At 51.0% G+C, this 278,051-nt stretch overlaps 7 protein-coding genes, 2 long non-coding RNA genes and 15 other non-coding genes across 58 annotated transcripts in view; 9 read left to right on the forward strand and 15 right to left on the reverse strand.

Moving 5' to 3' along the window:
- The first annotated feature begins 10,086 nt into the window (after positions 1–10,086).
- Positions 10,087–14,481, forward strand: LOC135187931 (uncharacterized). The gene is made up of 3 exons (XR_010307507.1): positions 10,087–10,151; positions 10,261–10,355; positions 13,943–14,481. It is a non-coding gene; the product is annotated as an uncharacterized LOC135187931 (long non-coding RNA).
- Positions 14,482–15,451: 970 nt separating this feature from the next.
- Positions 15,452–57,698, forward strand: COL18A1 (collagen type XVIII alpha 1 chain). Its single transcript, XM_064166047.1, has 45 exons — positions 15,452–15,645; positions 15,872–15,939; positions 29,635–29,757; positions 38,087–39,844; positions 43,506–44,050; positions 47,259–47,342; positions 47,435–47,494; positions 47,674–47,797; positions 47,915–48,018; positions 48,107–48,133; positions 48,235–48,402; positions 48,493–48,519; positions 48,607–48,669; positions 48,789–48,875; positions 49,043–49,096; positions 49,175–49,324; positions 49,474–49,536; positions 49,696–49,740; positions 50,714–50,854; positions 50,940–51,011; positions 51,124–51,150; positions 51,262–51,306; positions 51,449–51,511; positions 51,860–51,895; positions 51,966–52,055; positions 52,232–52,261; positions 52,371–52,397; positions 52,621–52,683; positions 52,836–52,910; positions 53,001–53,036; positions 53,138–53,191; positions 53,432–53,506; positions 53,676–53,747; positions 53,916–53,958; positions 54,084–54,146; positions 54,235–54,278; positions 54,386–54,508; positions 54,601–54,745; positions 54,882–54,955; positions 55,035–55,163; positions 55,350–55,385; positions 55,606–55,878; positions 55,966–56,163; positions 56,341–56,456; positions 56,548–57,698. Exons 1-45 carry the CDS (start codon positions 15,452–15,454, stop codon positions 56,759–56,761), a joined length of 6,108 nt encoding a protein of 2,035 aa, XP_064022117.1. The 3' UTR covers positions 56,762–57,698.
- A 203-nt stretch (positions 57,699–57,901) lies between these two features.
- SLC19A1 (solute carrier family 19 member 1) lies at positions 57,902–63,588 on the reverse strand. Its single transcript, XM_064167008.1, has 6 exons — positions 63,448–63,588; positions 60,830–61,140; positions 59,374–60,121; positions 58,915–59,107; positions 58,690–58,831; positions 57,902–58,600 (listed from the first exon to the last, which is right to left on the reverse strand). The coding sequence occupies exons 2-6, from the start codon at positions 61,004–61,006 to the stop codon at positions 58,412–58,414; spliced, it is 1,449 nt and encodes a 482-aa protein (XP_064023078.1). The 5' UTR covers positions 61,007–61,140; positions 63,448–63,588; the 3' UTR covers positions 57,902–58,411.
- A 163-nt stretch (positions 63,589–63,751) lies between these two features.
- Positions 63,752–130,340, forward strand: PCBP3 (poly(rC) binding protein 3). 28 transcript variants are annotated; one of them, XM_064160047.1, is made up of 17 exons: positions 63,752–64,283; positions 76,755–76,822; positions 76,972–77,030; positions 78,092–78,197; positions 97,746–97,817; positions 98,135–98,158; positions 99,487–99,519; positions 100,181–100,297; positions 100,695–100,826; positions 101,124–101,252; positions 104,342–104,485; positions 107,412–107,453; positions 111,630–111,708; positions 112,472–112,531; positions 115,649–115,701; positions 118,591–118,760; positions 129,924–130,340. In XM_064160047.1, exons 4-17 carry the CDS (start codon positions 78,132–78,134, stop codon positions 129,967–129,969), a joined length of 1,167 nt encoding a protein of 388 aa, XP_064016117.1. In that variant the 5' UTR covers positions 63,752–64,283; positions 76,755–76,822; positions 76,972–77,030; positions 78,092–78,131; the 3' UTR covers positions 129,970–130,340. The 28 variants fall into 28 exon arrangements, with proteins under 28 accessions (XP_064016117.1, XP_064016150.1, XP_064016186.1 ...); XM_064160080.1 differs by having other exon boundaries at positions 111,633–111,708; XM_064160116.1 differs by having other exon boundaries at positions 104,342–104,416.
- A 6,560-nt stretch (positions 130,341–136,900) lies between these two features.
- Positions 136,901–163,786, forward strand: COL6A1 (collagen type VI alpha 1 chain). Its single transcript, XM_064160272.1, has 36 exons — positions 136,901–137,170; positions 139,137–139,379; positions 140,182–140,311; positions 142,145–142,345; positions 142,664–142,823; positions 143,028–143,150; positions 143,239–143,259; positions 143,481–143,501; positions 143,601–143,645; positions 143,919–143,972; positions 144,779–144,823; positions 144,931–144,957; positions 145,303–145,329; positions 145,431–145,475; positions 145,714–145,767; positions 146,445–146,507; positions 146,904–146,966; positions 147,139–147,192; positions 147,284–147,319; positions 147,466–147,528; positions 150,001–150,063; positions 153,116–153,178; positions 153,670–153,732; positions 154,201–154,251; positions 154,336–154,371; positions 154,813–154,875; positions 155,345–155,410; positions 156,133–156,168; positions 156,499–156,535; positions 157,408–157,416; positions 158,322–158,455; positions 159,468–159,577; positions 159,881–160,064; positions 160,275–160,449; positions 161,132–161,161; positions 161,756–163,786. The coding sequence occupies exons 2-36, from the start codon at positions 139,271–139,273 to the stop codon at positions 162,364–162,366; spliced, it is 3,072 nt and encodes a 1,023-aa protein (XP_064016342.1). The 5' UTR covers positions 136,901–137,170; positions 139,137–139,270; the 3' UTR covers positions 162,367–163,786.
- A 27,430-nt stretch (positions 163,787–191,216) lies between these two features.
- COL6A2 (collagen type VI alpha 2 chain) lies at positions 191,217–220,596 on the forward strand. 2 transcript variants are annotated; one of them, XM_064160283.1, is made up of 28 exons: positions 191,217–191,410; positions 196,587–196,721; positions 197,565–198,163; positions 198,717–198,737; positions 199,431–199,496; positions 200,053–200,106; positions 200,218–200,262; positions 200,439–200,465; positions 200,740–200,766; positions 200,868–200,912; positions 202,007–202,060; positions 202,436–202,498; positions 202,762–202,824; positions 203,694–203,783; positions 204,605–204,667; positions 204,963–205,025; positions 205,165–205,227; positions 205,732–205,794; positions 206,213–206,263; positions 206,644–206,679; positions 207,060–207,122; positions 207,339–207,401; positions 207,667–207,702; positions 207,960–208,005; positions 208,545–208,697; positions 208,920–209,372; positions 209,686–209,724; positions 219,054–220,596. In XM_064160283.1, exons 2-28 carry the CDS (start codon positions 196,616–196,618, stop codon positions 219,659–219,661), a joined length of 3,060 nt encoding a protein of 1,019 aa, XP_064016353.1. In that variant the 5' UTR covers positions 191,217–191,410; positions 196,587–196,615; the 3' UTR covers positions 219,662–220,596. The 2 variants fall into 2 exon arrangements, with proteins under 2 accessions (XP_064016353.1, XP_064016362.1); XM_064160292.1 differs by lacking the exon at positions 219,054–220,596 and adding an exon at positions 212,587–214,108.
- Positions 220,597–221,762: 1,166 nt separating this feature from the next.
- Positions 221,763–223,582, reverse strand: LOC135187970 (uncharacterized). Its single transcript, XR_010307523.1, has 3 exons — positions 223,508–223,582; positions 222,972–223,261; positions 221,763–222,113 (listed from the first exon to the last, which is right to left on the reverse strand). It is a non-coding gene; the product is annotated as an uncharacterized LOC135187970 (long non-coding RNA).
- Positions 223,583–225,070: 1,488 nt separating this feature from the next.
- On the reverse strand, positions 225,071–237,122 carry FTCD (formimidoyltransferase cyclodeaminase). Of its 6 annotated transcripts, none has more exons than XM_064167026.1 (16): positions 236,515–237,114; positions 232,037–232,089; positions 231,048–231,233; positions 230,084–230,267; positions 229,618–229,746; positions 229,363–229,451; positions 228,931–229,110; positions 228,705–228,842; positions 228,269–228,400; positions 227,555–227,616; positions 226,702–226,831; positions 226,399–226,560; positions 226,111–226,154; positions 225,893–226,031; positions 225,396–225,491; positions 225,071–225,217 (listed from the first exon to the last, which is right to left on the reverse strand). In XM_064167026.1, the coding sequence occupies exons 3-16, from the start codon at positions 231,099–231,101 to the stop codon at positions 225,131–225,133; spliced, it is 1,626 nt and encodes a 541-aa protein (XP_064023096.1). In that variant the 5' UTR covers positions 231,102–231,233; positions 232,037–232,089; positions 236,515–237,114; the 3' UTR covers positions 225,071–225,130. The 6 variants fall into 6 exon arrangements, with proteins under 6 accessions (XP_064023096.1, XP_064023090.1, XP_064023105.1 ...); XM_064167020.1 differs by having other exon boundaries at positions 231,889–232,089; XM_064167035.1 differs by lacking the exon at positions 236,515–237,114 and adding an exon at positions 233,220–233,313.
- TRNAS-CGA (transfer RNA serine (anticodon CGA)) lies at positions 231,586–231,667 on the reverse strand. Its single transcript has one exon. It is a non-coding gene; the product is annotated as a tRNA-Ser (tRNA).
- On the reverse strand, positions 232,410–232,481 carry TRNAP-AGG (transfer RNA proline (anticodon AGG)). The gene has a single exon. It is a non-coding gene; the product is annotated as a tRNA-Pro (tRNA).
- On the forward strand, positions 233,130–233,201 carry TRNAP-AGG (transfer RNA proline (anticodon AGG)). The gene has a single exon. It is a non-coding gene; the product is annotated as a tRNA-Pro (tRNA).
- On the reverse strand, positions 233,562–233,633 carry TRNAA-UGC (transfer RNA alanine (anticodon UGC)). The gene has a single exon. It is a non-coding gene; the product is annotated as a tRNA-Ala (tRNA).
- TRNAP-CGG (transfer RNA proline (anticodon CGG)) lies at positions 234,340–234,411 on the reverse strand. Its single transcript has one exon. It is a non-coding gene; the product is annotated as a tRNA-Pro (tRNA).
- A 10,763-nt stretch (positions 237,123–247,885) lies between the features above and the next one.
- Positions 247,886–247,967, reverse strand: TRNAS-GCU (transfer RNA serine (anticodon GCU)). The gene has a single exon. It is a non-coding gene; the product is annotated as a tRNA-Ser (tRNA).
- Positions 247,968–248,606: 639 nt separating this feature from the next.
- Positions 248,607–248,680, reverse strand: TRNAT-AGU (transfer RNA threonine (anticodon AGU)). Its single transcript has one exon. It is a non-coding gene; the product is annotated as a tRNA-Thr (tRNA).
- Positions 248,681–250,027: 1,347 nt separating this feature from the next.
- On the reverse strand, positions 250,028–250,099 carry TRNAP-UGG (transfer RNA proline (anticodon UGG)). Its single transcript has one exon. It is a non-coding gene; the product is annotated as a tRNA-Pro (tRNA).
- Positions 250,100–250,811: 712 nt separating this feature from the next.
- On the reverse strand, positions 250,812–250,883 carry TRNAP-CGG (transfer RNA proline (anticodon CGG)). The gene has a single exon. It is a non-coding gene; the product is annotated as a tRNA-Pro (tRNA).
- A 1,256-nt stretch (positions 250,884–252,139) lies between these two features.
- Positions 252,140–252,211, reverse strand: TRNAA-UGC (transfer RNA alanine (anticodon UGC)). The gene has a single exon. It is a non-coding gene; the product is annotated as a tRNA-Ala (tRNA).
- Positions 252,212–252,762: 551 nt separating this feature from the next.
- Positions 252,763–252,834, forward strand: TRNAA-CGC (transfer RNA alanine (anticodon CGC)). The gene has a single exon. It is a non-coding gene; the product is annotated as a tRNA-Ala (tRNA).
- Positions 252,835–253,370: 536 nt separating this feature from the next.
- On the reverse strand, positions 253,371–253,452 carry TRNAS-UGA (transfer RNA serine (anticodon UGA)). Its single transcript has one exon. It is a non-coding gene; the product is annotated as a tRNA-Ser (tRNA).
- Positions 253,453–257,318: 3,866 nt separating this feature from the next.
- On the reverse strand, positions 257,319–257,400 carry TRNAS-GCU (transfer RNA serine (anticodon GCU)). The gene has a single exon. It is a non-coding gene; the product is annotated as a tRNA-Ser (tRNA).
- Positions 257,401–257,585: 185 nt separating this feature from the next.
- On the forward strand, positions 257,586–257,658 carry TRNAM-CAU (transfer RNA methionine (anticodon CAU)). The gene has a single exon. It is a non-coding gene; the product is annotated as a tRNA-Met (tRNA).
- A 462-nt stretch (positions 257,659–258,120) lies between these two features.
- Positions 258,121–258,202, forward strand: TRNAS-GCU (transfer RNA serine (anticodon GCU)). The gene has a single exon. It is a non-coding gene; the product is annotated as a tRNA-Ser (tRNA).
- A 241-nt stretch (positions 258,203–258,443) lies between these two features.
- Positions 258,444–278,051, reverse strand: part of MCM3AP (minichromosome maintenance complex component 3 associated protein) — a 28,828-nt gene continuing 9,220 nt past the window's right edge. The window contains exons 11-28 of one of the 2 annotated variants that reach the window (XM_064160308.1): positions 276,999–277,243; positions 276,135–276,322; positions 275,148–275,248; positions 274,406–274,537; positions 273,705–273,818; positions 273,050–273,202; positions 272,016–272,213; positions 270,700–270,768; positions 268,095–268,229; positions 267,535–267,688; positions 266,808–267,066; positions 266,346–266,443; positions 264,002–264,392; positions 263,598–263,855; positions 262,910–263,039; positions 261,195–261,401; positions 260,399–260,549; positions 258,444–259,918 (exon numbers count right to left, since the gene is read on the reverse strand). In XM_064160308.1, coding sequence (XP_064016378.1) covers positions 259,760–259,918; positions 260,399–260,549; positions 261,195–261,401; positions 262,910–263,039; positions 263,598–263,855; positions 264,002–264,392; positions 266,346–266,443; positions 266,808–267,066; positions 267,535–267,688; positions 268,095–268,229; positions 270,700–270,768; positions 272,016–272,213; positions 273,050–273,202; positions 273,705–273,818; positions 274,406–274,537; positions 275,148–275,248; positions 276,135–276,322; positions 276,999–277,243 — 3,142 coding nt within the window. In that variant the 3' untranslated portion in view covers positions 258,444–259,759. Of the gene's footprint in view, positions 259,919–260,398; positions 260,550–261,194; positions 261,402–262,909; positions 263,040–263,597; positions 263,856–264,001; positions 264,393–266,345; positions 266,444–266,807; positions 267,067–267,534; positions 267,689–268,094; positions 268,230–270,699; positions 270,769–272,015; positions 272,214–273,049; positions 273,203–273,704; positions 273,819–274,405; positions 274,538–275,147; positions 275,249–276,134; positions 276,326–276,998; positions 277,244–278,051 lie in introns of both variants that reach the window. The other variant, XM_064160303.1, reaches the window with a different exon arrangement.

Below are 278,051 nucleotides of genomic sequence, written 5' to 3' on the forward strand. Positions count from 1 at the left end.
CTTCTTTTTGTGGTGAAGGGACTTTGCTTCACTACGATAGAAGGCACAGTGCTCAGAACTACAGAATCTTATTGGATGCCAAAACCAGATTTTAATTTTTTTAATAGGATAAATAAATACCTGAAATTCTCAGTCTGAAAAATGAAGCTTTTATTTTTTTTCCCAGAGCCTATATGAAAGGGGCTAGGGGGAAAAAAAGGTAGGATGATGGTCTTTCAGTCCAGCTGCTTAAAACTCACTGTGCATGCATGTTTTTCTGCTGACTGTGTGGAAGAAACAAGATCTGCATGAGTTAACATCATCACAACTTCAAGTATGACCTCAAGGAGCGAGTGCTTCTTAACTCAAGAAACAATGAATCCAGTTGAGTGTTCCTAAGTTAATCAGAATGTTAGAATAAATGGAAAACCATTTCATTGTCCAGTGGATGGTGTGCAACCTAGCATGGCCCAGGAGCTCTTTGTGTATGGGCAATATGAACACCACTGCTCAGTCAGGGACAGATGACCCAAACTGACCAAAGAGATGTTCCATATTGTATAATGTCCTGCTCAGCTATAACAACTGAGGGAAAAGAGGAGGAAAGGAGGATATTCATGGCTATGATGTTTGTTTTCCCAAACAACTGTTATGCTGAGGTCCTGCTTCTCAAAGAGTGGCTGTCTGCCTGCTGATGGGAAGGAAACATGGAATTTCTCTTTTTGCTTTGCTTATGCATACAGCATTTTCCCCGTTAAGTTTTTACTAACCTAAATCAACAACTCTTCTCACCTTCTTTATGTTTTCCTCTTGTCCTGTAGAAGGGAGTGAAGAAAAGGCTGGGCAGGTGTTTGACTGCTGGCAGGGGTCAACCCATCACACCCAGCTTCCCTGCTTGGTTTAATGTCTTGGTGTTATCTCCCATGTGTGACTTAGTCTCCCTAGAAAAGCAGTGTCCACTGCTAAGCTAAGTGTTTTGCACAAGAGAAATACATGCTGGATTGAGAGATGTTTTGGGTGCACTGAGGAAGTTGTGTCATTAGAACCAGAGCATTAACAGCATGAACCAGGAAAAACGAGGGCTTTCAATCTGTCCTTCTCTGTGTTGCTGAGCCTGTGAGCCAGAGACCCTGCCATAGCTTTTACAAGCCACTCACTGCATGTATCTGGGATTTTTGCTGCCAGTCTGCCCAGAGGAGCCCAGTCTACAAGTGAACTGTCTGGGCAACACAGGGTTTGCTCTTCATTTCATACAGGTGATATTCCCCCTCCCTTTAAGGGCAGGACTTGCTTTGGTGATAAGGTTTCTTCTAGGACAGACCTAGAGCAGTATGCATGGAATAGGCTGTCTTTACCTGTACTTAATGCGGCTGTGCCTGGTTGGATGCAGCATGTTACAAGGCCTGGTGCTATTGTTGCAGACTGCCCTGTGCAGTTACTAAAACTGGCTACTTACTGTGTCCTGGCCTTGACCTTTATTGCGTTGCTACAGGATCAGTACTGTGGTGAAGCTGGAGCTGCAGGAATGTGGCTTACTGCTGCATTTTGTCAGTTGGTGCAGTGTCCTTAATAAGTACAATTGTTCTGCTGCTCCTGATCTCTTGAGAACCATCCAGGGAGAACTGAAGCATTCATTCAACACGAGAAGGTCTCTCAGTTTCCTCCTGTTTCTTGCTAGAGGCTAGCACTACTACTTATAATGTGGGAAGGCCAGTGGAGATCTCTGTAAATGAGAGGTGTTCCCAGCCCATGGAAGCACAGGTACAGTTGCAGATTCCCACACTGACGTGATAACATAGCTATCATGTCATGCTTTAGTCTACATTTGGTTTGGCCATGCTGAGAGTCCCTAAACTCCTACCCGTGTGGGCAGAGCATCCTCAGCTCCAGTAACTGGCAGTGAGTTGGCAGCTGGAGAGGTTCTAACCCTTAATTTCCTGATCTGTACCAGGAGCTTTGTGTTCAGTACTTCCACATTTTCCATTTGTTTTTTTTTTTTAGTGTGTACCCTCAAAACGTCTCCATGGAGTGACCTAAAAACTCTTTCAGAAGCAGTAAGACAGAAACTCATAGTAACCTTCTAAGATCCTTGGCTTTCCCACAGCCTTCCCTCCCACAGCAGTCCCAGTGTGTTGAAAGCAGCAAGCTACAGGCTTCAGCTCGGGCCTGGAAGGCAAACAGCACAGCAACTCTAGCGCCAGCCAGCAGTAAGCTGGTTATCACTTAACGAGCTGTGGTACTTAATGAACTGTGGCATGGACAAGTCTCTTTTGTCTATGCTAAACCCTGGGCAAACAGCTGCCAGAGGCAATTACAAACTCTGTTTTTATGAATAACCTTGTCAGCAGGCCAGTTGTTCGGCTCGTTGGGCGTTTGCTGCAGTCTCTCCTCGCAGGCAGTGAAGGTGATGGCAGTGATGCCTGGTGCTGTCCTCCAAGGTGGGGGGAAATGGAAAGGGAGCCCCAAGGCTGCTGCCGGGAGAAAGGAACCCACCCTGAAGCAGTGGAGAAGTTTGTGGAGGACTGTCTTCCGTGGGAGGGACCCCATGTCAGAACAGGGAAAGAGTGTGAGGAGCTCTCCCCTTAAGAGGAAAGGAGCAGGAGGTCTTGAGAAAATACCTAACCACACTTGGAAGCTGGCAGGACTCAGCCTTGCTGCTCTGCAGCCTGCGCGGTGCTGCTGAGAGAGGCAACAGCTCCATCCGGGTCACCCCCAAAGCCTCTTGCACCTCTAGCAACGCAGGTTGCTTGCCTGGGTAGCCATTACCAGCCCAGCTGCGGCAGCAGCAGCAACCCATCCCGTTGGAGCGTCAGGGTAAATCTCTCTTGCTAGCCAGGTTCTGTTCCTGTTTGTTTCTGGGTCGAATCCGTCCGATTTTCCAGCAAGGCGGCAAGCCAGGGCACAGGAGCCGCAGCCGAGGAGGCCTGCTGCCTTTACGGAGGGCTGCCCTGAGAGCCTGTGCGGGGCGGGCGAGCAGCTGCGACCGCATCTTGCTGCCTTTCCGCCAGAATATTTACCCGCCCAGGGCGCCGGTAGAGGTTTTCTCCCCCAGAGAGGCTGGTGGCCGCCGCCTGGTTCCTGCGCGCCTGGCGTGTTGCTGCAAAGATCGGCAGAGGGCAGAGTAACCCCAGCGAAGGGCGGCCGAGGACAGGGCCCCCGCCACGGCGCCGTCGCTGGCGGCTGCCAATGGAGCGGAGCGCAGGCTGCGCGGCCCTGCTCCTCCCCGCGGAGAGCGCAGCCAGCCGGGCGCAGCCCCTGCAGCAAACGGGCAGAGCACCAGCAAGATTCTCCTCGAAGGTGTCCGAGAGCCTTCTTAAAACCTCACCCTTTGCGGGGCCGGGAACAAGCCTAACCCGAGTAAGAGGCAGGCAGGGCAGGCTTGCCGTGGCAGCTGGCCCATCCCGTGTGCAGGCTCCTGCGGGCGAGTGCCGGGGAGCCAGCGCCTCTCGCACCGGCTCTGCAGCAGCTCGCTCCCGCCGGCACTGTCTGCAGCTAACAGCTTCTAGCAGCAGCCACTGCGAAAGGGTAGACCTGGGCTGAGGCTCAGGCAGGAGCGGCAGGACAGGGAGCTGGAGGCAGCACTGGGAGCAAGAATGCGATGTGACCCCGAGGGCTCCATCCAGGAGAAGGGCCGGACGCAAAGACAGCTACCTGCGGCACTTGTCCAGGCGCTATCCAGCAGATGGGCTACACGCAGGCTGCCTACCGCACAACTGTGAGGTCCACACAGGAAACAGCAGCTGAGATAAGCTACGCATTACCGAGGTCCAAGGTCCGTCTAGAGACAGAGGCGCCAATAAACGCACCCTTAGGGAGTTCAGGCTATGAGTAGGTGCTCAGGGCTGACCCAAAGTGAGCGCAGGGCTCACAGCGGGAGGGTGCATGCATGGGGGTCATAGATGAGGCTGTAGCTCCAACGCTCGGTATCATTGCTTCTGTGAAAGTCCTGGGGCATCTGGGTCACCAGGCTTTGGAAAAGGTCATTAGGTGGCCAAGGTTGCCTTGCTCATTTGCTCTCCTAGGCACTTGGCTTTCAAGGGTCCTTGCCACTCTTCTAGGGAAAGCATAGAGGAGCTGCATTCCCTGGAGATGCTCTTTCACCTTCCCAGCAGATGGATAGGAGAAAAGGGTCAACTTTTCTACCCATGAATTGCAGCCAGAGAAGTGAAGCAGATGAGGGTCCAGCTGTGCTGCTAGGATGATGTGGCAAAAAGCCACCTTCAGGGGCTGGGGCCAGGCAAGGGGCAGCTGCACCTTCTCCAGGGGCCTTGAGAAGGATGGGGGACAAGTGGAGGACAAAAAGCGCACAGCACAACACAGAAAAGCAGCCTGCTTTCTACAGCCCACAGCCATGCTCATAAATAGCAGGAAGTTTCACATACCCAGATAAACAATTTCAGCTACAGTTGGTTTTGCCACATGCAGAGGGTGGTTTGGTATCTGTGCCTGGAGGGTGTGTTTCTTCTCCAGCCTGCCAAGCATGTCTGTCCTCTGGCAGGTCAGGGTACTCACCATGCTCCACAAAGCTCTCTGCCTCGCTGGCAAAAGCTCCATAGGACCAGCCAAGCAGGAGCAGGTGGAAATGTCTGTGAGGGATACATTAACAAATGAATCTCCTTAATGAGGGCTGGGGGTGGGCTTTTATGGCAAAGACTAGTGTGTTGTCTGAGCGTGAGTCCAGCAGCTGGAGCTTTGAGAAGCAATTTGAGACTGAGAAAGCAAAGAGTCTTGCTGCCCAAATCATCTTTCCTTCCATATTAACAGTTCAAGGACTGGGGGCAAACAGAAATACACACATAAGATAGATCAACTCTGGCTACACAGCTGCTGTCACTGTAAGGGTTTTGGCTTTCATGATAATGGGACCTTCTTCGAGGACTCTGACCTGCCAGGAATCCACCTGTCTGAAAGAGGCAGAGGAATCTGTGTCAGCAAGCTGGCTGGCCTATTGAGGCAGGCTTCATGCTGAAGGACTTCTGGGGAGGGATTCAAAATGGCAATGTTCAGTCCACCATCACCACGACAGCCAACTGGGGAATTAACCAAGCCAACCAGAGTAGTGCAAAATGTGCCTCAGCTATCTGCCTAAATAACAAACTAAAAGACAGCCCCCTGAAGTGCGTGTGTATGCTAATGCACGAAGTCTGGGAAACAAACAAGAGGAACTGGAACTCTGTGGCCAGTCAGGAAGTTGTGATATCATGGGAATAACCAAAACTTTGTGGGACAACTCGCACGACTGGATGATGATGATAGATGGCTATAGGCTGTTTCATAAAGACAGGCTCAGTAGAAGAGGTGGTGGAGTTGCACTCTATACTAAAAAGAACCTTGAAAGTATTGAAGTCAGCTATGGTAACTGTGGAAGCCCTATCAATTGCCTCTGGGCCAAAATCAGAAGAGTTGTTTTCAAGGGAGACCTTACAGTAGGTACTGACCCCCCCAACCAAGATGATACAACCAATGAGCCTGTTCTTGAGCCGCTTAAGAAAGCTTCGGGTCAACAAAACCTGGTTCTTAAGTGAGATTTTAACTACTCAGACATTTGCTGGAAGCACAGTGCAGAAGTTCACCTGTCATCCAACAAGTCTCTGGAATGCATGAGGGCTCCTTCTTCACACAAAAGCTAGGAATGAAGTGCTGCTCACTAACCAACAAAACTGCTTTGTCACGTCGAGGTTAGCAAGAGCCTCAGCTGCAGCAATCACAAGGCTGTGGAACGTGGGATACTAAAGGTTAGTTCCAAGACAAAGGTTTTAGATTTTAGAAGAGCAAACATCAGTGTGCTCAGGGCTCAGTTGGAAGGGATCTTCTAGGAAGTTCCCATGGAGGATAAAAGAGCTAGCGAGTGCTGGCAGTTTTTCAAGAGCACTCTCCTAGATACACAACACCAGTTCATCCCCTCCAAAGGCAAGGGAAGTAGGTGGAACAAGAGACTCCCTTGGCTTAACTCTGAGCTTCTGAGTCTGCTCAGAACCAAAAGGGAAATGTACTAGAGATGGAAAAGTGGAACATTATCTGTTGAAGATTGCAAGCCATTAGCTTGGTATGCAGAAATGCAGTTATGAGAGCAAAAGCTCAGCTTGAACTGAAATTGGCCAAAGATGTCACAAACTTAAAGAAAAGGTCCTTCAGATACATTAAAAAGCAGAAATTAAAAAGGACTACAGGCACACTCCTAGACAGGAGGGGTGAATTAGTTGCCAACAGTGCTGAGAAGGCAGAGGTCCTCAACACCTTCTTCACCTCTGTCTTTATCTGTAGGGCCCCAGGGCATGGAAACAACATGGTGACATGGAAAATACAAGGGGCAATCGGTACAAGTTGTTCCTGGGGAGATTCTGATTGGAATCCAGAAGAAAACTGTTCACAATGAGAACAGTTACACATTAGAAGCACCTCCCAGGAGAAGCAGTGGATTCCTCCCCACTAGTCAGTTTTAAGACTCAGTTGGACAGGATGCTGGGCCATCTCATATAAACCACACTATCACCTAACAAGGTTGGAGCAGATAATCCTTGGGGTCCCTTCCTTGGCATTCTGTGATTCTGTGATTGAAAAGAAGAAAAAAATCACAGGAGGCAGTGATACTAACAAGGGTCCCCTAACCCCAGTGCAGCCTACACATCAGAAGCTTCCTCTTTCCCATCCCCCAGCAGTGCCAGGCACCACTTGAGAGCAGAGAGGGGAGTGTGGAGAGCTGCAGACCCACACCTGTGTCTTCGAGCTGCTGCATTTGTCGAGAGCTGTGATACCCAAAGCTCCTTCCGGGAGAGACAGGGCAGGACCAGTCCTTCTCTGAAGCAGTCAGCCCAGGCATGGGAGGCGAGTGGAGAGGGCCCCTTCTTCCCCAGCTCCAAGGGACACAAGGGCAGAAGTGGAAGTGCACGGCAAGCCTTCAGGCTCCAAGTTTGCACCTTGTTTCTCTGCCGGTGTTGGGGGGTGGGAATTCGAACAGCTCACCCTCTTTGGATAAGGTCCAGCTGCCTTAGGAGGAATTCCTCACATAGTTTTGCTGTGAAGAAAGTGCTGACCTGTTCGGGGGCGTTTGCTGAGCAAGTGAAGACGAGCCAAAGGCAGCTCTTAAGTGCTGGGATGAAACGGCTCGTTTTCCCATCACCAGGGTTACACAGCAGGGCAGGCCCTTTGGGGAAGGCAGTATCTGCTGGCATTACTTTGTATGCCATAAGCAAGACCACCAGGACACCTTGACACTCACTGCCTTCACACACTGCCAGGGACATGCTCCAGCTACAGCAGAGATAGTGCCATGCCCTCTGTTAGCTGAGCTGGCAGGAAGGTGACCTGGCAGCTATGTCCAGGATGCTTGGCCAGATGCTGGTGCCCAGGACCTGCCCGTGGTCCTCTCTGAAACCTTGCCAGTCCCAAGGGTGAGACTCAGGAAACATGCAGAGAGCTAGAGTCTGAGGATGGTGATGAGAGAGTGGGTCAGAGATGGGGTGTTTAGCTATGCTAGGACTTGGAGCACCCCTTGGGATGCTAGGGACATGTGCAGGACTGAGGTTCTGTTTATTCGTCATAACAGAAAGAGGCTGCTGGCAGTGGTAACTCCAGTGCCAGAGAGTATTTAACCCAGAAGCGGGTGGCTAGGGGAGAGCACCTGGTAAGTCCTAGTGGAACTGACTGATGATGTTCAGTACACTTCTGAAAATGCCAGCAGGAAAATAAAGAGGGGAACTGCAATAAATAAGGAAGACAAATCAGATCCCCTGCAGTGCCAGGAGAGCAGCCAGCACATGCCTGGGCAACTGAACAAGGGCGAACTTATAAGTGCTCCTACACCAACTGCAGACACTTAAAGCCAGATGCTTTGCAGTTTTAGGGGGGACACCTCAACTAGCTGCTCATGGACATAAAGAGAAAACACTCAAATGTGGTGCACAGTGCCATCACCCCTGAAAGCAGTCTGAGAACCACCAGGAGAAGATGCTTTTCTAGGTCTGTTCTTGCACAGCACATGGGCCTTAGCTCAGGAGGGTCTAGGCCAGCTGCTGCACCACTTGGTTTTAACATTACAGCAAGAAAGAACAGGCTGGATAAGTGGTCGTTATTTGATTTCAAGACAGGAGATCATTTAAAAATGGGGAAATGGAGCAAAGGAAGTAAAAACCAGACCCAGCCCAAACCTATCAGCCAGAAGCCTCCAAGCTGCCTGGAGACACTTATTAAGAGTCTCAGTAAAACACTGAACAAAGGCCACATCGGGCAACGTTATAAAGCCCCCACGCAGCTGATGGGAAAGAAGAATGGGAAGCACAGGGAAAAGGTTGATGGTGGAGAGCAGAAGGTCTGCCAAAAGAACAAGAAAGATGAAAAAACACAGCAATTGAGATGTAAATGGGAAAGCAAGAGGGCTCAAAACAGTAAGGAAAAGCTCAGCAAATCTAGTACAGGGACTGGGAGGTGAGCAGGGTGCACAGGGATGGGGTGGCCACAGCAGATATCTGTTTGCCCTGAAGCCGCTCCTGCCCATGCCAGCTCACTATTTTTTCTGCCAGACAAAGAGGGAAAAGATCAAAAATTGCAATATAAATCCTGGCAAGGTTATATGGGAGAGATGAGCTAATGTCAGTCAGCCATAGACACCTTGGGGATTGCCAGCAACAGCTGGGCCAGAAAGGGATGGGGCACACTGACCGTCAGTAGGCACACAGTCAGGTCCCAAGTGCTACCCTGTGCAAGGTGGGTACGAAGATCCTCAAGTGCTGGCATCCTTGCAGAGGCAATTCTTCCCAGTGGCCAGACACCCTCCCAGGCTGCAGGAAGCCTGAAGCCTGGTAGCTCAGTGCATCTTGGCACAGAGAACTGAGGCAAAACCTCTGGGCATCCAGTTGCTGAGCAGCCTGAAGCAGTCCAGTGCAGTCCAGCCCCACAGATCTGGCCAGCACAAGCTCCTCTGTGGGGAGCTGGGAATTTCCCTTTCCGAGGGAGGAAACGGCTCCTATTTTGAGTCTTGCTGGAGCAAAGGATTTGGATTTTTTTTTTTTCTTTTTTTTTTTTTTCCCTCACAGATGAGTCAAAGTTGACTCTTCCTCTCCAGGGGAGATGTTGAGTTCAGTCTGGGAGAGAGGAGGTGACAACCTCAGAGCTGCTGGGAGACTCCCCAAGGAAACAGCACTGCCACATGCCAGAATCTTCAGTTTGGAGGCTGTTTGCTCTCAGTATTACATCCACACAGGGAAAACACAGGCACTTTTCACTACCAGTGCAGCATCTCCAGGTCTCTCCTTCTGGCATCCCCAGCGCTCCTCCAGCCACCACCCCACACTGCAACTTGTGTCCTCCCACCTGCGGCCTGCTTCCCGTGCTTAAGCCAGAGATGATTATGACTTACAACCTGTAAGCACTGTGCCTGGCAAGCCAGCAGTGATGGCATTGGGCACTGGGCACTCCCCTAAAATGGCATCCTGGGCTCAACCTCATTACTGTGGCAGAGACGGGTTTCTCCTGCAGACCCCATCTTGCCTGGGCTGCAAGGCTCTTCCATGAGCAAGCACCTGTCAAGGCAGGAAGAAAGAGGAACATGTTATTTTTCTCATGTTAAAAATAAACTGCTTTTCAAGAGGTCTCTCTGAAAGGGCTGGGGAAGGGGAGCAGGACTCCAGATAAGTTTGCCTGTTCTTTGTCTGCTGGTTCCAGCTCACACCAAGCAAGGCAGGCAGATATTGGTTTGAACTGACTGTAGATTGTAGGGGAAAATGGGGAGGTAGATCTGTAAGCAGAGCTTGCTGAGATACAGTGCACATGGACAGGACATGTGAGGGAAGGGAGAGCCCAGGGCACCCATCCCAACCAGATCCCCACCAGTCATAGGAGGGCCATGGAAAGGCTGGAGCTGGCAGCCAGGTTTTCCCAATATGGGAGGACTCCTCCCTTGCATGAGCAATTTAGGCATCACAGCTGACCAAGGCATTTCGTGGAAGGCTTCAGGAGCTCTCTCAGCTGTCCTGGGTTTGGCAGAGCCAGAGATGACTGGTGCTGCTGCGAGATCCAGACCCACAGAGAGATGGGGGTTCCAGGCAAGATGTGCAGTGGGAAGGGGCAGGGGGACCCAGTGTCCTCCCCTGAGTGACTGCTGGGGCCACAGACTGACACGTTGCCATGGGCAGTGACAAGAGATGATGCTGGGGGATGCAGTGAACCTGGCCACTGTGAGCTGGTCTCCTCATAATCCCATAGTGTAGGACATTGGTAGGGATGTGCCTGTTCAGGCTCTTTAGGACCTGTTCATGACAATGAATTTCTCTCTTCCCATTCTAGTTGATCCTGTCCACCTCCTCATCCTACCCTGGCAGCAAGCACTGTGTCTGGGGACGGAAACGCCTGCTGGAATCTGCTCTCTCCGCTAAGCCTTGGTGAGTGCTCCTGATGCTGCTGTTGCAGGCTATGACAAGTAACAATTCTACATCCACCTCATCCCACAGCTCTGTGAGTGTGTAGCCCTCCATCAACCCCCTCTTCTACCCTCTTCTCCCCTCCCAGAGCTCCCACTGGGTGCTCCTGCCCTCAGCCAGCTGCTCCATCCACCCTATCGATGCAGATGCTCCTCACCCCAGCTCCAGTGGGCCCTTCTGAAGCTATGGGGGGACCAGACCTGCACCTCATACTCAGGAAATGGTTTCATGTGGCTGCAGAACTCTGCCCTGGTGGTGTACAAGCATGACTGTGCAGCGGGAAGGGAAACAAGTGCCATTTCCCACAGCCAGCCAAGAGGCAGAGACTCAAGGGTGAGCCACAGGGATGAGGCATGCAAGAAGCATCTGCCTCATCCCTTTCCCATGAAAGTCCTTCCTCTGGTGTGTGCTGAAGTATTGATTTTCCCTTGGAGTGGATGAGTCATGGAGAAGCTGAAAGGGGAGAGGGAGCTGCTAGGACACTCCAGGTGCCGGTTTCTGGTAGGGAAGCTGCACAGGAGGGAGCAGGCACTGCCCATAGGTGTGGGCAGAGAGCAGGAAGGATGCATGGGTTCCAGGGCTCTGCGGCTGGCTCTCTCCCTGACACCACCACATGAGGCAGCCCTAGACCTGGAACAGGAAGGGAGATCACTTCTCTGGTCCCCCTCCTCCTTCCTTGGGGAGGAGGTTACAGTGTGTAGGGGTGGAGTGAGCTCTCTGCTGTGCCTCCACTGAATCAGCAGCTGTGTATCTTCTGGCTCCAGAGCAAACGCTCTCACTTCCCCTTCTCTCTTGAGCATCGTTCGGCCCTTTTATTGATGATATCCAGCTTGGGAATGGGCCAGGACATCTCTTTCATGCTGTGATTCCACCAGATGAGAGCTCTCCATAGCATGTGGCTCAGAGAGAGAGGTAGCAGCCCCAGCATGTGGCCAGGGATGGAGTCCCTTGCCCACCCAGCTCTTTGTGCAGGGATCTGGGCTCTGCCGTGGCAAGAGGCTGTGCAATATGGTGCAAGAGACTGCAGACAGGAGTCTGTCCTGTCCCTACTGAGGTAGACACAGCGGTCCCCTGGTAACAGCCAAACTGCCAAACTGCAGCAATCCATGCTCCATCTTCCTTGTATCCGTGGGAGGGATGCAGGTGAGCTCCAGAAACTGGAGCATTTCTGCCACTCTTCTAGCCACCCCTGTACACTTCCTTCTTCCCTCTGCAGCCCCTCACTAATACATCCACCATATTTGGCTGCTGGGGCCAGGCTGCTACACTCCCATTCTCCTGTCACCTCAACATGGCTTAGCTCATCCCACGCCTGCATGGGCGGCTAACATGCTCCCCACTCAGTCAAGCTCTTGTGCTTGCCAATTTTCCTTTTGGGGGGAATATCTGGATTTCCAATTATTCCCACTCCCTGCCTGAGCTCTTTGGATCCTTCCCAACCACCCACCTTCATGGCTGTGCACGCTTCACCTCCGGAAAGGAGGGATGCCCTTTGCAGCCTCAGATGCTGTCACATCATCCTTTGCCAGATCTTTGCTGGAGGCAGTGAATGCTGCTGCCTGGATCACTTCCTCTACTGCTCTCCTGGTGGATCTGAGCCATGAGCAGACACAGGCTTCTTAGCCAAAGCAAGAGATGTGGTAGAGAGGTGAAAAACTGACTGGTGTCAGTGGTCCTGGGGACTCACACCCAGGGGCTGCAGCTAGTAGATAGTGGCTTTAACATGGACAAATGGCACATCAAAGCAGGAAGGCCAGTTATGGCCACCACCTGGTGTTGCCTGTTGGTAGTTTTCTCTTCCTTCTGTTTGCTGCAGCCTTTGTTTCTCTGCATGGACACTTGCCAAACATTGTCCTTTGTCTCTTGTCCCTTATTGCCTTCCTGGACTCAATCCTATGGTTCCCACTGCTCCTCAGCTTTCTCATTAAGCCCCTGTGGAAAAGCATGGGACTAAGGCCCCTTCCTGTATCCTAGCTGCAAGTCACAGGAGCATCTCAGGGCGACTCTGCACAATCAATGGATTTTTGGTGGTGGTGACAGTTCACAGTGTCCCCTGGCACCCCTGCCACTCCCACAGCACACAGTTCACAGCTCCACAGGCATCCTGGCAGCCTAGAGAGAGCACAGGGTCAGCCACCGTGCCAGAGCTGTTTCAGGAGGGTGAAGTGGATGCAGGCCATATATGCCAGCCCTGAAACCACTGCCAGGGTCATGTCTGGGCCAGGACAGCCAGGGTTTCCAACCCTCCTCTCTGCCCAAAAGAGGGAAAAACAGGCCAGTCATCTCACAAGGTTGCCAGGGTGACATGTTTTTGGCCGCCGTGCTGTCCCAGCCACTGAGCTGGCAAAGGCTGTGTGAATCTGGGGAGCTGGGGCAATCCTTCTGTCTCCACAATAGGGTGCCCCTGCCCAGGGCCACCCAGCAGCATGGGACCACCAGCTGCAAGATGCAGCTGGAAGAGAGCGGGTGGAAGCCAGGCACAGGGGTGGAGAGACAGTGGGACCCTGAAGGGGCCATGCAGAGATGAAAAATGTCAAAGCTTTGCTGGGTCTTGAAGCCTACAGGGCAGAAGAGCCTTTCTGGCTTTGGGAAGCTGCGGTTGTGAGCTACAGAGCCACCATCAGAGCACTGCTGGTTTCCATTTGGTTGACTTTCGAAAGAGCTGCCTCCCTGGCAGCATGTCCCCCCTAACAGCAGGCAGTTTGTTTCCTTGGGAAAAGATGAGCTTCATTATCTGTCCTTCGTGGCTCTTGAACTCTAAAGCACAGTGGGAGGAAGTTTTATGATGGGAAACTGCCCTGGTGTCAGCCAGGCACTCTGCATGGAGGTCTGCTCCGGGGAGACAGCCCCATGGCGGTGGGGCTGCTACTGGGGCAGAGACCTACCTGCTGGTACAGGCAGGACAGAGGGATGGCAAAAAAGGTGATGCAATTGAACTTTCCCCATGTATCTCCCCAGCACACAAGCACAGCAGGAGCTGGGAGAGCACAGTCAGTGCCCAGAGGTGCGGCAAGGAGGAAGTCTGGGCTGCAAAGCAGCTCCACATTCACCTGCATCTCTGTGCTTGCAGTGCCCAGTGATAAAAATCTCTGCTCTTGGTGGAGCACCAGCTGAGTCAGTGTGTGGGAAGGTCCAGGCAGGTGGTCAGGGTAGCCGCAGCCAGATTTGTACCTCCTGGCCCCTGCTGGTAATGGTGGGAAGGGTCAGTGCCATGTTTCCCTGCTGAGCGAGAGCAATGCCGAGAACAGGGCCCTGGAGCTGCCCATGGCCTCTCCCACTCCACAGGAGTGTTTACTGCCCACTCCCATCAAGCCCATTAAAAGCCTGCTTGCTTTGAAGAGACCGACACTATCAAGGTGGATGAGTTTCTGTTTTTAAGGAGATTTTTTTCAAACACCATTCTTGCCCCAGGACTCTCCTCCCACTTGTTCCATGCTCTCTAGGCTCAGCACCATTGTGACTCCTCCTGCAGCCCATCCACCCCTCCAAAAACCCTGCACGAAATGGCAGCTGTGACTCAGGGCTGCCACGTGTTGCCTTTTGTGCAGCTCAGGTACCTGGCCAAGGCACATCAGTGTCTACCTGGAGGAAAGGAATCCAGCTGCGGGAGAAGAAAAGGGCAGTAAATCAGTCAGCACCCAGCCAGGAGAGCATAAATTTAACAGTTCTGACCGTGTGAAATCATTCTGCACCCAAACAAAAGGCAGCTTCGGTGTCTATTCATCTCCCCTAGACGGGGTCATGCTCAGGGGCTGCCTGCCTCTGGCTCTGTGGTGACGGCACGATCAAAAGCTGTATTGCTAAAATACGGATCACCGTGGTGTGCACCTCTACGAGCACGGAGCTAAGCAGCTGGATGTCATGGTTTATACTGCTAGATCCAAATCGTGGATCAGACTAAACACTGCCTCTGCCACCATCAATGAATCACTTCTAGATCCCCAGGAAGTTGCCAGGGCTTGAGCTTCAGAAGTTTGCTGCCGCAGGACACTAAAATACTGTGGAAGACAAAGCAAGGTGTGGCAGGTTTTGTGGGGATTATCCTGCCCTGCGCTGGGCTGGGGCTGGAGGTAGATGAAAGCTGGGGTAAGGGGAGGAGGTGAAAGCAGGCGGCAGCACCAGTTTTAACCTCTGCCCCTGCATGGGCAAGGCTGGGCTAGGTTAGAATCATAGAATTGTAGAATGGTTCGGGTCAGAATGGACATTAATCACCTAGTTCCAACCTCTCTGCCCTGGGCAGGGACACATTCCACTACTGCGGGTCCCTGCCCAACCTGACCTTGCACACTTTCATGGAGTGGACCTCCACAACGAGGGAGGGGGCATGTCGTTCTTTGCAGCGGCAGAGCAGCAGGGGAAGCTCACGGGGTTCCCATGCAGGAGCGAGAGACCCCTAGGGTAGGGAAAGGCCCAGGAGATGAAGGCATGGGGTGCCTGGATGGCAGCCCCCTTCTCTGCTGGGCGCCCCAGGGGCTGAGAAGGGAAAGGGGAACGACCTCAGCTCGCGGATCCACCCGCTCCTGGCCTGCGACCCGAAGCCCACGGGCTTGGTGCAGCAGCTGGCGCCGCGGCAGGTTCAGGCTCACAGTGCCCTTTTGGGGTGCGGGTGCTTCCCGGCGCCCCGAGGGCAGGAGGGATGCTCCTCCGAGAGGGCAGCCAGGCCATGTGCCCTGCACACTGGCTGCGCTGGGGCTGGCGCAGAGCCTGGACGCCCCGAGGAGTGTTCCCGACTCTACTGCAATAGCTCAGCGCCAGTTCAAGCCCCGGTGACCGAGATTTGGGAGTGGGCTGAGGCCCGGCCCCGGCTCGCCCGCTTCGCAGCCAGCCCGGGGCGGGCCGCCCCTCCCTCCCCTGCCTCCCTCCCCGCCCCCCGGGCCGAGCCGAGCAGTGCCGAGTCTAGCCGAGCGCCGCCGAGCCGCGCCGATCCGATCCGCCGGCACCGAGCGGGCACCATGCGCTCAGGGTGAGCGACCGGGCGGGGGCCTGTCGGGCGCACCGGGAGCCCAGAGCCGACAGAGCTGGGGGCACCGGTGTGCTTTGAGAGGGACCCCAGTACCATGGGGACCCCAGACCCACCGGCGCTGGAGTTCACCGAGGTTCCGGTGTACCAGTATGCCGTGGGAGGCGCCCCGAGGACACCGGTATCCCGAGGGCACCGGTACCGCGAGGATCTCGGTACTGCGAGGACCCCCGGAGCCGCCTCGGCACCGAAGGCTCCAGTGCCGCCAAGGCTGGGGAGCGTGGGTATGCCGTGAGAGGGACCCCGGGTACACCGGCACTGGTACCACCGGGACTCCAGAGCCACCTGGGCTGGGGTTCACCAAGGCACCAGTGCACCAGGGTCACCGAGGTTGGAGGGCATCGGTAGCGTGGGAACGTCCCGAGGACCACGGGTCCTGGCGGGGCTGCTTGGCGAGGGGCTGTCCGGAGCCGGCGGGACGTGGGTAATCTCTTGCTCTCTCCTTCCCTTCCCGCAGGTGCCCCCCGCGGCGGCTGCTTCTCGGGCTCTTTGTCCTGCTGGTCCCCGTCGCTTCCCAGGAGCCCGGTAACGTGCGCGGGATGCTGGGGAGAGGGCTTGTGTCCCTGTCGGTGTACCCGAGGTCTTGGACCCACTCCCTGTCCTGAAGCCCCTGTTCCCCGGGATGTGGTGTGAACAAGCCCTGCTTCCCAGTGTGAATACAGCTCCCTGTCCTTCTCGGGCCAAATGCTGCGCCCAGTCTGTGGTCCCCAAAGAGAAGGGCGATGGGAAGAGTTTCCCGCCACGCACCCCTTCAAATACTGCATCCTTTGCGGCCACTGATAGTGGCAGACTTGGGGTTTTGTGTGCCCCATAGCAACAGAGCACCGGGGAAAGATGCTGGGGGAATGCTGTGCTGGGCGACACTTGGGAGAGATGCCTGGCTGCAGCGCGCTCGAAGGCTTTACTGGGGTGAGAGTGATTTGTCGGGTCCGTTCTGGTTGTGGGACAAATGGGATGGCGTTGCCTTAAGTGGCCGTGCTCCGTGTATTAGCGACTTCTGCTGCGCCCGCAGAAGTGTCTTCCCTGTGCCTGCAAGTCCTTGGGAGCAGCACGAGCGGTAGGAAACCTCGAGCGTGTGCCCTGTGGATGCAACACCTCCCACGCCGCTTGCTGGCTTCCTCCTGCCTTCGGGGTTCTGTGAAACAACCCTCTCATCTGCTCATCTTGCTGTGCCCCAGGAGAGGGCAATTCAGCACTGACTCAGCTTTCTAGCCTATCTGTACCCACGGGGCACACGAGCCGGTTCTCCCACTGCCTGAGCATATGAGTTGCCTATTTTCCTGGTGAACTTTACCTCCACGCCGGGGAAGCTTCCGCCTGGCTGCCAGACCGGTTGAAAACCCTCCTCCACTTGCAGCCAGCTCTGGATGCGTGCCCAGTGCGAAGCAGCAGAGAAAGCCGTGGCTAACACAGGATGCCCCCAACCCGACTTGCAGCCCAGCAACCCCCTTTACAAAAGCAGCTGAGCTACAAGCAATGAACCTGAACTAGGCGAAGGTGGCTTTTTCTCTGGGGTTGATGTTCTGATTGTCTTCTGCTTGTGCTCTTGTGCTGAGTGTTGTCAGCTTGCTAGCACATTACAAGGCATGGCTCATGCCCCTCTCTGTCATTGTAGGCTGGGTGAGACGTGTTAAGTGGCTGCCCCAGGTACAGGCGAGCTGGAAGTCGGACAGGCACTGAGCCGTGAAATCGATAGATTATTTACTGGAGCAAGGCTTTGTGTCATCTAGGAACAGATGGATGTGTGGAAGCTGGCTCCGATGGTGGTTGGGTGGTGTCACAGAGGACAAGAGGGACGCCTGGGCAGTGGGGAGGCGTGGCGTGACTAGAGCGTGTCTGGGAACACTTGCAGAAGTTCTTGAAGTGCCCTAGGCTGAGTTTGTGACGTTGTTTTCTGTGGCTTGGGTGTCTCCCCAGGCACCGTGGGAACAAAGCTTCCCTTGGAGATCTCAGAGATGGGTGCGTTATTCCCATGTGAAATCCTGAATTCACTATTTTAGGTCTCTGGAGACCATCCAGCATGTCTGAACTGAACTGGAGGACCGGGAGCTGATTTAACAGTGATTACTCAGAAGTATTTGTGCCTTTCCTACCCTCTATCCACTGGCAGCATAGATCCTGGCATGGCATTGGGCTTTCAGGGCTGACACCCTTTGCTGAGCTGAAGCTGCATCCCCTCCAGATTTAAGCAGCCGTGCTGAGTGCTGAGGGACCCTGAAGAGGTTTCATGTGGTGTACAAAGGAGTTAAATGCCAGGGGAGCACCACTGGCAGGGTCACCACTGGCAGGGCAGGGAGGTGCCCGTTTCACCCAGCTGACTTGGCTGTCTCCCAAAGGCAGGCTGTGAAGCAGGTTTAAAAAGAATCTGCAAGAGAGTTGCTGTGAGGTCTTTCTTTCTTTCTTTCTTTCTTATTCTTTTCTCTCTCTTTTTTTTTCCTTCACTTGGTTCAATGTCCAAGGACTGCAGGGCCTGTTCTGCCGGCCTTCCTTTGTGATGGCTCCTGGGGAATGTTTGCTCTGAAGGCCGTCCTGGCATGGAGATAACCTTTCTGTTTATCTGCCTGCCTTGCAAATTTGGGGGCTTAGCTGCTCAGAGCTGGTCTTACCTGTTATCACTGGATCTCTGGGATTCCTCAGCAGGGGATGGGGATGCTATAGTGATGCTGCCGTGGGCTCAGTCCTGAAAGCGTGGGTGAAACAGAGCACACACAGGGCTGTTGGTGTCCCTCGTGTGAGGGGCAGCAGTCTGGGCTGGGTTGGATGCTGGGGAAATTCCCATTCCCACGGAGGAGGACAGCTCTGTAACAGGCCACTGGAGATGGGGCATCCTCACATTTAGTGGTTTACAAAGCTGACTAGGGTTATGGTGGATATGGCTATATGAGAGAGCCTGATCTCATTCATTTTGATCAGTATGGAGTTTCTCAGCATCAGTTTGGGACTGGGATGGGCTGGTACATTGAAGTCTTGGCTGGTGATTAGGAGGATGCAGGCAGCACCTGGGAAGCTGAGCTACTTTGCCTCCTTCCACTGTTAAATATAGCAGGTGCAGGAGCCAGTTATTGCTGGCATAGGTGCTCCTGTTTGATTTTTATTTCCATCCTCTACAGCTGGTCTCAAGGTCTGGTGGGTCTCAATGGCTGGGATTCCTTGCAAGCATGTGCCTTTGACGATGGAACAGGTGCTGTGCAAAATGTTGTACAGGTTGTGACGCAGCTGCTTTGGCATCGGAGCCTGGCGATTTCTGACAGGTGGATCACAGCTTGTGCAAGCTTTGTCTTAAGAGCTCGTTCGAAAGACTAGGAGGAGGGCTGTGGGGAATTGGCCAAGGGATGGAGCCATCAGCATGGTTCAGCCTGGGGAGAATTGGCACCTCTCAGCTCCTATAGCATCGTTTGGCTCCTGAGGCTCCTGGGCTGGAGCAACAGGGAGAGTATGCTGTGCTTGAGAGGCTCTGCAGGCACTTCATCTCCTTATCAACTGGCAAGACTTCTGTTTGCAAAACCTTATCTGGGCTGCTGCTCTCTGCTGTAGGAGCTGGTGGGGAGGGAGAGCCACCTCAAGCTGCCGGCAGCTGGGAAGAAGCCAGGCCTGCAAGCATCTCCCTGCAGCACTGCTGGATACTCACAGGACTTCTGGTCCATCCCCTGGGTGATGGATCCCAGTCCCTCTGCCCATCCCAAGGAGAAGGCAGCAAAGATGAAGTGTCCCTGCTCAGATGGCATTCTGGGGCTGGAAACTTGTTTTAAAAAGAGACTGAATTGTCCTGCAGATTGGCTGAGCTGCCAGGCATGTGTTTTATTTTCACTTCCCTTGATGCAAGCAACCTTTTCAAGCCCCAGCCCTAATTTTCTTGGTGATTTTGCAGCTCTCTTACATAGATTTGGTCCATCCTCAGCATCCATCTCCCAGAGCTCTGACTCGATTTTAGATTTTCATGAGAGGATAGGGGCCAGCCCAGGTCTCTCCTGGCCCTGTGTGTCCATAGATACCTGTGACCTCCCTCCCCACTGGCACATGTCCCTAGGAGGATGGTAAGCCAAACTGCTTTTCCCTGTGGCTGCTGAAAGATCCTTCATGCACACTACAAGGTGCCAAAGAGGTGGGTTTTCCACTCTGAATAGCAGCTTCATTGCTTCTTATTCATTTTTGGCCTGCAGCTGGAATTAACCTCTTCTTACGAAGGTGGTGTTGCTATAACTTGGGTGCTGTTAAATTGAAGACCTTGAGCACTTGGAGAAGACAGAGGAACAAGTTTTGCAATCCTGTTTCAAGCATTATCACATGGCTTAAAAAAACCCCAAGCAGATAACTATGCTTGGTGGTGGGATGTCAGCACTTCTTTTGAAGGAGACAGGAGTGTGGAGCAGGGAGTGAGCACAGGGGACAAGGACTGGTCCAAAGTTGCATCTACCCTTGAGCACAGAGCCTGCCGAGGATACTGAGGACCTGGGCACTCAAGTGCCATGGCCACCACTGTTTGCAAACCAGACACCTGGACAGCACATGGATATCTGGTAGTACTGAGGTCTGTCCTTGGACATAGTGAGGGAGAGCTACTCTCAAACCAGCATGTACCATAGGATGCCATTGTTGTGTCCTCCAGTACGTCTGACTCTTGAGCAGTGGCTTTGGGAGGAAGCTCCCAGGCACATGGGACAACCTAGTTTTCTACACAAGCCCAGAGTGTCTCATCCTCAGACATCTGCAGTCTTACTAATATACCTGCCTTTGCTTTATCATAGAATAACAGAATGGTTTGAGTTGGACTAGACCTTTGAAGATCGTCTAGTCCAACCCCCACACACACAGTAAGCAGGGACATCTTCCACTAGGTCAGGTTACTTAGAGCTCTATCTAACCTATCCCTAAATATTTTCAGTGATGGGGCATCCACAACCTCTTTGGGCAACATGTTCCTGTGTTTCACCACCCTATTCTTAAGAGAAAACAAAGTATTTTTTATGTCAGATGTCTTGGTTTACCAATATTGACCCTTGTCCTGTCACTACAGGCCCTGGTAAGAAGTCCTTCTCCAGCTTTCTTCTAATTCCCATTTATATATTGAAAGGCCACAGTAAGGTCTCTCCAAATCCTTCTCTAGGATGAACAACCCCAACTCTCTCAGCCTGTCCTTGCAGCAGAGGTGCTCCAGCCCTCTGATCATTTTTGTGGCCTCCTGGACCTGCTCCAATAAGTCTGTGTCTTTTGTGCTAAGATCCACAGAGCTGTGCAGTACTCTGTGTCATGTTGCAGGAGAGTGAGAGGGGCAGAATCCCCCCTCTTAACATGCTGGTTGTACTTTCTACCTGGTTGTGGTTTAGGTTATCACACCATGGACATACCTACTTCATTCCAAGCACTACCTACAGGGTGGAGATCAGGGGTTTCCATTGCCCAGCCATGTGGGAAGGAAGCCCCATGGCCCATGCTGGTGTGCATCCTTCCTGTACCAGAGTCCTCATGTTTCTCACATGGGCTCCTTCCTGCTGCCTGGAGGCCCCCTGGTCTCCCATGGCTGTTGTAGGGAGACATCCATCAAAATAGTCCAAGCGGCTCTCCAATTCAGTATGGTTGACACAACCAGGAAAGGTGTACCAGGGCAGTGAGGTCAAAGAGGGGTACTTGAACTGTCTGGAGAGCAGAGGGATTCTCTTATCTGTGAGCAACCTCCTCATATTATTCCAGGTAATGCTTCCCTGCCTTGAGAGATGCAGTGAGCTTTGCACTGCTTTGCAGAGAGTGATGTTGGTGAGAGGATGCACAGGGTAGGAGAGCTGGAGGTGCTGCTGGAGGGATGGAGCCATGCAGCTGCTCACGGACTGGCAGGGGCTGTTGCACAGCTTTTCCAGTGAAGCTTTGCCTACACCTTGCTGCTCCTGTTGTTGTCAGATGTGTGCAGTGCTGGCTTCTCTGCTGCACTATTCTGGGCTGTGGCCACTGTTAGGATGATGCTGTAAGCCCTGAAATGACAGTCTGGCCGAGTGTGCTGTGCCTCTTCTAGACTCCCATAATTTACCAAGAGCAGTATTAATTCTGGCAGTTCAGCAGAGAGTTCAAAGCACTAAAGGAGACATCTGGGATGAAATATCAGATGTATATCAGCAGTGTAGAGGTATGGGATTAATAAAACATTTTAACGATCTTCTAGTGTATCCGATGACATTTGAGGAAGCGTTGGAGATGAGTCCTTTCCAGCTGTGTATGCAGCCTGGAGGCAGCATCTTCTGCAACGGATGGCAGGAACTGGTGCTGAGCTTCACCTCACCCCACAACTCCATCTCTGCTCTGCCATCTGTAGGATGCTCTCACCAGCTCTCTTGTCCTCCAGCCCTATTCCTCATCCCTTAGGTACCAATATGTGTGAAGCAGTGGTGCTGCTGCCTTCTGGACAGATGTATCAGTGCTCAGAGGAAGCACTGTTGAGTGGAACGTGGTTGGAGAAGAAACCTGCAGCAGTTGGCTGGTACAAAACCCCCTTTAATACTGGGGAGTGGGAGCAAGTCTGTGACTTTGTGGACGGAGGGAGGTATGTTGTAGCAGCACACGTGTGGTTTTTGGCTTTTAATGTGGGACTTAATTAGCCTAGAGAGCTTGCTGCCAAAGATTAATTGAAGCAAGGAGCTGAATGGGATTATAAAATGGTTTGGACATTTGTACAGCTAACAAGGACTTGCAAGATTGCCTTCATGTGGCTTTGGAGGCACTGGGAGAAATGTGAGACTAGGAGCTGCAGGCATGGAGAGAGATGGAGTGTGCTTGAGGGCAAAAATGGGTTGAGTTGGGTTGGAGCCATCAAAGAGCAGAGAAGGCAGAAGATGGTGTCAAGAAAACACCAGAACCTGGGACTCATTGCTGATTCCCTCTGGGTGCCAGATTTGAGTTAATGCAGAGTTGCTCAGACACTTGTTTGGCTATCTTCTGTGCTTGGGAAGCTTGTCTCCTCTGTTTATGAGCAAGAAGTCTTCCTTAAAGAGCAAGCCATTGGGTATCTTGGTGCAGCATTGCAGCCTCATGTCCCACATCCCTCCCAGTGACCAGAAGCAGGGTTGCCTCTGGGATGTATAGCAGCACAGATAGTGGATTACCTTGGTGGTGCCAGGCACATTTGCCAGATCTGCTCACACAATTGAACATCCTGGTGTCATTCAGTGCATTTTCTGTTTCTTGTCTTGATTTCCTTCCCCAGGTGGTGTGTGCAAGAGCAGACCACAGGCCAAAACCCCTCAATGGCCTTGAGGCACGAGCACAGTTAATAAACTCTTTGAGGGTGAAGGGATGGTTCCCACAAGACAGAGGTGTGGTGATGGCTTTTGACTCCCAGCAAGTGCTGGGGGCTGGAGGGGAAGCAGGACCACTCTCCCTCATCTCATCCTGGGGTTGCTGCTGGGGGGTGCCCTAGGGACAAGGCTCTGGAGGCTTGCTATGCTCCTGGCTCTGACCACTTGGCAGGAGCATCTCCGGTGTTGAGGACTTTCTCATCAAGAAACATCTGGACTGGAACATTCTGTGCCTGCTGGTTTTCAGTTGAAAAGGTTGCTTTTGTGGAATTTTCATTGCTTTTTTTGGCATCGCCTCCCAGCCCTTTTCTAAGATGGAAATTGGTCATTAGTGGATTTTTATTGCGTTTTTATTTTATTCCCAAGCTCAATTTGCTGACTTCCTCCTCCCAGGGGGCTGGGAGATATGGCTCTGACCCTGTCCCCAGGTTGTGGGAGGCTGCTCAATCAGCCTAGAGTGGGAATAGCAGCTGGGGCACCTCAAATCTGCCTCTCACTAGCTCAGCATTATCCTCCCCATGCTCTTCCCACTGTCACCTGTGGCATAAATCTCTGTCAGTTTGATGACCTCTGATTTTAGAGTTCATAATCATTCACCTGCCTTCCCTGCAGTAAACACTGCAGTCAAACAGATGTAGTCTTTTCCACCCTCCTTTTTAGTCTGTAACTTGAGTCGGAGATTGTCGACTTTTGCATAAACAGCCCCTTTTTGATAACCCCAGACAAGCTGACACTCTTCCCTGCCTGCACTCATGCGATGGGTGGTGGCCCAGGTCCTGTCTAGTTCCCCTCCAGCTCAGCAGCATTCCCAGCTGAGGCAGTGCTGTGCTGGGATGTGTCTGCAGGGAGACAGGTTGAGGAGGTCCACGTGTGATGGGTGCACAAAGCTTCAGCCATTGCTGCTGCTGGCAGGTCCCAGGCCACCAGTGCAGCTGGTGGTGCCAGATCAGGGGTTCCATATTTGTTCTGGTTTACTGTAACTTATTAAGTGGTTGGCCGTGCAGGATGGGAAAGGCAAGGGGGTGCTGGAAGCTAGAGGATTCCTCTCCCAGGACCTGTGCATCTGGTGAGATGAGTGGTGCATGTTCTGTTGTCCTGCTGTGCCTGCCAGAAGCAGGATTATCAGGTTCCCCAGGGAAGGAAGGGGTGATGTGAACCCCTCCTCTAAGCACCTGTGGTTCAGGTTTGAGGGGTGATGCATGCAAGTCAGAGTAGCAAGACATGCACCAGTGTGTTAGGGTGAAGGTGAAATGACATCTAAACCAGCTCTCCGGGGTGGAAAGGCATCAGTGTGTTAGGGTGAAGGTGAAATGACATCTAAACCAGCTCTCCGGGGTGGAAAGGCTTTTTTTTTTGGCTTGGCCCTTCCCCTCTGGCCCTAAAATGCTCTCCAGAGGGGCTGGGACCTTTATCTACATGAAACCTTAGCCCCTATCAGGTGTGGGTGGAGAACCTGGGCTCAGCCTTGGTGGTGACCAGTCCCATGGCTAGCTGAGTACTGAGAGTCATAGTTCCTAACCAAACCCCAGCACGACGTCATCTCCCCACTCATTCCTGGGGAGGCCCCCTAGGATCTTCACCTTACTCCCAACATTGTTCCCGGGAATGGCATGACCACAGACACTGTCCCTCCCTCCTTCCTTTGGTCGGGGACTGTGCTGCAGTGAGGGGATGGGCTTGCCCTAACCCAGGACATATATGGGGGCATGGTGCCCCAGGACACTTCATGTTGCTGTCTTGCTGATGCCAGCATCTCCCCAGCCAGGTTCTGGAAGAGGAGAAGGGCTTGTAGTGTCCACGTGCCAGGACCATAAGCCTTCTTAGCACATGCTCATGATTAATAAGCACTTGTCTTGCTCACAAGGTGAGTTTGCAGTCCTCTGCTGAGTGCCAGGGCATTCTTCCCGGGAGGGCATGCGTGCTCTCGGAACCAGAAAGCTCTGTGTTTTGTAAGGAGATTACATCCTGCTGTGTCGTGAGTGGGGATTCCCTCCCTAGAGCCCTGCCATGGAGGGCATGGCATGGCATCGGTCTCCTGGGAGATGCCAGTGCCAGTGAGCCTAATGGAGGGGCTGTATCTGGTGCAGGCATAGGCCCAATAGCTCAGCTCTCTGCAGTCTTACCAAGGGAGATGGATGCTTTGCAAGAGTGTCCTGCACATCTCTCCATATGCAGCCTGGAGGCAGCATCTTCTGCAGTGAAGGTGAGAGTTCAGTGCTGGACTCTTTAATTCCATCACTCCATCTGTTCTCTGCACCCCCATTAGGTGCTCTCACTGGGCCTCCTGTCTTCCAGCTACGCCGGATCCAGTGGGTCTGTGTCCCCTGGGTGCCTGTGTCTGTGTAGCAAGTGATGCAGCTGCCTTCAGGAAGCTGTGCCTTGTCTTGCTGAGAGCTGGTGCTCAGAGGAAGCACTGATGGGGGCATGGAAGAGAGCAGTGATTTTGGCTGGTACTGAAACCCTCTGAATATTAGGGAGTGGGAGAAAGGCGTTGACTTTGCAGATGGAGGGAGTGTTGCAGCAGCACATGCATGGGTTTTGGCTTCTAATGTAGGACTTGATTAACCAGTTGTTATTTCTGCAGCTGTACTGGGGACCACTCCACCTGGGGCTTGCTGTTAAATATCCTTGTGGGGACCAGACCAATGCTTCAGCCACTGAGGGTGTCCTTAGGGTGCAGTGAAGCTGGGCCTGGCTCCTCAGGAGCAAGTGCTACAGCTCTGCTTCACTCGTAAGCATGAAAAGCAATGTTTGTGGGGCCCACAGGTGAGCTGTCCCCACGTGTCCCCATCCTGTCACTTCACTCAGGCTGGCATCTTGCCTGCCAAAGCTGCTGGAGGCCGGACAGGATTTGCTCTCTGAATGGCTTTTTGAAGGGATGGCTTGCATCAGGCGATGCCCCTGGGGCACCATCAGGGCCATCAGCTGTTCTCCTCTGTGTGACCAGTCTTGGATTTCCTCGGGGTGGGTGGCAAAAGGGAAAGCTGGGATAGGGTTGGCAGCAGGAGGAGAAAAGATGCCCAGAGGGAGGTTTCTAACCTCCTCCCACCAGGTAGCCAGGGCACTACCTGATAAAAATCCATGCCCTTTTATTTTAACAAGCCATTGCATCTTGTTGCTGGGGAGATGGAGACATCAGATCATGAAGGTGGAGAATATGGGAGAGTCCTATCCCCACTGCAGCATGTAGTACCCAGTGGGCTGGGCTGTCCATTGCATTGCTCAGTAAGGCAGGAGACAGAAGGTGTTCGGTGCTGGCTTATGCTGTGGCTTCTTAATGGCTTGAGAGAGGATGTCACTTACCTAAGTCAGTGTTTGATCAAACAAGGACTCCCTGAGAGCTTAGTGGGAGATTATGGTATTGGACCTCAGGGGCAGAGACATTGCTTGCTGCCAGGCTGCTTCGACAGTGCCCAAGGAAATTAGTCTCCTCATGGCATCCTGTAAGGTTCAGATGCCACCCTGGGTCCAGCTGGCAACCAACTGCTGCTGACACTGGTGGCTCCTTCTCCACGTTCTGCTGCTTTAGTTCAGCCGAAAGAGTTAACAAAGCCCAATTGAGAGGGGCCCCCAGAGGCAACTGCTGAAGGTAATAATCTTCTTTCGGCTCTTTTTTCTTTTCCCTTGCTAATTGCAGGGTTGACATCGTCCCCTTTCATGAAAGGCTCTTTTGTCAGCTGGGTTACTGGGCAAAGCCCAGGCTTGGCAGCAGGTTGCAGAACCTGGGTCCGTCTCCTGCACATCTCTCTTCAGCAGCAGGTAGTGAAATGGCTCTTTCAGTGACAGTGATGTCCCTCCCTCCCTGGCTCCCATCTACAGAAAAAATACCCCACAAAACCCTGTCCTTTTATCCCAGGGCGCCCGATTCTCGCGGCGGTTCCACCTCGGGAGCCGAGGGAAAGGTCAGCCAGTCTAGACGCTAATCCGCCGGGTGTTGTATTTCTGCACCCCCGGGTGTCTTAGCAACAGGATTAATGCAGCGGTGTAAGACCGACGTTGGCTGGGTCCTGCTCCATCCCGGGCCGGTGGTCCAGATGCGTGCCTGTCCCCACGGCTCTCCGTGGCTCTAGGGCAGCCCCGGCCCTGCTCCCTGCTCCCTGCGCCTGCCGCAGGCTCTGCCAGCAGCTCCTGGTGCTTAGCTTCGGTCCAGCAAGGGGGAAATTTTGGAGATGGGTTCTTAAAGGGGCTTATGGTTGTTTCTCCTGGCCCACAACCAGGAATGGGTGGATTGATGGTGAAGCATAGAATCATTTAGGTTGGAAAAGACAATTAAGATGATGGAGTCCAACTGTTGATGCAGCACTGCCAAGTCCACCCATAAATAATGTCCCTCGGCACCGCATCTACATGTCTTTTAAATCCCTCCAGGGATGGTGAGTCCCCTGCTTCCCTGGACAACATGTTCCAGGGCTTGAAAACCATTTCAGTGAAGAAATTCTGCCTAATGTCCATCCCAAACCTCCCTTGGCTCAATTTGAAGCTATTTCCTCTTGTCCTATTGCTTGCTACTTGGGAGAAAAGGCCATTGTCTACTTCACTACAGCCTCCTTTCAGGTAGCTGTAGAGACTGAGAAGAACTCCTTTGAGCCTCCTTTTCTCCACCCTAAGCAACTTTAGTTCCCTCAGCTGCTCCTAGTATGATCTGTACTCCAGAACCCTTCAACAGCTTCGTTGCCTTTCTTGGGACTCAGTCCAGCACCTCAATGTCCTTCTTGTAGTGAAAGCCCAAAAACTGTACCCACTGTTCAAGGTGCAACCTCACTAGTACCTAGACCAACACCAAGCCTGGCTTAGGAAGTTCACTCAGGTGGGAGGCTTCATGGCCAGGTGAGCCTACCTGGTGACTCCAGCCCCACTGCAACTGTACAAGGTCCTTACAAGAGCCTATTTCAATGTAAATCTGACTCTCATGGTGGAAGTGAGTCTCCCAGTACATCTCCTGTGTCCCAGCACTTGAGTCTCCCAGTACATCCCCAAAGCTCTGTCTGTGCTAACAGCTGCAGCACAGGAATTGCTGTTGAGCTGCTGCTGTTCGTCTCTGGCTTCAGGCTGCTGCTGGTGTGGTTTGAGCTGCTGCACCACACTTGCACTAACACCAGTAGAAACCAGTTTGCTTGGGCAGGGAGTAAAATTGTTTGCACTATCTTTCATTTTGCTCTTCAATCTTTCTATCTAGCTGCTGCTATTCAATCTCTCGATGACCTTGCTTTGCTTCCAAGTGTTGCTGGGGATGCTTCACTGACCCTGTGTGGGTTTCAGGGCTGCAGACAGTGCCAGCATCAGCACCCAAACGTCCATCTGGTGGATGGTGGAGTGATGGGTGCCACACAGTGTTGATGGGTACCAGGCTGCCAGAGCCAGCAGCCAGAGTGCCCCACGTGCATGGCACAGAGAGATGGGGCAGCTGCCCGCTGATAACGCTGTCTCTAATTTAATCTTTTAAGTCCTTCCTCAGCTTTCTCTGCAGCCCTTTCTGGGCTTTCTCCTGCACTGTTCCTCCTGCCAAGGGGCCACTGAGCGTTTCCTCCATGAGCCGTGCAAGCCTTTGCCTCTTCCTTGCTATTCCCAGTGCTCCAGTATCCCCAAACAGAGGGTGCAGCACAATCTTCTCTGGCCAGAATTGATTTAAATGCAAAGTCTGGGTTTAATCTTTGCACTGCAGCTGTGTCACCACTCTGGCCAAGCAAGCTGTGCAACCCAGGTCAGTTGGGTACTGACACAACCCTGGGAGCAACTCTGCGCTCCAGCATCCTTAAGTGGGGTACTGGTTTGGTGGTGAGGCTCATCCCTGGAGGTGCTGGAGCCTCCATGCTCCAGCTGCCGGCTTTCTGCCCTGCAAGCGGCCACACGCTTTAATTAGGCAAGGAGCTGGCGGGGCTCCAGGGTTAGGAGAAGGGGGGTTCATTCTCCTCATATCCTGGCTGAGTGCTGTGGGGGCACGCTGAAGCTTGCCTGGAGTCCCGGAGTGTAGCTCCTCCTGCCTGTGTGTTGGGTTTTTTTTCTGCGACTGGGATGGGTTAAGTGGGGTTTTAGGAGTGATTTCTGTTCTCTCGGGTGCTTAAAACAACAACAAATAAAAACCCACCCCAGCAAAACAGGCCGATGACACTGCAAGGATGGAAAGATGTTGCTGTATGGATTTATGGGGCTTGTTTTATCTTTACGGGTCATTGCTAGCATTTGTGGAATTGGCCTTGTTGCAGGAAAAACTGGTTTTCAGCTGTCCTCTTAGGAAGAAACTCCTGTGATCATGTAATTAAAACGCAGAAGGAAAAGATAATAAAAACAGTCCCAATGCAGCTGGTTATCGTGCTTATAGCCGGGCCCTTTGGTGACTGCATGGGTCCTCTGTCTCATTCTGTTCTTGGCTATGCTGCCTGTAGTCCATAGCAGGGGAAAAAATGCTCTTTTTTCTTTCTTTTTCCAGTCTTTCTGGCAAAAAAAAAATCTACCTTGGAATGCTTTATTCCATCTTGATGCAGTTTCCAGTATCCTCTATCACCTTATCAGAGATGCTGCTGATTCCTAGTGGTCTGGGAGCCTTGGGACCATGACCTCCTCATGCCATAAAGGAGAAGTGGTGGGTGCAGCTCATCCCCATCACAGCCCATGGGCAGCGGGGGGCAGCAGGTGCCTGCAAGGAGCGCATTCCAGTGGTGTAGGAATGCCTGAACTTTTGAGGAGGGAAGGAAAACCATGCATCCATGGGATTTCCCTCTGCCCCTCCTCCCCCTCCTCTAGTTCCCTCTTTGCTGCCAGGCTGAGGAAGGATGCACCACAGACTGAGGCATTTGGGACCTGAATAACTTTTCTTCTAGGGCAGTAATTGGTACCCCTCATTTGGGATGAGGGTAAAGACCCACTGCTGTTCAGGGCACCTTGAACCCCAGTCATGGTCGCTGGGAGCAAACCCATCCCAAATGGCTTCTTTTTTTCACAGGGAAGACTAAAAGGAAGTCCCCAAATGACGTATCCAGTATGGCTCGCCCCCAGTATGGCTCGCCCCCAGCCCCCAGTATGGCTCGCCCAGCCTTTCCAGGCCGCCCCCCCTTTGAACCCAGTGGTATGTGAATTTTTGCTGGTGTCAGAGGGTCGGCGGCTGCAAAATCCCTCCCGGTTAAAGGGTGGGAATACCAGTGTATGCAGCTTGGGACAATTACCAGTTGTCAGCAAAACAATAGTGGCATTGTAGGGCAGAAGCAAAGGGAAAGGGCCCCCTTTCTTGATCGTAATGTTACTTTTCTATTTACGTTGCCATAGTCTTTGCTGAGAAATGGCCCTATTCTCTCTAATCCTCCTCTTCAGGCATGCCTGCTGGGTTTTTTGTGTGGTTTGGGGTTGGGTTTTTTAACCCTTATTGTCCCGGAAAACGGCTTGCAGGGACCCATGTCCGTGGCGTTGTGCTGCATGACTGTCCTCAGCCAGCCGCACCGTGCCCCCAGGCTGGCTGGCTTTGCTTCGAGATGCCAGTGCCAGAAATGGTGCCGTGGCATCATGGTTCGGGAGGTGGAAAATCTGCTTCTCAGTTCTTTTTTGTATGCAAGCAGGAACCCAATCTCATTCATCCTTGTTCTTGACATTGTCGCATTAGAGATAGTGAATTCCAGGGCATTAAGTTATTTGTTGAGGTCACGTTTTGCGTTAAAACCAAGTGGTTTGTTGAAAAGGAGAAAAATTGACTTTTAATCTCCATCTCCTTGTGCTGAGGACTAGCATGTTTGGTTGTGGGTTGGAGAGGGATGATGTCTTTTCTGGCCTCCTCCAGATCCTGTTTGCTTTCCCTGGCACTGAAAGAAACTGAGATACCTTCTTCCCACTTGCATGAGGCAGCAATGTAGGCACTGACAACATCGACCTATTTGACTCCAGTTTGATTCAAGTGGTGCTTAGACTTTCTCAAGGTGGTGCTTAAACTTTCTGGAAGCTTCTCTGAATTTTGCTGCTTTCTGTGACAGTGGAGGCATGGACTCCTGGTAGGGAGTGGGGGAATTCAGCCTTGGCTGACATCAAGTTGCGATTGCTCAACTTAATTTCAAAGCGTGCAGCCGATTTGTTTTTTCTTTAGCATTGGGATGTGTGCAGCTGAGTAAGTTCAAGGGCTGGGTGACACTTCCCTGTTTGAGTGGCCTCTCATCCAGGCTGCTTATAAAGTCATTAAATATCTTTGACCTCAGCATCCACCCGCAAAGGGCCTGCTGGACATCTCACCAGCTTGTATCTCCCCGCCTCGGGGGCCTGAAAGCTGTGTCGAGGTCTCGGTGTGAAGTCGGATGCCAAAGCGGGATGGCCAGGCTTAGCTGCCTGGTGCAGGGTAAACTTTGGAAAGAGCAGGGAAACGATGCCAAAGTCAGAAGCACAGGCAAACTATTGTCTGAGGAGTGCAGAGAGGTGGAAGGACCGCAGAGCGGACAAGGAGTCTTATTACGAGCACAGCTGGGGGCTTCGAGAGGCTCCAAGCTAAACAAACTCCCCTGCGCTGCAGGAGGGCAGCTCTGACAAGATCGAGGCTGGCTGGATGAGCAGGAGGTTGCAGCTGAAGTCCAAAACAAAAACCCCTCCCCAGTTCCTCTTTTCCTTTCCATTCTCTAACAAAATAGTGTTTCTTGTCACCTGGCCCTGTGGCAACCAGACATTTTATTTGCTGTGAGCTGTGCCGAGGATGAGGTGAATGACCTGCTGGGTGGTTTCTCCTGCTGTAAAGCTGCGGAGAGGCTCTGCAAATCATCCACAAGCTATGGCTGTTGCCTCTTGCAGCAGCATGAACCAGCTAGCACCCAGCAGCCCTGGCTCGTGGTGGATGCAGGATGAAAGCTGTACTGGATGTACAGGGATGAATGCTGTACTGCTCCGTCGTAGCTTCAGGTACTGCTTCATTTGACAGCTCTTCTGGGTTTTGTGTGGTGAATGTTTGGCTCTTTAAAAATCTCTGCTGGTCTTTTCTTCTGCACGGAAGTCCTGAAAACAGCTGGTAATGGTAGTGGGTGACTCCCAGCTTTTGCCCTGCAGCCTTCAAAGCTGGTGCAGGGTTACCCTCCAGCAGTGCTCCTTGACACTGGCGCCTTAATGCCCTAGCATGGTGCGGTACACGAACATGGTCAAGCGGTGAGCAGGGAGTTCCATGGACCATTCCCCCGTCCCTCTTGGTGTCCAGTCCTCTCCATGTCTGGGAATATGCTTGTGTGAGTCATATCCTAATGCTTTGGGCTTCTTTGGCTTCTCTGTTGCATTAATGCTGAAAGACTTATTCAGCCTTTGGGGATGCTACCTGGGTAGCCTGTCCTCCTCCGCATTGCTTTGTGCCAATGAGCAGGTTGTGATGGCATCAAGTCAGCTTATAAACTCTTCATCCACCTCTGACCTCATCCTAATGTACAGCATCAGTCCCAGGGCACAACACCTGTCCATGATGCCAGATGTGTTTGCCTCCCTGAATTTCTAGATAAATAAGTGTCTGGGGATAAGGATGTGCTTGCTAGCCACAACCTTGCTCAGTCCCTCGCAGAGAAGGGAACTGATCCCCCCCCTGCTTCTGATAACCAGGGTAGCCCCCATGTCTGCCCAGGCAGTGGTCGTGGATGCTGCCAAAGCCCACCCCCCCACCTCCCCCAGCTGCGTGCTGGGGTAGGAATGCCAGGAACGCAATTGAAATTCGGGGCTTCCCAGGAGTGAGGCTCCCAGGCGGAGTGAAGACCTTGCTGGGGGGTGAGAGGGAGGGGGAGACTCTTCCCCCTCCAAGGAGCAATTAGTCTACAAGGTAATTTAGTGATGTGGCAGAGGGTGAGTAAGGGGGTCACATTCTTTCCCTTGCCTCCCTTCATCTTATCTTCAGGCTGTCGATCAGCTCCAGATGGAGGCAAGTGATGGGAAGCAGAGCTGGTGGCCACTGTGGAGGTAGGATGAGGGTGACGGACACCACTGATGATCTACAGGTCACACTAACTCACTTTGCATTTTGGACACTTTCTTGTGCTTTTAAAGACCTCCCTTCTCCCATCTGTGATCAGACATTGACGTCTCCTCTCCACCATCCACCCCCTGGGGTGGCCATAGTCTCCCCAGCCCAAATTCCCTGCTCCAGTTGCCAGATAAAGCAGGTGCTGCTTTGTCCTGCCCATAGCTGCTTTGTACTGCCCATATGGATGGGAAAAAGGGGAAACAGCATCTTTTGGCTGTTACTTCTCCAGATAGGGATTCACAGTCTTTGCTGGAGGATAACAAGTTCCAAGGCAAACTCAATATACCTTTGGTGAGACCTGTCCCTTGACACACCATTCCCTAAAGGCTCGACCCCCACAGGTATTTTTAGCCACTCTTGGAAGGAAGGTTGTGTGCTTCGTGCTTTGCCTGCCCTGCCTGCTGCTGTTGCCCACCTAATTTCCCATGAGGGCTGACAAAAATGTTCCTTCCATGCGCAGGATGGGTGCCCTGCTACAGTGGGTATCTCTGTCTCTGCTCAGTTTGGAAGCAGGAGGAGAATGCAGGTAGTGTCAAGGGTCTGGTCACGGCCACTCTTCCTGCTCCTTGGGGTTATTTGATGGCTTCTCAAGGCAGTCGTGACATTTTCACAGTTTATCTTATCGAGGAATTCGCTGGGAGGATGTTTCTGGCTCTCCATGAGTAAATGTTTAGGAATGCTGCGGTCCTGGGGGCTTGGTAGTGTTGTGCAGCTCAGGGGCAGAAGGAAACGTTGGCCTGGAGGCAGATCCCTACAAACCGACACCTGCATCATTTTGGGGGCTGTGATAGATGTCATCACTCATGCCGGCTCAGCCCCTGTGCACCTTCGTCTCCAGCCCTTGCCTCCCCTTCTCTCTGGCTGAGTGCTGTGAGCTGGGTCCTACTGTCTCTCCCCAGGGGCCATCTCCACATGGGAGGTCAGCAGCCTGGGATGTGGCAATATCCTTAGCATGCATTTTGACGGGAGCCTTTTAGCTGTTGTTTGGGCTTTTGGATGAAGAACAGATTAAAATCCCAAACATTGATAGGATTTATAGTCAGCATCTGCTGCTGACAGTAACTGAGTTTTTCTGCTCAGTCCATTAGTGCTCCTACCTCCAGCATTTTGGGTGTGTCAGTGTCAAGGTTGCCTTCGTTCCTTCCCCAGCAGCCTCCATGGAAGAGGGGACATACAGATGGGGCAGCAGCAGCAGTCACAAGCACTTACTCTGCTGTCATTTTGTGCCCTTTGGAGGCGAATGCCTTCGTGAGCACCCTACGGGAGACCAAAGCACTTGCCCAGTGAGAATACAATGCAGGAACTGGGCTTGTTCGTCCTGAAGCAGAAACAGCTTCAGGGGAAGTGGGAACCAACAGGGTCCCAGAACCTATGGGGAGTTTAGGAGGAAGATGGAGTCAAGCTCTTCACAGCAGAGAACAAGAGGCAACAGGCATAAATCATAACAAGTGGTTCCGACTGGATGCAAGGAAAAACTTATTTCCCTGTGAGAACAGTCGAGGACTGCACAGTCTCCAGTCTTCAAGGTCTTCAGGACTCAACTGAATAAAGCCCTCACCAATCTGGCCTGAGCTCAGGAGTGACCCTGCTTTGAGCAGGAGGTTGAACTAGAAGCCTCCTGAGGTCCTTTCCAGCCTGAATGATCCTATGAGCCTGTCCTGGTATTCAGGAATGAGGTTCCTTACAGCAGATTCATACAAACTATGCTGCAACATCAAACCAATTTTCACTAATGTTGTGATTTGGAATTTTCCATGTAACACACTTCAAAACATATATTGGGCTTGAGAGAGAGCTGCCTGAGCTGAGAGAAGGTGGTGAAGAATGAATGCCTCTAGATGTGGGGTAATGGGGCTGGGGACATTTTTAGTGGTATACAAAAGCAAGAGGCAATTTGCAGCTATTCTGCCTTCCTTGCAGGCTGAGGGAAGCAAGGGCTGTACTCGGCAAACAAAATGGATTAAATTAGCCCATTAATGAGCAAATATGTTAATTAAGGCCCTTGATTGCTAAGGGAGGCTTCCTGGCAGTAGTGCCATGTGGGTGCTATGACCTCCATCCCTACCTGGCACCTTCCATGGCTGAGCAGGCAGTGCCCAGGGGGGAGTATTTCTCTCCTTGGCTCAGGCAGTGGGATCTGCTGTCAGCATTAAAGCCCTTTCTGCAGCTGTGCTTCATCTTGTTGAGCTTAAAGCTTCTCACTCAGAACATCTCAGACCCAGAATATCCCACCAGATTGCAGAGACCTTCCTGAGATGTGAGCAGGAGGAAGGAAGCCACGGGCCACAAAGCCCTGCTTTCATCCTGTCCAGCTGCACCCTGCAAAACCTGCTGCTGCTGTCTGTCCCTGCCCGGGCCTTGGTGACTCCTCGGTGATAAGAGGTCCCCAATGTATTGAGGATGGGTGGTCACCCCTAATGGGGCGCAATGCAGTGGTTCTCTTGAGGATGCCTTTGAGCTTTGCTCAGTCTGAGGCTCCCTCTGCTGTTCATCTGCCTTTTTGTCCACCCGTCTGTCCATCCTCCTGTCCGCCTGTCCATCTCTTTCTGAAGCGCGCAGCCTTGGCCAGTTGAGGAGGAGTTTTGTGAGCTGGGCCGGGGCAGGATCCCGGTCGCCTCCCAAAAAGCTATGGGGAGAGCAATCCGGAGTGGTCCCTGCAGGAACTCGGGACACGGGTTGGGGACTGGAAAGCCGCTGGAGTTGCCGTCCCTGGCCACCGCTGCATTCCCCAGCAGGGCGACACACGGCCGAGTCACTTGAAATCCGCTTGCTCAGCCCCGTTTCGGCCCCAAAGAGTAGAATCGTTATTCTTTAACTACCGATGGCATGCTGCAGGGCTGAAACATGCGTGACAGGCAGTGCTTTTTTATCTTCCCTTTTCCTTTCTCTTTGCTTCCTTCTCCCTTCCCTCTCCTACCCTTTTCGCCCCATCTCTCTTTTTCTCAGTCTTTTCTTCCCTTCTTGTTTTCCTCCTCCCCCATTCCCTCCTTCCCTTTTCTTTTGGGAGAGGACTGAGCCCACAGTGATCGAAGTGGCCTCACCTCCCTTTTCCATGGAGGCCAGGCTGCAGCAGCCAGTACTGGATGGTCGTGTGAAGACAGAGTCAGTCTGTCCAGGAGGGAATTGGGACCAGGGTCCAATTTGGCTTTTAAGGAAGTGCAAGGTCACAGTGAGCTTCCTGCAGGATCTCCTGGAGCACGCAGAGTGCTCTTTGGGAGCCTTTCGCCTAGAGGAGGCTAAAACAAGGGGTTTCCCCTACTCTGCCAGCAAGCCAGCTTCTGTGGCTTCTCTTTGGGGATATGCTTCTCCAAAATATTTCACTGGCTGGTACATTCTGCACCCCTGTCTGCCTGCTTGGGTAGTGGCAGAGCTGGGCACATTGGGTTGGGATGCACTAGTGCCACGTCTGCCACCAGACCATCCTTCATGCCCTTATTTTCAGAATCCAGCTGCCAGGAGGGGGTCAGCAGTGCAGCTGTGGGACACGGATGCTGTAACCTGGGGGGTGCCTGAGCCTTGGCTGCCAGCATGGAGTTGTGCAGTGAAATGAAGATCATTGCCTTAACGAGGGTTGGCAGTGCCATACCTGCATGTGAGAAGGTCCCACAAGATTGCTACTTTGCTTTAAGCTGCCTAATTCCAGCAGAAGGGAGAAATGGGATTTTTTCCAGCTGGGCATCATGTCTGCACACGCTTGGGGCACCCCAGCATGGTGCCGCCGCCAAAACCTTCCCGGCTGAGATAAGGCAACTCATTGAGGCTCCTCGTGATGCACCTCCCTGCCTTCAGGAGCTGCCCTGGGTGTGCTGCATGGCTCCAAGGGGCTTGGATTGTATCCCTGCTACAGGCTGTCATCCCTCCCCCACTTATCTCCTCACAGTTTGGCTGTGGGAATACTGAGCTTTTCCATCTGTCCTCCCTACCAGTGGGAGAGAAGCAGTCACTGGCATCCCTCTTGAACCTGCTAAGTACATGAGGAGTTCTACACCCTGCCAGGACGCTGCACCCTTGCCCTAGGGGAGCGGAGCTGGGCGCAGTGGGGTCCTGTCCAAACATGCTGGGGCAGATTGGCAGGTCGGCTCCTCCTTTCCTGAGGCTGATGGTTCATCAGATTCATGAGCTTCAGGGTGCTGTATGGAAACTCTGACATATGGACAAAAACATGTCCCACGTTTGATTAGTCGTGGGCTGTTCCGTAACATGCGCCCCTAACAACATCAGTCATGGGGCAGCCTATGAGCAGCAGCAGCTTTGCCATGCCAGCCAGCATTTTAAGGGGAAAACTCACTTGTTTCACTTAAAAAGCAGTGTGGGAAATGTTCAGTACAGTAAAGCAAACATCTGAGCATTCGTTTCAGTGCTTTTCCTGAGTCTGTTTTAACGCAGGCATCAGGAGAGTTGTATCCCTTTCTGCCAGGCTGTGCTACAACAGGACATGGCTTTCCTGGTCCCTCAGGGCCCCAGTGAGGGAGAGCCAAAATTGCCACCTCTCCATCAATGCCCTTTCTCAGGGGCACTTTTTGAACGTCGAAAGTAACCTGCCCAGTGTCACAGCAAGATCAGCATAGTGGTGCAGGCCCTGGCTCTGCACCATCGCTGCAAGGGACCAGGACTGGCTGGTCCCCAGGAACAAGGGTCATCACTTCCAGAGCAGGGCAGTGCTGATGTAGGAAAATGGGCCAGGTAGATGAATTTGGGGGATTATTTTAAGCTCAGGCAAAGGCTAAGTGAACTTTTTGGGGTGTGGGAGAGTGCCAGTTGCCCAGGGGAAATTTTCCTCCAGAGCTTTAAGGCTGCAATTGCTCAGAGCTCCTGGTTTCGAGACACTGCTGATGGGTGATGCTCGTGGCGGAGAGAATTGCGAGCACTCCCCTCACCATCCTGGGACAGCACCTGGGGGGTCCTGGCCCTGTAACTGAGCTGTGAAAGTGGTTTAAAAGCACTTGACTCTGGGGACTCGTGTTTCCAGATGCTGGAAATGTTTTCAGGGATTTGTTTCATCTCCTCTTACTGCCTTGCTCTGAGGTTGTAACCTTTCCCCGAGACCTGCGATGTGGGGTGCCCTATATTTAAAGTGAACATCCATACGGACCCTGTCCATGTGTGACCCCTGCCACCGCTGGCTCTCGACAGTGGCACTTTAACCAGAGACACTGAGCAGGGAGAGAGGACTCAGGATTTTCTGGGCAGGAAGCAGTTAAACTGCTGTCAGCAGCAGCTGGAAGGGGGAGCAGGGTGCATCTGAAGGCTGGCTGGGCTCCCGGAGGTTTTGGGGGGCTCAGGTGGGTCGCAGCCGGGCGACCGGTCCCCGGGGGGCTGTGCCGGGTGCAAGGGAGGCTGGCGCTCAGGAGAGGAGGGTTTGGCAGGGCCACTCCTCCCACTCCGCTCCCGTTTGAAGGGTCGTGTGCTCCAGCCTGGGAGGAGAGAGCAACGTGAGTGCTCCCGGAGTCTGACTGGGGCAAAACTCCTGCCTCTTCCCTGCTTTCCTTCGTCTGGCCTCTCCATTGCGCTCTCCGAAGCAACGGGGCTCGTTTTCCCTTCCTGATGGCCCCACCTCGCTTTGGCTTTCTGCTCCTTCTGGCTTGCTGCTTCTCCTCTTCTGAAACACAGCTCCTGGACTGGATCTGGGGCAGCACGAAGACCACGGAAAGCCCAGCAGCACCCGGTGAGAGAACCACAGTGATGGAATCCCTTACCTCTGCAGCAGCTCCCACCCACAGTGTGCCCCCAGGAATGGTGGGTGGCCAAATGGTGAGAGAAGTCACCACCCCACAGTACCAGGAGCCAGATACTGGTACAGCAGCACCTGCAAGCAAGGAAACCACAACTGAAAATGCCAAGCAGTTGGACGGGAATGCCATGGGGCTGGTGGAGAGCATGTCATGGCCAAGCATCACTCCTCCCCACAGCATGTCACCTGCTGCTGGCCAGGATGCAGCCAGCAGCTCCACCAAGAACCCACATCTCCTGGGGACAGTGACCACCAAGGACCCTCAGCTCCTGGGGTCAAGGACTACTGAGGACTCACAACTCCTAGAGTCAAGGACCACTGAGGACCTGCAGCTCCTGGGGTCAGGGACCGCTGAGGACCTGCAGCTCCTGGGTACAGGAGCCACAAAGGACCCACAGCTCTTAAGGTCAGGGACCACTGAGGACCTGCAGCTCCTGGGGTCAGGGACCGCTGAGGACCTGCAGCTCCTGGGGACAGGAGCCACAAAGGACCCACAGCTCTTAAGGTCAGGGACCACTGAGGACCTGCAGCTCCTTGGGACAGAAGCTACCAAGGATCCACAGTTCCTGAGGTCGAGGACCACTGAGGACCCACAGCTCCTGGGAACAGGGGTCACAGAGAACCTGCAACTCCTGGGAACAGGGGCCACTAAGGACCCACCGTTCCTGGGGATGAAGAACACCGAGGACCTGCAGCTGCTGGGGACGGGGACCCCTGTGGCAATGGGGACACAGGTGTCCTTGCAGAGACCAACGGGTCCCCGGCCAGGTAGTGCCCCTTTTCTTTTCTCACCAGGTGGCAGTTCCCGTGAGCAGGCTGTGCCACCCTGGGACCCCACAGCACAACTGCCCCAACATGGCCGTGGAGCGTTTCCCACCCTACCAAAGCTGTGGCATGGCACCAGCCACCCAGGGCTGGTGGTGGCTGGCACAAATGGCAGTCGGAGCCCTCCTTTGCCCAACAGGAGGGCAGATAATGGTGTGGATCCTCCTCTTGCTGATAACTCCAGTCCTCTCAAGTTTGATTTACTAACCGCTGCTGCGCGACTCTACGGTAGTGGTGGCACAGGGCTCCCATCCTATCCTGGACTGTTGCCAGCAGCCGGACGTTGCCTTCCCATCTTGACCCGCCTGCCCTTCTGCAGCGTGCTGGGCACCAACCATTTCAGATTACCAAATTACCTCCACCACAGCAGCGAGGTGGAAATTCAGGCAGCTTTGCATGAGTGGGAGGGGCTGCTTGAATCGCGGTGCCATCGCTTCGTGGAGTGGTTTCTCTGCTTGCTCCTGCTCCCTGGGTGTAGTGCCTCGATCCCCATAACCCCCCCACCATGTCAAGGCTTCTGTGAGGCTGTCAGAGACCTGTGTTGGATGCACTTGGCTGGTGGGCAGCTGCCTCTGCCTTGTGATGCTCTCCCCAAGGAGGACGATGGGTATTCTTGTGTCTTTATTAATGCTTCTGCAGGTAATGTGGCTGGGTAGTGTCCACGTGTTTGTGTGTCTTACCTCTCCACCCCTCCCCACATTTTTAGGTGCAGAAGAATGATTCTCCCTTGTCCCTGTCGGATGCTGCTTAGTCCAGTATTGCTTTCTGTCCAGCCTTGACCTCTTCTGCAAGGCTTCTTCACAAGGCTGAGCATCACCATCCTGTGCTCAGGCAGTTTCCTCTCTGGTGAAACACAGCAGCCAGCTTAAAAGACAAAAAATTACTGGCGACCAGGACAAGAGATGCTCACCAAGCACTTCGTGCTGGCATTCAGGATGGTTTGCAGGTGCAACAGTGCACGGCAAAGGGCTCTGGGGTATCTGTGCTGGGAGCGGGATGCTTGCGGAGCTGGCAGCTCCCAGCAGAGACAGAGAAAGGACCAGGACCCTGCAACCACAAAACCCTAGAAGTAACTGGGGACGTGGCAGTAAGGAGGCTTCAAGGTGACCCTTGGCTGCATCCACACACTCTCCTCTCCCAGAGGCTCTTTGCATTGGGATTAATGATTTACCCAACGGCTAATGTTTGATCCCCCTGTGCTTGGCAGGTGGGAGAGGTTACTTCTCCAGCTTCATCGTTAGGTAGCTGTGACCTTTCTGTGTGTGAGGTGGGGACTGAAACATGCTTCTTCACCAGAAGCAGGAAAGGAAGAGAGCAGAGGGGAAACTGGCTCTGAGAGAAATGCTCATTGGGGTGTATGAGCAAGAGCACAGTTTGAGAGGAAAGGGGGAGTGGGAGCTCGCTGCTGCCCTTGCCGAGCCCTCTGAATGAGGCTGTGTTCCTGTGCTGGCCCCTTGCACCCTCAAGTGATGGCCTGGGGCTGCCGACCAGGAACGGCGAGACACTCACTGCCGTCAGAGGGGTGATTCAGCAGGGGGCTGGCAGACAAGGGTCACACACATGCCCCGCTTGGCATCAAAGCAGCTCTGTTCATGGGCTGACCATGGGAAGGGGGGAAATGGAATCATGGGGATGCTTGGAGGGAGGCATGTGCTCCTAAATGGGCAGCCTCAGGAACGGATGGAGGACGTTGGTGCTGTGGTGCACCCCAGGGAGTGACTTGAGATGTTCCTGTGTGGCAGGGATTCCCTGCATCCCAGCTGGGATGGGATGCAGGGGGCCATGCTGGCAGCCCTGGTTTGCCTAGCCAGGAAGGTGATAGCAGAGCAGGAATGTAGCTTGGAGCATCCTTGGAGCCTTTATAATGGCAACAGGGAAAAAAAAAGGCTGGATTGCTGCAGCCAGAGGCATCCCTTCAACAGCATCCATCTAGAAACCTGAAACCTTTGGTTCCCTGTGCTCTGTGGTGGCTGCTGTTGGTTTGCTGTGGGGAGGAGCAAGGTGCAGTGTTTGGTCTCTGAGTACCATTTGGAAAAAGCAAGCACGGTCTGAAAGATTTGGGGTTGGCAAAGGGCACTTGGCTTCTACAGGGGCAGCTCTTTGAAATGATCCCTCCTTGCCACCTCCTTACTCCCCAGGCCCCATCCAGCTTCACAGCCTTGGCCTCCACCTGCTTTGCATGTTGCACAGGGGAAAGATCTGCTTGTGGAGCACCAGTACCCAGCTCTCGCCCCAGACTTGGGAGTGAGTGGCATGCTTAGAGAGGAGTGGAGATCTCAGAGTTTACTGAAACGCCAAGGGGAGCATGGCTGCAAATTGCATCACTAACAGAAGCCTCTTTCAGCCTGTCCTGTATCGCCCCAAGCCCCAGGGGCAGAGAATGCCTTGTCTGGCTGCAGTGCAGACTCTTACACCCGTGCAGACCCCCAGGAGGAAACTCTGGTTTCCTCTTCCCTTAAAGCTATTGTGAATTTGGCTTCCTCCAGCCCAAGATAAGCTCCATCCCTGCATCCTGGTGTTTGCAGTCAGCTTGGCTGAAGCCACCTACTGCAGGGTGTCTGGGGATGACATGGCTGTGGATGGGGCAGCGGCTGTGAGCTTGTGAGGTGCCTGAGTGTCTCAAGCCAGGCTGGGGCTTGCTGTGAGTCCAGGGTATCTCTGCTTGCTCACTCCATCATTTCTGGTGTAGGGCTGCAACATCTGGGCATGAAAGGGTGCTGAGCTCAAAAGGATGCTGGACACCAGGACCCATATGTCCCTGCCACCAGTGAGGCAGAGGGGCTGCACTGAGCCCTTCCCACCTGAGTGGGCTGGGGATGCTCCATGGGGAAGGCAAATCATGGTGTAGGGCATTTGAGAGAGTTAGAGCTGGTGCAGGACCATAAGGGACTTTCCTCCCAGACAGGTGCTCAGTTTTGGGATGCCAAGCTTGGGAGAGACTGGGAGCTTGGGGGAGCAGGGTGGACACAGTAGTTTCAGAGTAGCAGCTCAGGAGAGGATCAAAGGGTCTAGCAGAGGAAAAAAAACTTGTCCCCACCTCTAATCAGTGACATTTTTATGTCCCCACTGCTTGGGTCCATGTCTCTGGGCTGGAGTGACATTGGGGCTCAGCAGCTGGGGGAGGCTGGGGTTGGTCTGTGTATGCAGGTAGCCTCAGGCTTTGAAAGAGGCACTCAGGTTTTCATCTCCTCCCACCATCCTCCCAGGCAGGGCAAGGCTGGGGTGATTTCTTCAGTCTTTTCTTTTTTTTCCTCTCTTCTTTCTATTTTTTTCAAGAGGACAATGCCTGGCTCCAGAGCAGGGTGGAGGTTCCTGGCTGATCCTCCTGGGCTCAGCACGCCTCTGATGCCTCACCATTGGTCACGTGAAACACCAGGGTAGGAGTTGGGGGACATCAATTGTCTCAACTCCTGCTCCTGGCTTGGAACAGGGCTAAAATCAGCACCAAGCTTGCATTCCTGGTGCACAGGTCTTGACTGTTTCAGAGCTGGGGTGGTTGGGTTTCCTCCCTCCCAGGAAACGTGGAGTTAAAAGCACCCGACGTGCTCGCTCCCAACGAGTTGGCACCCACCCGAGCAGTTGACATAGGAGAGGAGGAATCCAGCTCCCGGTGTGTGGGCGATGAGGATGTGCCTGCTGCCAAAACAACGGGAGCTGGCGTACAGGGAGCCATCTCACCCCGACCAGATGTTCAGCTGTGCTGGGTAGGAGAGCCCATCCTGAGCAGAACTTTCCCAAGTGCCTTGAGAAAAAGGAGTTGGAAAAGGAGGCGAGATCCAAATTGAGATCATCCTGGGAGGCTAATGGTGTCCACTGGCTTGAGCCTCATTCCCAGAGTGTCGCAAGAGGATGGCTCTAATTTATTCCCAGCTGGGGTGACCACGTGGACTTGTCAAACGATGACGTGGGGTGTCACCATGACCCTCCCGGCTCTGCAGTTGTGCAGCATCCCTGTGCTCCAGCTGTACCCCCTGCTGTCCACACAGGCACGTTGCTACCATGAGCAAGATCCCTTTGGCTTTAACTCATCTCAGGGATGCCCCTGCTATGGTTGGACAGGGTAGCAGCAGGGAATAGGTGGCATTTTGGGAGTGGGAGCAGATTGAGGAGCACTACTGCCTTGACCAACACACATCCCAAAGTGAAGTCCTTGGGCCCAGGGAGGGCAAGCAGAGGGTGTTGTTGAGAGGAGTAGCATTTGGGGAAGGCATGGCTGGCAACGACTTCCCAAGGCATCTGGTTCAGAGTGACCATCTTCACTGGGCCACTTGTGACCATCCCCTTTCCCTTCCTCTTGCAGAGAACCTGAGCACTGAGGTCAGCCTGCTGGAGCTGATTGGAGACCCCCCTCCAGAGGAAATCCTCAAAATTTATGGCCCTGACAACAACCCTGGCTACGTCTTTGGCCCCAATGCCAACACGGGTCAAGTGGCCCGGTACCACTTGCCAAGCCCTTTCTTCCGGGACTTTTCCATCCTATTCCACATCCAGCCCACCACCCCGCGAGCTGGTGTGCTCTTTGCTATCACGGACTCCTCGCAAAGCACCATCTACGTGGGCATCAAGCTCTCAGAGCTGCGGGCAGGCAAGCAGCAGATCATCTTCTACTATACAGAACCAGGCTCACCGACCTCCAATGTGGCAGCCACCTTCACTGTGCCTACCTTGCTCAACCAGTGGACGCGTTTCGCCATCAGCGTGGAGGAGGATGAAGTCATCCTCTATCTGGACTGTGAGGAGCATGAACGGGTCCGCTTTGAGCGCTCCCCAGATGAGATGGAGCTGGAAGAGGGCTCTGGGCTCTTTGTTGCTCAAGCTGGAGGAGCTGATCCAGATAAATACCAGGTAAGGCCTCAGGTCACCCCAGGAAGCATCTCCAGGAAGCCTGGGTGAGGAAAGGAAAACATGGCTTTAGCCTGTGCCTGTTGGCCCAACCTCTTTGCCTAGAAGACAAACCAGTGGCTGCATTCTCTGCATGTCTCTGGGGAAGGAGGCACTTGAGATGAGAGGGGAAGGTTGGCTTGAGATGCCACCAACTTCATTGTCTTGGGTTTCACCAAAGCTCTTAAGATGGGCCTGGTGGGAGATGGGATTGCACTACAGCAGCCAGTGCTGCCTGTAGCCTTCCTTGCAAACGCATGGAGCCTCTTTGAATGTCTCCACTGCTAAAAATACCCAGCTGTTTCGGTGGGGGAAATGATTAGGCTGGCAAAATGTCTCTCTTAGCTGGAAAAAATGCTTGGGCAAGAGCATATCTTTGTTGGCTGACACTGGGCAGTATCTACAGGAAGTCTTTGGAGAGCAAGGAGAGAAGGTGATAGCTCAGCCTGTGATTTGAGCATGACTTATGTTCTAGATAAGGCTTGTGGAAAGTGTGGGGGAAATGGGCAGTGGGCATGGAAATCCCCTGCAGTGCTTGAGGAAAGTTCAGGATATCACCAGTGGGTTTCTCCTGGGCTGAGCATGGTTTGCCCAGCAACAGAAGCTCTGGCGAATGGAGCGATGCTTTTCCCAAGGACCTTTGCAAAGCACGATTCTGAGCTTGAACGTAATCTTGCCTGATGAGTGGTGCTGCCATAGTCCCAGTTAAATGGCTTCAGGCAGGGAAAGCTCCCCCAGGAAGGGGTTAATGATTAATCGGCCAGAGACTGGTTTGCACTGGGACTGAGTTGGTCCCTCGAGGTCTCAGGAGCAACTTTGTCTTTTGAAGAACAATTATTTGCTCTTGAACATGCTGGGAGGGCTAAATCAGGGCCGTGGAGGAGCTCCTCTCCCCAGCTGAAGAGGGTTTGGAGCTCCTCTCCCCAGCTGAAGAGGGTTTGGCACCGTTTGGAAGGCAAAGCAACAGCCCAGAGCAGAGCAAACTGCTCCTGCTTTTCTAGCAGGTGATGTTCCCGAGCTTGCCAAACACCCGATCACACTGCCCACCCCAGTTTTCCTGCAGGGAATAGCTGGCCATCGACAGAAGGAGCCTGGCTGCCTCGGCTGGCCAGGAGGGGTGCAGGAAGCACAGGCTTAGATATCTCCTTGGCATCTGACTGCCTCGTGGTATTTCCATCGCTGACCAGCTCTGCCTCGTGTTATCTGGAACTAACAGGGCATCAAGCTGATTAAAACCTGGCCCTCAGTCAAGCGGCAAGACAAGCTGCCTGCGGGCAGCTGGAGGGCTGCTGCTGGGGTCTCAGCTGGCATCTGCACCTCCTCCCAAGTTGCCTTTGTGTCAGCGGCATGAAACCTGGAGAGGCAAAGCCTTCAGGTAACGCAGTAGCCTCTGGGACAGCAGATATAGATTTCTTCCTCCAATTTGTTGGTCTCTTCTCTCAAGTTACAAGGGATAAGACAAGAGAAAATGATTTCAAGTTGTACCAGGAGAGGTCTAAGTTGGACATTAGGAAGAATTTCTTCCCCTAAAGGATTGTGAAGCCCTGGCACTGGCTGCTGAGGGAAATGGTGGACATCTCATCCCTGAAGGGATTCAAAAGCTGTGTAGATGTGGTGCTGAGGGACATGGTTTAGTGGTGACCTGGCAGTGTTGGGTTAATGCTTGCTGTAGATAATTGTAAAGGTCTTTTCCAATCTAAACTATGATTCTGCATCAAGAAGGGGAATGGAGGCTTGGCTGAGATCCAACTGGAAGATTTGTTTGAAGCTGGGTGCATGAGAAGACCTCTGGTGTGCTGCCCCTTTATTTGGGCAAACAGGCTGCACAAAGCCCTCACAACCAGCCTTCGTGGGCATGTCCCAATTCAGGGCTGGAACTGGGTTATTTCTGGTGCCTCCAGAAAGCCCCAGGACCAGGAAGGCCATGCTGGAGTATTGCATTTCTCAAAGATCAGGCTTGCTGCTGGTGCTCAGTGGGGAGGAGGGGAATGAATTAGAAGCTGCCTGTGTGCAGGGTGAGCAGCTGGAAGAGGTCACACCTCATCTAGGGGGGCATTTGCTTGTGAGAGGGATTTCATTCTTTTAAATTATATATGCAAAGTTCCAGTGTTTATAATGTATCATGCTTATTGCCTCTCCATAAAATAATGTATTTATAATATATTCTTATTGCACTGCCATAGCCAGCCTGACTGAACTGCAGCTGCCCCTGATTCTTATTTTCTTAAGCCTCTGATGTTTCCTGGCACAGCTCTCTTTCCTGGCCACGGTGCGCTGTGCTTTCAAGTGAGCCTAAATATTATTTTAGGTGTCTTGCCCAGAGACAAGACACCAAGCAGGATGTATCTACCCTCTTGGAGCTTGCTTCCCATTGTGGTCCCTGGCACCTCCCTGCTGAGACCAGAGGGGTGGTCAGCACCTCATCCTGGCCTCATCCTCACGTCCTGTCCCAGCAGCAGGGATGGGCTGGATGACTCCACTCAGCGTTGGAGCCATGAGGTTCAAGCTGGTACCCACACACTCTTCCCATCTGAAATGGGGATGCTGCCCTCCTGTGCAGCGCTGCTAGCTCAGCTGCTGGGTTTTTTCTGGAGGCAGCATCCTTAGGAAGACATTTGTGGTGGTTTCTTGTATAAACAAGCAGCTCAGACACGCACAGTGCTTGCAAAACCCAAATAAATGGCAAGGAAGTGCGGATTAGCCTAAGAAATACAAAGCTAGGATTGCAGTGGGCTGGGACCTGCCAGCAGCCCTTGCTTGGGGCTGGGGAGCCCTCCAGAGAGGGGAAACAAGGAGCACAGCCATGAGCTTCCCTGTAAAAGCATTGCTGTCTGGCTGGATTCTGGTTGCTATTTCTGCTCAGCTGGCCTGCTGGGAGCTGACACGTGGCTTTTTCCTGTGGCTTGTTGAGCCATCTTAGTGGTGCTGGACACCAGGCTTGCAAGGTTGAAACCCTTCTGTGCTGGGTTATGTCTGGACGCTTGGGTGAAGAGCACTCTGCATCAGGTGAAAGAGCCTGGTGTATGGAGGGGCACTCAGCAGTGTGGTGGCGTAGCAGTACAGCTGATCAGACCGTACCGCAGGATGGCTTGCAGCACCTGTCTGTCTGTGGCGTGCTTCCATCCATGGCATCCACCTATCTGTGGCAACCTTTGATGTGGTTTTCTTCCAGGGGGTGATTGCTGATTTGAAGCTATTAGGGGACCCAAGGGCAGCTGAGCGCCAGTGTGAGGAAGAGGATGACGATGCTGAAGAGGTGAGCACTGGCAGCCCAAATGGGGCAGGCTAGAGGGCTGCTGCCCCATGCTCCCAGCTCACCTCTCACCCCTTCTTCCTGGGCAAACACAGGTCTCAGGTGATTTTGGCAGTGGGGCAGAAGGTGGACACCGACCTCTGGGGAAAGTCGGGGTGAGTTGGTGCCTGCAAATGTTGCAGTCAGCAGCAGGATCCCAAGACTTTAGGGACAAGGAAGGCTGGGTGCCCTCTGTGGTCAAGGTCCCAGAGTGTCTAAGGGGGTCCTAGCAGCTGTCTCTTCTGAGAAGGCACCAGGAGGTGAATGGCACTGTGGTGTCCCCTTGTTGGCACAGGGTGTCCCAGGGCTGGTGGATGCTGTCCCTGTCACTTCTCCCCCTGTGGTGGTGGGCAGTGGGGGCTCCCCACAGCAAGCAGAGAGGACCAGAGCAGAGGAGACACTGCGGGGCTCCACGGGAGGTAATGCTCTCATATTTCCCCTTCCCCGACGTGCTTGTTGGCTCCAGGGCACACCAGTGGGGGCATGATGGAGTGGCTGTCCTCGAGCACAACCAAATCCCTTTTGGCTTCCCACAGGCACTGGCCCCAAAGGTGAGAAAGGAGAAAAGGGTGAACGTGGCCTGAAAGGGGACATGGGGACTGGTGGCATTGTGAGGACAGGCAGTGTCAAAGGTGAAAAGGTGGGTGAGAGAGTGGACCTCGAGGACTCAAGGGTGCCGGGGGTATGTCCACGTTTGTCACCTGCTCCTCTTTGTTTCTGTCCTGCAGGGAGAGAAAGGAGAACTGGGCGTTAAGGTGAGCAATGCTGTTGGAGCAGGGCCAAAGCCACACCTGCCTGGGCTACCACTCCTGGGGCCGTGCCACTCATGCTGGTTTCCTTGCTCTCCCCTCCCCAGGGCAGCGCTGGATTTGGCTACCCCGGTTCCAAGGGCCAGAAAGGCGAACCTGGTGACCCTGGCCCCCCCGGAACCCTCTCACAGCACACTGATGGCTCAGTGGAGCAGGTCACTGGTCCCCCAGGGCCACCAGGGAGAGACGGAGCCCCTGGCAGGGATGGCGAACCTGTGAGTTAAGCATCCCACCCCTCAGGGATCCCCTCCTCCCTCACCGCTGCCTGCTAGCATTCTGACCTCTCCCCTCTCTGCCCTCCCTAGGGTGATCCCGGTGAGGACGGCAAACCCGTGAGTCTGGTGAAGGCTATGGGGGGTGATGGGTGCTGGCCACCCCATTGCCTTGCCACGTGCTGACACCCCTGCTCCTCTTTGCAGGGTGATATGGGGCCCCAGGGGTTCCCTGGAATGCCAGGGGAGCCTGGTCTGAAGGGAGAGAAGGTGAGTGCCAGTCGTGGGGGACAGTGCCAGCGTGGGGGCCTACACACCATGCTGCCCCCTCCTTTCTCTTGCCATCAACTTGGCTGCCCTTACAAGCCAAGCTCTCTTCTCTGTGCCAGGGTGACCCAGGCATGGGGCCTAGGGGACCCCCTGGACCACCTGGACCCCCAGGACCACCAGGACCCTCCTTCAAGCATGACAAGCTGGTGGGTACCCCCTGGGAGAAAGTGATTTGAATGGGTACATGGGGTCCATCAAGCCACAAAGATCTAGGCTGCTGCCACCAGCCCCAGGCAGCATCCCCACATTGCTAAGTGTCCTGACTATGACTGACTACTGATGCCTGTCATCACCCTTGTGCTTCCCCACCTAGACCTTCATCGACATGGAGGGTTCTGGCTTCACTGGCGAACTGGAGACCCTGCGGGTGAGTGTGGGTGAGCGCCTGTCTTGCAGGCAAGTTGTCACGGGACAAGCTCTGCCATCATCTCTCCTTCTCTTCTAGGGTCCACGAGGGCCACCTGGCCCCCCAGGACCACCAGGTGTGCCTGGTTTGCCAGGTGAGCCAGGACGATTTGGGATGAACCACACAGGCCTGCCAGGACCACCAGGGCTGCCAGGCAGGGATGGGATCCCTGGACCACCAGGGCCAGTGGTAGGTGTATGAGGTGGCCAAAGGAACTGATCCCAGGGCCACTGCATAGCAGTGGGACCATAAGCTCCCCTTGTGGCAGTGGAGGGCTTGATACCCACCAGCCCCACACAGTTTCCATGTGCTGGAGCAAACTCCTAGGTGTCTTGCAGGGTCTTCAGGGTCCTCCTGGACGAGATGGGACACCTGGGCAGCCAGGGCCCAAAGGAGAGCGGGTGAGTGTCCCCTATCCCATGTCCCCCAGGTACGTGTCACAGAACCCCTAGCTCATCTCTAGGAGATCACAGCTCACTCCATCCTAAGGCCGGGGAGCACCAACCTGCTCCTGCCTGGAGCAGAGCAGCTTCTTCACACCCTTTTCTCCTCCTCCCCAGGGTGACATGGGCGACCTTGGCCTCCCTGGTGCGCCAGGACCCAAGGTACTGTGCTCAGAATGGGTTTCTTGCCAAAGAGTCCCATGTACATTGCAGACCAGACGCAGGGATGCTGCCTTGGGAAGCCACCTCACACTGAAGTGCTGAGGCAGATGGTGGTGTTTTGAGTATCTGCCAGAGCAGACCCATGCTGCAGCTTGCTTCGTGGAGCTGAAGACCAGCCCCAGAACACTTGCTAAACTCCTACCTCCTTGCTTAGCTTTGTTACCAGTGCTGCCACCTCGAGACTCGTCGTACATTTTGGGTAGAGAGAGACCTTTAAATGTCATCTAGTCCAACACCCATGCAGTGAACAGGGGCATCTTCCAACTAGATCAGCTTGCTCAAAGCCCTGTCCAACCTGACCTGGAATGTTTCCAGAGATAGGGCATCTGCCACCTCTGGGCAACCTGTTGTCTGGGAAGAAAGCTGAGTGAGGTATTTTGAACTATAGAAGAGGAGTTACTGGGGTCTGGATGTATCCTAAGGATGCTTCTTGGGGTGCCTCACCCACCTCAACCTAAGTTTGTGGCAAGAACCTCAAGAATGAAGGTTTCTTAGCGCTGCCAGCACGAAAATGGAGGGTGGGTTGGGAGCAGGCATAAGGACCCATCCTGTTGCACAGCGGTGTCTGCAAGTGTCCTCCGTCAGCACTGAGCTCTGCTGCAGCATTGCAGTCAGTGGCATGTGCGGGGGAGCAGGGAGGGGGAAAGTGCATCTATGATTTTAGAGGAGCCTCTGGTGGCCACTGTGCACACTGCACGGGAGCCAATGCCACCCGAGGACAGTCGGGAGAAAGGATGCCTGAGGTGGGCAGTGCACCTTCCTGCAAAGCCCCAGGCCGGGGAGCGTCTGTGTCCTCTTCCAAGGGGCAGTTTGGGGATGCGGGAGAGGATGCATTGCCTCCCGCTTGCAGGCTCCAGGCAGGGGCTGTTGTCACCTTGTGTCACCTGTCTTGTTGGGTTTGTCTCCTTTACAGGGCAGCAAGGGAGAAACAGGACCACCAGGAGCTCCCGGAGAAACTGGCTTAGCTGGTCTGCCTGGGCCCATCGGACCCCGTGGGCAGCCAGGACCTCCAGGGCCCCCAGGACCTCCAGGGCCAGGCTACGAGGCTGGATTTGTAAGTGACCACCCTTGTGACGGGGCATGAGGATGAACTGGAGCAGGGGCAGGTGTGGCTGAGCCACTTCTCTCTCCCCACCTAGAGCGACATGGAGGGATCTGGGCTACCGTTCGCCACTGGCTCCCCTGGGCCACGTGGACCTGAAGGACCACAGGTAACCCTGCTCTTGTCCCTTTCCTCACCTCCATCCTGGGCTTCTTGGGACATCCCCTGTCATCATGTCCCCTCCTGTCACCTAAAACTTATGGCCTACTGATTGCTTGTAGGGAGTCCCAGGACTACCAGGAGTGAAGGTGAGGAGCTCTTTAAACATCTTCCTAGTGTTGGACCCTAGTTCCACTCTTGCAGGATGCCCATGGGCATCTTACAGGGATGCTCCTGCTTTGACACCTCTTTCTTTGCAGGGGGAGGTCGGCAGTCCTGGGCAGCCTGGCTTGCCTGGAATGAAGGTGAGTGCTGGGAGACTGGGATGGTTGATGTGTGAGCACCTGGATTTGTAGGGCACTGAGCAAGACCCCTGTGCTCCCCAACCTAGGACTATCAGAAGGTTGCTCCGTCCTGCATCTTGCTCTTTCTCTCACCTCATTGCAGGGGGATGCTGGTGTGCCTGGTGTGGACGGCCGCCCTGGCCTGGAGGGCTTCCCTGGCCCACAGGTAGGAGCATCAGCTCTCCCTTTCCAGAAGCCCACTCACTCCAGGCAGGGCACCTTTGATCACTGCAGGGCCACTCACAGCAGGTCCATCCCCAGCAGCTGCAATTCACCGCCCTGGAGCCTTTGGCTGCTCCTGTGCTCTGGGACCCAGTTCACAATGTGCTGGATGTGCCCACACTGATTGTGACCCTGTCCCCATCTGCTTGCCATGTTGCTCACTTCCACCACCTCCACCCAGAAGTGGTGCTGAAAGATTTTGCCAAGCTGCAGGCATGAAGGGGGATCTCCACTTGTGTCTGGTTGTGCATGATGCTAAGTGTAAAGCTCACCTGCCTGCTTCCCCTTCCAGGGACCCAAAGGTGACAGAGGCAGCCCTGGTGAGAAGGTAGGTGCCTCTGGGCTGGGGACGAAGACTACCGGTGGTGGCCCTGGGGCTGATGACTTGTGTCTTCCAGGGTGAGCCAGGCCAAGATGGTGTGGGGCTGCCTGGCCCCCCTGGGCCACCTGGTCCCCCTGGACAGGTCATCACTGTCTCCGGCGAAGAGGTAAGTGCTGGTGCCTAGCTTCATAACAGCTAGGGGAAGCTAAAACTGAGGGAGGTGGGGAAAGGGCTCTGCCCAGGGCCTGTCATGTGTGCGGACAGAGGGAGAACTCTGCAGGGACTCTGACCTCTCCAGAGAAAAGACCAGCATGAAAAGCCTCACTTTGTCTCTGTTTCCAGAAGTCTTTGGTGGCTTTACCCAGTCTAGAGGTAGGTATCTCCCCACCATTCCTGCTCACCCCTTAGTGTGCCAGGAGAGCACCTAATTGTTTGGAAAGAAGAGCTTTGCTGTTACAAGCAACTCTGCTTCCCTCTGCAGGGCAGACCAGGTCACGCTGGCTTCCTGGTGAGTCGGTGGCAGAGCTGGGGACTACAGGGGTGGCCCCAGTGAAAGCTCCTTGCATGCTTTGGTGAAACCTCTGATTGCATGCTTTGGTGCATGCTTTGGTGAAACCTCTGATTGCTGGTCCTGCTTCGCTTTGATGCAGGACTGTCAGCACAGTGGAAGGGGTTTGGGATCTGCCTTTGGTGGATCAGGGCTGATCTGGGCTCTGTGCTTCTCCCTGCAGGGCCCAGTGGGACCAAAAGGAGACCGGGGGTCATCTGGGCCCCAGGGCCCTCCAGGGTTGAAGGTAATTGCTCCAGGCCACCTCCTCCCCTTGAGGTGGTCACACTCCTGGTTCCCCATCCTGCCTGGCCACCAGGTCTCTGTGGTGATGCCACCCCTGGTATGGGAGGGAGCCTGGTCCTTCCATCTTCCCTCACACCTCCTGCTGTCTTGCAGGGAGAGAAGGGGGAGCCCGGTGTCATCATCAGTCCGGATGGGACTGTGGTCACTGCAAAGGTGAAAGGAGAAAAGGTGGGTGCACTGCAGGAATGGAGGGCATGTCTGTGCAGCAGGTGTTGGTAGTCCCAGTGATGGTGCCCTTTCCCTCTCTGCTGTCCACAGGGGGAGCCAGGACTGCGGGGACCAATAGGACCCTCTGTAAGTCACCATCACCATCCTCCTTGCTTCCCATGGAGTTAATCCAGGGCAGAGGGGAACCTGCTCTGAGCACCCTTGTCCTCATCTTCTTTCCCCTCCAGGGTCCCCAGGGACGACCAGGAATGAAAGGAGAGATTGGCTTTCCAGGCAGACCTGTAAGACCTGGTGGTGGTTTGTTTGCACCCGTGGCCAACACCTTCTCCACCACATTCTCCCACCCTACCCTATTTGTGCATCTTGCACTTTGAGAACCCCAAACCCTACTGTGTCCTCAAGGGGCAGGGTGATGCCAGGGGGTTGGAGGTGATGCTGGGATGTCAGAGGTGACACTGGGGTATCACTCTGGTGTTGGCAGGGGGATGGGGACGAGGCTTATCTGTGCTGCTCATCTGCAGGGACGTCCTGGCATGAACGGGCTGAAGGGTGAGAAGGGTGACCCTGCCGATGTCAGCAGCATCCTGGGCTTGCGGGTGAGCACTGCTGCAGCAACCCCAGCTGCTGGCCCAGCAGAGCTGGGGACACACCCCAAAGAATCTCTTTGGCTAAGGGCTTGTCTCCCTCTTTCAGAGACTGGTTGCCCCTCTGGTGCAGGGTATGTCCACTTTACAGGACCCTGACACACATTCTCTTCTCCTACAGGGACCCCCAGGACCTCCAGGGCCTCCAGGGCCCCCAGGGCCACCTGGCAGCATAGTCTATGACAACAGCAATGTAAGTAAGACATGATCATTGCAATGGGATTGCTAAGGGATGGTGTCTGGGTCTCCCTTGTATCTCCTACCTGGCTGGAGGATGCTCTGGTGGCATTCTGGCCACACTTAAGGGGACGACCCCAAGGATGCTGCTGTTTCTGCAGCCTTCTCCTTTGCATCCCTTCAGGCCTTCAGTGACTCTGGGCATCCTGCACTGCAAGCCTTCCCTGGTAAGGGGATGTCCCTCTCGCAGCACCTTGGTACATTTTGAGAACCCCTGACAAGACACTCTCTGTAAGAGCTAGGACTGGCATGGTGAATAGCCAAGATGGCATTTTTCTGCTGCTCCACACAGGTTTCCAACAGTTTTCAGGACAAAAAGGAGAGAAAGGCGATGCTGGAGCCCCAGGACCTCCAGGTAGGTGACTTGTCCCTGCAGGCAGAGGCAGGCAGGGATTGGCTTATGCCCATCCTGGCTCTCCTCTTCCCCCCCTCTTTCTCTCTAGGTCACTTCCCTTATGACCTGAGTCACTTCAGTGCCAATCTGCGGGTAAGCACTTTGCCTGCCAGCAGTGGCTCAAAGGGCTGGCACCTGGAACAATTTGGGATACTGGGGTGTGCCCCAGCCACGTACTCTAAGGCTGTGCTATTCTGCAGGGTGACAAGGGTGATGCAGGTCCCAAGGGTGAGAAGGGTGAGCCAGGCAGCACTTCCCTCTACAATCCCAGCATCTCTGGACTACCAGGGCCTCCAGGGCCCCAGGGCTACCCTGGGCTGCCGGTGAGTACTCCACACTGCAGGGGATGAGTGGAACATGAGGGAGCAGCATCTCTGGGTGCTTTGCTCTAGGAATGTTCTCTTGCACTGCCTAGGGTCCCAAGGGAGACAGTATTGTTGGGCCACCAGGACCTCCTGGACCTCAGGGCCCCCCTGGTATTGGATATGAGGGGCGACAGGGCCCCCCTGGCCCTCCTGGCCCCCCTGGTCCACCCTCCTTCCCAGGTCCCCACAGACAAGGTGAGTACTTGCCTCACTGCATCCCTCCCTGCCTATCTCCATCCCTCCTCTCCATCCTCTTTGCACCCCTCAGTGCCAACCCTGCTTGTATCCCTGAGCTGCAGCCCTTTCCATCTCATCTTTCTTCATTGCCCAGCTATCAGCATCCCTGGACCCCCTGGACCACCCGGACCTCCTGGACCACCAGGGACCAGTGAGATGTCTTTGGGGGTGAGTGAAGGCTCTGGGTGAGGGGTTGTCCAAGGCTAGCCAACCGAGCCCTGAGCCACCCTCTGGGCTGTGCCCGCAGCTGCGTGCCCTGCCGACCTACCAGGTGATGCTGAGCGCCGCGCATGAGCTGCCTGAGGGCAGCCTTGTCTTTCTGACCGACCGGCAGGAGCTCTACGCTCGCCTGCGTGGGGGCTTCCGACGAGTGCTGGTGAGTGGGGTGGAGCTGGAGGGGCACCTCATCTTGGTTTGCCACCACCTGACTCTAGGGGAGAGCAGATGGCATGGCCGTGGGGTTTTGGTGGTGTCTTCCGGCAATGCCTGGGGGGTCCCCACTACCCGTGCATGAGGAAGAGGAGAGGGGGCAGCTGGGATCTGATGTGCCATGTCCTTGCAGCTGGAGGAGCACACTCTGATCCCCAGTTCAGCTTTGGTGAGTCCTTGGTCTCCCATTCCCATCTCCATCCTCCATCTATATTCTTCATCCTCATCCCATCCCCAACCAACCCCCATCTCCATCACTATCTCCATTCAGACCTAACCATCTCCATCTCATCCCAAACCATATCTGTCTCCATTTTCATATCCATCCTCGTCCCTGTCCCCTCCCAGAGCAGCATCAACCCTCATTCTGGCTCCCGCTCCCTCCCCAGGACAATGAGGTGTATGACAAGCTGCCCAGTGTGCACTACGCCGGCCCCCAGCCCCCCCTGCAGCCCCAGGGACCCCTGCATCCTCTGCGCAACCACGTCCCCCCACCCACTGCCCGACCCTGGCGCGGGGATGAAGTGGTGGCCAACCAGCACCGCCTGCCTGAGCAACCCTTGCTCCACCACCAGCATGAGCTCCTCAACAGCTACTACATCCACCGCCGGCCGGATCCGGCTCCTGTGGCTGCCCACGTGCACCAGGACTTCCAGCCTGCTGTGAGTGCCACCTGAGCGCTGACTGAGGGGTGGGGACGATGACGGTCAAAGCCATGCCCCTCAAGATCTGTTGTCCTCTCTTGGCAGCTTCACCTGGTGGCCCTAAATGCCCCGCTGAGCGGCGGCATGCGTGGCATCCGAGGAGCTGATTTCCAGTGCTTCCAGCAAGCCCGGCAGGTCGGGCTGGCTGGCACCTTCCGTGCCTTCCTCTCCTCCCGCCTGCAGGACCTCTACAGCATTGTGCGCAGGGCCGACCGCACTGCTGTGCCCATCGTCAACCTCCGGGTACATTTGCATCCCCTGTCCCCTTCTCAGCAATCCATAAGCTCTGAGGGATGCAGAGCACCCCACCCCCCCATCCATCCACATGGCAGTAGCAATGGAGCATCCCCTCCCTGGAGGCTGCAGTGTTGCTGTGTCAGGTAGGGCTGACACTCCATTTTTTAACACCATCCCTACCAGGATGAAGTCCTCTTCACTAACTGGGAAGCCCTTTTCACGGGCAGCGGCGCCCCACTGAGAGCTGGTGCCCGCATCCTCTCCTTTGATGGCAGAGACGTCCTGCGAGATGCAAGCTGGTGAGTGTGGGATCAAGTGATGGAGTGAGGGCAGATAAGAGCCTGCATCTGGCGTGAGCAGCAGCAGCCCCACCACCTGTCTTCTTTCCAGGCCACAGAAGAGTGTCTGGCATGGCTCAGATGCCAAGGGCCGGCGCTTGCCCGAGAGTTACTGTGAGACGTGGCGGACGGACGAGCGCACTGCCACTGGCCAGGCTTCCTCACTGGCTTCTGGCAAGCTGCTGGAGCAGGTGGCCAGTAGCTGCCAGCAAAACTTCATCGTCCTCTGCATCGAGAACAGCTTCATGACTGCTGCCAAAAAATGACACCCTCCCATTCCCTAGGTACCCCACCTACCCCCGGGGAGGGCTAGGCCAGCCTGCACCCTGGCATCCCTCGGGTCCTCAGCCCCTGCCATGTGCCTGACCTCACCCTGCAGGATTTTTTTCCCACAGACCTGAAGCCAAAGAGTCACCATCACCCCTGCCCTGAGTTGGCAGGGGCTTGTGTCCCACCTGGGGCAGGGCAGCAGTGGGAAAGCTGCCTTCCTCCTCTCGCTCCTCTTCTAACTCCTAATATTTAACCACTTAAGCTTGGGTCCCCCACCTGCTCGGATGCTCTCTCCAGGGTGGCTGGGCAGGAGGATGCTGTGCAGGAAGATGTCAGCGCTGTGTGGTATGCCGTCCTGGAAAGCCTGGGCTAGTTCCTCTGACCTGATTCCTGCACAGCCCTGCAATGACCTCACCAGGAGCTCAGGGTCAGACTCAAATCCCCATTGCTGGGGCTACAGGGCCTTCATCCAAAACTCTGGCATCCCACCCAATCAAGGGACTGTCCCATGGCAGCACCAAGGCTCCCTCCAGATGCTTTTCATCCTCCCCAGGTAAGGACCAGCCCGCCCAGTCCCCCATCTTCACTTCCACCTCCCAGACAGCAGCTTGTGAGTGCTGTTGGAGGGCAAGATGGGTGTGTCTGGTCCCCTCCAGCTCCTCTGCACACCCTTGGGCCCCCAGCCATGCCCCTGCATCCTGGGCACAGCCACATCCAGGCTAGTGCAGGGACCAGAGCAGCCCTGACATGGGGCCAAGGCATGCCCTTGGCATGTGCTTACATGCATGTGCGCAGTAAGTACATGTGGTACTGAGGGCAGGCACTGCCATCACCCTCCCTCCCTGGGCCACCTCTGCTGCACTCTAAGGGCCAAGGAGCAGCAAAGGTGGTTTGAATTGCTGTGGGCAAATCCAAGGTGCTAAGAAAAAGAAAAAAGAAAAGAAAAGAAAAGAAAAGAAAAGAAAAGAAAAGAAAAGAAAAGAAAAGAAAAGAAAAGAAAAGAAAAGAAAAGAAAAGAAAAGAAAAGAAAAGAAAAGAAAAGAAAAGAAAAGAAAAGAAAAGAAAAGAAAAGAAAAGAAAAGAAAAGAAAAGAAAGAGAGAAAGAAAGAGAAAGAAAGAAAGAGAAAGAAAGAGAATAAAACTGTAACTAGCTTTTTATTATTGTATGGAAATCATTACCACAAGAGCTGTGCGAGTCACATGGTTTCTGTTTCTTACAGTCTGCTGTATTTTTGTAATTAATGCAATTTAAAGCCCGTAGATCTTTTTATTGTTTTGTGTGTGTGTGTTGGTTGTGTCCCATCAACCATTTTCTAAAGGCACTGAATAAAGAAATGTTACCCTCTTGTAACCTGGCTCTGCACGACCATGGGGAGCTGGTGGCTGGGAGACCCCCCAAGGAACCATCTATACCCACGTGTGGCACCTGGTGGTGGCAGCGGTGGGCATCCTGCCCCTGCTCTAGTTGTGTTTGTGGCTGAGGCGAGGGGCACAGCTCTGCTCCCCTGGAGCAGAAAGTAAGTCCTAGAGAGTTATGTCCTCAACGGGCCAGCACTGAGAACTGGTGATGGGACAGGAGCCTAAGCACACGGTGACAGTGACGCTCACTTACAGAACAGACACCCAGCCTTGGTGACTGCCAGCGCTCAGGTTCGCACAGCACCGGCCTCTGGGCTCTTCTCCTGTGCCTGCGTGTCGGCAGGGAGTGGACACAGCTCCTTGGACACGGCCTGCTCCGCTGGCTGCTTGTGGCGGCTGTGCTGGATGCCCACAACAATGGCCGCCAGCAGGTAGGCCACTGCCAGCAGTGTGAAGTAGCCGAAGTACACGTAAAACTGCAAGGGATGGGGAGAGAACACTTGCAGCCTTCCCTTCATCCCACCATTAGAAGACGACCTCCATCCTAGATGCCCCTCATCCTTACCTGAGGATGCACGGACAAGCCCAAGCCCCTCTTGTCAGCCACAATGATGGTGATGATGGTCTTCAGCACGGTGGAGAAGAAGGTGTTGACCCCAAAGACCAGTGCACAGAGCTCTTTGGAGAGCGAGGTAGCAATCTGGAAACTGGGAAAGAAGGGGGCACCAGTGAGCCTATGCCACTTGCCAGGCTGCTGGGATGGGATCAGGTCTACAGGGACATCACGCACATGGCAATGGGTACCAGAAACTGGTAGGACCCACGGAAGAGGGCGTAGGCAGCGTAGCACAGCCAGATGTTGCTGGTGGTGGTCATAAGCAGGAGCAGCCCCGCCTGGAAAGCTGTCACCACCCCAATCACCAGCTCTGACCACAGCGTCCAGCGGATCTTCACATAGCCAGCTGCGAAGGAGGCACCAGCCCCTGAGGAGGGGATGAAGGATGTTAGGAGCATCTCACCAGCATGGCAGCACCATACATCCCCCAATCTAGTGATGGTCATCTCATTCCATCAGCACTATGAAACCACCCCTTGCATTCCCCAAAATGCTGTAAAGACTGCAAATCCTGGGGAAGCAGCTGAATGGGGATCTCCCTCTACATCCTGGTGACCCTACCCACTGCTGGGGACACAGCAGGATGGGGATGTCTCCCTGCACCCTTGGTGTCTCCCACCCAGGCAACCATACCCAGCAGTGTGGAGGCAGCATCCACTCCTCCATTGTACACCCAGCGTTTGTTCACGTCGGGGTAGATCTCGTTCCAGAGGATCTGCACGTAGTACAGCATCAAGTAGTAGCCAGCTGAGTTGAAGACCCACCATAGAGACCAGAGACGCAGCTGGGGCTGCCTGATCAGAGCTCCCATTTCCCGCAGCATACGGCACAGTGCTGCCTCTTGCCAGTCCTGTGTCCCGCCACCACTGTCCCCCTCGGCCATCTTGTCCAGCTCACTGGGTGCAGCCCCATCTCCAGCCCCCTTGGGATGGTTGAAGAAGAGGCTACGCTGGGGCCGCTCAAGGAAGAGGGTGAGGATGAAGCCAAAGCTGACGAAGCCCAATGAAACATAGTTGAGGGTGAGGAAGGAGACATCACCCAGGGTGACACAGAGCTGACCCAGCACTGAGCTGGTGAAGACGCCTAGGAGGACAGAGGAGCGGGAGTAGCTGGCCATACGCTGGTAGCGGGATGGGGTGACGAGGGAGAAGATGTAGGAGGAATAGGCAATGCGGGCGGCCATGGTGACACCATAGAAAAACTCCATCAGCTGCATGGCCAGGATAGAGGTGCCGAACACCAGCAGCAGCCAGATGGAGATATGGCTCAGGCTCTGCAGCACCAGCACTGGCTTGTAGCGCAGGTAGTCTGTCAGCAAGAAGATGGGTACCAGCACAGCCATGTAGGAGTAGGTCAGCACAGGCGTGATCACGTTGGTCACCTGCCATGGGTGCAAGGAGAGACTCAGTGTGGAACATATCCCTGGGAGATGCCCCCAGCCCAGAGGGGTACAGTTTGGGTGAGTAGCAGCTGCTGACCCACATCGCAGCATGTCCTGAGGAAGGAATGTGGCCCAAATCATGCTCTGGCTGGGGACCTGGCTGAGCCTTGGCCCCCTCCTGTGACGGGAATGCAGCATTCCCACGGATACAGCAGCCTGTTGGGATCAGGGCCAGCCTCCCTTAGTCAGATGACAATGACATGCGACCCCTCCTGTCTAACCCCATCGTTGCCAGAAATGCAGTGGTGCCCAGCACTGCCACACACCGTGTACTGTGACAATAAGGGAAGGTCTCCCCCGTAGTCCACCATCCTCCTGCCACTGACTGCCCAGGCCCTGGACAAGGGTCAGGCCCCCAGACATTATTGCCAGTCTCGGAATGATGTCTCATGCCAGGGAAAGTTGAGCCTGGGCCTTAGGGGATGGGGTGACCTCACAGCCCAACAAGACATGCTGCCAGAAGGATGCATACCACACCGCCCTCCTGCCCATCAAAAAGCACCATCTTGCAGCACCACACGCTGCCTTGCCCAGGCATGTCTGCACCCCTCCATGCCCCAGGACTACAGGAGGGTGTTCTGGCCAGCCCCAGGGTGGAGATTGTGTCCAGAAAGGGAGACAGTGGGGGATAGGCTCCCCATGGCTCACCTCAGCCCGCGTGAAGTTCTTGTCAGGCCCCAGGAGATAGGGGGTGATGAAGCTCTCCCCAGGCCGGATCTGTGTCATGAAGCCATAGAAGCAGAGGTAGAAGACTTGCAGTTTCCAGCGCTGGTCTGGTGCTGTCTCTGATGCTGCATGTTTGGCGTCACCGTCCTCCTTCGACATGGCTGGGCTGGCTCTGCAGAGGGACGGTGCCGGTATCCTGTGGACTGTCAGCTAGGCGGACTTTGCCGGGCCAGGCAGCCCCTCTCTGACCACAGGCAGCCTCCAACGCATCGAAAGCCACGTTGCTGTAGTTTCTGGGGAGAAAGCAGCATTTGGCACAGGTTCAAATTCCTCCATAATCGCAAGGCAAATAAATACCACTACCTTCTCCCCGGGAGATGTTCTTACAAGAAAAGCAGCTGCAAGTCTTGCTGTGCAAAAGCCAGGGGGGTGCATTTCAGAGAGCGTTTGTAAATCCCACATAAAAGCGCCTGGATGCACAAAGCACCTGGCTCTGTGGTCAGGCATCCTCAGCCCACAACAGCTCCTTTTTTCAAAGAGTTGGAAGGATGTTCCCCCCCTCCACAAAGCGACACTTCCCTCCGCTGCAGAACTGCAGGAAGACGGTTTAAATGCTATGCTCCAGAGATGCTCCAGAAGGAGGCAGCAGCAGCTGCGGGCACCACACCGGTTGTGAAAGCAAGTTAATGTGCACACAGGGTACAGGGCTGCTCATGTTATACATTAGCTGGGCGGTTGACAGGACTTTATCTGAACTGCAGGCAAGTGGCTGCCCCTCATCTCTCCCCCAGCCAGTCATGGTGTTCAGGTGGCATTGCCTAGCCTGGGGAGAATGCAAAGTGTCATGAGGTTCACAGTCCAGAAAGAGATTAAATGTTCAAATCCTGTGGGTTGGCCGCAGGAAAGCTGGCAGCATTGAGAAGGCCTGATTAGCAGTCATGGGATGAGGGAAGGTGAGGGTAAGGGAGAAGTCCTGGCCTCTGGACAGGACACTGGGTATCCTCCCAGTGCTCCCCACTCCCATGACAAGTCACCAACTCTGCTTCTGAAGCCATAAAAACCCACGTGTGCCAACTCATGCTGCAGGAGCAAAGTCTGGAAACCTGATTATCCTGCTAATTGCAGAATGACAAATCACAGTCATTCTCAGTCTGTGCCCCTTGCTGCCACCCTGCATGGTGAGACTGGGGCTTACCTCTGAAGAGCCCACAACCCCTCCTTCCCCACCCATGTAACACATAGCTAACAAGCAAAGAGCCAGTGCCAGTGCTGGCAGGGAAAAGCCAACTGAAATTGAAAACAAAAGCAGTAGTGGGAAATAGGGTACCCATGTGCTCTAGAGAGGACACACTGGTCCAGTGGCATTCCCATGGGCATCCAACTCCAAAAACCATGTGGTCTGGAGCCCCTACCTCTTAAACAGGCCACTTGAGAGCAGGGCAGAGATCCAGTACTCACTTATTGCTAGCCAGCTATCACACAGAGCTAGTGCCAACTTGGGCAGCAGATGGAGCAATGAAGCCCTGCCATGCTGTGCCAGAAAGAGCAAGGGGCAAGAAGCCAGGGCTAAACTCCCGCCACTGCCTGCCCCAGCACTGCATGTCTGCAGGGCAGCCTCTTGCCACGTGCATCAAGACCCCAATCTGGGCATTTTGCACCCTCTGCTCCAAACCTGTTTCTGAAGTTGCTAGACGTGTCCTTTCAGTCCACCCAGGATGGCTACACGTGCTTGTCCCTGACCCAAAGGAAACTGCCCGGCGTGCAGCTCCATGCAGCTGCCTCGATGCCACTGTCCCCAGCAGCACTAGGCTCCTAGCTCTCAGCTCATGCATCCCAAACACGTAGGGACTCCAGCCCTGAATTCATCTGGCCAGATCCAGCTCCACTTCTCCAGACTATCCATGGAGCTGCTAGTACTCGAGATGAGCAGGCTCAAGTCCCAAGGGATGCTTCCAGCTCGGCGATGTTGTTCCTTCGCACTGGTGCAAGCCAAGCAGAGGAGAGGGAGCAGAACCTGGTTATCTTATCGCGGCGTGACCTCGACAAGGGGTCACTGTCAGGCTGTGCGGTTGTCAGCCTGGGGCCACGGGCGATGCGGACAGCCGAGCTCAGGCACAACCACCCCGGGAGCCACTGCCGCCTCGGCTGGAAGGGAGGGGACATGACAGCCCTGAGAGAGGAACTGGGGGATTGCTCTCCCCACAGCTACATGTTGGTGGCACAGAAATGACACTGCAAAAGCAGAACAAAGACTTTTGTGGGGAGGCGTGCGAGTCCTTGGGTCACTATCCCCAGAATGGAAAGAAGGTCTCCAAAATACACCCTCGCCCACCGTGTAGGCACCTATCTGTCCACACACAACACAGAGCACCCAAAGAGGAGGTGCTGCATTGTAGGTGGTTTGAGATGCACGAAGAAAAGGGAGCGGGGGAGGGGGGGGGAGGGGAGAGGGGAAGAGGAGAGGTGTCGTGGTACCAGCTCAGCGTGAGACAGGGCACCCCGGCGTACCCTGAGGGTATCCCCAGCATCCCAGGCACCGGGAGACAGACGGCGGGCACCCACATTCCCGGCACCCCGGACCCCCGCGGCCCGGGCCGTACCTGGGGAGCGGCGAGCATGGGGCTGGCGGGCCGTCCCCGCCCGGCTTCAGTCGCAGGGTCCCGGGGCTCCCCGCGACCCCTCAGCCGCCGGAGCCGGATCAGCCGCAAGCCGCGGAGGAGGACGTGCGGTGCCCTCGGGAAATGTAGTCATGCCCCGTGCGTGTGGCGGCAAGAGGACTACCAGCCCCACAGTGCAGCGGGCGGAAGGAAGGGGAGGAGGAGGCAGAGGAAGAGGAAAAGGAAGAGGAGGCGGAGCGCAGTTACCCCTAGTGTACGGCGGAGGCTCATCGCCGCAAGTTGTGTGTCCGAGTCGGGAGCGGACTGTTCCCACACTAAAGCATCGCCTCCACGTCCTGCCCGCCCAGCCTCGGGTGGGGGAGAGGGGACGAACACCCCCTTCTGTGGCTCCTCCCTGCCCACCTGCTGTGGCCTCTGGGCTGCGAGACCCCTCATCTTGCCCTGCAGGAAGAGCTGTTCTCCGCCTTGGCTCGCTCTCCCAGTAATTCAGCAGCTCTCCTGCCTGCTCCCCGCTGCTCGGACTTATTTGTGGTCCCCATTTTTCACAGGGGAGGAATTTTGTACCCCAGGGGCGTGGACGTGCCCATGCGTGCCGGGCTCGCAGCGGCACTGCCGAAGCCGCCCTCCCTGGCACAGCCCGGCGGCAGCCCCCCTCCCAGTATGTGCTTAGGTCTGGAGACCCGAACATCCGGACAAAGGCGGACTGCGCCAGTCCCGGAGGCAAGACCATCCTTACAGGCGATCTAAGTGGAGGTGGAGATTCTCGAAGACTGGGCCGTGGGGCTGGTGCCCCCATCTCCCGGGAGGTGACGCATCTGGTGAGAGCATCTTCTCTCCCCGCCCTTTTCTCCCCCTCTCCCAGGACTTTACTCTGCCAGAAGCAAATGCAACCTGACAGGGCTTGGCTACTCTGCTGAAATATTTATGTGTTCCTGCCTGAAAGTGCAGCAGCGGGATCTTAGATGTCCACTGATCATCCCACCCACCCTACCAGGGCTGTGAAGGGTTCACACACACCAGTCTGGGCTCTTCCCACCCAGAGACTTCTGTCCTGTTGAGAGCCCCAACACCTATACAAAGATGCTCACCACCAAAGCACCACAGTGTGGGCTGAACCAGCATTTATTTCACCTGAGGTTTTATCCTTTTCTTAGCCAGACAGATAGGAGCCATTGTGTGTTACTTACATCCCACGTCCTTTCTTTAATGGCAGCATATTTGCTCCTCAAAACAGTTTCCTCCATGAAAAGGACACCAGGACATCTTTGGTGCTGTACAAGGAGCTGGCTCATGTCCCTTCTCAAGCAGGTGTTGGTCCTGGGGAGGATGGCAAGACCATAGCAAACACGTTTGAAAGCCCCCTCTAACCACCCCACGTGTGGGTCTGGGCTGGATGATGAGCACCGCAGAAAAGCCAGCGCCCTGAGGCACTGGTGGGCCTTAATGACCTTGAGTGGTGTCAGCCTGAGCAGCATCACCTGACGCCTCCCACCTCTTGCATCCCCTGGCAAGATGATGTTACTTCAACCACATATTACTGGCCAGAATCCCCCCAGCCTGGTGCAGCAAGGACTGGGCTGGCAGATGCGTTCGTGTAGCGGGTAGGGTGCTGACCACACTGGGCACCTCGGCTCCCTGTCAGACAGCTCTTACCGTGGGGCAAACCCCCTGGTTGCTGGTGCATCAGGCTGGGACTGGGACTTGGCTTCAGCCTGAAAGATGGGGCTGAAGCAGAGGCAGAAACTGGGGCAGAGAGTGAGGCTAGAGCAGAGCAGGAGTCAGGGTTAGGGCCGGGGCTGCATAGGGACAGGGAGGGTTTAGGACAAGGAACAGTAGCAGGGTCTGTAGGAGAGGAGGGGCCAGGCCGAGGCGGGATAGGGACGGTGCAGGAGCAGGGACTGGGTAGAGGGTTCGGGCAGGGGCAGAGCAGGTTTAGGGGCAGGAACCAGACCCAAGGTTCTGGCACTGGGGAAAGGGCAGGACAGGGGCAGGCAAGCGACAAAAAGTAGGCCTGGGGTAGGAGTGGGGCAGGAGTGGGGCACCTGTCAGGGGCAATGGCCGGAGTGGGCGAGCAATTGGAGAAGGCTCAGGTGCAGGGGCAAGAACAGGAACCGGGGCTAGGGCAGGGCAGGGAAGAGCTGGGGCAGGGGCTGGGGTAGGGGCGGGGCGGAGGGGCCGGGTAGAGCCGGGGGCTGGGCAGAGCCGGGGGCCGGGCGGGGCCGGGCGCGGCTGGGGGGGCCAGGCCGGGCGCACTCGCTCGGCTCCGCTGCCGACTCACTCGGAGCGAGTTCCACCGTGCCCCCCCGGCCCCAAATTCTGCCGCTGCCCTCCTGGCAAGCCCTGCCTGCCCTCTCCCGGTCCCTCCCGGCTCCACACAGCCTGGCCCTCCGTCGCTCCGTCTGTCCGTCCGTCCGTCCGGGGGCAGGTAGGGATTTGCCTTACCTAGGGCGTTGTTTTCTGGGTGGAGGCGGGCTCGGGCATGGGGAGGGATCCAGGACGGAGATCCTGGTGCCGGTGCTGGAGTGGCACTGCTCGGCCCGTTCCGTTCCTGGGACGGCAGGGGGTCCCCCACGTGGGGACCCGGATGGGGGATGGGACATACACGCAGCCTCCAGGGTGAGGACGCAGTTCCCGTTGCGGTATTGCTCCGGGGACCAAGCCCAGGGTGGCACCACAGAGCGGTGGGTTCCCCGTGTCCCCGTCCCGGGAGCGGGAAGTGAGCGCTCTCCAAACCCGAAGTAGCACCACAGAGTGGTACGTCCCCGGTATCCCTACCCCGAGGGGCTTCCCCCTATACCCCGCCACCTTCCCAGGTGTGCATCTCTGCAACCCTGCTAAGAGTTTTCTGTCCCTGACTCCCAGCCCAGGATGCTGCTTGGCTCGGCAGGGGCTGTGTTCTAAGGAGACGAGCTCCAAAAGGTTGTCCTGGTGGGGATCCCCAAGGGAGCTGGCTTGCCAAGTCCCCCTTTTCACTGCTTCAGGGGTCAGATGATGGCAAGGACACTGTGCTGACAAGCCCTGTCTACTGAGTTTTGGGTGGTGGCTTTTGAGTGCAAGCATCTCATGGAGTCCCACCGGTGGTCGTTTCTGAGCCGGGGCTCTGGGCATGCTATTCACCAGACACCCACTGAGCAGCTTATTAGTGCAGTCCGTCGGGGCAGGTACAACCCCAGCATCAATGCTAGGGGGAAGAAGGGTGGACCAGGCACCAGGCCTTGCTTCTGCAACACACACCTCCAAAGCTTCCCCCACAACTGGGCGAATCGTCTTCTTCTGGGAGCCCATTTCCCCAACCAGGACCTTTCTGTCCTTCCTCCAAAACCAAAGTGGTTCATCAGCATGTGTCTCAAGGGGTGCTAGGGTGCCCTGCACTGGGGTTGCTCCCAACTCCCCAGTGGAGCTGTCACCTATCATCACATGGAGCTGTATTAAGAGATGCAGGTTTATTGGGGTATTGCAGCACTTACTGCTCAGCTACTCCTTGTGAGTTCCCTCCAAAGTGAGGCTTTACTGATCTGCCCTGGGGAGGGGGGAGCCCATGCTGAGCTCCCCACAGCCCTGGCATCATTTTCGACTGGCCACTGTGCTGCAGAGCATTCCCACCCTAGTGCAAATGCTGCATGACCCCCTGGGAACAGTGCAGAGCCCTGTGCTGCAGGGCGTTCTCCCCTGGATTGCGGCATGGTGAGCCGGGGACAGATGAGGCAGCTCAGGGCTGTGATGCTCATGGGGCTCCCATGGTGCTGGGAGTGTGATGCAAAGCCTGGTACTGTGACTGCATGGCATGGTGTAGATGTCCCAGGCTCTCTGAGCATGTAGCCATGGATGGGACATGCTCTGCATCCTTGTGAGAGCAGTAGCAAGGGAATGGGTGGTCCTGGGTGGAAAGGCACAGGACGCTGCTTTATGCCAAGGTCTTTGTGGGGCAGGGAAGTGGACAGAGGTTGCATAGCAGCACTTAGTGCAGACTGGATGCAGTTGTAAGCAAGCAGCCTGGGGATGGATGGAGAGCCCTGTGAGAAGAGAAGTTGGCATTCAAAATCTCTATGACCCTTCTAGGAGAATTTCCATAGCAGCCTCTGGTAGAATGCAAGTGGAAAAACTCCTGTGTGAGCCCACTTTAAATGATGGCCAGGAAGGTGTAGTTCTGCCATGAAATTCAGGGCAGGTCCATGCAGATGCCAAATCACTGCCAGACACTGCTGGAGAGGTGCTGCCTGAGACCCAGGTCTGTGGGGCTGTGGCTGCAGCTCCAGCACAGGTTAGTGGGTATAAATATAACCTCTGTCTCCTTTCTCTTCTTCTTGCAATGGCCCTAGGAGAGTAAGGGCTTGTTTTGAGGATGGAGCTGGCGCTCACCCACCTGGCTGACATGCCTGCACAGCATGGCTGGGGTGCCTCATATAGGGCAGAGCCTGGGAAGGGAAAAATAAATGTCCCCAGACATTTATTTTGCTGGCAATGCTGCTTCTTCACCCTGCTAACTGGGGAGGAGAATTAACAGCACTAAGATGCAGCCAGCATCTTGCATGCTGTCCACTGGCTGTCCTTCCCTGCACTCCAAGTATGCTGGAGGTGCATGCCAGGCTGGAGGACAGCCTTGGTGTCCCCAGGGGAGACCCCTTGCTCTAGCCCTTGATACTTGAGGCAGAGATGGGGACATCCTTCATGTTTCTGCCCTGTCCTGGCACATCAGAGCCAGTGGCCACTGATAGGACACTGGGTTGAGGCTCTCACCTTTCCAAGCTGCAAAGTAGGTCCACTTTTTGTCAGATCGGCAACAAGCTAGTGATCTGCCTGCTAGGAAAAAACCTCTTAACACAGCAAGTTCCTTCTTTGAGTATCCCCAAGGGTACTGTCCCCAAGGATTTCTGTTGAGATGGGAGCATGAGCTTTACCATTGGGCAGGTTCCCCCCATTTTGGGGAAAGCCCACCAAAACTGCAGACATCAATTGATGGGAGGTCTTTACAGGAGCTGTGTAGAGTTGGTGACTGTCTAAATGGGACTGCAAACCCAAATGCTTTCCTCTGAAAAGGACAAAACAAAGCACTTTGCACTTTCCACCTTTTTTCGGTTGCTTCTTTGCTGAATCACAATCTCTGGCTCTTTAGGCAGGCACAGGAAAACAATATCATTCCCCAGCTGGGGGGACTGTTTCCAGCCTCTTTGGTGGGTGCATGTGGTGGGGAAACCCAGCATCAACTGGAGAAGGAAAAAGAGAGTCCACTTGCAAAGGCAGCCAGCTGGCCTCTCCCAGGAAAGGATTAATTCTAAGGCTCCAGATCTGGTATCCTATTGCTGTCTGCTTTGGGTAAAAGCTTTTCTGGCTCCGTTTCAAGGGCAGCACCGGAGGATGACTCATGCATCCCTGCCACCAAGGAGTAAACCATCTTGTCCAGACTTTTCTAGCCAAGGTGATGGTTTCCTGAAAATCCAAGTGTTCAATATGCTAGCCTCAGGGTTTGGGAAAAGCTGCTAACCAGGAGTGCTAGGTGCTTGTTGTCCTTAGGGAATTGGGATGGTGACATTTTGGCCTGGGCGCTGCTGAAGTGCTTGTATGGGTATCCTTGAGGCCCTGCTCTGGTGGGCACAGGGTGAGCAACACTGCTGCTGGCTCAGGGTGGGAAGGGAGCTGGATCTTGTCTCAAAAGCTATTGATTGGTAATTCAGCAGTGCATTTGGAACGTTAAGTGGCTTGCTGCTGCGAGTGGAGACGGCAAATGCTCTGCTCATTGCTGACATTAGGGGCTGAGCTGCTAGCAGTTCGTGGAAGGGTTTCTCATCTGGGATGTGTGGCTTTGCTACATGCATGATTTGCAGCTCCCTGCAACGTGTTCATGGTGAACGTTGCACGAACATCAGACTCATGCAAAACTGAACCACAGCCAGCGTGGGTCCAGTAGTGCCACTAGAGATCTCTGCTTGGAGTCCTTGAAACCTGCCTTGTGAAAACTCACCGTGACATGGACTCTGCCCACCAGGTTCCTTCACAACGTGGTTGTGCATCTCTGACTGCTCTATGTTTTCTCCATCACTCTTGTGAGAATTTTGGGGGGATTGCCACTGCCTTGCATTGCATTCTGGGTGCGTTGATTGAAGGATGTTTTGTCTTTGGTGCAGCCTGATTTTCACCCCTTTTGTCTGCAAGGCAAGAGCCACCTGGTCAGCTGCACTGTCCCTTTCCCAGTGCTGCCAGATGCAGTTCCAAGTTGCAGTGCACAGGGCTTTGGGGTTAAGGAGGCAGGAATGGCTCTGACACAGGTCCAGGGCTGCCCAGGGGACTTCAGGTGTGATGATGGTGTATTCCTCCCTAGGCAGTGGTGAGGCTGGTCCAGACCAGCTTCTTGATGCCAAGGGGTGGTGTGGTCCACTCCCTCTTGCCCAGGTGGTGTTAGGAAATGGGATGCTCTGTGATCATGTGCCTGCTGCCTGTTGTGCCCCATATAAATGGGGTGTTTTGGTAATCATAGAATCATAGAATCAAACAGGTTAGAAGAGACCTCCAAGGTCATCCAGTCCAACCTATCCCCCAGCCCTATCCAGTCAACTAGACCATGGCACTAAGTGCCCCATCCAGTCTTTTCTTGAAGACCTCCAGGGATGGCAACTCCACCACCTCCCTGGGCAGCCCATTCCAATGGCAGATCACTCTCTCTGGGAAGAACTTCCTCCTAACATCCAGCCTATACTTTCCCCAACACAACTTGAGACTGTGTCCCCTTGTTCTATTGCTGGTTGCCTGGCAGAAGAGACCAACCCCAACCTGGCTACAGCCTCCCTTCAGGTAGTTGTAGACAGCAATGAGGTCACCCCTAGCGGTGGATGAGGCTGTCTAGGTTTCAGTGAAGTGAGTATCTTCCTTTTGTGTGTTTTGGAAAAGTCCTCAGGAGAGCCCTTTCCAGTGTGCATGTGAAAAACAGAGGGCTTAGGAAAAGTTTGGAGGTTTCAAGGTGAAATTATTTCATGCCATCCAGCCTATTGCATCTCTGGTGTGGCCCTGCTTGGGGCAGGAGCTGAACCAGAGACAGAGACTCTCACAGCTTAACTTCCTCTGTGTCTCTGACACAGGAGGGAAATGTCTATATTTCCTTCAAATGTGGAAACAGCTGACTATTTAAAGGCCTTTATTTGGCTGATGACATGAAAGCAATGTTCTGGGGAGCTGCAGAGAGGAAATCCATGGTGTCTGTGAAATGAAGCCCTTCCTTGTGATGATGCAGCTCCATGTGGTTATCCATGGCCACTGCATGAAATGCACCTTGGAAAGCTATAAAGTCCAAAGCCAGTGGGCAAAATCCATACATTTATGACATCTTTTAGCTTTGGGGAAGATTCTTCTGATCTAGCTATGTTGTATGCTTTCTGTCAGGGAAGGAAGGTGCCATGAGGATGCCCAGAGTGGGCTTCCTGCACTTGTGCAGGGCAAGGGATCTTGCAGGATACACAAGGCTCTTGTGGAGTGGGTAGTGTGTGCATGGAAAAGGTGAAGTGGCATCACTGGAGTTTTTGGAGTCTGCTGAAAAACTTTTTGGAGTCTGCTGAAAAATCCACCTAGGGAATCCTCTTCAGGCACCGTGCTGGTCTGGACACCTCTGTGATTCAGCTTCCAGGGGATTTTGGACAGTGCATGGAAAGGGATGGATGAGTGAGACAACTGAAGTTGCAGCTTGGGTGGCTGTGGATTCCATGAACACGCACCAGTAGCTCACCCTCTCACTCCTGAGGCCTTTCCTTGCATGCAAGCTCTGTGCAGGAGATCAGTCTCCCCCATCGAGCAGCAGAAGCTGTGCTGGTGCTTGTTACATCTCAGCCAGGGCTTCACTGGGCTCTGTCAGGTAGTTATGTTCCTTCAGTCAAAGACCAGGGTGCAAACTGTGCCCAAGTGCCACATGTCCCAACCTGAATGGTCTCTGACCTTGCCCTGAATTCCAGCCTCCTCCTTTCAAGAGTTTCTGAGAGCTAACATGCCAGTTGTCAGCAGCTCTCCCTGCTGCAGCTACAAAACATCCCAGAGTTTTATGAGCAGAGCTGACAATATCTGGTGAGACGTTTCTCCCTTGCAAGCACGCAGGAGGAGTTTTGCCAGCCCTTAAGGAATGGAAGAGCAACAATGATAAAGGATGGAAGGAAAAAAAATCACCCAGAAGCATGGAGGATGACACCAAATTTGCTGACTTTCTCACTCCAATTTGCCTCTGGAGCCAAAAATGAATTGGCGTGAAGTGGGCTTGGCCATGGGTGATGTCCTGTGGAGCTGCTGGTGGAGTCTACTGCTAAGGCTCGGCTGTGGCACTTTGATATCGGCAAATTACATAGCTCCTAATACTTTTAATGATGTCTAGGTTTTGGTAAGAGCATGTTTGGCAGTCTAGATCCCATCCTAAGCACCTAAACTGGCTCACTCCAATCCAGCTAATCCCTGTCCTGCTTGTGGATTCTGCTGTAGATGGTCCATCTCAACCCAGTGGCTGCTCCTAAGGCTTCCTAAGCTCACCAAGGACTACTTGTGTGCAGCAAAGCCTCTGCCTTTCATGGCTGTGGAGCACTCTGGAAGTTTTAAAACGTCATCAGATGTGGTTTTCCCAAGAAGACACCAGCTGCCCTGTCTCCCTGGGTAGGACATTTTTGGCTTAGCTTACTGTGACCTAAGTGAAATGTCTCCTTGCGCCAAAACTAGGTTGCAGCTGACTACCCAAGCCCTCAGTGCTGCATCCTTCACATTCAGGGATGCTGAGGTCCCTCTAGAAGCACTGGATGCTGCTACTTGCCAGAAGAGGGAGGAAAAGGTGAAATGCTGAACTTCCCCCCCTCACCAACCAATTTGTCCTCTAGGAGATTAGTTCTCTTCCCCGGCTTATGGGGGGATTTGTGGCTGCTCCATCTGCCTGAGCCCAGCAGGTCAGCGGGTGCCAGGGTGGAGCAGCCAAAGCCCAGATGCTGTCTCGCTCACAGGCATCATGGGCAAAGCCACCACTGGGTTAGTGCCTCAGGTTGAGCGTTTCTGGATGTCTCTGTTGGAAAGGAGCAAAAACCTCTGTGCAGACACGTGGGTGAAAATCTTGCTTGTGGTGTGGTTTAAATTCGAGGGCGTTTGTCGATGGATCTGATGAGAACAGAGCAATGGAAAGATTTTTAAGGTTGTTGTCAGCTGGTGGAAGGCCTTGAGGATGCTCAGGCCCAGGATGATCCAGAGGAGGTGATTACCTTGTGAGCCTGTTGGACTTTGGGAAAGCAGGCAGGAAGGTGGGAAGAAGAGCAGGTCTGTGCAGGCTTTCCCAGGTGGGTGCACGAAGTGCCTGCCAGGGCTCTGGGGCTAACTGGGGGGAGTTTGCTGGCTCACAAGTGCTTTTAGCCAGGTTTTCCGGAGCGGAAATCTGGGAGGTGACAGGGTGATATGGGGCTCTCCTTTCTCCCGCTCTGTCGCTCCCGTCTCGTCACCAGGCACTAGCTGAAGGTGGTGGGTAGCAAAGAGGCTAGAGGTAAGTTAGGGAAGAGCTGATGACAAATGGGCTTATGGAGGTTGGATTTATAGGGACTGACTGAATTAGGTTTGTGGAAGTGGCAGGGGGGGGGCTGCTGGGTAATGCTGAAGGCTTGGGCTTTGCTGAGTGTCATCCTGCTCCCAGGCTGTGAGGACTGTGGGACACAGGAGCCTTTCATTTTGTTTGAATCGTGGTTGAGAGCAGCTCTCATGTGCTGCTGGACCCAGGAATGTGTTCCCTCCCTGCTGCTGCGTTTTCAGCAGGCATGCAGTTACATGATACCCCACCAGAGTCCCCAGGGGATGCTGCTGATGGAGCAGCTCTCAGAAAACACAGGTTTCTTTTCTAGCGCAGCAGAAAATCACCAAGAGGGCAGCTCTGGGCAGCGGAGATAAGATGCTGGAACACCAATGCCATCCCTGTCCAACTCACCTACTGCTGTGGAGCCTGGCACAGGGACCGGTTTCAGCCCCCTGTCTCCATTCTCCTTCCCTTGCCTTCTTGCCAGGAATACCGATAGAGGCTGCCAGGTGTCAGCTTGGAAATCTTTTAACTTTACCTCATCTCCCCAAATGGACAGTGTCTCCGCTCATTAGGTACCCGCCCAGGGGGCAGATGTCAGCTCCGCTCATGGCTTTTCTCAGCTCAGCTCGGCTCAAACTCTTGACGGCTTCCGAGCGCTCAGGTCCCATCATGTCACGCCGGCTCCTGCCTGCAGGGCTGCCCTGTCTGCCTGCCCAGCGGCTATGCCAACCCGGCAGCAGCTCACCTACAACCCCTCCATCTTGGGCTCACCAGCTTCCCCTCTTGAAGACAAGGGTTTTGAAGGAGAGTTTGTTAAAAGGCTGGAAAATAACTGGCACCGGTGGCACACGCGTGGTGTGTGTGCGTGTGTGTGTGTGTGCAGAGCTGGAATCGGTTTTCCTTGCTCAGGCAGTGCCTGGGAGAAGAAGCCATCTCTGAAGTCTGCCCGTTGAGGCTGATGCGTCCCGACAGCTTGTTCACTGGGACATTAAAATCATTGCCTCTCTCTGCGTAAAACACCCAGCAAGGCGGATGATGGGAACACAGGTCAGGGGAGGATTGTTCTCTCCCCTGCACCATGAGCAGCAGCACCATAACCCCCAAGCAGCAGAACAAAGCGGATCCCAGTGGCACAGGGGCTGCTGCACCCTGACTGGATGGGAGTGGGATCCCCTCCAAAACAAAGGGGGCCAGCAGCCTTTGAGTGACAGTGCAGATGGAGCCATCTTGCTTATATTCCCATCTGTAACCTGTTCTGCAGAGCAGGGATTTTGTGATAAAGGGAGAGAATATCCGCATCCCATCCTGTCATCTGCTGCATCTCTCACCAGCTGCTCAGCATGTTTTCCCAAAGAGCTTGAGTTTTCCGTAGGGATTGCGGCAAAGCAATGGGTCCTGGGAGGGTTGCTTGCACATCTCCAGCCTAAAGCAGGTGCAGATTTGGGGAGGCTCTGGGAAAGGCTGCTGGAAATCTGGTTTTGCCTGAGCAAGCTTTGCTTTGAGGGGTTCCTGGTGTGATCGGTTGGTTCGGGCTGGCGGCAGAGCAGCATGTGAGCTGGGGTTCCCTGCCCAGAGGCAACCCCTGGGTCTGTGTGCTGCGTGGTTGTCACAGCCCCATGGGACCAGACACAGGACCAGCTCACCTCTGAGGCTGGGTGCGAGCAGAAAGCCATACACAGCTTGTTCACCTTTGCATTCTGTTGCATTCCCTCTGCAGAGAACATCTGGGACAATTTCCTTGATTCCCTTTGTGAGATTTTGAGCCCCATTGAATGAGGCCCTCAGTGCATGTAGGTGGCATCAAGCTGAGGGTGCTGCCAAACCCCAGGGGAGTGCCATCCTGCCAGGAATCCTTGCTGTTCAGGGCACCCCGGGCCTCTGTGGAATGAGTTGAAGGTCTCAGGATCACAGGATGTCAGGGATTGGAAAGGACCCAAAGGGATCATCGAGTCCATCCACCCTGCCAGAGCAGGACCATGCAGTCTAGCTCAGGTCACAGAGGAACACATCCAGATGGGCCTTGAAAGTCTCCAGAGAAGGAGACTCCACAGCCTTTCTGGTGAGCCAGCAAGATGCTGTAATGTCATAGCCTGCAAAGGTTGGCTTCTGGGAGCACTGGTCACATCAGTGCAGTGGAATTCAATGACCCCTCAGGTGCTCATCTGGCAACAATAGGTGTGATTTTGCTGGCATCCAGACACCTCTGCTGCTCTCTTGTTCACAAGTCTTTCCTTCAGCATCCTGAGTTACCAACACCTTGTGAGTGTGGCTGAATAAAATTGCTAATGGGCCCTAGTCCATGCGAGGTAATGGGTGGGCAGGGATGGAGCCATGCTCTGCAATACCATGGATAAGAAGATACAAAGCTTTTGACATTATGAGCTTGCTGGTGTCTTTCTCACAGCAACAGTGTATTTTTCACTGGAGAGAAACAACCAGGAAAAAAATTGACTCCTCTGCTTCTACTGTCCGAGCAGACACAAGGTCTAGAGGTTTCTGCTGTGTTGGAAAGAGGATTTAGGAGATCACAGTAAGTGCAATAGTCTACCAGCAGACCCAAAACGTTGCTTGTCTGTAAGCTTGTGATTCTGTCTTTTAAGACAGCTCTTGACTGCCTTGCTTTGCTAACTGATAAGCAAGATACTTGAGAACAAAGCCAGCTGCCAGAGTCAGTGCCTCCACTGGATGGCTGTGCTTGGTAGAGGTCTTCTGGAAACAGCCCCACAGGAAGTGTCAGAGGATGCTCAAAGCAACTGTGGTCAATACATGCTTTGCAGTACTGAGGTTTCTGCTTGGAGGCAGCTTGAGGTACACTCATCCCCTGCTGGAACTGAGGGTAGAATGGGTGCCCCCCACATGGCACCAGTCCTCAGAAATGCAGGTGTGTGCATACCTGGAGGTCATCTGCACCTTAATCGCAGACATCATGAGTTGCATGGCTAGCCAAACATGCAGCTCCTCTCCATGGTGTGACTGACCTGCTCATCTACACCTTGGGAGCTACCAGACATATAGCAGAAATAGCAGACTTTAAGACTGGCTTACAGTTGTATCTGCACCAAACATTTTGAGGAAGAAGCTCTGCTGGCAGCAGGAGATTATGTGCCTGAGTGTGCTTATGGTGCACAGTGTAAGACCAAAGGGTTGTGCTTGGGATCTTGCCGTGAAGCGTGTTGGTGTAAGACAAGGAGAAGCAGAGCTGCTAGGAAACAGACCAATATTTGATTACAAGAACTGCTGACGAATTCTTTAATGATGCATTTCCTGAGTGCTAAGCCTTGACTTGGGGTAAACTCAGAGCTACAGCCTGCAACACAAATAAAAGGTTGCTTTCATCACAAATTCACAGGCAACATTGTTGTGGGGCACTGCCCTGCATCCATGGGGTCAACGGGGAGGCAGGATGCTCCTGTGGGGCTGGGATGGAGAGGCTTGTGCCTGCACTGATGAGAGCAAGGGCGGCTTCCTTGCAACCCCTCATCCTTCCAGCATCCTGAATCCTTGTCTGAGCCCTCTTGTTCATAAGTATTTTGATTAAGCTGTTGCTGTGGTCAAGATTTTCCCTTCTTTTTCTCAGTGTTCGAATCAGTGGCCAGAAGTTTGCACTGACTGACATAGAAAACTACCAAGGATGCCTCTGCTTGCAGCCATTTTGCCCTTGTGCTTCTTCATTCTCTGGGTTGCTTTCAGCCACAGCAGCAGTTCTGAGAGGATGCTCTTGTGATGGGCAGAAGTCTTAACTGGGCATCCTGGGGTGCTGAGATGTTGTGCTGTCTTCCAGGTCCTCCACTACTGACCCCCCAGGCCTCTGCCCCACGGGGTTCCTGATCTGCTGCTGCTTCTCCAACGGTGAGTTGCAGTTTGGGTTTTCCATATTTTCCTTTTTTTTTTTTTTACTATTTCAGTTGAGGTTTATTTTTTTGTTGCCTCTCTGTCTTTTGAGAGTTATTTATTGTTGTGAGAGTTAGTGGGATTTAACGTTTATTTTGCTTGTGTAGGCTCAGTGGAGAGTAGTGAAGCTCCTTAGGATTCACCCTGGGACCCATCCTGCTTGCAGGTAACATGAGCTGGAGATGCAGTCGCTGCCTTGGAGTACATAGCTGCCCTTCAGAGGGATGTGTAGATCATTGTAGGAAAAAGAAACATTAATTTGAGGGCAGTTGGTTGCTGAGAGCCTGTCAAGTCTCCATCCTTGAAGGTTTTCAAGACCCAAAGGGATAACAGCCCTGGGCAGCCTGCTCTGATCTTAGTGCTGATGCTGCTGTAAGCAGCAGGCGGGACCAAAGACTGATGGACTCCTTCCCATGGCAGTAGCATGAGGCCCTCATGTCCAGGTTGCTGGGGGCAAGCACAGTGGTTGCTGAGTCACTGGGGAGAGGAAGGTTTCCCATACAACACACAAGTTGCCCCATTATGTCAAAAGCAGCACCAAGTCCAAGCAATGAGTGGGGCCTGCAGCTGACCCACCCCACTGCCCAAAGAATATTTTGGGCAACGAAGAGTTTTTTTCTGTCCTCTGGCACTGAGCTTATTAACAGCTCAGGCTGCTCAATTGATTTTATTGATGGGTAGTGCATGCCCCAGTTAACTTACTGGGAGCAGCAGCAAAAATTAAGCAATAAAAATAACCCAGCACCCATATTGCTGGAGCATGCTGGATTATTTCCATTGTGGTTGTGTTTGTGGGTGAACCTAACCCTTGGTGCACGCTTGCCCCATAGGGGCAGTTTCTGCAGCTGTATAGCTGGGCTGTGGTCATCTGGGGGTCTTGCTGGGGTCATGTCTTGGGAACTCTTTCTTTCACAGCCTAGCTCTTCAGGTGACTTTCTGTACTTTGAGTCACAGAATCATTTTGGGTGGAAAAGACCTTTAAGATCATTGAGTCCAGCACTGAAGCAGGACCTTACCAAACCTCCTCTGAATATAGAGGAAAACACAAGCAGGGCTTTAATACTTGCTCCATAAACAACCTGGAGGTGATGCTCCCCATCATTTTGTCCCCTCCAACCCATACCATGTTTTACTTGTCTCTGAAATTCACTTTTCCTGGATAGTAAACAGCTGTTGGTTGTCCTTTCTCCATGCTGTGCCTAACTTTTGCTGTGCCCTGGTCTGCAGGCTTGTGCTGTGGACCACCAGTTTCCACCTTGCACTCAGCATGCCCTTTACTGGTGGAACCGGACCCTCCGAGGAATCACTCTGGAGCTTGAGGCCAGCCTGCAGGGTAAGGTAAGAAGAGCTCAATCCCTTTCCAAATCGTTGGAGGTCTCTGAAGCTGCACCACAATCTCCCTTAGTCTGTAAAACCCCTGCAAGGAAGACATGGTTGGCCTTCACAAAGAGATACCCCTGCACTACAGGGACCCAGCTCCGTGTCAGGGGCACCACTGCAGCACGGGCTAAAAATGGAGGGGATTTTGCTACCCCGCACAGTGCAGTCCTGCAAACAGCCCTGCTGCTGGGGCCTCTCTCTGCAAAGGGGCAGCTGAGATCGTGCATCCATGCAGGTCTCCTGTCCTGCCAACTTTGCCCTCGTTGTGCTCAGCCACCTGCTTTCCGACACGTTGGTCACAGGGATCCATTAAATCCAGCTAGAGAGCTAATCTGGGAAGTGCATAGACAGGGTCATTTTCAGCAGCCACTCTGCTTTTGTTACTAAAATTTCTCTGCTTTAGCCTGGGGCCATCATGTTGTCCCAGGCATTGACTGTCACAAATGGACAATGGGGCAACATTTTCCATTAGCTGGAAGGAGGACACTCTCTGAGTGAGAAGACAGCTCCGTAAAGCAGAAATTTTATAGTGACAGAGAAATCCTCTTCTCTTCTCTCTCTTCTCTTTGAAAAGTGTCACTAACCCCTGTTTTCTGAACATAAAGCCCTGGGTGAGACCAGTCAGAGCAACACCCTGTACTTGCAACAGGACAGTGTGGTTTTGGATAAGGGAATGGAGGTTTCTCAGAGGAGCTGTGCGTGACCCAGTAAGATGCAGCATGAGTAAAACTTGCCCAAAAACCTGCAAGGAGTCTTGTACATGGTCATTGGCAATGTGGTGGCTACTGGTTATGTCTGATCTTTAAGGTTGCATTGTCTGAGGTTTCTGCCATCACTGTCTGCAGCTCCTCTCTGCTGTGGATCTTACAAATAGATCCATCTGTGGCAGGGTTTTGAGGGGTGATGGGGGTCAGTGTTGTCTTTTCTGCTGGTAGCCTGGAGACCAGGAGCTGAAGGAAGGATGCATTTTGGAGTGCATCCCTGGAGGCCCCTGCCATTTCACTGCTTCCTGGCATCTCCCTGAGCATGACAGGCCTTGAGAAAGAGATTCACATCACCAAGCCCAGGAAAAACCAGGACACGTCCTTATAGAGGGAGCTGAGGGTTCAGCTGGGGACCAAGTACCCAGACTGTCTTCTCGTAGGTGCTCATAAGCCAAATGTATCCAGCAAGTGCATTTTATTCTCTGGCATTAATGAAGACACTTTCCTGCAGTAAGTGGTTATTAAAGCATTATTTGGACGAACATCACAGAATTCTACAGCTCCCACATCCCTTCAGGAAGATCTCACTTCTCTTCCTTCCCACACTCTCTGTCCAACATCCCTTCCCTTCTCTCTTGCCTGTGCAAGTCAGCAGCTTCTGGGTCAACCTGCAAAGCAAGGTATGGTTTTAACTTCGAATGCTTAGCCTTCTTCAGGACTGTGTCTTGGACCTCTTGCCTCATGGGACTTTGTCCTTTGAACTCAAAGCTGACTCTGTCCATATAGTAACATGACTGTTCTATAGCAAAACTACAGGATTGAGTGACACCTGAAAAAGGACTCCATTTTGGAGACCACTTGGCACTGGAGAACTGGTACTACTCTATCTCACATCCAGGCAATGAGATGAGTGGTTGCTGCTGATGCTGGGGGCTGGAGATGCTGAGAGGTTAAAAATGTGCTCGGATCGACAGTGTCCATGCCAGCAGGAGGAAAAGGCTCCAACACGAGGCTATGGGATGATGGTGGGAATGTGCCCATCCATGGGAAACGATTTCCTGGTTTGACCTTTCTGCTTAATCTGAACTTGAAGGTGAACGAGCAAAGCTAGCAGCATCGATCCGGGATGCAGCTGATGAGCGCCATGCCCTGCGGAGAGCTTGGCCTCTAGCGTCAGGTCCCCTCCTCACCCTGTTTTTCCATCCTCCCCTTCACGCCTTTCCAGAGCAATCAGTCAGAGCCTGGCACCCCACACCACCGACCTTGCTGGGGGCCAGAGAGACACACCGTATAGGCGTCTGAGAGAGCTGCCCTGCTGTCTGATGGGCTCCTCCTGCCTGTGGCCCCCTCTCCGCTGCCTGTAAGCCTGGTGTCTGCCATCTCAGGGGTGTGGGGAGACACTTGCTAAAGGCAAAGGCCTTGGTGCTGATAAAGCCCGTACTGTGTGCCAGGAAATGCATTTCTTGTAGATAACGAAGTTGTCTGCCAAGCCATACGCTGGTTCACCTGGCTCATGGGGTCTGATGCCTTAACAGGCAGTGATGCATTGATGGTGTTTAATTCAGAGTTGGCTTGCAGGACCAAAAAAAGAACTTGAAGCATCTCTGTGCTGCTCATAAGTCTTTAGATAAAATGCCATGCAAACTGGCAAACTCTATTTCTTTGACTCAGTGGGAAATAAAATACGACTATAGGATGGAAACCTGGAACTTGCCTTGGCTAACACATAGGAAATCATAGAATCATAGAATCATAGAATGTTTTGGGTTGGAAGGGACCCTCCAAGGTCATCTTGTCTAATGCTCCTGCAGTGGGGAGGGACATATCCAACTGGATCAGGTTGCTCGGGGCCCCATCAAGTTTGACCTTGAGTATCTCCAGAACATTCAACCCAAGACAGAGCTGAAAAACACAAACTACTTCCCTTGCAGAATGGCTGTCTCTAACTGCTTGAAAACATTTCTCCATGAACAACTGGGGAAAACCACATTAAAAGCATTTTTTTCTCTCTTTATAATGTGTGAGAGCCTCATCTATTAAGATATGGTGAATCGGATATAGGCAAGAGGTCAGAAATTGGGATTGCTGCTGTACATCTTTACCTTCTTTGTATTTCATGCTGCAACTTCAGCTGTTTTTAAGCCAAACTACTACTATTTTACTCTCACCTTTCTCTTCCTTAGCCACCCCATTGCCTCTTTGCTCTAGAGTACTTCAGATACTAGTGATGAGTACCACAGGTTCCAGCAGTTTGGTCTGGGGGAAGAAAGACAATGCACCTTCCCTCAACATCTTCCGTGCTTTAGCCACAGATTTTCTGCAGCTGAAAATAACAAACCATTTTAATCTAAGTATTGCTTGTTCTGATCTTTTAATCCAGCTTGCTTTCTACTGAGAGAGCAGCCTAAAATTTTTTCTCCGCCTGCCTCTCTATTATGTAATTATTTGGAAGATTACTCAGGAGCCAGATTGAGCTGAACATCACTGGGGAAGGATGAGGGGGCTTGTGAGCTGGGAGCTGCGAGGCTGGAAGGTGGTGGGGGGGTGGTTCTTCTCCCGCTTTACACGCTGGCCATTGCAAAACGTGTGAGGGGAAAGCAGCAAGCTGAGTGCTTCTGGCCATCTTTGCGGTTTGCATTTGAGTATGGGAAGTGTCTCTCTTGGCTAGTATTTGTTGGACTGCAGTGTCCCATAGTCAGGCTGGTGACTGAGCAATTGTGACCCTCCAAGCCAGAGAGGATTTCAGGTGAAACCTTGCACTCCTGTCCACCTTTTGGGGCATTTTATGGCTATATTTCTGCCTTTGATAGCAGTATGGTGAGACAGTCCAGCCTTGGGAAGGACTTGGAAATAAGGACTATGTTCCTGATGCTTCCTGGCCCTGTGTGGAGGCCTGTGAGGGGCAACAGCTTAATGAAGGCTGAGTGCTGGGTCAGAACGTGGTGGTGATAAGGCACAGAGATGGCCAGAGCTGTGCTTTTTTACCAAAGCCCAAGCTCAGCTAGTTCTTCAAGGAGCCTTAGCTCTTACTTTCGAGGGTCCTTAAGGAGAGCTAAAGCCCTTGTTTGTTAGGATGGGTGGGGAAGTGTGGGAATGCAGAAGAGTTGTGGGGTGCAGGTGCAGGAGAGTCATGGGAAAGGATGTGAGAAGAAATAAACAACAGGCAGATTCTTACAATAACAGGTCTTGGTTCTCACAAGCAACTGGCCAGCTTATCTCAGAAGGAATAGATAATGGGGACTTTGCTAACGAGAATAACAAGGCGTGTATGTATGCAGGTGTGGTGGGCTGTCCCTGACTAATGATGCTAATGTGTAGGCGTGTGCTCGACTGGCTGAGTGTATATATCCAGGCTGTTACGTGAATAAAATTGGCTTCTGTGTAATTCATACTGAATTGTCTGGAGACCCTCGCGGCTGGCCCACGACCGTACTGGTCTATGGGCTTGTTTACCGCGGTCCCGCAGCAAGCAGAGAGAGCAGGCAGCGCGGCCTGCAACAGGGAAGCTGCTCTGCAGGAGCAACATCACTTAGATTCAAGGGTAGATGCCAGAGGTAGACTCATCTGGGGCTTTTCTTTGGCAGGTATATTCCTGGCATGACAAGATGGCATAGCCTCTGGTGGAGGCTCAGATTGCCATAAATAAGCAACTTCTGACTGATGCAAGCCATGAGTATGGGCTTTGATGAGAAAAGCAAGATGTCTAGGGCTCCAAAATTTCCTTTTGCCTTCTCCAGATCAGGAGTCCTGACACTGATTAGCCACTGACCTGTGGTTACCGTAGGAAGGTGAGGAGCTGCTTGGCCTACAGATCGTGACTGGTTGGGGTGCAGTGTCTCAGAGCTGCTGTCTCCTGGGAAATACAGAACTGGGGGAAGACCCCCAGCACCAGTCAAAGTCAGACACTGAGAGCTGTGACTTATCTTGCCATGCTCCACATGGCTTCAGGGACCCTTCTGGGGCAGAACATCTCTGGAATTGTGCTGCATTTTAGATTTGGTGAGCGTCTGTGGGAGGACACTTTGAAATATCTTTTGAGCCTGGCGTGGCCATGCAGTGGTGGGAGCAGGCAGTACTCACTCAGAGCATGCCCCTCTTCCTCCACTGCACTTTATCCTTCTTCCAAGAAGGCTGTTTCAGCAGACCCTCTGCCTCCAAAGCAGAAAGCTTGTCATTTCTTGGAGCAGTTAGATGTTGCAATCACTGTGCATTAGCTGGGAGGACAGTAGAGGATGGGATCGGCCTGCAAGGGAGCGGGAGCAACCTAGGGCCACAAGACAGTCTTTTTTTGGTAATGAGGCAGTTGTAACACATCCCTTTCCTCTGCAACTCAGGGAGCCAGCCAGCTGAGCTCTGAGGTCTGCAGTCATGGCTTCAGCCTAGCCCTTCCCTCTGCTACTGCCTCTGAGATGGTGGGTTTAGCACAACCCACTGCCAGCAGCCAAATACACATGGCCTGTACACCCTCCTCCCTCCTGGGGACTCTGTCCCTTACGAGGGTAGGCAGGCATCTCTCTGCCCATACCCTGGCAAAGCATCTCCAAATATCTCCCCACACACAGGCAGCGCTCTGCTGCTTGTCTCATACCCTTTCTCCTTCACATTGAAAGTGTTGGTTGGTTTGCCCTCATTGCCTCGAGGCAACCTAATTTGCTCAGTGGCCTTTTTAAAGAACTAAAATAAATAAATAAATGAATGAATCAAAGCCCATTGAAATGACAAGAACATCAGCAGTGGGCACATCCCCCTTGCCAGCAAACCAAGGGATTTGGGAGAAAATAGGTCACGTGTTCTTCATCCCATGCCACGTGGTGGACTTCCCAGGGCCAATGAGGTTCAGAGCCCTCTGCGCTGTTCGGCGAAAAAAATCACTGGGATTTTTTTTCCCCCGTAGCATTTTTCATCCTTTCCAAACGTGGAAAGACTGGCCATCTGTCTGGACCCCCCACGCCAAATCGGCACTAAAGCGGCTCTTTGGCGAAGGTAAGAAGATTTAAAAGCTTCTGCTGGTGGAAGACCACCTGCGGTGCTCAACTTTTCCTGCCGATGAAAACTGGGGAAGAATCATGAAATGAGTTGGGTCTAGGTCTCCAATATGGGTTAGAAGAGCTTTGGATGCTTAAGAGCTGTCTTAAGTGAATCTTGTTGTGGAGGAGTTTTAAGTCTGTGTCGGAGGGAGGTGGGATTATGGGAAAAATAGGTGCGCGAGCAAGGGGATTACCTTAAATTAACAACTGCTCCTCAAGCCGCTCCTGTAAGATATTAGCAAATGGCTTTTGCAGTGCTGTTTTGCAAATGACTTTGGTAAATTTGTTGTGCCAAGTTGTGGCTCCCTGCCTTATCTAGTGCTTTATTTTGGTGAAATTCAGTGTACCGCTGTCTCGCGGCTAATGCCCAAAGATTGAATCTTGGGGTAGGGGCGCGTCCGCCTCTGCATTGTCCAGGATATTCAGCCATTCCCAGTTTGTCTGATTTACAGTGCAGGCTTTGGACAGTCTTGTTTATGAATGCACTCGGGTGGGCATAGCAGATACCTAATTGCCTTAAAGAAACTGATGCTCAAGTAACATAGGTCTTGATCACATCTTAGTCTGTCATCTTAAAACCCTCAACCCTGTTTGTTTTCATTTTCACCTTTTGGTTCCATTTCGCTTATTCTCTTTTTCCTTGCGCCATGGAAATTTAGTTTGAAGAGGGGAATATCTTTCATTATGAAGCTGGCTTTGTTCTCTTCTCAGTTTGCCCTCAAATACCAATTTTACTCAAGGTGGCTAAGCTATTTCCGATACTGACTTATTTCTGTCGCATTTTCTTTGGTTACACCACTGCTTTATAAGGAGAAAATGAAATATTAGTTGCAAAGGTTGTGGGGGGACTTAAATGCTGTCGAAATCAATCCCGAAATATCATCTTCTTTTTATAAAGGCAAAATGTTGTCAGGTGTATTTTTCTTGTAATCTGAGTTTTCTGGGATAATATGATTTTAATGGAAACCATACTAGGAAATCTGATTTGATTAGTCGGAAGTCACGTCTAGCTTAAAAACAAGCCAGAAACGGTGGATCAAGGGCATTGTGTCTAAGTTTCCGTAAAATGATTGACCTTTGTTTTGACAGATGCAAAGACAGATGCTAGCCTGCATTTTGATACAGAAACCAAACCCTGAAAAACAGCAGCTCCCCCCCACCCAGATCTGGGGGTTGCCTTTTAATTTGGAATTCCGAAATAACTCAGTAATGTTTTCGAAGCTTTTAATCTCAGACTTCTCTGCTTTTTATGGGTTCATTGGTAGAAACATTGTCAGTGTTCTCTGATGCAACAGTCAGTTTGAAATTCTTTCTCCCTGAGAAATGACTGTTTAAAAAAAAGAAAATGTTCTTTTAATCTTGCTGAATTAAGAGGGCATTTCTTTCTGAAGCAAACCAGTCGTTTCAGGGTGTAGGGAAAAGGCATACTGATCAAGACCAAGGGGGAAAAAAAAATCCCAAACCTTCTTTCATTGGTTTCAACACTGTTTTAATGTTCATATTGCAATAGGAGTGAATTCTGCCTTGAAAATACATTAGGGAAGCAGTGACATTTTAGTGTATGGGATCAGAAAATCCGAATGCTATCAGAATGGGTACCATGCACTCTGCAGAGCAGACTGAGCAAGGCACCTCTGCAGTGGCCAGCACCCATTAGAGGTGCAAGTGGAGGAGATCCAGGTGCTTTGCCTAATAAGATGCTCACCTCCTTGCAGGATGCCCTTCTGGGTATCTACCAGTGATGCATTTACCCTCTCTGGTTTGGCAGTCCTAGGACTGCTTTTCTCAGATGATGATTTTTTTTTCATCCAAGTCAGACACACTCTTGCAAAATGGGCATTTGCTTCACAGCAAGCAGAGTGGGCACCTTGCTGGCGGCATGCTGCTGGCCAAAGTGGCTCCCAGTGTCAACGGGACTCGTGCCCAGTGCACAGGGATGAGCTCCCGCTGACGGCAGATCAATTTCAACCTCAGTTCCAATGTATAGCAAAGCAGGAGGTCTACTTTTGGGGAAGCAGAGGATTTGCTCCCAGCTCTGGTACATTCTGCACAAGGTAGCACTTCGGGCATCAAGCCCCCTGTTCCTGTGGCATGAGGGTGGGAGACATCCTGCATGGCTTGAGTTTGCCAGGCCTCTGCAGCTGCTTTGTGGCCAGCTGAAATGTGCTGAATTTAAGTGCTTCCCCCACGGGTGAGGGCTGTCTGCATCCCTGTGGAGGACATTTTTCAGCTTCTCGCTGAGTGCGTCCTTCGTGGTGCTGCAGCTGCACACACAGAGAGCTGGGTTAGTTTCTGTATTTTATATAGGCTTTGCGACATGGGCAGTGGGTCCCAGCACAGGGCACCTCACGGACACCAGACCTCCAATCCCTCAGAGCTGCCAGGTTACCACCCATAGCACAGGCAGGTCAGGGTGTCGGTGGTGCATCCCACCCTAGCTTTCAGCAGAGACCTGCAGTCCTGCCAGAACGGAACCACCTCAGCAGCTGCACCCTTGCAGACTAGGGCAGGTTTGCGGACAAGGGTGGTCATGGCCCATTCCCCTTCAGCCCCAATTCCCAGCTCAGCAAATTCACCATACTTGCTCACTGTTTAGATGTGAGGTTAGAGAACCTACCGCGAGGAGGAGACAGGAGAAGGCAGTTCTCCTTGATTTTAATCGGGGTTGAGGTTTAGCTGAAGTGAAAACAGATCGGGAGTGACAGTTTTGGAGCCTGCTGTCAGGGGCTGAGTGCAGCACGGCGGCAATCCACCCCCGGCCACCAAGGGCCCCTCTCCTCCTTGTTGGTTAAAGCCAGGGAGAGCCACCACTGCCCAGCGCATATGGGGGCTGTGCAGCCTAGCTCTACCTCCGGCATGGCCACTGGATGGCATTGTCACATGCCAGCCTGGCATCCTCCTTCCTTGTGGTGCTTTCAGCTGGGTCAGTGTCAAGCAGGACATGGCCCTGTGGTTGCCACCGAGTGTGGACTCATTCCCTGCCTTCTCCATCCCTGTGCAAATGGATACTTGAAAATGGAAGGACGAGCTTAGTGCTACATCCTAATTGATCTCCTCAGTCCTGAGGAGCAATGCTGGCTGCTTCTGCAGGGCAGGGAGACACCTCAAGGGTCTCCCTTCCTGTGTCTCCCATCAGTGTCGCATTTTCAAAGAGCACCTATAGCCAGGGTGAAAGTCAGGGCCTTAGGCTTGTGGAGGAATGACAGAGCTCTGAGCCTGGAGGAGCTGAGATTTATGAGGCCAGATCATGGTTCCCCATTGATGTCACCTGGTTTCCATGCATTGTGCGCAGAGAGGACCAGTCTGTCCCTTATGTCCCCAGCATGGTGGTGGCAGGGGGATAGGAAGACCTGCCAGTTCCCCTGTCTCTGGATCCGGAGGAGCTGGGACCTGCCCAAATTGCTTTGAGAAGCTCAGTGGTGTTGGTGAGAGGTTTTGAGCACCAACAAAATAACAGCCCCCTTGCCTGTCATGACCTGGCACCTTCTGTTTGCCCCTATGTGCTCCGAGTCCATCTGTCTGTCTGTCCTCTGGCTCCTGGATGGACCCCTCCCAGGGCAGCCCATGTATTGTGAGCCTTGTCCCTGTTTCCAGGGATTAGAGAGAGGGAAATGGAGATGGGATGAGCTGAGGCACTAGATTGCTTTGCTCTCGGGATGAAAGGATTTGTGGACTGCCCTCAGATCAGTAGATTGAAAATGGAGGGAAATTACTGGGACGATGCTCCCTTCAGGATTAAAGCCAGGGCAGCCAGGAGGCGCTGGAGGAGAGTTATGAGGAGGGTTGTGGGTGAGGGGGCTATGGGACACTGGCAGCTCTGAGCTTGGTATTTTTCTGGTTGCATCCTCATCTGTGGTGGAGGATACACTGGAAGAGGATGTCTCTCCAGCCCCATCTCTCCAGAGTCTTTTAAAGACTGTGCAGGATCAAGGTGGAGAGAAAAAAGAAAGGACAGCAGCCCATGTCCTTGGTGGCTGGATCAAGAAATACAGTGGTGGTGGTGGTGGTGTTTGGTGTTGCAGTCATGCATGCTTCGGTGCCGGAGCAATGTAGAAACAGCACAGGCAAAAGTCTTATGACGGTCAAGTCCATTCAGCTTCATTCAGTTACCCCTTCAAGGTCATGTTAAGGCTGTGCAGTCTCTGGCACAGCAGCAGGATAAACAAGCCCATTGCTTTCTGCTTTCCCAAGGCCCCAGAGGTGCTCTCCTCTCAGCTACCCCCAGTTAGAAGGATGCCAGGAGTATGCCTAGAGCAATTTGCAGAGCTATGCCCTCTTGTTTCCAGGTTGCTGGAGGACAAGACACTTGTCCTCTGAGATTCGCAAAGCTCCCTGTGGTGTCTCCTCCTTTATGAGCAGCCAGCATGGACCTATGACCATGAGCATCCTCTTTTGAGTGTCTCTGGCCTTCACCTGAAAATGACATGTGAAAACTGTCTCACAGAGGACATTCTCTGATTGTCTCATCCTTCAGTCTCTGGAAGAATGTAATTCCTACACTAGCTGCCCTGGCGTCCTCTGGGCAAGACAGGTCCTTTGAAACTAATGCACGACCCCATCAGAGCACCCTTGGGGCATCTTTTGAGGCATCTCCCAGTGTGAGGTGATCTCTTCTAGCTCCTATTCCTTAGCCTGTGTCTGGGAGGGAAAAGGCCTGATTGGGTGCATCCCCGAAGTGTGACTGTCCTGGGCATAGCTCAGTGTCAAGGTTGTAAGTGCAGTTGTCCAACAGAGATGAGCTCTATTTGCCAATGCACAAATGTTTGTCAGATTTAAACAAGGATGACTGGCAGAGTGGCATTGGCACCAACGGCACATGGCTGTGGGGAAGCTCTTCTCCAGCACCTGACCTGGATCCTTTTCACTGCCATTTAAGACTCTCTCTCAAGACCACTGCCACCACTTCCTGTCCTGCAGAGCCTTGGTTCCTCTGGCCCCTCCCCAGGGGCTGTGTTTGGTGGCCTTAGGGCTCTGGTGTTGCTCCCTGCTGGCTAGGTCTCCTGTGAAGACCCACTCTATCATTCTTAGTTTTCTTTCTGCAGATTCTGCAAGTCGAGTTGTTGCTCCTCACCATTTTCAGGTGGATGAGGAACTCTTTTTCTGTTTCCATGTGCTTAATTGCACTCAGCCAAGCTTGATACTTTACCTTGCTGAAGTGCATCTTATTTTCTCCCTTTTGGCAAGCTCACTTTGGCTTCTTGTTCTGCAAGAGCTTCCCCCAACTGGGTTGTCACCTGGCAGTTTAACAGGAGTATCACTCACTGATAAATATTGTGAGGTGGGGTGGTAAGAGCATTTCCCAGGCATCTGCAAATGGTTTCATCTGCCCTCAGCTTCCCTACGTCTTGAAGGACAGTGCCACGCAGAACAGCCTTGTTACTGTCACCCCTGCACTACCAGTGAGGGCATTTCCCCCCTCTGTGAAGGCTTATCCCAAGTGGTGCTCATTGCTGTTGCTCACAGAAATCCTGGATGAGCTGCCCCAGCTCCCTTTTTCTTACATGAGTTTTCCATTCTTTAATGGCTCAGCCCAGCCACTCTTTGTGGCGCTGCCAGTGGTGTTTCCCGTGTCCCACTGCATGTTAAGGAGTGCAGACGTGGAGAGTGGCACTGAATTAGTCATCTTGCCAGTTCCCGCAGTGCAAGGCGGTGCCATTTCAGCTAACTCATGAAAGCTTTGGGAAATTTTTCCTGTCACTTGGATGCTGCAGTAGAATCCACCCTGCTCTGCAGCGCTGAGCCCTGCAGCTGGGTCAACGCTAGGAGAGCAATGCAGCGCTGCTGGCTGTGCCTGCTTGAGGTGACCATGGGACCTGAGTTGAGCAGAGACTGAGCTAATTCCTGGTCCTGTCTGGTCCATCAGCAGGTCCTCTTGGGCCCTTGTTCCCAGCCTCTCTAAAACATTGTCTTGGGCATGGAGGGACAACAAATATTTTAGGAAGAAGCCATAAAAGACAACTTTTATCCAATCATTAATCTGCTGGCAGACCAAGGGAAGCAGGGTGACCTTCCTTACCCCAAGAAATGTTATTTTCTCACCACATAGTGTCTTGAGTCCACCTAGTGCTTGCTAGAGGCTCACAGAAAGGATGCTTTTGATCACTTGGTCGAGCCAGTGAGCAGTGCAAAGAGTATTTGCTCTCCTCACCTCCTGAGGTGAAATTTCAGATGTACTTGAGCAGTTTGACATTCACTGAAAATACTATTTTTGTTAGCAAATTGTCCCAAAGGTGACAGGGTGTTCCAGCCAATAGGCTGAATTGGAAGTGGCTGAATTAAAATGTGTTGTTGACAGACCCTCCCTCCCTGCCTGCCTGCCTCCCTCCCTCCCTCCCTCCAGCCTTCTCAAAGCAGCTTTAATTCGCTGCAGAATTAAAGAAATTCAACAGAAATCTGTTACCGTTCCAAGCAAGGTTATCTCAGCTTGCCAAGGTCATGGGTTAACAGGTTCAAGCCACTGATTTTGTTGAGAGTCCCACAATCAACGAGCCCCAGGTGACCCTGGTTTGCACAAGGGCACCTAATAGCCAGCTCCTGCGACACTGAATTTCCCTCACTGCTGTATGCCCAGCCTCTGCCTGCAAGGTGGCAGCACTGCATGTGAGCAAATGGCATTTCTGCATCCTGTAGAGCTGTGCAGACGCCTCTCTACCTACATTTCCTCTAAAACCTATTAATTAACACAGGTCTCCAAGCTTTGCCTCCTGCAGATGTACCAGGGCAAGAGGCAGGCTCTATCATCCCGCTGTCCTGGTGCATGGGATGAAACCAGGTCCAAGACCTTCCTCCCCCGGGAGCTTGGTAGGGGAAAGCTGCAGCTTTGTTCTCTATCCTTCACACAAAAGGTTGTGATAATGGCGCTGCCATTGCGACAAAACCACTCATTCTCCTCAGACCCAGCTTGCTGAGGAGATGGAGGAGGCTAACACCATCTGACATGTGGGGCCCAATTCTGATTTCATGCCTGCTTGCACATTCCTGCACCAGCCGTGCCAGGGCTGCACTTCTGTGGGCAGCTGCTGTTCGCCTTGGTTAACTGTAGGTGCAGTAGGCTGCAGTGAATGAGACAGTGCTCAGAGGATGAGCAGGGGCACTCACTGGACACCCCTCTCAGGTTTTCCAGTGCCCACAGGCTGGAGCTAGGGGGTTGTGTTACTCTTTGCTGTAGAAACTTGCCATTTTTCCTGGCCTCTACTGGAGGTATGTGATGTTGTATTTCTCTTCCTCTTGGTTTATCCATTTAGTCAGAAATCACTCTGAAATGTGTGAAACCCCACTGAAAACCTGCAGATATAAGGTGGGTTCAGCAAAGGCAGGCAAGGCTGGTGTGGTGAATACCAAAATGAGGACACACAGCATGATACCAGCTGAGAAACCTGAGAAAGCAGCTGGGAATTTCCTGGAGGGGAGGGCAGTCTTAGCTTTGGGTTGGTCTGAAAGAGTGAGGTGTGCTTTCAGGTGGCTTGTGGCTGAGGCAGCTCTGGTGTGACAGAGCTGGATCTATGGGTCATCATACTAGTAGCTTATGAACTCTACCTAATACAGTATCTAGAATCAATATTTCTCCCTGGACAGCACTGGAAAACCAACCCTGCTCTCTAGTGGACAAAGGATCTGGAGAGAAAGCCATACTGACATGAAGGGTGGTAGGACACGATTGTTTAGGAGATAGTGAGGAGCTCCCTAGAGTTGCAGCCAGAAAAGAGGTTGGTGGGAGAAGCAGGAGTTAGAAGATCACCTGAGGCAAGAAGGCAGCAAATGAGGCATCAGGAGAGGTTGCTGTAATGGCCTTGAATTTGTGGGCAAAGGGGGCAGCAGAGTAGAGGAAGGAGGGAGCAGATAGACCAGAGGAAGGCACATCTTCATCCCCACTCTAGCGAACGGGTTAATAGGCATAGAGGTGAGCAACAGTGGAAGAGTCCTGTGGTGCACACGAGCAAGGAGGGGAAGATGGATTATGGTTGCTCTGTAGGAGCCAACAAGTGACATCCTCAGCCACAAGTTGACACATCTCATTCAGAGAAGAGCATGACTGAGACTGAAGCCTTTAGAGATTCCTCTGCTGTGAGTGTAAGATCAGAGACATTTGTCTCTCTTCTGTGATGCTTGTGAAGATCAATGGCAGGTGAGGAGCAGGGATGTCCTGTTGGCTGCTGTACCAAGTTAGCATCAAGTGTCATTCTTTTCCTTTTTTATTTAGAGTTATCTAAAATACTGCTTTGGAAGCTGGAGAGTCGGCAGAGGAGTGGTCAATCAAAACGACTGCTGTCTATGGAAGTGCAGCTTTATTGCAAAATAGCATTTTGTGCCACTTGTGTAGATGGTGTTAACGTCCTCTCATGGCTTCTGACAGCTAAAGCCTGCTGGTGACTGATGCATTTCCATTAGGAGCCTGTGTTTAAGGGAAAGCTGGACTTTGTTTTTATCTGCCATAGCATTTTTTCCTCATTCCACCCCCATCCTGACCTGGCCAGACCGTGCTGTCGTCATAATCCTGAGCTGGCTGTCTTATGCTGCTTCCCAGCTGCTAAAGCGCCATGCTGAAAATCACCGGATTAGGTCTTAATGGCAGGATCCAGCCACAAGGAGATGAGTGGGGAGAAAGCTCCTGCTTATGCAGGTGGACAAGCAGTGGACCTCAGGAAAGCAAGAAAGAAAGCATTAAAGGTCAGAAAAGCAGGTTCTTTCCTAGCTTCCCCTGCTTTTTCTCTCCATTTACCACATCTGTCATTTTCCAAGGGTCAGAAAGTGCCTTAGTGGTCTTAGTTTTGTGAGGAGGGTATTGAGAGGTCAGAGGTGTTTCAACATTTCTGTCCTCACACCGGAAAATGTTGTCTTGAGCGATGGACTGTCTGGCCAAGATGTTAATCCCCAAGATGAAAGTCTGCCAACAACATTAGAAGTCTGGACCATGCCGTGGCATGTGGTGGTGTGCTGAAGGACTTTGTGATTGTCTTTTAACACCTAGCTTTCTGCTGGTGGGGCTCCCAAAACACCAAACAGCCTGGGAAGCTTGCTGGACTTCTTTTTTCAGGGTGGCATTGCTGTTGAGCAACTGCCAAGCCATGCCAGGGTAGGGTCTCCGTGGTGGTCCTTTGGGCAGATGCCTCTGCACCAGTGCGGGTAAAAGCCACCCTGCTCTTTACCTTCACAGGTTGGCAAGAGGTCTTGGTCAGCAGGGCTCCAAACCTGTCCAGAACTTGTGACTTTCTGGGGGCTGTGCCATGGGCAAGGGGAGCGACGGAGACTTCTTTGAGTTTGCTTGGCAGTGCTTGTGAACTTTCCGTCCAAACGTTTTAGGGAGGGGGTGGATTATGCCTGTGGAACGTTTTTGCACTGAGTTGTCCTCCCTGTTTGTTTTCAGGCAGCTTGAACAAAACATTGCTGTCTCCCAAAACAGATACCTAGATGAAGCAATGAACTCTGATCTCTGACACTGGTGAGAATGTTCTGTGACAAGATCTAGCAAAGTCTACCTTGTTGTGTCTGTCTTTTGGCAGGCCTGCCCATCCCAGAGACACCAGAGTGACTTCAGTGCAGATAAGAGGCAGAGATCCTGCCTCTGGAGATGGGTCTGAAGGCAGTAGCAGTGCTAGTGGCAAAGCAAGAGGAGCAGTTTTGGAATGGAGCTCATTTAGGACAGCCTCAACCACCTTCTATAAAGCACAGGCTGCTGCCGTGTCCCAGGGTGGCAGGGGCTGTCTCAGGGGAGCTGACGCCACTACTGGCAGCAGATGCCTTGGCTCTCCGGTGAGCATGTGCAGAGGAGGCTGGATCTGTGCTGCAGGACTCATTCACGCGTGACTAACGTGCCCAGGGAGCCCCAGTGTATGGATGGAACGAGGGAGAGGAGGAGGAGGAGGAAGAGGAGGAGGGCTGTCTTCAGCAAGCATGGAGCCTGTGATTTCTCCTGGCCCTTGCAGAGACACCAGCTCTGCCCGAGCTCAGACAAGCCCCCTGCTGTCACCCATCTGGAGCAGGGGGATCTCAGCATCCATTTTTCCAGCTCCTATTTGGAAACCAGGCTGGAGAACAAAGTTCGTCCCAGAGCTCAGTTGCCCTCCCCTTTTCTGCTTCATGTACCATCTTCCTTCTGCAAGATGATCGTGCTATTTAATACACAGTGTCCAGAATTTCCCTAATTACAAGGCTTAGCTCAAACTTTAGCAGAGAGTTGGTACTTGTGAGGTATCAGTGAGCATAAGTGCAAGGGTGCCAGTTCAGGCAATCACTCCAGCCCCTCAGGAACTGGAAGGGAGAAAAATTAGAATGTCTGTATCTGTGCATGGGCCTCAAACCAGCACAATGGGGAAGGGAAGCCTTTCTGCTGCTCAAGGCTTCCATTTTCCTTCCTTTTCTTCTTCTTCTTCTTCTCGTTGATCATTGCTACCTTAGCAGCTTTCTCAGGCATATGGAATTCCTGATAGATATAGAAAAATTCCCAGAAATTAATACATTTAACCTCAAAACGAAGGGAGAAGGAAGAAATGGATTTCTTCAAGTACTGATGATGTCTCTTTCAAGCACTATGCCAAAATGCAGCTGCATTTGAAAGGTCTACTTTTCCCACAGTGGGATTATCCTTTCAAATCCAGCAGTTTTCAGGCATATCCACGTTGGACACTGTGTTCTCCACCCTGAAGAGCTGCTCTTGCTGTGGTCCAAAGACATGTCTGCTCCCCATGATGGCAATGTGTGTGTGAGGATGCTTCTCTGGTCCTCTGCCTGCGGTTGTTCGGGTTTGATCATCGATAGAGCCTCATTTGGCTCCCTGTGTGACTTCCATTTTGCAGCCAAACTCTGCACTTGTCCCCCAGTACTGCGTCTTTGACCTCTGCAGGGCTGCACCTTCTTTGCGCTGGGTTGGAGTTGAGCTCTGGATCTACTCTATCCATTGAACTGGGTGTAATGGTGTCCTCAGGGCTTTTGAGTAGATGGACAAAGAAGCCATTTCAAAGCTGCTGTGAACTAGTCAGAATACAATGGTGAAGAGGAAGGGTCCAAAATGTGTCTCTCTCCAGGCAGGAATGCTCTGAAATGTTCAAAATGGCGTTTGGGGGGGGGGGATAATTTTTCCCAGCTCTTTGTCTGTGAAGAATGAAGGCTATGGAGGGAGGCACACACCCAGGGTAAATGCCTTGACTCTATTGTTCCCATCATTTCCATTGAGCTTATGAATCCCCATATAAAAGACTTACCTTTCACTAGTATGATTAAGAAAAGGCCACTGTAGCTTTCCTGCTCACTGAAGCATGAAGCATGTTTAATTTAATAATGCTGATAAATCTTAAAGCCAGAAGCATTTGGCTAGCACATGACCCACTTTTTCAATCAATTGGAAACATTTACATAACGGCCTGATGCAGGGTTCCTCCTGTGGGGGATGTGGAGCAGGGGATGGCAGACACCCCTGTGATAAGCAGTGACGCTGTAGGACATTTGGTGAAAGCAAAATTGCCAATTTGGCCAGTCCTTAATGGGCAAGTTGTGACCCACCTCATTGGGACTGCCAGCTCACCCACTGGAGGATAAGGCGGCATGGAAGGTGGTATCCATCCTCAAGGATGTGCCTGGATTTAGAGCACTTCAGCCAGCCAGATGGGCTTGGAGGTCCATCACCTCAGTAGCAAAGACCAGACTACTCCAGGGCCCCACCCTTGCATGCTGTCTCTCAGCTGTGGGCCTGGCGCACTGGGCTGTAGCTGCCCAGGACACTGTGGTTGGGCATCTTGCAAAAGAAAGCCCTTGTGGTGGTGTACCAGGCAGGGTGGCTTTGTGAGTACTGCTTCTGCAAGTCACAAAAGCCGCTGCCTGTGGATACACCTTGGCTATCAGCTGTAAACAGCCTCTACCTTCCTTTGACTGTGCTGCCAGAGGATGCTCGTCAGCCAGGAAGGGGAGCTGAACCCCTGTGTTGGCATGCACCAGCCTTATGGATGGATGACTTTATTTCCTGCAGCAGGGATAGATTGCTTCTGGGGCAGGACATCCCTGGGGACAGCTGTCCCCCTGTGCAATGGGGACACCTCTTCGGTGCAGACACTTTGTCTCCTGGCACATTAGGGCCACTAGCAGCACTGACCTTCACAAATCATCCCATTCAACTTTTTCAGCATTGCCTCCCATGCATGGAAGTCAGCCTGAGGTTATCCAACACAACCAGTTATTCATTTTCTTCTATTGTTCACCTGGAACAGGTTCTGTCTTGGCAGAGAAAGTTCCTGACCTTGAATGCTGTGCTATCATATCTCAGCCTGTTCCCCATTACTCTGTTCCTCAACATCATGACCTTCCTCAGAAATAATCTTCCACTTAATAGTACCTTTGAGCTTGGCACCTCCAACACATTTCATATCCTACCCTTCTTGTGAGAGTTTTACTTGAGTTTTTCATTTGTAACCTCCAGCAGCCTCGAGATCAGCATTTGCAAGTAGGTTGTAAGTAGCCTCCTTCCCAGAGAGCTGGTCTACTGTTGGTTATTGGGAACACCATCTCCCCCAACCCACACAGCTTTTGTACATTTTGGGTTTCCTAATAACAGCTTGGAAGAAGATTCATGCATTGATGCATGTTTATACATCCTTCTTTATATTAGAGTTGAGAACTTGTTTACTGGTTTATGGCCCAGTTTTAATTTTGGCCATGCAAGTCCCATCTGAGCAAAGGAAAGTGCCAGATGCTCATGACCAAGAGGAAATATCTCCTGTCTGATATATAGTGAAAGAGTAAATAATATGGGGTGGAAATGCTACAGATCTCATCAGTGCACGTAGAAAGATGCTGGCACCTCTTCTTGAGACAGGACAGGTCTCCCCATGCGGTAGTCTGCAGAGACATTTCATCTGCTGGGTCCTCACGCAGAGATGCGATGAAGGAGGCGTCAGGAAAGATGAGTTGCCATTCTGTGATTTTTCTTTTTCCAGCCTTCAAATTACCGGCGGTGTTCTTCCCTCTAGAGGGCAGAGAAGGAAAGAGAGAGAACGGGAGGGGAAAGGAGCATGACACGCAAAGTGTGACTGGCTGGAAATGGCGTAGTCCCGAGGTGCAGTGACGCAGTGCCCAGCTGGGGTGGTTACAGGTCAAGATGGGAATGCAGAAACGTAGCAGTCGGGACACCAGCTCCATCCTTCCTGATTTGTGGACCAGGAAGGTCAGACAGACTTTTCTGGGGTCAGACAGACATTGCCTGGTTACTGCAAAAAATGGCTTTTGACTTTCTGAGTGTCCATTCACACTTGAAACGGTGACTTCTGGTTTGCTGCTTGGTGCTCTGGGTGTTTTAAAGTCCCACTTCAACCACAGTCTTTGTCCAGGCTGCTCTGCCAACTCCCTGCTCCTGTGTCCAGATGCCCACCTGGGCACAGCTGGTTTTTTGTCTCATGCAGATGTATGTGGTCTAGCCATCTGGTTGTGCCACCTCAGACACTTGAGTCTTTGCTCCTGCAATGGCTTTTGCATAAAGCTGGTGGCACAGCCATGGCAGAGCTACAGGCTGTTCCCAGGCTTGCACTCACTGCAGCCCTTGCTGCAAGCAGCAGCCTGATCTGCACCCGTAAGGGCACTCAGCCCATGACATCTCCTGGCATGTTCTCCAGCCACAGCTTCTCCACACTCTGCTGCTTTGCAGGATCCATTCCACATTGAGGAACCTGCTTGTTTTGAGAAGAGCTCTTTTCCCCTCTCTGTTCCCAGGTGATACGGCTCTGGTGCTGTCTCCCTCTGTGCCGGGGCTGCCGTCCCAGCTAACGCACGTCTCCTGTCCCCTGGTAGGAAATGGACTCCAAGGTCTCCGAAGGTGGCCTGAACGTCACCCTCACCATCCGGCTGCTGATGCATGGCAAGGTAAAGGGCTCCCTGTGAGGAGCTTTGCTTGCAGCTTTCTGTCCTGCCTCCACTCCAGCTGTGCCTACATCCAACCGGCCCAAGATGTCTCCCTCCAGAGCTCTGGCTGCTGGAGCAGAAGTCCTCCTGTGACAGGGGAGGGTGGCATGGTGGTATGGTGCTCCCAGCCCCTCTCATGTCTGCTCCCTGCCCTGCCCTTCTCCCAGGGACAGTGTGGACCAGGCGTTTGCTTCATTATAGGGTCGGTTGGGCTGGATTGTCAGCATGTTTTGTAATGTCAGTTCCTTTATGTCTGATTTTTTTGTTTGCATTTATAGGAAGTTGGAAGCATCATTGGAAAGGTAAGGATGTCTTCTACGTGTATATTTAATACTATTGCCTGCATGATTTGCTGCCTGTGGTATGGTAGATGCCAGTCACCTCTTCTCTGTAATGTTGTCACCGTGTTTGTGAGGCAGAAATGATGGGACACCTACAGAGGAACCCCTAAAAAGCTGACCACCAGCAAACTTATCTAGTGCTGCTTCCAGCTACTTCATTGTGGAAACTGATGATTATGTTGCCCTGATGTGTTAATTAAATAGATTCGTTAGGAGTGATTAAGAATTGTCATGCAAACCCATTGTAATTCTGTGGCATTTCCCTCTGAGGCCACAGGACACCATTTAGCTTATGTGGAAAAGCTGAGGTCCTTTACTCCCTGGTGCTTTGCCACAGTGGTTTGAAAAGTCCTGGCTATAAACGACTGTTGTTCAGCCTGGAGAGGAGGAGGCTCAGGGGTGACCTCATTGCTGTCTACAACTACCTGAAGGGAGGCTGTAGCCAGGTGGGGCTTGGTCCCTTCTGCCAGACAACCAGCAACAGAACAAGGGGACACAGTCTCAAGTTGTGCCAGGGGAGGTATAGGCTGGATGTTAGGAGGAAGTTCTTGCCAGAGAGTGTGATTGGCATTGGAATGGGCTGCCCAGGGAGGTGGTGGAGTCACCATCCCTGGAGGTGTTCAAGAAAGGACTGGATGAGGCACTTAGTGCCATGGTCTAGTTGACTGGACAGGGCTGGGTGCTAGGTTGGACTGGATGATCTTGGAGTTCTCTTCCAACCTGGTTGATTCTATGATTCTATGACTGGATTTTTCCTGGTTTTAAGAGGGAGGCTTATAATGGCAAAGGTTTGCAGCATTAACACCTTTACCCTACACATTTGTGCTTTTATTTTTCCATCAGCCTGTTCAGCCTTGGAAAGATTCACAATTGTACCTCCTTTATGTCTGGATATAAAGATGCTACCTCTCTCTGTAGATACTAGATTAGAAACTGCTCTTTGAAGCCACTTTACAGTGACAGCTTTTCTCAGCATCAGACCACTTTGTGAACTTTTTCCACCTAGTTTTCATCTTAACAGGAAACAGAAAGGGAGGTGGAGGCTGCAGCTGTGCATTGGTAGCTGTTTTGCCTGTCCTGTTGTACACACACAGGGAGCAGGGCTATGATGGCTAACACCCTCAGCTCTTCAGCTGATCACCGTGTGGGAATGGAGGGCACCACAGAACTGCCTAAACGTTTGGCTGTGTCTTGCCAGACATTAGAAAGATGAATGTTTGGAAGGGTTGTTTTGAAGGTGGAAGTCTTGAATTTTCAGTAATAGCTTATGTTTCTGCTTCTTGTTTCAGAAAGGAGAGACTGTGAAGAAGATGCGTGAGGAGGTGAGCAACACTACTCTGTAGGATTTGAAGGAGGAGGGGAAAGGAGTGGAAAGAGCCTTCAGGCTGCCCTGCCCAGCAGTGTGCAGTGCAATAACCAGAGCTACACATTGCCCTGCATAATATGTGCAGTAACTGCCAGGGTCAGGGCATGCAAGCCAGCTGTCCCCAGAGCTGATCGGTGCAGTTTTCTTGCTTTGTGATCAAACTCCTGTCACTTTTAATGGGAATTTTCCAGAGACAAGAATTTGTTCTTAATGAAAGATGGAAATTTAGTCACTTGTAAGATGCTTGAATTTGTCCAAGGTCTTTGTGACTGCAGCTACCAAGGAGTTACCAGATCAGTAAGCAACACGTCTTTTTACAAGTATTGATCCCATGAGCTTGGTCTTGCCTTGGTTGTGTGAGTTGGCATTGGAGTTAAGAGACCCAAAGTGGATTCATGGAAACCCTTTCTAAGGGTTAGTGTAAGTCAGCGCTGGAAACACCATGGAGGGCAGGGATGGGAGTTTTTAAGGTTAGATGGCATGTCGAGAGGCTGACGCAGAAGGTGATGAGGAACCAGGCTGGGGCAGGACCTGACCCAGAGGAAGCGCTGCACCTCTGGTGCATACCCACTGGCTGCTTGGCTGTGGCTATTCCAGGGCTACTTTTCTCTTTCCAGAGTGGGGCAAGGATCAACATCTCAGAGGGGAACTGTCCTGAGCGAATTGTGACCATCACCGGCCCCACCGATGCCATCTTCAAGGCTTTCGCCATGATTGCCTACAAATTTGAGGAGGTGAGCACTGTGTGCCCTTTTCCCCAGGAGGCTTGAGATAAAGGGCCTACATCCTGGGTGGCCCACCAGCCAAGCAGAGCTCCAGCATGCCCACTGCCCGGGCCAGAAGGTCAGAAGGGCCTGGGTACCTTCAACCCACGTATGCCTGGTTGGAGTTGCTTAGCTGGTAAACCTTCCAGACATTTTTAACTAGGCAAGAGCTAAGCTTCAGTGAACTGTCATGGAGGTCCTGCAGATAATTAACTGCAAGATGCACAGTGATGCAGCTGCAGAGACCAGCCACGGTCTGGGGGGACATGAATGCTATTCTCTAGCCCAGGGCATTTGAGCTGGCCTGGATGGCAAATACATGATCAGATACCAAGAACTGATATGCATTGCACTCTTCTTTCCCAAGGACATAACCAACTCAATGAGCAACAGCACTGCTACCAGCAAACCTCCGGTGACACTGAGACTGGTTGTGCCAGCCAGTCAGTGCGGCTCACTGATTGGCAAAGGAGGCTCCAAGATCAAGGAAATCAGAGAGGTAAGTCAGATTTGATTTCATTATGGCATGTCATCACAGCTCCTCAGGGATGAGCTGCCTTGAAAAGGGGATCCGTATGCTGCTAGCATCATGTACCACGTTACTTCCCAGGACAGTGCTGCTGAGGTAGGAGCAGCATCTCATGGGACCTTGCCAGCGGATGCAGGCAGGGCACCACATCTGAGCTCACACGGGGCAGTGCAGCTCAGGGGAGGTGCATGGCATTGGAACTGGAACTGGCTGCAAGGAAAAGCATTCAGCTGTGGGATTTCTCCTCCTTTCTCTTTCTGTCTCCAGTCAACAGGTGCTCAGGTTCAAGTGGCGGGGGACATGCTGCCCAACTCCACGGAGCGGGCGGTGACAATCTCGGGGACACCCGATGCAATTATCCAGTGTGTCAAACAGATCTGTGTGGTGATGCTGGAGGTACAGTCTGTAACAAAGGGGGTAAAGTATATAGGAGAAAAAAGCCCAGCTGGCACCACAACAGTGCTGGGAACTGTGAAGCGTGTCTCTTGTATCCTTCTCCACGCGTTCTTGGACCTCTCTCATTTCCTGGTATCTCTGTTTGAAACCCACCCAGTGTATTTTCCCTACCATCATCCATCATTTCTAGAATCCCATACTGCAAACCTGCCTGGTTGGGCACCTCAGAGGAGATGGTTTGTGTTGTACCACAAGAGAGAGATGCCAGAGATGGCAATGCAGGCTGGGACAGACATAGCCTGGTGTCCCAGCCAGTGTCAAGAGTGCTGTGGGATGGGAACTGTGCCTGCAGCCACTCCACCAAGTGCCTGGTCTCCTCTGCATGAGGCTTATGGTGCCCCGTGAGGACCATGGCTGAGGAGGAGGCACTAGGGGAGCCTGGACAATGAGCACAGCCAGGCTCCAGTGAGGCACAGCAGGGAAGGTAGCAAGGAAACTTGGTGGATAGCAGAGCCCAGAGGATGCATGGATATGTGTTCAGGGTGCTATTTTCTGGGGCAAATGCTGACAAGCAGAGCTTGAAGATCTCTTCCACGGAAAGATGCTACTGTACCATGGCTTGTTGCTAGAGATGTCCACATCTGCTACCTCAGATGGAAGAAGCTCCAGGAGGAAACCCCTCAGGACACAGACAATGACATCCTCTGTTCCCTGTCCCTCCCAGAGGTAGACAAACACAGAGCTATGTCAGGCCCCTCTGTGTGGCTGCACAACCCACACACAGCTGCCCTTTTATAGCACGGAGGAGTGTGTTTGCTGCTGCAAGAACTTCAGATGAGAACAGCCAGGCTTAGTAGAGGTGAAGCAAACCCAACTATAAGCAACTTCATTTTGGTAGCAGCACAGCTGAGAAGGAGTTGCCATGAGCCACATTACCCAGTGATGCTCAGTGCGGTAAGCACTGCTGCCAAAGGAGTGCAGGTTTGGCTGCATGGTGACTCTAGGTTTTGTTCTGGACTGTGGGAAAGATGGGATCCAGATAATGCTTGCAGGTGTGTTACTAATTCTTCTATGCCTGCTGTTCTCACCAACCAAAGCAAGGGGAAAGAGAAGAACTCATAAGTTCTCCTGCAGTCTGGTGCTCCTTACAACCTTTCAATCTCCAAGATCTGTAGCTTAATAAAAGAAAAAGCAGGTTTGTGGTTATAGAGCCTGTGCTTTGATCATACAGCTTTCTTGCAGACCTGTTGGGAAGATCTGGATATGCCACTTGGCTACAAGTAGGCATCTAGGAGAAAGTGCAAGAAAAATGAAGATTTTTCTATCAGATAGCATAATTTATATGGTCTACCCCTACATAGCAGTAACTGGGTCATTTAGCTTCAGGGAGAACCAACAGGCTTTTATCTGAAATCTCTCCAGATCCTTAGAAACCTCCATAATCTCTTCTATGGCTTGTTTGTTGTGTTCAAGAGAAAATCATCAGGGATAACTTGTGTGAGAAGACTTTGTGCACAGCACAGTGGATTGCATTGCTACAGCTTGATGTGCATCACTACCGCTTCTGCTTGGACCTGCCTAGGTACTAGTCAGGCCACATCAGGGCTGCCCTGGCCCACGCTGCCACAGGAGGAAGACTGGGAGTACCTCTGCGGCTGGTGTCTGGCTGGCTGCTCGCTTGGACTGCCACCACCATGCAGCTCTAGGATAGTATCACAGTATCATCAAGGTTGGAAGAGACCTCATAGATCATCAAGTCCAACCCTTTACCACAGAGCTCAAGGCTAGACCATGGCACCAAGTGCCACGTCCAATCTTGCCTTGAACAGCTCCAAGGACGGCGACTCCACCACCTCCCCGGGCAGCCCATTCCAGTGTCCAATGACTCTCTTAGTGAAGAGCTTTCTCCTCACCTCGAGCCTAAATTTCCCTCCAGGAACTACAGACCCATCAGCCTGACCTCATTGCCAGGGAAACTGATGGAGCAGGTTATCTTGGGGGCGATAACTGCGCACCTGAGGGATGGCCAAGGGCTCAGGTCCAGCCAACATTAGGAAGGGCAGATCCTGCCTCTCCAACCTGGTCTCCTTCTATGATCAGGTGACCCACTTGGTGGATGTGGGGAGGCCTGTGGATGTGGTCTGTCTGGACTTCAGCAAGGCCTTTGACACTGTCCCCCACAGCAAACTGCTGGCTAAGCTATCAGCCTGTGGCTTGGATGGCAACACTCTGTGCTGGGTTAGGAACTGGCTGGAGGGCCGGACCCAGAGAGTGGTGGTGAATGGTGCCACATCCAGCTATCTCTGGAAATCTGATGTTGCTGTTTGAGAGGTGTTTCCAGCCTAATGATCACTGCCACTTGTCCCACCAGGGGGTGGGTGGTCTTGACTGCTTTGCAGCATCAGCTGCCCAGCCATTCACATCCGATTGTGGATGGTGATAGACCAAACCAACTCCTGAAGGTACTGGCGGAGACGAAGATGAGAATGGTCAAAGAGTTGAAGCTTTGTGCCAGGTTGCTCAGATTGACTGCTCATTCCTTCTGATGCCCATGTTCACAATGCCATGCTACAGCTCCTGGTGCTTGATGGGGCTGGTGTAACATTTGGCTGGCTGTCAACATGTAAGAGCTCTCAGGCTGCAAAGAAAACCATGGTGAGAGGAAGCTTATGGCATGCAAGGATGAAAAATCTGGTCCATGGATGTACCCCCACATCTTGCTGCACCTTGAAAGTCTCCTTCCAGTGTTTCAAGGACACTGCATTCCTGCTTCGGGCTTGAGTCTAAACCAGACAGCACAGTTTGTGGAGAGCAGAATGAAAGCAAGGGAGGAAGCAAAAGTCCAGGAAGTGATTTGGGAGCCCATGCCTCCGCAGGGGATCTCCTGTACCCCAGATTGTCCTTGTTGTGCATTAAACACCGGTTTCCCCTGTGTGCTCCTGTCCAGAAACGCGGTTTGCCTGGTGCGGGTGTTGCTGGCAGCGGCCCCGGGGCCGTGCTCCGTCGGGTGCTTTCTAACGCTCTTTTTGCCGCCGTTTCAGGAAAGCTGTTCTAATGTTCTCTCTCCCTCTCCTTATCCCTTTTCCTAGTCCCCACCAAAAGGTGCCACCATTCCCTACCGCCCAAAGCCCGCCTCCACCCCTGTCATTTTTGCAGGTGGTCAGGTAAGAGCCGACCCGCTTGCAGCCTCCACTGCCAACCTCAGCCTTTTACTGCAGCACCAGCCGCTGCCCGTTAGTGCACTCAGGTTTCTTGCCTTCTGACTTGCATGGTGTCATCCCATCCGTTGTGTGCCACAGCAGGTGTTCTGAAAGCTCTTTACAGGACTGTCGGCAATTTGCAAGCTCAGGCAGATGGCTTAGCTCCTGTGATGGCTGCTGGAGGATAAGAAAAGGGCCAGCCCAGGGAATCAGTGTGTTAGCTCTGTGAGGCACCTGTGCACCAAGAAAAGGCTGGGGTTTGCTTCACTAGATCCAAAGTCAGCATTCACCAAGAGTTATCAGTGTGAAGGAGAAAACAGGAAAAGCTTTATGGGATGGAAGGCCAGGGCTGTGCTGACAGCGCCTGCAAGCGTTTCTTTTCTGGCGCCTTTAGTGCAATTAAATTAACTTTGCACAGTTGTAACTGACCCAAGATAGGAAGGGCTCGTCCTAGGCATGCCAGGATCGTGCTGAGCTGCTGTTCAGGACAGCCTCAGTGAAAGGGTCATCCCCATCACTGGTGCTAAGCCATTTTGGTATGCTGCTTCCCCAGAAAATGCTATAAGCTCTGCTGCCAAGCTGGGACTCAGCTCTGCCCATAGAGAGCCTATATGGCATTGCCATCAGAGACAGTGAGCAGTGATCGCTCTGCAGGCTTGCAGTCATGATATGGTGGTTCTAGTGACCCTTGGGAGGCGATGGCAGATCGACTTCTTTGCGAGGTAACCCTTGCGTGCACATGTGGCAGCTGGAAGTTGCTCTGCAAACAAAAATCTGTTCCCACAGCACAAGGTTTATAAAACAAGGGCCTTTGTGCAGGCAACTGCTTTTGAGGGTCTGCCTGTAGATTCCAGCATGCCATGATGCACTAGTATCTAGCAGGACAGGTACTTTTCCAGGAGCTCCAGCAGCCAGGTAAAGCCATCACATATCATCCACAACAGCTGCACAGGATTTACTTCATTTATCCACAAATGTAATAAATAGTAGAAGGACAAACTGAGAACGGGAGCAGAGCCCAAGGCACAGACTATTTCAGGCAGTGAGCTGAATTAGCATCTCTTAGTCATCAGCAGCATCAGGAGGAGCTTGTTATTTGGTCTGAGCAGCTATCCTGGGAAAGAGCTTTGAGTCTAGCTGCTTGGCGAACTTCTCTTCTCAAAAGGGAGAGTAAGATGGAGGTAGCATTTCTCCTGCTGGCAAATGGTTGGTGTCTTGCACAGAAGTGATGCTGTGGGAAGAAAAGATCTCTGAAATGAGAGCTCTTCCCTGCCACCCCCAACAGGAGCCCCTTGACTATGTGTGTGGAGTGGCCTGGGGTGGTGAGCAGAGGACAGCAGGTGACAGTCAGTGGTGCTGTGAGGTGCTTGGGGTGAATAGGACTTGCAGGAGCTCGACAGTCTGAGAGACATAGTGGTCAGAGAGACAAATGGATCAGGTCCATTATCTGTTTGCAAAGTCAGCCTCTGCAGAAAGCCATGGGTCACACAGGCAGGTGCTGTCAGGGTTGGGTTGCATCTGTCCAAGACACCTTCCTGCCTGTAATTAGCTTTTTCTCATCAATTGTTCTAATTGAAAAAAATGATGATCAAATTACACTGCCAGGAAACAGCAAAATCATTAGAGCAGCCTCTGCCACATCCCCATAGACACATCAATCCCCACTGTGCTGGGATGCTGGCAGGTGCTAGGTCTGCTGTTTCAAGGTTGGGGGGGCTTTTGCCTCCTTCCTCTTCCAGGATTCTGGGGATTTTCCTCACCAACGCACTTGCTGTTTGCAAATGATGTGGTGAATTTGCAGGAGGTTGAGGATTGTTGTTTGGTTTTTTTTACTTCACTATCTTTACTCTCCCTTTCTAACGTGTTGTCCATCTCTTTTGCCATGTCTTCACAACCATCTGAATTATGTGTCATCCAATGAGATACGTTTTGCTAGCTGATCAAGTCCCAAATACTGGGCTCTCTAGTGTTTGGCTCTACCCACAGTACTGCTTATGTTATTTACAAAAGAGAGCAGATCACTGCAAACCATGGGAAAAGCACTAGACAATCTGCCTGGCAGACATCTGCACGAATTTGTTAATTTTAGCTGGTGAAAGGCATTGCAGTGCAGGCAGCCTGTCCTGAGCCCTGTTAGTGCTTGCTGAGACATCAGCACCAGCTGGCTTTCTGCTCGGCAATGCCTTTCCCCCCAGCAGAGCACTGGAACACACTGGGTAGATGTAAAGCATGCTAAGAGTTGTGCATCTGAAAATACAGAGAGACTCACTGCACTGGCTTGCTCCCTAGGGTCACATTTAGGTGTAAAGGGTAGTGGTGATGTTCCTGTGTGTCCACTACACAGACAGTTCTGGTTTGATGGCTATCTTTTGTAGAGCAAAGCCCAACGTTATATTCCTAATCTATGCAATTCTGGCACCTTTAAGGAGTTGTTTCCTGCCTTTTGGGAAAGCCAAACTGAGCTCAAGCTCTTGAGGTTAGGCAGCTCAGCATGTGCCAGGTTTGGTCTGAGGAATGCATCTCCTTCCCGCACCAATGACTTGCTGCCCCAAGGCATTTAGTGTGGCACTGGGGGGCTTTCCCCCTGGGCTAGCCAGGCGGGTGTGCAGGCAATTGATCGCTGCATGGAAAGTGCTTCCCTCGTACCATCCAGCCTTAAAATTAAGCTGCCTAAGTCAAAACTACAGATCACACTGCTTTCACTGGCAGCAGAGCAATGGGAGAGGTATACCAGAGGCATAATGTTCAGTTCCTCGTGCTTGGTAATTTGGAGGGTAGCACAGAGTCCTGGACAGAGCAGAGTGGGGAATATGCTCCTCTCCAGCAGTTGCATTTGCATAATTTATCCCAAGTTAGGCAGAAAGGAGCAAGCCCCGGGGACAGCAGTCCTTGCGGAGAGGCATGTGGCTGTGCCGTGGTGTCCTGCCAGCCCTAATTGCATCTGTTTTTCCTTTTGCAGGCCTACACAATTCAGGGACAATACGCTATTCCACACCCGGATGTGAGTTTTACCCTAGTTTCTTCTTATACCCTTTTATGTCACCTGCATGCTACTGTTAATTCATACAATATTAATATTAGACAATAATATTAATAGCATCTTTTCAAATCAACTGGCCGTGTGTAGTATCTGTGATACCTTCAATAGTCTTTTAACCTGCTAGCACTAAACTTTCTTACTTCTGAGGACTTGGCCTGATGCTAAATTGTTTGCATTGTTCAGTGCTATCCCTTTGTTCTGAGACAAACCATACTCTATGCATTTTGTGCCTCAAAATGGTCAAAACGTGCAAAGAAAGGGAAAAAAGAAAGAACTTTCCTTGCTATTTCTCCTTTGTCCTAAAATTTTGGTAAGCCAAGGGCTTATATAGGTGCGGAGTACCTTATTGGGGTGGGGAGAAGCCAGAACTCCAGTGGTTTCTTGCTTGAAGCCTGGGCAGGGGGATGTGCCTTTTTGGGGGGCTGACTCAAAAGCAGGCACTGAGGTTGGGTAAAGCACCACCTGTGTCCCCCAAAAGGATGGCCACCCGTCAGGCTGCTGGGCCTCACCTTGCCGAGGGCTCTTGCAGGAGCTGCACCCCAGACCAAAGAGGTGACCCTGGGTTTGACAGCTGTCTTGAAGGCTTTGGTTTGCTGTCGCCTCAAACAGGGCCATTGCAGGCACAATCCTCGCTTCATCTCGTGCTTCTTGGTGTGGAGTCAGGCGCTGCTCAGCCTTGAGGCATCGATGGGTTTTGCTTGATGCTTGGATCCCCCTGCTCCCACCAGGCTCATTTGTGGGGAGACATGTAAAGAGCATCTGCAGACATGTATGTGCAAGGAAGTGCCAACAGAAATGGAAAATGAGTCTATGAAAAGAAAAAAATGTTTCTCTGTGAAGAACGGCAGTGAAGCACTGCAATGCCAGCAGCTCCTTGCTGGCAGCAGGCAGCTGCTTGGCTTCTGGGGCTGTCATGGCTGACGTGTGCCAGGATGCTCCTGGAAAAAGCTGGGGTTTTCTAAATGTGCTTCAGAGAGGATGAAATACCCGCCGAGTCCCGCTGCAGGGGCCCCTTCTTGCTGGCACACCTGCGAGTCAGGGATCCGCGGTGGGGGCTGAGCACAAAGTGCTGCTCTGGAGATGTGACTTAACTGTAAGTAGAGTGAGCTGGCTGGAAAGGCTTCCGCAGCCATCCTGTGCACAGGAAGAGTATGACATAGGTCAGTGTTCCTCTTTCTGGGTGCGTTGAGTGTTAACTCACAGAATTGCTTTCTGCATCATTGAGAACAGGGCAAGAGTGTCTGATGCCATGAACACGCTTTCCCCTTGGGAAGGGTTAGGAGCTGTAGGCTGGATCTGGATCTTAGGAGCAGTGATTTCACTCAATTTAGTGGAGGCTTGGGCTTTCTGTGTGACAGCAGTATGCATGTACTTTGGATGGCCTAATATGATGGTTGCTGAGAAATACTCCTAACTGCATGTGCTTCACTTTTGCTTCCTAAATGGAATATAGATAAATACACCTGTCTGTTCAGCAAGGGTAGATCAAAATCTTCTTTGTCCCAGTTTTCCTTTCCAAGCAGTGGCAACAGTGTTCTCTTTGTTGTTATACTCCCCTGATTGGCAGGAATAAAATACATTTAAAACATTTTCTGGCTTTGCTCTGCCTTACTCCCAGCTGATATGCTGAGACCCAGATAAAGTTCTTTGTACAGGAGCTACATTCTCCATCCTTACTCACAGGAGCTACATTCTCCATCCTTACTCTTGTAGCCCTTTCACAAGGCTTGGCCATTTTAAATGCTCCTTGGTCCAGAATCCAAGTCTTTAGGGCGCTGGTCTTGCTCTCAAGAGTCATAGGGTGTCTTTTGAGTTCAGTGGATGCCTTTTGCAGACCTCTGACTACAAAATGGACAGAATTTCAAATGCCAGAGCTAAAATGAAAGCTCCTGCCTTGATTTTCTTCCCTGGGAAAACCTCTAAAGTCAATAAGGGTTTCGGTTCATGAAGAGTTTCAGCATTGCCTGGGTACTTGTAAACTGTTGGAATGTGATGTGTAGCTATCTGCATTTGTGAAATGTGTGGTGGAAGATGAATACACAGTCATGGCAGCTGGGAGTCAGGGACATTTGGGAGTGATATGAATGTTGAAGGCAGTAAAGCTTTCGAACCAGGGCATCACTCCGAGGATGCATCAGGCTGGCAGCCAAGGAGATATAGCTGGGCATTGCTGTGGGTACCTAGTGATGCTTGGCATGGCTATACGTTGGTCTCAGTGCTGCTGTCCTGTCCCTCCCAGCAGTGCCAGTGGGGGAACTCTCATCTGGCGTGGTGGGAAATCCAGAGTTTGCTCACAAGCTTTTACTTTCAGCATTTTCCCAGGAAATGGAAGAGGAGGTGTTTCATGCACCACAAGCCTTCGCGTAGCGCCTTTCCCTCCATCTCCTAGCTGTAGCCATCCTCTCCTCTTGCAGGCTTTTTCATTGCTGTTATAATAGGTGTTTGCCAAACACCACTGTCCAAGCTATGTCTTAAAAACAAGCTAGATCAGTATTAGAATGTATTTTAATATTTCTCTTGTCAGGGCACGGTCAGAGCCCAAGGGGCTTTGCCTCTCCCCAGTGCTGGGGCTGGCTGTAATGATGAGCTCTGCAAAGAGGGTGCAGCTGGATTCAATCTGATAGCAAATGGGATGGTTCTTGAACTGCAAAGCATGCTGATGTCCCTGGTGCCTGCAGGAGCGATGGCATGCCCAGTCCTACACGGAGCTGACTGTTTTGGCAGGACCCTGCCATAGAGTGTCTTTGGCTTATTTTCTGTATTGCACAGGGAGTGATGTGCTTGTGTCTTGTGAAATGTTGAGACCTCTTACCCAGGCCAGCAGAGGCTGGACGTTCTCATGCCTCTGTCAGGTGGTATTCTCTCAGGTCCCTCTCCAGGGACTTTCCCCTCCCCACTGCCTCCCTCCAGTTTCTCCCCCAGTGTGCTCAGCCCTCAGGTCTGCTCTCTCCAGTGCTTCCTCCTTATCTCTGCCAGCCAGACCTCCCCACGCTCTCTCCCTAGGCCTGCTGCAGGAGCAAGGAGGTTTTTGAGTATTGTTTTACCCGAAATCAAGCAAATAATAACTCTTGCCTCTCCCTTGCTGTGGAGGGGATGGGTGCAACTAGCAGTTAACATTTAGTAGATGATGCGATCCTGGCAACCCCCTGAGCACCTGTGAAATTGCCAAGGGGGAAAGGAGAAAGATCCTCTCTCTGGCTCACTGCTAACTTCAGCCCAGTTTCTTTTCTTTTCTTGTTTCTTTTCTTTTCTTTTTTACGTTTTTTTCTTTTATTTTATTTTTTCTTTTTTTTCTTTTTTTTTTTTTTTTTACTTTGGAACAGTGAAAACAGAGCACAAAATGTATTCCAAACAAACTCCTCACTATGCAACCTCATCCCGATGGGGCATGGAAAGCTACCTGGCACAACAAGGGATAGAAGGATCTGAAATACCTACTGGTCATGGCTGAAGCCCATATTTTGCCACACTGCTATGAGGCTTGCATTCCTATCGAGCTGACACTAAGAGCTGCAATTTATCTATCTCCCAAAGGCATTTCCTGCCTGAGATGCAGCGTGAGAGCATTTGCTGCAAGAGCAAGAAGTCGCAATGCAGCTCCAGCAGCACAAAGAAGGTCTTCTGGATGCTGGCACATAATGGCCAGCAACCTGGCAGTGCCTTTGAGGTGGCTGCTCTGCTCTAAAGCTATCCTGAAGCAAGCAGCAGCCTCTGATCACAAGTTGCAAAGCCCAGGAGGGTAAGGCAGTGGCTGTAAACACCACAGGCAGCAGCCTTGCCACTGCTGCAGCAGCTGCCCATGTGCTGAAGTGGCTGCTCTCTCATGGTGAAGGAGCTGAACCATTTAATGGGGTGGAAACTAAGAATGGGCTTCTTGCTGGTATCGTACTTCAGACCCTGACCAAGCACTTCTGCAAAAGATTTGGGCTTTATTGCATTTTACCCAGGCCAAGTCCTTCTGCTAATGTTTTTGCCATGTCTCACCATGGCTTCCTGGTTTGTTTGGGTTTTTTTTTTGTTTGTTTGTTTGTTTTGGTTTGCCTTTTTTTTCCCTCCATTATTATTTCTTTCTCAGTGTGACTTGTTGTACTCTATGACAATAACCTTCTTAGCTCTAATGTCCCTCCTACCCCTCAGCAGTTGACCAAGCTCCACCAGTTGGCTATGCAGCAAACCCCCTTTACTCCCCTTGGACAGACCACCCCCGCTTTCCCTGGTACGTACCCACATGCCCTTTCTAGATATCCTTCTCTTCTTACCTGTAGAGTTTCTTTCTCTCTCTAAACTCATGCTGTTTAATGGAAGCAAGCATGGCAAGTAAAGCTGAAGTTTCAATATCCATGGGGAAAAGAAGACAGGGAGACAGGACAGATGTTTAGGAGTTACAGTCCTAATGGGCAAGATCTGAGCCATTAATTGTGCATGCCTGGACTGCTCCTGCAAAGCCACACTTACCTTACTCCCAATTTTACTGATTTTCCCAGCAGAAGCCGTGAGCAGCTTTCTCCAGCCAGAGGAGGTAGCATCCCCTGCCATGTGCTGATCCAGACCCTGGTGGGACAACCCTGCTTTCCCGAGGGGAACGGCTCTGCACCAGCCAGGGATGCTCCGAGCAGCTGTGGAGAGTGATGTCAAGCTGGGCAGAACAGCACCTCTGCCCCAAGGAGAGAGTGCTGGGAAGGAGCCATGGCCATAGGGAGCTGCGTTGGTGGGAGGACAGCCAGACATGGTGTGGCTCAGCAGCCTTGTCCCCAAGGCTAGTGTGACAGTTAATGAATTTCACAGTGAGCCTGGGAAGCAGATAGAGTGCAGGGCATGGAGATACTTACAGTACCTTTGATTACTTGGTGGTCAAATTGCCGGTTGGAAATGCCTTTTCTGACAGTATGTTCATCATATTTTGAGCTTCCTAGATGAAGTGACATTGCTTATCTCCTTGAAGGCAAAAGCATTAAACCTGTTTCTTCTTTGCTCTTCAGGAGAAAAGCTGCCCTTACATTCCTCCGAAGAAGCTCAAAATCTGATGGGCCAATCATCAGGTAAAACACAAAGCTACAGGGAAATAAGCAGGCTTCTGCTGACATCTGTTTCTTAAATAGGACTGTGCCACTGCTGTGCTCCTAGATAAGTTGTGATATTTGTTGAGAAGATGGCAGGTTTGCTTGATGGGCAGGGAGGGATAAGGCAGCGCCATGCCTGCCATTCTCTTTTGTAGAGCATGTCAAAAGAAAAGTGCCTGGGGTTTATTGCCCAGCTTTTTGTAGCTGCCACCTGTGAAATGGGAAGGTGCCAGAGCCATCGCCCTTATTCTTTCATTTAACTTTGCATAAACCTTGCTCACAAGCAGTTGAGAGATGCCTGTGGAAACAGACACCATACAATTTTAGCCATCGCTAAGCCGTTCAGGGTGAGCTGCATTTTTAGTGGGACAGGGCCCTGAGGAGCCAAAGCTTGACTGTAATTTTGGAGATATATTCCTGTCAAATGTCACACACATTCATCCACATGAGCCAAATGTGCTTGTCTTTTTGAATCTACCCTTGCTTAAGGGAGCTACCATGAGGTCTGGAGGCTCAGAGCCGATGCAAGCCAGACCTCCTGCTGGGCATACGTGGGGCACACGCGTGCTCTGCAGCCAGACAGGGTGCATCATGTGCATACCTCGAAAGAGTCTGGGGACATCACCTAACTAGGAAATTAAAGCTAGCCTGCAAAAATAGGCTCCATAAGACTAAAGCAAGTATAGATTTCATGACACCAACCTGTGCTGCCTTGTTTTCTAAGTGTCCTGCTTTGCCCTTTGCTATCACCCAACGCACTAATCCTGCCCAACCCATCATGCTACAATGGTGGGGACTGCATGTGCATATCAGAGAATGAGAATCTGGCATGCTAAAATAAACAGTCTCCAGGCAATGGAGAAGGACATGAGCAGTCCTCGATAGTCATTGTGATACAGAGGTGATGCTCTGCTATGGCACCCCATGGCCCAGAGGCTTTCAGCAACACCTGTGCTATCTGAACACGGAGAGCCCTATATATGAGGCTGAGTTGCCTAGTTTGCATTTCTGAAGATCCTCAGATGCCTTAGCTGTGCTCCGAGTCCATCTTCAATGCTCTGTTCCTTTCCGAAGCCATACTCACCATACTCAAGCAGCTGCTGAGCTGAACTCTAATACATGGCCAAAAGACCAGACACCTACACCCTGAGGGACATGTCTTAGTGTTAGGTAGGGTGTGTCTGTACCTAAACTGTCAGGAGGCTTGGTGTGAAAGGCAGTCCAGGGTTGCTGAAGTGCCTGTTGCAATACAGCATGCTGTGAAGTCAGTGTTAAATACTGCCCACGGTGTAAAACCTGGGCAAGGGCTGTGTTGTGCAAGCCTTTGGCATTAATACGCCTGGCAGGGGTGACAGAGGACACAGGGATGCTGAATTTGCATTTGCATCCCCATCCCCTGCATTGCCCCTCTACTATGTGCTCCCAAGTGATAAATACGGCAGAGACCTCCTGCAAGTGGATGCCTGTGTGCTGTACCCAGGCATTGAGTCTCTGCAAGGGAGGTGCAGCTGAGAAGCTTGCTTTTGGGAAAGTGCAGGAACCACGCATGATCAAAGATCCCTCATAATCTCTTTCCTAAGGGTGAGGCTGAGATGAGGTTGCAACATAAAAGGTTCACCATTTCAGCATTTCAGAAACTTTGCTTTGACTGTGTCAGTCCCCAGACAGACATCTGTTCAGCCCTGCTGGGTTTTGGGCAGCAAAACTGGATGGGAGTTCCTCTTCCACAGTGCAAAGGGCCTTGATGGAAATGTAGACCAGCAAAATTTGGCTGTTGCTTGGAGGAGTTGCTTAGTGTGGTTAAGGCAGAGACAAAGTGCCAGTGCTGCACAAGGAAGCCCTGCTGGACTGGGAGACTAGGAATTTGGAGCTGCTGCTGTCCTGTATTGCAGCAGCCTAGTACTTGTAGTTTCCTTCAGCTTTTTTTCTCTGCACCCCCTTACTCTGTGCAAATGTCTTGGACTCTTGCACACACTGCTCTTAAAAGCCTTCCTCAGTAGTTCATACCATATGAATATGGGGTTTTGAAGCTACTGCAAATTCCATGTTAGCCACCAGAGAGCTGCTGCCTTGCAGATTTCACTTAGAACATCCCTGCTTCAGCACTGGGATGATTTAATACTGAAATCTGTAGGAGAGACCTACAGATCTTCAACCTAGCCTGCTGTACTCTCAGCTCTGGAGCTGCACATGCAGAGTAGTCTGCTGGTTACAGCCTTTCCCATCATGGAGGAGAGTGCCCTTCTGGGCCCAGGAGAGGCTAGTAAGAATCCAGCTTTTTGGTAAGACCAAGCTTTTCCCAAGAAAGATTGGACTAGATGATCTTTGAGGTTATTTTCAACCTGGTATTCTATGATTATACTGCTGCTTTCACCCCTTGCCAAGTAATTTGCTAGAGAGCAGGTTCTAAGTCTTGATACTGTTTGTCATGCTTTCCCTTGGTAGTAAGAGTGACCATTGGTCCCAGGTCCAGCTAACTTGCATATCTTAGCAGCCTGGCTTAAATTCAGCATGCAAGTCTGCAGGGCTGTAACTTGCAGAGTGCTTTGCAGACTGTCCTGTGCCAGTGCTGATAGATCTCTCACAGAAATAGGTTTTGGGATGCCAAGCTGTTGTGACCAAGGGGCTCTGTGTTACTGTGTCTAGAGAAGGCTAGGGAGTGTGGGGACAACCCTCCTGCTGTCAGGCTGGCTGCCTCTAGGGTTGGGTTTCCCAGCCAGCAGGCTGGCTGCTGGATACGGAGGAAGGCTTCGTAGGATGGCTCTTTCTGGCAGTGCTGCAACCTTGTGTGACAATGCAGTTTCTTCTGAAGCCATTCCTAGTGGGAGAATGGAGGGTGGGAGTGAGGCACTCATGGGTCAGCACCTATGATGCCATCTTGAGGGATGCAGAGGAAGGTGACGCTCAGCTCCAGTAGAATCAGGTAGCTCAGGTAGCAACTGTCTTCCTCCTCCTTGTACCAGAGTGTGTGATCCCTTCCCCTCCCAGCCCTGGAGCAGGACGCAACCTTTGCAGTGTTGACTGTTGCGGGAAAGCAGTGGAGCTCCACCATGCTGCCTCTGCAAGCTGTAACCATGTTCCCTTGCATATGCCCAGGTTTGGATGCCAGTCCCCCGGCCAGTACTCATGAACTCACCATTCCCAATGATGTAAGTAAATCCAAGTGCTTCCTCAGCATGTGTGTGTGTGTACACACAGATATATATATATATGTGTGTGTGTGTATATATATATATTTTTAAGCTGCAGGCATATGACTGTCAAATATGTTTGGAGATGCCCCTTCACCAGGCTCATCCAGTGCTATGTGCAGTCTGTTGGGGATCAGCCTGCAGCATCAAGTACTGGTTGGACTTTACCCCATTGGTAGCTTTCCTAGGACATTCCTTCTTCATGCTCCTTTTTCCTTTCCAAGTGAACTCGCTGCTCATGAAACATGCCCAGTTGACAGCACTGGCAAGGGGAGAGAGCTCCTGAGGCAGCCCTCATTAAACTGTGATTGCTTCATCTTGCATTGACTGAAGCATAGCTGCTGGGGGTTTGGGGAGGAGGTAAGTAAACAGTGTTTCTAATGCCACAGTGCTGCACAAGCTTTTGAAGGATGGTGCCTGCCATCTTAGTACCTGTGGATGTCATCTTTTGGGTCTTGTAGATGGAGGCATTGTGGTAAAGTGGATGTTGAACTGGGATATTTACTGAGAGGAGGCTGGAGTCACACTGGGCATGTGGTCATGAGGTGCAAGGAGGGTGCTTAGATGGGAGGAAGTGGGATGGAGAATGCCACACAGACAGCATATGGATCCAGGAGTTTCACTTGCTTCTGGGTTAGCCCACTGGTTTCTATGGGTTGATAGCCAGTGGCGACTCAAGTCAGAATCAGGGCAAGCTGGGGAATGACTTCCAGTTGCTGTCTCCATCTCTATCACCTACAAACACCTTTAGCCCATCCTCCTCAGGAGTTTCTGGATTGGGTCTGGCAGCTGTTGCTACTTCTTCCTGCTGTTCACCAACACATGTCAGCATGACGGAAGGGCAGCAAGCCTGGCTGAAGCTGCCGGGCATCTGCAATCCTTTGGGACACTTGCAAGGCTTCCTGCAACTCGAGACACAGTGGTGAAACAGATGCTGAGTATCTGCTGGCTGAAACCCTCAGAGATGCTTCACCCTGGTGCCAACCACTATGGAAGAGCTTTGTGGAGGAGCCTGTAGGAGATGGTGGCAGGGCTCATCCTAGGTCTGCTTCTGTCTGTCCAGCAAAGATTGCCTTCAGGAGACTGCATGGAGCTCTGCAAGCACTCCTGAAGCTGCATCAACCATATCTGAACAAGCATGAAGGATCATAGCCCAGGTAGCAATGTGTAACCCCTTGCAAAAAGGCCTACCTGGGGGGAGAGGATGCCAAGGGACCTCCTGCAAGCCCCAGGAGCACTCAGAGCGTTCATATGCCAGAAGCGCAGCTTTCGTCATACCTGTGCAGCGTTAAATGTCATCACCTGCCTCTTTCTCCCTGCTGAACAATACTTCCTTAGTTCTGCTACCTGTTGTTTTGAAGACTCTAAAATTCCTACTGCAACCTTCCTGAGAAGCAGAGGACAAGTTTGGGTTTCTTAAAGCAGTGGGTCTGCAGGCATATTTTAGTGGTGTAGATCAGCTTGTGGTGCTGCAGAGAAAGGAGAATTGATGATTGAAACCATCTTGGCAGTGCTCTGTCAGGTGGCATTCACAGATACTTGGACGTTGCTGAACATCTCTCCAAATAGGTGTGGTTCCTCATGTCTCCCCATCAGGTCCCCAGATGCAAGGGATATTCATTTGCTGAAGTATCTTCAAGCTATTTCTGTACCATGAAGACCAGGATCGATGGCTGCTGGACTGAACATGACACTGCAGGTCCCAAGATAGTTGATGCCCTTCCAGTGCTGCAAAGGGGTGTATATTCAGGTCCACGTGGAACCAGTCACTGAGGTAGCCCTGTAATATGACAAAAGGAGCAGTCAGCATTTGGAGGAGCAGTTGTCCTCACTTCTACAGCGACAGAAATCCGGCAGCTGCCAAGATGAATGTCCCACATACAGAGCTCTAAAGTGCAACCTTGGAAGAGCTCAAATGCTGATGGCCAAGAGAGGCATGCAGCTGCACCCCATGCCCGTGCTGCTAAAGCTGAACAGCTCAGTCCGTGTACCAAGCTGCACAATGAGCAAGAGCAAACGTAAAGACCACTGAGAAAAGTCAAGCCATTGAATGAAATCCAAAGGGCAGGCAATTGAGGAAATTCAAGCCTCCATCTGGCACAATTTCTCTCCACGGAAGTGTGGAGGCTGTGGTTTCAAGCAGGATTCTCACCTTCGGCTGGCGCTGCAGCCATGTGGTGCTCTCTTGTCAACTGTCTGCACGCTGGCGAGACTTTGCCTTGTGCCAGAATTGCTGAAGAGGGTAACAAAGGCAATGAGGATGTCCCGGAAGGGCAGAAGAAGTGTGGGACGGAATGAGCGATGTGAAGCTATCAATGGTGCGTGCTTGCACCAGCTGATGAGGGGGCTCTTGGGTTTGGGCTTTCCCTGGGGAAGGCGATAGGCTTGTTTTCTTCTAGTTATGCTTCCTAGAAAACCACCTTCAGGATCTACTCTGAATGGCAAGGGCATGAGGGCGGAGCAGTCTGAAACATGACTTATTCCCACCCTTGCAAAACACTGGCCAATTATTAGACCATGAAAATGATTGTTACTGAAGCGAGGACAGTATCACACCTCGTCCTTCTTCGAGTCTTCCGAGATGCTGGGCAAGATAATTGAAACTTGTCCCCCCATGGACCAGAGCAGGGCAGGCTGCTGGACATGTCCTGGGAGGACTGTGCTCGTATGCAGGTGGGATTCACCCCCGGGCTGTCCCTCTTTTGTTTTCCTGAGCGTTAAGGTCACTCACACCCCAGGGCAGAGGGAGGAAGGCTTCTGGCTGGCACCATGCAGTTGTGCTCGTGTCCCACCGGTGACTGCCAGAGCTGCCGCTTCTCAGACATTGCCTCCATGCTTTTTTTCTAGCTAATAGGCTGCATAATCGGACGCCAAGGGACCAAAATCAATGAAATTCGGCAGATGTCGGGAGCGCAGATCAAAATCGCCAATGCCACGGAAGGGTCATCGGAGCGCCAAATTACCATCACAGGAACCCCTGCAAACATCAGCCTCGCGCAGTACCTCATCAACGCCAGGTGAGACCCCCCCTGCCGACCTCTGCCGCCTCCTGCCATGGCTGAACCCATCCTGCCAGTGCGGTGGGAGCAGCGTGCGCTCCCGGTGCCGTGGGCCAGGAGGGGCTTCCTGAGGCTGGCTGGGAAGGATGGTGGCTCGCTGAGACCTCTGAGTGGCAACCAGACATCACCAGCGGGACCTCTACCCCCAGGTGGCACTTTGGCTGGGGACTGGGAGCTGCTTCGCTGCCAGTGGAGCGGCTGTGGGTTGCACCGGTCACCTGCCCACCCACCACCCTCGCTCAAGGATTTTGCTCGTGGGTTGGCAAAATTGCTGCCGTCTTTCCCTGCAGACGAGGCAGGGGACGGGGACGGAACTGAGCCAGTGGTAGGGAGGCATCACCTGGGACCTGCTCACTGGGATCCCTGCATCGCTTACTGTCATCTTAAAGCCTTTTCCACGTGCTTTCAGGCCTCCCAAAGTACGTCGTAGAATCATAGAATGAATCATAGAATGAACCATAGAATGGTAGGTGTTGGAAGGGACTTGTGGAAATCATCTAGTCCTCCATCCAGTGAAAATACTCAGTCCAATGAATGCAAGATGGGAACAGCTTGGTTGCTTCCTTTTCGTGCTGAAAAGCTTGGCACAGCAGGACTTTGCAGGGGCTAAGGGTTCCCAGTGCTGCTTGTGGCTGGTGGGGGGGCAATGCTGTCTGTGCTATGGGGGCCTGAGGGTATGACAAGGGACTGCAAGGGGAGTGTAAAGGGGAAGTGTAACTGTAGAGGGCTTGGGGGCCAGTTCTGTGCTGATGGTAAGCCGTGTCCAGGATGCTCATGCAGACCTGTTTGCCTGCGTCTATCAGTTTGTGGATGAGGAGCTTAAGTGAAGACAGAGTCCTTCACCGACTTCAAGCCCAGCTGGCATGGCTGTGCGAGCTGAGGCCATCCACCTGTCTGCGCCCTCTGCCACAGGCAGAGTTGGTGCCATGACAACCAGCCGTCAGCCCAGGATGCATGTGTCTGCGGGAGGCTGCTGGCAGGGTCCCGAGGACAAGCAGCTGTTGGCAGCAACTGACATTGACTGAGGTGTGGGCTGGGAGCACCGGTGAGGTCTGTAAGTGCTTTCTCCTCCTTGCACCCAACCCACCTCAGCCTCGACCTCCAACAGATGTCCACCATCCTATCCTGCCCTGCTGTCCTGCTGCCCACACCCATGGCATCTTTCCAGCCACTCAAGAGAGGGATGGGGCCGGTCCCATGCCCATGGGCACGGCTGAGTGGCTTTCCCCCCAGCTCCTTGCAAATCCCCCTAACCTCCTGAGACAAGAGAAAGAAAAGAAAAACGAGCAGCTCTTCATTACTGGGAAGGGCTGACTGAACTGCAGCCTTTGCTGTGGCAGAAGTAGCAATGACCTGGCGAGGGGCAGGATGGGGCAGAGCTCAGCCTCTCCAAGAGTTTCAAAAACCAAACCAAAATGAAAAAGCCAAGGGAGCTAGGACAGCTGCCTGTCTCCATGGGAAAAATGCTGGTAGAAGTGAAGCCATGTGTTGGAATGTTTCCTGCCAGCACCCCTGGTGGGCGGCATCGCTGCCACAGCACAGTGCCAGAGATTGGCGTTACCTGGCAGCAATGAGAAGGCAGCTGTCCCTTGAGCTGGCTTTATGCCGCAGCTCCCTGTGCCCTTGGGAACACCCAAGCCCCACGCACTCAAGCCACCCAGTGATGCTCTGCCGCCCGTTTGAGTGGGGCGTAGGCAAGAGGAGGAGCGCTGCCCCGCAGGGTCTTCGTTTTCTTTTCTGCTCCGGTTATTAAGCGCTTGTTTTTGTCTCCCCCCTATCCCTCTCTCTGCCCCTGTCTATTCTAGGCTGACGTCTGAGGTCACTGGAATGGGCGCACTCTAATTTCCACCCACCATCCTCCACTCCGCACCACCCGACCCTCTCCAGCCACCGGCACTCCACCCAGCCTGTACTGCCTGTACATTTACCGTCTCCCCTTTGCCTCCACAGATACTCTTTTCTTTACTAACAAACATATATATATATATAGCTCTATAAATACACATGCATATGCACACACTGGAACGTTTCTTTAAGAGCTCCTTACTGTGCTCCCGAGGCTGCTCCCGAACTCTTTGGTTATGGTCCTTGTTTTCTGCGTACGGTATTAATACTTCATCTGCTTTTTGGGGGGTGGGGAGGGGGGCGTTGGTTTTTTTTCTCTGCTGGTGAGACTTCAGAAGATGATGGGGTCTCTAGTCTCAGTCTAGTGTAGCTACTTACACGTTTGAGTTGATGTTGGCGGTACTTGCTGTAGCCCATGGACTAGTGATGCCACCCAGAGCTGTGCCTGCTTCAGAGTACTTACTTTTCTCCCCCTTCTTCCTTTGGTCCTTCCTCTTCCTTCGCTTTGCTTGACCTGGCTCACCTTTGCAACCTCACATCTCTGCCCTCAGGATAAGGTGTAGTTTTCACCCTGTGTTATTTGCTAAACAGAACGTCCAGGAGCCAAGGCCACGCATGGGTCCGCCTGTGGACTTCTCTCTTTGCAGCATGGCAGGGTCCAGACAAGCCATTTTTCATACTAAACAAAGGCTCTCACACACACACGCACACACACAAATGGTTCTGTTTTTTAACTAATGAGCAACTGGAAGTGGGAAGAATTCAGCTGTATGGGATTCACACCCCCAGGGGCCTTTGAAGCACTCTTTTTACAATCCCCACATGCAAAACATTCGGACGATAGCTCAGGAAGCTCTGTGAGCTGGCTGTGTTTGTCATTGTTTGTGCTCAATAAATGTCTGTGCAGCTCTGCTACCCATGGGCTCCGACTGTTCTTCTCCTGGGTCGCCCCACCATCTCCAGCACCATCGTTCCCTCTGCACCCTTCCACCCTTTTTTAGCTATTTGGAGGGAAGGTGGGCATTGGCTACAAATCCTTCAGCAGCAGCATTTTTATTACCATTACATTTTATCTTATTTAAAGAGCGTCCCCATAAGCAATGCACTTCCTGAGTGATTCTGGGCTTTCTTTGGTTTTTTTTTTAAAGGGAGAGTATTTGGCTTGCATAATGCTTTGGTTTTCCTTAAGATTTATTTACAAGTTATGGTATAACAACAAACATCTCTCACTGCTCCCTTGTCTGGACAAATCTGCCATGTCTGTGTCCCACACCCTTCCCCAAGACTCTCTATGCCCTGTCCTGCCTTCTACTTCCAGGCTTTACTCCTATCTCTCCAACAGGGAAACAAATATATTTTCCATCCATTAATTTCCTACTGTGCAAAATGTTTGGTACACATCTTTCCTGTATGCAGATGAGGGGATGATGGTACCTCATGTCCCCAGGCAGCTAAGGCAGCCACTTGATATGTCTTTGCACTGTACCATATGGGAAATATATTGTTTTTCCAGGTGAGCCCAAAGACTTCATGGCTTTTCCCTCTTCTTCTCCTCCCCCAGTGCAGGCACGGGCTGCTGGCAGCTCCCCTCCCTTCTCCTGCTGGGATGCTGGACCACTTCTTCTGCAGCTAGTGCTGACTGTTCAGCTCTCGAGCAGGGCTCTGGTGGGGACCCTAGGTAATAGGACCCACTGCATAAGTGGAGCCAAGGATGGCCAGGGTTTTTGGGGCTGCAGCCCCAGCATCGGGGCTAGTGCAGCTGCTCAGCAGCTGGCAGGGATGATAACACAGCTCTGATAGGGAAAAGGGAGTGAGTTTGCTTGAGTAAGACTGCAGATGCCTGCTACCTGTGTGTACCAGGCAACATATTCACCTTCCCTCTGAGATCCATTCCCTCAGTCCAGGAGCCCACTGGTGATAAAGGTCCAGAAAGGGGGAGGTGGCTGCCAGCCCTTGCTGCTAAGCATTAACAATTTGCTCAGCCTAGGTGTTGCAAAACCCAAGCATGGCCAGCTCTCTGGAGCTTTTAAGCCTCTACATTTAAAGATGTTTCCAGCTTCCTGATATGGTGCTTTGGTGTCTGTTCCCAACCCCTTTGCTCTGCTCTCCCTGGCAGTTTGGATTCAACTGTGCCTTTCAACTGGTCCAGTAGCCAAACATGCTCAAGAGCATCCCTTTATTTCCCTTCCAGGGGAGCACAGGTGCTTTGGGCAGTGCTACAGAGGCTTGGGTGGAACAAATAACCTCTCCTGGCAGCAGCCCCATCTTGTATTTGTGCTGATGCTGGAGGAACGAGGAAGTCAAGGCACCAAATGTTGCCTTCCCTAAGTTGCCAACTGGCCAGAGCAAGAGCAGTCAGCCATGAGCTACTGATGATCCTCATCCTCTCCTGTTGTACACTCTGGTCTAGCCCAAGTGTTTTTTTTCCCTGTTGAAAGAACAGAATATCTATGTGTGAGACCCAGCAGGAAAATAATCACCTAATAGTGTGCCAGAGCCACCCTGCGTGGTGAGTCAGGGCACATTCCTCACATCCCTCCACCACCACCCTCCAAGCAAAACGATGGCAGCCAGTGGCTGGTGGTGATTCACCCTTTGGGAAGGGAGAGCACCAGACCATCCCTCTGTGTTTGACCCTCCCAAGGGGCTGCAGGATAAGCCAGAGCATGAATAGGCCTTGCAGGTGATGGAGGCACATGCAAAGCAACCAAAGTGTGTGGCAGGAGCAAACTGCCTCGCTCTGCATTGCTTTCTTGGCATTTAGGAGCACTTTAAAACTCTGGCACACAGGGTACAGCCAGAAATCGTGTTGACCAAGGCTGAGAAATCCACCAGGGGCCAAAGTGCTTGTGGTGTTTGTATGTCTGTGTGGCATTATGCCCTGAGTAAGGCAGAGGACCTTAACAGTGTGCTAACTGCAGTGAAAGTGGAGATGGCTTTGCAAGGAGACCTGTGTTTTCTGCAGATTGCACCTGACCTGAATTTCTTGGCTGCTTGAGTGCTGTGCTTCCTGAGCTATTCTCCACCTCTGCTAAGACAGTGCTGCCCAAGCTAGCAACTGCCAGATTGGGTCTGGCAGGTGCAGCTGGGCTCAGGCTGCTAGAGAGGAGGAGCAGACTGCAGCAATACCTCTACACCCATCCCCATGCCAGTGAACCTGAAGATAAGATCCCCCTTTGGGTGCCATCCATATCCTAGCCTGCTCAGTGAAACTGTGCCTGCCAGCAAATTCCATGGCAGGAATCGATGGGAGGTCAGATGCAGGCATCGTTCTGGCGTCAGGCAGGTTTCAAGCTGTTGTGTCAAGCTGTAGTCTGCAGTGATACAGACCTGGGCTCATGGGAGCACTCTGGGGAACCGTGAAAAGGCCACTGTGGGGGTTAAGGGACAGTCCCAGCCATGGTAGTCACTTTATGGGAGTGCTGTGTGCTTGCAGCCTTGGCGCTAGGTGGAGCCACTGGAGAATGTCACAGATACTGCCGGACCTAGATGCAATGCAGTGCTGCTCAGGATACGGATTTTAAGCAGTCACTAAAATGTGCTGTCCGGGGGGTCAGAGTGGAGGGCTGTGGTTTGTCGTCTCCCTGTGGCATTTCAGCTCACTTTATGCAAACGATGTCTACTTAAACGATCATTAGATTTTGGGATATTTGTAAGGGACTTGAGCAGGCAAAGGAGCCTCCATATACCAAAGGGATCACAGTTCTGCTTCTTGCTCCGATGCAGCATGTGGGTTTGTTTTAGCTTTCCAGAGACCATTTATAACAGAAAAAGCTCCTGCAGAGAGCCCTGAGTGGGATCCAGAAGGACAGGGTGCAGTGAAGGATGCTGGTGGTGTGACCAAGGCACCCCTCCTTCTGACGTTACCCAAGCCTTTGACTTTGCAACATCCCTTAGGGGTAAAGTTATTTTGCAAAAGGCAGTTTAAAAAAAAAGAGACAGAGAGAGACTCGAAACTCCAGTATTATGTGGGAACCTAGCAGCTTCCTTATCATCATTTAGGCTTGAAAAGGCCTAGAGAAAGGTGTTTAAATAACTGCAGCATCTCTTGGGAGCATGTTGGTGACAGCAATGGTAACAAAGTGACAAAGAATGTGTTAAACTCAGCTTTAATTTCCTTGGTGTGGCTGAAAAGGAGATTTACTGTTTTCTTTGGAAGAAACCTCAGTGTTTTGCTTTTTCTTGTGATATGTCTCTTGGGTTTGAATTTTATTTGAACATAAAATGCTCCAGTGATGCATCTACAGCCATGCCACTGGGACAAAATCCAATACTGCAGTCAACGTCCCAGCTAATCAATAGAACAGCTTTTAGGGCATTATGTTTCTCTCTCAAAGGCAATGCAGTTTTTCCAGACAGAATTATTCAACATTTCTGGAAGTAACCAACTTGGTATTAATCATTCAAACTCTTTGGGAATGCATTAGTGTGTGGGAAGTGGTTACTTTGGCAGGGAAGTATTGGTCCAGTGCCTCCCCCTGCCCTTGGAGCACAGTGGCTCTCCTGAGAGGGTCCAGCTGACGTCTGTGCTTGACCCCTTGGGCCTCAGAAGGTCTTTGCTCCCCTTCTCATATCCTTCCCAGGTCATGCTCCCAAAATTAAGTGTTTGGACTATTGTCATGTGCTTTTTTTTTTTCCTTTCCCTAGACTGTATTTACAAATCTAGTACATACTGAGGTTGAAAAAATAGATTGTTTGCCCTAAGGGAAAGTGACTTTCACTAGGAAGACTCTTTAAATTTAATACTCTCTTTTAGTTGTAATTCATTTTTTTAATGTATTCATGCTAGTCACTTTTAATTATGTTAATTGTAAGCTTATCATCCATTAGCAAGGGTAATCTCACCCCTCCAGTGCCAGCAGAGATAGGTTGTCTGGGGAATTGCTCTGTGCAGTGAGAGAGATGAATCTTTAATCCTAGTTTCTCCTCGGCCACAGGGGTGGAACGATGGCATGGGCTTGGTGCAAACCCTTTCAGACACCTTTCTTATGCCATTTGCATAGACGGGAGCCCAGCAGCTGGTCTCCCCTAATCCAGCCCCAAGGGGGTACTCTGTTCTCCAGCCCTGCACCCCCCTCCCCGGCTGGTCACTAGGTGTCCCCCTTGACCAGCTCTTTGCATAAACCCTGCAACCGACATGTGGGCAGTGTTTGGCTGTTGGATGCTCCCAGGCTCTGATCTGTCTGCTTGCAGAAGATAGGTGACTCTGCTGGACGTGAGGAGGGAAGGGCTGTTTGTGTACCCGCAAAAGGGTGACCTAGCAGATGGCTGGCTCTGAGTCCTGCTGCAGGGAGCATTCTCTCTGTTCTGGGACCTTCACAGAGACACCCTTAGCCCATCTGAGCAAGCACACATGGTTAGCAGCCACTGGGCCATGGGTGTCTCCATGCTCTCTGGTTATAGTGGTTGCAGGAAGGGACAAGGTTGGCAGCACAAGCCTCCGTCTTACACTGGCCCAGGCCCATTCATTTTCCTGGCCTGGCATTAGCAACAGAAAGACAAGGTTTTGCCTAAGAGATCCTGAGGGTTTCCAGCCTTCACTGTGCCCAGGAAGGTTGGGTGCACTGTCAGGAAGCACTGTGCCTTGGTTTGTGCCAGGAGCATCTGCAGCTGGTGCAAGCACAGAGCCGGGGTGGAAAGACTTGCAGAAAGGTTACAATCTCAGTAGAATTCCCCTGCTCCCGTGCTAGATACTGGGGGGAGCTGGAACTCTGCTGAGAGAGCTGGTTTTGCTTTCCCTTCAGAGACAATGCAGCTGCAGGTCCTGATCTGCTGTGCTATGCATTGAGCCCCAGGCCTCAATCCAAAGGGTAACGTGGCAGTGACTTTAAGGAAGTACTGAATGTACCAGATGTGCAGATGTTTCAGCTCCAGATGTGCAGCTCCCCCCCCCGCCCTTCCACCCACAACTCAACACAGTTGTCCTGCAAAATGGAACAAGAGACACTGGATTGCTCAGAAAGCATCCCGCAGACTAAATCTAGCCAAGTGCAAAACCAGACTGGAGCTGGATTCCCACACCCGTGTTTAGGCAGTTTAACCACAGGAATATCTCTTCCCAGAAATGATGCTTGTGCTGGCTCCTCACATGGGGAACAAAACCAGCTAGGATATGAGCAAGAGCAAAATGGAGTGGCAGGAGAAGGCTTTGTTTCTGAGCCCCATGCTGAACTGCAGCCTGTCTCTGATTTAAAGTGCATGTGCTGTTTCTAGAAGGAAATGCTTTGATCTTGAAAGGCAAAGCCAGGGTATGCATGAGGGCTTGACTATTTGAAGCATTCCTTGAGTGCTGTATTCTGGTTCCCTACAGGCAGTGTCTCAGTGGCATTATTTATTCCTAGAAGAAGGCCTGGGTCTAAGAGTGTTTGTGTTTGGACCAAAAAGTCCATGAGCACTGCTCGGCTCTGGAGCCTCTATGGATTTTCATGCTTCAGACAAGATTCTCGGGCACGGGATGCTCCAGGGAGGCATGAGCATGGTGGCACGATAACAACAGGCCACCAGGCAGTTGGCAGCACAGCCAAGCACAAAGAGCTTGGGAAGAGTGGGCCAGAGGGATGGAGCAGCATCACTGCTGAATTCAGGGTTGCACACATGGCTTAGGGTCAAACCACAACTGAAATCCACTAGGATTTCCCAGGGCAAAGGAGACCTTCATGATGTGTTCACTCAAAAGCTCATTTAGTGGTGTGGGGTTTTTTTGTGGGGATCTACAGGGAAGAGCTCCCACATGGACATTGCAATGATGAAACCCAAGACTGTGGTTTTCCCAAGGGATGTTACTGTGTGCTACTTAGCACACAGCTGTGCTCCCCAGTCTCTTAGGAGCTGCAGAGGAAGAGTGCACAGCTCCTCAGTGCCTATAAAAAGCTAGATAAAGACACAAACCTCAAGTAGATTTTGCCTCCAAGCATTATGCACAGGATGGCACAGTGTGGCATGGATTGAAAAGTGGCTGAAAGACAGAGCTCAGAGGGTTGTGGTCAGTAGCACAGAGTCTAGTTGGAGGTCAGTAAAAGGTGGTGTTCCTTAGGGCTTAGTACTGGGTCCAGCCCTATTCAATATACTCATCAACAACCTGGATGGGGGGATAGAATGTACCCCCAGCAAGTTTGGTGATGACAAAACTGGAAGGGGTGGCTGACACACCAGAAGGCTGTGCTGCCATCCAGCATGACCCAGACAGGCTGGAGAATTGGGCAGAGAGTAACTTCATGAAATCCAACAAGGGCAAGTGGAGGGTACTGTTGGAGAAATTCTTGTTAGCAGAGCACACAAGAATTGATAAACAATGAGCAACCCATGCTGGGAATGTCCTTGAATCCATCTTGGGAGTTTAGATAGCAGGCACAGGGTAGCTTCCCCCCACATGCAGCTGCAGGGGGTGGAGTGCAGCTGCAGGTGGGCAGAGTTTAGCCAGCCCCAGAGGCTGACCCTCAGATTGTTATGGTATGCTGACCTATTCGTGCCTTACAAGTAACTCTGGACCCTCTGACTGTAACCAATCTTAAGCTGAGCACACCTCTTGCTAGAGTGCATATAAGTTACTGTATCATGGAAATAAAGGGGATTTGACCATCTAACCATATTGGTGAACAAAGAGTCATCTTCCCATAGCGCTGCACCGAACGTGTTTCCCAACAGGGTACTGCACCTAGGAAGGAATAACTCCCACCTATCAGTACAGGTTAGTGTACTGGAAAGCAGCTCTCTAGGAAAAGACCTGGGAGTCCTGGAGGAGAACAGAAAGACCATGAGCCAGCAATGTGCCCTTGTGGCCAAGAAGGCCAATGGCATCCTGAGGTACCTCAAGAAGAGCATGGCCCACAGGGCCAGAACCTTGAGAGAGGGTTTCCTCTCCCTCTACTCTGTCCTGGTGGAGCCATTCCTAGAGTAGTGTATCCACTGCTGCCCAGTTCAGGAAGGACAGGGAACTACTTGAGAGGGCACAGCAAATGGCCATGAAGATGATTAGGGGAGTAATACAACTCTCTTCTGAAGAAAGGCTGAGAGACTTAGGGCTTTTTAGTCTAGAGTAGAGAAGGCTGGGGCAGGGCAGCGAGGTCTTCTCAATGCTTGTGAGTACTTCAGTGGGTGGGTGTCAGGAGGAAGGGGCTGGTTATTTTTTTTCAGTGGTGCCCAGTGACAGCACAAGAAGTAACAGGCACAAACTTGAACACAGGCAGTTTCATCTAAACATGAGGAGGAACTTCTTTACTTTGAGGGTGGTAGAGCACTGGAACAATCTGCCCAGAGAGGTTGTGGAGTCTATCTCTGGAGTAATTCAAAACCCACCTGGACGAATTTGTGTGCAGCCTGCTCTAGGTCAGCCTGCTCTGGCAGGCGTGTTGGACTAGATCACCTCCAGAGGTCCCTTCCAACATCTATCATTCTATGATTTTGTCATTCTCTGATGCTTGAGGGGTCATTTGGACTGAAAAAAAATATATTTGCTCATGTGCTTGTGTACCTGGGAGGCAAGATTCAGGCTGTGATGCCTGTCTCCTCTGACCTGGGGCAGCCAGGAGCTGTGTGGTCATGGCTCCTTGTTGGTCAGAACACGGGCAGGGTGTGCTTTTGTGTCTCTTAGCATAGAGCCAAGCACAGAACTCACAGGCTTTTTGCTATTTATAGACATTTGGCAGGGGTGTGCACTCTGCCCCAGCACTCCTCTGCTGACTCCTGCTCATCACCCCTAACCCCTCAATGCTCTCTCCCTTGCCCACCAACCCTGGAGTGGTGGGAGACAGCAGCACAAGCTCACATCAGTCACCATCCTTGCAGACACATCTGCAGGTTCATGCGAGGCTGGCAGAGAGGAGGGAAACAGGCAGGGGAGATGCTCAGCCCAGGGGCAGCCCACACTACATGGTGTGGGGTCAAGGCATTTTCTCTGCACAAAGCTTGTGGCCTCAGCATGTCTGCATGGCTGCTCTGGAGTTCCCAAGAAGACATTCTCAGCCCACAAGGTAAAGCCAGGACAACCACCTTGGCTTGCTCTGCAGCTCAGGGTGTTCATGTGGGATGTGTTCAAGTGAAAGCTTCTTCAACAAAGGGAAGTCTGTGTTTGTGCAGCAGAGCTTAGCCTGGGCATGGCTTCTCCAGGCTTCGTCTTCAAGGTGTGGATGATTTCAGCAACCTGGCAGGGAGCTGCTCAGGGCACTGCACAGGGCTATACATCCACAAAACCAAATCCATGCTTGGGCCTGGGAGGGGGAGGCACTGGTGTTGGAGACTCAGCTGAGCCCTGACCATTTCCCTTCATTGACTCCCCAGCTCTCCAGACCCTGATCCTCATGGGAGGAATACCTTTACCGCCTGACTGGAGCACCACCACCAACATGGGGCCACTGGCTGACGCTTGAGTCCTACCTGAAGACACCACCAGCTTCCCATGAGCTTCTCCCTCTCCTCCGTGGCACCCTTCGGGCCAGCTGCCTGAAGCCCCCTGCCCATGGCTGCACAGACCCCACTCCCTTGGCTGTGGTACAGAGCAGCAGTGGGATAGGGAGGCTCGAGCAGCAGCTCGCAGGACAGCAGCTTGCAGCCAGCGTGCAGCAGAATCTGCTTCTGCAAGCAAGCATTTCCCCACTGCCCCTCTCTGCGCTTCCTTATCACCCCCTCACTCCCTGTTGCTTTGCAATGTATTTTGTGGCTTACTTGTGTAAATGCAATAAAGCTTTTGTTGCTTGAGGTGCTCTGCACGGTTAGGGGAGGAGACTGAGGTGAGAGCAAAAAGCATGTCTCCAGTGCATGCACACACTGCTCGGCTGCTGCATCTGTGGTGTGAGCAGCAGGGCATCCACAGTGAGGGTGGTGGGATGCTGAGGGGTGGCCCAATGGTGCAAAAGATTTTGTAGTCCCTGGAAGGGTTAACAGGAAACTCAGCCCACCAGGCAAGCCAAGCAAACCACAACCAGCTGGAAAAAAGGCCTCAGAACGCTGGCTCTGCTCAGCATCAGGAAATGGTCCTGTGCATGAGTGGGGCTGCCAGAAGGGGAGGGGAGATGGGATGGGAGGAGCGCTGCGAAGAAAATCCAGAGCTTTCCCCAAAGGTGGCAACATCCAGGAGTCATTAGCTATGGAGACATGCTTACAGCAAGCATGAGTCACTGCCAGGACCCCGATGGCTGCCCATCCACTGTGTCCCACACAACGGCAGCTCTCACACTGCCACCCGGCCTCCCTGGGTTGCCACACATCGACCCTAGACCTTGGAGCAGACCCAGTGCTATTTTGGGCTGTACTGGGCCATGAATTTTCTTCAGGATGCTTCATTTTTCACTCAAGAGGCAATGCCAGAGTGATGCCCCTCCCTGCCATTGTGTAAACCCACCCTCAAGCACCAGTTACCACCTCATGATTGTAAGTGGAGCTGCTTGCTTCACCCTCAGCTGTGCATGTTGCAGGGATCTTCATCCCAGCTGGTCCAGCCCCAGGACTAAGGAGTAACCAGGCAACCAGATGGATTCAGCACTGCCTGCCCAACCCTCTGCCCCATGGGGAAATGAAGGCATAAATGCCCATTGCAACCTATTTCCCCACTTGGAGTTGTATTTTCACCTCGCACATCACCCATGCTCCCATTTGGCCCTGAGCAGATGCAGCAGTGAGGCAGGCAGCCCCTCTGAGTTCCAGCAGCTGGCCAAGCCCAAGTGTTACTTTTGCTTTTCACCCCTGCTAAAGCCCCAGGGAGCACTAGCCTCAAATCTGTACGAGTGCTGGTGCTTGCCCCAAGTGCCTCTGAGAGAGAAGTCTTCTCCTTGTGAGGCACACCCTTGGCTGGGGGGGTCTAGCCCCATGGCCTATCTGGCTAGTCTTGCATGGAGGTATCAGCCCGTGGCACCATCTGGGGTGATCTCAGTCAGCCTGTAGTCAGAGTTATGGACCCATGGGGGAAAAGGTACATGTTCCCTCCCCATCCCAAGCACTGATCTGTACCCCCAGAGCACCCCCAGGAAGAAAAGGCACCTTTGGCAGCTTGCAGGAAGCCAGGCTTCTTCCACAGCAAAAAGCAGCTGGCACTGCTGTTAAAGGCACACTGTCATCTTGCCTGAGACTGGAATTTGCCTAGAAAAAACCATTTTCTCTTGCTGTACTTCACACATCTCTGCATTTTGTATGAGGGACATAGCAAAGATAATGTTTGCTGAAGATGCACACTGCAGACTGTGCTGGCTGTCATGGTGCATTGATGCACAGGGTGCCAGCAGCCAGCCCAGGTCAGTGCCTGGATCAGACAAGGCACTCTCTTTTCAGTCAAAAACAGGTGTTCTGGATTTCTCCTGCTCCAGCTGCTTTGGCTTAGAGACAGACCTCTATCCAAACTGTTGTCCCATTCCTCAGATCAATGTCACAGTGGAGATCCTCCCAAAGCTGCACGTCACCAGCTAAGACTAGTGCTTGAGCAAACACAGACTGGCTTGGGGCTCCTTTCCCTTCTCTTTACAAGCCACAGGCCATGCACAAGCACCTCGCATGGCCTTGCACAGTGCTGGGAGACAGTGCCAGAGACAGCCTGAGGGGGAATGGCCCCAAGAAAGGAGCTGCTCAAGCTGTGAGAGCAAACACCTGGGACTCAGCTCCTAATACTGCTGCCCACGCACAGGGTTTGGATCCCTGCCCGTGCCGGAGAGGTGGGATGTGGAGGGGTGTTACCCACTTAGCCACTTAGGTTCTTCACCTGCACGCCCTGGCGTTTCCTCCCCCTGAAGGCATAAAGGGATGCAGATGCCCCACAGCCCTCTCCACCGCCTCTAGCCCTCTGCTGCCGGGCAGCCTGTTGCAGCGTTAGGAGGCTTCCTCCTGAGAGGATGTGTTTGGATATTTGCTAAGAGCTTGTTTATCTTTGTCTGTTCCTCCAAAAACGTTAAACAGTGAAGGAGGAATGCTTATCTTTATGACCTGCTGGGACATCCCTTGCTGCCGCCTGTGCTGTGGGCCTCTGCGTCTGCTGTCTCTTCTTTAACCCCTGCATCTGCTCCAGATTAGAGCAGTTCAGCCTCTTGGCCAGCCTGATGATCTTTTAAAAGGTGGCTGCTCCTGTCCCTTTACAAGGAGGCCGTGCTAGAGCTCTCCCAGGTAAGCTGTGTGTCTTCAGGACCAATGGCATTACCCTAAAGAGTGCTGTTTCACTCCAACGGTGCCCCTGAGGGAGAGGTGTCCTCCCTGCTCCTCCTCCAGCTACTGTCTCAGCAGGCGAAATAGGTCTGGGGACAGCAAAACGGCTAAGTGGTTTACATTTGTTCCTCATTGTCTGCAAAAGATCTAAGGAGGATGCTTGGCAGTGCTTGGAGTGGATTTGGAAGGTATCCTTCCAGAAAGGGTAGCTGACTTGTTTTATACTTCTAGGAAAAGGCTGCAGGCTGGATCTGGCTCTGGTGTAAAGGCAGCTCAGCTACAAGCCTTGCTTCATCCTAGGACAGCTCTCCAAGGGCAGAAGCTGGGATGGCTACTGGAGTGGCAAAAGCAATGAGTATAAATGGTGCATGCTGGAAAACTGGGGGGGGGGGGGGGAGGGGGAAACAGAGTGAGAAGGAGCTAACAGAGATCTCATGGAGTTTGCCAGGCATGTGCAAGCTACTGGGGTGGATCACCCTCCTGGAAAAGCATGGAAGGGGTCAGTGCAGTCACTATGCCACGAAGCCAGCTGAGGTATGTTATCTGAAGGATATCCAACAAGCAAGGTAGGGCTCTGTGCTTTCTGGGGCTTTGGGGCTGGCTGCCTACACCAAAGGGAAATGAAAGCATGTGCAGGGGAGCAGGGGGCACTTGAGAGCAGTGCAAGGGAAGCAAGAGCAGGGAAACAAAATGAAAGCAATTAGGGGTGCTCTTTTGGCTCTCCAGAAGAGATGGGTTGTGCCAGAGCAGCACTGCAGCTTGAAAGGCAAGGCAAGCTGGTGAAAAAGTGTGCCACTGCGTAGGCATTGGGCATTATTGCTGTGTGGCTTCGGGAGAGGACAGGGAGTGCTACCAGCCTCATGTCACCCTTTCCACCCAGGGTTTGCTGGTACTAGTCTTGGGTGCTGTTGTGCACCAACAAGCTGCAGGTGAGAAGGGGTGCAGTAGTCCACGGCAGGGCTTAGAAGGGGTCCATGGTGAAGGTGAGTTTCCTATCCAGGTAACTCATCTTTTTGCAGCTCAGGGGCAAAGGCTGGCCCAGCTTCTGCAAATCGCAGGGCAGGGAAGCCCTGTGCCACCCCCGCATTGTGGGGTTGGGTGAGATCTGGCACTTTTCAGTCCCACCAGCTGGAGCCAGAGCTGCATCTGGAGGCTTCTCAGCCGTTCCTCAAGTGCCTGCTGCCTCTCTTCCCCAGGAAGATGCACCCAGCCTGGCAAGCAAGCTGTGCTCCCTGGGAATCACCCAAGTGACGTGCTTTCTTGCAGAAAAACGGAGAACATTCTCCTCCCAGCTGCCAGAGGGGTTAGCACACATTTTTCCACTAGGTTTCCATGCTGTGCATGCTGGATGTGCTCCTCCACAAGAGGCTGCGTGGGAGAGGTGGGTGCTTTGTCCCCTGTCCCGACAGCGGTGTCCCCAGGGCTGGGGATGCCCTGTCCCAGAGTACTGCTAATATCACACAGGCTGGCTGGGGTAAGTGTAATTGCCTGCCAGGAGCTACTAAGTAATGATTCTTGGGTGTCCAAGAATCCTATCATTTCTTCTGTAGCTCTGTTGGAAAACCAGCCCCTCCCTCCCATTTTTGTTTTCTCCAAGAAGAGGACGCTGCAGATGTTGCTGATCTTCCTGTGTTGGGCCCATTTTATCCCCAAACCATAATACTTGTGACCCCAAAACGCCTACGCTTTGGGCTGTTTCCATTGTCTGAGTGAAAAGTGTAACTTTTTCCATAGAGAAAGGGGGGAAAAGAGGCCTGAAAGTGAGTTTTGCTTTGTTCATCTTCAAGCCTCTGTTGTAGGACTTTTGTCACTGGGAGAGTAGGGGGATATTCTTCCCAGTATCCCAAGCACCTGACGTCCTGGTATCCTGCGGCACCCCCGTAAGTAAAGAATCCCTTGTGAGAGTTAAGGAGGGCAGAAAAAGGAGCCCAAAAGCATTATCTCCTCTCCTCTATCTCCCACGTCACATCCCCAGCCTCCCCTCTCGCTGTCATCTTGCTTAAGAAGCCAAGCCAAGCTTTCCCACAGACCCAGACAGCTATTAGAGAAATATGATTACCAGATGGTTTGTTTTTTCCACAGGACTAGAGGCCAGCATGAGGTAATGGGGAAACTGTTAACCCGCTTCACACAAGTCTGCCTTTGGGGTTGCAGCTTTGCTGGTGAATCTGCTGTGTCTTGGCTGTGCCAGCACACAAGGGGTCTGCAGGATGGGAAGATAGGAGAGCACTTGCACCCCAGGCATGCTGGACCAGTGAGGTGGCTGGAAACCCCAGCCTTGAATCAGTGACAGCTCCACTGGGATGGCTTGGGAAGGCTTTGATGGGGAAGGGGAAGAGAATGTCCTCAAACAGTTCTGGAAGAGAAGGAAGGGTCCCCCAGGCCGACTAGTGGGCACAAAGCCCAGCTGGCAAACTGCACGGCAGGGGAGTTCGCACCAGGTCAGATGATCCAGCGACTGAAGCGGAGGAGAAGCACCATGTCCTGGTTGTTCTGCCTCCTGCAGGCTGGATGTGAGCACTGGGTAAAGAAAAGGTGCCTCTTGGAGTGGGGATGTTGAGGGACTTGGGAGGTGCTGCGTGGCACATGCTGGCTCTCCCACTGGGTCTTTTTTCAGGTGGGGTGGATGAGTGTGAGGCCCTCCCACTGGTGCTGCTGAGGCCATTCAGTGTCCATGGTAGGACGGTCACAAGGCACCACCCATCTGTGCTGGGAGAGCATCTGCTGTTGTGCTGGAATACGTGATGCTTTCCTGCTTGGAGCAGCTTCTCTCCTGCCTCCCCCTGCAGAGATCCTCTGTGGAAAGCTAAATTATACCATGCAGAAAAACCACAAGCCACAGTCTTTCCAGAGAGGGTTGTGGCTGGTGCTGCACAAAGCTCAGACCATGGCTGCTCCCATTGGGCAGGCCTGAGCATGCACATGGAGTGGCCAGTGGAGATGCATCTGAATCACAAGCAAGCTGAGCTGTGTGCCTTGAAGCGCTGGCATCCTATGGTGTGGGGACATGAAGCAGGTGGTAACCAGAGCACACAAACCCCTCAAACATCTAGCAAGTCTTGAGCACTCATGTCCCTAGGAGCAGGGCGTGGTGGCAGAGCCAGCTGTCAGGATGGTGTGCTTCACGTGGTTGCAGCCAGAGAAACTTCATTGCTCCTTATTTGTGCTGTCTCCCAGGACTGTGAGAAGGTGAAGTAGCCCCAGCTGTAGAAGATGGAGCTGGAAACCTAGCAGTTGTTTGTTCCCTGCTTTCCAAAGCACCCGTTGGTTATGAGTGTGCTGGAGGGCTTCACCTTGCCTATTCCCAGGTGAATTAATTTCAGCTCAGTTCCATATCTCCCATGAAAGGAGCTTTTCATTAAAGGGAAGGAAAGGTTGCATGGAAGAGTTAATAGCAAAAAGATGAAGCAAACTTATTCTTTTCTCGACCTTTCAGAGGAGAAAAGGCAAAAATTCTATACCATGTGCATTTTGTTTTTCCCTGCACTCTAGTTGTCCAGAATTGATTTAAAGGTGTATTGCTTACTGTGACTGTGCAATGCAGTGCTGAGGGATGGGAAATCCCCCAGGGTATGCAGGCACTGTGGAGTGCCTCTGAAGGGATGCTGGTAGATAGAGGGGCTCCCGTGCTCATGGGGGCTCTGGTGAGGCAGAACCATTGGGCTCAGCTTCCCTGGACTCAGGAGAAGGAAAAGGGGACATCTTTCATAGGAATCTGTGCTTAGATTTTGGGCGTGCTGATAGGCCCAGTGATTACAACACTCTTGGAGACAGCCTGCAAACTGCTGCCCAGCTATCAGCTGAGCTTCTGTGAGGCTTGCTCACATTTTTCCAGTGCCCCAGGGACACTGCTGGCTGATGACTCTAGCACTGAAGACCTAGAACAGGGAATGCTTTGAAATGCTTTTTAAGCTAGACACAGATCTGACCCCATAGTCTGGCCCAATAGCAAAGAGATTGTGCCTAGGTGCCAGATAACAGCCCCTGGGTGCCAGGCAGGGAGCAGGGTCCCTGGCAGGGTCAGGGGAGCTCTGTCTTTCCAGCTTCCTGTGTCAGGGTGCATGGGGTCCGATGGGCTGCAGCTGCACGGAGCCATATATGGTCAGCAGGCAACTTGCACAAGCCATACCACTATCCTTAAGCCTTTGCAAGGCTCTGCAGAGCAGTGGGGCTGTCCCGGGAATGGATGTGCTTTTCCTTTGCTGTACCGAGGGGGTGAATCAGCCCTTGTGTTGCTCAAGGTAGTTCCCTGGGAGCAAAGGGCAAAAAGGAAGAGATAAAATGAAGAGGAAATGTCTCTGGTGTGCGGGTTCACAGGATTCCTCTGCTGAACTGATGTGTGAAGACAGATCCCTTCCCAGCATCCCCTTCCTGGGAGCCTCTGGCTGGTCTTCAAAACCCAGGTGAGCTCTCTCGTGGGAGCCCTGAGGAGGTGTGCTGAAGAGCCCAATCATAGCTCATCTCCCGTGAACTGCCAAGCAGCAGGCTTTGTCCCCGGACGCAGTTGCTTTCTTGCAAAGCATCTTTTGCACATTGAAAATTTGACTTTTGGCATCTTTATCTTCTGGTGCCACCAACACACCTCTGCAAATTTCACCCACCTCTGTTCTTGGGTGGTTATTTACACCATCCAGGCTCATGCTGGTACTGAATCCTCTCGGATGTGGGTAAAACGCTTTCTTCAGCACAATACTTGGCACTTCAGGGGCTGAGGTGTCTCTTCCTGCCTCAAAACACACACATAGGGGTTTTTTCACATTTTGATGTCACTCTCCCGTGCTGCCCAGCCTTTTTTTAAGGAGGAGCCCTGCTGTTCTCAGCCAAAGCACATGACACCCTGATGCTCTGCAAAGTACTGGAGAAGCTGTGGGGACATGGTGCAGCATTCCTGTCTCTCTTTGAGACCATCTCTTTCTCAGCTTTCCTTCGTTCTAACATCAGTTTCTACAGGTGCACCTAAATCTGTGGCATGAAAAACAGTGCCTGTCATGCTGTTGGGTTTGTGAGGTTTCAGTTCAGCACAGTTTGCATTTTATTTTTCTGCTAACTTGGGATTTTGTTTATGCCAAGAGTCATCATTTGATACATCTGCCTCAATAGTGTGGACAGGCTCCTCCAATGATGTAATTTGTAATTAGTGGAGCTACAGCCTCAACTTCAGAGAACATCCCACAGCCAAGCCTGAGACACTCCTGATTGCTCACACAGAGATGCTGTCAGAGTAGTTGTGTGTGAAAGGCAGGGTGACAGAGGTGGCAGTCAGCTTCACTACAAAGTAGTGTAGCACATTTCCTGCGGCTTTCACGGAACCAGCTTTTGTGTGAACCCTTTGTACTGGCTAGGTTTGTGCTGTTGGATATTTGTCCTTTGGAGCCATTCAGGACAATATGTCAGTTTGCTATTTTAACAACAGCTTTTGATCCCCTCCTGTACTTTTGAGAGCAAGTTACATCTGCAGCAGGATCAGCCCACAGGCATTTCACCTCTCTCCCCAAGAGCAGTTAATGCTCCCACTGTGATGAAGGGTTTGGCTGCACCCACTTCTGGGTCTGAGTTCAAAAGCATGGGACTTGCCTCCAATGCTGGCCATAGAGAGTGGATGGTTTACAACACTTTGGGAGTCCTTGCTTTGGGGGCCACATCCCAACTGCTTGAGGTTTTCTGGCCATCTTACGGGATGGTAAGATGTTCATCTCTAGGCATTCCTAAGGACTTGTGCTCCTGTTTCTACCTCCTGGCCTTGAAAGCTTTGATTCTGTCCCCACTCCCTGCCCTGAGCATAGCTCAGAGTAGTTGTTCCCAGTTTGAGGGAGTCCCTGTGGGTTTTTTCTCAGCTTGCCCCTAAGGTTACTGACTTGGTTGAGCAGAAAACCTTCAGAGAGGAAGGTGCTTCTCCAAGAATTTGGCATCCCCTTGTTGCCTCCGTGCCTGGATGGCTGTGAGAAAGCTCCAGCTTTGTCCTATGGTAGAGACTCTCCTGGTTAGCAAGACACCACAGGTCAGGTCTCATGCAGGTGGAGCTGTGATGGGAATGCTTGTCTCCCTGATCCAACTTTCTTGGTCCTGGAGCCAAGAGGGAGCAATCTGGCAGGTGTCTCAAGCATGGTGCCCAGAAGAGCAGGCTGACCCCTAAGGATGATGCTAATGCTGGCACTAACCGTGCTAGAGCTCCCTGTGTGAGGCTTGCAGATGTCCCAGGTGGCCAGGATGCTATCACAGATAGAGCAACATCCAGAAAAAGAGCAAGGAGAACTGCCTCATTCATTTCTGACTCAGTACTGACAGCCCCTGATCCCTCCCTCCCTCCATCCTCAGGCTGGAAAAGTCTCCTCCTCATCCTTACCCTCCTGCCTGCTCTTCCTCCCACAGAAACCAAGGGGAAAGCGGTAAAAAAATATCTTCAGCAACTCCTACCTCTGGACCGCGGCCTCTCTCGGCTGCCAGGTTCTCCTTCTCTGCCTGTTTGCTTCGATCCAACTCGATGGTAATCTGAACCGAGCAAGATGAGGCTGCGAGACTTTCTACTCACTTTGCTGATCCTGGCTGCCTTCCTGGGGGGGGCCTCGTGGGCTCAGCGCCCAGAAATCACCTCCCGGGTGGCAAACGCAGAAGGTAAGCGCAGGCTGCTTCCCAGGGCGCTTTTCCCCCGCGGGAGCAGCGGCGAAGTCCGGCTGCGGTTTCCCTGCCGGGCGGACGCCTCTGCTGCCCCGCAGCTGCAGCTCGCCCAGGACGTTCCGGGCAGGAGTTGTGTTTGCCGAGGAGAGCAGAGCGGGGTTAGAGAGGACCTGCCAGACGCGTTCGCTTTTAATGCTTTTGGGCTCTTTTTGCTTGGTGCCGTCTTGTCAGGGGTTATGGGTACCACAGGGACGCCAGAGAGGGGTTGACAGCTGGGATGAGTTGAGCTTTCTGAAGCACTTTTGACACCAGCTGTTGAACGGCATCTTTTGGGTTTACTCTCCTCTGCGACGGCGTTCGTGTCAGGATGTGTCAGAAGATCGTTAGTTCCTCATTACACTAATTGCTAGCATGTCTTGTTTGTTGGGGTTTTTTTAAGCTGCAGCTCCATGTTATTTTGTATAGTAAGTAGTAGTGGTCTTGCAAACGTGTCCTTTGGATGTAGATGGGATAAACATGTGCAGGCAGCTGTGGAATGCCACGAGATGATGTTCTCTGAATGTGTGCTCAGTGATCTGGCTTGCCTTGGATGTCAAAACAGAAACGAGCAACCTTAACCTGTGTGTGTGCTCTCATGTGCCCTGTATGAGGTCAGGATGCAAAGTGGTGTCCTTAGCACAGAGCCCCGGAGCCTGCTAGGAGAGTAGTTGGGCTGCGGGTGGGTAGCAAGGGGAGCCCGGGCTGGGACGGCAACGCGGCAGGGCTGCCAGCTGATTCTGGCCTCTCCAATTCTTCCCAGACTGCCCTGTGGACCTGTTCTTCGTCCTGGACACCTCAGAGAGCGTTGCCCTGAGGGTGAAGCCCTTTGGGGACCTGGTTGCCCAGGTGAAAGATTTCACCAACCGGTTCATTGACAAGCTGACAAACAGGTACACCTCCCCGGGCTTTACACAGGCTGCTTTAGGTAAGGAACCTGGTGCCAGGTGAGATGCTGAGCCCACGCTGCCTGCCTGCCCGCGGAGAGGGAGGAGGGAAGCAGGATGCCGGGAGCAGAGCTGAGTCTCCTCCTCTCACGGTCTGCGGCCGCCCCCTCTTCGCTGCGTCCCCGCCCAGGGCAGCACTGTTGTGTCTTTAGCAGGGCTGCTTGCATCCGCCCTCAGAAGAGGAGGGCTCCCGGCCCCGCCGCCTCCAGGTGGCTCGGCTGGCCTGCTGGTTATTCTGTAGTGCCAGAGTGATGCTGAGCCCTTGCCACGGGCTGCTTAGGCTCAGAACAAGCCGTGTGCTCGGCTAGAAGCGGGGCACCGTCAGCGTTAAAGCCAGCACACCTCAGAGCGACGCCTCCCTTGCAACCCGCGTTCCCCAGGACAGCCTGCAGCACTGAACCCAGCTTTGGGAACCTCTGTGAAGTGTCCTTTATTCACCTCACTGCCCAGCCCTTTATCTGCCTCTTCCTCACTCGTCCCTGCTGTTACCATGCCAGGTCTAGGCCTGGCTTTCCCAGGGGGAGAACACCCAGGGGACCAAATCCTAGAGGAGAAAGATGCTGGGAAGAGCTGAAAGTAAAGGCCATGGCTCACTGGCTGGTAGGAGCTGCAGGGATGCAGGGGAGTACCAGGAGCCTTGAAGCTACCCGAGTCCCAGTACTTGGGGCAATGGGAAATGTGTGCTAGTGCCCAAAGGGACACCATGGGGATGTCCCAGTGCTGCACAAGCTGGAGAGTTAAGACCTCTGTCTCAAGACAGGTGGGAGGTGGTTAGTAGCTCATCTACCCATTGTCCAGGCATGAGAGCTGCTTTACAAAGCATCGAGTGACCAGGATCCTCATACTTGGGAACAGTCTGCTAGGCCTCCATCAATGCAGGATGACTGCCTCCTAAGTAAGGCACTGGGTTCTGTCCATGCATGCAGACAGACAGATGGACCTTCTGAGCCCACTTTAAACACCTCTGTGCTCACCCTGATGCTCTCTAGCTGCTCTGGAGACATCTCCCTGCAAGCCACCACTTTGCACACAGTGCAGGCCAGGCACCCACATGTGCAGCATAGTTGGCTTGGCTGATGGCAAAGCAGCCAATAGTGGTGGGGTAGAGAGGAGAGCATTAGGCAATGCTCGAGTGAAAGGTCAGAGAGAAGATGAGCTTGGGGAACTACAACCCCATCCCTTTGGGACTGGCCACAGCATCCTGAAAAGACCCTCTCTGAGGCACTGGCCAAAGCACTGGGAGTTGTGATGCCCCTGCCCCAGGATGTCACAGGTGCAGGTTGTATCATCACACAGGATAGTACTTCAAGACATGCTCATCTCTCTCCAAGTCAGATCTTCTGTCAGAGAGAGGCATCCTTCATTCATTTTAACACACCTGGCAGTGGAAAACTCACTACCAACCTGGGTGGAGTGTATGCTGGTTCCTTGCCTCACGCAGAAACACCTGGCTGTCTAGCTCAGCACCTCCAGCTCACCAGCCATTGCAGTCTGATATTTCTTCAGGAAGGCTCTCTGCCAAACTCTCTGACCCCTGTGGACACCCAGCAGCTGCACTTGTTTGCCCTCCCACCTGCTGGACAAACTGCCTTGCTCCTGGCTGGAGTTTGCAAGTGAAGCACATCCCAGCCTTGCAGGAGAGATGGGAGCTCTAGCAAGGCCCTGCAATGTTTGGCAGAGCATTTACATTTTACATGGCAGGCCAGTGACAGAGAGATGGAGGTGGTGGCAGAGCATGGACAAAGTTCTGAAAGTGCATGTCCTGGTGTATCTTTGAAGGTACTACCGCTGTGACCGCAACCTGGTGTGGAATGCTGGGGCACTGCACTACAGTGACGAGGTCGTGCTCATCAAGAGCCTTACCGCGATGCCCAGGGGCCAGAATGAGCTGAAGAACCGTGTCTCATCTGTGAACTACATTGGCAAGGGCACCTACACCGACTGTGCCATAAAGCGAGGCATTGAGGAGCTGCTTGTCAGGTAAGGCAGATGGACTGGCTTGGGTAGAGGAGCTGATGCTGGTGGTGGGGGCCATGGTGGAGTTTGAAAGCTTCTTGGTTCAGGTGTCCCTGTGCATTGCACAGAGCTGCTCCCAGGGTGGGAGAGGAGGCCATCTAGGCACCAAATGAGCATGAAGGTGGAAAACTGCTAGTGCTCCAGTTTTGATGGACATGGCATGCCATGACTATAGTGTAGCACAGTGCCTAAGGTGCGTGTCCAGAGGTGCCCAGGCAAGGCCTCTCAAGCTAAATTGATTAAATCCTTGCGATGTTAATTCCTGTATTTAAACCTTTGCAGTGGCTCACATCACAAGGAGAATAAATACCTAATTGTGGTGACTGATGGACACCCCTTGGAAGGTTATAAGGAGCCCTGTGGAGGCCTGGACGATGCTGCCAATGAAGCCAAACATCTGGGAATCAAAGTGTTCTCCGTTGCTATCTCCCCTAACCACCTGGTAGGTAGGGACCATGCAGTAAGGATGCTACTTGCAGAGGTCCCAAGTAAAACCACAGGATCCTCAGCATGGCAAGGAAGGCTCTGATTCCCCCTCATAAGCCCTCCCTCCTCTGAGGATGAAGGTTTCCGTGGTAATCTCCTGGGACAGATCCTGCACAGCTGCCCGGAGATCTCACTCTGCCCTCCCTACCCCCAACCCTAGGACCAGCGGCTCAACATCATCGCCACAGACCATGCCTACCGGCGCAACTTTACTGCCACCAGCCTGAAGCCAACCCGAGAGCTCGATGTGGAGGAAACCATCAACACCATCATTGACATGATTGTGAGTGCCACCTGCCCCCGCCCCCATCACCCTCTTCCCACGCTCGCCTGTCCCTTTCAAACCCTCTCTCTGCTTTCTTGTCTTGCAGAAACTTAACACAGAGCAATCGGTGAGTGTCTCTTGGAGCCCTGCTCCACCTTGACCCTGTGCCTGAACCCATCACCCGTGGGTCACCCACAGCCAAGCAGGGACTCTGTGGCACAGCTCTGCCCTGCAGGCATCCCCTATCTGCCCCTTGCCAGGCTGAGAAGCTCCCCCCCAAACCGGGTGCTCTCTGCACCTGTTACTGTCTGCTGCCTTTAATGCTATGTTCTCCTTCTCTCTGGACAGTGCTGCTCTTTTGAGTGCCAGGTGAGTTGGACTTTGGAGAACCCTGTCCCCTTCCCTTGCATATCCATGGCCTGAGGCTGCACCTTTTTCCCTGATCTAACTTATACCTCTTTCCCACAGCCTCCCCGAGGGCAGCCTGGCCCTCCTGGTGACCCAGGCAGTGAGGTGAGTGACCAGCTGTGGCAATGCTACAGGATGAGGATGGTGGGAATGGGCTCACTGGGAATGTTCAGGCACTGATGGAGCATGGATCCTGGGCATCTCACCATTATGCCATGGGAAGATGGTTGAGAACTCACCACCAGGCTCCCATGCACCCAGCACCATTTACTTCCCATGCTCCTGGAATGTTGCTGCTACCACCCTCCCTACTCTCAGCAGATCGTTGTTCTGTTCCTGGGGATGGTGAGCTAACTTTATTTCTGTCCTGTATTGCAGGGAGAAAGAGGCAAGCCAGGTCTTCCTGGCCAGAAAGGAGAAGCTGGAGACCCAGTAAGTAAGGACCATTCCTCATGACTCTGCACAAGGGCTATTTTCTGGCCACTTCTGGTCAGACCTCATAGGCACATCCTCACCAGCTCTTCTCCTGCGTCACCTTGTTTCCATGGGGTCATGGCCAGCTGCACCCCTCTGCAGCCATGCAGCTGAGCAGTGTCTCCTGGTGGGCAGTGGAGTGGCAACCCTCCCCTGTTGCTACAAGGCTTCCTTGTTCTTCACCCAAAATAGCCTTTCGTTCTGGAGGACATCTCTGACTCATATATGCCAGCCTAGGGGCGGACTATGAGCTCCCTCCCACGTCCTCTGACATGACAAGCACAGCAGTGTTACAGGGAAACCTTTGGTAAATTATAAGCTAATAGCATGAGCAAACTATTTCCCTCCTCCTCCTCCCCTAGTTTTCACTAGATACACTTATTTCTGGGAGGTGTCTTTCTCCACAAACGTGAGTGTACAGTTACTCAGCTTCTGCATTTCCAGTCATGCACACCCAGACTTTTCCTTCTCAAGGGTTTTCTACCCTTCCCTTTCATCCTAGATGATGTGTCCCCAGGCACCAACTTTCCTCAGCCTTAGGAAGGGTGGGAGATGATGGAGGTGAGGGCAGGTCCCCCCTGCCTTCCACAATCATCCTTTGCTCCCAGACTAGGCGAATGAGGAGCATGGTTAAGGGAGAGCCTCCTGAGGGAGGATGTAGTGGCTGGGGCCCTGAGGCCGTATCTAAAGCCTGGAGGAAAGCTGCCCCATCACTGCAGTGGTGACATTGTCTACCTCTGTAACACCACCTTTCTGTCCTCTAGGGCAGGCCAGGGGACATGGGACCTGTTGGCTACCAAGGAATGAAGGTATGTGGGTCTGCAGGCTCAATCACAGGCATGCTTCCTAGATGGACCACTGGCTTTGTGCTGAGGTGTTCTAATTCTCTTGTTTCTCTCTTTTCTCTCATTTCTAGGGTGACAAAGGAACTCGGGGAGATAAGGTGAGGACAGCAGGGAGAGATTGCAGGGAGATCTGTGTCCACCTGTTGGTTACCCAGGGCTTCCCCTGCTGCTGCATAGTGTTGGGGTCTGTGTCCCTCCTGCCAGTAGTGCTTGTGCCAGGAGCAGGCATCTGACAGAATCAATCACTTTGCAGATGGCACAGCCTTGGGGATAAGGCAAGCACCGTGCAGCGGACACAGCTAGGCAAAATGGAGGAGACTAATGGTGTGCAGGGGCATGGTGAATACCTGCACCCTCAGATTGAGCTGGTGTGGGTCTACAGAGTGGTGGCAGATGGATCTGCTCCTCATGGGGGCCTAACATCTCTACTCTTCTCTTGGCAGGGCTCAAGAGGAGCCAAAGGGGCCAAGGTCAGTCTCTGATTTTGTACCATTTATTCTTTCTGGTTGATGCCTGGGAACAGAAGGGTCTTTGAAAATCCCTTCTTCATAGTCCCTAATCTTCATTTCAGGGTGAGAAAGGCAGGCGTGGAATTGATGGCATCGATGGCATGAAGGTAAATCTCCGCTCCAGGGCCCTTAGGTCTGGGCTTACTAAGGAGCATGGCTTTGGCCCAGATACCCCTCTAAAACCATTGTGTGCTCTTGGAATGAAACCAATGTCCCATGTGGGCAGTGGGGCCCCCTCCCTGCAGGGCCTCCTGCCCAGAGTTGGGATGTCCCTCCCAGGGTTCTGGGATGAGGGGAAGGTCATTCCATGGGCATGCTGACTGAGACCCCTGCTTTCTCTGGTAGGGTGAAGCTGGATACCCAGGGTTACCTGGCTGCAAAGGCTCACCGGGATTTGACGTACGTACCCTGAGGGTTCTCCTTGCTTATGAATACATCGACACAGCAGGTGTGCCACCAAGGGAGCTCTCCAAGAAGGAGAGCTGTGGGAGGGTGTTACTGCACTTGGAAATTTGCCTCTAGGCATGCAATGCTCATCCTAGGCATGGCACCTTAGGGGTGTCCATGAGGCAGTCTGCTTTGTCCTTGCCTGGAAGCCACCTTCCATAGCACAGGGCTGCCTGGAAAGCTGCACACTGGGGGAGAATTTGGCTAGAGGCTCTCAGCACAGGGAACTCAGCAAAGAAAACTTCAGTGCCAGATAGACAAGCCAAGGAGTCACAAATGTCAGCCTGCTGTAACCAGCCACCCAGAAAATGGTGTAGATTTTGGAGGGCTCTAGAAAGCATCATTCTGACTGGTTCTCCAGTTTCCCTGCCTGTTTCCATGCTCCCAGGATGACACATCTATGGTAACAGAGCTTCAGCAGCATGGCCACAGCATTGCTTGCATGGTGCCATGGTGTAAGAGTACAACAGTACAGTGCCATTCCTGTGTCACTCCTGAGATCATGGCTCTCCTGTCTGCCCTGTTGGGGAGCTGCAGGCCATGACCCTGGGGTGCTTGATCCATGCCACATTTCCTGCAGACTGATACCTTGGTTTGATTTTCAGTGATGCTGCCTTTATTTTCAACAGGGAGCTCAAGGCCCATCTGGACCAAAGGGAGATCCTGGTGCTTATGGACCCAAGGGAAGGAAGGTGAGCTACCATGTCCAGCCTCATGTGGAAGGAGGACTGCTGGAACACCTCTCCTGTAAGGAGATGTCGCAACTAACCCATTGCTGGCCTCCTGGCACTGCTTGGGGATGCTGCCTATGATCCACTGTGAGATCCAGCTGGTGTAATTCCCAATATGTCCAAGATTGGAGAAGGTGCCCATGAGCCTGATGTAAGCAGCCCTGAGATATTGGGTAGCCACTGTGAAAAGGTGGCTCACAGTGGGCAGATTGAGCATGGAGGGTGGGAATGGGGAGCTACCTGGGAAGAAATCACAGGCAAGAAAGGGGCTTGGGAAGTACTGGGGCTCCTGGTGGACTCTGAAATCTACTGCTGGACACTGGATCCAGTCTGAGAGTGCTTTGTGTCTCTGTGAAGGGGGAGCCTGGGGATGATGGAAAGCCTGGCCGACAAGGGATTCCTGGCAGCCCCGGAGAGAAGGTGTGTGACAAGCTCATGTATGACCATCTTCTGCCCTCTGTGAGAGGATGAGGTCTCTTGCACCATCCTTGACTTTGAAGCAGAGCTTGCCCAAAGCTCTGCTAGCGCACAGGGCTTTACTCTAAAACCTACTAACTTGTCTCCTTTGCACCCCTCTGGCTTGCTCACCTAGGGCATGCCTGGAAACCGGGGCGAGCCTGGACCAACAGGAGAGACAGGTGATGAGGTGAGTTCTGTGCCCATGGCCATGATCTCCCCTGGCCATCATGCTTGCTGGCCATCTCCACCACTTGACCCCCACTATTACTTCTCCACAGGGTGCTCCAGGTGTGGATGGTCCTCCTGGAGAACGGGTAAGTGAGGGCATGGGCCAGGGGCTGGTACCCTGCAGAGGAGGAGGAGTGCTGGGGGTGAGCCCACTCAGAAGTGGGCAGTGAGGGAGAGCTTTGCTGCTACTAGGGATAGGTCTTGATTTTATATTCCCACCATCTTCTTGCAGGGCAGCAATGGAGAAAGAGGTCCCCCAGGCTCGCCAGGTGACCGTGGGCCAAGAGGACAGCTGGTAACTACACCTGTGGAGTGACTCTCAGCATCTCTTTGCAAACAAGGCTTGCTTGGCAGCCAGGGACTCGAAATTGGTGCCCAGTGGCTAATGCCACCAGCCTGCAGGCCAGCAGGAAATCTCTGTGCCTTTACCTTCCAGACTGGGAGTGACTTGCTATTGTCCCCCAGCAGTAGTGCCTTTATGCTGGCAGCTTATCAGCAAACAGCCAAAGCCCAGAGGAGACTATGTCCAGCAAGCCAAGAGCAGAGGAAAGTGGTCAGTCCTTGCTTGGTGGCTGAAAATACAGTTGATGGAGAACAAAGAGGCAAGGCATTCTCCTCTAGGTGCTGGGAGGCTACATGGGGTACTAGTGGAGCATGAAGGAAGACATAGGTGCCATCATTGGCAGGGCAGCACAGGTGGGTGCAGACAGGAGGGAGAACATCCTTCCCTCTCCTTCCAGGTGGGAGTCACTAGGAAAGTATTTTTCCAGCCTGCTGGAGATGAGTCACCAAGTATGAGCATGGGAGGGACAGTGAGAGTCCCTTGGCAGGCCAGGACAAACGTGTGGCAAGCAGCAGAAGTGACACACATGCCGGGGGGGGGATTAGAGGTGGAGCATCAGGAGACAGGGATCCCATCAGCATCCTAGCAGTGTCTGGCTGTATTCTGGCAGTGCTGGGTGGCCCCACTGCACTGCTCTTCCCATGTCCCCACAGTGAGGACAGCCAGTAGCCACTATCAACTCAGAGAAGGACCAGAAGTCCACTCTGGAGAGGTGGCAGCTCTGGCAGAGGGCTGCTGGCAGTCTCCCCGCTCCTGTTTACTGCCTGGGGAGCAGTCACGCAGCCTCACGTGGTGTGCAGGACAGATGTGCGTGGGAGATGAAGTGTCCTGGAGTCAAATTGTTGAACAGATGATGGACTGTTTCCTTCTAAGTCTTAGCTTAAACACAAGGCTGTGTAGCCTCCATAAAACGTCTCTACTCATGCTCAGGGCCCTTTGGAAGTTGTGTTTTATATGTACTGTTTGTCTTAGGCATCTGGAATCTCCTAAACAACAGCTTTGCTTTGTCAAGCTTTCAACAGATTTCCTCGAAGTTTTAACTTCGATGTGACTGTCACAGGATGTTGCTGAACACCTCCTTTCCCTGCAGGCTGGTGGCTGCCTGACCCTACATCCTACAGCTACAGACAGAGCAGCACCTCACACAAAGATACTTGTCTTGTAGAACTTGGTGCTGGCTGATCTCAAGTGCATCTTGGCTGTAAGGTGCAAAGCTCTATGCTTGGCTGTTGTGCAGCCCTGTAAGGGGTAATCATAGAATTATAGAATATCAGGGGCTGGAAGTGACCTCAAAAGATCATCTGGTCCAACCCCCCTGCCAGAGCAGGGTCACCTAGAGCAGATCACACTGGAACACATCCAGACAGTTCTTGAATATCTCCAGAAAGGGAGACTCCACAACCTATTGTAATGATCCACTTTGAACAGGGAAAGGCTTTCTTCTGAATTGACAGGAGCCTGCAGCAAGCCCTGGTGATGCAGAGACTGGGTCCATGCCTCCTGGCTCTCCTTTTGCCTGCCTGGCTTGCTCACCCCTAGACGTGTGTCTGAACAGGGTATGTGCCCTGGAGCCAGCATGAATCTGGCAGACATGCCACACTGTTAGGATGCAGGTCTGCTGGACTGGTGGAAGGCTGTCCAAAGGCACTTAACCCCATTGGTTAAGTGAAAATGTAACTGACCTATGTCCAACCCTTGGGCATTTCCTTCTATCAGAGCTGTTGAGGAGCAAAACCACCTAGACTCAGGCTTTCCAGGCTCTCCTGGGCTGTTGATTTCTTGCAATCAGCCTTAACTTGGCTCAAGGTGCTGTGTGTTAGTGACAAAAAGAGGAAGGACAATCAACCATGAGAGGTGAGACCCTTCCTCTCCTTCTGCTGCATCATTCCCTTGGAAATCTCTTCAGCTTTGAAGGGACAGGGAGTGGAAGAAAGAGGCTTCTAGCCTTAGTCTCTGGCCACGGACAGGCACAACAGCTCCACTGCATGCAGACTGCCCAGGGTGGCACTCTAGAAAAGCAGCCATGGTTGCAGTGTGGCTGGGAAAAGCCAAGTCTGGGACCAAGGCCAGATGTGTGTATCTGCAGAAGCTTTGTGAGATGGATCTCCCAAAGTGTTTGCTTTTCTGGCACACAACAGGCTGAAACTTGTCACCCAGAGGCAAGCACTCCTCTCCTTTAGAAGGTCTTCCTCTTAGGGCTATGTTTTTGGCTTCAAGGTGTCCGTGCTAGCTTGTCTTTTTCTCCTTATGCCTCTCATAGCTTCCTACCCAACTACTGAATCTGCCTCAAAAACCTCCCTGTTGGCATCACTGCATTTCTACCCAGCATATGCTGCCATTCCTGCTCCCCACTGCATGCAGGACCCTTTGCACTTTGTGTCTGTCCCTCTTTGAGTTTCTCATGCCCTCTGTGTGTGTTTTCAGGGAGAGCCTGGACCACCTGGTGATCAAGGGCGGGAAGGACCCCTCGGACCACCTGGTGACCAGGTAAGAGTTTGGATTAACCTTCTGGATCCCAGGTGGAAGTGGTTGAGGCAGCAAGGTGAGTAGGGTGGGGCCTTAACTGATGCTGCATTTTGAGGCAAGTTCTAAACATCTTCCAGACCAGATAGCAAAGCAGGTGAAGAGGAATAGAGATTTCAAGGAGAGCCAAGAATATAAATAGGGCTGAAAAAGGGAGACTTGGTTGCTGAACTGGGGACAGAGCCATTTCCCAGTCCCATGGAAACAGATGTCAACATGTCTGACAGATTTGGAAACTGGCAAGTGCAAGTAGCAGCAATGCACAAAATGTTCAGGCCTGGGGCCAGATGCTGCTCACCTCAGTCAAGGGAATCAACGAGACATACTGTGTCGGTGAGCATAGCCTGACGGGGCCCCAGTGGTGTCCCTGACACCCTTGGCATCTGCAGAAACAATCTGTCCCTAAGTCTACTTGCTGCAAGGTCTGACCCTCCTGCTCTGGGGTGTGCTTGTTCTCATGTGCCTCAAGGAACAGAGCTGAGACCCAGTGGGCTTTTTGGAGAGCAGAGCTGGCTACCTCCAGCCTAAGGAAGGCTTCTGTCTCCTGCACAATTGAAGGATCTTTCTTCTCAAAGGCACAGCCAGCTCCCAGCTGATAACTCCGTGTCTGGAGGTGTTGCTGTGTTAATCTTCCATGATGATATTATTGATTGCAATGACCAACAGGTTCTTTGCACCTAAGCAATTGTGTTTTGACATCACCCTTGCATGGGGCTCTGTGGGACAGCTCCCCTCCTACCCATACTGCCAGACATTTGATAGAGCCCAAGATGCAGGGAAGTATTGTGATAAAGATTCCCATGCTGGTGGAGTAGTACTTCCACAAGGAGTGAAGCATGGACACCAGTGTGTGGACAAAGATGAGACAGCTTTTGAATTCCATTATGGTCACCCAAATGTTGAAGAGCCCTGAAGGAGATCCAAAGGGGCCATTGATGCATGCATGCTATCCCCTGCAGACTTGCACCATACTGCAGACTGGGGAGCAGATATGCTGGTCCAGGGTCATGCTTGCCTTCTGCTGAGCTTCCCTCGAGTCTGTCTTGTGTTAGTGAAGAACATCGAACTCATATTAGAGCACTGTCCAGATCCTACTTTTCATAGCTGAGCTGAGGTTCTGCTGCAAGTAAAGCACCTGGCAGCATCCAGCTTGCTGAACGTTGGCATGATGAGAGATGTCACTTTGGTAGTTGGCCCTGGTAAGGAAGCAGTTCTCTGGATGTGTGTAAAGGAGAAGGTGGGAGGACCAGAGCTCCTCAGCTCCATGTGGTAGAGGTTCATTCCAAGTTCAAGGCAGGACAAGGACTTCACAGAAGATGAGTTAATGTGGAGACCCAATGCATGCCTGAGAGCTGAAGCTGTGTAAGCACGGTGAGGAGCCACACTACAACAGCTCCTACTTCCAGCCGGCATTCACTGACCGGGAGTAGAAAAGAAAAAGAACAGTCTTTCTGCTGTCCCTGAGCCTGTGGGGCACCAGTTTTCCCTCCCCAGCACAAACTGGAGTCAAACCCCTGTCTGAGAGGGAAGTACTACAGAAGCAGCTCTGATACCTCTGCTGACCAGAAACTGACCCAGCACCTTCACCACCCCACGGAAATTTCAAAAGCATTTGCAAATCAAGGATGTTTTTCCACAAGCTGAAGAAGAATGCTTTTGCTTGGCCAGATTAAAAATAAGTGTGTAATCTGGCTTGGGCAAGAAGAGGATTTTGGCAAACACAATTATTTTTCAAGCCATGTTATCTGCAAACTCTGACACTCAGAGTGTATTTCTCTTGGCAAGAGGAAAGGGCTCCCGCTAACCTGTGTCTCCCTTTCATCCTCTTTTTATCTCAGAGAAGCTAAAAGTTGACTTTTTGTTTCCCCCTGATCTTCACAGGCTAGTTTGGTGGTGTTTCTCTCTTCCTGGCCCCTGTGGTTCTTGTCTCAGCCAAAAAGGCACTGGACACAGAACTGTTAAAGATTTCCCAACCCAAAATCCTGCATCTTCATAAACTCCTGACAGGGCCATGAGGGATTCGCACTGTGTGCTACGGTGAGGACATGTACGGCCAGTGTGAGCCAAGGGTGTCCTGGATCCAGCCTTGGCTGCTGTGAGATGATCATGAGTTCTTGTCCCTGGCTCCCAGCTCGCTTCCTTCTGAGCGTGTGTGCAGGAGGTCACAGGCCAGTCCTGCAGCTGACAGGGAGCAGTCACTGTCCAGATGGGATGTGGCAGAGTGACAGTTTTGGTCTGTTCCGGTACGCACTGCCAGGGCTCTGCAGCCTCCTGAGGACAGAAATTCCCTGCAGACGTGAAGGGGCTCTACCAGCCTGGCTGCAGTGCAGACATGTCCAAGCCTCCTACATGAAGGCCTCTGTAGCAAGAGGTCTTTGTCACTTTCATGCTTCACCAAGGACCAGTCTCTGCCACAGTGGTACCTCTGTCACAGCTGATGGGATGCCACTGTGCAAACAGTTGTGCTTTGCTGATACAAAGCATCATCCTTCCTTCCCTGGTCCCCTTCCCCACCAGATCCTGTGAGGTGATGGAGGAGAGGGATAGCCTTTAAGGCCTTGGAGGCTGCTCAGTCCTGCGGGCTGGCTGCCACTGAAAGCATGTGGTGTTCAGCCCACGCCTGCAGTGTCACACCTTGGCCCAGAAACCTTGGTTTGGCTCATGCTCCGCAGGGCTCTGGCCAGGGCTGCCTCCCACAAGGCTTTGCAGAGACAGCAGGGCTTAAGGAACTCTGAGGAGCCTCAGAGAACCTGCTGCAGCAAGCAGGGAAAGGCAAGGGGACACAGGGAGCCAGGCATAGCTCCTGGAGCATCTCCCCAGCTGTGCTAATCTCCATCAATAGGACCTTTCTTGTGAAGCTGGCCAGAGCAGGGGTGACTGACTGATGGCTGTGAGGTGCAAAGCAGAAGGTGGATGCCTCCACCCACCACAGTACCAAATGAAGGGACCCTCTCTTCAGAGCAGGAGCAGCACCAAGATAAATTCCTTGTTGTGAGATCTCTTTGTGTTTCCCTAGGGTGAGGTTGGACCCCCAGGACCCAAGGGCTACAGAGGAGATGATGGCCCCCGTGGCAACGAGGTCAGTGCTGCTTCATCACTACATCTTCTTGGGAGAGAGAATGAAGTGAAGACCATGAGGTGCTGCCTATTAGGGCTGTCCTCAAACCTCTTGGGAATCTTTTGTAGCCACAAACTCAAGCGCTAACTTCCTGGCAGACACACCAAGGCATTTTTTTATGAGTCCTTAAAGCCATAGCTGCCTTTTTCTTCACCTCCCAGAGGCTGCTTCGTGGAGAGAATATATGCCATACCAAAAGCCACATGCTTTCCCACCACAGAAGCTAGGGAAGCTGCTCTCTGGGAGCAGCCAACTGAATCTGCCGGCAGATTTGATCTCTGGGACAGGGAGCAAGTTGAATCCCAAGCCCAGATGTGGGATTTGCATTGCTTCTGTATAAGTAAAATATCTCCATGATGAGCTTGTGGTGGTAGGTGGTTCCCTCAAAGGCATCATCTTCCCAGCTCAAAGGATAGTGTACAATGCTTGACTGCTGATTCTGCTCCTTCTAGGGCCCAAAAGGATTGCCTGGAGCACCTGGGCTGCCTGGAGATCCTGGCCTGAGAGGGGAAAGGGTGAGTGGTATTTGTCTGGGGGATTGCATGCATGTGGAAAGGATGGACAGTAGGCTGGTTCCACACAGCATGATCCAGCTGGGGGAGAAAAGAAATTACATTCTTACATAGCTGAGATGTTGGGGAAATGTGCAAGCAGCCTGGTTTTGAATATGCTTTAGGCTCAAGGAGCTGTGTTTTGGGATGTACTTTCCAGCATCAGAGATCTGACACGTCCCAGACTGTTGGCAGCCATATTCCCAGTCTCTGAGAGGGGCAGTGTGACTCTCCTCTCTGGCTGTGCAGGTCACACACAAGCAAGGTGGCTTTTTCACCTGCCTACACCAGTGTCCAACCCATCAGTTGCATGAGTTTTGCACAAACGTTTTGCTGTACAGATAAACTATGCAAAGAAGGCAGGGTCCTACTTCTGTGCTCTCTAAGGGATCTGCTTTTCCTTGTCTCACATGTTTCTCCTTTCTTTCCCAGGGGGAGGATGGCCCTCCTGGGAATGGCACAACTGGATTCACAGGTGCCCCGGTAAGATTTTTATGCTGTTTTGAAGCTGCAAGGCCATTATTTCTGCTTGTCTGACCTAACCTGCTCCCTTTCCTTCATCCCCAGGGACAGCCAGGAGACAGAGGTGACCCTGGCATTAATGTAAGTCTGCTGCTTCCTTGTACACCCAACATAAATTATCCTGGCCAGTGGTTTAGCTCCTAGAGTCTCTCAGCTCCTCCAAAGCCCTCTTTTCCTTCTGCTCACCTCTACTGGCAGTGGATTTTTCTGGTGGAAGTGTCCTCCATGATGCAGTGGTAGTAACACCCAAAGGCAGCAGCCTGGGCTGAATGCTCTCTGATACAGTGCTGTAGCCAGTTTGGGGTGGGAGTGCCACTCAGAGGGAACTGGATGGTGCTGTAACAGTGAAAGTCACTTCAGAATCATCCTCCCTGAGTAGCACTGCAATTTGATGCCAGGGAGCCCACAGTCTTCCTCCTGGTCCTGAGCCAGTTCTCAAAAGGTCACTGCATGTCAGCACCAACTTTGCCATGCTGACAATAGCTGTCCATAGACAGGAGTCTCTTCTGTACTATTTTTCAGGGAACAAAAGGCTATGTTGGTCCTAAGGGTGATGAAGGAGAAGCTGGAGACCCTGGCAATGATGTGAGTAATCTATATAAATCTGAATCATCCTTCTTTGTGAACTCAGTGCAGGAGCTTTGGGTGCATCTCTAACTCTGCCTTAAGTGTGGGTCAGAACAAGTCAGACTTTTTAAGTCTGCCAATGCCCTTTGCTGCTGAGCAGTGTCTGATGGCAAGGGGGCAGATGTTCATTTTGTGTCCTACTGCTTACAAGTAGAGAACCTCTAGATCTGTTAGAGGTGGGTATCATCTGCAAGTTTTGTATGCTTCCAGACAACAGGAATGGTTGCACCTGTGCTGCACTGCTGTAGAGTGAAGAAAGGTTTTTCCCAGTGTCTGCCTCAATCCTCTCAGGTCCCAACTCACTTGGTTAGCTACAGCAATCACAGATAAGGGGATTGTGGTTAAGCAAGGCTCAATAGACATCTGGAGGGGAAGGTGCTGCACTCTGGCACACAGATTTGTTGAATTTTCTCTGTTTTTATTGCAGAATCCAGTCTCTGGCCCCAGGGGGATAAAAGGGGCAAAGGGCCACAGAGGACCTGAAGGCCGCCCGGTAAGTAAGGACCCTGGCAGGGTTTGCACTGATGAGCTCAGCATGCTGAGCATCATGATGGAGCTCCCAGCAGCAGGGCTCAGAGCAGACTTACTGTGCTTCTCCCTGATCACACCAGGAGGAAGGCAGTTTAAAAGCCTGCTGCTGCGGTCTGGAGCACAAGGCTCGAAACAGTGTTCACCCCAAATTGCAGCAGAAAACCCAGGCACCTGTGCTCTCTCGTGAGAAAAGCATTCTTCTGTGGTCAGGGTCAGTAGGGCAGGCAGCCTTTCAAAAAACCCCAGTATGGAGTGGCCTTCCTGAACCTGAAAGTGTTTCAGTTCTTGTTAAGTCTACACTTCCTTGCACTGCTTCATGTTGGCCTGGAGGCTACAGAAGAGGCATCTTCCAAGCCAGTGATGTCCCTCCTTCCCTCTCATGGGTGCTGTAGGGCCAGTGTTACACATGATGTGTGTGCTTGTTGCCTGAATCAAGAGCTTGACTTCCCACCTTAGTAGGCTCAGCACTCGTAGAAGTGGATTTCCTTCCTCCCATGTCCATGCAGCCTCAGGGCATTGTGCAAGCAGCAGGTGAACCTGCTCAAAGCCCTGTGCAGGGGGCAGCAACTGGGAAGCAAAAGGAATTTTCCAGATTCTGCATTGCTTAGCAAGGTATTGGCAGAGTATGCTGCAGATAGGACTGGTTGCTCTTGTAATTGCTGTCTCTGTGCTTCTGTTTGACAGGGACCACCAGGACCTGTGGGGCCTCCAGGACCAGATGTGAGTGGCACAGGATCAGAACATTTCTTTCTTACTTGATCTGAGCTATCCCTACCCTGCATGGTGGTGTCTGAGAGAGAGTCACTGCTGAGGAGACCCTTATGATCTTGGACTGGATGATGACTGCCCCCATTACAGTTCCAGTGAATGTCACTGGCCCGATTTCCTTCATGCCAGTCCATCATCAGCACCACTTGTACATCACTTGTTTCCAGACCAGGATCAGCTTTGAAGGCACAAAGCAGCAGAGGCAGTGATAGTGAGCACCACCCTGGGAGCCAAGAGGCTGTGTTGATCGCTATTCAAATGGTTTTTTATCTCTCTTTTCAGGAATGTGAAATCTTGGACATCATCATGAAGATGTGCTGTAAGTATTCCTGTACCACTCCTCCCATCCTGCTCAGCTCCTTGCTGAGTGGAAGGTAGCTGCATTTTGTCTGGCCCTCGGTGAGCAGGGCCATCCCCAGGCAGCATGCAGAGGGATGCCACAGGCATCATTCCCTTTCCAAGAGTCACAGCTAAGTCAGTGAGCTAGGGTAGAAGTCAGACATCATCCCTGCAGCTGAGCCAGCAGCCCAAAAGAGGCACATCTTTTGCACTTTGCTGTCCCTTCTCTTGACCCAGAGACTTCCAGCTTGATCTCTAGAGCAGGTCATGTAACTGTGTCTCATTATAAGTGTACTTCAGACAGGTTTGCTGTCCGTGGCTCTGTACACATACGATTAACTGTCAGGGAAATGCAAACAAAGTTGTGTGAAATCTTCGCCTGGACCATTTCACAACAGTTTGGGGTTCTTTTCTCAAACAGCAGGGCCTGGCTTTCCCTCTTGGGAAATCTGGGGTGTCCTGCCAGGGGAGCAGCAGTACCCACGTGCTGCAAAGGGCCAGCAGTGAAGTGCTGGAAGGACGCAGGGCGCTTGGGGGACTGAGCCTGAGCTCCATACTGCAGCGATTTGCCTAATCCCGTCAGGATTAGCTTTTATTTTTGTTTCAGTAAGAGCACATCAGGGTGTACTGAAGTAAGAATACATGCAGGGCTCCAGGCTGGGGCACCACAGTCTGAAAGAGGAGCGAAACCTGGATATTTCAAATGTGAGGGGCACCTCCATGAGCATGAATTGTCCAGACCAGGTGTCTTTAACTCTGCAGAAACAAAACCCTTCAGTCTGTGTTAGTGTGTGAATACCCCTTGTATCAAGCATTTTAATGTTCTTTTTTTCCCCTTCCCCTCTCCTCCAGCTTGCTGTGGTGAGTATCACTTGTCAAAGCCGCTCTGAAAATATTTGTTAGGCCTTCTCCTTGCTTGCACCCCTGCCTTTCCCTGCTCCCTGCCTTTATCTGCTCCCTACTTTTTCCTGCTCCCTGCCTTCTGCTATAGAGATATGGTGAGAGCCCAGGAGGGAGGACCAAGCAGGAGCAAGGCAGGGAATGGCAACAAGCTCTCCCTAAGGGTGCTGCATGGATTTGAAGCGTGCTGTGGCTGGGTCCTACAACTGGGAAACTGCTGTTGAGGTGGCCTTTGCCAGCAGACTGGAGGCAGATTTTCCTCACCCTTTTTTGCAGTGGAAGTCACATCCAGGCACACTCTGGATCCAGCTCTGTCTTCCTCCTTCCAAATCCTGTGCTGGTTAGCAAAGAAATGTGATTGAATTTTTTTTTTTTCTCTAATGCTGTCTGATGGGTTGGATTTCCAATCCAAAAGCTTGAAGGAAGATCCAAGGGCACATGATAACCTTTAGGCACAGGAAAGAGGGGAGTGAACTGAGTCAGCCTCCTCCAGCCCACCACTGTCACCTCTGTCCTCCTGGGCTGGGTGAAAGGAAAAAGTGAGAAGGCTTGTGAGGAAACAGGTTTGGAATAGTTACTGCATGTCTCAAGGGTAGTTGCAGCTTGGAAATGCTACATGTCTTATAAGGGGCACTGAGCAAAAGGCAAACAGAAAAATTAGTGAACTGTCTCTCAAGTCTCCTACACAGCTTTCTGCTGCTTTAATTTATACTGTGCTTTGGAGGTAGATAGGACACCCACCCTGGTCAGAACTCACAGCAGACATCAGTGGCTTGCTTTGGTGTGCCTCCCTTCAAAGCGTGCTGCTCTCAGCAAGCTGCTCAGGTAGAAAACACAAGCCCCTCCGCTCCTGTGCCTTGCTGCAGAGTGCACCTGTGGCCCCGTCGACCTCCTCTTCGTGTTGGACAGCTCAGAGAGCATTGGCCTGCAGAACTTCCAGATTGCCAAGGACTTCATCATCAAAGTCATTGACCGCCTGAGCAAGGACGAGCGTGTGAAGGTGAGATTGCCACTGAGTGCTGGGGCACACTTGTGTGCACTCACTTATTTTTCACTGCAAGCAAACAAACAGGGAGATGCTTTCCATTGAAGGAGCCTCCAGAAAGCTTAGATTCAAGTCGGTGACTGAGATAGGCCTTGATTCCTCACAGATTGAAAAAGTGATGGAGACTAGACAGCAGTTTTCCTAAAACATTGTCATTTCACTCTTTCTGGGCAAAGGAACTCTGCCTGCTGTGGCTGTGAGCTATTCTTAGACATCCCAGAGCAGATACTTCATAAAACTTTTGCCTTATCCAATCCGTTTCTCAGTTTCTTCTTTGTCCTGTTGAGCATTTCAAGTGGCTGGAGTCAATAACACATAAAGTGTGTTGCAGCTTGCCCTAGCTCTCTGACAGCCAGCCCCTCAGGCACCTTTGTGTGCCCCCCAAGCTTGGGCTTAAGCTGTCAGTTAAGCACATACTAAAAAGGACCACCTTTGCAGCCCCCAAGTGCAATATTGTCCCCATAGTGAGTCTTTCAGTATGCAGAGGGACACAAATGCTTACTCTCCTAATTCTTCCCTGGTAGCCCACTGTGCATTGGAAATTTAGTTTACCTGTGTGATTTGGAAGGGATGTTTGGGTTCTGAAGTCTCAACGACCTGCTGTTGGACACTTTGTGCTGGCAAAGAGCTGTGTAACAAGCAGAAAGACTACTACTATGCAGCAAAGCAACTGCAGTGGAAGAAAGGCAGAAGTTGTGAAGAAAGCATCTGTTCCTTGCCACCCGACATACTCAATGGCTTTTGTTGAGACCATCGAGTCAGAAAACCTGGGGTTGGGTCTTGTTTCATTGGCTGGCTCACAGAACTGGTCACCATGTACCTCCACTCCTGTTGGTGTTCCTTTTGCCTGGAATAGACTGAGGAGAGGTAGCAAACCCTATCATGAAGGCATTTTGTACAGGATTTCTGAACTCCTGAGGGCTTCCTGAGGTATCTGACCCAAACTGTTTTCTGTTCTTCCCAACAGTTTGAATCTGGAGAGTCTCGTGTGGGTGTTGTGCAGTACAGCCATGGCAACACACAGGAGCTGGTGGCCATGGGCGATGCCAACATAGACAACATCGGGGCACTCAAACAGTGAGTCTGCAGAGTCTTGACACACCACACAGAGACCTGATCCAGCAACACTTACTCATCTCTCATCTTCCATCTCCAGTTCAGCAGCTCCTGCCACTACAAGGACGCTAAAGGGTCTTTGGTGGAAAGTAGTTGTTGGCCATTGTAAGCGCTGCTGAGGCCAAGGAGCTTGCCAGTTTTCCACCCAAAGCCCTGTGCAGGAATGTTTCCCTGCCTCACAAGTGTGTCAGAGATACAGGTTCAGTGGGGTCCCTCAATATCCATGGGGTAGAACTTGTAAGTCTGTGATGTCTGTGCTTGCAGGGCAGTCAAGAACCTGAAATGGATAGCTGGGGGGACCTTCACTGGAGAAGCCCTGCAGTTCACCAAGGAGAACCTGGTGCGGAGATTCACCTCTGACAAGCGCGTTGCCATCGTCATCACAGACGGACGTTCTGACACACTAAGGGATCCTACCCCACTCAACTCTCTGTGTGATGTCACCCCGGTAAGGGCACAAGGGAAGGACCCTGCCTGTAGGGAAACACCATACAGTAGCTGTGCAGGTTCCCTGGAGGTCTCCATGTCTTTGGTACCCAAGGCTATGTCAGGGGGGACATGTGTCACTGGAAGCACTCTCACAAAGTGACAGACTTTCAAGTTCATGAATGAATTAGGTGATGAATGCATCCAATGATGGACTTAAACTTCCCTCCAGGTGGTTTCCCTTGGAATAGGAGACATTTTCCGTAACCCTCCGAATCCAGATCACCTGAATGACATTGCTTGTTTGAGCAGACCGACCAGACCAGGACTGTCCATTCAAAGGGACAACTATGCAGAGCTCCTGGATGATACCTTCTTGCAGAACATCACCTCATACGTCTGCCAAGGTGAGTGAAAGTTTGTGGCAGGAGGCAATAAGGAAAGTACTGAGGATTGCTGCAGCCAAAGAGTGAGAGCTGCAGACTGTTGTTCCTTGCCTTCCCCCAGTCATGCCTTTAAGCGGGCACTGAGGCAAGAGAACAAAGGTCAAGGTTTAGTTAAATAAGGGACAGGAATGGACACCTCGGGTCTCAGAATGATTTGCAGCCAGCCAAGTGCAGGTCCTTTTCTGCTGCAGGACATGCCTGTCCATAACGTCTCCAGAATACTGTGAAGTTGACCTGCTTGGAAGGCAGCTCCATGGAGAAGGACCTTAGAGTCCTGGCGGACAATAAGTTATCCATGGTACAGTAATGTGCCCTTGTGGCAAGGAAGGCCAATGGTATCCTGGGATGCATGAAGAAGAGTGAGGCCAGCAGGTTAAGGGAGGATCTCCTCCCCATCTACTCTGCCCCAACGGGACCACATCTGGAGTACTGTGTCCAGTTTGGGGCTGCCCAGTTCAAAAGGGACAGGGATATACTAGAAAGAGTCCGATGGAGTGCTATGAAGATGATTAAGGGACTGGAACACCTGTTTTGGTAGGAAAGGCTGGGAGACCTGAGGCTGTTTAGTCTGGAGAAGTGAAGACCAAGAGTGATTTTCCTGGGTGACCTTGTGACTTTATTCTTTCTAATTTTCTAATTCCAGAGAAGAAATGTCCAGATTACACCTGTCCAAGTGAGTATTGACGACTCCTGCCATATGAAGGTATTGTGGGTTCTGTGGTGGGAGGAGTGGGAGTTCCTTGGAGCTTGGAGATGTCACAGAACAGGGAGGCTCTTGGGCTGGAGAAGCCTTGTCAGACACTCACAGGGTTTCAAACATACACACTAGCCCAAAGAACCTGGACAAAAAGCCTAGACAGTTGCTTTTCTGGCACCTGAGAGGAAACCATGTGAGATTTTAGGCCTCATGGAATTTACCCGAGACAGGTAACCAAGATCAATTGCTATGTGGTAGCAGTGGCAGCAGAGGTACTTGAGAAAGGTGCTTGAAAAGTGGTCCCCCAGACACACAAGAGCAATGCTGTATTTAAGCAACAGGCCACTGGATTATCTAAGTGACTCTGTAAACCAAAGAAAAGAAGGAATGAAGGTGTTAAAGGGCAAGTGTAGGACAACATTGAGGCTGTGGAAACCAAGCTAGCAAAAACTCAGAGAGCGAGGATTTCCTAAGTCTGACAAGGCAGAAAGTCTGTGTGGCAGCAGCTTTCCAGGTAAGTGGCAGGAGGATAAATGCATCGTAACGAGCCCTGGGCCTTTCCCCTTGCAGTCACCTTCGAGGGGCTGGCAGATATCACACTGCTGGTGGACAGCTCCACCAGTGTGGGGAGCAAGAACTTTGAGACCACCAAGAAGTTTGTGAAGCGGTTGGCGGAGCGGTTCCTGGAGGCCGGCAAGCCTGCTGACGACTCTGTGCGCGTCTCAGTGGTCCAGTACAGCGGCAAGAACCAGCAGAAAGTGGAGGCTCAGTTCCAGCACAACTACACAGTCATCGCCAAGGCCATCGACAACATGGAGTTCATCAACGACGCCACGGACGTCAATGCCGCTCTGCGGTACGTCACGGGGCTGTACCAGCGGTCGTCCCGTGCTGCGGCCAAGAAGAGGGTGCTGGTGTTTTCTGATGGCAACTCTCAAGGGATCACTCCAAGGGCCATTGAGAGGGCTGTGCAGGAAGCTCAGCAGGCTGGCATTGAGATCTATGTGCTGGCAGTGGGCAGCCAAGCCAACGAGCCCAACATCCGTGTCCTGGTCACAGGGAAGAGCGCAGATTATGACGTGGTCTATGGGGAGCGCCACCTCTTCCGCGTGCCTGATTATACTTCTCTGCTGCGAGGCGTCTTCTACCAAACTGTCTCCAGGAAGATAGCTGTTGACTGAGCATCTGGATGGGTTTCAGCCATCCTATAAATGAAAACCAATCAACAACAACAAAAAATTAACAGTATTCTTGACCAACCTGAGGAATTTGTGCCTATGCAGATAGCCATAGTGGCTGGGCATAGTCCCCTTCCTTCTTCCCCTGCTTCATCATCTGTATCTCTACTCTCTTAGCCTCAAATTTCTCTCCCTGCCCGTGACTGCGTCTCTCTCCCCACAAGAGGCAAACACAAGCACTCCTAGCAATAAGCTGCCAGAACACCAATAGCAACCTCTCATCCCATTTTTTGTTGCCAACGATCAGGATGAGGAATTTTGTACCACTAACAACTAGCCTGGTCTCATAAGGATGGTCATGTTCCTTTCAGATGCAGGTCTTTTTGTGCCTTTGTTTCTTTCATACATCAGCTGAGCACTTGGCCCAGCTCACAGTGGTCCTGACCCAACACTGTGCATCAAGTGACACATTCAACACTTCAGCAAGCTTTGAGAGGGGATCATTGTCATGGCTGGCAAGTTTGGTTCATATCTCCTGTGCTTGTGAGGGCAAGAATGAACTGCATTACTCAAGTCAGGTAGAACTATCTCTGGCCTTCAGTGCTGTGGGATGGGGCACTGATTATCCAGGGCTGGAGTGGAGGTGGGTGGTAGAACATCCCTCAGTGGTTACACTCCCACTCGAGGCAGGGAGGGTAGGCACTGACCAGATGAAAGATGGACAGCATCCACTGGGGAGGGGGTAAACCCTAGAAGAAGGTACGTAACTGCACTCCTTCACTAACTGATCTCACGGTCCTACAGTGAAACCAGGAACCTCATGAATAACCTGATGACTTGTGTTGTAGTCTAAGGCCCATGCTGGAAAAATCCCTCTGAGCCCAGTTAGTGGGGTTCTCTTTCTTTCTTTCTTTCTTGTTAAGTGCCAAGCTGTCTAATCCCCAGTGACCTATCTGGGGCTACCATTTCTAGAGGAACATCTAGGAGATAGGCACTCAGGCCCCATGGAAACCCACTACTTGTACTATATATTGATTTAGGGCCTCATCCACCACCCAGCAAAGTCAAGGGAAATGCTGCCATTATCTGCTGGGGTCTTTGACTCACACCCTGCAGATGTACTGACAAAGGTGCTATCACTACATGTCTAATGCAGGCCCTTGGTGTTTACACAGTTGTTTCCAGGACCACGCTGAAGATGTGGTTTGACTGGGTGAGACTTTGTTTCAGTGCTTCCATTGGTGCTCTTGCTAAGAATTCATGCGCTCTGAGAAAGCAATGGCGTTTGCCAGGTACTGGCACCCCAAACTCCTTACTCTGTATCCAAACCCCCATTGTCCATGGTAGTTTTGTTTTATGCCTGTGTTTTACTAAAATTGTTCACTTTGAAAAGTTGTTGAATAAATTGTTTTCCACAGTCTCACTGGAAGTTGGTCTGACTTGAATTTCAAGGACTCTGAAAGTTCAAAAAGTCACTCAGTGAAAGAGATTGCTGGGATCTGTGAGCACTCTGTCAGAATTCCTCGCATAAAAGCGTAGAAGAAAGAGAGATCTCTTACTTTTGCATCACAAATACAGCTCCTGCTGAGTGCCAGGGATTTGAGAAATGCTGTCAATTCTCTCCAGCTATTAAACAGCACATAAAAAAATTATGAGAGGAGCACGAGCTCTTGAAGAATGGAAAATGCTTATGCAGCTTTCATTTGCCTTTTGATTGCAAAAAGATTCCCCATCTACACAGGTAGGTACTCTTGTTTCTAGAAGACCAAGTGCAGAGGGATAGTGAACGTCAGATAAAGAGCTAAGCTGCATTTGTTTTCTGCTTATGTTCAGCATCTCTCCTTAGAAGTTCAGCATCTCTCTCATTTCCTGGGCACATGATGATGATGCTCTGTGACAAGGGTAGCGATTGAGGTAACAAACATCTCATCCAGCTTCGCCAGGCTCACTGCTCCCCAGACTTTTGGTTTACATCCTAAGGCAACTCTGAAGGGTGCCTGTCTCTGTGGAAGCTCCAAGGCCACACCTATATGTCCCAGGGCCTTGTTGCAAACTCCTGCTGTGGATTCATGCACAATCACTTGCTCCTCAGACAGTGGACCACATTCATGCCCTATTTCTGTAACGGAGAGGCACTGCTTTTCTTCCCTCTTGTCTCATGTCCTTCTCTTAGTCATGCTTTCTCCTGGCCAAGTATCTCAGTTCAGATGCTTTTTGGGCTCTCTGTCTGCATTGCTGAGCCGGGGACACCTTACTCACAGCTGGAAAGTCTGAGGAGCTCTTCTAGGGAGGCTCTGCGGGTGGCTATGGTTTGTATCAGATGTCTTGCTCTCCTCTCTGTGGAAAGTCAGGGAAAACACCTTCAAGTCTGCCCTTATAAAGGCAGTTATTGTAGCAGCTCAAGAAGCATTTCTTAATGGCACACTGCAGTACTCGGCATGAATCATCCCTGAAGGAAGAGAACGGAGCACAGACGAGCTCCTGGGTTACACACCTACTGCTAGGGCTGCCCAGCCAGCAGGATGCACTTCTGCCAGCAAAAGCTGGTGGGAAACAAGGGCTTCACACACCCCAGAGTCAGACCACGGCAAATGCACGAATGCAGAAGACACCTGCAGAAAGCTGCCTTTGACTTTAGGCTGGTTTAGAGCTTTTTAACTAAAAAAGCAGGCAACAGGAGGGATTTTTCCTGTTTCCATGCGCTTTAATTCCCACCAACTGTGCTGGTTTTTCCCTTCACCAAAGGGGGAAGAAAATGCAAACCCAACAAAATCTGTCTGTTTTCAAGCCTCAGTTCTGCTTATCAGCTTTACCCATGAGAAAACAAAAAAAGTCCCCTTTAAATTCAATTTTGACCAGAAGCAAGACAGGCTTAAACAGAGCCTTGTGAGGAGCTGGAAGACAGAGACCAGCAGGACTTTTTCATCAGCGCCCAGCACTGTGTTGAGCTGCCTCCTCTCTCCCCACTCTTGTCTGCTGCCCAGGCAGGATGGCAGAAGCCCTCACTGAGTATTTGAGCTAAAGTCAATCCTGTCGTGCCAGACCCATTTTTTTTTGTCTTCCATTTCTGGTTGTATTTACTTCCCTCTTTGCAGTCTCAATTTTTATGCTTATGTTACAGGGAAGGTTAAAAATGCTTCTTGCCTGCAGGCCTGACTTGTTAAACTTCAGATGTTCTCCAGATGTTCAGTGAGGTAGTTTATGTAACAACAGAATTTGGGCCACATTTTTCTGATTTTCTCTGACTAAGTTCTCCTATTTTGATGCAACACTGATTCACAGCCCTTCATGGGAAGATGATGCCTGTGGAAGGTGAGGATTGCTGGGGCCACTTTACTCCTAGAACATGTGTCGTAGAACCTGTGGGGGGAAAAAGGGCAATGGGACAGGCTGTGACAGTACTGTGGGACTGTCATCCTGAAAAACAGAGCAAAAAAACTGATGTAAGAGAGGTAAAGTGGTAACCAAGAGAGAAATGCAGGTGGCACCAAGTTAGGTGGCAGTGTTGATTAGAATGAGGGTAGGGAGGCTCTTCAGAGGGACTTGGATAGGGTAGATCAATGGGCCAACATTAATGGGATGAGTTTCAACAAGGCCAAATGTCAGGTCCTGCACTTGGGTCACAACAACCCTAGCTTGGTGTCAACTGCAGACTTACTGATGCTGGACTCAATCCCCTCGTCCAGATCATCAATAAAGATACTGAACAGGACTGGGCCCAGCACTGATCCCTAGGGAGCACCACTAGTGCCTGGCTGCCAACTGGATGTGGCACCATTCACCACCACTCTCTGGGCCTGGCTCTCCAGCCACTTCTTGACCCATATCAGAGTGAATCTGTCCAAGCCATGAGCTGCCAGCTTTGCCAGGAGCTTGTTGTGGCAGGCAGTGTCAAAGGCTTTGCTGAAGTCCAGGTAGACTACATCCACAGCCTGCCCCACATTCATCAGACAGGTAACCTGATCAGGTTGGTGAGGCAGGACCTGCTCTTTCTAAAGCCATGCTGTCTGGGCCTGATTCCTTGGCCATCCTGTAGGTGCTTTGTGATGGCACTCAAGATGACCTGTTCCATGCACTTGCCTGGCACTGAGGTCAGGATGACAGGTCTGCAGTTTTACGGTTCCTCCTTCCAACCCTTCTTGTGGATGGGCATCATATTGGCAGCTTCCAGTCTCTGGGGACCTCTCCAGTGAGCCAGGACTGTTGATAAATGATGGAGTGGCTCAGCCAGCTCATCTACCAGCTCTTTCTGCACTCTAGGATGGATCCTGTCTGGTCCCATGGACTTGTGAGGATCCAAGGGGCTCAGTAAGTCCCTTACTACTTCTTCCTCCTGGATCACAGGGATATTCTACTGGTCCCTGACTCCATCTGCCAGCTCAGGAGACCGGTTGCCCTGGAGGCAGTCTGTCCCACTGTTGAAGATTGAGGCAAAGAAGGTGTGTAGAGTAGGGTTAAAAGTTGGACTTGGTGATCCTGAGGGTCTTTTCCAACCTGGATATTTCTGTGTGATTCTGTGTGAAATATCCTGCCCAGTTAGCTCTTTTAAATAAGAACATAAACCTGCTCTTCTTTAGAATCCCCAGAAGTCTAGGATGGCACTGCTCATCTCTTCAGACCTACTCAGCATTGTGGCTTCAGGTCTGGAGCAGGTTTTCATGTTAGTTTATTGCCCTGCTCGTTGTCTCTCTCCACGGACACCAAGTACAGCACAAGATCCTGTCCAGCACTGTGCAGCACACCTGTACAGCCCTGAGGTCTGAGTCATTTCTCTGCACTGCAGTGCTTGCTCCCACCACTGATGAGAAGGCACAGCACCACCATCAACAGTTTTCAAACTTACTTAAGAGCCTTTCCTCTGCCTATGGTTTTCCCAAGAAGCAGAGTCCCATTTTCTAGCCTCTCCTAGCTGTAACAGCAGAGTAAGTGTTGATGTGCCTCTCGCTATCCTGGGGTTTGCAATTTGTTTTAACTCTGTTATTCCCCAGTGTGTTTTAGTTTAAGCTTTGCATTGTTTTGTCCAACTGCATGCATCTCCCTCTCCTAAGAATCTGTGTGGTATTGGGAGAAAGAATCACAGTGCATGTGAGCTTGTAGGCAAGGAGCAAAAGAAAGCCTCTAACCCGTTCAGAATTACAAGGTTGACAGGCAGAAGTAATTCTGAGTAAACCCAAGACCATGGAGGAAGGCCATCCCCTCCCTCCCCCACCACACACAGTGTCATCATCATACTTCTCCAGGGGAAGGATTTGACATGCTGATGACCTCCATTGCACAGGGCAGGGGAACATCACCAAAGCATGTCTATGTCCTTTTAGTTTTAGCTGCTTCCTATCAATAACTAAGTCCTTCACATTACAGGCCCCTGTATAATGACTGGATTAAAAATGTTCTGTTCTGGCTCAGCCATTGTTAATTAGACCAACAATGAATGTTTATACCTACACATAACAGCATCTTCTTCAGTTGCCCATAGCTAAGCCCACATGCAGCAAGCATGCTCTGCCAGTGTTTTTCCCCTCAAAATTTGTCCTCACTGTCTGTCAGGGGATCTGGGTGGGTCCACAATGTCTGCTTTCCATGGTTTCCTGCAGAAAGTAGATGTTGCAACAACCTAGCTCCTAGATTTCTCCCAGCAGGTTGTGGCAGAGCTCCTGGGACATGTGACCAGTGAGAAGTTTGGAGGACATGCATCCAGAGGGAGGCTGCAGTCAAGCTGGGCCAGCAGTTGCCCCGTCAAGAAGTTGTGAGGATCATTGATATACTTCTGAACAGAGCAGCAGGTACTATTTAGTTTCTATTTCTTTGGGGTTTCTTGTTTCTTTTAAACAGTTCCTTGCACCTGAGACGTGGAAACTACAGAGGTGCTCCCAGGAGCACCCTGCACCCTGAGACAAGAGTGATGACTGGGAATGTGTGAAATGCAGTATTGCTGCAGCCCTTCTCCCTGCCCACTCTCTCAGCTCCTGGACCGACACATTGCTGCAGACACACAGAGGAATCACTTGTCAGCTCTGAAGTACCTGCAAAAATCTTAGAGGCTAATGTCCATGCCCCTGAACCAAACAAAAATGCAGCTGGGGTATCTCTTCTTGATGACAGCATGACGAAAGTGAAAACAGAATGAAATGGCAGAAGCTGGAGGCAATGCAGGCACATTCTACCCCTTACATCATGCTTCTGGGGAAAATACTTGATTCTTTTTAATTTGCTTTTGGCTCTTGGTGCCTCCACCTCCAATGGTCTTGGGAGGTAAAGTGTTCCTTGAAATGAGATGAGTTTTCTGGTGAGGGGAAAAATCATGCAAGAAACTTTGGGAGCCATCTATTTTACTGCTTTGTCTGATTTGACTGTACAAAGCATACACTGTAGCAGCCCAGGCATTGCCACTGTCTTAAGCTGTTGTCTAAAGACTGTTTTTCTTGTCACAATCCTCTAGCTAAATGAAAGATGCTTCCTCATCAAACTTAGGCTTCTTTAATCACTAAAGAAGCAGCAAGAAATAAGGCAGGAAGGGGTCATTAGGCCAGTTTTCTACCTTAAAAGTGTGTTTTACCCCACAGGCTGCATATTTGTTCCCCTGTCAGGTGGGGTTTTGTCCATTGCTAAAGAGCTCTGAGCACAATGGCTTTACTTCAGTGGCAGTTTGCTTTAGTGCAGATCACTGCTGCTGTTTACAGTGCTGATGCTGCTGCTTCTGGAGACTATGTCCTGGTGTCCAGTATAAGTACCTCTTGCTGCTATTCAGCCTCTTGCCTCTTGTTATCTCCACTGTGGACATAGAGATCATACTCCTCCTCACCTTACAGAGTTCTTTATCAGCTTGTGTTTTCTCTTTTCTCTCACAATTCTTGTTCTCAATTCTAGAAACCTGTGAGAGCACTCAAAGCTAAGGCTATGGTAAAAAGTCCAGAGGTCTGTTCTTGCCTGTGTCACCTATGGAGGAAGAAGGTCCTTGTAGCAGACATCTTCATCACAGCAGCAGTCTGGAAAAACATCTCCAAACTAGTAAGTGATCTGGTGGCAGTGGGAATCTCCTTACTTCTTGGTCCTGGGCCTGTTTGGGGTTGTTTTAATGAGCTATTGAACAGTCTGCATGGCCAACCTTTCTTTTCTGGTTAGTTATAGAGTGACTCTTTAAATTTGAGATCTCTTCCTACCATAAATGTATTGTAGAGGCAGGGTAAAGGCTTTTTGAGCTCTCATGCAGCAGAGGCTGAGGGAGCTGGGATTGTTTAGCCTGGAGAAGAGGAGGCTCAGGGGTGACCTTATTGCTGTCTACAACTACCTGAGGGGTGGTTGTGGCCAGGAGGAGGTTGCTCTCTTCTCTCAGGTGGCCAGCACCAGAACGAGAGGACACAGCCTCAGGCTGCACCAGGGGAGATTTAGGCTCGAGGTGAGGAGAAAGTTCTTCACTGAGAGAGTCATTGGACACTGGAATGGGCTGCCCGGGGAGGTGGTGGAGTCGCCGTCCCTGGAGCTGTTCAAGGCAAGGTTGGACGTGGCACTTGGTGCCATGGTCTAGCCTTGAGCTCTGTGGTAAAGGGTTGGACTTGATGATCTGTGAGGTCTCTTCCAACCCTGGTGATACTGTGATACTGTGATTAATAACCCAGACTAGGCTTCTGGCAAGAGACCTTCAAGAGATTTGTTTTGCACAGTTGTCTGAGAGACTAGGAAGGGATGAAGGCACAAGTGTTATACAGGCAGGTTTGAAGCAACCTTTGTGGAAGACAAGCTCTGGTTTATGTGAGGATGAGTACAACACACTCAGAGTTACCCATCTTTGGCAACAGTCCTACGCTAGACAGCAGCAAATCATTTTTTAAGCTGAAAATTTAAATCTGACCTGTTATCCTGGAAAATATGGGCACCAGCAAGCTCCTAGTCACACAGACAAGGCCAGGAGACACTTGACAAGAGGAAATAAACAACATCCTTCCACAAAATCAAACTGCAGAGGAGAGACAACCTGCCAGCCCTTGCGGTACCTGCGTCCTTCAGATGTGCACTGCAATGTGCAGGCAAGTCTGGCTGCTGCAGCAGCACACAGGGGTGGTGAAACCCAGAAGCCGAGGATCAAAAGCCATCTTTGCACTTCCTGAGTCACTTAGTTTCCAACTGGCCAGCCTGATGTTTCAGCTCTGCAATGACCCATGTCTCCCAATGCTTCCCTCAGGGTTGAGTCTGCTGCTGGGGCTGTGTCCCATGGGGGAAGGAGTGTAGGCTGCTGTGGCATGGAGCCATCACTGCCTATGGACCCCAAAGCCTCTGCAAAGAATGAACTCTGCATGGAACAAAGCAAAATAGCCACATCTTCAACTTCTCAGTACTCTGACCTCTCAGGGAGCTGTGACATCAAATACCAAAGCAGACTTACATGTTTGATAGACCAGCTGGGGCAGGCACCAGTAGCTACCTGCCTCAGCCTCATCCAGCATCTCTGGTTGAAGGGCAGAGTTCCTTATCTTATCAAACCTAATCCTTCAGGCTTCTGTCCTGGAAAAACCTGTTCTTCATTGGGATGATCAGGATCATCCCTGCTAGTGTTTCATTTTTCCTTTAGCTGAGAATGCTCTCTGTTGGCTGCCAGGCTGAAAATTGCTTGAAGTAGGTAGTTTTGTTGTTAATGGCTCTGATGTTCCCTCCAGCTTTCCAGAAACAAGCTTTTCTTGTGTTAGAACTGGGAGATTATCTTCTACTGGCATCTTAAACCCCAGATACTGCTGTAAGCCAGAAAGGGATTTCTATGGTGTCACAAATAGATCTCTGCAGTCAGAGTGAAACAAATCAGAAATCATATGCCTAGCTCCTGTGTGACCTTGTACTGCATCCAAGGCATATCCATCTATTAGCCTGGCAGTAGAAGGTCCTTGTCCATGGAAGTCAGCCAGCAGTTGCAAGACTTGTCTTGCAATAGATACTGCAGGCAAGCAAGGAGCCTGCAACCACTTTTGCTCTGCTGATACTACCCCAGTCCTGGCCTGGGGCAGCTGGTGGAGAAAGACACTGGAAGGACACACGACAGACAGTGTCTGCAGGGGTCTGGAGCACCCTGTTTTGAAAGCAAGCTTTTCTAGGAGGCACAAACTTGATGTAGTGTGATCCTGAAGGTCCTAAGCAGAACCCTGAATCAGAATCCTAGAATCATAAAGCTGTAAAGGTTGGAAGAAACCTTTGAGATCACCGAGTCCAACCAAGCTCACTTAGAGCTTACAATCTCACCACTACTGTTAAGTTACAACCACTCAACCACATCCCTCAGCACCACATCCACAAGTTTTTAGATACTTCCAGACATGGTGACTCCAGCACTTCCCTGGGCAGCCTGTTCCAATGCTTGATAACTGTTTTGGTGAAGAAATTTCTCCTATCACACAACCTGAACCACCCCTAGCACAAACTGAAGCCCTTTTCTCTTGCCCTGTCACTTGCTTTCCCTAAAGTTTTTCTCTTTGTCTTTTACTTCTGCCCCAACAAGCAAATCATCTACCCCTCAATTAGCATTTTTTCATGGCTTTGAAGAAAAGAAACAGGGCAGAAGTAAGCGTAGAAGGTCAGCACCTAGATCCCACAGTTCTTTCACTGCTCCACAAGCACAGACAAAAGGCATGTCAGACCCTGCCTCATGCTTCTTCCCTGGTTCTGTTCTAGAAAGCAATTCAGACCTCCAGAAACAGGTCTTAAAGGGCTTGCCTGTGACTTCTGAAATCCCTCTCTTGCCCTGAAAGAACTCACACCTTCAGGAGGCACAAAACATTTGCTGCTCCTTGCTTGTTTTCTACATTCAGCCTGCAGAGCATTTGTGAGGCCTCTGGACTTTTGTCAGTCCCTCTGGTGACAAAACTATCCCTGCATATAGAATTATGGCTCGGATCATGTGAGAGCTACACACAGTTACATGTAGTATTTTCCACAGAACCTGAAGGACTTGAGAGTTTTCACTGGCAGCTTGTAAAACCAGCTTGTTGCTTTTCTAGGGCAGAGCTGCTCGGATAAGGCTGGGGCCACGAGGAGCAGCCTGAAGCTTTTTCTGGCTGGGAGAGCCTAGTGTGGAAGTGCTGGGCACAAACTTAATAGGATGCAGCTGAGGGCAGCTGGATGAGTCCCATCTGGAGCTCTGCAGTTCCTTTGAAAAGTGTGTCAAAAGGGATCTGGCACTGGGAGGGGGAGGGGGGAACTAGAACATGTGGCAGATAACTGCACTCAAAACCAGGCATCCCAACAACAGCTTAGGGTGCAACCTGAAGGGCCATCCCTGGAGCACAATCAGGTCCTGCTGGAAGTGTCACTTATACCTGGTAAAGCAAGGCAGGAGCAGAGCACTCTTGCATTAAATTCCCTCTGCAGCACCCCTGCATCTCACAGGTCCCATTCTGTCAGGGATGAGTTTTGGAAGACCATGAATTCTCCAAGGGGCAGGAGGAGGACTGGATGGAAAGATGACAATATCACTCTGAGGCTTTGTCATTGGAATGGGCTGCCCAGGGAGGTGGTGGAGTCACCATCCCTGGAGGTGTTCAAGAAAAGCCTGGATGAGACACTTACTGCCATGGTCTAGTTGACTGGATAGGGCTGGCGGGTAGGTTGGCCTGGATAATCTTGGAGGTCTCTTCCAACCTGGTTGATTCTATGATTCTTTTACTTGGTCAAGGGTCTCAGGGTCCCTGTGCTCTGCATTTTCAGTAGATGTGTCACTGTCTAGCCCACGCTGTCCTCTTGCTATGCAAGCTGGAAATCTGGCTGGCTCATTTGCAAGTGGGCGGGAGCTGGGAATTCAGTGCTATCAAACCCAGTCTGAAGGGCCTCACTCTTCACAGTCACCAGGGAATTTGGGGTTTCCTGCAAATTCAAGCCACTTGAGTTCACACTGTTGCTGTGTGGTTAATGCAGGGCCTGGGAAGCCCCACATGCACATGGCAAGAGGGCAGGACAGGAAATACTCTGCTGGGAGATGCTGCACAACTGACTGGTGAGTCAACTGCGGTGCTTCTTATGCAGAATGCAGGCAATGCCACATCTCAAGAGCTGACTCATCCAGCTGCTGTGTGTTTTGGTAGACCCAGTCTGGCTCCTAGACCATTACCACTCAAGTTTGGGAAGCAGAAAGTGTGCTATGTAGGATGTTTTTCTGTATTCTCCTTAGTGTAGGGAAAGAAATTTGCAGAAGGCAATTTGATGTGAGGCACTGTAAGACCTCAGCATTTGGCCTGCGTAGCAAAGACAGAACCCCCCCTGTATGGGGTCAAGAAGGCACCATGCAGTTCAAGTGCTTCTGCTTTGAAATTAGAAAATCAGTCTCTAGGTGTCCTGTGCATGGTATATGAGCAATGCCAGGAGATACTGAAAACTCCGATTGATCAAAGTGTCAAAGATGTCTCTTGTGCAAGTGAAAGCCCCAAGAGTCCCTTTAATTCATTAAAACATTTGAAATACAGTCTTATGTGATAAAAAAATCATTTGGTGAGTAGGAGCCTGATAGTTTTCACTTCTATGGTGAGAGAAAATTAGTAAGCAGGCAATTTTAATAAGGTGATGTAAGGAACTCACTGCTGAATTGAAGATATTTTTTCTATCTGAATATTTCAGTTCCTCCTCTTTCCCATGTTTTCTACCAGAATTAGGTCTATGTCATGAAGTAGATATCAGTCCTGGCTTTAAAGATACCCAACATGATGTGATGAGATCTGTAACTGAACATAAGTCAGTGATGCACATTAGCAACCAAGAAGGCAAATACCATCTTGGGCCACAACAGGATGAGTGTTACTGGGCAGGTCAAAGGAGGTGATCCCCTTGCTCAGCACTGGAGTGCTGTGTCCAGTGAGGAGCTACCCAGGTCAAGAGAGAGAGACTGACATATTCAAGAAGGTCCAATGAAAGGCCATCAAGATGATGATGCAAAGCCCTTGACACTGTCTGCCATGACAGGCTCCTGGCAAAGCTGGCAGCTCATGGCTTGGACAGATACACTCTGCTATGGGTCAAGAACTGGCTGGAGGGCTGGGTCCAGAGAGGAGATGGTGAATGGTGCCACATCCAGTTGGCAGCCAGCCACTAGTGGTGTCCTCTAGGGATCAGTGCTGGGCCCAGTCTTGTTCAATATCTATATTGATCATCTGGATGAGGGGATTGAGTCCATCATCAGTAAGTTTGCAGATGACACCAAGCTAGGAGCAGGTGTGGATCTGTTGGAGGGTAGGAGAGCCCTGCAGAGGGACCTGGACAGGCTGGATGGGTGAGGAGAGGCCAATGGGATGATATTGAGCAAGGCCAAGTGCAGGGTTCTACATTTTGGCCACAACAACCCCAAGCAGCACTACAGGCTGGGGACAGAGTGGCTGGAGAGGAGCCAGGAAGAAAGGGACCTGGGGATACTGGCAGATAGTAGCTGAAGATGAGCCAGCAATGTGCCCAGGTGGCCAAGAGAGCCAATGGCATCCTGGCCTGCATCAGGAACAGTGTGGCCAGTAGGACAAGGGAGGTTATTCTGTCCCTGTACTCAGCACTGGTCAGGCCACACCTTGAGTACAGGTGGGGGTTGGTCTCTTGTCCCAGGCAACCAGCAACAGAACAAGGGGACACAGTCTCAAGTTGTGTCAGGGGAGATCTAGGCTGGATGTTAGGAGGAAGTTCTTCCCAAAGAGAGTGATTTCCCATTGGAATGGGCTGCCCAGGGAGGTGGTGGAGTTGCTGTGCCTGGAGGTGTTCAAGAAAAGACTGGATGAGGCACTTAGTGCCATGGTCTAGTTGATTGGACAGGGCTGGGTGCTAGGTTGGACTGGATGATCTTGGAGGTCTCTTCCAACTTGGTTGATTCTATGATTCTATGAAGGACTTGAAGCATCTCTCACATAGGAACCAGCTGGAAGAGTTGGGACTATTCCGACTGGAGAAGCCTCAGGAGATCTTATCCATGTGTATGAATATCTGACAAGAAGTAATAAAGAAGTGGTGCCCAGTGACAGGACAAGAGGCAACAGGCATGAACAGAGACACTTGATATTTCACCTGAACACACCTCACCACTGTGAAGGTGGTCAGACATCGAAACTGGCTGTCCAGAGGTGCTGTGTTGTCACTGGCTATGGAAGTACTCAAAATCCAACTGAACAGTGTCCTAGGCAGCCTGCTCTGATTGACACTGCTTGAGCCAGGGGTTGGACTGGATACTCTGCAGAGGTGCCTGCCAGCCTTGACCAGTCAGCTGTGACTCTGCTGGTCTCTGTTTCACTGGAGGCAACAGAAAGTCTCTCTGAGCTTCCCTGCAGAGTCCTCAGCTAATGAGACTTCCTGAGGAAAGCATTCCTCAATCCCAAGGCACTATGTGAGACACAGAAAAAATTAAAGAGGGATCTTCTCCCCTCTCAAGCTCATCACCTTGTCTCAGAAAGCCTGGAATAAGGGGTTTGAGATCTGAAATGGCTCCAGACTTCTTGTTTAAAGGTAATCCTGATAGATTTGGGACCATCCTTGCTTCAGACCACCTGGAGCCAGGTTTCAGGAGCTGGACACCCTGTTCCTTAGTAGCTCTCAGCATCTTTGTATTTCTGGTCACCAAGTCATACCTAGGGGTAGTGGAGGAGTAGAAGAAAGGGGTAGCTGCATGGTTTTTGTCTGTGTGAAAGGGCAGCAGCTTACAGAAAGTATAGTATCTTGTGCTGATCTTGCTGCTTAGTCATACAGCAGTAACTCTGCTTGGCAGCTGGTCTTACCCCATGCCTTGGAAACGTTTCCATTTATGGCTGGGGTTTTTATTGCCCTTTGCCTCCTCTCATCACATCGATGGAAAGCCTCCAAAAGGGGAGGCCATAGTTTTACATTGAGACAACCCCATTGAGTGCATTCATACCTTCCATTTCAAGTCTCTCTCTCACAGAAGCACAGGGTGCTCAAAGGGATTCATTAGGCATCATTGTGGCCAGAGTGGGTGCTGCGCCTGTCTGGTGGCAGAGGCACAGATCTCACTGAGGTTGTCAATATTTTCCTTGCCTAGGGCTGAGATATGCTGTGAAGGAGAAAGCTGCATCCATTTGACCTGGTTGTCCCTGCCTGCAGCTGGGTGCCAGGGGCGCCAGATAAGGGGCGGCCATGTGAGCAGGCAGTGCTAGAGACCCTTGGGGCTGAGCCCCTTCTTATCCCAGAGCTTTAGCTCCTGTATCTTTGTGGGCCACAGAAAGAGAGGATCAAGTTAGAGAGGCATGTGGGATCCGGGTTCCCTCCATGCGTTGCAGATGTGCAGGTTTACAATGCACTGTGCTTCAGCAAGCCTATGGATAAAAGTATTCTTGGCTTAGGAAGAGCTTTAGGGCAGATAAAGCAGATTTGTGGCCTGAGCTAGAAAAGAGCTGTGCCTGCTGCAAGCTCATTGCCACGTCTGGAGCTGGAGCTTCTAGGGGAACAGCACTAGGATGCTGCACTCCCATCTTGTTCTCACACCATGTCTGGCTTGCTGGTTCCCCATCTCCTGCTCACATGAGTAATACAAAGGTGTGGGCTGAGAAAAAATGAGGGGAAAAAATCCTCTTCCAGGGCATTAGACTGGAAAAAAATAGCTCATCTTGCATCCAAGGCCAGATTTCTGCATGGTGATGAAGAGCCCGTGCTTCGTGCTCCCACTCGGTGTGCTCTTGTGGAAACAAAGCACATCCCTCAGTGAAACATGGGCTGTCAGCCAGAGGTGGCTGCAGGTGGAGTGGGGCTTCCCTGCTGTCCTCAGCAAGGCAGAAAGGCTGCGAAGCCTGAAGCGCTGATCTGGCAGCCACCTCTTCATCAGGTGTGAGTAATGGCCTCAAGTCTGAATTGTTTCCTTTTGGAGGCTTGGTTGGATTCTGGGTGTAGAAACATGTGATTTCTGAAGAAACCTTCTGAACACAAAACATTGATTTACCTGGAAAAAAAGAAAATCCTAATCTTTGTCAGAGCCAGTTCCTCCAGTCAAAGCACTGAGCTCTGTTGAGCAGGGAGCCAGCATGGGAAGAAGTTGTTATTGTCCAGACTTTCTGATGAAATCCTCCTTAGAGCTCTTGGCTTTCTGGCAGGTATTATGACAAGGCTTCAGGAGCAGAAGATAAGAGCCATTTTTTTAAGATAAGAGCCATTTAAAACCATCAGGTCATGGCACAGCATCCCTCATCCTCTGTCTGGAGAGTATGTGCATCAGCCCTTCCTCAAGAGCTTGAATCTTACCTTTCAGGAGTAGGGAAAAGAATGGGAGAGAAGCTCAGAGACTGTGACTCCATAGCACTTTCTCCAGATGAGAAGTCAGACCTAGGATGGGTCTTCAAATCATAAATCATAGAATCATAGAATCAACCAGGTTGGAAGAGACCTCCAAGGTCATCCAGTCCAACCTAGCACCCAGCCCTAGCCAGTCAACCAGACCATGGCACTAAGTGCCTCATCCAGGCTTTTACTGAACACCTCCAGGGACGGTGCCTCCACCACCTCCCTGGGCAGCCCATTCCAATGCCAATCACTCTCTCTGGGAAGAACTTCCTCCTAACACCCAGCCTATACTTTCCCCAGCACAACTTGAGACTGTGTCCCTTTGTTCTATTGCTGGTTGCCTGGCAGAAGAGGCCACCCCCCACCTGACTACAGCCTCCCTTCAGGTAGTTGTAGACAGCAATGAGGTCACCCCTGAGCCTCCTCTTCTCCAGGCTAAACAACCCCAGCTCCCTCAGCCTCTCCTCACAGGATATGTGTTCCAGGCCTTTCACCAGCTTTGCCACCCTTCTCTGGACACTTTCCAGCACCTCAACAAGCCCTTGCCCTAGTGGCCCGAGTTTGGGACCTTCACCATGTGCAGGATCCAGACACACTACTCCAGCATCTGTATTGAAGCTTGCTGAGTGCCAAAGCTCAGGAACCATCATGTGCTGCTCCACAGCAAGGGTGCCCAGGGCTCACCTGCTGGAACAGGATAAAAAAATCCAACTGATTAGCTTAGGGATTGCAAAGGGCTGCTAATAGGAGTGCTAGCGTGGTCTCCTGGTTGGGAGCCAGCACTGAAGCAGATGGAGAGTGGGGAGTGACTCTCCAGAGGGCAATCCCAACACTTGGGACAGGAAAATGGGGAGATGTTCCTGAAGTGGCTAGAGTGAAAGTGGGACATTGGAGCCTCTGGGATGAAGCTGATGGCTCATAAGAGTAGACTGCTGGATTCCACAGTGTCCTGTGCAGGGGAGAAAATCTTCAGGAAGTGGAGGGAGATGTGGAGTAGTGTATTAATCTTTCTGTTCCTGAATACCCTCATGGAGGGAGAGTAGGTGGAGCCTTCAGCAGATGAACATTCAAGCAGCTGCTATGTTCTGGGATGTCTGTTCCACATGGGCAGGTGATGGAGGTGTTCTTACAATGTAAAACCTGTATCCTGCTCTAGAGGGACAAGGAGTGGAGGTTGACATGAACATGTGTTTAAACTTGTAACCTTTGACTTCTCTGTACTTTGTAGGGTGAGGGGAGCTGTTTGGTATCCTGTCGATCCAAACTGCCTGGAAGGAAAGGTGGAATTTGTGGCCTCTGTGTGTGCCAAGGCTGTGATGATGTTACAAGATTCTGTAATGAAAGCATTTCTGATTCAGGACCTCTCTGGTCTGCTCTCTACTGCCCAGCACCAGCTCCTTGCTCTTGCTGCAGGCGGAGAGGAAGCTCACATGTTTCATCTGGTATCTACAGAACCTACAGACAAGGCTGCAGAGAAGCAGATGTAAACCTGGCACCTCCTGTGCTCTTATGCCTCTTCCCAAATTTTTCAAGAACAAGACCCTGGACCAGAGGCAAGCTTGCTGTTTGCTCACAGAGAAGAAATACGACAGAGGCTTTGCCAAAACCAGCTACTGGCTGCTGTCTCCTGTTGCCGGATGCTGCCAGCCCCCAGTCCTCCCCCAAAGAGACGTCTGTTCAGCAGCAGTCGAGCTGTGGTCTTTCAATGGGATCCATGTGTTCATGATGAAAGGTCTGGAGAACTTAATTGTCCCTGGTTTGGGGTTTTCTATCAGACTCTCCTACAATCTTCAATTATCTCCACTGCCCAGAAAGGATGTAGTAGGCTGATTTCCCTGCAGGGCTTCCAGCAGCTCCTGCGAGTTCTTCCTGCCCCATTTTACTTTTCAGACACTCTTCACCATTTCGCTCTGTGCTTGTCCTTGTGCCTCGTTGAGGGTGGGCTGTGCTAGATTGTATCTTGATTACAGGCACATCCCTTATCTTTTGTGCCTGACAGAGGTGTGCTGAGCAGAGAGAGGGTGCCGGTTCTGCCTTTATGAGGCAGCTAGGTGTGCACTCACCAGCGGGCTGGTTTTCAGGGTGCCTGATCTCATACACGCAGTTCAGTTGTTAAGCATTGTTAAGGCTCCTGGGAGCCTTACCACATTCACTGCCACGGGCTAGGGACAGGCACAAACAACTGACTTTGTGACTTCATGGCAGGGGACATTTTTAATAGGCTATACTAGTTATGCTGCTGTGTGAAGAGACACTTAAGTATGTAGCTTCAACCATTTGGGGAGCTTTTAAACTGCCAGAGATGTGCAGGGGAAATCTCAGTGTAAAATGAAAATCTGGTTTCTGTGCCCAAGAAAAGCATCACAGAAGAAACAAATAAACCAGGAGTTCTTGCTCATTCCTGCTTCTCTCTCTCTATTTTTGTCTTTGTAGATGGAAGCTGTCAGAGTCCAGATGGATGGGGGACAGAAGGGAGGGCAAAGACAGTGAGTACATGCCTGCACTTTCACCTCCCCGATGTCAATTTTGTTTATCACATGCTGAAGCTGGAAAATCTCAAGCCTCTTTGGACTGGAGATAAGCAGTGGAGTTCCACTGGCAATCTTAGTATAAACATAGGACTCATTGTGTATATGTGATCAAGATTATCTAATTCATGTTGGAGGTTGGGCTCACATTAATGCTCAAATAAAAAGATATGTCACACACCTGGGAAAAATATTTTAACTTCCTTGTGAGCCTGATCTCTTGGGCAGATTTAAGATGCCATCAAAAGAGAACCCAAGGAAAGATGGAATATTGCTCTTCTTCTGTGCCTCTGGATCGCTCACTTCCTCTGAAGAGTATTTGCTTGTCTTGGTTCAGAGGAGTTCCAGTTAATAATGCAGCATATATTTTGGTTCAGGCAATTCTGGGGGGGAGGGTGGTGCTACATTGGAGGAGGGCTGTTGAAACCTACTCAGATAAGAATCTTGTTCATTATCTGATTGCATATCTAGCAATATTACATTCCCTACATCATTAAACTCCTCTTCATATTTTGATGATACTTGGTGCAAATAACCATTTCCTTTGTTAATAGTAGTAGATTTGCCTGGCAGAAGAAGCAAGTTTTATTGTGATGTTGTGTTTGGCCAGGAGGAAGCTTTATTACCCAACTAAACATTTCCTGAGCATCAGTCTATAGCTGCAAATGAAACAGGGACCTCTAATGCTTTGTGTTAGAGCAGAAATTCAAGCATATATGTAAGGGAAAGGGAGGCGTTAAGTGTTGTGCCAAAGGCAGACGAGAAGTGTTCTGTTGGACGTGGCCCAGGGAGCTGGGCTGGAAAGCTGCACAGAGTTCTCTGGATTCACATCAAATACGTGAAAAGCAGCAGTTGTCAGGCAGTGGAACAGCTCTGCAACAAGAGGAACAGCAGCTGGGTGACTGCCCACCACATTCCTCAGCACAGGGGTACCCAGAGAGAGGAACTGTTCCCTGCAGCCTCTAGCTTGGAAAGCAAGTTCCAAGAGGGCCCAACACATAAAGTCAGTCCGTGGAGGACTGGGTAACTTGCTGGCTTTTGTTTGGTGACTTGGTGGTGGGCACAGACTTCAGAGATCTCTCTTGCTCCAGTTCAGAGGCACATCTGCATGGTTCTGTTATGCTGTCAGCAAGCCTTGAATTAGCTGAAAAATGCTGGGTTTGCAAGCTATTGTACAAATCATTCTGGCTGCAAATTCACTCCAAAGTTTGGTATTTATTTTTAATGTAACCTGTGACAAATCTGACCTGTACTATGCTCTGCCCTGGTGAGACCACACCTGGAATACTCTGTCCAGTTTTGGGGTCCCCAGTTCAAGAGAGACAGGGATCCCCTGGAAAGAGTCCAGCAGAGAGACACGAGGATGACTGAGGGGCTTGAGCGTCTCCTGTATGAAGAGAGACTGAGAGACCTGGGGCTGTTTAAGCTGGAGAAGAGAAGACTGAGAGGAGATCTTATCAGTGTATACAAATATCTGAGGGGTGGGTGTCAAGTGAAGGGGGCCAATCTCTTTTTGCTGGTCAGCAGCAATAAGACAAGGAGAAATGGCTACAAACTGGAACATAGAAGGTTTCATCTCAGCATGAGGAGAAACTTCTTTAGAGTGAGGGTGACGGAGCACTGGAACAGGCTACCCAGAGAGGTTGTGCAGTCTCCTCTGGAGTCTTTCAAATCCTGCCTGGATGCATTCCTGTGTGAACTATGCTAGGTGATCCTGACTTGGCAGGGAGATTGGTCTCAGTGATCTCTGGAGATCCCTTCCAACCTCTGAAGTTCTATGTTTCTGCAATTGAGGTCATGAAAGGGGTCAGAATAGAATCTCTTGCTCCAGAACTTGCTCCAGAACTCTTCCAGAGAGAATTTGGGGGCAATATCATCAGTGGGTAGCCAGATACAGTTCCTTACCACTGCAGAAACTCCAGAGCATTCTACTGTCCAGTCTTACTCACTGCCATTTACCTGTACAATGCCTTTTGCCCACCAATCCACTGATTCGTGCAAGCAGCAGTCAGATCACAGAGTCATTGACTGGAAAAGATCATGGAAGATTATCAAAACCAACCATTAACCAAACACTGCCAAGTCCGCCACTAAAACCTGTCTCTAAGCACCACATTTACACATTCTCTGAATGCTTCCAAGGGCACTGATTCCACCACCTCCCTAAGCAGCCTTGTTGGCCTTATTGCTGCCTGTATCTAAAAGGTCCTGTGGTTTGGGTATTTGCCTTTAATCTCTGTGAGATGGAATTTAGTTTTTGTTATGAAGTTAGGAAGAGACTAGAGAGTGTGCTAGTTTGAAGCAGGGTAGAATATTTTGGTGAGAAAAAGTAGATAATTGGCTGTGAAAGGAAAACAATTGTGATGTCTCCTTCCCTCACAGTCTTGCTGAGAGGTATGGGAACAAGAAAGTAAACATTAGATAACACTTTCGCCATTTTTCACTCACTCTGCTTCTGGCTTCGGACTGAGCTGCATCTCCCTAACCTCACTGCCACTAACCTTGCTCCTTAACATCTTGGCTGAACCTCTCTTCTTCCTTAGGACTGGGGTAAGGTTGAGAGGGGCAGGGGGAAGGTGCAAGGGTGGTTGAGAGCCCCTCCTGGGGACTCAGGTTTCTGGGAGGGGAGTTGTGTTTCTGTATTACTTTTAACTTGTATATTTCTGTCTATAACTGTATATATTGTAAATAGCTGCTTGTATATTGTGCTAGCTGTAAATAAATAGCTTCATTCATATTCCCAGAACTGGCTGAGTCTAGTTTGGGTACCTTCTAAAGTGTGGGGGGGCGGGGAACACCTAAACCACCAGAGAGAGAAAGTTTTTTGTTAGCTTTGTGCTTCTGGGAGCCAAGGCAAACCCCTTTCAGGTAGCGTTAGAGATACTACAACCAGTGCACCAGCACGGTGCTGTCCTGGCAGACCTTACCTGCTGACTTCAGTATTAACCTGGGCTCATATTTGGCTGCTACACTTGCAATGACAGCCAAGTTCATTTCTCAGGCCCTCCCACCACCTGCAGTTTTGTGGGGATTAAGGCTTTTCAAGAAGCTAAACTTAATGCTTTCTTTTGGTGAGTATCTTTAGCTACAATTTGTAACCTTGAAGTCACAGATTTTCATTTTGGATCTGGATCACTGATCTCTAAAGCCAGTAAGGAGTCTCTCATTGGCTTTGAGGGTGAGGGTGGTTTTCATATTTTCTTTCTAGTTCCATTTTAATAGTCCAGTGGGAAGTGGGAACTACTCATAATCTGTACTAAAGATTCAACTCCATACAAGAGTTGACACTGGAAACATTAGTTTAAGCCCCGAGGGCAGGACAAGCGTGGTCACAGAGACAAAACTGGGATTAAAGACAAGATTTGCATTTCAAATAAATCAGTTCGGTTGCTGAGCCCTAAGGTGTCCCTGCCAGACCATCAGACTCCTCAGGGAAGTCACTTCAACCAGGGCCAGCCTCTTCCCAGCCCAGCAGCCCACACTACTGTCCCCCCACATTCAATGGAAAGACTTCCCTTCTCCCTTTTCAGCCCCCTGTTTTCCCAGGAAAAGGCACTAATTAATTCCTTTCCTTTCTATTTATACCCATTAGTAATTGCAAAAATGTGGCCCAGTAGATTTATGGCTCAGTATAATGAATGTGTCTTGAGGGAGCATTATTCATACAGTTAGCTGAAATCTAACAGAGAAAGTCTCTATTTTATTTGTAACCTTAGCCAGAGTAATCCCTCCATGGGAAGGCAGCACCTCCCAGCTCCAGCAGTTCAAAAAGAGCAAATGTTTAGATAGAAGCTCATCAACAGAAGGAGGGAACTGAAGTGCCTTTCTTAGGTCTGTACATGGCGTCGAGGACTGCGGGTGGGGTAGGATGTGAGTAAGTTGGAAAACGCACAAGGTTTTGAGCCATCACTGCTGAAGAGGCTTGGGGAGGAGAATGAGGTTTCCTCTATAAACTATGTGGGTTTTTTTTTTTTTTCCTCTAAATTTCATGGAAACACCACTGCAAGTTTTTTCCTTCTCGTTTCTCTGGTGACACAAAAATAAAACAAAAGCAGCTAGGTCATTCTGCTCTCACTGTATTTCACCACGGAGCCCCAGAGACACAAACTGTGCTTTAACTTTTTCCCTACCCTAGCCTACGAGGCTAAAGATGGTTTGAAATATCCACAGAGGTAGCTGGGGATTATCCAGCACGTACTGCAGATCACAGAGGCATCAGCTGCCTCTCCTAGGTCCTGCCTCGCCAGAGAGCTTGGAATGAAATTGCTTCACCACGCAAAGGTCCTTCCCAATGAGTCAGCAATTTTGGGGACTCAGCCATCTTAACTGGCTGCGTGAAAAAAAAATGTGTTGCAAGAGAAGCAAGCGTCGGAAAGCAAGGGTTGTGAAAGTGGTCAAAGGAGAACCGTTCTGGGAGGGTTGCAGACTGCCCTTTCTCCACTTTTTCTGCCCTTTGTCCACCCATTCTTTACTTGTTAGGTTCACATTTGATCTCGTGTTGCTGCTACCTGGCACCTCGGGGATACCTTCAGCCAACCTCACTTCCCACAGTACTGAAATGCCTGAGGTGGCTTTTTCATACCCTGCATGGTGTGGAGGAGACCAAGAAATGGTGAACTGTCCCTGTTGGGGACAGAAGTGGTGAGCACTGTAGAAAAGCTAGCTCTAGACACCAAGCCTGGACTGAGCCGCTGAAGGTAAAATATTGACAAGTTCTTGAATATGGCCTCGATTTCAAAAGGATAAACTTCAAAAACCCAAATAAATGGTGCAGCAAGAGCAGCTTGGCACAGAAGCCCTAGAACATGGCATTTATTCAACACAGTATGCTCAAACCTATCCTGGAAAGGGAAGTCTTAAGCAGAGAGGATATAAGATCTGGAGCAACGATTTCCACCCCAGTGAGGTCTAAATGAACACTTTGAGAGCATTGTTAGAAACTATGGGTGTGGCTGTGGGAGCAAAGCCTTGGAGGGGAGTAACCCGCAGCTGGGACAGTCAGTCTGGAGCAGGCCATTCTCTCCAGTGGTGACAGAGACACCACTTGTGCAGAGCAGAACCTGGCTGGGCCCTTGATCCGCCAAGAAAAGCAACCTGCGTCCAGACAATGCCTCACCGGCGGCATTACGGGTGGCTCCCATCAGCTTCTCTGGAGCCTGTGCAGTGTGGGAGCAGCTGAGAGCTGGTGGAACATCACCTCCATGTCTGTCTGCTCGCTTTCCTCTCACTGTATCTAAACAACGTAGAGTCTCTGAGACGCCAACATCCTCTAAGGATCTTGAGCTCTAGTGACACAGTGTATGACACAAGGTCATACATATGCACCTGTCTCTGGTAGGGCTTCAATTATGCTTCCCAAGGTTGGGAAAGCCTTGGGGCTGTTTAAAATAAAATTCTAGGAACTCCAGACTCTGGGTGTGTTAGCAAACAGCAGTGCACGAGCACACAAATGCTGCATGTGAAAACAGGGCACAGGAGCCTTAAAAGATAGCACCAGAATATTAAGATAGGACAAAGTTTGCGAAGCCACAGATTTCTCTTGCGTGTTCCTGGTGACACTTTAAACATCCTGCAGCAGTTGGCTTTAATGGCTTAAATACCAGGAAATGCTGCTAAAATATGCTATCAAATGAACTTTTTTCTTTTCCTTGAGAAAGACTCCACTTTTTGTCCCACTTGACCACATTTTCTTCTTTTGCTTCTTTAATAGATATCTAGTGATTCTCTGGTGAGAGAGTGCAAGACCTTCTAGGGATATGTCATAAGTTAGCTGAGCCTGCACCCAGTCTATGCATAAATCATAGAATCATAGAATGGCTTAGGTTGGAAAAGATCTTAGAGATCATCTGCTCCAACCTCCCTGCCACGGATAGGGACACCTCTCAACTAGATTCAGCTGACCAAGGCCTCATCAGCTGCTCAAGGTCTCTCAAAGGCTGGTAAGGATCTGAAGGTAAATCAACATAGGTGATGTTCTAGTAGGTGTCTGATGCAGACCGCTTAATGAAGAAGAGGTGGATGAAGATTTCTTTAGGCACATGGAGGAATCCAACTCATAAGTGGGGTGACCGAACATGACGACTGCAAGAGGCTTCAGGACTGGTTTGAAGGCAATTCCCTGGTAGAGGTTATGAATGAACTAACATGAGGAGGTGCTCTTTTGGACTTGTTGCTCAAACACAGGGAAGAACTGACTGGAAGCAGCCTGCAGACTGGAAGCAGTCTGCAGGGACTATGAGACTGTGGCACTTAAGATGGTAAGAGAAGTCCGCAAGGCAAACAGCAGAATTACAAGCCTGAGGAGCAGGAATCTGCCTGCTGTGGGGGAGGAATACAAATGCATTTTACAAACTGAGTTAAGGAGAGAGATTTTCAGAGGAGAATAACTACAGAAGTTGCCCTGTGAAATCCATCCTCCTGCTCATCATCAGAGAAGACGCTGACATTCTCGACTGCATGCTTGCATATATTTGAAAACCAGCATTCATTGTTTTCTCTAAGCACTTAACAGTCCAGCCTTCACATATGTAGAAAACAAGGCCCTTGGAGAGCGCTGTGTAAGCTCAGAAAGCACTTGCAGGGTGGCTGCAGTTGCAGATGTAAGGCATCCGCGGTAGCTGTTTTCCAGAGAACTACAGCCAGCCCGTAAAGCTGTTTCGGGTAGATGTGTGCGATTTAAAAGCAGGAGATTGCATTTTACTGAGGACTACAACTCAGATGTGGGAAAGACAAAAAAAATAGCAGCTACACATTTTAAAGAGTAAGAACTAAGTACACCATAAATCACATTTAAGTCTATGAGGGAGTGTAAACTAAACAGTAGCCATCCATGCCTTACTGACTGCCTTACTTCAAACTCTACATACACAGCCACAGAGGCAAGCAGAAAATCCAGCAGGTTTTCCCCTTCTTTCTTTTTTTCTGCTCTCCATCTCCCTTCATCCCTTCTCTCTTCATTCTAAACGTAATTGCATACTAAATATCTGCTCAGTGTGTAGTGCGTTCCGTGAGCAGCGATAGTGGCGTGCGGGTCAGATACACAGAGGATGAGCAACTAATCCATGTCCATCCACATTCTCTGTAAAAATCTTTCCACTGGATTTTTAGTCCACTGAAAGGAGAAAAACAAAACAAAACAGTTGATTTGAAGATTAGAAAGAGGAGCCAGAGCACACAGAGAGTGGGTGAGGCTCCCATGAGTGAAAGGGAACAATTCCTCACCTGGGCAGACCTCCATGTGTAGCAAGAACTGTGTATAAAAGAGGATCACGGCATACAGAACAAAGTGTCTTGCCCATCTTGACTCCCCTTACAAAGGAGTAAAAAAATATGCTAAATAAAATTCTGGTACTGTCTCATAAAGTTCCTACCCCAGATCCGTTTTCCTCTAGAGCTTCCAATGTTGTCATAGTATTCACAAGAGCAAAAACTCAGTTACAGAGAACAGTCCCAGGCCTTTAATGACACCAGTTGTAAAAGAAGGCTGTAAAACAGCAAAACAAACCTGGGGGTGGGGAAGGGGAGGACAGGAGAGGAGGAGGGGCAAGGTGTATAGAGTTAACCCTCCAGGGAGAGTAACCTTGAACCTGACCCTAGGTGGTCTTGACCCCTCCCCAGGGGTGGGTCTGAACACTAGCAGGTGATGGTTAGCCCACTCCCCCTTCCTGTCTAGAGATCCATAAAAGCAGGGGGACTTCTGCTTCTCACTCCCTGCCTCCATGCTTACTGCCATCACCATCCTGTTCCTCTTTGTTTCACCACGTGGCCATCACCCATGAGGCAGACAAAGCCATCACCATCAAAATTGGGTTGTATTTATGGCTTCTGTGTTTGCTTTCCCTTCCCTATACCTTTGTAACTTCCCTACCTCAGATACCTTTTTAAGTTACTGTTAAGCTTTTCTTTTTAACTTCCAAATTGAGTGAGATTTGTTTATTTGGCTGTGCTTACCTTTTCTCTCTCTACATCTAATCCCTTTCTTTTGGGAAAGAAAGGGGAAGAGGGAAGGGCACTCTATAAAAAATGTTATTGGTTCTATCAAATTTATTTGAGTCTCTGGAAATCTAAATTAGAACTGAGACACAAGGGGAAGGGGCATCTTGTTTTGAGGTTATTTCCATGTAAACAGGACATACTAGCACTTTGTCGTGCCAAAGTCTGGTGGCCACCCCAAGGTAAGAAATTAAGTTGCCAGCTGTGGCCATATTCCTAGAAATGTCATGGAAATGCATGCCTAGGTATGTAAGAAAGATCATTAGCCTTTTTTAATGAGACAAAGGTTACAATGAGGGGCTGCTTTGTAAAATCTGAGAATTCCCTTGGAGGCAGGGCGTTATTTCATGTGAAGCTGCAGGAAAAGGTTTTGACTTGCCGTGAGAAAGCTCATGAAGTATACACAGAAAGCTGAAAGTCTGTAGGTCCTTTGGTCAAGAAACTGCAAATGAAAGATGGCATTCACACGTCTGCAAGGAAGAAGAGGGAGATATGGAGGTGTGGACACATGCTCTCTTCCTTTATATACTTTGGACACTTCCAGCAATGTAGAAGACTGATGTGCTGTCCAGTTGTTTGTGATGAAGCATCTTGTTGGAGAAACATGTTCTACAGGGGCATATTCACCTAGAAACAGATATTCTGAGCATGGATTTGAAGCAGCATTGATGGGTACTCATGGACACAAGGCAGCTTGGGCACTGCAGCAAAGTAATCAAAAGGAAAAAAATGGAAACAACTGAGGTCAGTTGGAATGAAGCTCTGAGCAACTGTGATGGTTTGGGTGTTACCCCCCCTTAAGTAAAATCATCCAGACTAGACTCAGCCAGCTGGAAACTGAATGAAGCTTTATACTTACAGCTTAGCACAATATACAAGCAGATATTTACAGTATATACAGAAATATACAAGGTAAAAAGTCATATAGAAATGCAACAGCCCTTCCAGAAACCTGAGTCCCCAGCAGAGGCTCCTAACCACCCTTCCACCTTCTCCCCACCCCTCTACCTTACCCCAGACTTTGCCTTGTGCTCAAGGTAGTTTGGAGGGTCAGCCAGGACAGTTAGAAAGCAGATGGTTAGAGAGAGAAGTTCGTGCAGCCCCAAGAGACTGACTGAGAGAACAGCTCCCTTATATTTATGTTGTTGTTCTTATATATCTCAGCAAGCCTATGAGTGAAGTAGACATCACCATTGTTTCCTTTTCACAGCCTATAATCTAATTCTTCTCACCAAAATATCCCAGCTAGGCTCAAACTAGCACAGCAACCTTATCAGCTACTTGAAGATGTCCCTGCTCACTGCAAGAGGATTGGACTTGGAAAACTTTACATGTCCCTTCTAACCCAAATTATATCATGATTCTATGCAAGTAAATGGACTGATATGTGGAGTGTACTCTGGATTACTGGAAGGAGAATGGTCTGCTTGGACATCTTGTCGAAGTGTCTACTAAATCACTGTCATAAGAAGCTGGGCCCCTCCTTTTCACGAAAGATGCTCCAGAGGAAAAGCTACTATCTCATTTGTAGCTGCAGGAGAACCCCTGGAAAGGTACATCCCCACAAACAGGCTGCCCAGGGAGGTGATGGAGTCACCATCCCTGGAGATGTTCAAGAAAAGCCTGGATGAGGCACTTAGTGCCATGGTCTAGTTGCCTGGATAGGGCTGGGTGCTAGGTTGGACTGGATGATCTTGGAAGTCTCTTCCAACTTGGTTGATTCTATGATTCTTTGCTCTTCTGAGGAATTGCTGAGAAAGCTCTTCTTTCTTAGGTATGTTTATTCCTCAGTGGCCCTTTGCCACAGAACAAGTTCTGCTTCTGCCAGGGAGCTTTGAGATGAATGAGGAGACAGACACATAAAATTCTCATTAATGGCTGTGGCTCCTATGGGTGCTGCTTGAGCATCATAGAATCATTTATGTTGGAAAAGACCTTTAAGATCACCGAGTCCAAGTCCACCAGAATACTCTGGTATACTCCTTCACCACTCCTGGTGAAGATGCTGACAGAGAGTATACTCCAGAAATGCTACTTTTTAAGCACTAGCAGCTAGACAGAGCTGGGTTTGCTATTTTTCACCTGGCACTTCAGGTGTTTTTCACAAACACAAGCAGCCTGAGCAACGTGTTCCTGTAGATCAAGACCAGTGGGGTAGCAGCTTACTCCGAGATCTCCTGGGATGAATCCTTTGCTTTTCTCACTACCTGGAAGTCAGTAGAGTGAAATGAGAATGCGATTGGGTTTCCTCATTGCAATTATCTTGTCTGGCAGCTGTGGCCTGATTCTCTTCACACATTTAAATAAAAGCTTGGAGACAAAAAGTCATAACTCAAGGGATAACAGGCCATGTTCCTGAAAGTCTCTGCTGTTCCCCGTGCTTTATTAGGACATGTGCCCCTATAGTTTTGTTTAGCAGAGCTAAAAATTATCTGTGAAATGAAAAAAAAAATTAGTAATTAAACACACTCCTTCTCCCCAGACAGCTACACAAAAACCAAGGGTCCCATAGCACTGGAACAGAGGTTGTGGAGTCTCCTTCTCTGGAGACTTTCAAGGCCTGTCTGGATGTGTTCCTCTGTGATCTGTGCTAGATTATTGTTGGACACAATGATCTCCTTGGGTCCCTTCCAAGCCCTAACATCCTGTGATCCTGTGAACCCAACAATCCAAAAACCACCCTAGAAATTATTCAAAAGAAGTAATACTCAGACTTGGGTGACTCTGAGCAAAACTTGGATAGCCGAACAGGCTAAGATGCCAGCTGCTGGCATCGAATGCTCTTGATTTATTTGTTCCACTTGAGGCACATTACTAAGATGGGAAGAGGAGGAGGATGGCAGGGGAGAGAAGTGGAACACTATTTGATGGTATAAATATGTGGGGCAGCAATGCCAATCACGAAAAGGGGCCTCTCATCATGGAAAAACGAAAGTTCTTTCGGCTTGTTTGAAACAAAACCGCTGCAGCTGCGGAGCCTCGCCCATGCCTGGCAGGGGCGCGGGGCCAGGACGCGTCCCCAGGCGTCGGCAGCGCCACAGCGACTCTCTGTGGACGCATTCAGCTACTACAGCTGAAACTCGGCCGCGTTTAGAAGGAGGAGGAACAGAGAGGAGCAGGTCCAGCCTGAGAAGGAGCAGAAGGACGGTGTTGAAGACATCTCCGCTGCTTCCTCGCCGCGCAGCCCGGAGCGTACCCTCCAGCCGAGGATGCAGGAGCCTTCCTGATTCCAGCCACGCCGCTTCGCCCTTACTTGTCAGAGGCTTCTTAAGGGAAATTTGGATGACCTCGTTTTCCAGGTAGGCAAAGTTTCCCTCTACAGCGGTCGGAGAACTGTTCCTGACGGCTCTCCCGGCAGGAATTCGGGAGCCTGGCTCTGCCCTCTTGAGCCAGCTGCGCCTTTCAGGCACATGGTGTTTAGCCAGAGCCTGCCGTAACAGAACAGATACTTATGCCTCGCTTTCAGCTTTGGGGCATTTTTCCAAGAGGGTTTTTTTTTTCCAAGGGTAGGTATTGTGAGCTACAGACTTCCAGCTGCCGGGATCAGGGGTCTAGAAAATCCAACAGGCGTGGGGAACTTGTTGAAGCGATTTTTTCCCTGTAGCAGCTGAGCTGAGTTCAGCAGCCAGAATGAAGGGATGGCCGCAGAGGTAGTGCCATGCCTGCTGCTGCTGCGGGGCTGCAGAGCTACTCCTCTGCTACACCAAGTATCCATTGATTTTTGGGATTTCACAAGACATGGGTTAGGCTAAGCTGTTGCCATGGTTTAATCTTGAAAAAGTAGCTTTGCTTTCATGTAAAATTTAGCTGGCACTTCAAAATGATCTGTATCCCAGCTGAAGCCAGGACACCTAGCGTTGGTGTGCCCTGCTTATGCCGAGTTTCATCAGCACGATCTCCTCTATTTTGTGTGTTACTCTGGGGTTGGGAGTGAGGGGTAACAGCACTTTCAGAAGTGCCCTTGAGTTCATTGGGCTTGCCTCCTTGGACCTGTTGTTTGTTTGATGGCAGGAATCAGCACAAGTCTGTAAATGGAGGCTTCTGGGTGCCGGAGCCACAGCTTTGAAGGCTACAGCATCCTCCCTGGGCTAAGCACTGCTCCTTCCAGCCTTCCTGTGGCCTGGGCTTCCCCAGGCAAAGTAACGGCATGGGTGCAGTATGAAAGCTGGAGAAAGAGCTGCCAGCAGCTCTCAGTAACCCTTCTCCCTGGGTGGTGGATGCAGGGGCTTGACATTCAGGTGTGTTTGGGTAGCAACTGTGGCAAACACTGGAATTCCTTCTGCGTGCAGTGTGAAAATCACAGGCACAAAGGTGAGGAGGAGGAGGAGGTACATTGGTTCCAAATGGGACAGCTTTTCTTTCTAATTGTATTTAGGAAGCATTTGATTAGAGTGAAGTACTGCCTGCACAAGTGCATGGCACCCTGGGCACCACCTTCCTGGGCAGGGCTGTGGAAGAAAGTTGGGACTGGGTCCATGTCAGAGCAGCAGTGCAGTTTCAAACTTTATTGTGCTAACATAGCTCTCCTTTCTTGAGAGTAATGCAGGTTTTGTGGCTTTGAGTAAGCTCCTTGCAGCTGAGTTAGAGAGCAGAGCATGTGGCTTCTTGTAAAGTAGGGAACAATTCTCTCAGCTCTGATAGAGGTTGTGATATTGAAGGGGGAAGTCACAGGGCACCAGAAGGAACTTCAGAAATGTCAGTGTTGGGAGATAAGGCAGACCATGGCTCTGCCTAACCAGGCACATGAGATGACCTTTTAGTGCATTAAAATCTGATCAGTGTACTGTGTCCAGTTCTGGGCCACTCAATTCAAGAGAGATATTGAGGTGCTGGAACATGTCCAGAGAAGGGTGACGAAGCTGGTGAGAGGCCTGGAACACAAACCCTATGAGGAGAGGCTGAGGGAGCTGGGGTTGTTTAGCCTGGAGAAGAGGAGGCTCAGGGGTGACCTCATTGCTGTCTACAACTATCTGAAGGGAGGCTGTAGCCAGGTGGGGGTTGGTCTCTTCTCCCAGGCAACCAGCAACAGAACAAGGGGACACAGTCTCAAGTTGTGCCAGGGTATGCACAGGCTGGATGTTAGGAGGAAGTTCTTCCCAGCGAGAGTGATTGGCATTGGAATGGGCTGCCCAGGGAGGTGGTGGAGTCGCCATGCCTGGAGGTGTTCAAGAAAAACCTGGATGAGGCACTTGGTGCCATGGTCTAGTTGACTGGCTAGGGCTGGGTGCTAGGTTGGACTGGATGATCTTGGAGGTCTCTTCCAAACTGGCTGACTCTATGATAACCAGATGTGAGAGTGCAAATAAGCCAACTGTAACTTGTGCATTTGAAGGAGTTGTTACAAGTTATTTGTTTGCTATAATGTTACATTTGGTTCAGCTGCTCAGAGTAGGAAGAGGCACCTACCGTGGGAGAACTCGGATCCTCCGTCAAGATCACAGTTTATGCAGGGCTGTCTGTAGATAGCTCAGTATACTTTTGCAATTATACAGGTAACAGCCAGGTCACCTGAGATGTGAGGGATGGAGCAGCAGAGAGGACCTTGCATTTCACTGCTGAGCACCTGAGGCAATTAGGAGCATGGACCCTAACTTGGGGAGGATGGTGCAAAGCAGTGCCCTCAAAATCTCTTTGGGGACCCAAAACAAAAGATTCCTACTGGGTTTTTTCTTTTGTGTACATCTCGTGGGGGAAAAAATGCATCACTCAAAATACAAATGCTGAAACTAGAAAAATTCAAGGGAAACCCCAGTAAGGCTTTGCTCTCCTGAAATACCACGGTCCTGCTCTTCCAGAGAGAGGAAGGTTAAGGAACAACAGGATGGCCAGACTCAGGCGTTCACACTTAGCTCCAGATTTACTCTTACATCAGATTTTTTCAACTGTCAGCATTCAAAAAAATGCCTTCAACATCCAGGAAACAGTCTGAAACACATCATTGTGCTAATGAAGCCTGAGGTTTCCATTTCAGTGTTTTGCAGCAGGAGGTGGAGCTTTAAAGAACGTTGTGAGATCTGTGAGAGAATCGCAACAGCTAATAGGGCACCGAGGATGATAAAATAGGCACTATCACCCTCCCTAGCCTTGGAGACCTCTGAAGTTGGGAGAGGGGTCTCCAGCAGCCTCCCCACCGTGTGGAATTCTTGTATAGCAGAAAGCCAACACAGCTCAAAGTGCAGAGCTTCCCTCTGAGGGAGAGAGAGTATTTGTGACAGAGTGCAATAGAGGAGACTATGTTCAGCAGGACCATAAAAAAGTGGCATCTGTCTAATGTTCTCACCTGTCACTTTTTAGTCTTGCCTGCATGTGGAGACAAAGGCTGTGGTGCCTTATTAACCTGGTCCAAAGCCCCAGGGCCTGTGGGCAGGGGTAATCCTGTGCTGGTTGCCTGTGCACTTTAGCCACTTCTTGTAACTCTGCCTGGAAAGCAGCCCTTCTGCACAGGGCCTTTCCCATCCATGCACACATGGCAGGAAGGAGGGAGATGGTTAAACTCAGGACACAGTGATCTGTGAGTCAGACACTTGGCCAAAGCCTCTAGTACTCCCAGCCTGTCCAAAAGATGATGTCTTCAGCTTCCTCAGCTGTCACAAAAGACTAGCTCTAAAATGGTGCTGTCTGAAGGCACAAAGCTGCTGTGTCCTACAAGGGACCAGGGTGTCCCACAGCTCTGCTTTGTGGAAGGCAAACTAGATGAGGGAAGCCTGTAATAGGACCAGAGGTAGGAACTCTTGATCTTAACTAAAATACACCTCTGATATTAATGTTTTTTTCCCTTATGATACCTACTCTGTTCTCTGCACTGCAATGAAAGTTGAGCCTCATTGACCTATGTAATGACTTCACAAGGCCACAGTCAGGTCTCTTTGCAAACAGCTGTGCAGGCTCTCTGAGTTGGAGAGGGAGGAAGAGATTGGTTGGTAGGGACATCTGGGTGCTGAGCTGGAGGCATATGAAAAGCTCTCAGTGTCAGAGGGCTTTGCTAAGCCATGTCTGTGGAGCACCTCAAGCTGGTTCTCCAAATGCTTAGGTCTCTTGTTTGATTCATCCAAGAGATCTGTAAACAACAGGAGGGTTTCTCCTTCCTCTGTGTGAGTCTGGTCAGCACAGGCACAAGCCTTAATGAGCAGGGAGACTGTCACTGTTGTATGGGTATTGGTAGCACTGATAGGAACCTGCCTGTCCAGCATAGACCTGTTAGCAGAACTCTTGTGAAGCCCTGCAGCTTGCAGTATAAACTGAAACAGGACAAGTCCAACCTAGGGATTAGTTGGTCACTACGTGGAGAGAGGTCTCCAGGGAGATGCAGGGGGAGCTGAGCTGCCTGTTCTTCAGGTAATGCTGTTTCTCATGGAGGTGAGGCAGCACCTCAGCTGCATCACTGATTTGCCCTCCTCCTGCACTGCCACTGAACCGAATGCACTCTTGGTGTCCACTCACCTTTTGACTTGCCCAAGAGTTACCTCCAAAAAAGCCATCAAGGACCAGAATGGAGGTAGGCCTTCTTCATGAGAGATCAGGCATGCCCCTTTTTGGTTTGTGTTGAGCTGACCACCAAGCAGAAAAGCATCTATACTGCTGCTACTGCAACAACACACTTGTTCTGTATGCTATCAAGAGACCGTGTTGATTAGTGTTATTGTCCTCTAGACTTAAAGCTGACCATTGCCTTTTCCTCCATGTTCTATGCTGTTGGTGTTTTGCTTGGGTTTTGTTTGTGAATATCCTTCCAAATCCTGGGTTCCTCTGAACATGTGTACATTCTTAAGAACTCTTCAAACTAGGTCTCTAACTCTCTGCTACTTCACTTGTCACAACCCTGCACAGAACATACTCTCATGTGCAGCTGGACCTCAGATGCCCAGTGATAGGTCAAATGCTCAAGATGTATGTATCTTCAAGTGCTTGCTTATTCATCCCTTCACTCAGTGGGCCACGCAGGCTACAAAACAGCACAACTAAAAGCAAGACATTTTGTACTTTTAGTATAGAGAGGCAGCACCACAGCCATATGTTGAGTTGGAGGTGGAAAGGACCTGCTGCACACTTTTACTGGTTGTGTGGCCAGGAAGGAGAAAAGAGGAGCACAAATGTTTACATCTGTGTGGGTCAGGGTTGGTGGAGTTAATGTGGGCATGAGGGTACCAGACATATGCCTGGAGAGAAAACATGAAATCAGAAGATCCTGAGGCACTGCCAGTAGTTCTGCTACCTGAACCCTCCCTTCAGACTGACAGAGAAGATAAAGCAGCTTTAAGTTGTTCACCCACAGCACAACAAAGGAAATATGTGAATTTCTTTTAGCTTTCAAGTCAGTATAAAATCTGATTAGTGGCCCCATGATGTGTCACAGTGATGGAGAGGTCCTGTTTTCAAGGATAGGGTTTACAAGGAGCATTTACTGACTTTGTGTCTTCCCAGAAAAGCGAGGAGGTTGTGTGTTGTGCTTAACATGTAACTTGTGCTTTCCCACAGGCATCTAAATATCCAGAGAAACTGCTGAGATGTTCCGAGAAGCACTTTTTTCCACTCTCCTTTGTGTGGTTCTAGTTCCCCTCCATGCTCAGTTTGATGGGGATCGTGGAGATGTCAGTCCGACCTCCTGTGCAGGTAATTGGGGTGTCTGTCTCCTTCATAGGCAGCAGTTTCACTGGAACAAATGGCCACGCTCAGCTACAGAGCCTGCTCACAGGGAGCTGACAGTGGTACGTTGTGCTCCTCCTGGGCAGTGTCCTGGGTAGTGATCAGTCTGCAGGGAACACCATCCTCCACCAAAACTGCCATCTTTAGGTTTGCCTTGGTGTGCAGAGAGGTACAAGCAGAAGAGATGGAGTCTGCCAGGATGCAATAATGGATACTAGGGAGCCTACAAAGCCCAGCTTTGTATCTGATGTCAGAGAATAGTCTGCTTTGAATTTGATGGTTTCAGTGCTTTTCAGTTGCAGTGCAGTGGAGGTGATTACTGTGCCCAGCCTCACTTCTACAAAAAAATGGCAAGATTTTGCAAGGCTGTTTCGATACTGTGGAGCTCTCAGGCTTTTGAAATCCTGGGCACTAGTCTGACCCAAACACAGATGCTGCTGCAGGAGCTAGGTGGGCCTTGTGCTTTTTCCAATATCACACTTGGGTACAATCTTTTTGAAAGTGTTTGTAAATCAGAGAGCAAACATCAGCCTGGAAGAAATTTAGTGCAGGAGAGCAAGTCGTATGCCTTTCAACCTGTCACTTAGTCCTCAGTTTCCCCATCTCCTCCACCCCAGCTGGAAATAACTGCTGATTAGTAAGAGCTGTAACAGCCTTGCTGAACCTTGAGCTTTGTGCTGTGGTTTGCTTTCTTCACAACTCTGTGTGCTGTCTATATATGCTGCTTGGTCCAGTTTCTGTGCAAGAGTGGGGCATGTGCAGTGGTGCATGAAGTGTTCTGAAATGATCTGACTAATTGTCTCCATGCAGAAAAAAGGAACTGCCCCATCAATGTGTACTTCATCATTGACACCTCGGAGAGTGTTGCTCTGCAGACTGTCCCTATCCAGAGCCTGGTGGATCAAATAAAGCGGTTCATCCCTGTGTTCATTGATAAACTGGAGAGTGAGCTCTACCAGAACCAAGTCTACATCACTTGGCAGTTTGGTGGACTTCATTACTCTGATGTGGTGGAAATTTACAGCCCTTTAACAAGCAGCAAAGATATCTACCTCCCCAGGCTGTCAGCGATTAACTACCTTGGCCGGGGCACCTTCACAGACTGCGCTATCTCAAACATGACCGAGCAGATCCAGACCCAGATGGCCTCAGGTGTGAACTTTGCAATAGTCATCACTGATGGCCATGTCACTGGCAGCCCTTGCGGAGGGATGAAGGTGCAGGCTGAGAAGGCACGAGACATGGGGATCAAGCTCTTTGCGGTGGCCCCCAGTGAGAATGTTTACGAGCAGGGACTGCGGGAGATCGCCAACCTGCCGCACGAGCTGTACCGCAACAACTACGCCATCACGCAGAAGGACACTCTGGACATCGACGTCAACACTATCGATAGGATAATCCAAGCTATGGTATGCAGGTGCTGGGGGTGTCACGGGAGGGTCAACAAAAGCAGCATGTGGATTGAGGGCTTGCTTTCTGAGTGGCTCCACGCTGGGTTTCGGCCACTGTCAACTCTGGAGAGCGCCTTTCACTAGGAAAAGCCTCCACACTCTTTCTCTGCCTTTTTTATGTCCTTTCGGCACCTGTGGGCGAAATGGAGTGTTGATCATCTGTGTTTTCCCTGTTTGGATGCTTAACCAGGACTCCTTAGTTTGTCCCTCTGCTCCCTGGCATGTCTGGGCAGGCTAACCACTCTAGTCCTGGCACTTGCTGAAGGCCAGGCTCGTATTCCATCCTGCTTCCCATCTAGGGGCGTGTGGAAGAGTCTGCAGTGCTGAGACATACGTGTATCAGCAGGGGCTTTGAGGCCCAATCTGTGACACATTGTTAGTCAGGGATTCTGCTGAGAACATTTTTTAAGCCATGGGACCTTTACCACCTCTTCCCCCTTACCATGTGGTTTTTGGTGGGGGGCTGAGCACCTTAACTGATTCTGTTTATCTTTTTTGTTCTCCTTTGCAGAAACATGAAGCCTATGGAGAGGTGAGTGAGAAACCATTGTCACACAACACTCTTCTATAGAAGATCTTTCATAGTTCGAAGTAGCAGAACAGATTTTGCAGTGAGCTGCCCAGGATGGGTCTCTGCCCACCTGTGGATCAAAACAGGGCTTGGGCAGCTATCCTCTTACCCAGTGGTTAAAATGGCTTTTTGGATTCTTCACTGTCTGCCTCCTCCTCACCTGCAATGAAATCAAGCCTATTGAATTCAAGTAATTTCATTCATTTGGATGCATGCTTTGTAGGTGCCACACAAGCTGAAGCTTCTGCCCTGCTGTTATCACCTGCCCAAGGTTTGACGTCCATGGGGCAGAGTGTGCAGAGCGCTGCTCCCAAAGGCATGCACATCACTGACAGCCCCACAAGAGCAAGCCCACACCACCTCATCCAATGCTTAGCAGACTTGTTCTTTCCACGTGAGCCCAGAGCCAAGCCATAATGAATGTGCTTGTGGCAACTTCTGCTTTTAATTTACAGACAGCACATTTTTGAGTGCTTGTTGCTGCCTCAACTCTGAGCCAGCTGTGCCATAGTAGTTTTTAGCACTGTGATCAAGGGCAGAGGTACATGGAGAGCTATGGTGCGGAGCTGAGCTTTGGGTGCACGCTGGCTCAGCACACGAAGCAGCCAGCATGCTGCAGCACAATGGTTACACCTCCTGTTTAATTTATTTCAGTGCTACAAGATGAGCTGCCTGGAGATTGCAGGTCCACCTGGTCCCAAGGGATATCGAGGCCAAAAGGTAAACCACCCTGTCCTTTGAGAATAATGGCTGTGCCTGCCACAGACACTGCAAGATGCCCTACATCCCACCTCAACTGCAACAGCCTTCACAGGCACTCCCATGGCAAATAACTCCCCAGCATCTGACTTAAGCCTGGGAGATTGCTCCAATGAGTGGAGCACACAGCCAGCACCGCTGTCTCATGTCCATGCCAAGGCTGATGTATTGACAGCAGTATAGAGAGGCATCCACATGTTGGCCGTACCAACCACAGCCAGCCAACTGAGCCTCAGCACCTGAGGCTCAACAGGAGTGAGGCAGCAGTTGTCTCCTATTCTTCCACCTTCAAAAGCAGAGCTCTCACATGTGCAAGATGTCAGATTCTCCTGCCCTCAGCTCTGTATGCCCCCGTGCTCATACAGCCCTTCTCTGGGCAGCTCTCGCTCAGCCAGCATGCTGCCCCAGGCTCTGTAGGAGCAGCTGCAGTGAGCCTGGCGCTCCCAGAAGTTGCTGTTTACGTGTAGTCAGCACCAAGTCTTTCCTTACAGTGTTGTGTTTTTCTCCCTTTCCCTAGGGTGCAAAGGGAAACATGGGTGAGCCAGGCTCCCCTGGGCTGAAGGGACGGCAGGTGAGTTTTTGGAAAGTCATCCCCACTGCAGCCAGTAGTGCTGCCCCTGCAGGAACTGGGCCTGCTTCTCTGCCACACTCCTGCTAACTCTCCGTGTCTTCTTCCCTCAAGGGTGACCCAGGTATTGAAGGTCCGATCGGATACCCTGGTCCCAAGGTAAGAATCCTAGCGCTGGCGAGAGAGCTCTTTGTGCTCATTGACATGGAGAAGCAGAGCTTTACTAAAACCCATTTGCCTGTTTCTCATCCAAGACCCTGGGCACAGACCAGCTGCCTCCACTCCTGCTGATTCTCGGGCATTAACAGTGTTTATCTTCTTTTCTTTTTGTCTAGGGTGTCCCAGGGCTGAAAGGAGAGAAGGTGAGAAAGAAGAGACCAAATGGCATGTCTGGGCACTTGTGGGGCGTGGGAGGGGCAGCTCTCTGTTGCAAAGATGGAGAGTTTAGCTGCAATGGAGGAAATAATAACCCTAAAAATATGCAATTGCAGACTTAAGGAGGGGTTTGCAGGGACATCCCAGAGCCTATCTTGTTCTTGCATTGCTCGTGACCTTTTGAAGTGTTGATGTTTTTACTGAGGTAAATGCAGAGGGATGCAGGCAGATTGGCTGACTCTTGTCCTCTTCTTTCTGCAGGGCGAGATTGGATCTGATGGACGGAGGGTATGGAAGGACATTTCCTGATTCACATTTTGTCCCAGATACCAGCTCTTGAGTGTGCATTAACAGATCACTGATCCCTCTTTTTCTAATCTTGATCTCAGGGTGCCCCTGGTTTGGCAGGCAGGAACGGCACTGATGGACAGAAGGTAACACCACTGAGGAGCACCTTATAGTGTGGCTGCTGCTGTTCATTTCTTTACCCACCCTTGGTCTCCGTGGCTTGTTTTGTTTTTCCCATCCCATGCACTAGCTTTTTGCTTCGACTGAGGTTTCTATGGACTTATTTGCATATCATTCTGCATATGAGCTGGCTGGAGATGAATTCAAGTCACAGAAGTTCTAACCCTTCGTCACCAAGCTCTCTGCAGGAGCAAGATGCAGAACTGAGATTGCTTCTGCTGTAGGAGGGAGTCTCTATCTCATTTGAGCGTTAGTGACCTCTACAGGACACATCTGCAAAGCTTTTGCGTGAATTAGATTTTCAAGGTAGTTTGCCAGAGTATCTGAAATTTCATCTGTGAGCTACTGCTTGTTCTTAGTGTTAAAGCCCTAAAGCCAGGTTCAAGTACCTTGCAACAAAATCCCTAAAATCTTCTGTCCCCTCTATCATTAGTGTTGAGTGCCACAACCTCCCTTAGGTCTGCAGGCCATGCACACTGCAGTAGCACAGCCTAATTTGAGATTATTTTGGCTGGCTCTGTTCTGCACTTTCTTGTGTACCCAGCCAATTACATCTGTAAGGTAAAACCAATTCTTTTTTCCCCCTCCTCAAATTCCTGCTGAAGCTTTAAAACAGTAAAGTCACTCAGGCGCCACTGCCAGGGTGAGCTGTCTAAGTGCTGCTGGCAAAGCTGTTTTGGGATTGGAAGCAAGGTGAATGTGAGCTGCTCTCACATGAGATGCACGGTGGAGGACCAGCACAGCAATGAATGTGAGGGGGCACCAAATCCAACCGCAGGCATGTGTCCGTCATCCAGGACATATGTGCGGAGCGAGTGCGCTTGAGTTCCTACCGACATCCATGCTACTACTTAGAGCTTTTAGACTACTTCCTCTTCTCCGTGTGTCTCTGCACACCACACTCCTCTTTAGGGAATACTCTTGCTATTTATGCTCTAGCTGGTGACAGGTATGCTCAGCAGAGTACCTTAAAAATTGGTTAACTAGCAGGAAAAGTTGCATTATCCCTTCCGACACCTACAGCTTCTGTGTCTTCTTATTTTGAATGCTATCACTCCAGGGCAAGCTGGGGAGAATTGGACCACCAGGATGCAAGGGAGACCGCGGGGTCAAGGTAGGAATGCTTTACTCTTTCTTTTGACACATCAGTTGTGTAGCTGCTGGATGAGTTGCACATGTAGGAAGATGGCCAGTGGGGAGTTACTGACCCATTTTCCAACCTATTGCATGATCAGATCCCAGGCCTGGGATTCCCAGAATTAGGACCACTCTGAATTTTTTGTGCAACTTCTCCATAGGCAAGTAAACTGGGATCCTTCAGTGATCCTCCACTCCACATAGAGAGGAGTTGCTGCTTTCATCAGTGCAAGCAACAAGCAAAAGCTATTTTAGTCTCTAGAGTGACTTCCTAAGCTAGTTGATCTGTTCTTCATGGAAACTGTCTGTTGTTGCCCCTGCAAAATGAATGGCTTGTCTTTTCCCTCCCTAGGGCCCTGATGGCTACCCAGGAGATGCAGGAGACCAAGGTGAAAGAGGAGATGAAGGCATAAAGGTACAAGAGCTCTGAACACTGACCAGAGTGTGGGCAAAGGCCACCAGTGGGGACAACTGAACAACATTACCTGTGTTTGCCTTAAATCCTTTGTTATGCATGGGGTCCACAGGCTCTGGGATCTGGATCTCATCACAGGACTACAAGAGCCAAATGAAGAGCCTTGCTGGTCCTGCTCCTTGAGCAACTCATGGTGCACAGAAGCAGTGCACAGAAACATGCCAATGATGCAGGCAATAATTATTGCTCTCTGGCTGTTTCAGGGAGATCCTGGCCGACCTGGTCGCAGTGGACCCTTGGGACCTCCAGGAGAAAAAGGCAGCCCGGTAGGTTCATGCAGCAGCCCTCAGTGTCTTATTAAGTTCTGCTCTATGTGACATGGAATTGGAGAAGTATCAGCTGCTCCTGGTGAGGCAAGTGCAGCACAAAGATGACTGTTTGTGATCCTGCAGATTAGCCCATTGGCATGGAGAAAGCACAAGCCCCCGGGTGGTTGAGTGAGCTCTGTCATAGTGTGTGGGCCCACCGGTACAGTGGGAAATGTCATCTGGACAACAGGAGAGAGGACTGCACATTCCTGCAGCTGCCCAGAGCAAAATGAGAATGGGTCTTGAGTGTTTGTCCAGGGCACAGAAAAGCAGGCAAAACAGATTTAGGAGGATTTAACTTTCTAGGTGCACTGCATCTTTCCTTCTCTTCCCATCTTCTCCTGAGTAGAAAGGCCCTGTTTTTCCATGGTTTCCCCTGCCACAGTCTCATGACTTCCCCAGTGTTTGCAGGCTGGTTTTATTCCCATGAGTCAAGTTCAGCAATTACTTGATCAGAGATCTCATGCAGGCTGTACCTTCTGAACTTGCAGGTATAGCCAAGGGGTTGCTCTGCTGTTGGCCAGTTACTTCAGACATAGTGGAGGAGGCTGAAATAGGCATCCACCTTTAGACAGGGCATGACAGATGCTGTAAGACAAGGCTTTGCTCTGATTGATGGAGAAAAGGTGACAGAGCACCACAGTGCTCCGGGGCTGGAGCCTGCGCACGTATCTTTGACGTGCAGGCATGATGAGTGTGTGTGAGCTTAAGTGGCATGCTCCTACACACATCTGCCCAAGGGTGGCCTGCCTGACACAGGGCAGGGGGATTGGCTCTGTGCAGCTTGACCTCACTTCAAGAAACTGTATTTTTTTTTCTTCTCCAAGGGACTTCCAGGCAATCCTGGAGCTCAAGGGCCTGCTGGAATTAAGGGAATAAAAGGTGAAGCAGGATCTCCTGGACCTAAAGGAGAGCCTGTAAGTGTCTGAATGGCTCTCTGCACAATTGGTACACCATGGGAATCTAATGCAGTTTCATAGATGAGCTCTGAGAATCTGCCCCATTTAGACTGCCTGCCCTGACTTCCCCACCCCAAACGATGTGCATATGCTGATCTCCTCATGTCCTACATAATGCTAAGCCTGATGTTAAAAATTTCAGCTTAGAGAAATATTCTGTGTTCTCATATAACCACAAATGATTCTGTGGATGCCCAGGGACATTTTGGCTGTACTCTAGCAAGTCTCCCAAACTTCTGCTTCTCACAGGAGCTCACAGAGTCCAGACCTTATTATGGTAGATCTTGAAAAGAGCAGCATTGAGCTGTAGCCATGTCACGACACCAGTGGTGCCATGGAGACCCAAGCTAATGTGACAGGGCACTGTGAAATTTGGAGACTGAGTTAGAGAGAACACACCCTGGAAAAATATAGTAGCATTACTCCACCAGCACCAAGAGCTCAGAGCCCAACTGTCTTGTGTCCTTGTGCAAGATCTGCTGGGGGAAGCAACACCAGGTGAGCTGGTAGCAAAACAGAGCCTTTATCCCTGAGGGAATGGACCACAAGTGTTTGTGGTCACTGTGGTGTCCACTATCCTGAAAAAACAGTCTGGCTGTAACTTCCCCCAAGCAGTGCCAGCATGGGCATCCTTGCCTCCCTGCTGCCAGGCACATGCTCACTAAGGGGCAAGGAGAGGCCTCTTAGGCCACGAGGGAGAAGGCAGGGCAGTCAGGTGGCACTGTTCAGGTAGCATCTACCTTCACATACTATTTGTGTGACTTTCTGTGTCTGTCAAGGGTCGACGTGGAGATCCAGGGACAAAAGGCAGCAAAGGCAGTCCTGGGATCCAAGGAGAAAGGGTGAGCAAAGCAACTACCAAGACCTTTGCAAATGAGCCCAGGGTGCTCAGGAGTGGTGTGTGCAATGTTACTTCCCAGCTATGAACTGTTCAACAACAGAGAGGTGAACTGCAGATCCCAGTGGGCTGTGTTCTGTTCCTACTGCACCTGATGTCTTGATGCTGTGTTTCAAGCCAAAAGAAACACAAGATTTGAGAAGGGCACCATCATGTCTCCTTGCTCCAAGGAGCACTGCTCTGCACTCAAACAGCACTGGAAACATCCCTGACCAGGAATATCTTTACCCTCCTCACAGGGAGATCCTGGTCCAGAGGGTCCTCGCGGTCTGCCTGGTGAGGTTGGAAGCAAAGGAGCAAGGGTAAGCATGGAGCAGGAGTGACAGCCATGAGGGAGGCAAAGCAGTGCAGCTGCGTGGGGCAGCTCACCTGGTTTCCCTGCTTGTGCACACCTGCTTGTACCTACCTGTCTATGTTCTTACATGTTGCTTTGCTTTGCAGGGAGACCAAGGACTGCCAGGACCCCGAGGCCCTTCAGGCGCTGTGGGAGAGCCAGGCAGGATAGTAAGTCACCCTGGGGCATTTCTGTGACTGTGTCTTCTCTCTGTAATGAGAGGTTGCCCTACTGACGTACACTGTCTGAGCTGTTGCTTCCAGGGAAGCCTGCCCAGCCTTTTCTCAGGGAGGCTCAAATATTACCCCTGAGGCCCTTCTTGGGGCAGTGACAAAAAGGACTCAGGAGTCCCTGCTTCTCTGTCATTCCACATCACAGGTGTTCCCATGACAATATAGACAGGGCTGCAGGAGAAGGAAGCTGAGCACCCTTTTGCCCTGTGGTTAGTGCAGCACCCCACTGTGGAGATAGTGCCATGACATCCATGTAGCTTCATGAGGTGCAGGAACCCAAGTGCCAGATCAGTCATTGTCACAGTAACCTCATCAGGAGTGGAGATGCTCTCACAGCAGCATCTCAAGAGCTCATTTCCCTGTCATGGTCCCTTGTGTGGCTTGGGAGCCAGAGAAACATCCTCACCTGCTTCCTTCACTCTCCCCACCGCTGTTCTGCAGGGCTCACGTGGAGATCCTGGTGACTTAGGCCCAAGAGGTGATGCTGGACCACCAGGACCAAAGGTAAAGTACCTGCATGCAACTCTGCATTCGAAAGGGTCTTTTGGTAAGGTTTTTTCATTAGCCTTTTGAAAAAGGGAAATTCCCAGTGCAGAAACATGTGCCCTTGGAGGAGGGTGGCTCAGACCTGAGTCTCCCTATGGGGCTGAGACACATACAGGTCTTGCTCTGGCTGAGGCACCTCTGTTTACATCCCTCACCCTGCACAGATACAGGGGAGTCCCTGTCATGAGGTGTCCCTAAGGCTCTACAAAGCCTCAGTCTGCACAGCTCTTCCAAATATTTCAGAGCTAGCTGCAGGGGTCACAGCTCCTGGCGGTGTCTCACCTCAGTGAAGACAGCTCTGGTTCACACGGGCATTGCCAAGTCAGAAAGGCTGGAGATGTTGTTTCTGATGGGTCTTCTTTTATTTCTACCCAAGGGTGACAGAGGCAGACCTGGCTTTAGCTACCCTGGACCCAGAGGACCACAGGTATGCACGCCTCATCCAGGGCAGATGTATGTGCCATGAGGAAGCCTGTTCTGATGGAAGTGGCTGTTGAAGATGAGCAGCTGGGAGAAAGTGAAGGAGGAAGAAAAATGATCAGGGTCACAAAAAAGAGTGAATCCCACAAAGAGGGTCAGGAGGCTGAACATCAGGACTGAAGCTGGTGCTGAACTGTTTTCATCAGCCCAGTGGCAGAAGTGCTGAGGATACAAACCTCGATGGTGGTGACGAGGAGGCAGCTGTGCCCACCATCCCAACCATCAGCCTGAAGCTACCCCTTCTGTTCAGCTTTGTGTCCCTCACTGCAGAATTGGGATATATGCATGCATGGTGGGTGCTAACCTCTCCCTCCTCTCCCTTTGCAGGGTGACAAGGGCGAGAAGGGGCCTCCAGGACCCAAGGTGAGCATGGTTGTCTCTCTCACCTGTTTTTCATGCTGACTGAAACACCAGAGAGTTGTCACCCAATCCTCTGGGTGCATGCCCAAGGAACCTGTCCTGTCAGCAGATGCCCTGGGATTCTCTGCAGTTACAGAGCTGAGGTGTATGTCCCAAGCCCGACTCCCTTTGAACCCATCTGAAATATGCTTTGCAAGACTTCTCTGTTCTTAGTTAATGCTATGGAAATAGCTTTTATTTGCTCTGTGCTGATCTGCTGGTTTAGAAAGTGCTCACCCAGGCCAGACAGGCATCTGTTTTTCACAACTCATAGCAGTAATGCCTCTGCCTGAGCACATCCAGATGTGCTCCATGCTGAATTTGTTTCTCCTTCCTTTGATCAGGGAGTAAGAGGTGAGCTTGGACCAAAAGGAGCACAAGGAGCCAAAGGAGTGAAGGGGGAACCAGTAAGTAGACTTCCCACAGTGTTAGCCTCTCCCTCCCACACCTCTGTTAGACGTGCTGGGGATGGCACTGTCTGCTCCTCTGCCTGTCCCCTGTGCCCAGGCTCCCCTGTGGCAGGGCTGTGTCTGATGAGGGGGTCAGGAGGAGCTCTAAACACCAGCAGTTGCATCACCAGCCTTGGTAGGGGAATGTTCAGCTCTTCCTTATTTCTTCCCTAGGGTGATCCTGGCCCAGGAGGAGAGCCTGGACCCCGCGGTCCGACTGGCGAAGCAGGACCCGAGGTACAGTACCGTACCTTTGTGTCTGAGCACACGCTCCAGCTCCCTCCTCTCTTTCTCATTTCTCCTTGATGCCCTAAAGCCCATCAAACCCCAGCAGGTCTCCCAGCAGCAGGACTTGCTGGAGGGGACACCAGCTGCCAGACATGTCTGCTAGCTCCCTGCAAGGCTTTCCTATCCTTCCTGTGGCAGACCTCTGCAAAAAATATGGCTTTGATGGCTCTTTGGTGGGAAACCTGTGCCTGAAGTCCCTGTGCTTTCCTTACAGGGCAGCTCTGGCCCACCAGGAGATCCTGGCCTGACTGTAAGTAGTACTTCTCTGCAGCCCTCAGTACTTCTTCCTCTTCCAAAACATGCCTTTGGTGTGTACAACCTGAGAACAAAATAGGGTATCGAGTCCTGACACTACTCAACAAAGGTGGCCTGTGGCTTCCCATGGAAGACAAGGAAAAGGGGGCTGGGGCTGGCTGGGTTAGAAGGGAAAGGAGAGCCTTTCCACTGGAGGGGACAGATGCTGCATAAGGGCAGAGAGACACTCACGCTGCATCTCTTTGCTGACAGGACTGTGATGTGATGACCTATGTGCGAGAGACATGCGGATGCTGTGGTGAGCAGACCATCTCCTCTTCTCAGGACAGGGGAACAGCCACTCGAGGGAGTGGGAAAGAAGTTCACCAGAGGCTGCCTCCTTCTCAGGAGCAGCCTAAAGGGAGGTCTGGCACTGAGCCGCCAGTGCGGTAGGCTCTTAGCCATTCTGCATGCTCTGCACAGGAGACACCACAGAAAGTCTTTCCCTGCTCACCATGGTCTCAGCCCACCACTGAGTACGGTGGCACCACAGGTGCAGCCTGGCTTAGCTCCCACAGTTTAACTCTACCATCACAGGAGCAGGGAGCTGTCATGCAGAATTGCATAGGCCAGGAGGTAGGGTAGAGTCTATTACACAGCAAGCTTGGAAAGGTTTCTATCAATGTATGTCAGCAGAAAGATGCATGTAAAATCCACCCTAGTCTGCAGGCAGCACTGCAAACCCTGACTCCGTGAGTGCTTGGTGTGGTGCTAACTGTCCCTTCTGCCCTGGTGGCTCTGGTTCCCACCATTGCTGACCTTTGTGTTTCCTCCTCCTCCTCCTGTCCCTCTCCCCAGACTGTGAGAAGCGCTGCGGTGCCCTGGACATCATGTTCGTCATAGACAGCTCGGAGAGCATTGGCTACACCAACTTCACCCTGGAGAAGAATTTTGTGGTCAATGTGGTCAGTCGGCTGGGCTCTATTGCCAAGGACCCCAAGTCACAGACAGGTCTGGACTCTGTGGGGACAGATCAAAGCACAGGGGAAAAGAAAAGGGTCTTGGATCTCTGCAGCTTCCATGTTTGTCTGTAGCTACACTGGGTTGTGCTCCATCTGTCCAGCATTTTTGCAGCAGGCCGATTGGGCAGCTCTCTGGTGTTACAGAGTTTGCTGACACTCTCCACTTTTCACTGAGGACATAAAGCTAAGTAACATGATGCTTCGTTGGCAGGTGCCCGTGTTGGAGTGGTGCAGTACAGTCATGAGGGGACCTTCGAAGCCATTAAGCTTGATGATGAGCGTATTGATTCCCTGTCAAGCTTCAAGGAAGCAGTGAAGCGCCTGGAGTGGATTGCTGGAGGTACCTGGACACCATCTGCCCTTCAGTTTGCCTATAACAAGCTCATCAAGGAAAGCAGGAGAGAAAAAGCCCAAGTGTTTGCTGTGGTGATCACGGATGGGCGCTACGACCCCCGGGATGATGACAAGAACCTAGGGGCTCTTTGTGGCAGAGATGTTGTTGTCAACACCATTGGAATTGGAGACATGTTTGATCAGCCAGAACAGAGTGAGACCCTGGTCTCCATCGCTTGCAATGAACCCCAGCGAGTCCAGAAGATGAGGCTCTTCTCAGACCTGGTGGCAGAGGAATTCATTGACAAGATGGAGGATGTGCTCTGCCCAGGTCTGTACCTGTACTTGTACTGCTCGTGGAAACTGAAATTTTCTAGCCTCAGAGTTTTGGAGTGTGTTGCAACAACTGCAGTGGCTGTATCCCAGCTGGGTGGCAAATAGTTCATACGCTGGATCATAGCAGGGACTGACCTTTATGTAGCACTCAGTAAACAGACTTTTCTCAGAACTGGGCCAGCCTTTTGGGGTGGTCCCTTGGAAGTCGTTCCCCTTGTAAGAGACCTTGCCTTGCCACCCTGACTGTGCAAGCTGTGAAGGGAGGTGTCAGCAGGTTACTCAGTTTTCCTTGTTTCCTTTCCTTCTAGATCCGCAGATCGTCTGCCCTGAGCTGCCCTGCCAGACAGGTAAACGTTACAAGTAGCTTTGCATCATCTACACAAAGTGATCAGTCCAGGGTGAGAGTGCACAAGGCTCAGGAGTGGGAGGAGGAGGTGCAATCATTTTCATTCCCTTTGGATGGCAGAGGTTTGGGAAATAGTGTTATTTCACATGAGGAGAGGCTCCAGGGTTTCATCTCCTGCTCTCTTGCTGTCTCTCTGAGTTATCTGCACAGGTAGGTACAAGTGCACTGTGCTAGTGCACCAGCACCCTGTCCCTGGGAACTACCAAGTTTTGACCTCCAAGCTTGGCAATTAATTTCTCACTTGTTCCACTGTTCACCAAGTCAGATGCCCCTTGCTAAACTGTCTGACCCGTGCGACCTTTGATATGCAGAGCCCAACTTACAGCACTGGGCAGAATGCTTCTTGGGAGTGATGAGGGCAGAGCAGGGGCTAGGGACCATTTGGAAACTGACACCACAGTGTACCCAGAGCTTTGGCTTTTCTAATGCTGGCTGGTCCTAATTAACCTTTAACTCAAGGTGCTGGATTAAAGGAAAAAAGGCAGTATGAACCCTGTGGTATAAAGGAGGTGGCTGCTGCTCGCTGCAGGTAGCTTTACTCGATGACATTTCACTTGTGAAGGGACAGATTTCCAACCTGAATTCATGGAAATCCTGAGGCTCGTGCCTGTTTTAATACAGCAGATGCACTGTTTGCTGGTAAACACAAAGCCCACTGGGGACAAAATTTTGCCAGTTCTCACAACTTCTCTCTCTGCTCTTGCTGTGAAAGACTTTATGACAGTCCCCATCTTCAACTCAGTCTTATACTGAACCTCAAACTTCATTTTCAAAGTCGTCCCTTCATTCCCACATAAGGCAAAGGAGAACTGGTCCCAGGATGCTCAAGATTTCTGAAGACAGAAATGCTGTAATTATTCCCATCTGAAATCTCCCAGGAGGACTTTGGATAGTTGTACCTGGCCATACAGAGTGCATAACACCTAACCACGGTGCTGAGCTATCCGCACGGGCTCCTCTGTAGTGTCCTCTGAAGAACTTTGTTCTGCAGATCTGTGCAAGAGAAGGTGACTTCCCCATGCCAAATTGATGACTGCTCAGATGTCTTCAAAGGTTTTGGTCTTTGCAGCCTCCCTGTTTCTGAGAAATGCTGCAGGAGGGAGGCTGACCCAAGCAGTGGTGCATTCGTGTTCTAAACTTGGGCCATCACAAATCTCCAAAGCAAGGTGAAGTTGACAGTCCTTTCCTTGTACTGTACTTGAGTGTTTCTGTTCCTGATGCAAGGTGAGAACAGTCCACTGATAGTCCTGGGGACAGGAACAGAAATGGCTCAAGGAAGCATCTGAAGGGCTTCTGCCTTTGGCAACTGCCTCAAGCCGTGCTGTAGGCAGGTCAGATCAAGTGCAGACTCTACACCTGTGCCCCAGAGGACATGGTAGCTGGTGTAACTTGGCTGAGTGTGTGTGGTGTTCCTGTGTAAGTGCCAGTACAGTCATCTTATCATAGGCAAAAGTTGTCCTGATGTGCTAGGCCAAATAGATCAAGTTTTAAGTGATACTCCAGGATTCTGAGACCTTTGGGAGCGGCACCTTCCACTCATCACACTGGCTGGCCCGTGATGCATTGCTGTCATTGTGTAGAAGGGTTGGCAGTGATTAGATTTGTGTAGTGGCAAGGGAATCCAGGTTGTTGGATGTGACATAAAGTGTATGACAGAGCCTGGGGCTTCGCTGCTCAGTGCTCATTGCTGTGGTTCTCCAGGAACATCTCAAGAGTTGGACAGAGATGGTGTCATATGCAAGGTATGTGAGTGGGCTTTGTGCACATCCAAAGTGCATGTCTGGACAGACCAGACAGGTTCAAGCTAGGGAGGCACCAACACTCAGCCCTATTCTTGGCCCCATGGCTGACAGGGTGGCAATCCTGCACTTTAAGGAGCAAATCAGTTGCTCGTGTCATGTACCACAGTTCCAGCCTCAGTATTGTCAGCAGAGTACAGAGACACACAGGTATTACATACAGCCTGTCTGCCTTGCAGAACTGGGCACATCACCACTTCAGGTTCACATCTGCAGCTGATGTCATGCTGCCTCAGTGCTTTGCCTAAGAAAATCCAAATTCTCATGTTTCCAGGGCAGACCTTTGTCTCCCTCTCATTGCCCATCAATTGCTGCAGTGATAATGGGATGCTGGACTGTTAAATGGGTTGAATGCTGAGTAAATCTGAACTGACCACTTGCTTCAACAAACTGCATGATGCTCTGTGAGGCTCTTTCTAACCCATGCAAAAGGCTTTGCTTTGAGCTTTGGGATGCTATTTGAATTTAAGTTTGCCACAGCTAGGTAGAGATGAAGGCTTGTGAGACCCTGAGTGATGAGCAGGAGTGTTGCATACTACAAGGCAGTGACTAGCCAAAGCCCGGTGGGCAAGGGGTTCATGTAATAATGCCCCTTAGATGTCTTTCTGGCTGTACAGCATCACATGTACAGTTTGCACACAGCACAGTTCAAAGCTACCTCATGATTGAATCCCATATGCAGAAAGAAGCTGGACTCTGTGGCCTTCTTCCTAAATGCTGCTCTTTCTCCACTGTACCTGGGAGGGATCTAGGCAGTTCAGGTTTCACGTTGTTCTCTGAGGTCTCTTGGCTGGATATGTGATGGATTTTTGGCGCAAATCCCCTGGTTCCTCAGACATAGAAGAGGCAGAAAGATTTAAAATCTGGCTTTGATCCTTACTTCTCTGTCCTTCCTCAGCTCTGATTCTTCCCTGGTGCAGTACACATAGGAAAGCCAAGCAGCTTTCAGAGACACAGTCGTTGCTAGTAAGCCCTGAAAATATTCTTTTGACGCTCACTTGCAGATGACAGGAACCCTGGGAACGTAAACCCACTTATATTCCGCCCCATGGAAGAGGGAGTCAACATAGATTTCCCCAGCACCACACATTCGATCGCCCAGTTCCTAAACTCCACGCGGGAAACCCAGGACCCCAGCACGTACACCCAGCTGGTGGCCACTTTGGCCTTTACCGCCGAAAAAGCCAAGTTTGCCACTGGAAATGAGCGGCAGGAGTGGATGGACTTGTTCATTGACACCTTCAAAATGGTGCACAGTGAGATTGTGGGGGACCCGGAAACTCTGATAGGGCTTTGCTGACTTCTCTTAGGGACCATGTGAAGCAGATGGAGGCAGGGGTTGAGTGGAGCTGGTAATCATCTTTCTTTGAGTGCCTGTTTGGCAGAGGGGACAGGTACATGGGTAGATGCTTTTAGGTTAGGAGAGACACAGGCAGTGAAATGGCTTGGTTGTGTTCAGCCAGCGTTGGGGGACACAGGTCAGTTCTCTCCAGCCTTGGCTGGCTGATAGGCATGGCAGCTTTCTCCAGCATTGCCAAGAGATGCTCTTGCTTTGCCCTGTTCTTTTCTGTAGCTGCATTGCCTCAATCTTTGAGCCAGACTGCTCCCCTCCAGCCCTCTCATGTGTCCACTCTTCTTCATCAGGCTAGCATGTCCCAGGCCTCAGCCACATGGCAGTGCCAGACTCCACCAAGGAGGCTCGTGGCTAATGGCCAGAGTGAGCCCCTGCAGAGAGGCTGACACTGCTCTTTCCCATGTCCTCCTGCATATGAATTCACTTACAGCTTCTTAAGTGCCTTCTGCATCCTCTCACTGGGTTACTTTGAGGGCTTTCTTTGGGTTCTGCAAACTTGTTGTGGCAAGACTGACAAAGCAAGGTGCACCTCCTGGCACCAGTGTCTCTGTGCAACCATGCAATAGGCAGCCGGGGTTACTGAAGGGAGGGAACAAGCAGTGTGGGCAAGAGGGCATTCCTGGCTTTCCATCAAAAGCAACAAAATCTGGGAACTGCTTCTCTCAGAAGCTATATGAGTTTCCTCTGCCTTCTTCACTGCTTGTACATTTGTGTTTCACCTTTTTTACTTAGTAACATGTACTGGTCATATCCAAGAGTCAAAGGTTATATAGAGCCAGACAGCCCAAAGCAAAAAAAAACCCATAGCTGCAGTCAATCCTCTGTGCAGCATTACATCAGCTATTTAAAAGCAAGTATTTAAACATGGTGTAGTATAGGCCATTCAATCCATACCTGGTGCTGCTTTGGTTCAGAGGGACAGCAGACCCACTATGGGCTGTGTGTGTTTAGATGAGGAATGATACTTCCATGAGCTCAGCTGCCCCTGGTTTTCACAAAACATCAGGCAAGTGACTGTTATTCCTGTCTCCAGAGTATCTGGAGATTAAGGCCTAAGAGGAGAACATGGCATTTTGTGTGCAGGCAGGAGCAGAAGTGTTTCCTGCCAGCAAGTGGGTTTTGCAGTGCCTCTGGATGATGTGGTATTGTTGCAATAAAGTGCTCTGAACTGATGTCACATTTACTGGGCAGGAGGGGGGTGTTCGGTTTCAAAAACGTGGTTGGGCTGTGGCGTTTCCAGGCGTGCAAAGTGGAGCCACTTGCCAAGTTCAGGCATGGGAAATTGAATGAGGAACTTGGTCACTCTGTACTTATGGCAGTGTTTTCTTGCTGCTCTGCTTCAGCATCTGGGGCTTGTCAGTCTAGGCTGGAAGTCAGTCAGTGACAGGTAGGCAGGGGAGGTATTTGTGTTGCTCTGAAGAGAAGTAGATCAGACATGCAGCACAAGAAGAGTCTTTCTCCCAAGGTTTTGGCATTTTTTGCTCACAGTCTGTAGGGGCAGGGAACCCTGCCCTTGGCATATAATAGAGGGAAAAGAGTTCAGGGAGTTTCATGTGGTGTGCTCTGCATTTTTATTGAAGGCAAAAGGATCATCCTGTGTCTGAGGTCATATGCTAGCATCTAGTTGTAGTCTGTATAAAACCATAGACTGGTCTGGGTTGGAAGGGTCCTCTGAAGGTCATCTAGTCTAACTTCCCTGCAGTCAGCAGGGGCATCCTCAACTAGACCAGGTTGCACAAAACCCTGCCAAGCCTCACTTTGAGATGCCTTAATTTGAGCCCCAGGGATGGGGCCCAAACCACATCCCTGGGCAACCTGTTCCAGTGTGCCACCGCTCTCATAGTAAAGAATCTGTTCCTAACACCCAATCTAAATCTGCTCTTCTCTAGTTTTAAGTCATTATCCCTCGTCCTATCACTACAGGTCTTTGTGAACAGTCTCTCTCCATTCCTCTTTAGGCCCTCTTCAGGTACTGGAAGGTTGCTATTAGGCCTTCCTGGAGCCTCTCTTCTCCAGGCTGAACAATGCCAGCTCCCTCAGCCTGTCTTCACAGCAGAGGTGCTCCAACCCCCTGATCATTTTAGTGGCCCTCCTCTGGACCCACTCCATCCCTTAATATATGCTCCAGATAGTCTGTGCAAAGCCAAGCTTTGCATACTGTTTCAACTTTCTACTCCAAAGTTAGTGTGGGACTTAGCCTGCTGGGATGCAAGAGGACTAAGCTCAGAGTAGTTAAACTTCTCCAGCCATGATGCTAGAGAGCAAGCCCCAAAAAACCCACTGATTTGAGAAAAACACCTCAGAATTGGGCCATCTTGCTGAACATGACAAGGATCAGGCAAGACTTCAGCCAAATGAGTATTTATTTTGTTTCATCACACAGTGACTGTTTATTTCACTTCCTTTGGAACTTGATGAGGTTCAATGACGCCAATTGCAAGGTGCTGCAGCCAGTTCAGGGTAATCCTCGGTACCAAGGCATGCGAGGGGATGATAATCAGTCCTGTGGAAAAGGATTCGGGGGTACTGGTGCTGGACATGAGCTGGTAATGTGTGCTCACAGCCTAGGAACCAAGCATGTCCTGGGCTATGTCAAAAGCAGCATGACCAGCAGGTCAAGGGATGAGATTTCATCACTCAGATGGTGAGACACCATCTGCAGTGCTGTGCCCAGCTCTGGAGTGCTCAGCACAGCAAAGACATGGACCTGCTGGAGTGGGTCCAGAGCAGGCCACAAAAATAATCCAAGAGCTGGAATATCTCTGTTACAAGGACAGACTTGGAGAGTTAGGGCTGTTCAGCCTGGAGAAGAGAAGGCGGCTGGGAGACCTTATTGCAACCTACCAGTACTTAATGGGGTCTGTAAGAAAGATAGGGACAGTTTTTTTAGCAGGAGCTGTGGTGACAGGACAAGGGTTGATGGCTTTAAACTAAAAAAGGAGAGATTTAGATTTAGATATGAGGAAAATATTTTTTTTATGGTAAGGGTGGTGAAATACTAACACAGGTTGCCCAGAAAGGTGGTAGATGTCCTATTGCTGGTCGAGGTCAGGTTGGATGGTGCTCTGAGCAACCTGATCTAGTTAAAGATGACCCTGCTCACTGCTTGGGGGTTGGACTAGATGAACTTCAAAGATCACTTCCAACCCAAACTATTCTATGATTCTGTGATTTCCTAGTAACACAGTACCACACTGGAAACAAAGCTGGGGAAAGGACAGTCCACACCTTCCCTAGGACACGGGAGGAGCTGTGAAAGCAGAGAGCCCCAGAAAGGGTTGGGAGGTCATTCTTTCATCTCGCTGCTGATTTAATCTCCACTGTCAATACTGTGAAACAATAGAGGAAATATAATTTACCCAGGTTTTAAAAGAAGCAGGAAAATGATGTGAATGGGTGGGGCTGCTCTGCACTCGCACGTAAGGAGAAAGGTTGCTAATGGCAGAAAAATCAACAGCACCTCTGCTTTCTGTGCTGCTTCTGTTAGATGTGGTCAGCTGTGCCCTAGCAGATAGGATGCAGGACAGGGAGCTACAGGCATTCATGCCTTGCTGTAAGCTGTGAGAAAGACCAGGGCAGCAGTTAAAAACAGAACATGAAGATTTTAGCTGGCCTAATTCATAGTGGTGCCTCCACGGACTTAGATCCCAGTTAAGGATGAGAATCTTACCTGTTGATGCTGGAAGTGGTGCTCATGTTCTCAGTCTCTCAGAAGTGGGGACCAGCCACAACAGACACATGACAATGAACGGAACAAACCCAAGGTTTTGCTGCACTATTCACATCTGTGTTATGTTCCTGTGGGATAACTCATATGCAAAGGTATCTTATCACACAGCTCAAAGGCAGCTCTCTCCAGCCATGAGGGTTGAGCAGCAGGAGAGGAGTCTTGGGGGAGTGTTCTTGCAGTAGAGGCTGCCTGGAGAGCCAACCGTGTGTTGTGCTCTCACTGAAGCTCTATGGAGTAATGCTGTTCTCAGCTGCTTTCTGCTTAACAAAGAGCTCTAAAGCTTTGCTTCTAGTCATGTAGAAGGTGAGTGGATCTTGCTTGTCACCACAAGAAACATGACTAGATGTAGTCAAGCAAAAAGACAGCCTAATAAGGCTTCAACCTATTGAGCCCTCTCCCATCTGCTCGCTTCCTCCTGCTTCTTCAGACCCCTACTCAGATTTCAGACTGTGTGGTTGCAAGGGGCCTTTCCACCTCCATAACTGCACAGAGCAGATAACAACCAGGCACAAAGGTGCTGCCAAGGCAAAGTATTCTTGTAACAGCGGTGCCTGCATACCAGGAACTGCAGCACCGCTGCACCTTTAGACAACATCTCTCAAGAAAGGCTGGGCAGAGGTGAGTACATACTCTTGTTGCTTTAAAAGAGGGGAGCATCACAGTTGGATTTTGAAGTATAATATTCAAAAGCTCAGAGGGCAAAGAAATATCACTTGAAGAATGGTTTCTGCTGCAGTCACAACTGGCATTGCAAAAGCCTGTTGTTCACAGCGAGACAATGTACAGTAAGCACAATTCAAGGTGTGCCATCATCGTACATGTTTTGCAGTGTGGGCTAAAGAGAAAAGCCAGCCTACAAGTTCAGGGAACATGATACAGAAACAACCAGAGTTTTACCATGTCCAACAAGCTAGGTTAAACCACAAGTACCATCAGAAGTTCCTGCATCAGGTATGAGTATTTTATCATGAATGGAAGTGATGCCAAATAGTCTGCAAGCTCAATGATATGTGCCATTAGAGCTTCTGCTACACTGTCTTGTGCTGTTGGATCATGTTGGATGCTGTCTATCCAAGACTGCATGTACCTACTTCATTTTAAATATAACTTAGCTGTTTGCCAGGTGTTGACTATGTGTGTACTCATGATCCGTCTGTTGCTCAGCCCATACAAGCAATGATGCCAGTTCAGCACCCTACCATGCTGAATCCAGGTATAACAGTGTTCAGCACTGAGAAAGCACTCTGCCAAGCTGGATTTGCTCATAGGATGGAAGTTCAACCTAATGTGATACTCCTATCCCAAAAGTGATCCCTAGTTGCCAGAAATGGATGCTCAAGCTGGAGCTGCTCCAGAATGTCCTATTCTTTGCCAGTTACATGACACAAAATAACACTGGCTCCAAGAATTCACCTTTTTGAGACTCAGAACCACAGAAATGCTTGACAGCGATCTATCAAGCAGCCTGCTGCCAACTCAGGTGGCCAGATACAGCAGGTACATCACAAATCAATACTGTTGCTGCAGTTGTGTTTTTAATGAGTGCTTTCAGCAAGGAAGGAAACCCATTTTTGCACTGTTGAATTCTCTTTATATGAAAGTGTTGCTTGGAGGAAATGCACAGAGAGAAAGACCAACTGCAATACACACAACTACTAGAAAGGGATAAAGTAATAATCCTCAAGCTAACAGCTGTCTCTAAAGATTGCTATTCCCTTCTCATTTTTCTTCTGTGAGTTCACTCACTGGTCACATGCCTGCTTTGTGGACAGGTGCTGTCCTGAGTGACTGAAGAACAATGTCCTTCTGTGGTTCACTCAAGTATCAGTCCATTATGTATTGCAAAAGCTGCTTTACTACTCACAGGTGCATCAACAAGGATAGTCTTGTTTTCCAACTGTATGGTCCAGCCTTTATAAACTTAGAGAACTGGTGAAAGGTATGAGAACAGTTTTCATCCTACAAATCTTTCTGAAGACTTCCTCTGAAAGTAAACCACCCTCTAGAAAGAATTGAAAGGTTTTGAGACACTGCCCAACATTAATCTCTGGATATTTCTCTCACAGGTAAGAATTAGGAGCTGTTGTAAGAAGGTGAATGTAATTGTAGGGTTGAAAGGCACTGACCTGTCTAATCTTGTGGAGGTCTGTTACAGGCCCTAGAACTAACATTCATTAAGCCCTAGTGCCCAGGAGCTGCAGGCATCTGGAGCAAAGTTCCTACGTTACCAGCTGCAAAGATAGGCTTTGAGGGCAGAGTGGGACTGGTCCTTCTTTGGACAACGATGCACAAAGACCACTGCACCCCAAACTGCCTGAGGCAAGCACCAAGCTTATCCCACAGCCTTTCTTACGCTCCCAACTCTTGTCATCTTCTTTCTCCTGCAGAACTTGCAGTTGCCCAGTGCACACAGCGCCCTGTTGACATTGTCTTCTTGCTTGATGGCTCTGAAAGGATTGGAGAGCAGAATTTCCACAGGGCACACCACTTTGTGGAGGAGGTAGCCCGACAGCTGACTCTGGCCAGGAGCGACAATGACAACATGAATGCGCGGATTGCACTGCTACAGTACGGCAGTGAGAGAGACCAGGATGTGGTCTTCCCACTGACCTACAACATGACAGAAATCTCCAATGCCCTGGCTCAGATCAAGTACCTGGACTCATCCTCCAACATTGGGTCAGCCATCATCCATGCCGTCAACAACATCGTGCTCAGTCCGGGAGCTGGGCAGCGACTCGCCCGGCGCAATGCCGAGCTCTCCTTTGTCTTCATCACTGATGGCATCACAGGAAACAAGAACCTTGACGAGGCCATCAACTCCATGAAGAAGCAGGATGTGATGCCCACAGTAGTGGCTTTAGGGAGTGATGTAGACATGGATGTCCTGCTGAAGCTTGGCTTTGGGGACCGGGCAGCCATCTTCCGGGAGAAGGACTATGCCAGCCTCTCCCAGCCAAGCTTCTTTGACAGGTTCATTAGGTGGATATGTTAAATGAATGGAGTGCACATGTCCTCCTCTCACCAGTATACACACCCCTGTTATTACCTGTTTCATTTTCTTCCCTCTCTGTGGTTGCTAGCAACACTGAGCTGGCCCAGAACAGCTACCCTCTGAGTCCTCTAGCCAAAATCCAGAGCTCTTCCTTGATTTTTCATGATGAAAACTCCTGTATCTTACATTTATGGTGCTAAGTAAAACCAAAGCATGACATGGAGCCATACAATGTACTTCTGCAAAGCTTTACAAACACCAGCTCATGCTTTGCATATGTACTGTAATCCCAGGAGGCCTTGTCACAAAAGCAAGAAACCCTTCCAGTGTGGTAGGACAAATTATCTCCAGTTTTCAAAAACTCTCAGTATCCCTCAGTGTCCTCTGAGGAGCTTTATGGCTGTGACATTCTCTATTCTTCAGCAAAGCCTTTTCCAGATTATCTCATCTTTTTTTTTTTTTTTTGTTCTTTTCTTACTTCTGCTCTGAGGGAAGCCATTGGGTTTATGATACTTCACATGCTGCTTGTGATCAAGGGTCACAGGAAACTTGCTTTCCCTAGGCATAGCCCTTGGGACCTTGCTCCTCTTTCCCAGAAACAGTGGAATGGTGAGAGGTTTTGCAGCTTTCAGCACTTGTTTGCTAGTGCTCCTCTGGGGGTTGCCTACCCTACATTTCACTGATCATGTTAAAGATACTCATTTTCCTCTTGCTTCCTTCTGCCATTCTAGCCTTCACAAGAGCCTGTCTGAGAGGGGCAGCATGCTTCCCACCATCTCCCAAAATATTGGGCAGCTGCTGGAGCTGCTTCTTTGTCATCCTAATGTGCTCAAACTAACCATGATGCCTTTTTCCCGCTGGTATCTGCTGAGCACTGCCCAAATTTGAACTTGAATTGTTCTGTCTGCCAGAAAAAATAAACTCTTGTCACCCTATCCCTCTTGATTATGTAGTTTGTTTTCAATGAGCAGCTGAGTCTCCTGGTGCTAAACTGCTAAACACTGGCAGGTTTGTATTCTGCTAGAGCCTAAGGCCAAGGTTTACTGCAGCACACAGGTCATGGGGCACTGCTGAGAACCTGAACAACCACATCTCTCCTGCACTCAATCCAGTGGCCATCATACTGTGGTCTCTCAGGCTGACGCATCTTTATCCTCGCCTGCTTCATGGGTGAAGAGTGCAAGGATCCTCAGGTAGGCCCTTTGAGGGACCATATCTTTTCACACCGTGAGGGTGGCATTGCAGCTGAGTCAGTCTTTACATGTCCCTTCTTCAGCCACTCTTGCAAGCCAGGAGAGTGGGACAGGGGCACACTCTGAGGACGGGGTCATTTCTGTAACGTCATTTTCATGATGGTGAAGGTGGGATGAGGAGGAAAGGCTAGTCAGGACTAGAGTTGTGCACTGGGGACCCTAGACCCACAGTGCAGAGGAACTGGCAACACAGGTGTAGGGCAGGGCACAGTGACGGAAAGCTGTGACCGTGTGTGCTGGGGTGTCCCTGCCATGTTTTCCCTTCTTTGGAAAGGAAAGCTATAGAAGACCTTCAAAGGTCACAGGACAAAACTCAACTACCCCCAGAAAAGAGACACAGAATCCTACTGCCCCAGCACACGCATGTGCCCAGCCAGCAGTGCAACAAGGATGAAAAAGACTGCACTGGAAGTAAATCTGGGTGAGATGGGCTGCACCACCTCCTTTGGAGATTTGTTCTGCCGCAGTGAGATGCTCATGTTTGTGCCATGGGGTCCAGCAGCCAGCAAGGCTGGGAAGTGTCTTCCTGAGCCATGGCAATGGATAGAACAAAAATAATACAGAAGCAAATACAGCCCTGTCTTAAAATTGTTGTGGTGACAGCACTTCCAGGCACTTCCAGGCTTTTTACCTTTTCTAGCAAGCATGCAGCAGTCCCATGGCCATGGCCCAGGGGCTTGACAGAGCTCACTACTTTTCCATGTTGATTATTACTCTGGAGTGGAGGACAGCACTGCATATACTGCAGCAAGGGGAGGGAGGGATGCAGCGCTTCCCCAGCAGCCCTTCTGCTACAGCAACATGTAAGAACTTCCATAGGCAGTGGGATCCACAGTAGCAGCTGTCTTTATTGCACAGAGAAAAAGATAGGGACGCCAGCAGACTGCAAACCAGCACATGATGCTCCCCATGCAGCCTTGGGGATGTCTTTCAGCGGGCTCTCCCCATTCAGCCCGGGGGATGTCTTTCAGTGGGCTCTCCTGAAAGACAGGGTGGAGCTGCTGCCCATCATCTCACAGTGATTCTAGGTCAAAGAATTTACAAGCTTAAAAGAAGAAAAATCACTTAGCAGGCAAAACACCACCCTCGGAGAAAGAGGGTGGGACACTCAGCTTCTTATTTCATCAATTCTGTGTCATGAAGGTAGGGAGATGTCTTCTTCAGTCAGAGTCAGAACTGCTGCTTGAGCTGCTGGAGTGCTTCAGGAGATAAAAATTACTTCAGCATAGCACAGAAACAGCTCCCTTTCACACTGTTTCTGATAGATGTTAACAATCCCACGGTGGGTATCTGTCCCTGGTGCCCAGTTAGGCCTAGGTTGAGTGTGCTGCAGCGGTGGCTACAGACACACCTTTCCCCAAGTATTTTTGCATGTAAACAAAATTGTGCCCTCAGGTCTCCTCACTGACTGGATTGCAAACTGGTGATTAGTTAATGTCAAGGCCTCAGGAACCACAGAGTCATAGAATCATTAAGGTTGGAAAAGGTCGCTGAGACCAAGTCCAACCATCAGCACAACACAACCATACCCACTAAACCACGCCCCAGGGTGCCACATCAGTGCATCTTTTTTAACGCTTCTAGGGATGACGGCTCCGTTTTGGTTTGGTTGGGGGGGAGGGGATGTGGTGGTGGTGTTTTTGTTTAGTTGGTCGTTTGGAGGTTTTTTTTTTAATAGTTATTTTAGTTTTAAGAGGGAGCTGAACTGCTCCTCCACTGCAGAACACTGAGTGCACGTCCCTTATGGAGACACAACATAACTTTAGGTAAGCAGGACAAAGTCCTGGGATTTAATGCACCATACTGCAACGTGAGCTCTTTCACTGCTCTGAATGGCTTCAAGCTATTTCATGGATAGCATTTAAAGAACTCACTTGAAGTGACTCATGTTTCCCTATTTATTAGCCAAACAGGAGTTTCTATGTCTAAAAACAGTCACTGAGCTGCAGACTCAGAGAGGAGGCTCAGCTGCCTAGGCTGGATGCTGTAGTATGCATGAAGGGGGCCAAAGGGCCACAGCAGAGATTTGGAAAGGTCCATTGCCACCTCACTCTTACCTTGTCTCCATGCTTCTTGGAGTGACTCTTCTTGTGCTTCTAATGGTGCTTCTGATTGCAGTGAGGGGGGCACTCATGCCTTCCTGGTCCTTGATGGGGAGGCCCATGGGGATGGTCCCCATGGGGGGGATGCCCATGGGGATGGTCCCCATGGGGATGGTGCCCAGGGGGATGCTGCCCTGGTGGGCAAGGGCCAGGAGGGTGGTTATGGTGTGGATCTGGTGGAACGTCGGGACCACGGTGTCCTGGAGGGGCAGGTGGGCAAACTGCTACGTGTGGTGGTGGCATGCCTAGGAAGAGGGGGTCTGTTAGTGATGAGAGCTAGGCTCTCCCCGGACAGACAAGGCAGGGAGCTGGTGGACTCATGCACCCAAAGGACTGCTTCCAATCTACCCCCTTCTCAGAAATGGTGTCCCACCCCACTTTGTTACACAAGTTATGCCTCTGCATGCCCGTGGCAATTGTGCTGAGCATCTCTCCAAGTCCTGATGGCTGTATAGTACTCACAAGTCCTGCCCAGCCCCATGAACTCTCACCTGGGTTGTTCTGCATCCTCTGTGACCCTCAATCTGCAAAGGAAGGACAGGCACCATAAGTGGCTCTCTCGTAGCGCCTCCTGTCATGCCAGCAGCAATGACCCGACTTCATTGCTCCAGGCACAGAGACTATGCTTCATTCACCAGGAATGCATCCCCTCACAGATCCCAACAGCCACCCCATACCTTTAGGTGACAGCACTGCCCCCCGGAGCAGCTGTTCTGACCTCTGTGAATCCCCCTAGCCCAGGCACATGGTTTCCATCATTAATAGAAATAACAAACTGACTGAATGAGCCTGAGTGTGCAGGCTACATCCTTGCGGAGCACAAGGGCCTGCGGACACCATGTCTTAACGCAGTGCCATCCATGGGGATGGTGCACCCAGTGTTGTCCATGCTTCCACTGTGCCCATGCTCCAAAGCTGCCCTGGATCCCACCAGGCACTGCTGCCTTGGGAACCCACTTTTGCTCACCGAACCTGCAGGAAAGCTCCCAGCAGAGACAATACCGTCGATGCCCTCTGAAAGCACTACCGTCCGTGGCACAGCTCTCCCAGGATGGCAGGCACCCACTAAATACCAGAGCCCTGCCCAAGCAAGGGGTGTGTACAGTGAGAAGAGGTGACTGCTGAGAGGTGGAACCAGCTACACCACTCCCTGAACCACAGCTGTCACCATGAACACATGAGAAGTGTCAACACACCACTCCCAGTCAGTACGAAGGTCCCACAGGGCTGATAAAAATGGGGGACAGGGAGGGGCAATTCCACTCCCAGAGTCAAATAGTGGGATGGGTCAGGCGTTCCCATCTAGAACCCTGGCTCAGGGTTCATAGCATGGGTGCAGTGTTGGGGGAAAAGCTTTCACAGAATGGATATCACCCTCCCACAAGCACTGCTGTGGGACAATGAGGCTCAGGGTCCACCTGATTACACCCTGTGACACTGCTCAGGGTGCTGCTGTTGTATATGGGTGGAGGAGGTAATAGCTGCTTATCACATTTCGTCAGAAGGCAGGGATGGTTGCCTTGATGCAACCTTGATGGAAGGTCTATGAGGAGGGGGAAGAGCTCTTCCTGTCCCCATCTTTCTGCTAACATTCTTGATGCTGCTCCACATTTGGCAGTGCTCTCTTCCTGGGCCAGTGAGCAATGCAATGGGCTGGTTTTATCTTGCACCATCAAGAAGATACCTCACGGAAAGGCACTGCACCAGGTCTTGTCCCAGCTCTGCAGGAACAAGGTGTCTAAGATGATTTGCCAGACGTGGAAACATGCAGGGGTGTGCAGAGTCAGGACATGCCCATGCATGGTGATCTCCTACAGGGCAGTGCCACAGGGCCCCTGCCATTCCCTCTATTGGGATCTCTGTGTCCCCAGGCATTGCCAGCACAGATAGTGCCTTCTGCCCCTGGGATGGACACTGGGACGGACTCTGGGCCAAGCACCAAAGAGCAAAATTCATCCTTGGCCATGGAAGGGCCAGCAGGGGACATAATACTGGGGTCTGCCTGAGCAGAGCAGCTCTCCTGAGATGGATATGAAAGGAGCCAGACCAGGGAATGAGTGTATTTCCTAGCTGTATTTGCTGCTGCAGAACCCCAGCCCATGCTCAAGCCCCTCTCAGGCCACTCGCTTATCCAGCAGTGCCAGCACCAGTGTCGAGCCTCGCTTCGCCTCCTCCAGCAGCCCAGAGATCTTCTGTGACATCTGCACAGAGAGGGAAAAGGTGCATCATTCTCCACTTGACAGGACAGAAGCATCATCTACCATTCACCCCATGCACCCAGATGGTGGCAAAAGGAGGCTGTGCCTGGGCATGAGGAGTCCCAGAGGCTTCATCTCCACCTCTGTCTCATCTCATCCTTTGCACCGGGCCCCTGCTTACCGCAAGCTTGAACTTCTCATCTGTTATATCTTTGAGGTTGATCATGACATTGAAGTAAGCTCCAAACACAGCTGTTTCCAGCATTTTGGCTCCCACCTAGGAAAAGGAGCTTGAAAGAAGCTCTTCTGCTGAACCAGAGCACCATATGGTCCTGCAGCAGGGCAGACCCTTATGCTGCAGGACTCCCACAAGATCTGACCCAGCAGCACACCACACTTTCCAACCCAGTATTTTCAGGACGTGGCTCCAGCAGTGGGAACCATTCATGATCCTGCCACACAGATGGGGAAACTCAGGCAAGGGCTGGTGAAAGTCAGCTGTCCTACAAGGGTTGCAAGCTGCCAGTTATTTAGGGGACCAGTATTGCTGGACAGTCCAGGAAGCACAGCTGAAGAGATGCATCCCAAAGGTCAGGACACAGTCCTTGCAGAGAAAAGCAGTAAGCCCAGCAGCCTCAGAAGACCCACTTGGGGCAGTGCGTGAGCCCAGGGCTGTACCTGGATGTCAGATTTGCAGGCCAGGTTGCAGTGATGTGCCAGGTCCTTCAGAGCAGGCCAGAGCCCACTCACCTTCTCTGCCAGGGCACAAGGAACCTTCACAGCTGTCTTCAGTCCCTGTTGCATGGCAGCTGTGCGTCTGGGAGGGGGAAGAACCTTGGGTGAATGCTGGGTGGCCTTGCTCCCTCAGTTTGCAAATGCCCAACAACCCACCTCACCTCTCCCGCTCTTCAGGGGTGCCTTTTGGCAGCTTCAGAGCTTCCTGCAGGCAAGGAAAAGCAGATTTGTTGCTATTTACTCTAAGATCTCATCAGGGGCCAGGACAGGCTTGATAGCTCCCATGCTCTTGCAAACCTCTCTTAGGTGATGATGTCACTTCCCCTGGCCCTGGCTTGGGCCAAGCTTACAGCCCTGCTCCGAAGAACATCAGGGCACAGCAATGGCCCCTTCCCAGCTAGAAAGCTCCCCACTGCCCCACTAGACGTCTGTCCCTGGTGGGACCTCACCATGTAACTGCTGAAGGCACGGGAGTCAGCATCCACCATTGCCACCAGCTCATCCATGGCCTGATGGAATGGAGGGATCAGCTTCCTCATGATGGGGTCCAGTTCCTCAAATTGCCGCTTCCCATAGCTCATCAGCCCCACCATGCAGCCCAGTGCCGCTCCCTGCCAGAGTGCAAGGGCAAATCCTCTGTCAGGACACAGCACCCACCACTACCACTGTGCTGGTTCCTCTTGGGGGCTCGGCACACCCTGAGGACCCCCGGGGCAGGCATGGACCCCATCCCAGTGTGGAGCAGCACGTACCAGGGCAGCTGCAGCTGCAGACACAGAGCCTCCTCCTGGCGCTGCAGACCTCCCACCGACTGCTCGCACAAAGGCACCTAATGGCTTGGCCACCAGCCCCTCATCCGCCTCTCCTGCCTGCACCAGGTACCTGTGGCACAGTGTTCCTGTGGGTCAGCACACCCCAAGCACAAGGACCACCCTGCCCCTTCACACCCAGCATTGTGCTCTACAACAGGTTTTCATTCGCCCCTTGGCTCTGCAGGCAGCTGAGAAGGTGGCTAGCCCAAGAAACCCAGAGAGTGTCAAGGAGAGGACAAGGAACCTGATGGAAACTGAGCTGGGGAGCACATCCTGGTGGTATGGGGGATTATTCTGCACTAGAAAGGGTGAACTTGTGCAAACAGCATTTGATGGGATAGAAACAAGCCTGCAGCCACATCCCAGGGTGGGACAAAGAAGCCTTCAAGTGCTTGTCCTGATTTCCTGGATGGATTTACTTTCTTTCTGCACCACAGACATGCATTTTGCATCAGGCACTACAGCACAACATCTCTCCTTGGAGGGCAGTATGTGAGCTGGAGGCAGTGAAATTTGGGCTGGGGATGAAGTGGAGGATTAGCATGTGCACACTCAACTTTGGACACAAAGCCTGCTCCTGCTGCCTGCCTAAGTGACCTGGAGTCCCTTCACCCCACTTTCACAACCGCCAGCATTTTGAAGCAGGGACCACACCATGCCTGTACAACACCCAGCAGAGATGCTCTGGGTGCAGATGCCACCTCTAAAACAAGCTGAGTGCAAGACACAAGCAGGATCTTCCTGTCTAGGCAGGGATGGGCACCACAATGTGACCCAGGACTGGGGCCCTTACTCGATGATGCGCTCCCGGGGGTGAAACGGAGACAAGGAATCCAGGCCCAGCCGGCTGACCACCTGCAAGGAGCAGCACCACAGCGTCAGCACTGTCACAGTGAGTCCTGGTGCATCCTCATTCTTTGCTCTTAATTAACCAGGGCTGATTCAGACCTAGGGCAGAGTCATCTGGGCCACCACCCAGGGAGAGGACAGTGTCACAAATCATTCCATCCCAGACTTGGCAGTGGCACACAGCCACCTACAGATTACTAGAGAGTGCACTGGTAAATAATTACTTTGCTCTTATCTAGCTTGTTCCCCATAGGGTGGAAAGGTCCCTCCCTCCTGCAAGCTGAAAAGCAGAGACTGTCTCATTTCCAGCTTATGTTGGTCCTAGGGCCAAAACACCATGCACTGCTCTTGAGCTCTCAGGACATCTACTTCCCCTCCTGGCCTCCATGCCAGCAAGCTGGGCAGCTGTTGCCCACATTCTGTCTTCACAGAACAGGCTTTCTGCTCCCTCAGCATCTCAGTGTCCTCAGAACAATAAATCAACTTGTCCCACTCTAGCGGCTTTACAGACACCATCCCTAGATACGAGTGTTTTGCCTGGTGACAGATGCGATCCCAGACTTCTCAGTGCTCAGTGCCACTTTGGGAGGCTGGGAAGGTGAGAACTGTCTCTCTCAGGATCCCACCCTTGTCTTGGTACCAGGAGGTGCCACGTTACCAGCCTTATCTTCTGTTCCTCCTCCAGAATGAAGAGTTTTTCCTTCTTTATGTAAAATTCAGCTGTGTCCAGTATGGCCTTCTTGGGGACAAGCCCCACCAGCTGAGATCCCACCACAGGGAGATTCAGTGCCTGTGAAGAACACCAAAAACATGGCTGCTCCCAGAGCATCTGCCCTGCCACTGCTACCACCCCCCAGCCTGATGATTCACATCTTTTCCCAGGACCTGGGGAGCTCCTGGTAAGGCTTTCAGCAGAGGAACTGGGAGCAGTAAGTTGCTGAGCTCTGGGGACATTTTTTGCCATCTGGCACTCTGACCTTGGCTGAGCTAAGTGTGAGATAAGGTAGAGTATGACTTGAGGATCAGGTCAAAAACTTGCAGGAGATACATCCTCTGCAAAGCTCCTGCTGAAACAAGCATGGCATGCCACCCACCTCTGCATCTTGGCAAACTTCCTCATAGACAGCATGAAGCGGAGTCGTCTCAAAGTCCAACAGGTTTGTGGAAACTTGAGCTATATTCTCTTCCTCCAAATACCAGCCAATGCCCTGCACCTTCTTCAAGCGCCCAGGCTGTCAAGAACCGCCACAGTCAAGGCATGGCCCAGGAGGTGAAGGGGCAAGCAGGTGTGCTCCCAGCATGGCACTGGCATGAGGCTACCTGGTCAGCACCACGACCCTGTTCACGGAGGTTGAGGGCGATGCGATGAGCCAGCTCCTTGGTGCACAGCAGGTTGATGTTGTATGCAATAAGGAAGGTCCGGGCACCCGTCACTGTGGCCCCCCACCGGGGGACAAATGTTGGAGGCCCAAAGTCAGGAGCCCACTCTGGTTTTGCAAGCTAGGGAGAAGACAGAAGAGTGCACGCGCTGGCAATATTGAGCAGCATGAAACACCTTCCCAGAGACAGCATCTCCATCTCCAGCTAGCATCTGCCACAAACACTTCCATGTTCAGCAGCACCCAAAGCATTTCACCAGCTCCTCTTGCTGCAAAGGAACTATGTCAGTCCCTGGCACACTCCCTGAAGCTGGAGAGGTGCAGCTCAGCTCTTCCCAGCCTGGGATGCCCAGCCAGGTGCTGCCAGGCTCACCTTTTCAGGAAGTGCCTCATACTCCCCAGCACGGATTGCAGGCAAGGCCTTCCTGCTTTCCTTTCGTGCTGCCTCTCCATACAGGTAAACTGCAAGACAGAGCCAGTGGTGAGCATCACTGGGCAGGGCTCAGTGGCACATCATCTAGCAGGGTCTGGTTTTGCCCATATGGAACTTTTGCACAAGGTGGGCAGGTTCTCCACAGTTGAAAACATGTAAGGTGGAATGGGACAGGCAGAGGTTCCTGGCACTTACCAGGCACTCCTAGCTCTGTTGCCAAGCGCTGCCCGAAGATGTTGGCACAGGTGACACACTCCTCCATGCTGACATTCATCACTGGCACAAAGGGGCAGACATCCAGAGCCCCCATGCGAGGGTGTTCACCTGGTGAGAGGGAAGATGTAAGATGGGAGCTGCGGAAAGCAAGCAGACAAGGAGAGAGGACAGCCCTTTCCAAACCTCTTTTGCCACCTTGAGCAAAGTTGAGTCTGAAGAAGTAACTTCTAGCCCAGCTGAGGGATAGGAGGGATTCAGCCTCTCTAGATCAGGAGGGTGAAAAAGAGCTTTTCACAGTGCCACCACCATCCATCCCAGCAGCGCTGTTTGGCTACCAGCAGATGATTTTAGCTCCAACCACGCAAGGTGCACCCAAAGCTGACCACCCACCACAGTCAAGGGATGTTCCACATCGGATCAGCTCCTGTGCCACCCCCAGGCTCACCTGTGTGTCGGCTCATGTCAATGAGCTGGCCAGCCACTCGGGCCGCACTCAGCGCTCCTTCAATGACAGCCTCAGGGGACCCCACAAAGGTGTACACAGTGCGATTGGTGGAGGCACCAGCATCTACATCCAGCAGCACACAGCCCGGTGTCCGAGAGATGGCCTGTCCTACCGCATCGATCACCTGCAGGCAACAGAGAGCGGCAAGATGGCTGAGCTGGCTACCCTACCACCACAGCCCCACCTTTGCAAGGTGGTAGACAACTTCTGTCAGCTCTCCCATTCCCCGCTGGGTTTGGAGATGACCCTGTAATCACTGGGGATGCTGTCCAGCACTACACAGGGTGCAGAATCCCAAGGAACAAGCATCCAACTCATACTTCAGGGGATTTAGGACACCTCTACCTCCCAGTGAGCCCCAAACTGACTGCAGTGAAGCAGAGATGACCAGCTGCTGCTGCATGTCAGAGAGCACCATCACATATTGCTGTTTCTGAAGATACTGTTCCCTGACAGTTTCAAGACACACTGGCTCTCCAAAGCCTGTTCCCTGGGCAAGCAGTGGTTTCATTGCAATTTCAAGTTTGCCAAATTCCTCTTTCCCTGGCAGGGCCAAAGTCCAGCCTGGGGCTGATGTCCAGCTTAGATTTCATTAACCTGGATGGAATATTTTGTCACAACCGCAAGAGATATTTCTTTAAGTGGGTGTGCCAGACCACCCCACGCTCTTTTGCTACAGCAATCCACAGGCAGTAAGGAGAAGGGAGTCTAAGCCCCAGTTTCTCACAGAGATGCCAAAGGGCATTTTTTGCATTATGCAGGCAGAGGAAGGCGCACAGCACTTCAAAGGAGACAAGGCAGAGTCTGGCAGTAGGTGTTGCCTGGATGGCCCCTCCACCAGAAGAGCCCATCCATTTGCACCCTGGCACCACACACCACCTAGCCTGTCTGCACACTCTCTCACCTCCTTGTTATTTCCCTCCGAGAAGTTGGGTACGCACTCCACCAGCTTAGCCATGGTCCCAGGATCAGCCTGCACCCCGCACTGTCACACTCAATTCCTCATGCCCTGTGTGTTTGTCCTTTCCTGTCCCAGCACCCAGTCTGTCGCCTCTTCCCTGGGCCGAGGTTTCTCATTAACTTAATTGATCTATGGACAGGAGTCAGAAAGGGTCTTGTATAAACAATGTGGTACTGACCCTACTGCATCTGGAGCAGCTCCAGACACAAGGGCACTGCCTGGAGTGCACAAGGGTCATCCTTCCACACTGATTACCCACCAGGGCACAATAATTTCTAGGAGGTGGTGATGCTACAAGAAAAAAATATCTGCTGTGCCCAGCATGGTGCTGTGGCTACTGCCCAAAGCACAGCAAGAGGACCAAGCACTAGCACTCTGCAATGCGGGGGGGGGAGCTGCTTACCAAAGCTCCCCCACACGTGGGCACTCCAGGAAGCCTGGCATGGACGCGCCTGGGCCCTGGGCAGCAGGTAAAACCTCTCGCTGTGAGCAGGATTCGAACCTGCGCAGGGAAACCCTATTGGATTTCGAGTCCAACGCCTTCACCCCTCGGCCATCACAGCCCCCTGCTTTACAGCCCCCAGGTCCCCTGTGGACATGCCATTTTCCTGGAAGTGGGGAAGTCTCAGGTAGCTGGCACATCTCCACATGCACTTTCAGCCCCACTCTGCTCCTGAGAAACTGGCAGCAGGCCCTGTCCCCAGAAAACAACACCCAGTGCCCCAGTGTCTTTTCCAGCAGCCCAATGCCCAGCACAGGGTAGGGTGCCTGGGCATCTGCGCACCCTGGCTCACTAGTATAGGGGTATGATTCTTGACTCCTCATGCTTCTGTGCTGAAGCAGGGTAAGGGAACGACTGTGGGCAGTTCTCCATAGCCCTCAGGTGCCAGGAATCAGCCCCAGGCCAGCCATGCCCACAGGAAATCCCAGACCTTTTCTGCAGGATTTCAGGAGCTGGCAGCAGCACAGTCAGCAGGAGGGGACTCTGGGGAGACAAAAGGACACCGAAATGATGGGAGTTAAACTCAGGGCCTCCTACATGCAAAAGCAAGCACTCTCACACGGAAATACATCCCTCTGGAACCACTCCCAGAAATGCCTGTGGCTGCCTCCATCCCCAGTCCTTTTGAGCTGTGACTGAAGCTGTTCTTGGGTTTGTATGCATTGGGTGTCCTTGGGAGAACCTAGGTTGGTGAGAGGGCTGGAACAGGGAGGATAGGATATCTGTGGACCAGGACTGGGATATTTTTCGTCATGCAGCTCCTGGGCAACGATGCCCACTGAGGACCTGATTGCTCAAAAGTAGGGCTCGTCCGGGAGTTGAACCCGGGACCTCTCGCACCCTAAGCGAGAATCATACCCCTAGACCAACGAGCCATGGTGCACAGCTGCCTGTGCACCCCCACCGGCTGCCTGGCACTAAGCTGCTGGGGTGGGGGGGGTGGAGCACTGGGTGTTACTTCTTGGTGATGGGTCCTGTCACCAGCCCCTGCAGAGTGGAACCTGCCTGAGGGTCTCTGATGGCATTCACTGGGCACCTTTGACACTGCCCTCCAGCCTTACATTTGTTTATATTTGTTACACTGTTCTCTAAGGTCATTCCAACCTTCCACTTTACCTTAACTCAGTACTTCTGAGCTCATGCATTCTCGCCTGTCCATGACTTATGTTCCAGTGTATAATATTCAGGCAATTCTATAGAATCACTACATTTAATATTACTATACCCAACACTGCCCTGATTCCCAGGAAAAGGGGACAGCAAGCATGAGCTGGGACAGAAGACACAGGGCTGCACGGGCGACCTTCAGGCTGTGGTGGCTCTGGAGCAGTAGTGGGACAGGCTCCAGTGGGATTTTCCAGATTTTGTAGAAAGGGAAGGAAACAGCCCTCAGGCACGTTCTGCTCTACAGGGGCTGGTGACAAGAACCATCACCAAGAAGTAACACCCAGTGCTCCACCCCCCCCACCCCAGCAGCTAAGTGCCAGGCAGCTGGTGGGGGTGCACAGGCAGCTGTGCACCATGGCTCGTTGGTCTAGGGGTATGATTCTCGCTTAGGGTGCGAGAGGTCCCGGGTTCAACTCCCGGACGAGCCCTGCTTTTTGGACACTCACCACCTGGCACAGCCCTTGCTGCTTGGCATGGGGGGCCCATGCTGCCTCATCAGCTTGGCTTTGTCCTCATTGCTCTCCAGTGCAGAGTGGGGTGCCGTTTGTCGCCCCTCAGGTCAGAGAGACACATCTCTGCCATGGATAAGGCTCATCCTCTCCTGGATATGGGAAACGAGCTGTCAGGGTAGTGGAGCAGAGTGATGCCCTGCTGCACCACATCTCTTCTGGGCAGTTCTACCCGGGGTTGTGGTTGAGGATGAGGGCATGTAGAATCTCCTTTCCAGACAAAAAAGTCAACTTCATCACCACTGCCCCAGGGAAAAGATGGGTTTAGGAAGCAAAAACTGGAGATGCTGGGGATTGAACCCAGGGCCTCTTACATGCAAAGCAAGCGCTCTCCCACTGAGCTACATCCCCCTGCACATCAGAGCTGTGCAGGTAAGGCACACTGTTTCTGTCATCTCAGTCACAGGATCTGAGCTTCCTAAAAGTAGTGTCAGATGAAAGAGAACCACTATGGCCACATCACAGGGTCATGTTTGAAGACAGATGGGGATGCCAGGCCTGGCTTTCTAAGCTTCATCATACTTGTGGAGAACATCAGGGATGCTGTCCACAAAGAAAAAGTTGCCCCAAAAGGAGTGCTCATCCAGTAGTTGAATCTTCGGCCTTTCACGTTTAAAACAAGAATCATATCCCCAGACCAAACTGCTGGGGTGCCGCACTCCAGTGCTCCCCTAGCCTTCCATGTTTTGGACAAGGCTGTAGTTTTCCCCCAGCAAATCCTCATGCTAAGGGTGCTGGGAAGCAGTCTCTGGCCAGACATGCCCATGGGCATCCTAGGGCTTTTCTAGAGTTCTGGAATGCTCCATCAGCCACATAGTAGGGATGTGGATCTGGGCAGGCAAAAGGATGTGGAGATGCTGAACTCAGGGCCTCTCACATGCAAAGCAAGTGACCCCTGCTGTACTACATTGCATCCCCCTGAACCAGCGACACCTTACTACCAACTCCTGAGGGACCAACCTGCTCATGAGGACACACCCATCCAGGACACTAACCCCACACTATGCCAGGCATCACAACGCCGTAGGGCACCAGGGAAGGTGGATGCCCAAAAGCAGGGCTCGTCCGGGAGTTGAACCCGGGACCTCTCGCACCCGAAGCGAGAATCATACCCCTAGACCAACGAGCCAGGACAGAGCTATGTTGCCTGTCCTTGGCCTTTGTACTTCCTCCACCCCTGGTCCCAAGTGTGGAATGATACATCTTCAACATTCCTATCTCTTACTACCACCCCAGCAATATCCCTCTCCTTTTCCCCACTGATGCCACTGTTGCTTTAGGACACGAGACAGAAGCTGCAAGTGCCACAACAGCAGACATTTCCCCTGGCTGTGTTTTTTCCTGTCCTTCAGGAGCTTTCAGCCATGGGGGTCATCAGGGTGCTGGTATGAGGACAGCTCCAGGGCAGGACAGGGGAATTTTTTTTCTGGACACAGTTCCTGAGGATTGGGCTGCCTGCAGCTGTGCCAGGCTGGAAAGCTGAGCTGCTGAGGGATCCCAGCTGCTGGAAACGTTCCCTCTATGAAGGGTGGAAACACCTGGGTGGAAACAGGGCAAAGACCTGATTTTCAGACAGTACACTCACAGTGAGACTCCAGTGCTAGGTAATTATACTGCATTGCAGGCAGTGCTAGAGCAAAGGTTTCCTCCCTGGAGCACATCCAAACCCTGCGAGCTGACCCTGGAGAAAAACGATTCAGCCATAAGCAGTGAAGACAAACCTCACGCCTCTCCCCTGCCCTACAAGGAGCAGACAGAGGGAACGCTGCACCCACCCTTGTGATTTCCAGGTCATGCAATCCCCACAGTTGCCTGCTTTCACACAACCAGTGCTAACAGGCACCTTACACAGCAATAACCAGATCAGCCTTTTCCTCTCTGGGAAATACACAGACATCTGATTCTCATCAATTAACAGCCTTGGAATATTTAACTGAGCACTTCTTGAGTGTCAAATAAAACTCCACAAATATTTCACTCTCAAGACCTTTTAAACTGTTGGGATTTGAGCGCAGCTTTCATAGTGCTTGTATCTGTCTCTCCCAGGGGCTGACCTCCTCAGGGCAAGGAGCTCAGAAGACAAGGGGGTGTATGGCAGCCAGGAGCAGTGTCTAGTGATGATTTTGTCTCAGGGAGCTGGCAGAGCCAGCAGGGTTGCAGACGTGCTAGGGTGCAATCTTTGTGAGCTCCACTCCCACGGGTGGCACCAAGGGGACCAACCAGAAGGCCAGTGCATTTCAATTTGCATGTTTCTTCCCCCATGGCTCACACATGTGGACAGCCTGTTATTTTCCTGCTTTATGGGATTTCCAGCCCTGGAGGAAAAACAGAGCGCTTGCCAGAGCCATCACCTGTCTGGCTCCCCCAGGCTGCTGCAAGGCTCTTTCATGGTGGTGAGATCACCCCAAGATCCAGTGGCAAGCCCCTGCCCTGCAGTTAGTCTGCAGGTGCTTAGGATAGGATGTCCTCTCAGTAGTGCACTCCCCTCCTTCTTAGCCCAGCAACCACCTTCTCTCTCCCTCCTAAAGCCATCTCTCCTCTTTCCCAGGGCAGGTGGGAAAGTTGCTTTGGTGGTGGGAAGTTGCATTGCAAAGCTTTGGTGGGTAAGAGAGGAGAGCTCTGTTAACAAACAAGTCTGCTGTGCCTGCAGGCTCTCAGCTCCAGGGACTCTCTCTTTACCTGACCGGCTCCAGGACACATGTGCCCAAGCGCTCTGGCCACGAGTCCTTGCCCCAGCAAGGAGGGATGAGGAATGCTGCCTGTTGAGCTTAATCCACCCTCCTGATGTTGTCCTCAGCTTGGCCCCCAGATGCTGGGCTGAGATGTACCTTTTGCTCTCCTTTTCTATGACAACTCTCTATGCTTCTCTTTTTTTTTCCCAACTTAAACCATGACTTCATTCCTCCTCCCCAACTCCTCCATCCCCAGATGGACAAAGAACCCACCAGCATACAAAATGTTCACTGGCTGCTTCTCCAAAAAGGCAGCTACAGACAAACCTGAATGAGTCCTTTTGCCACTGTTGCCATTTAAGCTTTCCTGTAGCTCACAAGCCCAACAGAGCAGAATATCCTTTCTCCTCATATGGAAAAATTAGGCAGAAGAGTAAAAGGGATAAAACAAAGAAAGCCTTAAACTGATTTGGAAGTTAAAAGGTAATTTTAACAATAAATATAAAGGTGTTTAAGGTGAAGGAAGGTTACAGAAATATAAGAGATATAGATGTATATACAAAACCAGGTTGGATAGCAGTGGATTATCTGGGCTGAAATGGATTCTCCTTGGATGCAGGCACCAACACAGGGTAGCAGGTATGGCCACGAGGTCAGGCTGGGCGTGTGGTTATCAGGAACAGCACCAGCAAGGCGATGTTGCAGAAACAAAGGCAGGAGCAAAAGAGCAAGGAGGAGCTTGATTGTCTCTTAAATAGGGTTGTGCACAGGAAATAGAGTGGAATAACTTTCACCTGGGGGTAGTCCTTCCCCCAGTAGGGTACAGGTCTCCCTGCCACCCTGGGGGTCAGGTTTCCAGACCACTCCACCACCCCAGATGGACTTCATCTAGTACACTCACGTGATGCAGTTTAGGGTTTCCCCATGGTTATAGGCACTCCAAAGAGGAAGTTGATACCCCCATGGATGTGACTCTGCAATGGGGAACTATCACTGTCACTTTCCCAGGTCCTGTTGAGCAGCAGTATACCACCATGATTCATGCACTGTGACTTCTTCTGGTGCAGTTGACCACTAAAGTAAAGGACAGAAAAAAGAAAATTGAGGTAAATAGAGGTCTCTTAGGAAGCAATGACTGCTCCACGAGGAAAATGCTGAGTGACAAGGAGGAGGTTTTGTCCAAGGATATGAGCAGGTGAGGGAAAAATTGTGTGTGGGGGGGTAAACAGAAGACATGAAACTCCACATATACAGAGATGTGGCCAAAGAGTTGCATTTGGGTTAAGCTCCAGGTGTTTCTGATAAATGTTTCTCCAGGTGTTTCTGATAAATGTTTCTGCTCTTGCACTTAGAAGCTGGAAGTAGGCAATGCTGGTACCAAATCCCAGGACCCAGCTATTTCCCTCCATGTGCAGCCTTTCACCCACAAAGCATTTTTTTCTCATCTCAGCCTTGTTATGTAGTTCTCTATTTTGAACCAGGGCCTTTGGCTGCACTGTCTTTGCACTGTATTTTTAAGGCTTGATCAGCAGGTCTGTGAGGTCCTGCCCTGGGCAAGCACTGGCTAGGGGGAATATGTGGTGAAGTTAATTCAGGACAGTTCTGGAGCTGGAAGCCAAGACGACATGACTCCCAGCTGCGAGTCACAGCAGCTGTGTGAGTGCCAGGTCCAGGACAAAGACACCTGCAGGGCACCACAGTCCTCCTTTCCCTGATTCTGTCTGCACTAAGGCACCACAATTAACAAGTCAAATCAAGGACTCGTATGGGGTTTATTCTCCTTTGAGACAAAAAAAAAAAATCAACAGTCTCAGAACTTCACCAGTGGAGTAATTCAGCAAAAAGGCACATAAAAACTCATTATTCTTTCCTCCTGCTCTATTCAGGACCAGTCCTAGACAGTAGACTGGTGGAAGACAGTTGAACGAGCCCCAGATGCCTACTGCTTTCTAACAAAGCTTTTGCTAGAAATCAAATGGTTTTCCTCACTGTAGTGTTCAGGAGAATTTTGCATCCCATCTTTGCAAACGACTTCTGGGACTGGAACAGCTACATCTGAGCAGTTCTTGGAAGAGGCATGTGAAGCCACACCTGGTGCTTGGGCTGCTGAGCAATTCCCAGATACATTTTCTCCACATTAAGAGCATCCATGTGAAGTTCTCCTGAGCAATAAAACCAGATGAGCTAGGTCAAAGTCTTTTGAAAATCAACATGCTTTCAAGCTCAGCTTATTCACTCCTTATAAACTCTCATAAGCCTTATGCAAAATATCAAACTACCAAAGAAAAGAAAGGAAATTTAAGCAATACCCATGGAAGATTCTTACTCTCTCTTCCATTAGATGAAAAGGTTTTGCTTGATGATATATGGCATCTTGGAAAGATGCCTTTACCCAATGCCTGACATATTTTTCCAGAGATGCCTGCATCCTTTCCCTCTAAAAGAACTATTTTCCATTTCTTTGATGTGTTCAAATGAAGTCTTGCTCCCAGTCTTTGAGAAGAGCTCAGTATGTAACTCATTGTGTTGTGACTGGCATCAGGGCTGGGGCTATCCTTGTCCTCTAACTTACTAGCTCACAAGCATGGGCCCTGTAAGTCTTTCTACTGATGAGTGCTAGTTCAGCCTCTGCTGTTACCTCAATATCTGTACCACAGAGGGAAATTATAGTTTCTTCTTTGCATTCTTATTATGATGTTTATATATCTTTCCTGATTGCATTAACACCAGTTTGAGTGACCATCATTCACAATGTCACCAAGAAACATTAGGATGCCTCTTTGTGCAACACCCCTAACCAGACAGGTCTCAGCAAATTTGGGTTCCTGAGTGTTTGTATGTTCACAGGAAACCTGGATGAGCCTGCAGCACATTTCACATTGCAGGCATCCCTCTTTATCTAACCCAGCTGGGGATATGGCTGCGGATATGGGCTGCTGGACAAGGTGCACCCACATCCAGGGTGAGATGGCATTCCCTGAGCCTTCATACTGAGCTAGCACAGGGACATGGGTATATTCAGCTCATGTTTTCCATAGGGCTCACACAAGGCAAAAGCCACATCTGTACACGTGTGTCTGTGTGTGCACGCAGCAGCTGAGAACAAAACATTTCTGCTGCTTCATGAAAAGGTTCAGCCAGATGCAGACACTTCACATGCCTTACTGGTACCTGGGCTATCTAGGTTTGTGTCAGTCCATACTTACTTGTGCGATGCTGTTGTAACGAGTAAGAATGAAAAGCCTAATGCTTGCAGTATGGCTTTGTCATGGTGTATCTTAGGAATTTTCTACTCTTCATTGTCACCCATAAAACATGGGTCAGTTTGGAGTAGGATGACCATCCAAAAGAACATTTCACAAGAAATCCACTTCTGCCTTTCTTCCCTGACCCCATTCGTCCTCCTTAGCTCATCCTGAAATGTTGCTGAAAAATTCATGGCAAATGCCGTTTTGGAATGTCAAACTTTTGTGTTCCGACCTCCTCACAGGAGCAGGCACTAAGTTTACTCCTGTGGGAAGTCCTCCTTAAGCAGGTGCTTGCTACAGGGCGGCAAGAGAGGTTTCTAGGTTGAGAAAGTTGCCCTCAGGCTGTTCACGGCAAACCGCACACTTAGGTTAGCCCAGTGTGGAGCTGAGCAGCAGAAACTCCCATTTCAGACAAGACAAAGGAACCTCTCCCATCAGTAACAAGCTGCCTGCAGAGCAGGTTAACCCTCCACACCAAAGGCACAAGGAACACCAGAAGACTCAGGCTATGATGTAGAATGACTTTAATGAGAATGAGAGTAAACCAGTTCAGCGTGTGCATAGAGCATTTCCAGCGCTTGGTAAAGAAAGAGATAGACCCCACTCTGGGCAGGCTGGCCCCTATGGGGTGCTCCTCTGCCCCATCGCCCCATGACTATCATCTTCCATCTACAGCCTGCTATAAGCATTTTCGCCCAGCCAGCAGCAAATGCTGTGTAGCACTGCAGGGTGTGATACCTACATGGAAATATAAAGTAAGGCTTAGCTAGAGAAAGGTGTACAGAGGCACGATCTCAAGTGACAAGCTTACATGGCTCCCTTCCTCCCTTCCCCACAGCTGGGAAAGCCACGGGCATTCCCTTAGTCCTCTTCCCAGATCTTGGTCCTGTGCTTTGTTTGTCCTTCCTGACGTGGCTGCTTTGCTGGCATCGGCAGGAGGGGATGACCGCCGGCGGTGGCCCTACAGTCCGCTGCCCAAGCACATCAGTCCTGCCTTCCCCAGCCCCCGAGAGCTGCCAGAGGCCACGGGAACCCCACAGCACCGGAGGTAGCTCCCGACTGCCGCCGACGCTGTGGACCCCAGCGTCGTGTTTTGCGGGTAGGAGCTGAGGATGGGCCCGGGCAGGGTGACCACAACAGTAGGGGGCTGGATGACGGCAGTGGAGTCCCCACAACGGCGGAAGCAGGGCTGATTGCAACTGGTGGCCAGCGGCCGGGGACCACAGGAGGAGGGCAGGCACAAGTCGTAGCAGGACATCACTCAACAAGATCGTACACCTGAAAGCCAGAACCAGAGTGTAAACGCAAGGCAGGGGCTGGTCCATCGCTGTTGAGACCTCTCACAGTAAGAGATGTGGGAGAGAGAGCTTGAGGGAGAGTTTGAATGGTTTATAAACCTCAAAGGAGGACTTTCCAAATGGGCAGGAGCCAGCTTCCCCATTCCCTTTCCCTGTAAACCACCCAGGAGAAAGTATGGAGTTTGGTTGGAATTGTGTGTCTGGGGAAAGTGGAGGCACCAGCAGCTGGAAACAAATCCACCCCTGCACACTGCCTGTCCTTGAGCTAACAGCAAAATTTCAGCAAGTAAAGTGCTCACTGAGATGCATCTGGTTATAGCAAAACTCTCTTAAATCCATACAATGAGGGAGGTGGGTTTGACATGCACTAAGCCATCCCATCCCAAAATGTAAGAGACCTTTAAATACATTCCATATGCAGAGAAACGTTGATCCCTGCAGCCTGGGCATATGCTACTCTGTTTTCTTTCTTCAGCAAGGAAAACCATGCAGGATGCACAAGGCTACATGGTTATGGATCCTGCAAGCCCTGCATCCTAGAATCCCTTGCACTCTTCTTTTGGGGGCAGAAATAAACCCTTCCCTGCAATCCTCCACAGGCAGGAGGGAGACAGGTGATAAGCCCTGAACTCTGATAGAGACCCAGGCACCAGGCATGGGTAAAAACATCTCAGTGGGGAGGAAACAGAGCACAGTCCAACTTACCCAGATGGAGGCAGCAGCAGCAGCAGGGAGCGGGTGGCGGAGTTGGGTGCTGCATGGGATTTTATAGAGTGCCTCATCTCCCCAGGGGTGGGCACATACCTTCTGCCTGAATCTCCCCTACAACCGGCAGTTTTCTCCTGGAAATTTCCCCCGGCTGATTAAACAGTTCCCTCTTTCATCTCTCATGTTCTGCTTCCATTTAATACTGAGTAAGATTGAAATTATTCTGGCTAGAGGCATTAATTACCTTCCCAAAGTACATTTACCTAAGGCCAAAGTACAGTTTAGGTCTTATACCACCAGGCAGGAGAGTGTTTCAGCAGAATTTAGGGCAGGCTCATCCCCCAGCTCATCACTCCCACCTTCCTTCAAACACAACCAACTCAGCTCCCTAGTGCACCTAAGGTGAGATCAGGGATGCTGACACAACACAACAAACCTGCATTTGTAGGTAGACCCTCTCACTGGTGACAGGAAACTCAGGGGGTCACTTTGCCACTCCAAGAGTACCAGAGAACCACCCACAGCTAGGAGAATAATGCTGGAGGGCTTTCTTCTTCCCTAGCTGCCCAGGTACTACAGATTTTTAAGGAAGAACTTCTTTACAGTAAGGGTGGCGAGACACTGGAACAGGTTGTCCAGGGAGGTTGTGGATGCTCCCCACCTGGAAGTGTTCAAGGCCAGACTGATTGGAGTCTTGAGCAACATGGTCTAGTGGATGCCCAGGGTGAGCAAATGGTTAATGTTTTCTTATTCACTTAGAGGGTTTTGCCTGGTTTTGTTATTATTCTTCACACCTGGGGTAAGAATTCTGCTTAGAAGACACGTGAGATTTTTAAACCAAAGCAATCACGGCTCAGGACTCCACTGCTGAAGGTGATACACAACAAACCTGCCTGGATTTGCACAGTGAGGTGATTTCCAAGGCCAAGAGCTTTTCCATCCTGCTCTTTGCAGCCAGAAGTTCACAGCTAAGCTTCCTTGTGATAGAGTGACATTGTCAAGACATTTTTAATTGCAGGCTGCAATGTGACACCTGATAGCCATGCCAAATGCCTGTCAGCTGCTAAACAGCCAGGGAGTCACAGAAGTCCCAAACTGCACTTAAACGTGATTCACTTGCACACTGGCAAGAGGGAGTTGCTGACGTGGTCCCAAGCAGGGGAATGAGCCATCAGGCTCCAGGGATGAGGAAAGTTTGAAGAAGCCTTTTCATTTCATGCCAGTAGAGCCCAGATGAAGGCACAAACATCACCTGTCCTGGAATAAACTATGGCAGTACTGGGGCACACATACACATGTGTGGAGCTGTGAATCATCAACATTGCTGATAGACGCGTGTCTTATAGGGTCTGGGGGGTCATTTTAGCTCCTAGTGTGACTTGGCCTTGCAGATCCATGCCTGATAGCACTGGACTTTTCCCTAGTGACTCCTTCCTGCCCTCTCTGCATCATTCTGAAAGGGGGAAGAGAAAATCAGCTTTTCCAAGGTGCAGCAGAGGACACATGCTTCAGGCAGAAAGTGACCTTGCAGCCTTCTGGACTAATGCAGGAGGCTATGGGGTCATCACAACCTCCTAAATGGCAATTAGGTGAGCAAGAAAACATGAGGCATTATTTTAAGTTTTGCCTTACTGCTTTTTGCTCACTTTTGAATAACAAAATGATGCCACAGTTGCTCAGACACACAGCCCAATAATTAAACTGTTCTTCTGCCAGATTTTCTTCCTTTACATTCACCATCTTCCATCACTTTGTGTTTCTGATGCCTTTGTGCACTCCTGTGACCCCAGAGAAAACATCTCTTCCTGTGGGACTCGCTTCCAGACAGAGGCTGGGATCTTCTGCTTCGCAGTCTCACACTGTGTTTAAGTTTTGCAAGCCAGTTCAAGTACTTGAGGTTCTGCTTGCACCAGACCAGCATGTTGTAGAAGAACATCCACAGATGCCTGGGGACTTCCTTTCCCAAGAGGAAATATTTCACAGGGTGATGAAACTTTAAGCTAAAAATATCTTCCCATTGGCTGTATCAAAAATATTCCTTTAGCTCTGCAAGGAGAAAAAAGACACCTAAAGACCAGCTGTGGTCACCATGACAACAAACTAATTCACAAAGCTGCTCTATACAACACTGCACCCCGATATAAGGCTGCACCACTCTGTACCACTGTGCTCCCGTATAACACTGCACCTTTATATTACAGTGCATGCCCATAAAACACTGCTCTGCTACATACACTGCACCTCTCTGTAACACTTTGATCCTGTACAACACCACATTTTTTATAACACTGCACCCTTTTATAACACACCCCCCCTATATAACACAGCGCTGCTGTATAACTGAACTCCCATATAACATTACACCTCTATATAACACTGCACCCCTATATAACACAGCACTGCTGTATAACTGAACTCCCATATAACATTACACCTCTATATAACACTGCACCCCTATATAACACAGCGCTGCTGTATAACTGAACTCCCATATAACATTACACCTCTATATAACACTGCACCCCTATATAACACAGCGCTGCTGTATAACTGAACTCCCATATAACATTACACCTCTATATAACACTGCACCCCTATATAACACAGCGCTGCTGTATAACTGAACTCCCATATAACATTACACCTCTATATAACACTGCACCCCTATATAACACAGCACTGCTGTATAACTGAACTCCCATATAACATTACACCTCTATATAACACTGCACCCCTATATAACACAGCGCTGCTGTATAACTGAACTCCCATATAACATTACACCTCTATATAACACTGCACCCCTATATAACACAGCGCTGCTGTATAACCGAACTCCCATATAACATTACACCTCTATATAACACTGCACCCCTATATAACACAGCGCTGCTGTATAACTGAACTCCCATATAACATTACACCTCTATATAAGACTGCACCCCTATATAACATGGCACTGCTGTATAACTGAACTCCCATATAACATTACACCTCTATATAACACTGCACCCCTATATAACACAGCACTGCTGTATAACTGAGCTCCCATATAACATTATGCCTCTATATAAGACTGCACCCCTATATAACATGGCACTGCTGGCTAACTGAGCTCCCATATAACATTACACCTCTATATAACACTGCACCCCTATGTATAGGGTTAACACTCCAGGGGGAGCAACTTTGAACCTGACCCTAGGTGGTCTCGACCCCTCCCCAGAGGTGGGTCTGAACACTAGCAGGTGATGGTTAGCCCACTCCCCCTTCCTGTCTAGAGATCCATAAAAGCAGGGGGACCTCCTGTTTCTCTCTCTCTGTGCTTCCTGCCTCCATGCTTACTGCCATCACCATCCCATTCCTGTTCCTCTGTTTCACCACGTGGCCATCACCCACGAGGCAGACAAAGCCATCACCATCACAATCGGCTTGTATTTATACATTTTGTGTTTGCTTTCCCTGCCCTATGCCTTTGTAACTTCCCTACCTCAGATACCTTTTTTAAGTTATTGTTAAACTTTTCTTTTTAACTTCCACATCAAGTGAGATTTGTTTATTTGGCTGTGCTTACCTTTGCTCTCTCTACATCTAATCCCTTTCTTTTGGGAAAGAAGGGGGAAGAGGGAAGGGCACTCTATAAAGATTGTTGTTGGTTCTATCAAATTTATTTGAGTCTCTGGAAATTTAAATTAGAACTGAGACACCCTATATAACACAGCACTGCTGTATAGCTGAGCTCCCATGTAACATTATACCCCTATGTAACACTACATTTCTCATGCCGGGTGAAGTACAGGCTGGATGTCAGGAGGAAGTTCTTCCCAGAGAGAGTGGTTTCCCATTGGAATGGGCTGCCCAGGGAGGTGGTGGAGGCACCGTCCCTGGAGGTGTTCAAGAAAAGACTGGATGAGGCACTCAGTGCCATGGTTAGTGCCAAGTTATCTAAGTTTTCATAACCTATTTTCCTTTTTTTTTAAAAATATTTTCCCCCACCCCAAAAAAAAAATAATCTGCTTAAAGTGTTTGCATCTCAAAGCATCCAAATGAAGCTAGGAGTAACCGATGCACAAACCTGTTTGTCAGAGTGCTGCCTGGATTTCTGTCATTGTGAAAATGTACTTAATTTATCTCTTGTGAGTTGACATCATTTTTATCAGGGTGGTTTGTCTGGATAGAAATCAGCTGTGCTGAAACGTTAAGATGCCAAACAGAAGAAGCTGGGAATGTGAGGTTGTGTTCAGTAGCAAAGATTCTTTTTCACAACATTTCCAATTCAAGGATATTGTGACATTTTGTCAGTGAGCTGAGACCTACACACCAAAATCTACCTCTGTTCTACAAACAGTTGTAACTGGGAGAGGAGACAAGCTGGCACCTTTGGGACACCCTTCAACACTGCTGGGCTACGTGTGCCCTGGCACACCCATGCCCCTGCTCTAGTGCACAGTGACAAGGCCTCCTGGGAGGGAGATGCCAGCCTCAGGGACGCTGTGGAGCATCAACCCACCTAGAGACTCAGCAATTACAGGGAAGATGTGAAGTGAAACTGGATCATCTGCAGCCCCAGGGTGGCACACAGCATCCAGAGCCTGGCTCTCCCCAGCGGCACTGGCTGGGATCTGCTCCCTAGGATGCACACAGCAGCCCTGAAGCACCCTGAGTCTGCCCTGGCAAGGACACAAGCAGCCAAGGGTGCTCCACAGCTGTGGTGAGGAGCAGCCCAGGTATGTCTGCATCAAGGTGCTGTACTGTCTCCCGGCACAGGGGTGTCCTGCTTGCCCATCAGCCACCTGGGAGTCATGCTCACATGTCCTGGTGCTGGCTGATAGGCTGCGGCCCTGAGGCAAGCCCTGGAGGAGCAGGTGTTCTTTGGAGGTGGGAGGCAGTGGGTCTGTGGCTGCTCCAAAATCTGCCGTTGTCTTTCAGGAGAAATTTTGGTGCAGTGCAACTTTTGCCTTCCATATGGACTCAGAGACATCAAGTCCTTGAGCTGACAGAAATTAAATTGTAGAGCAGTGAAACTGGAGTTGCAGGGTGCTGCTGAGGCTGATGATGGGAAGGGAAAGAGTGAGTGTTGGTCCTGGGCCATGTTTCTTCTCATGCCTTTATCTGCAGGAAGACCCAAGGCTGATGTTGCCACACATCCTGTATCCATTGCAAAAGCAAAGCAAACGGGTCCAATGTTTTGGCTTGCTAACATTTTCCCAGTACAGTAGCTCCATCAGAGACAGTCGTGTCTCAGGCAGAAAGTGCATACTCCTTGAAATGAATAGAGATTGGGAAACGCAGTCATTGTCCTTCTCCAAAATACCAGCATCTCCAAGAACTCTTTCCGCTATGGTTTTCCTTTGTTCATCTCATTCATCAGACAAATCGGATTGTTTTGACTTCCTGACACGTGCCCTTTGTTTCCTTTGTCCCCATCTCCAGGCGAAGGACTCCTTTTGGGACACAGATCCATTTACATTCAGCAACTTGCCGCCTTTAATTACCCCTGTGCATTTATCTCAAGTGTCTTACATCCGTCCCCTCTGCTTCCCACCAGCCCTGCAAATGGGTGTTTCTCTGGGATTGTAATGCCTGTGCATCAAAACCTTTGCCTTTCCCCCAGGACATCTTCTGCATCCCTCCTGCAAGACACCAGGCTGACCAGGCACAGACATCCCCTTTGCCAGAGTGACAGAGCCAAGTACCATGCAGCAGGATGGGATAGGACTGGTGTTTCCCTGCAGCCTGATCACTGTTTCTGGCTCAGGAGAGGCTGACGGATTCAGGCAGCTCCCACCCTGTCCCCAGGGGCACCTCTCAAAAGCACAACTCCATTCCTTCCGTGGCCTCAGGAAAAGTCAAACAGCCAGTGCAGGCTTGCAGTCTGGGCAACTAAGTCTGCCTCCAAGCCACAGCACTGCTTGACCACACTCTCATCTGTAGAAAGAAGAGGTGAGAGTGCAGAAGGCACCTGCAAGGCTGGCACAACACGTTTCCCAAGCACAGACATGATCTGAGGACTGCAAGGTTTCCCTCTCTGCAAGACTACTGAGATTTCAGCAGTTAAAAACCTCCTAGCAGCTGGGGGGGTTCTACCTTTTTCCTCTTCATTTTGCAGTAGGTCACCCTCTTCTCCTCTAGAAACCTCCACTGTGAGTACTGCTGCAAACAGAAGCTGCCAATACGCAGTAGCTGTGACAACATCTTCAGTAGAATCACCTCTGGAATGTGGTGATGGCTCAGCAAGACATAGCTTTGTCCAACAATGGCTTTTGGCTTCATGGGCATGACAGGGATGCCCAGGACTTGTGTGTAAGATTCAGAAAGGAATAAATTGGCTGATAAAGAGCAATAAAAACAGAGTTCAGGATCAGAGTGCACCCACACTGCTGCCTTTCCCTGTCCAAGCTTTGGTGCTTTGCCTTCCAGAGAAGTCATAGTTGGCTGGCAGGAGGGCAGCTGGCAGGTGGTCTTGGGGAATGGAGGAAAATTACACCCTGCTCCCGCCTGTAGCGCCGATGGGCAATGCTAGTTTCTGAGCAAGCAGAAGCAGGTTCGGCAAGTGGGAGCAGAAATCTAAAGGCAGACTTCTATTTAGCTTGGCAGAGAGAAACAGGGAGACAGCAGAAACACGTCAGAAGCTGCACCAAAAGTAGAATATTATAGGATGTAAGTCCCTGGTGACCCGACGAGGGTGGGATTCGAACCCACGCGTGCAGAGCACAATGGATTAGCAGTCCATCGCCTTCACCACTCGGCCACCTCGTCTCGTGAGCCACTTTACTTAGGGGAATTTTTTTCCCATTTTTTCACCAAAGGCTGCAAAACTGCAGTTGATTCTTCAGGTCTCCTCTGCAGAACCAGAGGAGGCAGGCAGACCCCTGGCTGCCTGGCTGGTGGCAGCCAGTTGCCCACCTGCCTGTGGCAGGGCAGCTGGCCAAGACAACAAGCATTTGCCCCACTCCATGTTCCCTCTTGTCTCTATGTCCAAAGAATGGCAAAGAGCAAGGTGGCATTTATTTTTGCCATTAAAATGTGTGCCTCAGGCTTTGGTACTTGTAGCAGGTCTCCATCACGCCCACACTGCCACTCACCCTCAACTTGTGCCCAGAGGGCTTTCCTGCATGATTCAGCATCAGTCGCACTAGTGAGACAGGAAGATGGTAGGGGATTCCAGACAGCATTGAATGCACCTCTTTATTTTCCTGTGGTCTGGAGTCAGTCTGGGTCATCTGTCCACTGTGAGCTCCCAGGGGAGGGGAAGAAGGAAACTCTTTCCCACAGAGTGAGGTCACCTGGAACAGAGAGCAGTGGAGGGGGTGGGTGCTCCACTACTTGGGGCAGGGCAGAGACCCCCCCAGCAGTGTCTCTGGCTTGGAGCAGGGAGGAAAAACAGCCCCCAGACCCAGGCACCACTGGGAGTCGAACCCAGGATCTCCTGTTTACTAGACAGGCGCTTTAACCAGCTGAGCCATGGTGCCCACTCATCCCACCATCATGGGATGCCCTCCAGCACCACTGAACCTCTGCCTGTCCCCCTCCTCCACTCCTGTGTGCCAAGGCCTGGGGAACCCCAGCACCCAAATTCTTTTTTATCTGCTTTTGGGACCACTCCCGATACTGACCCAGGCCCTTGCTACAAGGAGCTCAACACACCTCCTACCAGCACGAGCTGAGTTTTGAGGTCCCAGACCCTATACAGGGTTGGCTGCCTCAACCCTCTTTACCTCACAGAACCCTGTCAACTGCCCCCAACCCCTGCACAGCCCCAAGGTGACTGCCTCAGCCTCATCTCTCTCTCTCTCTCTCTAGCTTCTTATCCCAGCATCTTGGGGGTCCTCAGGGTTTCACCCACCTGCCCAACTAATGTGTGACACCTGAGGCCAACCCAAACAACGTCAGTGCAGCCTCTAAGTACTCAGGCACTGCCACAGTCTCCATCTTTTTAAGTACACAAGACACAATGAGAGAAAGAGTGGCTGAGAGCAACTTCTCTGTGTAACAGAGTGCTGTGTAACACTGGTGACACCTGTGCTTGCCCAGGTCCATTTGTGTGTTCTTGGCCTGGCTCAACATCAGCACTAGAAAAGGAACCTGTGAAGGGGACCAAGTCCTGCTACCCACCAGGAAGGATGAAATGTCAAGAATCAAATTCAGCCCTGCATCACCCTTCAGCCATGCCAGCTGCCAAAGGGGGTCTCTGCACTGGGAATAGCCCTTTACCTTCCGTATCAGAAGCTCCTGGGTGCAGGGAAATCTGTATTCTTCCGCACAGTTGTGCTGGCAACACAGTCAGGGTTGGGATAGGATCTATATTAGGTTCCAGCTGTGAACCCTGGCTCATTCGTCTAGGTGTATGATTCTCGCTTAGGGGCCCTGAGTTCAACTCCTCCTTTTTGGCAACCATTGCCCTGCTCTGTTTTTTTGAAGCAGCAAAGGGTCGTGGAGATACTGGGGGTAACCCCAGGGCCTCTAACATGCAAAGCAAATGTTCTCCTGCTGAGCTACACGACTTCTGCATAGGCAGGGCTGGGGACCAGTGCAAGTCCCTCAGTACCTACTGCTCACCCTGTTCTGCTTCCATGACCCTGATCTCAAAAACAGACCTTCCTGGCTCACACAGCCAGCAGTACCCATTCTGTTCTGCAGTGCCCATCACTGACTCCACCTGCCCATGCATGCACCAACGTCTCAAAAGGGATTCATCCTGCCCATGGAGATGTGCCCAGATAGGATAGGGCACATCAGCCAGGCACCACTGTCCCACCTGTGCCCTGGTTATGCCACGGTTCCACGCACTGCTGAGGAAGGTGGGTAAGCCAAAAGCAGGGCTCGTCCGGGAGTTGAACCCGGGACCTCTCACACCCAAAGCGAGAATCATACCCCTAGACCAACGAGCCAGAGTGAAAGCATGACCCACATTCACACCTTTTGTACTTCACACACATTTGGAATCTAGTATGGCATCTGAGGTTGTGTACATCCTTTTGGCACACTCTGGGAGCAGGGAGGTCCCCTTTGCTTTGGGTCCATGGAGCCAGCAGATAGAAGTGCCCATGAGGTGCAGTGTCCACCATCGCTAACCCTCACCATCTCTGGGGCTTTTTCTCCTCAAAACCACCTCTGTCTCTTGCAGAGGCTGAAATGGATGGTTCTTTTCAGCATCACACTTTATCTGCCCTTCTTCCTACACAGAAGGTCCTCCAAAGCAAATCTTCCTCTGTAACCTGGCTTTCTCACTGCTCCCTGTCACTGCTTCCTTCCCCAGACCCTGGGAGCTGCTGACCACAGAGTTAGGTGATTTAGAGGCACTGAGTGTCTCCCGGGTGTCCCAGGCAGTCAAGATGGCCAAGATAGGGTGAAAAGCTGTGATACAGAGTAGATGTGTTTGTGGATTCAGCCCCCCGGGCAAAGCTGCCCAGCCAGGACATGTGGGCAGCAAGACCCATCCTTCACCACCACAACAGCCCTTTTCCCACCCAGGAGAGGATGAGCCCCGTTCATGGCTCTTGTCTTGTCAAAGAGGCAGGAGGCATCACCCCGCTCCCAGCTGAGACATTGAGGGTACCTGTGCCCGCTGTGCTGTGCCAGGTGGTGAGTGTCCAAAAAGCAGGGCTCGCCCGGGAGTTGAACCCGGGACCTCTCGCACCCGAAGCGAGAATCATACCCCTAGACCAACGAGCCATGGTGCATAGCTGCCTGGGCACCCTCACCCTGTGCCAGGCATCAGGCTGCTGGGAGGGCAACAGGTGCTGAGTTTTGACAATCCTGCCACCAGTTCATGGGAAGCAGAGTGGGGCTGAGAGTGTGGGCAGAGACACATCATCCACCCCAGAGTCTTCCCTGATTCGCAGGACAACAGGGTCACCAGAGGAGACCAGAGAGACTAAGGAGAGGGCAGCTCACCCCTGTGGGTGCTTGGGGCTGAGGCCACAATGGGCAAGTGGTGAAGGCACTGGACTGGAAATCTATTAGGGTTTGCCTGTGTGAGTTTCAGTCTTGTTCACAGTAAGAGATCTTGCCTGCTGGCACAGTGCCCACAATGGATGTCCTCAGGAGAAGCTGTACCCACCATTGCATCCTGGGGGGCCCTGAGGAAGCTGGGCTTAGAGGATGATGTGCGCCAGGGCAGACCTAGGCCTGTTGCTGTCCCCAGTGAGCAGCTCCTTCACCAGGAAACCAGGCCTCAGTAATGCCCGATTGTGATGGCTCCAGAACAGGAGAGAATCATAGAATCAACCAGGTTGGAAGAGACTCCTGGGAGGTTTTCCAGGTTTTGCAGAGCCAGGAGATGGGAGGAAGCAGCTGCTGAGGGGAGCTGTGGACCATTTTGCTGAGTTGCCGGGTGGCTCCCTATCATCACATGTGTGCCACATTCCTGGAGTACTGGCAGAAGTGATGGCCTTAGAGCAGAGGATAAGGAGCATTCTGGAGGGGAGCACCCTGGAGCGGCCTCCATCATCACTGCCACAAATTGGGCTGTGCAGTGTCGGGGTCCATGGGGTACAGGATCAAGGCTGGGTCCCAGCTGTGCACCCTGGCTTGCTGTTCTAAAGGCGTGGTTCTTACTTAGGGTGCAAGGCGTCATGGATTCAGCTGCCAGACAGGCCTTCCTTTTGGGTACCCACTGACAGACCCAGAACTGCACAGACAAGGCATGGACAAGGTGCCACTTTCCAGCACAGGGGACTCAGGTAGCCTGCCCAGCTCTCCCATCAATATTCATACAGTGGGAAGTGGAGACAAAGTGCCTCCTTTGATTCCCAGCAACTCCACCGTGCCTGGGCAAGGAAGGAAAAGGGCCAAAGGCATTTTCTTACAACACTTGGGTGTCTGGCAGCAACCTCAGAAGAGCTGTGCCCACAGGCAGTTGCAGGACTTTCTGGGGGTAATAGAGGGTGCTCTGTGGGTCAGGGAGGGGTCTAGGAGGTAAAAGGATATGGAGATGCTGGGGATTGAACCCAGGGCCTCTTACATGCAAAGCAAGCGCTCTCCCACTGAGCTACATCCCCTCTTCTTGGGCATTACTGAGAGCCTGAGTGAATTCACAATCCCTGTGCTGCCACAAGGGCCCAAACACAAGATCATCAGGGACTGCACCCCACATTGCTGCTTCTAAGTAGCTGCATCCTCACCACGGGGACATCTCCACCCCAAACACTCTGCCCATCTGCACTGCACCAGAGCCTTCCCACCACCTTGGCCCAGGTTACACTATGGCTGGGGTCACACATGTCAAGCAAGGAAGATGGATGCCCAAAAATAGGGCTTGTCTGAGACCTCTTGAACCCTAAGTGAGAATCACACCCCTAGACCCACAAGCCAGGCTGCTGCCAAGTGTAAGGAATATCCTCCTTGATCTTTAGCACTCAGTGTGGGATAGGATCTGGGGAAGTTCTATTTTGCTTTGGCGGATATCCATAGCTAAGAGGACCTCCTTCCTTTGCCCTGGTTGTGGGGCTGGCGCTTGGACATGGCCACAAGCTGTAAGCTCCAAAAGCAGTGGGGCCAAAAGTATCAGGGCAGGCAGCAGAATCCCAGGTTCTGGAATACTGATGTGCAGGGGGATGTAGCTCAGTGGGAGAGCGCTTGCTTCGCATGTAAGAGGCCCTGGGTTCAATCCCCAGCATCTCCAGCTTTTGCCTCCCAAACCCATCTCCTCCACAGAGCAGTGGTGATAAACTTCACTTCTAACTCTGAAAGGCATCCACAAAGGAGATCTCCATGCCTGTACCAGGGCCTTAGGTAGAGCTGCCCACTAGGGAATTGGTGGCAGCAGGACCCTGCTTTGTTGTTTTCCACTGCCACAACAACCCCTTCCCCACCTAGAAGGGGATGGGCCCAGCTGTGGGTCCATGCCTCTTTGTCCACAAGGCAGTTGGCATTTTGGGCTGTGCCTGGTGGTGGGTGACCAAAAGGAGGGCTCTCAGTGAGAAGTAAAACCCAGAGCCCCACAGCAGGAGAAAGACAGCTGATTCCAGTATAGAAGCTAAATTCAGGGCCTCACAGGACTCTAGTACAGAAGCTGAACTCAGGGTCCCACAGGCCCACTGGTGCAGAGAGCAGGAGAAGCACAGCTGACCACAGCACTGCCATCTCCCTCCTCCCAGCAGCAGGACTGACCTGCCCGGGCCTGTGGCCTGGTTCCATCCATCTGTAAGTAAAACCTCTCGCTGTGAGCAGGATTCGAACCTGCGCAGGTAAACCCTATTGGATTTCAAGTCCAACGCCTTCACCCCTCGGCCATCACAGCTTCTGTCATACCCTTGAGAGGTAGGGACACCCTAGCTTTGCCCTGGGGGGTCTGCTTCTGGGGAGAAAATTCCCCCCAGCCTGGTGTGGGGCCATCTGTGCAGTCCCACTACCCCTGGGCAGCCCCAGCATCAACGGATCCCAGGGCTGGGCAACAGTCCTGCTCATGGCACACCCAGTCAGGACATGATACTGATTCCTTTATACTAGGCACCACTGCCTTCATCATGTCCTGGCTAAGCTACAGTCCCACATGCCAGCCAAGAAAGGTAGATACCCACAAGAAGGGCTTGTCCAAGAGTTGAACCCAGGACATCTCACACTCAAGAGTCAGATCCCTCGATCAATCAGCCAGGGTGCTGCAAGCATTTTCACCCCCAGCCTCTGCATGCCACAATTTTGCAGGCTGGTGAGGATGGCTGACACAACCTGGTGCAGAAAAGTCCATCTTGCTAGGCCTAGAATGTGGGAGTGGCATTTGGAGGTGGCCACAGCACATACTTGCCCTGGCCCCGGTGGCCATGGGGACAGATGAACCACGGGAGCTAGAAGTGAGCCTCAGACATCATCATGCCCTAGCAAGAGGAGATGTTGCTCAGTGGGAGAGTGCTTGCTTTGACAGTAAGAGGCCCTGGGCTCAATCCCCAACGTTTCCATATTTTTTGCCACTCCAGACTCATTCCTTGCCAGCTGCAGAGCTGGCAAACCCACCAAGTCTCCTAGAAAAGCCTTGGGGCTCTCTGTGGATCTGGCTGGCCCAGGACAGATAGCAGTGGTGCATGGTGGTCACAGTGGGTACCTTCACCTCTGAGAGGGGGAGCCACCTCGCTCACCCTGCTCAGCCCAAAGCTGCAATGACTTTTGGAACAAGGGAATAAAAGCAAACAACTGCCCCCAGATGTGCTCCGTACTCCCCACATAAAAGGGTGTGCTTTTTCCCCTAGGAGCTGGACCCAGGATCTTTCACACTTGGAGGCAGAAGTGTACCACGTGCCAGTGTTGAGCTCCCCTTAGTCCCACAACCCTGGGATTCAGTGTGGGTCCCAGCTGGCCCACAGCCCACTGGTAAAAGTATCTGCAGATAATGAACTGACAACCCATGTCTGTGGGTCCCCAACCTTCTCTGGGGAGGCCTCACTTCAAAGAGGGGAATTTCATCTGGCCCCAGGGAAAGCAATCCATGGCTTTTCACTCTACTTTGCCTCACTCTGCAAAGGGATGCCAGGGAAAAGTTGCTGCTTCTTGTGGAGGAGGTGAGATGCAAGGCTGAGGCTACCACAGATTCTAGTCCGTTCCTGCCCCTAGTCCCAGCTCATCTCCCATAGTGGTGGATAAAATCTCCCAGTGGGAGCAGGACTCAAGACTGCACAGTGGAAATCTATTCAAGATCGAGTGCAACACCTTCACCCCTTGGTCATCACCAACCAGGGATGTCACCTGCCCCTCTCCATGGGTACACCCTAGTCCTCTTGTTGTTCAGGGAAGCAGAGAAGTCTCTGGGGAAGGTGTCCCCTAAAGTTACTAAGGATAAGGCATGTCCTGATATGGACTCCTGGAAGAGGGGACCCTGGGCACATTGAGGTCTTATTGATGATCTAGATGAGGGGATCGAGCCCACCATCAGTAAATTTGCAGATGATACCAAGCTAGGAGCAGATGTTGATCTGTTGGAAGGTAGGAGAGCCCTGCAGAGGGACCTGGACAGGCTGGATGGGTGGGCAGAGGCCAATGGGATGAGATTGAACAAGGCCAAGAGCAGGGTTCTGCACTTTGGCCACAACAACCCCAAGCAGTGCTACAGGCTGGGGACAGAATGTCTGGAGAGGAGCCAGGAGGAAAGGGACCTGGGGGTACTGGTAGATAGTAGCTGAAGATGAGCCAGCAGTGTGCCCAGGTGGCCAAGAGAGCCAATGGCATCCCGGTCTGTATCAGGAACAGTGTGGCCAGTAGGACAAGGGAGGTTATTCTTCCCCTGTACTCAGCGCTGGTCAGGCCACACCTTGAGTACCACGTCCAGTTCTGGGCTACTCAATTGAAGAGGGATGTTGAGATACTGGAAGGTGTCCAGAGAAGGGCAATGAAGCTGGTGAGAGGCCTGGAACACAGCCCTGTAAGGAGAGGCTGGGGGAGCTGGGGTTGTTTAGCCTGGAGAAGAGGAGGCTCAGGGGGGACCTCATTGCTGTCTACAACTACCTGAAGGGAGGCTGTAGCCAGGTGGGGGTTGGTCTCTTCTCCCAGGCAACCAGCAATAGAACAAGGGGACACAGTCTCAAGTTGTGCCAGGGGAGGTCTAGGCTGGATGTTAGGAGGAAGTTCTTCCCAGAGGGAGTGATTGGCATTGGAATGGGCTGCCCAGGGAGGTGGTGGAGGCACTGTCCCTGGAGGTGTTCAAGAAAAGCCTGGATGAGGCAGTTAGTGCCATGGTCTAGTTAGAATCATAGAATCACAGAATCAGTCAGGGTTGGAAGGGACCACAAGGATCATCTAGTTCCAACCCCCCTGCCATGGGCAGGGATATCCTACCCTAGATCAGAGTGGCCATGGCCTCATCCAGTCTGGCTTTAAACACTTGCAGGGATGAGGCCTCAACCACCTCCCTGGGCAACCCATTCCAGGCTGTCATGGTGAAGAACCTCCTCATGGCCAGCCTGAACCTACCCATCTCCAGCTTTGCTCCATTCCCTCTAGTCCTGTCGCTACCTGATATCCTGAAAAGTCCCTCCTCAGCCTTTTTGTAGGCCCCCTTCAGATACTGAAAGGCCACAATATGGTTGCCTCGGAGCCCCCGCTTCTCTAGAGTGAACAGCCCCAACTCTTTCAGTCTGTCCTCATAGGACAGCTCTCTGATCATCCCCATGGCCCTTCTCTGGACATGCTCCAGCATGTCCACATCCCTCTTGTAATGTGGGCTCCAGAACTGGATGCAGTACTGCAGGTGGGGTCTCACCAGAGGGGAGTAGAGGAGGAGAGTCACCTCCCTCCACCTGCTGGCCACACTTCTCCTGATGCAGCCCAGGATCTGGTTGGCCTTCTGGGCTGCAAGTGCACACTGCTGGCTTGGATTGGGTAGGGCTGGATGATAGGTTGGACTGGATAATCTTGGATGTCTCTTCCAACCTGGTTGATTCTACGATTCTATAAGGCTGTCAGGAGAGACCTCACAGCATCTCTGTTATATTCCCAGGTTGCCTGGGACTGCCAGGAGGGGTGCAGAGTTGATCCTTTAGTCCTTTGTTTGGGTGTCAATGTCAGCCAAGACTCAGAGCAGTGTGGGGCTTCCTCTCCCTCTGGCCATGTGCAAGACAGGATTTGCACTGCCTTTTGCTCTTTCCTTCTTGCAGATGAAATGAACAGGTGCATTCACTGACATCTCAGACAGAAATCTCTTCCCTCCTTCTCTGCCCTTACTCCCCAAGATATTTGCTTTATCACAGCTTCAGGCTTCATCTGTCCCAGTTTGCTTTCCAGCTGAACCCTCCTATTTCTGAGCATGATCATCTTAACAGCTGCTCTCTGCAGCAACAGCTCTTTTAAGGATTTCTGAATGATTTGGGGTTTTTTTCCCCCATGAGTCTTGCGTAAGAGACTTCGGTCACCTCCATACCAGCACCTGGCTTCCCTTTTAGATGCTTCTTCCATTTCTCCTGTCCAGGCTCGTAGGTTTCTTTTCCAAGTTTCTCCCTCGCCTATGGTGGGGGCACAGGTGAACTCTTCCCCTTGCCAGGATGCAGTTGCCATGATGAATCAGGCACTTCCTACTGCATCCCCCTCGAGACTCAGACGCCGCTGGGAGCGTGAGCAAGCCGAGGTCGCAGAGACGCACCAGCCCGGGCTGTCCCCAGCCCCTCCACGCCGCAGCAAAAGCGCCGACGAAGGTGGGATTCGAACCCACGCGTGCAGAGCACAATGGATTAGCAGTCCATCGCCTTCACCACTCGGCCACCTCGTCCTGCCCCGTAACAGCTGCGGCCCCGCCCCTCGCTGACATCCATCGGGGGCCCACTGTCTGCTGCCGGTGAGATATGGATAGCTCAGGGCCAGGCTCGGGGTCTGCTACTGGCCACCACTGCTCTACCCACCACCCTGAGCCCCTGCTTGCTCACTGAAGGAGCCACAGAGCATATCGCGAGTGTAGCCCTCTTAGCGCAGTAGGCAGCGCGTCAGTCTCATAATCTGAAGGTCCTGAGTTCGAGCCTCAGAGAGGGCAGAGGCTTTTCTGTTTGGTTGTTTTTTTTTTTTTCGTCTCTTCTGCTTTCTCATTTTCCTTTTCTTTCCGCTCCACCAGGCTGTGAGGCCCAAGCTTCCATTTTGCTGACCCGCACAGCCCCAAGGCAGCTTGATGGGGCTCTCTAGTGAGTCCAGCCCCGTGCCCCGGTGCCTGCTTCTCTCTGTCGCGGCCTCGCAAGAAGAGGGAGAGGCTGCCGCCGTCAGGTGATGGCCAAGCACCCCCACTTCAGGCAGAGCGGCAAAAGCTCTGTCCTTTCCGCGGCTCGAACTGAGGATCTTCAGATTACGCAACTGTCGCGCTGCCTGCGGCGCTAAGAGAGCGACACTGAAGTGCCCCCCCTCAGCAGGTCCACGGACGACACTGAAGTGCCCCCCTCAGCAGGTCCACGGAGGCGGGGCCAGCCGCGGCGGCAGGGGCGGGGCCGTAGGCGGTGCAGGGCAGGACGAGGTGGCCGAGTGGTGAAGGCGATGGACTGCTAATCCATTGTGCTCTGCACGCGTGGGTTCGAATCCCACCCTCGTCGGAGCTTTTGCTGGCTCCGGAATCTCACCGCGCCCCTGAGACATAGGGCCGGGGGGGGCGGGGTGCTGGGTAGCGATACAAGCCTCCACAGCACGCCAAGGGTAGGAGCCACAGCACTGCCCCTCTCCAGCGACCTGGCAAGCATGGATGGTTTACCCAAGACAACCCAGGGAATGAAGCAGGCAGCACACCAAAAGCATGCTGCAGCAGCAGCTCTTGCATAGGAATAAGGTAGCACACACAAGGGATCTAAAAATTTATTAGGTAGAAAACACATTTACATGAGATGCTTTTGGGTTTTTACATCTGAATCCCAGGTAAACCAAGAACAGCAGCACCTGGGTGAAGCCATGAGGCACACCAGCTCCACTGTGCATGTGAGGCAATTAACACAATTCAGCCTCCAGGAAGTACATGAACAGCCTCAAATCATTTAGTTTCAGTTTAATTTCATACCAAGTCGAAATAAACTACTGTCACTATTCCAGGTATAAGAAAAACAATACAAATATTATTAAAAAAAAAAAAAAAATTAAAAAAAAAAAAAAAAACCTCAGAGCAACTACAAAATTCCTTCTGCGGAAGGTGGCTGATGGTTTTGGACTGAGAATTTAAAATTATATGAGGACTTGGACACCTGGCCTCTGGCAGGCAAGATAATAATTAATTTTGTTTCTCCAGACAGAAGTTTGAGATAAAACAACAAACACTGTCATTACCAAAAATCCTTGTACAGGGGTACCACAGACATGGGGCATATCTTCTTAGTAGCTACTAGGGACCAATACTGAACTAAAAATCACAGGTTTCCAACTTCCAAAGCCACAGCTTTTAAAATACAGAGAATGCAGGTACTCTGCTTTTCCAAAAAAGGAAAACTATTTTTCCAGAGCTGTTTACTGAAGAACAGAGAAAGTGTCCTGGTTTCCAGCATGATGATTAACCTGTACAATAAGCAACTCATCCAGCTTGAATACCATGAGTATTTGATACACTAAAACTGTGCCAGCAGCACAAAACCTCTTTTGGATATCCAGTGACCACCATGAAGTACCAAGTATTGCACCAGCTCAACAACAACATTGACAATCCTGTGTAGCAAACCAGCAACAACCACAGCACTGCTGCAAGATAGCTTCTGCATGAAGCCAGCACACACAACGCTGGAACACCATTGCAGGGACTAGGTCTATGAAAGTCATAGCACTTCCAGAGGCCCCCTGATACCTTACAGTTCTCCCTTAGTGAAGTTATGTTTACACACAATGAGACCTGGTAGAAAGAAAAAATCACCACTAAGTGTCAACTTAAGGCCTCCCTAGAAAAGCATGTGACTCCTCTCCATGTCCAAGAAGCAGAAGAGAGCCTCCAACCAGCCCAACTTCAGCAGCGGTGAGCCAAAGGGACACAGTAAGCAATGGCAGGCCACACAAGAAGGACCCAGGCCCCATATCTCCCATCAGAACAGCTGCTTTTTCTGGAATGTGCCTCAGGACCTCATCAGTTCAATTATTCAGATGTGGATTGGTCAGATCTGAGTCTGCACACATAGCTCTGCTCAAATATCAACCATGTCGACCAGAGCAGATAGGTGGAGTTCAGAGGCAACTTCACCCTCCTTGTTTGCTCTGAGTAGTTGTTGCAAGTGTTTCAGTCTGTCTGACAGTGTAGGGCTTAGCTTTTCCACCAAAAGCTTGCATCCCTCTTGACTCTCAGCCTAGGCAGAAAAAAAGAGAGATGAGACTGACAAAGCAGCATTACCCAGTACCAACAAAGAGCTCAGCTTGATGGCTGTTCTGACTTCTAAGAACCAGGGAGGTCAGCACCTCCCACTCCTGTGGAGATATGGCGAAACCAGCACATCCTTCTATTTCTGTCTCTAGACTTCCTCTAACTGGGGAAACTGACCCACAACAGCAATTCCCTAAGCTGAAGTGCAGCACCACAAAAGATGCTGTTATGACCACAGCAAATTTTAATACCTGCGAAGAACTCTTATTCCAGATGTGCAGAAAGCATTCCCCTTCCTGGAAAAGTTATTTTCAAGACACAGTTTTTCCAATCTTTATTCCTCAAGTCTATGCAACACTACACCCAGGTAATTCACACTGCTGGGGTAACTTCCCCAAAACTACAGCAGGTCTGGCAACTGTACTCCCTGGAGCCACAGTTCATTCTCGGTACCACAACTTCTTACCCCTTTAGCAGAAGACACAGTACTCTTCATCAGTGGATGGCTGACATTTGGAGTAGAGATCAGAGCCTGGGGAAGGTAGAGTGGAAGACCTACAAAATCACCCAGGGGTTCAATGTCATCAACTAGACATTGGTGCAACTGTTCTTCAAACCTGGATAAGAAAGATCAAGAGCAGCAGTCAGATTGCAGCCTGGCTTTGTTCTTATAACCAGCAAGTTAAACGAGAGCTTTGGGGTCACAAGTGTCTGCAAGAAGAATCTGATGTTCAGTCATTTCCAACACAGCTTGACATAACTCTACTGCTATGATGAGAATCCATCCTAGGAGGCTATGATACAGAAAGAGCCACACAGGCTGAAGACACTCGACTGATGACAAAAGCAGAGGAGGCAAGAAACCCTTGGGCCAACTACAAATGCTCTTCCGCTTTGTGATCTGTATTGCTAACAGCACCAAAACTGACATCCTAAAGTGGGTCTGATAGGCATCTGTGATACTGCATGACACAAGACTGCTGCAGACACTGAACTGCTTTACTTTTGGTGGCTTCATTGTCCACATAGTTTCCAACCATTCCTCAAAGCTCCAAATGTTTCTACTGGACAGATCCTGTGATGCGAATAGAAGCTAGCAAGCATCCGCACTGCACCCATGTGCTTGATAAAATTAGATGAAGTCAGAGAGTATCTAGGCTGTTTCCTAGCACTGCTGGGCTTCAACTTCCTACTACATACAGGTTAGAATTTATGACCCTGGGCCAGAGCTGCAAGGAGAGGATGTTGCCCTGGGAGCTTACCTCCTGCTTTCCATTTTCTCCAGTTTCAACTGTGCCAACAGATACTCTGGTAGAAGCTCCTGGGCTGAGGCTGTGTCTGTGAATTCATCTGCACTGGAAATGCTCTTTTCTTGACCTGACAGCATGCTCATGCCAGAACAATGTTCAACTGACATCACGGAGACTCTAGACAGTTTCTTCACAGAGCTGAGAGGTTTTACCCTTGACCTGAGAAGGGGAAAGTCCAAAAAACACAACCAAAAGCACAAACTGTTATGAATGTGTTGACTCCTCCCTGCTGGCTTGAAGTTTGGAAACAGCAGCAAATGAGAATTCATCAACTGGAAACACAAATTCCCTTGTACCTGTGCATGGGCTTTGAGAGGAAATAATGTGACAGCAGAGACGCAACGGAGTTTCCAAGAGGGAAAAGAGGTGGTCTTAACTCTGAACAAGGCTAAGGAAATGAGCTAGACTCTTCAGATCTCCAATACTTGACTATCACACAGCTGCAGTGCACTCTCCCCACTCATCTCTACCATTTTCTGTTACTGGTGGGACTTCCCTGTCTTCCTACAAACTGGGGACAGAACCTCCTCTTCAAACTCAAAACACTGCAAAATGATAACGTAATTGCCAAAGAGTAAATCTGCAAATTATCTACCATACAATTAATCTGTCAGGTGGGTAGCAACTGAGGGTGAATGTAAGTGAAGCAGCACTATAAATAAAGGACACATTCACAATTTATTCCTATGCACTCTCTCAGCCCCACACAGGTTTTCCTCCGTACTTTGTGTACCTGGAGTACAAGCCTATCTCCAAAGCCCCAGCAGAGCTTTCTCTGGCAAAAGTTAACTTCTCCTTTTCAAGCACCCTTCAAGCAACCCACTTTGAGAGCTGAGCAGCATCGCAGAAATGCTATCTACTATCCAGTTTCACACACTGTTTCAAGGAGATGTACACAAGCATGGTCTGGGAGGATGCTACATGCTGGCTTTCACAGAACCATAGAACTTCAGAGGTTGGAAGGGACCTCCAGAGATTGAGTCCAACCTCTCTGCCAAGGCAGGATCACCTAGGATAGTTCACACAGGAATAGGACCAGAAGGGTTTTCAGTCTCCAGAGAAGGAGACTCCACAACCTCTGTGAGTAGCCTGTTCCAAGGCCCTGTCACCCTCACTGTAGAGAAGTTTCTCCTCATGCTGAGGTGAAACCTTCTATGTTCCAGTTTGTAGCCACTGCTCCTTGTCTTACGGCTGCTGACCGGCAAAGAGATTTGCCCCCTCTGCTTGACACCCACTCCTCAGGCATTTGTACACGTTTATCAGATCTCCTTCTCAGTCTTCTCCAGACTACACAGCCCTAGGGCTCTCAGTCTCTCTTCGTAGAGGAGAGACTCAAGTGCCCCAGTCATTTTTGTGGCTCTCCACTGCACACCTTTTCAGCAAGTCCCTGTCCCTCTTGAACTAGGGAGCTCAAAACGGGACACAGTACTCCAGGTGTGGTCTCACCAGGCCAGAGTAGAGGGGGAGAAGAACCTCCCTAAACATGCTGGCCACACTATTCCGGATGCACTCCAGGATGGCATTAGCTCTCTTGGCCACAAGGGCACACTGCTGCCCCATGCAGAACTTGCTGTTCACCAGGACTGCAAGGTCTTTCCGGATTGTGACAGCACTGGATGCTGATTGTAGAGCAACATTCCCCCAGGCAGTGCCAGCAGCTGCCTCACCTCTCAGGGCGTTGCCGGATCTCCTCCTGTGTGCGCAGTCTGGCTTGCTCCCAGGAACAAGGAACAGTGAAGTTCTTCAAATGCTCCTTGAAGAAGTACACACGAATCTGACCGTCTTCACTTACTGCTTCTGTGAGCAAGCACAACATTTAATATTACAACGTATTTTCCCCTTCAGAAAAGCTCAGCATTGAAAAGCCAATCTGAAGGCTAAATCGTATGTTCACTCTCAAGTAGCTTTAGGTTGCAATCTGCATGTAAAAAGGAGTCTTGCTGAGCTGGCTTACCACTCAACAGAACACCAGGTTACTGGACTGGGAAAGACTAAAATGCTGCTTTATCCATGGAAGTGACAGCCTGCCATTTCAGCTAACCTGGGTTTACATGACTTCTGAGGGATCAATTCTTGACCTTTAGCTGAATGTAAACCCTCTTCTACTGGAAGAGGAGAGCCGAAAGACTCTGACCACACAGAGAAAAAAATTTCAACTGTGACCTTAAGTTAAATCATAATCAACACTAAAGAGACTGCAAAGAGAAAAGAGATACATAGTGAGAGCTGCAAGATCATAACTCACTCCCTTCCTACTACATATCACTCTGTGCCATGTGTAAGGGCCCTACTGTTAAGCTATAAAACATGGTTATGCAAGAAGTATCATCCATGCTGTAGGAGGACACATGATACCTGGTGCAACAGACAGTTTGGGTGGCTTCCAGTCTCTCAGTTTATGATGAATGCAGACTGCCAAGATATCATCCCAAGGGATCTCATCAACAGAAGGTCCACTGTCATTAGAGTTCCCAGATGTCCTGGTTTTCCACTTCTGATAAGCTTTGCTCAGCAGATTCTCCACTTGAGATTGGATGAGTGGTTGAGTATGAGAAGAACTAGCAATCTGAGATGCATACTGAAAAATCATGTGGCAAACAGGATGCCAAGGAGCTATGGAAAAATAACTACAATGTAAATTGCAGTAATCTGTGACAGAGCCAAACCACCCACCTTACCAGCTGGCAGTTCAGCATGGCACAGGCACATCTCAGAGAATGATGTGACATCAAGAAGATATTTCAACATGAAGCACATACCTCCTAATGGAGGTAGATCTAGGTATGGGATCTGGAAGGACAGCACAGCCTTCTTCAGCCAGGCCAGATGATCAGGCATGTTCCACTGCATGTGAGGCAACCGTTTGTTACCCCCAGGCTCTGAAAACTCAGTAACAGGCCAAGACAAATCACAGAGGTGCTCTGAGGATGCCACATCTGAAAGAAACTGCAGCACGCTGTTGTACAGCTCAATGATAACCCCAGGCTCCTGAGATGGCAGGCCAGCTAAATGCCTCTCCTTCCAGTCGTGGTAGAAGCGCTTGCAAAATTCACCATCAATCCCATCCTCAATATACTCCTGAAGGGTCTGACTGCAAAGCTCAAGGGAGTCAGGGCACTGGGAAATCAGCCAGCCCACAGCAGCAGAGATCTAGGACACACAAAACATGGGTGGTTGGAACCTGTTCTGCAGACCTGGTCACAAAAGATTCAGTCCTGCAACCCTAAGATTGATGTAACAGTACTGAAGATACTAAGCAGCAAAATACAAACAAATCAGCTATCATCATGCCTGTATTTGCAACAGTGATTCTCCCACATACAGTAAGCTCAGGAAGAGATGGAAAGTGGCTGTTCACACCAGGTGCAGTCACACAGCGGAACACCTTGCTGCAGGATACTGGGGATGCCAAAATCTTATCTGGGCCAAACTGGGCAGATTCATGGAAATTATCCCAGGGTGACCATGCCCAGAGAAGTTATGTCTGACCCTGGCAGTCCTCAAGCTGCAGAGACACCAAACTGTGAGGGAGCATCAATCTGGGCTTCTCTTGTTCTCACCTTCCTTCTCAGGCACCTTCTTGAGAAGGGAATACATATCTGGAGCTACTTTTGGTCTGAATCAGCTTAGCTGCTCTTGGCCATTACCCTCTTCCACCTCTTCAAACCATCCTGCCGTGACTCACAGAAAATACTACTGTAGACTTACTTCCCATTATGGGGTTTTGATTAATCTCCAGGCTACCACTGTCAAGCACATGGAACTGATAGATAGTAAGCTGAAGAGGAGCCAGCAATGTGCCCAGGTGGCCAAGAGAGCCAATGGCAACCTGGCCTGCATCAGGAACAGTGTGGCCAGTAGGACAAGGGAGGTTATTCTTCCCCTGTACTCAACACTGGTCAGACCACACCTTGAGTACTGTGTCCAGTTCTGGGCCCCTCAATTCAAGAAAGATGTTGAGATGCTGGAACGTGTCCAGAGAAGGGCAACAAAGCTGGTGAGGGGCCTGGAGCAAAATCCTATGAGGAGAGGTTCAGGGAGCTGGGCCTGTTTAGCCTGGAGAAAAGGAGGCTCAGGGGTGATCTTATTACTGTCTACAACTACCTGAAGGGACATTGTAGGCAGGTGGGGGGTGGCCTCTTCTCCCAGGTAACCAGCAATAGAACAAGGGGACACAGTCTCAAGTTGTGCCAGGGTAGGTATAGGCTGGATATTAGGAAGAAGTTCTTCACAGAGACAGTGATTTCCCATTGGAATGGGCTGCCCGGGGAGCTGGTGGAGGCACAGTCCCTGGAGGTCTTCAAGAAAAGACTGGATGAGGCACTTAGTGCCATGGTCTAGTTGACTGGACAGGGCTGGGTGATAGGTTGGACTGGATGATCTTGGAGGTCTCTTCCAACCTGGTTGATTCTATGATTCTATGAAGCTGGTGTTCAGAGGCCCTCAGGGCAGATCTGTATAATTCTTCTCCACATAAGTGAGAGGATAGAGGCATCCCCAAGTCCCATCCACCAAAACAGAATAATATTGAGGGATCTCACAGCAGCCAGAGCAGCTACAAGGGGTCCTTTGCATTTTAAGACTGGGAGCTTAAGGCTACAAAACCTAAAAAGGCTACACCAGTAGCACTCAGATATCTGTTAGGCACCAACTGTACCCCCTGCTAGTCAGTGCAGGCAGGACAGACAAGAATGGATTTAGGTAGCCCACATATTTTGGTCTTGGTGCAGTTTCCAGTATTATGCATCTGGAATTACCTTCTATGTAACCAGTGCCAGTGATTTCTCGTCAGTTAACACAGAAGAATTGCAAATAAGGGAAGAGCAGAGAAATATTCCATTTCTGAATAATTCTGGCTGATGTTGGAATCACTACTAACAAGCAAACACCTCACTCCAGCATACTCGAGTGTGTGAAAAAAATGGCAAGAGACCTTTTGGAACTAAAGTTAGGTAACAGAACTTCAGAGGAGAAAACATCCCTTTACACAAGGCTCGGCTGCAATATAAGCCACTGAGAAAGTAATTCCTCACAAGGCATTAGTAATTGAGAGGTTAATGGTAAATCAGTCAGGTATCTCTTCATAGAAGTTGCTGTTCTTACCCTCCTGGTGCCTTCTATGTCATTGGTAGAACCTGGGAGCTCAACAATAATGTAGTCTGAAATAAGCTGGGCTGAAACCAAGTCCTGCAGCATCAAACCTTAAAAACAGGAAAAGCCACCATATACACAGAGAAAGAACAAACAGGTATCTCTTGCTCTGAGTCTCACACTCAGCATACATTCACAGCATCGTTTTTTTCCTCCATCCTCCCTCACAGACTCTCAGGATCATATGCCACATGCAAAGGAAAATTGGGAGCCAAAAGAAGGATCACTTCTTTCCACACTGCTTAAGTTCTCATGAGGCATCTGGATTTCTAGCAAAGTTCTGACAAGTACTGTGTTCCAGGCTTTCCTTTATTGGAAGCTGTGTTTGAGACTGCATTACTCAGAACAGTTCTACTTGGGGTAGCCCTAAACATTTAGATGTTTTGTTTTCAAGACACAGAACCAAGTACATACCTTCTTCTACTTCTTTCTCTGTAGCCTCATCTTCCTGACCAGGGACTAGAACCACCAGGGGAACTACTGGTTGAAAAGGTTTCACCTGAAGCAACTGTTTCAGCTGCAGCAAAGCTGAAAGCCAATAAACGTCATCTTCTGCCACATCTTCACTCCTAACTCGAGGGGGCAGGAGAAGAATGAGACCACTGGTTCCAAGTAAGTCTCTTTGAGTCTCAGCTGTATCAAGCTCAGAGTCAGACAACGCACCATGTGCCACCTGTACAAGTTAAAGATGACAACAGTAATGTAGCTAAACAAAGCTGCATTCATACTCACACATGCAGTTTACTATCATTAGCATTTGCCTTTGACACTTGTTACCAGCTCTACAAATCCTACGACAATGAACTGCAAGACAGATAAATGTATCTGAATTTATTTGGTGCATCTAAGCATGAAAGTACATTTCAGCATCTGATTTGGCACCAGGAATTGGAGATGAATGAGGTTCTAACTATTCCATTGTATTTAGACTGGTATTTACTCAGCTGACTGGAAACAAGGGGGGGGGGGGGGAGGGGGAATCCATATTTTTCCACCCCTTTTCAACAATCCCCTTCCTCCCAGTATCATCTCCCTCCGTCTGACAGGACATGGCATGAAAAACCTCCACACAACATACACTAGAAAAGAGTACAGCCTGCTTGTAAGGTCTCTTGGGTACTATGAAGCTGTTTTCACCAACCTTTATACACACACTGACTTGAACGATTCCGCTCCTTTGCGTGCTGGCAGAATGATACAACGTCAGCGTTTGAATTCTGCCTTCCTTATGTGAAGTACTTTTATGGGAGACAAAGGCTGGAAGAAATTTGGCTTTCAACCAATCTACCAGTACCCTGGAAGAAAAAAAGTGGGCTCATGGGGTTTTTGTTATGTGAAAAAAAAAAAGGCATTTTTACTGGCACCAACACCTCTAAGGCATCACAATCTAGCATACATTCATATATTCAAACTTCATTCATATAGCCAAATACTTAAATGTCCTGAAGTTATCCATGGTGCTACATACATGACAAGTTTTTGTATGAGCAAAATTAATTCCATGAACAATGTCAGGAGAAGAAGATACAGACCACTGCAATAAATCACAGCTATATTCTTTAGAGTGCTCTGGAGGAAAAAAAATAAACTGGCAACCTGACATTGTGTGGTGCATGTGTATCTCAAGGGCTGTGCACTGCTGCTTTCCTTCCATGTGACTGCTTGCTCAAGAAAGGGACTCAACAATCACCTCTTACTTACCTGGTGGGATCATCCTCTGCATATTCCTCATCATCTGGCAAAACCAATAGCACCTTCCAAAAAACATGTTCTTGTTGAACTGGAATATGCTCAGTGATTAACGAGACAAGATCCAGGGGTGTCCATGCTAAGTCACTTAAAGAGAGAGAGGTAAGTTGGTGAAGAAATCTGCCCCTGTGTTCATTCCCACCTGGGCAATGTTTTTCTTGCTTTGAGCAAGTTATAACCCAGCTAGTAACTACTGTCCAGTTCAAGGTGTCCAAAATCAGAGTTAATTCTTTAGATCACAGAATGGTTTAGGTTGAAAGGGACCTCAAAGATCATCCACTTCCAACCCCCCTGCCATAGACAGGGACACCTCCCACTAGAACAGGTTGCTAAAGGCCTCATCCAACCTGGTCTTGAATGCTTCCAGGGAGGGAACATCCACAACCTCCCTGGGCAACCTGTTGCAGCATCTCACCACCCTTACTGCAAAAAAACATTTCCTGCCATTTAGTTTGAATCTCTCCTCTTCCAGTTTAAAGCCATTACCCCTCGTTCTGTCATTACAAGACCTTGTAAAGTGTCCCTCCCCAGTCTTCCAGTAGGCCCCCTTCAGATACTGAAAGGCTACTGTAAGATCTCCTCAAAGCCTTCTCTTCTCCAGGCTGAAAAATCCCAACTCTTGCAGCCTGTCCTCATAGCAGAGCTGCTCCAGCCCTCTGATCACCTTTGTGGCCCTCCTCTGGACTCGCTCCAACAGTTGGTGACCAGGACGTCATGTGGGACAAAGTCAAATGCCTTACTCAGGTCCAGGCAGATAATGTCAGTTGCCCTTCCCTTGTCCACTGTTGCTGTGATTTCATCATAAAAAGCCACTCAATTTGTCAGGCATAGAATCATAGAATCAACCAGGTTGGAAGAGACCTCCAAGATCATCCAGTCCAACCTAGCACCCAGCCCTATCCAATCAACCAGACCATGGCACTAAGTGCCTCAGCCAGGCTTTTCTTGAAGACCCCCAGGGACGGTGCCTCCACCACCTCCCTGGGCAGCCCATACCAATGCCAATCACTGTCTCTGTGAAGAACTTCTTCCTAATATCCAGCCTATACCTACCCTGGCACAGCTTGAGACTGTGTCCCCTTGTTCTATTGCTGGTTACCTGGGAGAAGAGGCCACCCCCCACCTGCCTACAATGTCCCTTCAGGTAGTTGTAGACAGTAATAAGATCACCCCTGAGCCTCCTTTTCTCCAGGCTAAACAGGCCCAGCTCCCTGAACCTCTCCTCATAGGATTTGTGCTCCAGGCCCCTCACCAGCTTTGTTGCCCTTCTCTGGACATGTTCCAGCACCTCAACATCCTTCTTGAATTGAGGGGCCCAGAACTGGACACAGTACTCAAGGTGTGGTCTGACCAGTGTTGAGTACAGGGGAAGAATAACCTCCCTTGTCCTACTGGCCACACTGTTCCTGATGCAAGCCAGGATGCCATTGGCTCTCTTGGCCACCTGGGCACACTGCTGGCTCATCTTCAGCTTACTATCTATCAGTACCCCCAGGTCCCTTTCCTCCTGGCTGCTCTCCAGCCACTCAGTCCCCAGCCTGTAGTGCTGCTTGGGGTTGCTGTGGCCAAAGTGCAGAACCCTGCACTTGGCCTTGTTCAATCTCATCCCATTGGCCTCTGCCCACCCATCCAGCCTGTCCAGGTCCCACTGCAGGGCTCTCCTACCTTCCAACAGATCAACACCTGCTCCTAGCTTGGTGTCATCTGCAAACTTACTGATGCTGGACTCAATCCCCTCATCCAGGTCATCAATAAAGATATTGAACAGGACTGGACCCAGCATTGATCCTTGGGGAGCACCACTAGTGACTGGCTGCCAACTGGATGTGGCACCATTCACCACCACTCTCTGAGCTCTGCCATCCAGCCAGTTCTTGATCCAGCACAGAGTGAATCTATCCAAACCATGAGCTGCCAGCTTGACTAGGAGCTTCTTGTGGCAGACAGTGTCAAAGGCTTTGCTGAAGTCCAAGTCCATGATTTGTCCTTGGTGAAGCCACTGCTGCTTACCACTAATCACCTCTGCTTTGTTTTCCATTTGCCTTAGGAGGATTTGATGACCATTTACTTTAGCACAGATCAAATGCCTTCAAGAACCACAGCTGCTATATCTGTTAACATGAGCCTTACTTTGGGGACTGTGAGAACACATGTAAGTGGCTTCACTTCCACACTGCTTCCCAGAAACAAACTGGTCACTGAAGCGCATGCTGAGCCACAAGGCAGACCTCCTGATGCAACTGATCAATCCCTTCATCCCACAAGCCAGGCTGGTAACAGTTTATTTATCCCTCAGTATCCCAGCCCACTCAAGTACAAAAAAATCCCAATAGTATCAAATAGATCCCTAAAGGTACACCCACAGCAATAAGATCAGATGGTCTAACACTGTCATGATTTCATCTTCCACTTTCCCTTATCTGAAAAACACTCCCAGAGGCAAGCTGCAAGCAGATATTTGAGCATGATTCCCCCTTCCTCACTGATGTTTTTGAGATCTCTGGCACTTCTATTATAATTTGCTTAGAAAGAAAACAAGGGCCAAATGCCAACATACCTTAACAACTGCTGGTAGAAGTGCTGCACTTTCATTTCATGCACCGTCTTGTTTCTCAGCCTATTCAATCTGGAAACAAAAATATCCTTGAATGTAATTTTTGGTATAAACTATGTAATTTAACCAAATGTAAGAAACATTCACTAAGACCTGAGTAGTACTGCAGATATCTCATTAGAGAGTTGTCATTAATAGAAGAGTTTCTCTAGGTTTGTGGTCTTTGTCACGGCATTTGCATAGAAAGGGTCTTTCTCAGGGCATTTGAGAACAAAGTTTTGCAAAACCATTAACATATACAATTGTGGTGGAGGGTTGCACAGGCCTCAAATGACTATGTTTACAAATCTATTCACCCCTGGACACGTTGTCCCCCCCAAAGGGTGCTACCCTGCCTAAACATGGGGTAAACAAGTTAAGGGGGACAAAGGGACACAATAGCCTTGGTGCCTTCGAGTCTGGGTTGCCTCCTCGAAGGTTGAAGTAGACACCCTGTGTAAGCTCACACACCTAAGGTGGGGAATCCACCTGAGCCCTCTCCATATCTGGAGGTACCGGACCCTTGGACTTCACCTTATTTGGTATGTTTTGGCCTGTTGCCAAGACCCCGTTGGACAGAACTGTGGCCCAAGGACCATCAATCGCGGAGCCAAAACTCATAAACAGGGACAATTCAGTGTCCCTGCTATCTCTCGCCTCTTGAACCTCGCTCCTATCCTGCCACCCTCTACCACCCACCTGCTGCTCCTAGTCGCTTCCAGCCGCTTTTGGGGACCACCACCGCTGCATGACTCCAGCCCACGGCACCAGCCCAGGGAAACTGACCAAGGCACTCCCAGCCAGCTGCCGCTCCCAGCGTGACTGTGCCCGTGGAAGCTCCAGACAGCGCGCCCCAATAACCCCTGAGCTAATCTATTCAAACCCACGATATTTGGGACCATCGAAACTGACTCCAGTCAGTGAGTAACTGAGCAAACTCGATCTAAGCATAAACTTTCAAATTTTACCAATGGCACTTCCTAAATCCTTTCAAACTTTTGCTAAATTCCCAATTTGCTGTACATAGACATTCTGCAATATAATCTCGGAACCGCATACAAAGAACTTGTGTGGGGTAGCTGTAAATAAGTTTGGGGAAGGGGGATTCCTTGTGTATATAATATTAAATTATTTAAACCTTTTAAAAATTTGACCTCATATTTCATTCCCCCAAAACCCAGACGAACCCCTCCACGATAACAATGAAGATTCAGAGAGGGCCTTGTAATTCACCCTCCAAAAATCAGATTGTCAGCTGTTGTCACTGTGAGCATCCTTACCTTGTGCAAGAAACGCCCAGCTTTCCTCCATGCCCCAGATTCACAATTCTCTTGCACAAATTCTCCATGGTTATAGGCCACTCAGCACTGGGGGACAGGGCTTCCAGTTGATGTTTTGCATCTGCGTAACAGGGAGCAGCTGGAAATGCCCTCATTTGACGTTTCAACTTTGTCCTAGCCGCCACCGCCTCCCTCCACCTTTAGAGGAGTACAGAAAAATAGGTCACATTAGTAACGTTCTTAGTCTGCAAAGAGTTTTTCTTGTCTTTGCTCGTCAGACTACATAGGGCTCTCAAAGTCCCCACAAGTCAGTCTCCCCAAGGGCGAGCATGAGTTGGTGCAGCAGACTCAGGCTGTACTTCGCAATGCACCAGGGTGGAAGGGACCTTCAAAGGTCATCTTGCCCAATGCACCTGCAGTTAAGCAGGAACATCTCCAACAACATCAGGCTGCTCAGGGTCCCCTACAGCTTGACTTTGAATGTCTCCAGGGATGGGGCTTCCACCACCTCTCCGGGTAACCTGCTCCCGTATTTCACTACCCTCATTGTAAAGAGCTTCCTCCTGATGTCCAAACTAAATCTACCCTGCTCTAGTTTAAAACCACTGTGCCCCAGTCACTACAAGCCCTTCTAAACAATCCTTTCCCAGCTTTCCTGCAGGTCCTCTTCAGATACTGAAATGCAGCTGTAAGGGGGCAGTACAGTGCAGGGAGATAGGATTCTCCAGCTCGGAGCACCACAACAGCCACTGAGCATCTCACATATACAGAGAAAAACAAGTGTCCATCAGAAAGAATACAAGGAGAAATAACCATTTTCTAAAGGAAATGAAGGTGCAATCTCCTGCCAAGATCAATATGTGGCCCTGATGAAGTGTGTTTCTCTACCCACATACAAGTGAGTAACTTACTAGAGGCTGGCAATAAGACTGTAAGGCTACCCTTGCATTGGAGGCAAGAGGACTGCAAAAAGAATTCTGTGTCTCTGTGTCAACACCCCCAAGAAAAGCAGTGGTCACAAGGTGGCAACTCACCGTTGCAAGTACTTGCAGAAACACTGGAGCTCCTGAAGGGTTTCCTTTGCAATCTGGAAAATCTCATCCTCCAGAAAGAGCTCCATGACACGGCCACAGACTTCCTCTGAACACCGAGCAATACGGGCCTGACGGTCCTTTTCTAAGGCACACCTAGTTCAAAACGAAACAAACCAAGACCTCGAGTGAGGTAGAAACTGCAGCAAATTCCTACTATTAGCTGAGATGTACACAGGGAAGATCATCATACTTAGCTAAGGGGAGGGATGATCCACACCTCTATAGTTCTTCTAAATAAGACCAGTAATCAGCCAAAAGCCATTCAGGTTTTACACAGAGCTAGGCTTCCAAAGAAGAGTCTACAGGAGAGCCCACAGCTGAACCATAAGGGAGCCAGAAGTAAAAGCACGCAGGGCAGCCTTGTCTGAGACAAAGCCTTTATTCCCTGCACTCTGGAGGACCCCTACTGCCCGACACAGTGCAGCTCCAAATTGGCAGCCTGCTGCACAATCAAGTGAACTTACTCTCTCTTTAAAGTAGCTTACTGAAGAACCTTGGAGAAGGCCAAACAGGAAGCCCACTACTCCCTGACAAATTCTTACCCTTAGGGAAAGCCTCCTACAGAAAAAGTACAGCACACACAATGTGTACTTACTTTAACTCATTGGTTGAAGCTTCTTGAATACTCTCCTTGATTACTTCTTCCATTAACTCCGTACCTACCAACTGGCTCAGCTGCTTTATTAACCGTTCTCTCTCCCGCTTTTGCCTGGAACGACAGAGAAATTTACACAAGATACACACTGTCAAACCTCCTCCTCAGTTACACAAGTGCTACACAGTGTCAAGAAGTTAACTTGTCTAAATTGAGCTTCCACTATCTGGTTTCTCTCCCTAAAGATAAGCAGCTTTGCAGAGAGACAGGTTTCTTACGAAAATACAGCTAACAACGGGGTTCTCACCTCAGTAAGCTATAGACAAGTAGCCCACCCACTCAAAAGTTCCTGCACAGAGCAGGGCTGGGATGCATCTCCCTCTCAGGAAGCTTTGGGTGAATAAAAGTTCACAAAATTCCCATCCACCATTTTCACAGTGGCTCAGCGAGGCCATGAAAATCACAGTATCATCAGGGTTGGAAGAGACCTCACAGATCATCAAGTCCAAAATACTACCTAGCAGATCACTCGAGAATGCAGAAAGGACACAGCCTGACCGCACAATCCCAGAGCAGTTCACACAGACAACCTGCATGCTGTAGGCAGAGCAGAAAGGCCTGAGCACACATGCAAGGACTTAACTCTGGTTTGGTTGCCTAAGGGTGTATATAGCCCACTCTGCTTCTCAGCAGTGACTCACCTCTCTTCCTCCACCCTGCGCTTCTCCTCTCTGACACGATCCCATTCTGCGTTAAGCACACTTTCAGCCACTTCTCTGACGATCTCTCCCATCACTTCAGCCACAAGTTCCTCCACAGTAACCTCCGAGGTGCTGTGCAGAAAACAGCAATTCTCTTTTTAGTCAGAAAGTTTTCACTCACAGCCTCATATGTGTGCTTTTCTTAACAGTTTTAATGTTGACCATGACATCACATGTTTGGACTCCGGTCAGTCTGGGTCAACCCCTCTCAGTCTCCTGGCTACTCCCTGGCTCCCACAGGCTACTCACAGCAGTTCAGAGTGGGAAATAAGGAAGACCTTGACCCTGTGTTGTTCAGCAGTAACCAAAAATCAGGTGTATTAACACCATTTAGCCAAGTCACTACCAACTGCTTTGGAACGGAAGCATTACTTGAAGCAGGGAATGAGACAGATCTGAACTTATTCCTCTTAGGTACCTTCTCTTCCACACCACGTTGATGTGATGTCACATTGTGACGGTGGTGTGTCACACAAGGTAAAGTTTGCAGAGGTTTGCTTTCCATTAAGCTAGCTGGGGTGGCAGACATGTGAGAGAAGATCTGGTTTTCCCTCAGTTGCGACTTTTCTTCACTACAGACCTTGCCTTACTTAGTTTCACAATGTTCACACATGGTGTTCCTATGTCAACGTGCAGCTCTGATGACAGACTCCAAGAGCACCAGAAATTAAAAGCTCTTTACCAGATGGCAGCAGACACATAAGCCACTCCTGCAGTGCTGACTTGTCTGCACTCTCCTTCGAGGACATCATGCACAAGGCTGTCCACCACTTCAGCAATGTCCTACAACACAGGAGAGGAAGCAGATGAAGCAGGATGTGACTGCTGGAAGCACAGAAGAGTGGAAAATGACAAAGCTCAGTACTGCTGAACACACACAGAAATAGGGTGAAGATCCAGTGGTTTGCGTTTCCATGGCACCATGAATGAGTGCAAAGTGAGGTGGAAGCTACATGTCTCACTGTTCTACTTTTCACAAAAGTTCATCACTCATGCTCAGGATGGCCTGGGCACACACATGACTTGAGAGTGAGGCTTTTCAGTCTGACTGAACTGACTGTAATTGGCAGCAGCATGTGTATTTCTACTTATCAAACAGTCTGAAATTTTTAGTCTCTCTAAAAGGCTAAAACCAGACCAGCAACAAAAGCAGCTTTCTGTGTAAAATATGAACATGTCAAGTTTGGAAATAATAACTAAGGAAAGTGAATTTTGAGAGGTATTCCTATTTTCTTACTTGCAAGTTTATCATCCTAGCTGAATTAACTGCAAATGACTTGGTCTAATCTTCACTGAAATGCAGCCACATTCAGGTAGAACATGGCAGCTGTACTTTACAAAGCAATGAGACACTTTCAGATGGGTTCAGTATTAGCATATACCTAAACACATGTAGGAGGGAGAAAAAGGGGAACAGCAGATACATAAGTTATGCCTTCAAAACCCCACATTAAAAGTCATATAGCCACAAGAAGAAACTTGGACATGCCTTATTTGAAATATGTGCCATTAGGAAATACCTTGGTACTACTCACTAATCACTTTCTACTACTGCTTTCTGACTTTCCAAATTCTGAAAAACTAAAACCATCCAAGAAGTCTCTTACACCTTTCATTACATTTTAAAGATCTTTCCAAAATACTTCACAATGGGTTCAAATTTCCTTACTGTGTCTGTGTACTGAGGCTGAGGCTTTGAAGAGAGAGGCTCAGGTTGTTTGGCAGGTTGAGAGACTGCCTGCACAGGAGGAGGCACTGGCACAAGCTGGCGAGGTAACAGCGAGGGGAGGAGATGAGCTGGGGGCTGGACTCTTACTGCTGCAGCATCTAAGTCCACACCTTTGCTTTCCACTCTTCCTTCTTGGGAGAGGGGGGAAAACAGAAAAATCAAAGAGAACCAGATTAGTCACAAATAAAAGCAAAACTCCTCTAACAGAAGCTTGCTGCCTTAAAGTTAAAAATACAGTTATAAATAAATTTGTATTAATATGAGCATTATATAAAACATTCAAAGCCTTAATTACACATTACCTCAAATACCCAGTACACACTCTTCCAATAACACAACTTGAAATCAAGAATATCTGGCACCTGCACAGATCTCTTGAACAAGTGCAAAACACCTGTTCTTTCAACAAGGACAGAAAAGCATAGGCTCAGCTAATTGGAAAAACAACATAGTTATATCCACAGTGGGAACAAAGAATTGCAATACAAAACCTGCAAACTGAAAAGGGAGGGTGGCTGTCTCAAGTAGTCAAACACCTAGATATTTTTACTGAGGTAAGCAAAATTGCACTCATTTCTACTACTGCTTTTCCTGTATCAGGGCACCTATGTTGTTAATTGGGTTGCTTCCTAATTTTAAAGGTAAATATTGAAATTATAACATGTTTTCATTACGTCCAAATTTCCATGCAATTTCTACCCCTACGACCCAACAACAGTTTCTGCTTTGTAAAATAAAACCAGTCTCAGAGCTGACCCAGCAGCATATTCCTCAGCAACAGCTAAAACACATATTTGCTCTTACCTGTTACTTCCACGCTGGATTTTTGGCTGCTGCTAGCTTGATCCACAGAGATGCTTCCACCAGTGTACTTGTTCTGTCCACTGAAGCTGGACACAGGTACGTGGTGTGGCACCGAGGGCAAGGGCCCCCCGTTTACAACTTCCCCAACCGAGACAGTTAGCTTTTGACTGACATAGAGCGACTTGCGCGGCTTGGGCAACCCGTCCGGCTCCAAGAAAGCTGAGCGGTTCAGCTCCACATAAGCACTGGGGAACAACAACAACCGGGAGCACAGCTCCAGTAACCTGCAGGTTCACTCGGGGAGCTCAGCAGGCCAAAGCAACACAGGCCCTGCACACTTGGGGTTGCTCCCTGCAGCCTGGAATCTGAGGCGGAAAGGCAAAGCACTGCCCTCACAGCTGTGCTCCCAGAACAGAGTACAAGTGGCATTTCTGGGCACCCTTGTGAACTACTATCTCCCACCCTTTACCCTTTATCCTCTGTGCACTGATCCATGCACATTCTACCTAGCCTACATCCCACATGACAGATGCCAGGACTGCCCGCAGACAGCTTTGCAAACTCCAATCTTCTTCCAGTCTTGGCACCTGAAGCCTGGCTAATTATTTCAAAACAGAACGTTAAGTGCAAACAGAGAACTCTGTCACGCTCAAGTTTTTGCCTTCTCCAGTCTCTTGAGGCTGTACATATTTCCATGACAGACAGTCTGATTTGCTAACCACTGGCCTCCAACGCCCTCTGAAAACTGGTTTACACTGCTAGCTTCATCTCACCCTACGTATGTGAAACATGATAATGCCAGTTTCCTGTGAAGCATGACTGTATCCTCACTACTTGCAGAGTTGCAACTTACTACAAGTCAACTGCAAAGCAAGAATCTAAACCTGTATTTTTTAACTCCTGAGTTATCCACATTGCTCTGCAGGGAGGAAGTCCTCAGAGCCTGATGCAGATTAAGGTCACTATGCAGGCACTCTTTTGAGAGAAATGTTTACCTCATTTTTCACCTCCTTCCAGAAGGCTGAAGGAATTTTGATTCTTGAAATCCCTTGG

The sequence above is a fragment of the Pogoniulus pusillus genome, chromosome 2 (genome assembly GCF_015220805.1).
Source record: "Pogoniulus pusillus isolate bPogPus1 chromosome 2, bPogPus1.pri, whole genome shotgun sequence".
Lineage (NCBI taxonomy): Eukaryota > Metazoa > Chordata > Aves > Piciformes > Lybiidae > Pogoniulus > Pogoniulus pusillus.

Coding starts and splice junctions, on each gene's coding strand:
- SLC19A1 (XM_064167008.1), bottom strand. CDS start 61,006: ATGTCGAAGGAGGACGGTGACGCCAAACATGCAGCATCAGAGACAGCA. Junction 58,832..58,914: donor TTTCTGGTACCCATTGCCAT/GTGCGTGATGTC, acceptor CTTCTTTCCCAG/TTTCCAGATTGCTACCTCGC. Junction 58,601..58,689: donor GCTTGTCCGTGCATCCTCAG/GTAAGGATGAGG, acceptor CATCCCTTGCAG/TTTTACGTGTACTTCGGCTA.
- PCBP3 (XM_064160047.1), top strand. CDS start 78,132: ATGCCCTTTACTGGTGGAACCGGACCCTCCGAGGAATCACTCTGGAGC. Junction 100,827..101,123: donor AGATCAAGGAAATCAGAGAG/GTAAGTCAGATT, acceptor TTCTGTCTCCAG/TCAACAGGTGCTCAGGTTCA. Junction 104,486..107,411: donor TGCAGCACCAGCCGCTGCCC/GTTAGTGCACTC, acceptor TTCCTTTTGCAG/GCCTACACAATTCAGGGACA.
- FTCD (XM_064167026.1), bottom strand. CDS start 231,101: ATGGCTAAGCTGGTGGAGTGCGTACCCAACTTCTCGGAGGGAAATAAC. Junction 227,617..228,268: donor AGGAACAGAAGATAAGGCTG/GTAACGTGGCAC, acceptor TGCTCCTTGCAG/GTGGTCAGCCGGCTGGGCCT. Junction 225,492..225,892: donor CCTGCAAATCTGACATCCAG/GTACAGCCCTGG, acceptor TCCTTTTCCTAG/GTGGGAGCCAAAATGCTGGA.
- COL18A1 (XM_064166047.1), top strand. CDS start 15,452: ATGGGGACCCCAGACCCACCGGCGCTGGAGTTCACCGAGGTTCCGGTG. Junction 29,758..38,086: donor CCCCCCCTTTGAACCCAGTG/GTATGTGAATTT, acceptor GAGCAACGTGAG/TGCTCCCGGAGTCTGACTGG. Junction 52,056..52,231: donor TCACTGTCTCCGGCGAAGAG/GTAAGTGCTGGT, acceptor CTCTGTTTCCAG/AAGTCTTTGGTGGCTTTACC.
- COL6A1 (XM_064160272.1), top strand. CDS start 139,271: ATGAGGCTGCGAGACTTTCTACTCACTTTGCTGATCCTGGCTGCCTTC. Junction 144,824..144,930: donor TTGGCTACCAAGGAATGAAG/GTATGTGGGTCT, acceptor TCTCATTTCTAG/GGTGACAAAGGAACTCGGGG. Junction 154,876..155,344: donor CTGGAGACCCTGGCAATGAT/GTGAGTAATCTA, acceptor TTTTTATTGCAG/AATCCAGTCTCTGGCCCCAG.
- COL6A2 (XM_064160283.1), top strand. CDS start 196,616: ATGTTCCGAGAAGCACTTTTTTCCACTCTCCTTTGTGTGGTTCTAGTT. Junction 200,263..200,438: donor TCGGATACCCTGGTCCCAAG/GTAAGAATCCTA, acceptor CTTTTTGTCTAG/GGTGTCCCAGGGCTGAAAGG. Junction 208,698..208,919: donor GGACCCCAAGTCACAGACAG/GTCTGGACTCTG, acceptor CTTCGTTGGCAG/GTGCCCGTGTTGGAGTGGTG.